Source organism: Colossoma macropomum, unplaced genomic scaffold, assembly GCF_904425465.1.
Source record: "Colossoma macropomum unplaced genomic scaffold, Colossoma_macropomum, whole genome shotgun sequence".
Taxonomy (NCBI): Eukaryota; Metazoa; Chordata; class Actinopteri; order Characiformes; family Serrasalmidae; genus Colossoma; species Colossoma macropomum.
The window spans coordinates 25674919-25927151 of NW_023494809.1; the positions used below are offsets into that span (position 1 = coordinate 25674919).

Consider the following 252233-nt stretch of genomic DNA (forward strand, 5'->3'; position numbering starts at 1 on the left):
GTTACACCATATTATACCTACAACAGATGTGTTAATTTATTGAAATGGCACTGTGGCACTAACTGAACTGAGTGGTTCCATGTGGATGATTTTTATATGAATTGTTTCATTTTCAATTCATTTACACTTCAAAGATGAAACATCTCAACAGCTTGGGATTTTATCACTTTTTATTTCAGACAATCAGAGAAAGAAATTTCCCATTAAAAACAAAAAAACAAAAACATAAAAGGCATTTGGGAAGAGTACAAATAAGCGCAAGTCTGGAAAATGTATTTAATAATCCTCTGAATGGACCATTAAGTTGCAAAAGAAAATACAAAATAAAAAAAACAACAACAGTGAAAAAAAAGAAAGGACAATAAATGGTCACATGGTCACAACTGCAGTATATTCAGATACACAATTCATATTCCATATTGGACCACCTCGTGAAAATGTATGAATAAGCATATTTTATTGACATGATACACCAAGAGTTATTTCATATGCTTATTAATCAGGAAATGTAACTGAGGTGCACTTCATCACTCTCCTTAAACTCGTATCACTCAGTTAGCAAGCATCATCGATCAAATTACCCAGAAAGACAGAAAAGCCCAAGAAATGAAATCCTGTACAAGTGCTGTCATACGGCAGGGCTTTGGTAAGAGCTCCTAAACACTGTTACATCAGACAAAGACTTCCCTCTCTGTACTCATGGCATAGTTACAGTTTTATTTTTTCAATCAGTGTACATTTTAATACCTATCCACAGCCACATGCTGTCCTGTTCTCCTAATTCAGTGGCGTCTTGTGCTTCTCATTTCTTTTTGTACTCTCCTGTATAGGCCCGATGGTCACCCTGGCCGGGGAAGCGGCCTCCGAAACCCCTCAGGACATCCTGGAAGCTGACTGCACTTGGCTCCTGGGCACCATAGCTGGCATAGGGGTCCTCCTGGCCACTCATATAGGTGTCATACTGCTGGTCATAGCCTGGGTTTTCTGGCTGCTGTTCACGATAGATGTGTTCTCTGTGCTGGGGGGCCTCCTCATGGCGAACTGGCTCTTCTCTACGCTCATGAACAGGCTGGTAAACCCGCTGCTCATCCCGAGGAATGGGCATCGCTGGTTCTTCAGTCTCAGGCTCGTAGCGGCGCAGACGGCAGTTCCTGTCATATTCCGGGTCACAGTCAGGATCCGGTTCAATCACGCCATTTCTGGTGCCATCAGCATTGAGGTGGGGCTCATATGCTTCAGTGGAATGGTGCACCTGTCTAAGTGGGCCAGGGCGTTCGTTCTGGGCGCTAACTGGGTAGCACTCTTCATCGTAGCCAATGAAGCAGTCATAGCCCTCCTTGGTCTTGCCTGGGGGTCCTAGAGGATGGCGGCTCTCTTCCATGCTGGGAGGCGGAAGGGGTAGCTGTGGCTGGCGTGGAGCAGGAGGTCCTCTACGCAAGGCAACTGCAGGAGCAGCGTCTTGGTACATGGCTAAGGGATCGTAACGGGGGCTGGGTGGAGCCCGCATGGCACTGGCCATCGGAGCTGGCTCATCTTTGGGCTCATCGGCAGCAAACTTGATAGCTGTCAGGGGGTTGCAGTTCTGATCATAGAGCGGGTTGCAAGGCCTCTCAAGGGGAGCTGGAGGAGAAGGCGCCTCCACGTTCTGGGCAGCAGCAAGAGCAGCAGCATAGGCACAGTATGGGTCAACCCGGGGATCGCAGTTGGGGTACCGAAGGTAGAGACCAGATGGAGTCTTCTGCACAAGCTGGGGGACACAGTTTGGGTCACTCTTGGGGTCACAACCCAGATGGGCGTAGGATGGGAGCGGTCCAGTGGCTGGATTATGGCCATAGGCTGCACGCAAGTGGTACTGCAAGCACTCCACATCCTCGGCATCGCAGATGCGCAGCAGCTCAGCCTTCTGCTCAGCAGACAGGAAGGGTTGCGTCGATGGGGCGTAGTAATAGTAGCCCGAGCGTGGGTCCTTCACAACAGGGGTGCGGATGTAGGCCGGGGTTTTAATCGCAACTGGGGCAGGAGCCTTCACAGGGACAGGAGTCTTCACGGGAGCAGGGGCCAAGTATGGATACTGCGTGTAACCCATACCATACAGGCAATATGGATCCCTGAAAGGATCACAGGACTTGACGGGAGCAGGTTTTGGGGGTTCAGCCTTAGGTTTTGGCCTGCTGGTATAAGAAGCCACACAGTTTGGGTCGTCAGACTCGGCACAGGATTTGTAGATGTCGCCCAGGTGCTGTAAGTACTGCTTGTAGGACTTCCGAGCCTCAGCCCGGTTCTTGTTTTGCAAGTATGCCAGATACACACGATCCAGCTCCGCAACCTAAGAGACAACCAAGAGCAAAAATGTGACTCTAAATTTACCATACCATCGTGTTACGTGTAGTGCAGTCCTTAACCTCTCCTCACAGCAGTAGTATATACAAAACTAAGGTCTGTCCCAAACCCTCACTTGTAGAAAATGATGTTTACTTTTTTAATGTTTTTTTTAAAGGATCGTTTTCATTTCTTTTAAAGTGAAGGTAAAAGATCTGGATTTATCATAAGTTTAATTAATTTATTTATTTATTTATTTTATTATTCAGAAAATGCTGTTCCACGTTTTCATGTCACTCCTGAAACACAAAGAGTTTCTCCACGGTCGGAGCTTCATTTTGGCCATTTGAGAGCAGGAAGTGAGACTGCATCCTTGTCCCTTATGGCCACATGTTGAGCAGTTAGATCCCACTGTTTATGTAAATGTAAATGTGACCCAAAATCTGAAAATCAGTGTGGAAAATTAAGAATTGTCGCTACTGCAACACAGATTTTCTGCAATTAAGCGTGTACAACTGTTCAAAGCTGTGTTTGCTAGCCATGTACTGTCTAGCGTTTTTGAATTCTGCTCAAAATGAGCTAAAATAGCCACTTCCGAAACATTACCATAACTTTACCGAGTGTTATGCTTGTTTCGGTAGTGACAAAATGTAATGTAATAGAATTGTTTTAATAAAATGAACATAATTAAGGTACAGGGTCACTCAAAGTAAGACCTCACTAACGCTGATATACACACCTGACTCAACACACTGATTTATCAGTCTACTCAGGCTTTAGGAGGATCTTCAGGTTGGCAAAGACATTCCTTTTTAGGTTCCATCTAATAACTGTGCTAGCTACATGCCGTGCCCCAATTTTAAAAATAATTAATCAACAAGCATGAATGGTGTTTCTTATAAAGATGGTATTTTTCAAGGGCAATTATTTTAAAATGTTCTTCAAAAAATGTTACAGTAACTGGATTCTGAATAACACTATCACTATATCTATGAATAATCGAAGTGAATAATTCATTGGAATTAATTGGTGATACATTTTAAGATTAAAAGGAGATTAATAAACAAAGTGGTTGTAAACAGTTGTTAATGCAGTTTGTGCTCTCCTGTGCCACAGTACTCACTCCCTCCTGGTTGCCATTGTCAGAGAAGTACTTGTACCAGTTCCAGAAATCAGAGTGCTGCTTGTACCAGCTGATGTTTCTCCTGTTGCGCACAAGCCTCTTAGAAGAGGCTGCAGCATCTGCTTTTTCCGAACCTGCATCAGACAGCAAACCTGAGCATTACCTCAAAGTCAAAGCATAACATTCCTGGACGTTTCAGCGGTAACACTGGACGCCAGGCTTACTGTGTGCATCTAGTTTACATACACTGTTGTTACTGTTACTGGAAACCTCTGTTCTTAATGTCAGTGTAACTTGCGAATGCTTGAAAGATTTTCTTTTCAAAATTGTTATTGGTCCATCTGTTATAATGTAATGTAATATAATGTAAATTGCAGCTGGTATTTTCAATGAATGAATGAACATACAAGGTTTTCTTATGACACTGACACTACACTGTTTTTAGTTATAGCCAGCTATTATTATACCATTTTAACATGCTCAGTTTTATATGCCCTCCAGCACCACCAGTGTCTAAACTGAAAATACAGTTGAATGCAAAAGTTTCAAATTACATGTTGGTTTTCTAAGTGACAATAAAGGAACACAACCTCTACGGAGAACACACAATTTAATGTACTATTACTGTTTATTTGTTGAATTTAACAGATTGAAACAAACATAAAATGTGGTCTATGCAAAAGTTACACATTTTATATTTTATGTTACTCCAATTAAGAGAAATTACACACTAAAATTTGCAGAAAGATACCATATTTCAGTTTGTGCTAATTTAATGTAGAAAATCATCAGGTAACACTTTATTTGGATGGTCCACTGTAGATGTTTTGTAGATGCTCAGTATATCTTTAAGTAACTTTCAACTAAATATCCATTAAATGCAACTGAACTTCAAGTTCAGGGTGAAAGAGTTTATTAAATCTGTGCCTGACCCTGACCCTGACCTTAACCTCAAGGCAAAACCTACATCTAACCTAACCCTTACCATATTGTTGTTGATAATCAACCAAACATCACCAGGAAGTTTGTTAGTGATTTAAGTATCTGTAGATCATCTACAGGGGACCATCCAAATAAAGTGTGACCAATCAAAACAGTGTAACTTGACCAGGGGTGTTCAAACATTTGCAAACAACTTTACATATTGATACATACTGAACTGTCTGCATGCTTGAAGGGCTCTTTGCATGGTGAAATGGTTCTTTTGGTTGATGGAGAATGTGTTGCATATGGTTCTATATAGCACCAAAAATAGTCCTTCTATTGTTCTGAGCTTGAACAACATAACAATAACAGAACCCTTTTTGGTGCTGTATAGAACTCTTTTCAAAAGGGATCTATATAGAACGATTGTCTTTACTAAGAACACTTGAAAAACTTTTGTGTAGTTTTGTTATCCTATCTTATCTTTATTCTAAAATGTGGAAAAAAAAAATTTGGAAAATCCTTCAAAAATCCTTCTATGAATATGAAGAATGTCCGAACTTTTGATGTGGAGAGGGTACTACACTTATTTTTATATGCAAAACAGTTACGTTTACAGTCAAACCACCTTCAGATACTCATCACTTTGCTCTTCTTGTTTCAGTATTAGTTCAATTATAATGTGAATTCCACTGATTTTTCAAAAATTCTGCCTTGTTTTGTCACTGAGATGTAAACAGAGTTATTCAGAGAGTTTCCTGCACATTTCAGCGGTAACATTGGAAGCTAGGCTTACTGTGAGCATCTAGTTCACATACACAATCGTTACTGTGTTGTTTATGGTTCTATATAGAACCTTTTTGAAAACGGTTGTATATAAAACCAAAAAGTGTCCTTCTATTGTTACAATAACTGAACCCTTTTGGTGCTATATAGAGCCCTTTTTAAAAGGGTTCTATATAGAACCATTGTCTTTACTAAAGAACCCTTTAAAAACTTTTGAAAATCTTTTTAAGAGTGTAGTTTTGTTATGTTATCTTTATTCTAAAATGTGGAAAATAGTAAAAATATGGAAAATCCTTCAAAAATCCTTCTAAGAATAGGTGTGTCCAAACTTTCGATGTGGAGAGGGTATTACACTTACTCTTATATGCAAAATAGTTACCTTTACAATCAAACCACCTTCAGATACTCATCATTTTGCTCCTCATGTTTCAGTATTAGTTAAATTATAATGTTAATTCCACTGATTTTTAAAAATTCTGCCTTGTTTTGTCACTGAGATGCAAACAGTGTAAATAGTTGCATTGTACAGAAACTTACCAACTGATTTGTTTACAGTGGTGATGAACAATTCTGACTCTAAGTTTCTCCAGAATGACGTATTTCACACCAAACCACTCTGAATAACTGTGTCTACATCTTAACCACTTAATTTTGAAAAAATTGGTGAAACTTTACAAACATTTCACTAAATCTTTTTGCAAACTGAATTTCTATGGCACATTACTGCAAGACTGAAGTTCAAAAAGTTACCATCTTCCCTTCAGGCGCTGGGTCAAAGGGACGGCCAGGAGAAACTCTGTAAGAGAGAAGAAGGAGGGTGCAGGGGGGAGGAGGGGTTACAACCAGATGTTGCATGTGTCAAAGGCAAAGCAGAAAATGCTTACCTAGGCTAATAACCCACAAGCTGAGAGCAGCGGACTGCAGTTTTATGGCTTTGGGGGGTTGTGTGTGGGGGGGGTGTTAATATACAGGTGCCACTGTGTGAGATTAATCTTCAAATGGAACACATCAGCACTTTGAGGTGCTGCAGCGGGGGGCTGCAGTTAGTGGGCCCTGCCGCAAGCAGAGGCTATAAAATCTACAAAGAGCAGGAGCCGCTGTGGCCGCAGGCGGCTCTAATTATCTCTGAGGGCAAAAAAGAGGAGAAACCTTATGTGCCGCCGTGCTTTCCACCTTTTATTTGGGAGACAGAAGGTTTCCCCCCGTGACCTCTGGTACCATCACAGCTGCGTTATAGAGCAGCTTTCTTTCATCTAAAGCTCTGAAGTGCAGTTTTTTGTGACTGGTGTACAAGAATGTCTCTGACTCAGAATAACATAACAAATAAGAACTTGGTGGAATAAACACAGTGGCCTCTGAAAATACAATAAATGATATATTATCAAGTCAAAGCAAATGTGGTCTAATATTTCTCATTATGATATTTTAAAACGATATTACCATGTTATTAGTCATGAAAATTATATGTAAGTGAGGTTCTGGTAGGTTGGCACTTGATTTCATGCACTGAAGCTGAGTCTGTTTTTGCTCAAATCTCTGCTTGTTTCTACGATGTACAGAGTTTCTTGAATTGGACGCATCGGTGGTCAAATCTGTGCTCTTTTCTATGCAGCTTTGATGAATAAGGGCCATTGCCTTTAAAAGCATGTGAACAATAATGGCACATCTAGCAGCAAGAGCTTTTGTGAATGATTTATCCGTAATTATACACCAGCAAGCAGGAATGCTGCATCTCTGGGTGTTCTAGGGGGTTTTTCAGACACAGTGTAAAGGATTATACCTGCATGATTCCTCTAGGTTTTTACCAGAGAAATCCAGTTGAGCTTCTGAGATAGTGAACCTTTAGAAACCAGTGAAACTTAAGCTCACATAAGCTTGTAAAAGACCTATGGCCTACACAAAATAAAAGTTCTTAAAAGGTTCCTAACTTACATGTACTCTTCTGGAGAAAAAAGTCAGTAGTTTAGAACCTTTTCATGGTGTAGAGGTTTAAAGAAGCATCTACTGGAAGGTTTTTAAGGGAAAGGGGTTTTTCTATGGCATTGCTCTAGAGAAGCTTTTGCGGCACCTTTATTTTTAAAAGTGTAGTAGTAATCGGTCAAGGCGACTTGACTTATCATCCTGCAATTATATCATCAGCTCAGTCTAGTAATCGGTCAAGGCGACTGGACTTATATCATCCTGCAATTATATCATCAGCTCAGTGCCTTGACTTATTACTACTGGTCTATTCAGTGACCTGAATGACTGAAAACCTTCATATACATTCAGATCTGTGGAAATAAAGAGGAAATGCTACATTACATTAGACAGATTTGGATTTTCATAAACAAATTTTTTCATAAGCACACAAAAAACAAATTGGAAAACTGTTTGCAGGCATTTTCAGGTCTATTTGCTCTGACAAGATCCACAGTAGGCCAGTTTATAGAAACACTGGGCATTAGAAACATTTGGTGTGTTTGCCATGACGGAAACAAGTGAGAAGATAAAAAAATATATTGCTGCTTTCGGAAAAAAACATCTCCAAAAACGGTAACTTTACAGGAGAAGGAAAAAACATGCGTTCCTTTAATGTAAGTCAATGGAACCAGAGTTTTTTCCAAGTCGTTTTGGGCCGTTTCTTTTGGTCCATTCTTCATTAAATTTACACATAACATAAAGAGTAACAGGCATTTTCAAATTATGTCAAAAACTGAAAAACAACAAAAATGGAGATACTAACCGAGAAGTAGAATCTACATTATGCCACTCATGCAGTGGGACTTACCAGCTGAAGAAAAGGTACACACTTAAAAAAGATGGTTCTTCAAGGGTTCTTTTGTAAAGAAAATGGTTCTAAATAGAACCATAAGCACCTTTTGCGTGATCAAGGTGTGCTTTGCATTGTAAAAGGCTTCAGATTGAGGAAGAATGTGTTGCATATGGTTCTATATAGCACCAAAAAGGGTTCTGCTATTGTAACAATGTCAAGCTTGTATCAATATAAGAACCCTTTTTGGTGCTATATAGAACTCTTTTTAAAAAGGTTCTATATATAATCATCTAAAGCACATTCTCCATCAATCTGAAGAACCCTTTCATGATGCAAAGAACCCTTTAATCATGCAAAGGGTTCTTCCAGCGTTTATGGTTCTATATAGAACCATTTTCTTTACTAAAGAACCATAATTTTTAAGTGTGTAGATAACTGGTGGTTGATGATAGAGAAAAATTAAATTGTTTTACATTTAAAAAGATAGTTCTTCAAGGGTTCTTTAGTAAAGAAAGTGGTTCTATATAGATCCATGAACACTCAAAGAACATTTGCATGCTTAAAATGTTCCTTGCATGGTGAAATGGTTCTTCAGATTGATGGAGAATGTGCTGTATATGGTTCTATATAGCACCAAAAAGTGAACATTTACTTGGTGCTATATAGAACCATTAAGCATAAAAAATAGTTCTATATACAGTCATTCTTTGAGTGTTCATGGCTCTAAATAGAACTATTGTCTTTACTAAAGAACGCTTGTCAAGAGTGTAAGGCCAGATTACACTATAAAAGTGTTTTATATTTTTGCATATTGTTTTATTTCATTTTTATTTTTGTGTTTTTTTCCCATTTCAGCCTATTTTAGCCTGTTTTATACCTATTTACCCAAGAAACATCCACCGTCATATTTGGGGTATGTCTAACATTGCTTTTGTTCCATAGAATCACGTTACGATATAAAGTCCATAACACACAAGGTAATTTTCTTCAGCAGGCGTTTTAAGGCACTTTATGTGTTCTGTGAAACAGGCTGTCACAACAGGAAAACTTCAGCCAAGTATGAGGCCAAAGATTCACTGCAGTGACCTGCCAAAACTTGCAAACTGCAGGTCATAAGCAACAAGGCAGCCTCGGTCAGCTGGGTCAAACTGCCCTGAAGAATGAGGAGTTTCTCTTCCACTCAGAATTCAAATGTGCAAAAAGTCACCTTTTTAACCTTCCAAGCCATAATTAGAGTAAAGTGTCACCCTGTGTTGACCTGTATGTCAACAAAACTAAATCAGCACATTTCAGTTCACATATTTGGAAATATTTTCCTGTTTTTTCTCAAGTCATTTTAAAAGTTTGACCATGTTTTTATTTATAGATGCTTGATTAAAAAAGGTTCTGTAGTGCTTTAATATCAGAGAATCTGAAAATGCCCAGGGTTCTGAACACTTCTGTGTTCCACTCGAATCTGCAGTCAGTTTAAACACCCCAGGTCAAATATGTTAACACATCTACAGAGAACACACTTAACTATGGCATTTTTCTGCATGTTATAAAACACATTGGAAAAAAGAGCCTAAAATATACAGTGTGCCAAAACTTTTGCACAAACCTCATTATATTTTTTTTCCAAAAAAACAGTAATTGTGCATTAAAATGTGCAGAAGTGTGTTTTCTGTAGAAGAAAGTGTGTTTGTGTGTGTGTGTGTGTGTGTGCGTGCGTGCGTGTGTGTGTATTTATAGTGAAAATAATTTAGTTTTTTTAAGATTTACTGAAGTTAAAAGATTTAAATTTTATCATGAGTTTGATTTTTAAATAAAAAAAATGTCTTACATTTTCATGTCACTACTGAAACACAGTTTTAGTCTGTAGGCGGAGCCGTATTTTAGCCACACCCCTGCATTTAAGAGCAGGAAGTGAGACTCTATCCCTGTCTCTCATGGCCACATAGTGAGCAGTTAGATCCCTTTATTTTGAATTAAATGTGTCCCAAAGTCTGAAAATCAGTGTGGAACATTGAGAATCATCACTACTTAAACACATATTTTCTACTTTTTTTTTTGTGTATTAATGAAGAATATGATGATTTAATGTGTACAGCTGTTCAAAGCTGTGTTTGCTGGTCATGTACTGGCTGGCGTATTTGAGTTGTCCTCAAAATAAGCTAAAATTGTCACTACTGAAACATCTGGTAAAGTTTTGGTAGTGTTATGATTTTGTTAGTGGAATGTTCAATGATTTGTTTTAATAAAATAAACATAATTAAGGTACAGGGTCACTCAAAGCAAAACGATTTTAGTCTAAAGTTTAAGTCAGTTAAAAGTCCAAAATATGTTTTCAACTCTGAACCAGTTTGGTTGAATCATCCGTATACTGTGCTGGGCAAACACTGTTTATCTTAGCAGTAGCTGTGTTTTTGCCACTAAAACCACTACATAACATTAGAACAAATACATAAGGAGAGGTCTGGAATGGTTAACATGGAATGGTTGACATAAAATCACCATTTATTGTATTAATATTATTTGTATCCATTCTAACATTTTTTCTGAGCAATTAAATATCTGCTGCTCAATTTATTCGCTTTTTAAATTTTAATATTCCCAGTTGCCTAAAACCGTTTGCACTGTATACGATACACAGTATTGCATATAATATATCACAACAGGTTATACAGAATTTCATAATTGCAGTGACAAATTGCTAATCTGACCTGTAAATATCACTGTAGCCAGCAACACTCCCGTGAATATGTGGGAGAAGGAGGATCTTCCCAAGTGAGCCATTTTCAACAGCCGTTTCCTGCAGAAAAGAAAAGAAAATATAGATTCATACTTTAACAAACCTCTTCAGTGGTTACTGAACTTTTAACTACTTGGTTTGAGAACAGAAAACAGTCACATTCCAATATCAGTGGATGAACATCAGTGCCCTGCCTGTTGTTTTGTATGGAGTGGAATAATTTAAAGGAACATTTCAGGGGTTTTCAGTCTCATCTCCATACGGTCAATTACCATGGACATTAGTTTTGACGCCTTTCTCTGTATTTAGTAAAAGAAAGGAAAGCCTAGTGACTTAAAACACACTCATAATAGAAGTCAATGGACAGATGCTGAAGCAATGGGATGTCAATGGGCAGATGCTGAAGCAACTGCCCAAAGACTTCTATTACAAGTATATTTTGAGTCAAGAAGTTTTCTGTTCTTTTTTTCTCTTTTAAGCACGAGGTGAAATTCTCCACACTCTCAGAAACAAGGTATCAAAGTGTCACTGGGGTGGAACCCTCAAATGTACATCTCAGTACCTTTAGTCAGGGAACATAATTGTTCCATTATACATTAAAATGAAATTTTCTAAGTTGTATTGACTCCACACACCCCGTCTTGTCTCCAGGCTTTTTATATTATTGTTCTGTTTTAGAACATTAGGTAATGAAAAGGTACAAACATGAACTTTTCACCTGGAACAACTTATTTAAGGTTCACAATCAGACCTTAAAACCACTGTTGTACCTTTGAGGTAACATTTTACATTGTTTGTACCTTCATGAATGAAAAATGTACCTGCACAGAACCTTTATTTCTAACAGTGCATGCTAACTCACAGTAAAATACAGATACAGCAGACTGAGATTAGACTGAAAAAGGCTGGATTGTTTCTTTAAGGTAAACTTAAATGAATAAAAGTATCTAACACTGCAAGTTCCAAAGAAATTATTTAAAATATTTTAAGAGTAGCTAATTCCTGTAAAAGATGCAGATGTTTAAGCTCGATCTTACCTGCTACAGGTTGTGAAGGTGTGGGCCTCTGGACAGAGGCAGCAGCTGGAGCAGCTGGCTTGGCCTAAAGTGTCAGTTTGGAGACGGAGGATGTAAGACCAACTCCTGCTGCACCTCTGCCTCTGCCTACAGCAAGTGCCACCGGTGAGAGAGCAGCCACGTTTTAAACGCCACCTTGATAATTAAAAACAAAACAGAGCGTCCCATGGGGTCATGGGCTCCCTGCAAAAAGCACTGTGATTGGCTTCCTCTGGTCCAACCAGCAAACCAATGGGGTCTCATAATTACAGAGACGTAGCAAGAAAGCAGAGAGGAGGAGAGTACAAGCAACCTGGAGTCGCCTTTAAGAGAGAAAGAAGCTGAGGCAAGTTTAAGCCTATGAGTAATTCTGAAGTTAAATCCACAACCAGATGTTTACATCAGATGTATGTATTCTCACCAATTTGCAAATTGAGATAAAGGTGATGCCATAGAAGAACCACTTCTGGTTCCTTAAAGAACTTTTTAATGATTGTCTCTTTTTGTAAAAAGTGATTCCCCTAATTCATTTAATATCCACTCAAAATGGCTGTTGTTATTCGCTGTTTAGGAGATGTTTCTGAGGAGATCAGATGTGTGATAATCCACTTGCATGATGAAGGAGAAAGTCAAAGGAAAATAAGTGAAAAAAAACAGGAGTTTCTGAAACTGGAGTTCAAAAAATGATTAAGATTTAAAGAGAAAATGGGGCTCCTAACAACCACCTGGAAGACCTGGTAGACACCAAAACTGTCTCCATCAGATAAACAGCACTTAAAGCTTTCATCTCTGAGAGAGAGGAGAAAATCAAGCTGCTTCAGATCTGAAAACATCCACAGGTGTTTCTGTCCATCCTTCCACTGTGAGAAGACGACTCAGCGCTGTGGGTCTGAAAGGATGTGTAGCTGTCAAGAAGAACCTCACTGAGAAAAGGAGACGGACGCATCAAACAAAGAAGCTGAACAATGGACTGACCACCCCAGAGTCCAGACCTCAACATCACTGAATGTGTGTGAATTACTTGGATTATGAGAAGCAGAAAATACAGCCAACTTCTCAGACTGAATTTTGGAGATGTGGAAAAATATCCCTGCAGATTTGTTTGGATGGAAGCTGTAATAAAGGATACAGTAAATACTGAAATAATTGGTATTACATTAGGTTGTTGAGACTTCTGTGTAATTTTCTGTTAAATGTTTTCTGCTTTTTGTCCTGACACTGAAAAATGAAAAACTGAATGGCTGTTTTGACTGGACATGAAATAAATGAAGGGTGGTCTCTGACGTTTACATAGTGCTGTATGTAGTGTGAAAAGCCTTTAAAAAACCTTCCATACATTATTAAAGTTCTAAACTATTTAAAGTTGTTTTTTTCTTTGAACCACATGTCCAAGCCAAGAACACACACAAACACACACACACACACAAACACACACATTTTCTAAACTGCTTATCCTTCTGGGTCGTGAGGGGAGCTGGAGCTTATCACTGCTGTCATTGGGTGGAAGGCAGGAAACACCCTGGACAGGTCGCCAGTCCATCGCAGGACCAAGCAATGAACCATTTAGAAAAACCTTTATTTTTAAGGTTGTTATTGATGCCTGTTTTACTAGATGCTCCCATTCCAGGGCTGCAGAGGTGGAGCCTGTAGGCCAAAGGTTTCCCACTACTATGTTTAATTATGCCCACCAGTAAGCTGCCTAATCCTCAGCGAATGACTGAACATGCATTTCAAACGTCCTTATTTTATTCTTTTCTTTTAAATACAATTCTAATAAAACATAGTTTAATAAAGCCATAGTTGTCATTTACTGCAATGCAGCAATGCAGATGCAACATTTGTAGCTTACAAGCCGTTACAAGCTAATAGAGTACAGGCAGTGGTACAGGGACTAGAGGATATTTAGGGATCCTGACTGATTCTATAATTCTGTATACCAAAGATTTATCTCATAGTATGCACTGCAAATGCTGTTTGTGTTTCTGTAACTGTTAGTTCTTGCACTCAGTGCCCTGACTATGAAAGGCAAGCCTTCTTTTTGAAAATTAAGTGGTTCTTCAAGAGTTTAGTAAGTGCAGTTGTTACAGAACCATGACAACTCAAATGTTTTTTTCTCCATGATGGAAACCTGTTACTTATGGTTCAGTATAGAATCAAAAAAGGTTCCACTATTGGTACTATTAGTTCTAGGTTATAGAACCCTTTTTGTTAAGAGTATACTGAATGTACCATCCACCAAATGCTGTCCTCAAACCAAATAACTTCTCGAACCAACACTGAATGTGGATGAATACTGACAGCAGTGATAGAGAGGTTCATTCCTGTGCCTTTTATGGCTATGTATTCACTTCTTGCAGAAGGATAATATGCACACTGTCCATGGGTTTGAAATGTTGTATATCTTGAAGGAAAAATATTTTTCAGTAAATGTCAAGACATGAGCCAAGGAACATCTGTGTCTTTATGTTAACACTGGATCGAACATGTAATTATACACACTTACAGGTGTTCAGGAATTTGCAAAAACCTGCAATCTAGGCTGGAAACAGATTTCAACATGACAAAAAAGGGATCGGGATAATTCCACCTTGTGTCCTGGAATGTCTGGGATCTTTAACATTCAGAGACATCTGGCCATCCGAAGGGCTTTTTTTTTTTCTTCACAAACGTTTTATTGACAAGCAAAAACCTGAGCGGAAACAATAAACCAGACAGTAACAGCGAAACATCCCATTTACAATCGAGAACTATTTTACACGATCAAAGACTTCATCCTTCATCCCGTCGGTCATCACTGAATGTCGTCGTCATCAAAGAGATCTTCAAAATCTGCAACGAGAAAAGAGAAATTAATTAGACCACATTAAAAAAAGCACAAATTCCCACCCATATATGAGAAAATACAACAGAATGCTACAGCAATGTCAATGTCCAGTTAATAATCTGAGTATAAAACATTCAGATTGATTTAGCTGCACCCTTGCACTATTGTATTCCACTGTTCTGCTGGTTAGAGAACATTTGCACTTTTTTTTGCTTAGTTGCAGCTTTTCGTTTCCTCCGGTTACATTGCCTGCAGATAAAGATGGCTGAGTGTGACACGTGTTCAGCTACCTTTAGCCACCGCAGATGGAAACACAGGCTTTAAAGTGAGGAACCATGCTGCGTTGGAGCCAACAAGCCCCCATAAAACGTCTTTAAACTCCGGCGATCTACCGCTCCTTTACTCTTTAACAGCCCTTTTTCTAGGTCATCCTGAGCTGAGCCAAAAGTGCCTTTCCTACAATCATGCAGGCCTGATGGGCAAGGAAAAACAAATAAAAAAGAGACTGCAGACCATGTCTGCTATAGTACTTAACAACAGTGTTGCCAAGGAAACAAACTTAATACAATGCACTTGAGGGAGCAATGCTTGCAGTGTATAATCAACAGTACATAATATGGGTCCAGTGAATGATGTTAGAATCCTGTTTTTACATCTAAGCATGCTTTAAACTTGTCAATCTCAGCCTTGTGGACCCACTGCCCTGCATAAAACTACTGCTTTCCTCACTCTAATCAAAGTGGAACAGGTTATAGCAGGAAATAAAGGGGAAAGTAAATAAATGAAGAAATAAAATCACTCATTTGTCAGCACCGAGTGGTACTGTTATAACCATGATCGCTTGTTTTTGATCAACAAGGCCTTCTACTAAATGGAATGCGCTCTAATTTTAACCTCTGTGACAAAGATCATGTAAACAGCTCATCCAAACTAGGATGTTTTTTAGAGCTTGATGACAAATAAATTGTTCAACTGCACCCTAAGCCCCAAACAAAACTAAAAAAAAAAAAAAATAAATCAGTCAGTGATGAAAACAAAACAGGAAATCAAATTCAAGCAGTAGATAGATATTTGCAAAAACATGTTTGTGACTAACCAATTGGGAATAGTGTAGCCACCACTACTACAAATCTACTGTGGAAACGTGACATTCATGAGGCTTTAAATAGTTTGGCACCTTTTCTTGTAAAGATATGGCTCAATTAGATAAACAAACAAACAAATAAATAAAATCAACCTGACCCAATTTTTTTCCCGTACAACAAACTTAGTCGATCTGCCAAGCCATGTTTGGTGTATGAAGTGTGCTACTATAGGAGCTATGAGGTTAATATTAGAGACGCTGGTGTCGGCCAAAAAGATTTTCAGTGACATAGACTTCCATTACGTTCTAGCAAAATTAGCCTCATAGCTGCAGTGCAAAACTAAGGAAGCAAACTCTGGGCATAAAACGTGTCAGCTGCATATGGCAGCGGTGTCAAATCTTATCTGCAAGAGGCCGGAGTGGCTGCAGGTTCTCATCCAATCAAGCAGAAGCTCACCTGATTCCGGATGTTTAATCAATTAGTCTCAGTCTGCAAAAAGCGGTCAGGTTTGTTCCTGCTTTGCTGGAATGAAAACTAGCAGCTACACTGTGGATATGATTGGACAGCTTGAAGTATGGGGTAAGAGGAAACCGTGTCAATTTGATTTTTTGGTGAACGTTCTTTAAAAGAAATGGTCGGAATGGTTGGAACTTTGCAAAGAGGATCAGAATTCAGCACAACACCTGTTGCCTAAAATTGCTGCCCGCTGTGTTTAGTTACGCAGTGAAGTTTTGTTATTCATTTTTATAGTTCATACTGAGTCATACTGAGCCCTAAACTCATCTGTGCAACCTTAAGAATGTGATGCGGTTTAAGAAGGTTCAGAGAAGTTTTGGGGATGTATTTACGAAAAAGATTTGGGTGCCTACTGACATCTAGTCTTAGTCTCATAGCACTCCAGTACTGAACTACAGAAGCCAGATTTGGATACTGAACATGTCTTGGCTGATCTACATCTTGGGTAAGTGGGTATGTTATTACATACATTACTCTACTCTCTTGTTAAAACAAACAAGAAAAAAAAATGACTTCTTTTTTTTTTTTTAGGACGTTCATTGTTAAGAGTGGGCTTTACATATGCAAGAAATGTTAGTGCTTTATTATGATTTGTATCACTTTTATTAGAGAAATAAAATGTGTCTCATTATAAGTGCATTACATGTCAGCTGTTATTCTTTTTTAAATCTTTTCTCGTTCCAAAGAAATATACAGCATTTTGGAATCCAATTCTTCAAATAGAAGCTTCACTTGAAAAATGACATGAAATATTGCTAGATGCACATCTTACCGTTGAAGAAGTCGGAGTGCACTGCTTTCTCATTCGCAGCCAAGTCCATCAACAGTCCAGTGCTTCCCCCTGCCTGTGAATGCACACAAATGCAGACACAAGTGAGAATATACAGTGGTCCTATTGTCACGTTTGCTATTTCAGTAATTGTCACTTGCGTTTGGAGGAAGTAAACCACACAATCAAAACAAATAACTGGTCCAAACATTTCACCACTGGTTTATTTTTGTTTGTAGCTGGACAGCTTAATTTACAGAAAAAAGTTCTTTTCATATCACATCCTCTCTATTAATACACAGTCTCAGTTTGAGGGTAAAAATATCAGTAATCACTTTGGTGGACATTACATAAGCAAGAACCTATAAATAGTCTTCTGGAGTTTTTCTTGCCCATATTTTTCAAATAATGCACATAATTAGAATTCTGACCTAAGATCACTTCATGACTTTCAAATCACATAACAGTGAACGAAATTTCACGAACTGAGAGCCGATTTATCTGTTCTTATTCTAAGACAACTGATAAATATGGTTCACTGCAGATCACACTGAAGAAAAAATGGGGAAAAAACCTGTTTCTGGAGTTTAGTCGTCAGAGTAAGCAACCAGCATGTAAATATGATTTGTATATATTTAAACAGTAGCATTAAAATATAATTTCCACATGTAAACACGGCTAGAAATAAGCAGAAATGGTAATATGTGCGTCTCCTTAAAAGATGACATGACGCATCGAGCTCAGTAATGTTATGTACTGTAACTACATAGTTAGGTTATATACATGTTATTCCTTTGAGACAAAGTAAAACAACCTACTAGAATTGTTCGCTATAGTCTTCTTTTTAGTTAAGCAAATGTAGCTAAGCAGTTGGCTTCATATTCGCCAGCTTCTTGTTCGAATTTTCTCGTTCCACCTTAAATGGTGCGGCAGTTAAGCTACTATTATTACGCCTCAGCCGCCAGAAAGTGACTGCTGCGCCAGTTAAGGTGGAACGGGAAAATTCGAACAAGAAGCTGGCGAATGAGAAACAAACTTCAGCTTCGTCCAAAATAAGTCATATATATATATACACTAATATGTCATATTTATATAGTCACAGCGTTAATTATAACGTTATACGAAGTCACAGTTAGCCAGCGTTAGCATGAGCTGCTCTATAAACAACATGAGCTACTACAGCTCAGCAACACCAACCTCATCCAGATCCACATACGGCCCGGCTCCTTCGGGAAACATCTCATCAACTGCTGGCTTCATGACTTCAGAGTGAGCAGATAAAACCTGCTGATGAATTAAAGAGCTTCACTGTGTGGAGCCTTAAAAGCGCTACAAGACCCTGTAGCGTTAGCTGGCGAGCTAACAGGGTTCCTGAGTTGTCGCATTTAAACGCTTCCGACCTGAAAGCGGGACTCACCGGCGCTGTTGGGGATCAGGTCCACAACACGAGTTCTTGCATTAAATCTCCCCATCTTTTATGAATCTGTAGTTGTAACGCCTCGTGTACTGTTTAATGAGCTCAGCATTGTGCAGTACATTGCATTACAAGCTTAAAAGAGAATTTCTGCATAATTCAGTCAGTGAGATGTAAACATAAAACGTAATTCAGAGTGGTTTCATGCTAAATTCTTGCATTGTGGTGAAACAGACTCAGATTTTTAACAATGTAGTTTTTTTTTTTGAAAGATAAGTTTATTTCTATTTGAGTTATGATTTGAAAGTAACAGTACTCATTAACAAGTATAGTAAATCTTCCCACCTGTTTTTTCCACTGAACAAGCTTTTTTTTGCTTTCTATCCTTTTTTTGCACACAACTCCATCATTCATCACTGAGTGCTTAATGTACACAATGAAGCGGGGTAGGGGTAGGATATATGACGTTTATATGAAGTTAAACATGTAAATTGTTTCACAAACCACAACATTACAAAATGAAGCTTCTGTGCTTGAGTTTTGATTGGCATTTTTAAAAATACATAACAAAGCCAATATTGTCTGAACTATCTGGATACATAGACAGATTATTTTTATCTTTAGGCTACTAATTCCTACTAAATTCTCATACAGAAAGCAATCCCACTCCCTTAGCGCTTATGCTCAGGCACTTCATAGCCCAAGGTGTCACCGAGATGCTGGTGGGCGAAGAAAGCCCTGGCCATCTGGTTGATGTGGCTGTAGGCTCCAATGGTTCGAAAGTATTCTATGTAGTTCCAGAAATCTGAGGTTGAGTATGGCCAGTAGGGAACAGCAGGGGGCTCATCATAGGGAACTGCAAATTAATGAATCATAATAATAATGGTTGGACAATTATCATTAGAGACCCTTAAACAAAACCTTGTGTCTTTATTTTTACTTACCAGAATAGTGTCAGCTAAGGTCATTGTGAGAATTACCAAATGGTCTGTTCTTTCAGTGAGATTTTTCCATTTTCAACCATTTTTCTATTATTATTTTTTCTGTTATTATTCTATTGTTGGTTTAAATCGTCCTACTATGTTATTTTCCATTTTTCATGTGTTTTGTTTTCCCTTAGTTTCTTTTTGTTTTTCGCTTTTTTTGTGTTCATGTTTTGTATGTATAGTATGTCTATACATGTCTATGGACCCCAGTATATATTGTGATAGCAGCTAATGGGGATCCCTAAAAATACCAGAAGAACCAAATGTAGTTCTTCTATGGCATCACACAAAGAACCCTTTCTAGCACCTTTATTTTTATTATATAACATTTTTATAATATGTATGTGGTATTAGGTGTGTGTGTGTATTTATTCTATGTGAAGTATATACAGTATTTAGTCTCTATAAAATACCTGATATACAAAAATCTGTGTTACACATAGACTATTTCACCAATAATGTTTTTGGAACAACGGTGTTTCTGCAGGAGAAGCTGCATATTGGTAAATATTGGAAAATAAAATCATAAACATTCATTAAAAAAACAGTACAACATCATTGTCAACAAGCCTGATCTAATAATCTATAATGCTTGTTAAAGAGCTGTAGTCTATATAGCAAGTAGTAACTGCAGCTTATGTTGTGTTATGCGCATGAACTGGTCAAGTTTCCATCAGTGAAATAAGAAAACAGTATCTTACCTCCTTCAGGAATGAATCTGGCACCTGAGAGGAGAGAGACGGAGGTGTGTGAGATCCAGAGCAATACTCTCACAAAGAGCTGATTCAGCTACGGCCGCCCGGGCGCCCCTTTGGGACTCAAGAAATTCAAGCATTTCCTTTCCAAGTATTATTTTTGATGCTTTTCAGTCTCTCACAGTGATGAACACAACATAATACTGACTCCACGTAGTCAAAAAGAGACTGACAGTAATTTGCAACATGGCATTTTAGCAGTTCGCTTCATATAAGTACAGTAAAGGGAACCAAAATGTAGACCTGGTTAGGATACATTTGGATATTGTGATCATATTTAAAGCACTACTCACCACTGAGATGATTGGAGACAAGAGTTGTGAAGACAACACAAAACAGGACACACCACTTCATCTTCCTGTAAACAAAAACAGATGAATAAACAAGAGTGAACAGGCAAGAACTCAGAATTTATTGACCACTAATTTACTTTCTGTCAACAACATATTTTAAGCAATAGAATATTATAACATGTACATATGTTAGCTGAAATTGTAACGTGTGCATTACCTGCTGTACAGGGTTCACCAGCTACACTGATCCACTCGAAAAAGCTGAAAAGGTTTAGTGTTCTGCACACGACAAACTGGAGCCAAATTTAAGGGAACACATGTCCCCTCCCCAAACTTCCATCTTCAATTACACCCTCATAAGCATCTCATGCATTTGTATTTTGTATTTTTTTTTTATTTTGCTTTGTTTAATTGACAGTAACACAACTAGATTACAAGATAAGATCATTTTTATGTCAAATGGACAGTGTTTATTCCGCAATCAAATTAAAACAGATTAAAACTGTTATTAATATCAGGAATATTAAGAGCAATCGGATACATACAGTCCTATGCAAAAAGTGTGCCCCTGGAGAATTTACATTTTTTCACACATCCTCTACAGAGAACACACCTCTGCACATTTTTTTAAAAACTTTTTTCCCAATACACTGAACTCAGCAGATAAATAAAAATTGTGCATTAAAATATGCAGACAAAGTGCCATATTTAAGTGTGTTCTCTCTAGAGGATGTGTTAACTTTTTTCATTTAGAATACCAACAAACATAACTTGATTGGGGGTGTTTAAACTTTTGCACATGGCTGTAATTATGCACCTAAATGCATTCACTGTCTATTTTATTAGCTCTGCTTACCATATAGCTGCACTTTGTAGTTCTACAGTTACAGACTGTAGTCCAACTGTTTCTCTGCATACTTCGTTAGCCCCCTTTTACCCTGTTCTTCAGTGGTCAGGACCCCCCAGGACCCCCACACAGCAGGTTTCATGTGGGTGGTCAGTCATTCTCAGCACTGCAGTGACACTGGCAAATGGTGGTGTGTTAGTGTGTGTTGTGATGATACGAGTGGATCAGACACAGCAGTGCTGCTGGAGTTTTTAAACACCTCAGTGTCTCTGCTGGACTGAGAATAGTCCACCAACCAAAAATATCCAGCCAACAGCGTCCTGTGACCACTGATGAAGGACTAGAGGATGACCAACACAAACTGTGCAGCAGCAGATGAGCTATCGTCTCTGACTTTACATCTACAAGGTGGACTGACGAGGTAGGAGTGTCTAATAGAGTGGACAGTAAGTGGACACTCCAGCAGCACTGCTGTGCCTGATCCACTCGTACCAGCACAACACACACTAAAGAATGATCCACCACCCAAATAGTACCTGCTCTGTGAGGGTCCATGGGGGTCCTGACCACTGAAGAACAGGGTAAAAGGGGGCTAACAAAGTATGCAGAGAAACAGATGGACTACAGTCTGTAACTGTAGAGCTATAAAGTGCACATAGTCTACAAAAGTTTGAAATCCCCCAGTTAAACACAAACATGTTTTATTGAAGTGAAAGTAAGTACACACACCCCACAGAGACCACAACGAAATTTTAGTGCACAATGTCTATTTATTTGCTGAATTTAATATATTGGGAAATAAACCATAAAATATGCGGTAACATGTGCACAAGCCATTAAAAATGATGGCTTAATTTTAATATACAAGCATTTCTCAGATTTATGCAGATGGAAAAATAGATGGTCAAAGTACACAGATCTGACTGATCTACTTTAAACAGCCTATACAGCATCTGGCAGGTAGAGGGCGGTAGTCAACCATCTATAAAAGCATAAAAGATGAGAGAGCAACCATTCAGAGCCACCTTGATAATCAAGCTTTTATTCAACACAATCATTTACTGTAGAATATATAAGTGATGTAACTGAAGTCAGTTAATGTGGTAATACATGATTTTAAAGAGCTTAAAACTGTAAAAGTATTCAGTAATGTGACATTCAGCAATGATTGATCATAAGTAAGATTTGCACTATAAACATAATCATCAGTGATACTTGATACTGCAAGCAGTATCTGTTCAGATTTAAACAGATTCCCCTTTACCCAAATATAGTTGATCAGCCATGACGTGTTTGGTATGTAAAGTTTGCTTTGTTAGTTTTGCTCTTTCAAAACATAAAACATAGTAACAGCCATCTTGAAGTCTGAACTTTGTCCATATGTTTGTCCATTTTCATAGTGTCACTGAACACAATTAAGTCCATTTGAGATGACTTAGAGCTGCACTATGTAAGACTGTTTTTTTCCAATGAAAATAAGTAGCATTACTGAGTCAGGAGGGGTAAAAGACACGCTAAAATAAAATAGCCGTGCGCTGCTGCAAGTCAGCCTGTAAACCCTGAAAAAATCATTTAACCCCTTACAAGTCTTATTATTCAATAACTACAGGGACTTCAGTGCAAACTGGTGGAGCTATTCTTAGGTTACAGAAGTGTGTAATAAAACTCTGGCCCTGGCCTTTCAAGAGGTTAAAAGTCAGAGGCGTCGGGCTGAATTTCTTGGACAGGCACACTCAAAAGCTCAACACACAGACTTAGAAAGAAGGTCCGGCTCGATGTTTAGATCTCAAATGCAAAATCAAGGTTCCGAGTGAGCTGAGCTGATACCGAAAGGTGATGTGGAAAAACTGCAGACTGCTGCCATCAGCCTCTTCTGAACAAAATTTGTCTCCTTCACATCACGGCAGTTTCGTGTGGTGTCACTATGACGACCAGCTACATTTAGTCTGCAGTGGAAAGCGAAGCAGATGGTACCAAAAGCGAGTCGAGTTGAGTCGAGTAGAGTTGAGCCATACTATGCTGCGGAAATTCGCCAAAAATGTATTTTCCGCATGTTGAGTGCAATTACACATTTCCACCAAAGAGGTCATCAAATCCCCAAATCTTACATAGTGCAGCTTTAACATCCTGATGTACTTTGAGAGGCAAGTGTGTGGTGGAGTAGTCAGTTAGCACGATGGCAAGTGGCTCGGTTTAAGCTTCCATTAAATGTTAGTTACATTAGCCTCATAGCGCCAGTGCAAAACTAAAAAACAAACTTCACGGATCAAATTCGTTTCGGTTGATTGAATATATTTGGGGTAAGTGTGTAAATTCTAACTGTTACTTGAATCATTTAAACACATCCGAGCTGATCAGTGAAAGTAATTCTGCTGATGTCGATGCTGAACCCAGTTAAGAGCTCCTGGGCTATGGCGATGAATGAAGTAGGCAGAACGCGGGTGCGAGACAGGATCCAGGCGTAGTCGATGTGGAACATCCTCAGGAACTCAGTGCAGGAGTAAACCACCGCCACGTTTTTGTAATCAGTGTACAAGATCCAATATGGGCTGTAGGGGGTGACTGTACCAAAGACAAAAGAGAGAAGGGAGATGTTTACTCCATAATACATGGAAAAGGGTACTTCATAAAGAATGAGCAGAATTTTTTAAGGAAATAAACATATATAGAAGTTAAATACTGTTGTCAGGTACCTGTCCACACACTTCAATGTAGGCTCATACCAAAGTGTATTTGTTTAAATCAGGGGTTTTGGAAATCATAATACTTTTTAATCAAGAGCCATAATAAATGCGTGTGCCTCATTTGTCAATAGACTGTAATGGATTCAAGACATTATGAAACAAACCACACACGTTGTAATAAATATTCACGGGACGAGAGACCTAAAGCAGCTGGAAGCTATCCCTTGTTTTACAGCAGCAACTTTTTTATCAGAGCAAATTCAGTAGTTCATAAATATTAACTCTTTAATGCCGACTCAATAATGTGGCTACTTCTGTCTTACAATCTGCTCTTCTCCTGTAAAGTACCCTTAAAGTCATAAAAATTTGAAACTTGTTACATATTTTCTATGTATTATTTTTATGCTCAAGAAATTACTAAAACTGGCATAGGAGCATCCCTAAACCTTAACACAATGCGAGATCTATAAATATGCACAATTATGCAAACTGGAACTGCCCCTTTACCTCCCTGCTTCTGCATGCTAAGCTACTACAGTATCGTGCTACGTGCTACAAGTACAGTGGCAGGTGCCGGCAAGAGGCGGCATGAGGCCGGCGCCGGAGCCCCAAGCGCTGATGAGGGCTGTGAGAAGCAAAATTATTTCAAGAAATAATGCTTGAAGAAAGTGAAATTATCAGCACAATAAAATCATTTTAACTGATAAGATCACTTCATAAGTAAAATTGCCTATAAAATAGCTTGAATAATCTTCTAATATTCATACAATAATTTCATAATGAGAAATAGCGCTCATTATACACTACCGTTCAAAAGTTTGAATCACTTATTTTATTTATTTGTGTTATTTTATATACAAGAATAATTTACAGAGTATATATATATATATATATGTGTGTGTGGTATATATATAAACTTTTAATCTTTTGAACTAGAGGAATTTATAGATATTGTATTCAATATTTACAACAATCTTTTATCAAGTTATCTAACTTAAGATTTTATCACTTTCATGATTATTACAACACTTTCATTTATTACAACTTCATTCTTGATGTTCTTGATGCTCTAATGTTTTTTATAGCTCCCTGCTGCTTGTTTGAAACATAAGAAATGGGACAGGACCAGCATACTGAGCATGTATCTGAAACTAAATTGGGTCTATATTGTTGAAAACTTTAGCAAACATTGAATAGTGATTTCAAATTTCTGATCTTCTAACTTATATATAATAATAAAATTTAGATATCAAGATATCATTTCTGCAGTGTGTTGTCAGCCTCTACAACTTACTTTAAGTGTATCTCTGCTCTACTTGTGCCTTAAAGCGGAATCCCACTTCAAAATTTCTTCATAAATAAATAGTTAAGATGCAACCAAAGTCTTTCAGAGTGGTTTGGTGTGAAATGCTCCATTCTAGAAAAACCTACCAAACTTGTTAGAACTGTTCACAGTGGTGGTGATGGGAACCAGATGTCCACCTCTAAAAGCTCCCTCACAGAAAGATATATATTTAATGGTCATGAATACGCTGCCTGATGTCTGAGACACTGTTTCATGGTGAGCTTTTGACCTGACGCAAATTTTTTAAATCCATTCATGCACTGAAAAAAATTATTTGATGTTTTAATTTAAAAAGTAAGTAACCTGGTCGCCTTACATTTTTGAGTTTACTGAACTTATTACGTATAATAGGTTAACAGAGCAATAATCTAAAAATTAGAATGTTTACATTCTGTTAACTTATTACGTGAAGTTATATTAACTAAAAATTTTAAAGCAACTGGTTACTTACTTTTTCAAGTTAAAGCATTAAATTGTTTTGTACAGTGTGGCAGAGGCATACATGCAGGGTGTTGTAAGGCAATTGTTTTTCAGATTTACCATGATTTTACCATCACTGACATTACAATTAACACTCAGACATGTGTAGGTTTGCTGGTGGTAAATAAAATGGTTATATTTGTGTTGTAGACATCAGGACCCCTGGTTACTATCACCATCACTGTAAAGAAATCTGTCTGTAAGTTTCTGTACAAATGAAGCATTTCACATCAAACCACTCTGAATGATTTGCTTTACATCTCAACCACTGAATTATGGTGAATTTTTAATCTGTGTAATTAGCAAAAAAGGGGTATATGCAGCCATAAAGACTGAGGTTCAAGAGCATTTCTACAGAATTAAAATCTACAATGGTGCAAAAGAAATAGAAAACAAGCCAGTTAAAAAGTGGATGGACAGCGCACGAAACAGTTCAACGGAACAATAACAAACCATGCATAGCTTTCTAAAACATTTCATTAGAAAAAGAAACCAGGAAGCTGAAAGGCTTCATTTAAGTAAAGATAAAAAAACAACATTATGTGGATAGAAAGTGAAAACAGATAAGAATATGTGTTGAAAATGGGTGTGACTATCAAATCTGTTTCTCACAATGAGAGAGACAAGTAGAGAATTTAAAATATGCATCATCATCATGCCAATCAACTGATTTTTTGTAGAGGTACAGCTATGATTCTTTAAAATTGAGTTTAGTCATTGCGATAATAATGTTAATGCAAAACTGATCATTCCACCTGATCACATCAGAACCACAAACCTAAAATGAGATTTAATGTGCTCGTATACTCACAGTAGGAAAAACTAACTCCAAGCTTTGCTGGCACCAACAAGTTCTGCACAACAGCTGTGCCCTCAATGCTCTTCACTTTTCCTTTACTATGGAGTACGATTGTATTAATACATTTAAAAAAATCAACATCAATTTTAAAGTGACATTTGTACAGCCTTTCCTTTTACACTTATCTTAGCACAAAATTACTCACACTGTCTGACTATTAAGCACTTTGATGGTCCCGTCAGATCTTAGAGAGTATTGAGCTTCGATGCATTTGCCTCTCTCAAAGGCTGCTGGGAGCTTTGCAATTTCATACCACGTTCCTAAATACTGTATGCAAAAAAAAAGAAGAAGAAATGACCAAAATTTTTAATCCCTGGGGAAATTAAAACAGAGTTGCTGCACAATTTATTATACACAATTATACACAATTTACAAGTAATTTTACTTGTATCTTGTCAAGTAAAATTCTTAAGTCAATATATCCAATATGTCTCCTTTTGAGATGGTTGTAAGCTTATTTTAAGATTATTTAACTTATTTCCAAACGTTTTGTTTCGTCATGTCAAAATAAAAAATATTAGATATATCGACTAGAATTAAGATAATTTCACTTGACAAGATACTATTATTTGCAGTGTAAAATTCAAATTCAGTGCTTTTTAATGCCCTTTTAAGACCTAAACAAAGCAAAAACAAGTTTAAACCACATAATAGTGCATGCAAACACAAATGGCACATATAAATTTTCTTTTTATTTAAAAATCAGTTGAAAAAGCAGGAATATATGCTGTGAGATTACACAATCCTGCACAGTCTTCTCACTGCGTTTTTAGTTTTGCTGTTTACTTTATAAAATGTTGTTTCTTTTAGGAATCATTTCAGAATTTGAATTAGGGATGTCCCTAATTATGTTCTCCCCTCACCCACCTGTCATCCAGTCTAATCCAAATTAGAATTTTATAAGGACAAATATGAATTTAATAAGTTATATGTAGTATCAAAATTCAATGATGTCCAAACATCCCGACAGGCCAACTTAGCCACACTTTAGGCAGCCTGGTCTAACCCAATCTATGTGTTTCACAGTTAAGCTGCAGAATTAAGCTAAATGCTGCGAATAAATATTACGGTAAAGTTACTTCATTCTTACCATGTGCAAAATGTGACATTCTGAACTTATATATTTAGATTTTTGGCCTTTATTTTAAAATGAGCATTTTATGATGTATGTAATATTTACTTAAGATCTACACTGTTAAAAATGAAAGTCAGTTCGACTTAAAATAATAAAGTGACTGATTACACTGCTTTTCTTGAGATAACTCAACTTGAGTTCACCCAACTCAAACTTCTTAGTTCAGTCAAAAGTTCTCTCATGTTTTTAGTTCTGCATATCGGTTAGGTAAATATTAAAGAACATATGTTTTCCACTAGCTGGAACCTTTTTCTTAGTTGCTAGTTATGGACAGCTCTGGCATCACTGGGTTTCAAACTCATAACCTCCTGCCTCATGGGGGCAAATGCTTAGTCAGCTGCACCTCCTGAAATCACTCCGATTTTCATTTTTACAGTGTAGTTTCCCTCCCTGATGATTTGGCTTCCGGATATTTTAACATGCAGCTGTAGCTTTGACATGTGCATGGTGGTGCACTCTGACATCACACATCCTTTTTGTGGACTACTTGTGTGAAATAACCACTTCATAGTGTCATGAATTTACTACAAGGAGTAGCTGGTCATTTCTCTCGGTTCTGAATATTTCTGCTAAAGCTGGTTTAAAAACAGAAGGAACACAGCACAGCCAGTAAAGCAGAATATTTCTAAACGTTTCGTTTTCAACCAGTTGCAACTCACAAGTGAAAAAAGTTGGTGGATGTATTTTCAACATGGTTTTGCACAACAAGCACGTGAAAACAAACTGGAACAGTCGCATGCTCACATTTTGATGTGTCTATGTTTAGACAAAAGGTAGCTAGTTCAAACACAGTAGAAACACAGGTACTGCAGATATTATAGGTTTTCATTTTCATTTTCAACACTGTCGACATTAAGACGCTTTGCTACCTTCTGAATTCTTCACTGCTGCAGGGTGTGGATAATGTCCATTTATGATTTATCTCTATCACAGTAAAGTGACCAAAGCGCAAAAACAAAAACAAAGATCGGAACTGGACTGAGGTTATACTTGATCTGATAAGATGTGCTGGGACAGAGACCCCTAGATTTAACAGTAATTACTAATAGTAAAAAATAAAATATTTTCAGACATTTTATAATCTTAAATTTTTCATATCTACATCTTCTATGCAGTAATAATTAAACACCAAAAGATAGTTTAGTTGTTTAATTCAATATTTTATGGATTTAGGGACCAAAAAGAAGTTAATGAAAGACAAATAACATACTGTAATTATCAATTTACAATCAATTTATTTCGTTAATACGAGGCTTTCTGGATATTCACTTTATTATAACTTCTTGTGTCGTTTTTTGATGCCACACAGTGTACAGTGAAACCTGTAAAGTATTAGAATACGCATGTAGCACAAATTTCAATAAATAAAGGTCAAAAGAGGTTATGCATACCCCAGCCAGCTGAAAGTCTAGCTGTACTGGTACGATGGGACAGGAACCCCAGTGGAATGTCTGAGAGGACACTGTGGTCAGCATTAGGGCTAATGCCAACACAATGGCAGTCTTCATCATGGCAATAGGGCTACTGTGTCTGGAGCAGAGAGATCGGTGATAAGGAGATAATCATTCATGAGTCATGAGTCGCACATTGTTCACACTGTTTCACTCAAATATGCATTTCAAATGGGCTTTGCTGACCCTTGTTATTGTTCAAAACAATATATCAAGTCCATATTTACATGTACAAAATGTAAATAAAAACAAAATGCAATGATGTGCAAAACATTTAAACCCTATATTTAACTGAAAATAGTACAAAGACAACATATCAAATATCAAAACTGAGAAATTGTATTGTTTTTTGAAAAATATTTGCCCATTTTGGATTTTATGTCAAAAACACATTCAAAAAAGTTGGCATGGGGGCAACAAAAGGCTGGTAAAGTTGTGTAATGCTAAAAAAACACCTGGTGGTTAACTGGCAACAGGTCAGTAACATGATTGGGTATAACAAGAGCATCTCAGAGAGGCTGAGTCTTTTAGAAGTTAAGATGAGAAGGGGATCACCACTCTGTGAAAGACTGCACGATCAAATAGTGCAACAATTCAAGAATAAGGTTTTGCTTTTCGTCATCTACATAATAACATTAAAAGATTCAGAGAATCTGGAGAAATCTCTGCATGTAAGGGACAAGGCCTAAAACCAGTATTTACTGGCCGTGATCTCTGGGTCCTCAGGTGGCACTGCATTAAAAACAGACATGATTCTGAATTGTGGAAATCACTGCATGGACTCAGAAACACTTCTGAAAACCACTGTTTGTGAAAACAGTTTGTCGCTGCATCCACAAATGCAAGTTAAAACTCTAAAATGCAAAGAAAAAACTGTACATAAACAGGATCCAGAAATGCTGCCACCTTCTCTGGGCCTGAGCTCATTTAAAATGGACTGAGGTGAAGTGGAAAAAGTGTCCTGTGGTCCGACGAATCAACATTTGAAATTCTTTTTGGAAATCATGGGCACTGTCTTCTCCAGGCTAAAGACCACTCAGCTTGTTATCACTGCACAGTTCAAAAGCCAGTATTCATGATGGTATGGGGTGCATTAGTGCAGATGGCATGGATGACCTGCACATCTGTGAAGGCACCATTTAATGCTGAACGATATATACATGTTTTGGCAACATATGCTGCCATCCAGACGATGTCTTTTTCAGGAAAGTCAAATTCAAATCAAATCAAATTTATTTGTATAGCGCTTTTTACAACTGATGTTGTCACAAAGCAGCTTCACAGAAATCCATTAAAGACAAAGTTTTAAAGTTTAAAGACAAAGAAAGGCCTTGATTATTTCAGAAAGACAATGTCAAACCCCATTCCGCATGTATTACAACAGTATTGCTCCATATTAAAAGAGTCCGGGCGCTAAACTGGCCTGCCTACAGTCCAGACCTGTCACCACTGAAAACATTTGGTGCATTATGAAATGAAAAATATGACAAAGGAGACCCCGAACTGATGAGCAGCTGAAATCCTGTATCAAACAAGAATGTGAAAAAAATTGCACTTTCAAAACCACAGCAGTGTTTCCTCAGTTCCCAAACAGTGTTGTTAAAAGAAGAGGTGATGAAGCACAGTGGTAAACACGCCCCCGTCCCAACTTTTTTTGGAACAAGTTATTGGAATCAAATTCAAAAGGGGCATATATTTGTCAAAAAACAATAAACTTTCTCAGTTTCAACATCTGATATGTTGTCTTTGTTGTATTTTCCTTTAAAAGTATGGTTTACATGATTTGCACATCATTGCATTCTATTTTTATTTACATTCTGCACAGCGTCCCAACTTTTTTGGAAATGGGGTTGTATTTAAAATTATTTAAATTAATTATTCTTTAACTATTTATGAATTACTGCCCTATGATGGACTGGTGACCTGTCCAGGGTATTTCCTGCCTTCTGCCCAATGACCGTTGGGATAGGCTCCAGCACCCCCACAACCCAGAAAGATAAGCAGTTTAGATAATGTGTGTGTGTATTTATTAAGTATACAAATTAGTATATGTGACGTGTTTTAAACCACAGAATTGTTGCACATGGATAAAGCACACTAAAAAAATAAACATTTGTACTGTTGAGTGTGTTTAAATTCTGTTCTTATTTAAGAACAAATTACAAATAAGAAAACACTGGTGAATGTCTGAATCTTCATGAAAACTGCATAAATGGGTTCTGAGTAGAAATTTCTTCTTAAGAACGGTTGGTGAATGAGGCACATAGTTCTTTGGCTTCCCTTTGTCTGTGAGGCTTGTGATATGTTCCTTGAAAAGGACGCTGTAACATGAGATTAGGACGTGTTTATGCCCATCTCCAGTCTATCCTACCAGACATCACAGTGGCCTCTGGTACAGGAGTTGGAACTGGGTAGAAAGTGACCATTTGGGATATGTGTGCATATATATATACATATATATATATATATATATATATATTTCATTGTTGTTGGAAGGAAACCTTGTATCTCCATTTTTTATGTTTTTGAGTTTTTGACATAATTTAAAATTGCCTGTTGTCCTTTACATTGTTTCTAAATTTCATGATGAATCGACTAAAAGAACTGACCCAAAATTACTTGGAAAAATGTCTGGTTCCACTGACTTACATTAAAAGTAAAGTAGGTTTTTTCCTTCTCCTGTAAAGTTACCACTTTGGAGATACAAGGTTTTCTTCCGACAACAGCGATATATGTATTAGGGCTCTTAGAATGCTATTTACATGACACAGAACAGCAACATGTAGTAAGTTAAAACCTAACCAGTGACACCATGTTCAGTTATATTTCTGAACCAACCCAAGTCTGCATTATGATAGTTTGATTTATAATGAAGAATCAGCCATTGTATTTGCAGGCTGTCTAATTTCTATGAAATTAGCATACAGCTATAACTGCTTTGACAAAGTCTTTTTTAGATGGGGAAGACACCATTCCCCTCAGCACACTCACTCTCTCTCGAGACTCTTAGAGTTTCAGCTTGCTTTTGCCTTAGTTAAGCCTTAGCATGTGAGGTTGTGTGTGTTTGTGGGGACGTGTTAACCCACCAAGATCATTTTTCTCCATTATTTTATTTATGTTTCCTTATTATGTTCCTGTACTCCTGCAAACATTTCTTTAAATTTTATAGTCTGTTCGTCTTTTGAAATTCAATGAGTGGTCTAGTCTTTTTCATTTTGGGGTCTATCACATAACAGATATCAAGAATGGGTGTTTTTTATACATTTTTAAGTTTTTATCTTGGTCATGCTGTGGTAAATTACCCAGCAGTGGTTATAAGGCTACATTACTTCTTAGCTATAATTGTCTTATAGCTTCCAAAGAAGCAAACTTTGGGCACCAAACCAATCCAGGCTGATTGACTGCGCCCTATTCTATCAGCGCTCAGTGCTGTCACACCTGTTTGACCAGTGTAGAGGCCACATTACATGTGTGCTGAGGTGTTATGTTTTGCTTATGAAAGGTGTTGTGTAAAACTCCACATTAGCGTGGGAGTCTACTTTATTAGCACTGAAAAATGAGAAAAATGAGAGCTGAAATATGATATATTTTACAAAACATTGGACAATGACACTCAGGACTCTTAGAATGCTATTTAAATGACACTGAACCGCAACATTTGGTAAGTTAAAAGAGCAGAATTGTAATGATTTTGTATGAATTACACAACAGTAGACTGACTTTTTGCATAAAGCGCACTAAAAAAATAAATAACTGTATGAATTTAAATGAATTATGCCACACTTTTTCCATTCAAAGAGAGTAGAGTCAACATATATGGGCTTGGTTACCCCCTGAGTTCTTGATTAATTCCCTTGGTTCTGTAGAGTGCAGTGGTGACATATACCTATTCTGGTCCTATTAATGGTTTTAGAAGTTTATGCTATAAAAAAAAATTCATTCTTACCTGTCTGTGATCCAACTGCCAGATATGAGCTGAGAGATGCGCAGCTATTGTCAGCACCCTTGACAGTGGAATGGTAACAAGAAGGGAGCGACAAGAAGAATGGCTGGATTTGTGTCGTCAGTGGGTGTCTCTAACTAGAAGTGGATGATGAGGCAAATACATGTCATGAGACAAATAAGAAACTGCAAGAGTCTGGACAAGGTGTTAACTGTTCTCATTAAAAGTGCCTATTCAGCAACAATGTTAATTTATATATTGACAAATATAAATATATATAAATATATAAACTAGCTGAGTTTATTTCTCCAACACATTTGTGATTTCCTAACTACTACTCTTATTACTTGTTGTATAAGTTTACTATAATAAACAAATAAGTAAATAAATACTAATGATTTCTTGTATAACCATGTTTTATCACCTGTCTGTAAAGCACTTTGAGCTGCCACCGGCATGAAAAGTGCTATATACATAAAAATTACTATTATTATTATTATTATTATTGTTGTTGTTGTTGTTATTATTATTATAGTGCACCATTAATTCGGATTTTCCCATTAAAAAGTGGATAAACAAAATAATAAATAAAACAATAAACTATATTTTTTAATGAATCACTAATTTAAAAGTCTAAACAATTATATTATTACATTATTAATTAGAAAAGTATTATTTATTATTAAATATTTGTAATAAAATAATATTTTTAACACAATAATTAAAAACTACATATATAACTGCTAACTACGTCACAGAAATCGCGCGGGCTCTTCAGTTGAGCTGCTGCTGAATAGCCAAGAGCAGGTATGATAATATAAAATTAACTATATTTATTAACAAAAAAAGAACAGATGGTTAGTTAGAACAGGTAGAAAATAGTTTAGCTAGTCAGTCACTTATTTTTCATTCACTCTTTAAACTTTAAACTGTTCCCTCAGAGGCTGTGAGCGTTAGACGGTTAGCCGAACTGCTAACGCAGCGTTCAGATTTCACCTAGCTTAGCTTAGCTAACGTTAGCTGACATAACAGTACCGTTAATGTTTTATTATTTAGACCTATTGTGTCTGAATTTCGACGTAAAATCTCAGACGTTCAAGGCAATAAGAAACAAGACAGTGAAAATACGCCATTAAGTGAAAGTGAATTGTTTTTTAGACATACTAGGTCGACATTTTGGCATCCTGCAGTCAGAAACAGAAGCGGGGGATATTTCCAGGTTTGTTTCTCTTACCTGGCGGAAACGGACTTCTGTGGAACCAAGCGTTGTGTATTTAAATCTTGAAAAACTAGACGAGGGAATGCTGAGGAGAATGTTTTCTTTTTCGCTTTGGGGCAGATCAGCTCCGGCTGTTGGCGTTTTCATGGCCTTCGCAAGTCGCCTGCCATGGAGCGAGCGGAGCGCAGCTTTACCTGCTGGAAGGTGCGGGACCCCGCAGAGGAGGAGAGGGAGGAGCAGACTGATGTTTTGGACAGGCTTAGCTTTTGGGAAGAGAATTGCGAATCTCCTGTTGTCTCACCCGTTGTTGGTAAGGATCAGGTTCATTCGTACACACTCACCGTCCATTTTATTAGGCATTTTATACATGCCTTGTGTTTCCACTCACTGGTCACTTTATGGGCTCCAATTAGGTCCTCCACATGCACCGTATGTCCAAAAGTATGAAGATGAATTCATGCCAGTTACTTTTACTACAGTGGAAAAAACTTGAAATGCAATGCACACCTGACATTACTGCATCATTGTGACATGCAGTGTACAAGTCAAATGAAAAAAAGCCTCCATTACACTGTTTTAACATCCTTTTTGTACTTAAAATGTATTTGTCTCATTAAAATGCAACCAAAACAGTGAAATACAATGCATACGAGATTGCAAATAAATAGTAACATGTGGAAAACGTTCCAAAATGAAAAGTAAAAGGTCCATTACATTGATTTAACGTTAAGTGCTGCACAGTGGAAAGCAGTGTAGTCGTGCCTTCATTACATTTCGAGGCAGATTGTCTTCAATTCTGACATTAATTCAGCATTTCATTTTTTTAAATGGCAAAATCTCTTGTTTTTCAGTAAAGAGGTCAAGCGAAGTTAAAACAATGTAACAGATGTTTTGTTTTTCATTTTGGCACACATTCTGCATGCCACTATGGAAAAAAAAGTTATGTGTGCGTTGCATTTCATGTTTTTCCACTGTAGTGACTGCTTTACAATCTGGCACAAATTCCTCCCTTTACAAAGGTATTCAGACATTCTTTGTACTTAGTGAACTACTGTGAGATGCACCTGTTCCTGACACAGGTGTTCACTTGGGTGTTATATTGCATACACAGCCCATATTATCTCCACAGAAAGCACAGCCAATAGAATGGCAGCCACACATGAGCCTAAGGTCATCATGTCCAGTGCCAAATATCGGTTAGAATACTATGAAGCCCCCCCAGCACTGGGCTGTAGAGCAGTGGAACTGCATTCTCTGGAGTGAAGGAACTCCATCCAGTATCTTTGGGATGAGTTGGAGTGATCCTGAATGTGATCTTGAATTAATCATCACTAATCTCTAATCATTGCTGAAAGCAGTCAAAACCTCACAGAAATGTTCCAACATCTAGTGTAAAGCCTTCCCAGGTAGAGGCTTTTACTGCACCAACATAAAACAAATTCCCTATTAATACCTTTGATTTCAGAAGAAATGTTGGGTATCTGTAAACATCTGGACATAAAGCATACATCCACATAAGCTCACCTCAAAAGTGCAACAAACTGCACTGCTTTCCATGTGGTCATAAAAGTAAAGATGCCTCCGAAAGTGTGGGAGCACTTTAAATATTTAAGAAAAATGCTCAGCACAAAATTTACAATTCTCATCAAATTTAGAATAAGTGGTGTATATACAGAAAACAATAATGTTAATTAGTTTTGACATTACAATCATATCTTTGTGCTGTTTTTCAATTCAATACAGTTCAAAAAAGATTTGCAAATCATTGCTTTCTGTTTTTCTGTACATTTTCCCGCTGTCCCAATTTTTTGGAATTGGGTTTACAACGCCATAGAAAGTGAAAGTGTGTGGTTTGATTGGATCTCTAAAGAGTTTACACTTCACTTGCACGCATGTGGAAAAAATGTCTTATGCAGTCAGTATTTAATGAAACGCTGATTAAAATGGAAGCGGATCTGTTTTATCAGATGACTTTTGATTTTTTTGAGTGATTTTAAGAAAGATTGAGTACTCATTTGGAAATATCAACGAGTATTTAAAGCCTGTAAAATGCTGATCGGGCCAGCCCTACCTATTAGTGCACATTTGCATGTATTAAGAATTTATCTTGAGATTTGGTCACTTAAGTACACACCATCAAATATTGTACATACTTTAAATAATATTTATAATTATTCTAGTATATGAACAATGTATCCATAAACAATGAGAAAATGCTCTGGTCATGTGTCGGTGCTTCTCATGAACATGGCTTGTAATTCCCTCATTTATATCAGGCTGAAGATTCTCCACAAGTTGCACCATTAAAGTTTGTGGTGCTTTACAAGAGTGGTGTTTCGTACCAATAACGCTGTGTGTCCTTGTTTGCCCAATGCTCTTACTGATTGTTAAAATGAAGTTAAAAAAATCACTGTCTTTGTCCAGACAGAGATCTGCCATTAGAACCACTGTCTGACAACATCCAGCAGCTCAGGTAGGGTTTAAGGACCTATGTAGGCCTAAAAGTGAAACCTTATATTAGAGATGGCACTAGTCTAATACCAGGTATTGGTATCAGGCCGTTATCAGCAGAAAATGCTGAATCAGATCTCAGAGGGAAAAAGAATGAATGCGATCCAATCCTGTAATTACTTTTATATGATTATCTTATGTAAATAGCTTCAATTAAATACAGCATATTTTAAAGGGCCCATATCATGAAAAAGTTCATTTTCCTGACCTTTTTTAAAATAAGATGTAATATTTATTTCAAATACATTTCAAAACATACCATTCACACAGGAGTCCATACAGTCCATATATGCAAACTAAGCTGCAAAAACAGACTATTATCAATTCACTATCTTTCTGATGTCACAAATCATCACATTTGCATGTATCCATCTATTCAGCCTGCAGCAGTTTAGTCCTACCAATTCACACTGAACAACGCACAAAACAGATATGTGTGTTACGTTAAAACAATTTGGAAACTATCCTGTTCGATATGGTTCCTTCATTTCCGAAATAAAAACAGCAAGGAGGGAACTGGAGCAACAGAATGCAGCAAGAAAAAGTGCAAGTGGAAGCATACCCTAAGATTTTTTTGTCAAAATTGAAAGAAGTAACATTACTGAGTCAGAAAAAAACACACCAAAATATGGTACTTGTGTGCTTCTGTGAGTCACTCTGTAAAGACTGAAAAAATAATTTTAAAGTCAAAAATAATTCAAATAATTGTTTAAAAGTCAGAGGCGTCAGGTCAGATTGCAGATGCAAAATCAGTGTTATACTGATGAAGATATGATGAAAATAATAGATAATTCACTTACATTCTCAGAAGACACAAGTTCTCTTTGAATACTCTTTCAACACGTTCGCAATCATCTAATCATCAGAAGCACAGCCAACATTACAGAAAGTTCCTCCATTCATTGCACACAGTAATTTCCACTAGAGATGTCTCCAAATCCTTAAAACTTACATAGCTTTAATGAAAGAATATTTGACCAATATCCATACTGGAGGTTTTAATATTGGTATCAGTGCCGGAACAGAAAAAGTGGTGCCATCTCTACTTTAGGCGCATCATAGATCTGAATACTCTCACATGAAATTGTAACCACCTGTAAAATTTACTTGTGCAATTTACTGTGTTCTTGTTTCTCATTGTTTGCAGATCATTTGATGAAGAAGAACAAAAAAATGAAGGTGATGCATTTATTTTCTAATTAAGAAAACAAAAATGAAGTCATTGTGTACTTTATTTGTGATTAATATCTTTCTCCTGGTTTTAGAGAGTCTGTTTTTAGTGGCGTGTGATGCAGTATACATTTCAGAGGAAGAGGGAATCCAGAACTCTTCCAATATGTGAGTGTTGGTTATGTGTGCACAGACTGATTCGTAACATACTAAATAGAATCAAAACTAATCCTACATTTTCTCTTGCTGTGTGTGTTACAAAGGAACTTGGAAGAGAGCAGTGCCATTTCAGAGGTGGTGCACTCCATAAAGCGCGTAAAGAGGTTGAACACAGACTTACAGAAGTCTCTGGATATGTCAGAAGACAGCAACTCAGTCCTCAGAGCCGAAAACACTGCTCTGAAGAACCAACTCAAAACGTAATTTACTTGAACTACCCACAGTCATTTTAAACATGTAGTTTGCAGGACCCTCTTGTACATTTTGTGGCATCTTGTGGCATTACTGCCAGAATTCACTGATGGGGTCAAAATGTGTTTCTGAAGTCTGAAACAGATATCTCAAGTTGATAGGCATCTTAAGGATGAACTGGACACCATTCGTGCTGCAAAACTTGAGCAAGAGCAGATTTGTAGTGCACTTGAGGCCAGCAAAAAACAACTCGTACGTACCAGAGAAACCAATAAGATTTGATTTGTATTGAAAATACAAAATCTCACTGAACTCAGGGGGTGATTTGTTTCCAAAGTCATTGTTTATTGCTGTAAACTTGTGACAGGAGAAGAAAAATGAAACACTGAAAGATCAAAATGAGGCTATTGCTAGTGAGGTATGTGAAAGTTGGAGCTGGTAACTGTCAGTTTTCTTATGTATTAGTTAGTAGAATGGTGTGGTTTACTTATGATGCTTTTGCTACAGATGTCATTAATTCTGGCTGAGAAAGAAATGTTCAAGAAAAAGAGTGAGGAACTCGGTCAACTACTAACAGCATTGCAGGTATTGTCTTTCTCTTCTTACACCTTTTGTTACTATTTAATAGAATAAAGTACCATTACACAGTCAAAGGGAAAAAAGCGGTAACACTTTATTTTGAGTGGTCCTTTGTAGATGATTAATAAACATTTAACACATTATCAGTAACACATCAACAGCATATCAGTGAAGTAGCAGTAGTGAAGCATCTGAATACACTGAAGTAAATGTCTTAGATGTACTGTTGATACATTACTTACATTAAGTAGCCATATTGTTAATATGTTACTTCCATTAGACAAAACCTAACCTTACCAACTTTACCAAAACCTTACCCTAATCCTAACCCTAACCTTTGCCTCAACCCAAAACCTAATTCTAACCCTCATATGTTTTTGACATGTTAGTGAGAGTCTGTTGAGTATTTGTTTCATCTAAAAAGGACACTCAAAATAAAGTGGCACTGAGAAAACACACTGAAATATGGTGATGTTGCCAGTCGCCCTGTGAAGCCTTAAATTTAAAACACTAAGACGTCAGGTTGGATTTTTTGGGAGATTTTTGAACTAAGCCACACATCTTAACGTATTAATGTCAGACACATGCTCAAGAAGAAGGATTGATGTTTTGGTCTAACATACAAAATCAAGATTAAATTGAAGAAAAAAATGACAGTAGTAGATAATTCACTCACCTCCTTGGAAAACATCTCTTTGAATTCTCTTTTAACGCACTTGCTATCATCAGAATTCATTCACTTGTGGAAGGAAACTGTAGCACAACCCATGTTACACAATGTTCCACACATTGTGTGCAGTTACACGTTTCTACCAGAGAGGTCTCCAAATCACCACATTTTACATAGTGTAGCTATAAAGTTATCACGGTTAATCTGCTCACTTATTATCCTTCAGCACAGTATTTTGGTTAAAGTTGACTGGTTAAAGTCTTCTTGTGTTTTTGTGTTGCGTGTAGCAAGAAATGATGGAAAGCAGGCTTCATCATGATCGGAAAAATGAACTTATTCAAGAGGTAACTCGTATTGCTTTAGAAATTGTATCCTGATGTTTTTTTGTTTTGTTCAAAGTGGTCCGCAAACAGCAATAGTGAAATATGTGCTTTATATGCAGTCACTTTGTTCATTCTGTTGTTGTGATTTCTGATTTGTTTTTCTCTCTCTCAGAAAGACGTTTTTATCAAACAGCTGGAAGACACCATCAGAGACTACATGACCATTAAACAGGTACTTTGGTGATTAGTGTAATTACACATCCTTTCCACAAGAAACCTGTAGAAAAAGTGACATTGCGTTGTATTTATCTAGGACATGAATGAGAAGATACAGGACTTGGAAGGCCAGTTGGCTTTGGCAGTAGTGTAGGTATATTTTCCACACCTTCATTTGTTCTTTTGTTACATACAGGACAGCAGACTGAATCCAAACATGGTTCTTTCTCATTTAACAGAAGCAGAAGTGGATGTACTTTCATGAACATCGATAATACACTGGAAGCTGATATTCAGTGTTCTGTCTCTCTTGAAGAAGAGCTTGGCCTTCTGCCTGGGGGCCAGGTAGACCTTTGTTTTTCACAAGTACTGTGCATATCATAAAAACATTATCTCATAGAGGACACAAAACAATGAGAAGACTATACCCCACTGAAATGTAAAAAATCTCAATATTGCTACTGTATACATTCTTAAAACACATTTAGCTAACGTCTATAAATGCAGCAGTTAGAGAAACAAACTGGACTCTCCCAGGATGTGTGGTTGATGGTGGTGATTAGGCTGAATGTGTATTACTACACAGGCAGTCAGTCAAATTGCTCACATGCACTAATGTTTACCAACTGTTGTGTGTTGGTGTGTTTATCCTGTCTCCGTGATTGAGAAAAAAACACTCTGCAGGGGTAGATGTTGCCTGTTAACCTGTGGCCCTGGCCCTAACATTTCACTGTTTGGCCTCTAAAAACGCAGAGCCTCTACCCTTGAGTGGCCGCTTGCCTTGAGGGTTTTTGTGTTTGTTTTCCTTTTTAACAAACTTGTTTGTTCAGACATGGAATTAAACAGAACAATTTGTAATCTGTAACCTTCGCGTAACTAACACAGGGATTTCCAGTCCTGGTGACCCTGTGACGCCCCCAAGTACCAAGTCAATAAATTTGGCACCACCTATGTGTCTAACAGCTCTAGTAACTCTGATTTTTATTAGTACTAATAGATAGTGACACAAGATGGCATGGGTCAAAGTTCATTGAGGAGCTCTCTAGTTTAAAAAAGAGCGATTTTGTGAAAAATTAACTCAACCCACACATAAATGAGCTATTAATGCTAGAGCAGTTTATTAAAAAGAACAGTCAACAAGGTGGGCTAGATGAGCTAAAGCACACATATGTACATAGAGTAGGGGGAATGGGAACCCCAGAGCTGGTGCCCCACTCCACTGCCAAAATGGTCCGCATTGCGTCATAGTTTCCTTGGCTGAAGAATATGGAATAAATATGTCTATAAAATAAGAAGTTAAATAAGCTTGCATTACACCTGTGTTACACAGAAAAATTTCATATTGGCCACAGTATTATTGGCTTGGTGGCCCGACTGGCCAGTGCAAATTTTTACTGTGGATGGTCTGTGGACAGCACTGAAGAATGTGTGGGAAGCAGTTCCTTTAAATCATATTTAAAAACTTAAGAAAACATTTGGCCAGCTGTGTGACATTGTCTTCAAGAGTACAGGGCCCACAAAATGCTGGTAAACTCTGCACTGTCAAAACAAATTGCTCAGAGGCAAAATATTAAATATACACTAACAGTCCATAGTGTGTATCAGCTTTTTGCAGCTCCTTTGTTCTTGAAGACAACCTCACACAAGATTTTTTTTGAATAAGTAAAAAGATCTGCTTCCCACATTTTCTTCACTGCTGTCTACAGACCATCCATAGGGATTTTTTTTTCTTCAGACACTTCTCATGTAGCTCCTCAAGATCTTAATGAGTTTAAGCTATGCCTGAATTTCACTTAATGAGCTGTATTGCATTGTGCATTGTCTTGTTGGAATATCCATCATTTACTGTGTTTTTCATCCTTTAAGTGAAGAGACCAGATAAACATTTAAAAAACAGTTGATAAACATCAACACGTATGTATGTGAGAAATTCTTTTTGACTGCTGTTCTGTTTTGATGGATATTGTAGATGGAGTGCATCAGTGAGGAAGAAGAAAAAGATGATGAAAATGACAAAGAACAGCACAGTTTGGAGGAGGAAAGGAAGAAAAATGAGGAAAATAAGGATGAGATGAAAATAGAAAAAGTAGAGCGTCCTGAAGAAGCTGAGACAGTGGAGGAAGAAGCCAGTCTGTCAGACTGTCCAGTAAGGTGCGTCACATAGACACATTAATGCCACAGTTTTACAGCATTTATCAATTATTAGCTCACTTTGTCAGAGTTTACTTGAATTGAATTGGTTTGTGATCACCAACAGCATTCTTCTCTTCACTAGTTGGCTGATGGAAAGCTATCAAAATCTAAGAAGAGGAGCCCATGCTGCTGGAGTGGTGGGCTTTGGTTTCCTGGTTCCTTTGGGTTTGCTCAGAGCATTGGCGCCTGTCGTCTGTGACTGGGTAGGCCTGAGCTGTGCTGATTTTATGTGGATCACGCTCCGTCGACTGATTGAACCGTACTGCTCTGTTTATCATACAGGCTTACCACCTGTATAGACTAACACAACTAAAAATCCAAAACCAAGACATTTTGCTTTGTTCCTTTAGCAGCTGAGTTCTTGCCCTGCAAATTTTGCTTTTACAATTTGCTGAAATTTATCACTTTGCTTAGTTGTATTGATTGTTATTTTGTTTTTTGTACCTGCTGTTCTCCAATATTTTATAACTGTTACAATACCATGTGATTGCAGTGAAGTTAACATATACTAATTGCTGTTCCAGAAACCTAAAACAGAAACTGCTTAGTCATGTATACCTCTAAGGCAGGAAGATGAACAGAGCCAAAGATAATTCCAAAATTACTGAGAAAGGAATGTAGCACTACTGAACTCAATTAATATCCAGAATTAATTGTATCTCAAGGTAGATACTTAAGTTGGAACAGTTCGTGTAAGTCTATAAACACAAAATTACTAGAAGTATTATAAGATTTAATAATTTAGGAACTTCTTGTTACTTGAAATACTGAATGAAACTCTTAACAATACCTGTTGGTCTCATGTAATTTAAATGTGCACTGTGTAAGTTATTAGTAAATGAAATAAAAAATATGACATAATACAGTGCAAAAGTCTTAGACACCTGTCTAAACACATTATTTAAACCGATTTAACTGCAGTAAGTGTGTTTATGAAAGTAGAATCACCATAATTTCAGTAAAAAGTAACATGATTTTTTTCTCCAAAAAGTAGTTAAGCTGTATGCTATGTAGAAGAACACAGGTTTGGGTCCAGATTTCTTGATGCCCCAAGCCACTGCATGGATTTGTTGAAGTCCATCAGCAGCACACTTGATTTAATTGAGGTGTATTGATTAAGCATACCAGGTTTTGGGTGATAACAAATAACTAATAATCCTGGGTTTTCTTGAAGAGAGGTTTGGAAATGGTTAAACAAACACATGATAAACTTAAAACACTCCTTATTATATTATTTCTATTTATTGTAATATTAGCGTTTTTCCAACAAAGCTGACCCTTGAGAATGGTTGATTTGGCCTGCCAGAAAGCTACCTTAACCTAAAATATATAACTTTTATTTAATATATAATCTAATTCTTACTTTTCCTGTAAACTGTATTTTTGAAGTATTTAGTAATATAGTGCAGTGTGAAAAATGCATTTGAAACCTACCTACCTTATTTATTTCTGTTTTGTCTTTTTGGCCCTTGGCCCACCCCAAACATTGTACTTTGGCATGCCAAGTAGAAATGTTTTGGCACCCCTGCTTTATATTCACCTTAATGGTGTATCTTGGCAGTGATACTGATGTGTATAAACATGCCAGCAGCACCGCTGTGACTGATATCACTAGAGGTGGGTAATCCAGGTCCAAAAAGTAAAAACCCTCCCCAGGATTTTGTTCCAACTGCTTGACTCCTCTAATTTGCTCAAACCAGCAGCAAAGGTGTTCAGGCAGTTGGAACAAAATCCTGGGGAGGGTTTTTACTTTTTTGGACCTGGATTACCCACCTCTAGTGATATCAGTCACAGCGGTGCTGCTGGCGTGTTTATATACATCAGTATCTGGTTATGTTAGATGTCAGTGTGACAGCTGTGCTGAGAATGGACCACCACCCAAATAATATCTGGCCAGCAGCAGCCCTGTGGTCAGAAACTGACTAACAATGAATACAGTGAAACGGGTAATTAACAAAATTGTGCTTGACAACAAAAGGACTATAATCTGTAATTGTATTCTTACATACAGAGGTGGTTACAGTAGCCAGATCTATAGTCAGGTATTAGTATTGTTACTGAAATTAAATGTTTACTCAGGCAGAAGTAAAAGACAGTTTGATCCGTAAACGGTTCATTGTAGAGAAGCTTATCAGCTCTGATTTCTTTACAGTGGTGGTGATAGGAACCAGGAGTCACAATGTCTACAACATAAGTGTAGCCATTTTATTTACTGTCCAAAACCACCAGTGTAATGCTGATAATGGCAAAAATAGTGGTAAATATGAAAAGGCAACTTTTCTTTTGGGACTTTTTTGCCTCACAGTACCCTGTATGTGCCAAAACCTTCTCAGAACTATGAAAACCATGTCTCAGGCGTCAGGCAGCTTATTTGTAACCATTTCATGTAATAATTTTCTGTAAGGGAGCTTTTGGAGGCATTAAACGCTTCAGACGTCTGGTTCCTATTACCACCACTGTGAAAAATTCTGACTTTCTCGAGAATAGAGCATTTCACATCAAACCACTCTGAATTTGTTTACGTCATAACCATTTCATTATGTGGAAATTTTATATAAATCTGTGGAATTTCCCTTTAAGTACAGAGTACATTCTTGAACTGCAGCAGATCGTCTTAGTACATCCAGAATCTGTTTGCATGGGAACTGAAATTTGTTAGGTTCTATGATAAAAAGTGAAATGATAAACCTCAAAAGTCAGACATGAGACCAATCACAAAGCAGTACAGATGCTGTCACCAACTTATAGTGGACCATGAGTGGAAAGACAGGGTAAGTTAGGTGTTTATAATGAAGTGGATAGTAAGTGTATGTTACAGAGCACTTTATGTCTCATAAGGTTAGAGATTGGTATTATTTTTTAATAAGGTGTGACCACAGATTAATATATTGAGGCCATGAGTTACAAGGTGGGGCCACAGATTAATACATTATGAGAAACTTAACTCATGGCCTAAATATATTAATTTGTGGTGCTTCAGAATAGTAATTTGGCCTCAATAAGGTGACATAGTGATTATTTTTAATAAGGTGTGGCCACAAATTAATCCATTAAGGCCATGAGCTACTACATTGAGTCTACCCATCACTATACTGAGGCCACAGATTACCATATTGAGGCCACAGTGTACTATATTGAGACCACAAATTACTATGTTTAGTAGTAATAATAATAATAAGCTACAGTTACTATTTTGAGGCCACAGTTTACAAGATTTAGGCCACAAATTAATATATTTAAGCCACAAATGAATATATTGAGGCCATGAATCACTATGTTTAGGCCACACATTACTATGTAGAGGCTGCTGTTTACTATGCTGGGGCCGTAATTTATCATATTGATGCCACAAATTAATATATTGAGGCCACGAGTTATGAGAAACTTAACTCGCGGCCTCTACATATCAAGTCGTGTGTGTAATTTGAGGTATCAATATATTATTTCTTGGCCAAGCCTGATTAAAAAATAATCTCCATGTCAGCTTATTAAGAGCTCTGCAGAATGTCTATGTCTGCAGCGCCATCTAGAGGATCCGTCCGAATAAACCTTAAAAAAAACTCAAAGCGGATGTTGCGTCAACTGCCAAGTCCCTTAGAAGAGCCTGAAAATGGCCGACCACCTCGAAGGACTTTAATCTACTGTTGCATTAATGTAAGATATAATTTTTGAACCCATTTTTCAACATAATTACAGAAATCCCGACCGCGTGTTTTATAACGGTCGCTGCTCGCTTCGTGCTGCTCGGCGGCGGCTAATAAACATTCGAATCGAGGCTCGCGCCGCAACCGGATTGAGCCGTTTTCGAAATAAGAGCCCTTTGTTTTGAATGTCAAAAACTTGCAAAGTTGCCGTCTAGCGGGGCATGAAGATAACGGTTTATTATTTAGAGCGTATTTTAAAAAATAGAAATATTAAAAATATTTAAATTTATCACGAAGCAACGACTCCGTTCGTCGGCTCTGTCGTTAGCATCGCGTTTACGTTAGCTAGCCAACTTTTTACAGGCGGGAACTTTTATTTTTAATCAGCGCGGCTCTCAGACTCGAGACCGATTAGCAGCGATCGATATTTCGAAGTTATTTATATAATTATATAGTTATTTAATGTCTAGGTTGCCAAAATGTACATGAAGCTGAAGTCAGCTTCTTATTCGCCAGCTCCATGTTCGCAATTGTCCCGTTCCACCTTAAATGGTGCAGCAGTTACATTCTGGCGCCTGTTACTGCTGCACCGTTTAAGGTGGACCGGGGAAATTCGAATAAGAAGCCAAACTCAGCCTCGTAAAATGGTCATTTCCTTAAGTTTTTTCAGCGTTAATCGTGGTCAAGGGTTTAGTGGAAGCAGTTTGACGAGTAGGTTCACTGAATGAATGAACTGTGATGTTTTTTAATCTTTTAACTGCAGATCTGGTCGAGTCCCACACCATGAACCGTGTTTCTCACAGCGAGTTCCTCCTGGAGAAGCTGAGAAAGCAGAGAGAAAGAGGGTTCCTCTGCGACTGCACGGTGGCAATAGGGCAAGCTCGGTATGAAGCTCACCATAATGTGCTGGCTGCCTTTAGTGAGTATTTCTCTACGCAATGTATAGATGCTGGAAGAGAAGATGCCACCATAACACTGGATCCAGACTGGGTGGATGGCACCGTGTTTGAGAAGTTGCTGGATTACATGTATACAGGGAACTTGACCATGGACGGGTGAGTACTTCAGCCTGACACTGAAGCACTGGACCTAAAGTCAGTCCTGGGCACCCCATGTTATACATGATTTTTGTGCTTTGCTTGCTTGGGGAGCTAGTTATTTTGTTTAGTCAGGTGTGCTAGAAGAGGCACCAACATGTGTGTAGTGTGGGGTCTGTGCTTAGGAGCCCTTGCACTAAACTCTGTAATATTTGTAATTTAATTTCTTGTGTGAAAACGTCCTTCCTTCTTTGCTGTATGTCCCTCAGGGATGAGGCTCCAGGCATTCAAAAAGCAGCGACTTACCTTGGGATTCAAGAGGTGGTGGCTATCTGTACTCAACCTCAGAAGAACGTCAAAGACAGCCCTGCTAATGCGAGAAGCACAGAAGACATGGATCCACGATCCCCACTGAGCCCGGATGACTATGAGCCGCTGGAGCCGATTGAGGAGGTGGAGGAAAGAGAGAGGCTGAGAAAGGAAGGAGAAAAAAACGGCGGGGAGCAGGAAGCAGCAGCTTCAGCTGATGAGTCCCAGTCGTCTGGCGAGCAACCCGGACAGAGCACGGAGAAGAGGAATAGGAAGCCCAAAACTCGTCTTTATGAGGACGAGACAGAGAAAGAAAGCCCTATTTCGCCAAGGGGAAGAGGGCGAGGAAGAGGCAGGCCCAGAGGTCGGCCTCGGGTGAGGCCCTTATCTTGTGATAGAACTGATTTTGCAGCAACTAAGGAAAGTTCAGCTACGCAGAGCAGCGTAGTAAAGAGAGGAACTGGAAGACCAAGAGGCCGTCCACGGATAAGGCCATTGCCATCTGAAACAGCAGACTCTACTAGCACTGAAGAAAGCACTACAGTAGCAAACAATAATGAGATGGAAGGCACTGAATGTGAAGGACCCCAAACCACGTCTGAACCACCCACCGAGTCTGTCAACCCAGATGGAGAGACAGAGGAGGTAAACACAAAAGAAGGAGGAGAGGCTGTAGAGAAAGATGAAGATAGGACAAAGTCAGAAGTAGACAACACTGAAGAAGTTGTCGTTGTTAAACGAGGGCGAGGTCGACCGCGAACCAAGCCGCTGCCTTCCGAGGCGCCAGATGCGACCAACGCTGAGGAGGTTTCTACACCGATTAAAGAAAAGGAAGGAGCTGTGCGTAAGAGAGGTAGACCGCGGGTTAGGCCTCTGCCATCCGAAATGTCTCTGACCCCAGAAGAAGGTGCAGAGCAGGAAAATTCCCAAGAGGAAGAGGGTGATGAAGAGAGAGACAAGGCAAATACAGCCCATTCTGATGCCCTGGATGATGAAAATAACATGGATGATGAGGGTGAGACTTCTTCGGATGTGAGTCCGGCCAAGAAGGTTCGGACGAGTAATCGGAAGAGAAGCCTGAGCAGAAAGCTGAGGGAGAGCCAAGCCAGCAACGAAGAAAATGATGAGGAATGCGAGGAAGAGGGTGCTGATGAATGGGCCGAGGAAGAGGATGCCAAGCCTGGGCAAAGTAAGCTCCGGCCTATCTGCAACATCTGTGGGAACCTGTTCTCAGAGATGAGCAGTCTGCGCAGACACATGCGCATTCACAAGGGGATCAAACCTTATCAGTGCCCGCTCTGTTCACGCTGCTTCAGGCAAGGAAACCAGCTCAAGACACATATGCGAATTCACACAGGTATGTCAAATGTGCAGACTAAAAATGTTCAGAAACTGATGAAAGACTTTGTTTATGTAGCTTTTACCAAGTAAATCAGTGCTGCATCTGCGGAAGGAGAATTTTAGCATTTAGAATTTAAGCATTCTTTTTCATTCATTTCATTGTTGGATTATGTTAATATTTGTTCCGCTATTGTTTATTTCCTCATGCGTGCAGGAGAGAAGCCATTCAACTGCAACCACTGTGATGCACGCTTTGCCCAGAAATGCCAGTTAGTCTATCACTGCCGAATGCATCACGGAGAAGAGAAGCCGCACAAGTGTGACGTCTGCCCTGCTGCTTTTGCCACGTCCAGCAACCTTAAAATCCATATGAGGTGGGTTTCTTTGGTAAACATCAGTTAAGCATAATACATTAAAGCCCCAGGGAACCTAAATCCATGTTTTCTTTCTTAGTATGTTTATCTTCTACAAAGTATGTGCTATGATTAACTTTCCATTCTCTACCGATCGCTGATACATTTTGCTAAAATTCTCTTCTTTTAATGTAAACTGAGTGGTTCTAATCTTGAATAGAACTTATGTAAGCAGTCCCCTCACCAATCACCAGATGTGGTCCCACCCACACAGCTTTAATGAAGTTGTGTTCCCCTACAGTCTCTTTCTAACCTAGGTATTATAACCAAGCTGTCCAGCTAGCTCATCTGCCTGTCGTCTGTCTGTCGCTTTGTGCATCTGTTCGTTCGTTCAGCTAGGCATGCCAGCATTCTCTAGATGTGCATCCAGCAGTAAAGTGAATTACAACTTTACCTTCTTTAAGACATCACCCTGTAAAAGCTGGATGGTTTTTAGTGAGCCATGGACACAGCAGGGTTTACAGTGTAGTGTAAGGCCAGTTTCACTCATTTCTCCCCACTTCGCTTGCGTGGTTGTGTTTAGTTCTGCTTTAGTGCCGTAGCAGGCTGGGAGCATTTGACAAAGGGATGTCAGTCACAAGTGCTCATGGGAATATTAGGATCACATACAGGTCGTTCTCAGATCAGATAAGCATGTTTTAAGCATCTTGTAATTTTTCATTTGACATTTGCTGGGTGTTTAGTGTAACACTTAATTTCAGTATCATACAAACATGATTCTGAAATTAAGTGATATACTAAGCTGCATATTATACTGATGCTGTGTTTCCTGGGACTTTAAGGACACTTTTAGCGCAAAAACATATGTGTTTAAATTTTTTTCAATGTTGATCCTGATATAGGACGCACAGTGGGGAAAAGCCTTATGAATGTAGTGAGTGTGGCAAGCGTTTCACCCAGGCCAGCACTTTGATGTACCACAAGCGCCGACACACAGGGGAGAAGCCATACATCTGCGACACGTGTGGCATGTCCTTTGCTGTTTCCAGCTCACTGATCTCACACTCCAGGAAACACACAGGTAAGGAGAAAGGACAAGGGTGTGAGACAAGAAAACTGGAAGGAGAAATTTAAGGGTTTAAATACGTTATATGACCAAAAGTATGTGGACACCCCTCCTAATTATGGAGTTCAGGTTTTTCAGCCACGCTCGTTGCTAACAGGTGTATAAAGTCAAGCACAAAGCCATGCAGTCTGCATAGACAAACACTGGCAGAACTGGTCACATCTGAAGAGCTCAGTAACTTTAAACCTGGCACTCTCACAGGATGCCACCTTTGCCAGAAGTTAGTTCTGTCCTGTTAGGTCTGCCCCGGTCAACTGTAAGCACTATTATTGTGAAATGGAAGTGTCAGCCATGAAGTAGGAGACCACAAAAACTCACAGAACAGGGCCGCTGTGCGCTGAAGCATATTGCGTGTAAAATTGCTTATCCTCTCTACACATGAAGCTTTATGAAATGGGTTTCCATGGCCAAACAGCTGCACACAAACCTGAGATCACTGTGCATTGCCAAGTGTCAGCTGGAGTGGTGTAAATCATCCTACTTAGTGGAATGTGCAGTGCCAACGGTAAAGTTTGGTGGAGGAGGGATACTGGTCTGGGGCTGTTTTTCAGGGTTTAGGCTCCGTCCCTTAGTTCCAGTGAAAGGTCATGTTATCGCTACAGTACACAAAAACATTTGAGACAATTATGTTTCCAGTTTTGTGGCAGCAGTTTGGAAAAGACCCTTTACTGTTCCAGCATGACTGAGCCCCTGTGCACAAAACGAGCTCCATAAATGCGTGGTTTTGTGGCGAGTTTTGTGTGGAAAAAATCCAGTGGTCCATGTAGAATTCTGACTTCAACTTCATTGAACACCTCTGGGATGAACTTGATCGTCCATTGTGAGCCAGGCCTTCTTGGCCAACATCAGTGCCTACCTTTGAAATGCTCTTTTGACTGAATGGGAACAGATTCCCACAGACCGAATCCAAAACCTTGTGGGAAGCTTCCCAGAAGAGTGGAGGCTGTTAAAGCTCCATATTAATGCCTATGGTTTGGAGTGGGATGTCCGACAAGCTCACAATAGGTGTGATGGTCAGGTGTCCACATACTTTAGGCCATATAGTGTATGTTGGCAGTTTTGTGTACCACTGTTTGTTAGTGAATGTTTAGGAATGGTCTTTTTTATGATTTTTAGGCGTAACCCCTTATATCTGCTTGGACTGTGGGAAACCCTGCTTAACATCTGGGGAACTTAGGAAGCATATGGACATCCATAATGGTGAGTCAGAAGATTTAAATTAAACATATGTTCTGAAGTATAGCTTAGTTTTTTTTTTTATGTCTGTCTTTTATTGTAGCATAAGATGTGCTAATTCATGTATTTCTCGATTTAGGCTCGAGGAGAGTGATCTGCAATATATGTGGAAATACTCTCTCAGACATTTATAGCCTGAAGAAGCACAGAGCTTTAAAACATAATGGTATGTAGGGAGACCAGCATGAGAGAAAAAAAAACGTAGTATTTAGCATATGTAGCATGTATTAGTATTTGTGTGTGTGTGTGTGTGTGTGTGTGTGTGTGTGTGTGTATGCATGTATATGCACCTGCACACACAAAGTCACAAGATTTATACTTGCTTTCTAATTGCTTTTCAGCTCCTCCAGAGCAAGACGGTGAGCCACCGAAAAGTGAACCGATCCAGAGTCCGATCAACATCCCAATTGACCACCAAGGCCTGATAGCCCGAGTGCGTTCTGTTCTAGCCGAATCCCCGGAACCGAGTTTTCCAGCAGATTCGGCACTGGCCACGATGCCCTCAGAGACCTCGATGATCATGCATCAGACGGAGAGCCCAATGATCATCCAGCATTCAGATGCTACAGGATCACCAATGATCATCCAACATTCAGATGTTTCGGAGGCACCAATGATCTTCCAACACGCTGAAGCTGCAGGAGCACAAATGATCTCGGGATCGCCGATGATCATTCAACATGGAGACTCTTCAGAGGCCTCAGTGATTATTCAGCATGCAGAATCTGCAGAGACACCAATGATCATTCAGCACGGAGAATCGGGTGAGACCCCAATGATCATCCAGCATTCGGAGGCCTCAGGACAGCCAATGATCATCCAGCATTCGGAGGCCTCAGGACAGCCAATGATCATCCAGCATTCGGAGGCCTCAGGACAGCCAATGATCATCCAACATTCGGAGGCCTCGGGACAGCCAGTGATCATCCAACATTCGGAGGGCTCAGGATCCCCAATGATCATCCAACATGACGAATCCTCCGAAACCCCAATGCTTATCCAGCATGGATCAGGCTCGGAGCAAGTGAGATATGTTGTACAGCAGTATGAAATTCCTGGGTCCTCTGAGATGGAGCATGCCCAGATTGTCATTGTTCAGACTATTGATTAAAGCGGCATCTCATACCTCCGTATGAAACATCTCTTTTGGGGAAAAACATCTGGTCTTTATGGCTTAAGTTTCCTGTTGCTATGTACAGTAGTTTAGGGGCAACACAATATCAACTGCCCCCCCCCCGCCCCCTACAGTCTTCAGTGTACTACAATGTGAGGAAGTCATTTTATGTATTTTTTTTTTTATTGAAGCTTTTCAATACTGAAAAAGTAAGATTCCAGAAGATATTCCCAATCATACATACGATGGTGTCATACACAGTGTGGTTTTATATTGTATGATTTTCAACAGTGTAAAGGCATCTGTTAGCTGCAAAAAGAAGGGATGCTTAAGTTAATATTAAGCTGTTTAATAATGTCCTGCAACCTGCTATTGACTCATTACTACTTCGTATAATTAGAGTTTTGTTCTGTTTTGAGATGGATAAACATGACAAAATATCACTTGTGTGTGAATTTCTTGCTTATGTTTTGAGGAAAAATTTTGTGCAGTTGTCTTTTAGAGCTCTGAAATGTAACGCGTAGACATACGTAGCCTGTTACATGTGATTTACAACCTAAACGTGAACAGCTTACGCTATTCATACAAATTAAATTTAATTTCATACTCAAATTAGCTTTATCTAGCATTTATTTATGGTTTGGATTTTTTGACCGCTGGTGTTATTACACGCTACTGCCAGAAGAGGCCGCTGTAGTGCTGTTGCTACAGCAACGGGAAAATAAAGATGCACACTTGTTTGAAGTCCGATTCTCCGAGTTTGCTGATCTAGTGACCAGCATGGGCAGCCTGGAGGGTGTCTATATGTCCGTCTGTGATGACCTTCATCTGTCTGCAAATGTCTTTATTTCCCAAGTGCTGAAAGAGACGCAGAACTGCGGCAGGTCGGTTCTCTGTGCATGTTGTTGTTGTCATTGGAGTTAATGGAGGTGAGCGAGCTTGGCGTGGCTGCAAGTTTCTTGTGTTTTGTTCACTCTTTCCAGCTCTATTTCACTCAGACTGGCAGGAAACGAGCGCCTGAAGGAGGTGATCAGACTGACCGATAATGACCTCCTTGTTTTGTCGAAAACGCTTCGCAATGATCTAACAGTGAAAGGTAGGTTCTCGCTTCTGAGTTCATCTTTATGCACCGGTCGTGATTAATCACCATTCAAAAAGCCTATAGTGTTTACTGAGGCTGAAAGGGGAATTCCACCAATTTTTCCAAAATTCTGAATAACTCGGTCTTCGAGATGTAAGCAGTCATTCAGAGTGGCTTGACGTGAAATAGTGCATTTCATACAACAGTTAGTTCCGGCCGCGCAAGCTGATTGGTTGAGAGGCGTTTTAACTGCTGTTATTTCGCCATAACATCACGGGTTTTTCACCTACACTATCACTCCGCTGAGGCGCCGTTGCTAAGCAACGAGTGTGATAGCTATAGGATATGATCAAGCCATTTGAACGTTTTTACTTCTTACTTTGCCACAAACAGAAAATTGACACTTGTAAGATCACATTTGACCGACAGCCGATTTGGTCAGACTCTGAAGATGAGACGACACTAAATTCCCAAACTGTCATCACCACTGAGCAGCTTTTCAGTCGGCAGCTGTGACAGAAGAACAGCTAAACAACCTGGAATCAGCCAGAAATGAGCCCAGTACCATTCGCCAAACGTTTAATCTGATCTTCAGAGTCTGACCAAATCGGACTGAGCCATACAACTGCCGCAATAAAAACAAAAAAGCTGCTCAGTGGTGATGACAGTTTGGGAATTTAGTGTAAGAAGCTGGAGAACAAACTGCTGTCTGTGCAGTGAGTGGAGCTTATTACTCTGACGTAGCAACAAACTGCATGTTAAGGAACTATAATTTGGCGGAAGGAACTGCGAACATTAAAGCATATTAAACGCCGCGTTCACGGCCCAATTTATTAATTTCTCACTTTATTTATTTAACTGTTGTATAAAAGCAATAGAACACGAGAGTGAACGTGTTATCGCGAAATGGCATCATGGCTGTGATGATCTACGGCGACCAAATCACTCATTTCTTTACAGTGGTGGTGATGGGAACCAGGAGTCACCAGGTCTACAACACAAATATAGCCGCTTTATTTACCATCCTAAACCACAAGTGAACCCACACATGCCTCCTGAGTTTATATATGTGGTGCTGATGGTAAAAATAGTTATAAATCTTTGGGGACTATTTTGCCTCACAACGCCCTGCATGAACACCTCCGTGAACACCTGATTAAAGTACATTTAAGGCCTAACTTTACATTAAAACAACGACTCCGACATCAGGCAGTGTATTCATAAGCGTTTTATGTAATAATTTTCTGTGAGGGAGCTTTTAGAGGTAGATGTCTGGTTCCTATCACCACCACTGTGAACAACTTGTCTCTCTGAAGTTTCTCAAGAACGAAGCATTTCACACCAAACCACTCTGAATGACCGTGTTTGCATCTCAACCGTCTATTTATGTAGATTATCGGTGGAGTTCCCCTTTAATAGTGCTCCGAGTCATAAGAAAAGAAAAATGAACATTTAATGTCATGTATAAAAAACGAAAATCAGTGTTTTTCAAGCTTAAATATACTAAATTAATGTTCATTTATATATAATTTAAAAAAATAATTTAAAGAAAAAGGTATGTCTTTAAAGAGTACACATAGATCATTCACAAATATTACAAAATAAAAGTCGTTCTAGCATCAGTCATTTGCCATGCAAAAATGTGTCTGTTTCCACAATATCACAACATACATTAATTTAATATGCAAAAAATTAATTTGCAGAAAAAAATGTTTTATATGCTATGTTTTGCTTCCCACCCTGTCACACTGACTTAATGTTTATCGTTAAAAATAATGTTGTGCCTCATTAAATGACTTTTGATTTAATCCGTCAGGACTGTTCTGTTCAAAAGCTGGTAAGCTCTACATTTATTCAGAGTTGATCATTTGTTGTTTTCCTTATCCTTAACTGGGTCCGTAAAGCACACGTCCAAGCCATTACACAAAATATATAGAGAAAAGTCCTGACCACTGAAGAACAGGGTAAAAGGGGGCTAACAAAGTATGTAGAGAAACAGATGGACTACAGTCTGTAACTGTAGAACTACAAAGTGCACCTATATAGTAAGTGGAGCTGATAAAATGGACAATGAGTGTAGAAACGAGGAGGTGGTCATAATGTTATCCCTGATCGGTGTATATCATCAGTACTTGTAGAACACTGGCCAACTATACGTTTCATTATAATGGCAGCAACATTAGTGGCCTTCAACTGGGTTTATTGTAATACAGTATGTAACATATTGAATAAAAGTCACTGTATTCACAGTTTTTGATAGTATTTTTAAAAAGGCGATATGAGCCGAGCTGAACTCTCAGATCATTAGGAACTGGTCAGTTAGTCCTGTCGAAGGTGAAGACTAAACATGGAGAAGCAGCGTTTCGCTACTATGCTGCTCTTAAGGGGAACCAGTTGACAGAGAGCATTAGAAGATCCCTGACACTGGACACCAGGCTGAAAACGTTCCTGTTAGAGCAGCTTTCAGCTCAGTTTAAACACTGTTAGCGTCTCTAACCCCTTTTCCTCTGTGACGGCACTTTATTATCCTGATTTAATTTCTAATTCTCATTTGTAAAGCAATGAAACTACCCAGTCACAGACTTCTTTACCTCCTGAGTAACTTATAGAACTGCACTGGAACCTCTTAGTGCGTCCAGCATCTGTCAGCTTAGGAACTGAAGTTGGTTAGAATATATATATATATATATATATATATATATATATATATATTATGATATTACCCTCTACTGCACGCATTGTGAGAGCAATTAAAAAAAAATTGATTAACTTTTCTTGCATTAAACGGGCCTGATTATGAAATTTCAAAACATTTTTTCAAAAAATAATGTGTGCAGGGGTCATTTTGGGGTATGTTGCCTTGAGGCAACATTGTGCAACAATGGGAAGAAATTCCCTGAAGTGGCTTGTGACTGGTCAAATCCATTGCACAATGTTGCTTCTAGGCAACAAACATATTTCTGCAAATTCTCATAATAAGATAAAGATGCTGAATGTTAAAAAAGAGGTTTAAAAGTGCCCACTAAGAGAGAGTATGACCAGGAACATGCTTTTTACTGACTTCCTCAAACTCTTCCCTTTATTGTTAACCCCGTCATTGTCTTTAAATATGGATAATGTTATTGTAAAGTGAGGAAAATGAGTTTGTTGCCCTGAGGCAACATTGTGCAATAGAGGGTTAAATGATATGAAAACTTTGTAAGTCAGACCATTCGCAAAGCAGTGCAGACGGTGTAAACAACACTACTTTAGGAATTTAGCACAAAAGAGGAATTACTAAAGTAACAGTAATGACTAAAATGTAAGGAAGAAATATTCTCGGGTAGAAGTAATCAGTGTTGTCATAAGTGTAGTATAAGTGTTATCATATGAAAATACTCAGGAAATAATAAATCCATCAAAATATTGATTGAGTACATATACTGTCACTGAGTAAATGTAACTAGTTAGTGTAACTTCTACTTCCTCTGCTGAGAAGTACAACCCTGTCACATTGAACCCTAATCCAGTGTGAAACGTGCGTGCAAAAATATTCTTCCATGCCTCCGTTATCAGTTTTTCAATACTAAATTACATGACATTTCTGCAAAACATTCATTAAAGACCAGCTTTCTCTGTGTATTTTGTGTAACGGGCTGGACGTGCTGTGCTTTAACATTGCCAGTGATGCAAGCAAGCAAAGTTTATTTATAGAGCGCTTTTTACAACAGGTGTTGTCACAAAGCAGCTTTACAAAGAAATCAGCATTACAGAAAGAAATCCGGGTCCGAGCCCCCATGAGCGTCGCCAGTGGCGACAGTGGCAAGGAAAAACTCCCTAAGAGCAAGAGGAAGAAACCTTGAGAGGAACCAAGACTCAGAAGGGGAACCCATCCTCCTCTGGTCAACACCGGATAGTAAACATTGTTAGTACAAAAACAGGGAAAACAGGTGGAGCAATGATTAATATGATTAGATTAGTTCAGCGGCGGCAGCATCAGTGGGGTCAGGTTGTGAGGGTGAGGTTGCACGGCGTTGTATAGCACGAAGCTCAATGGTGGTCAAGCTGGTCCAGAGGGCTGGCGAGCAGTGGCACCCGACCAAAGCAGAAGAGGCAGCAGCATCAGAATGAACAGGATGGGCAACTGTTCAACTCGGCAAAGGAAAGAAAGGAAAAACGCACAGAGAGTCAGTTCTGTAATGGGTGTCAGTTCTGTAATGGGTGACTGATCACAGATTACAGTGTTAGTAGAGCAGCAGAGACTCTGGCAGGTATAGAACTGACAGGGAAAACTAATTACCAAAGGTTTGACTATACAAGTAAGTTTTTAGCCTAGACTTAAACACTGAGGCTGTGTCTGAGTCCCAAACATTAACAGGAAGACTATTCCAAAGCTGGGGGGCTTTGTATGAGAAGGCTGTCCCCCCGACGTAACTTTATTAATTCTAGGTACTAATAGTAAACCAGCACCTTGTGATCTAAGTAGGCGGGATGGTTCATAGTAGGAGAGAAGTGGAGAAAACAATACATTTTTCAATGCTGAATTCAAGCTTTTGAACTTGGCACTTACGATCCATCACATCACTCATTGCGACTTTTGTATGGCTAAGTAAGTCGGAGTTGAGGAGGTGAGGCATTTTTCATGTGCAGTGTTGATGTTAATGATGAATTGATATTTTTAAGCTCGAAAAACTCTTATTAGCATATTTTTCACGTTTTTTTTTTCCATAAAGCAAAAAATTGTCATGAATTTCTCAGATGAATGCTGTACTGGACATAAGTTCATTTCAGTATCCCTGTTCAGCTTTAGATCTGAGGTATAACTGGATCTCAGATGAGGGAGCTGGACATCTGGCTGATCTCATTCAGGTATTTTAAATAACTGTGCTGATCTTAACTGCTGAGTTTCTGCCACAAATCTAAGTGAACAGCCACACCTGTATGAGCAACGTTCTGTTGCAGGAGAACGTGGCCCTGCAGTCGCTTGATCTTATGTGCAACAGTATAGAAGTCGAGGGAGCCGAGCGGATTGCAAAAAGTTTGCACGTAAGTATAAAACCCTGTTTCCTTTCATTAGTACTGCAGTGTAGCCCAGCTCATCATATTCCTCCTTTTTAATAACGTTATCATTACATTTCTTTTATATTATTAAAAAATGGGGTAGATCATATAACTTGACTACACTTGAGATGCTTGAGTTCCTTTATGAACCCTTGCTTATCTTTTTGTATTTAATTACATATTTTCCTTTTTTGACTCCCACTGGTAACTCGCTCTAAGTAGGACCAATAGCTCCTCAGCTACCTGGAACACATCACACTGTACCTGAAATATTATGAATAAACTAAACATTATATAATTAATATATATATATATATATATATATATATATATATATATATATATATATATAGAGAGAGAGAGAGAGAGAGAGAGAGAGAGAGAGAGAGAGAGAGAGAGAGAGAGAGAGAGAGAGATTCAGTTATTTGCATAAGTATATAGGTGTACTATGTATGTCTACAATTACAGACTGTAGTCCATCTGTAGTCCACCTCAGTGTCACCAACCAAAAATATCCAGCCAACAGTGTCCTGTGGGCAGCGTCCTGTGACCACTGATGAAGGACTAGAGGATGACCAGCACAAACTGTGCAGCAGCAGATGAGCTACCGTCTCTGACTTTACATCTACAAGGTGGACTAACAAGGTAGATGTGTCTAATAGAGTGGACAGTGAGTGGACACAGTGTTTAAAAACTCCAGCAGCACTGCTGTGTCTGATCCACTCGTATCAGCATAACACACACTAATACACCACCACCACGTCAGTGTTACTGCAGTGCTGAGAATGATCCACCACCCAAATAGTACCTGCTCTGTGAGGGACCATGGGGGTCCTGACCACTGAAGAACAGGGTGAAAGGGGGCTAACAAAGTATGCAGAGAAACAGATGGACTACAGTCTGTAATTGTAGAACTACAAAGTGCACCTATATAGTAAGTGGAGCTGATAAAATGGACAATGAGTGTAGAAACAAGGAGGTGGTCATAATGTTATGCCTGATCGGTGTTTATACACATGGATACAACAGTGGTTTCCCTGTCCAGGCTCCACCCCTTTCTGATTCTAACTTATCTTGTATCTTGTCACCTCAACTCCACACCTCTGTCATCAGTATCACCTGTGTGTACTCTGTGACTCCGCCCTGTACTCCCAGCTGCTCCTCATTCTCTCTCAGTGAAGCCTTTCGTTTTCCCTCTTTCCTTGACGTACACTGTTGTTGGTACCTCTAGCATTGTTGTTTATTCTCCTTTTTGGTCCATTTTTCTCTGTATTTAGCGTGCAGAGATTATGTTTGTGTTTGCTCTGGTCTTTTGGATTGTTCAGTTTTTGTTTTTTGTATTTGTCCCCACATGATTTCGAATAATAACTATTAGATGAGTAAGTAGTAAGTAAAAATGTAAAAGTTTTAGATGTGTCTAGAATGTCCAGCAGAGCTGCAGAAGACACTAAAATGACTGAAATCTGTACAGCATCAAGAATGAAGATAGAATAAAATTAACATCCAGAATTCATCACATTTTAAAAGTGGTGATCACATCTTAAGGCAGATAACTTGACAAAAAATATAAATGTAAATAGAAAATTGCAGTATATTATTTTTTTATAACTTCTTGTTTCCAGAATTCTTGATATATTGAATAAAACATCAAAAATATCTTATTTACCTATATAAAAAACCTTATAATAGTATAAAGTTTGTAATATTTGCAATTGTATAAATATTACGTTGTCATAATTAGTTAATATTGTATATACAACAACAAAAATGTTACTATGGCAAGTGATCTTTTGAATGGTAGTGTATATGATATGTATATGATATGATAAGTGTATAATAATCCTGATAATAACGATGATGCGATTTCTTTCATCAGCAAAATGCAACCTTGAAGAGACTGAGAATGACTGGCAATAAGATTGGGAACAAAGGTGCCATGCACTTTGCCAGCATGATGCAGACCAACACCACGTTAGAAGAGCTGGACGTGTCTGACTGTGATCTGGTAATTCAGCTGAAGAAAGAAAGTGCAGGGAAAGCACTGCTTTGCACCTCCGTCATTCATTTTATAAGCCTGAACGTTTTCATTCTTTGACATTATTCTGTTCGATTCTGCAGGCGACACAGAGTCTGATTGCGTTTGCTATCGTCCTTAACAACAACAGAAGCATTCGCTCCATCAACGTCAGCCGACCGCTTCTCTTCAGTCTGCAGGTATGAATGGCGGTGCTCCTCTGACACACCCTGACTCGCGTGTTGGTGTGTGAGGTGGATAAATGCAGGTTTGGTGTATCTGACAGGAGGAGACTGCAGTCCATATGGCTCGGATGTTGGCAGTTAATCAGACCTTGAGGGAGCTTCACATGGGAAAGCATGGCATGACTGATTCTGGTGTTGAGAGACTGTGTGAAAGCTTGATGATAAACCGCACTCTGCGGTACCTGGATCTCCGCTGGTAAACACAGTTGCATGTGCTACAGCTGAAATTCTGTGATGAGTGTTCTGGATTATTCTTACACGTTACACTCTCAAAACAAAGGTGCCAGAAAAAAATCTCTTTGGAGCGATGCTATAAAATAACTGCTTTTAATGGCTCTTTCTCCATCTGGAGTGGGAATTCAGGTGGATACATTTTTAAAAAATCAATTTATTTCATCCCAAAACTAAATAATCTTAGTGTGTCCATTAACATCTCCTATTATCATATATGCATAAAGGAGAGTTTAATTCCAAACATATTTTACAGTCACTGGTGTTGTATGAATGTGGTGTAACACCAGTGACTGTGACTCCAGTGACATTCTGGTTAAAACTGAGGATTCTGTAAATTGGCTGACTCATTAGCCGTCAGGTGACCTTGTGTAACTATTTAAAATCAGTGATAAAAATGACATATATGGCATTATTTTGATAAAATCTTAATAACCCAGCCATTAAAGCACAAAACACTGGTGACGCATATAAGTTATATGCTACCTGATAAACAAAATGATTAATACATTAATGAAATATATATATTTATATTATTAATAAATATAATGAAATCATGCCTTGAGATGCTTCCTCTCTGATGAGCCTCGACCCAAAGAAGCAGTTTAATAAAGCTGAAAATACTGTGTTAAAATATAAGAGTCCTGATAACACCAGTGACCACAATCTCTGTGACAAAAGAATTTTGTTAATATGTTAAGAAACATATTTTTTAAGTGTAGTTTAACATTAATGATATAAAACGTAAACATGAATGTTTTATACCAATTCCTAAGTTAAACCTCCTGAAAATATTGTTTTATATTAAAAATGGTTTATCAAATGTTGAAAGTCGGTTGTGTGACGAGCTGTTTTACAGATGCAGAGCGACTATGAAACAGGATGAAAAGAGAAAAATCAGAGAATCATAAGAGAAAAGTGTTATTTAATCTTAGCTCAACTGTGTAAATGTACATACTGACTTTTGGAGCTGTGCCTAATATATTAAGCATCTTTTTAAGCTCTGCAGCCTTTGTGACACAGTTCCCCCCCTCAAATGGAGAACGACTCTTATTCTCTAAAGTACCTTTCATCAGTTCAGTAGTTCCAATTGAATTCTTTAAAGAACTATTTGTTGAAAGCTGACCTGGCATCAAGTGTGGGGGGAGTGGGCTTAGCCCACCCTGAGACAATCCCAGCCCCACACCCCCACTTTTTTTTCCTGATTTAGTAATGCTGCTTGTTTGAATTTGAATATAAAAAATCAGACACATGCACAAAACCAAACACTTAAAATACTTTAATCACAGATGCTGATTTCATTATTTCTGAGTTTTGTCATCTGTATTTGTTTTGTGGCCAGACAAAATTCTCATGCCCTCTGTGTCATTCCTGAGTGTGACTGATCCCAAGCCTCATTTTCTTAGCCCTCCAATCACTGCTCAGCAAACATTGCTATTCACGGTTACCGTGATCAAGCTTTCAGTTCTTAAGCAGCGCAGCAGCATTTCCGGTGGATACATTTTGAACTGGATATTCCAGATATGGCCGACAACAGCCCGACAAAATAAAGAATACGAACAAAACGAATAAAAACGTCAGCTTGTGTTGCTGTGTCGTTGTTGCGGTTAGTGGTCTGTGAATTTGGTACTTACAATGCTTTTTTCGATAACAAAGTTACATAGGCTGTGCAGAAATGTGAAAGCAAAGACGGGACAAATGTTTTATGCCAACTGTGGCAGTATGCTTTAGCCGAGGATGCTTCACGGTTTACTGTCACTTTGCTGGTATTGTATGGTCAACTTTTCTCAAGCAAGTTACTTTTCGGTCGTGCACATGATGAATATCCCGTCCAACAAAGTTGTTCTGGCGCTGGGGCTGATTGAAGAGTTTATTAGGGAACCAGAACTGGTTCTTCTGTTGCATCACTCCAGTGAGCTCTTTTTTTGGCACCTTTATTTTTATGAATATAAGGCTGTCACTAGTATTTGATTAAACTTGATGCAGTTATCAAAAATATCATCTATTTGAATTGACTTTGTTGATGAATCGGTGATGATTCATTGACATGATAATGACAACAATGCAGACTTTAAATTCTCCTACTGGCCTCTTTGACAGTAAGAAACAGAGCCTGCTGAGCCAATAAACATACATAACCCTAACTAAACGTACATAACCCTTCACTTAAGTATGGTGGAATCAAGGGCTCCCAAGTGGCGCAACCGTCTAAGCGTTGGCCCCATCACCAGGAGACTGCAAGCTCGATCCCTGGTGATGCTACAGCCATCCGTGGCCGGAAGTCCAAGACAGCACAATTGGCCTCGCTCTCTGGGTGGGTAGGATGGTCCACCGTCTCCCCCATCACTCAGCGCGTTCGGCTGTCCAGTGATGTTGCATGAGCGGCAGTTTGAAAAGACGCGGTGGCGCTTCACAGGTCTCTGAGGAAGACTGTGTTAGCCTTCGCCCTCTTAGCGCTGGTGGTATTGTGTGATTGAGGGAGTCCAAGCTAGTGGGTGGAACTGGAGACGACTAAATTGGGGAGAAAACTGGGGAATCTTTACAAGGCCATGCAGGTTTTTTTGACATTGTTTAGTTAAGTCCATTTTTTTTGTTTGGCTTTCTTAAAAAGTCTGATGACTCAATTAATTATCAAAATAATCAGTAGATTACTAACATAATCGACAGCGACAGCCCATTCCAGACAGTAATAAAATATTTAGAGTCATTATGAATATTTGTTTTTCTCAAGCAACAGAATTACAAGGGATGGAGCAAAGCGCTTGTCAGAAGTCCTGAAACAGAACGGTACCTTGGAAATTCTCGACCTGTCCTCCAATCGAATTGAAGATGGCGGTGCGGTGTGTCTGAGTGAAGCCGTTGCGCTCCCACACTGCAAACTCCGAGCGTAGGGTTCTTCGTCTTTTTCAGTCTGAACACTGACTTAAAAATGTGTCAATGCTGTAACTGTTATGTCCACTTCGTTTACTTTGTCCTTTCTCATCAGGCTGTCCATCCTAAGTAATAACATTGGCACGACTGGACTGATGTCCCTCACAAAAGCAATGAATACAAATCCAAATCTGACGCACATTTACATTTGGGGTAACAGACTCGAGGAGCCAGTTTGCGTGGTGAGATGACACGACATCCATGTTCCACAAAATGACCATCAGCCGCTTGTGTAATGTTGGAGTAATAACATGGTTTTTATGCCAAACCAGGCGTTCTCCCAGCTTATTGCTAGCGGGCGTCTGTTGAAGGACCACACTGATGTGTCTCCCTATGAAGTGGACGGCCGATTTTACTTGGCCGAGATATCCCACGGTCTACGGAGGCATTACTACTGGACGCCAAGCTACGGCGAGGACGGAGACCCTGCCAGCAATGCAGCCCTGGCACTGAACACGTCACACTGCCTGGATCTGCAGCCTTGTTGAGCTCATCAGACTGGCACTGGTATCAACCTGATATCCTAAGTCTTTTGCAGCTCTAATAGCTGATCTTTGTATCAAGGTGTGATTAAATCATGTGGATTAAATTTTGCAAGTTTTGTGTTGTATTTGAGACCAAGCATTTGTGTTATTGTTGAGTGGAAGAACATAAATATCTAAATCTGTAAGCATCTGTGTTCAAGGTTTGGAGTCTTTAAAGACACCCAACAGCTTTTTTCGGATGTTTATTCAATATGTCAAAGATTTTGACTGAGTATATACTGTAATTATTTGTTTACAGTAATTTCTGTCACGTGATCTACCTCCAAATTTGTTCACCACTTTTCATGAGACATTGTAGATGTTACATTTATTACACTTCCATTCTATACAGCTTCCTCAGTCATTTCAGAGTATATAGTTGAAAACATCAATTCTGGAATTTTGAACAGTAGTTCAGTTAAAAGGCAGAACTTTTTAAAAGCAAAGTACTCTATTATGCCTACCTCTGATTAAATGTCACTAAAACTACATATCCCAGCAGTCCACACTCTTAACCGTATAATGGCGTAATTTATGATGAAAGAATAGAGCAAATTTGGTTTATGGTTAAGTATGATTCCATGAAAACACCCAAACGTGACTCAGTTTTGTGAAAGTTGCATAAATGAGCCACATGAGACTGCTGGTTTCTATTTTATATGTATTTGCTTTTTTTTGTTAAATTTTTATGCAATGATGTGCAAATCATGTAAACTGTATTTTTAACTTCAGTTTCAATATTTGATATCTTGTCTTTGTACTATTTTCAATGAAATATAGGGTTTAAATTATTTGCACATCATTACAGTTTTTATTTACATTTTGCACAGCGTCCCAACTATTTTGGAAATGGGGTGTGTGTGTGTATATATATATATATATATATATATATATATATATATATATATATATATATATATAAAATAGACTCAGTAGTATTAAATACAATTACACTTTGTTAAAATCACAGTGATAAAATTCTGCAACCTTTAAAATCCATCATTGTAATTTTGCAGCATTTTCCCACAATCCACCCTAAAGCAAGCCATGTAAACACTGCACGGTGGTGCAGCTTACAGAGTAACAGTTTAAAAGGGAAGAAATAGGAATACATCAACAGAATCAATGCGTGGGTCTCTGAGGGTGAGAGAAGTGAGTCTGCAGTGCCAGATTGTTTTTTTAAACAGAGGAAAGCTCTTATACTCTTTTATATGTGTTCTTGCATCTCATCCAGAACTATAAGAGAAGACACAGGGCAGCTGACTTGGGAAAGCGTGCACAAAGCCCTAGATGGAGGGGTGCCAGTAACTGCAACATGTTTTTTTAAGAATGTGTCAGATCAAGCTGATAAAAGATGCCAGTAATTCTGGAGGGTGAGATGGTAAATGCACTGTAGAATAACAGCCTACAGGTTCTGAGTAAGCTCTGAATGTTTTAGTTAAATGCTAATCACGCATATTAGAAAAGGGTGGCCAAAGGCCTTACTGGAGTCCATTAACTAGTACTTCTTAGTAGAAATTACTCATTCAGCAATTCATAATGCAGAAATGCAAATAATCATAAAGTGCTCATCATTCTTAATGTGATCTATTTCTTTTCACAATTTATGCATAATTCAGTAGTTAATAAACAAATTCACTCATTGTGGTTTGGTGTGAGATGCTCTGTTCTAGAGAAACTTCAGAATTGTTCACAGTGGTGGTGATAGGAACCAGACGTCCACCTCTAAAAGCTCCCTCACAGAAAGTTACTACATGAAATGATTATGGATACATTGTGTGATGGTCCTAATATGTTTTTTTAAAAAGAAGAGAGGGGGTGATGTACTGCTATGTGAGGCAAAATGGTACAAAGAAAACCTTTTTTTATATGTTTACCACTATTTTACTCTTATATGCATTACATATAGAAATACAAAAGCTTGAAGACATTGCAATTTCTGGTTCCTATCATCACCACTGTAAATCTGACTCTTAAGTTTCTCTACAGTGAACCATTTCACATCAAACCACTCTGAATGACTTGTTTACATCTCAACAACTGAGTTATGCAGAATATCTGAAGAATTGGCTCCACTTTAAGAAGTTGCACTAAATGAAGGACAGTCTGTCCAGTCTTCCATCATGCATTGCCAGACTGTGAACATAAGAGGAACCTAAAGGAATGTGCTGGAAAGAAGCCAAGTCTATCCATGTATAATAGATGATGTGTGCAACATTAATGAGCAGCATTAATTGCCTGAAGCACATCAGCTTTAGCTTTCGAGTTTTTTTTTATCTATGTATTTGTGTTTCTGTTGTAAATCTATTGTTTTTACTGATTATTCATATTGAACCCGGTAGATTCCGGCCCGGGGGTGTGGGGGGGTTTATGGTGTGATGTAGCTGTGAGGATCAGGAAACCTGGAGAAAATAGAAAGACTTTTAGAGTAGCGGGAAGACAAAGTCTAGAAAATCTTCAAGGAAGGATAAGAGGCCACCATACAAACAGGAGAAATTAAATTCGATCATTTATTGACCAATGGTGCAAATCATGCATTGGTATGAATGGTAAGCAAATCTTTATTTTCTATTAATGTTAACATTTGTAATAGAATAAATAAATGCTCCAAGAAATATCATAGCTACTTGGGCTGGGTAATATGACAATATATATCGTTATCGTTCTAAATTATGTCGCAATATAAAGCATATTGTGTATATTGTCAGTATAGTTGTAGAACACTGACCAACTGCATGTTTCACTATAAAGAGAGCAAAATTAGTTCTGTTTAACTGGACTTAGTGCAACACAACATGCCAAATTTTGAATTAAAATCATTGTGTTCACATTTTTGAAAATTTAGTTGTATTGGTTATTTTTTCTCAGTTCCAACTGATCAGATGTCTGAAAAGATAAATATTGTGTATCATGAACATTTCTTGAAGTATTGCAATATTATATTTTTGCCATATCACTCACCTCTAATAGCTACTACAGTGCTGTGCAAAAGTCAGAAATCACTTTATTTAATTTCCAGTCAAACGGTCAATAAGTACAAATTATTCTTTTTTTTGCAGTAATTAGTTCTGCAAAGAACAGCTATAAAATAATCCATGTGCATAAGAGGAATGTTAAAGGAAAATACGTGAAAAAACTTTTATTATTTTTAACAAAGCATAGAGAAAATGAGACTCCTAACAACCATGCAAGATCTAACGGACCACCAAAGATGTCCCCATTAGATAGTTAACAGTACTTTCATCTTTGAGAGAGAGGAGAAACTCAAGCTGCCTCAGATCTGAAAACATCCACAGGGGTTTCTGTCCATCCTTCCAGTGTGAGAAGACGACTCAGTGCTATGGGTCTGAAAGGATGTGTAGCTGTTCAAGAAGAACCTCACTGAGAAAAGGAGACGGACACATCAAACAAAGAAGCTGAACAATGGACTGACCACCCCAGAGTCCAGACCTCAACACCACTGAATGTGTTTGATTACTTCAGAAAATGATCAACCAGCTTCTAAGACTGAACTTCGGAGGTGTGGAAAAATATCCCTGCAGATTTAGTTGTTAAGGCTTGTGTGTAATTTTCTATGTTTTTTCCTGACACTAAAAATGAATAACTTACTGACCATTTTGACTGGAAATTAAATAGATGAAGTTCGATCTCTGACTTTAGAAGTATAAAATGGGCTTTTAAGTGCAGCCTTTCCACTTAAAACCCCTTTTCACCTCATGAATGGTTCCTAAGCTCCTCTCCAGGCCTTCCAAACACTTTACAGAAGAAGAGAAAAACATCCTAAACTTTCATCATGAAATGTTCACAAAATGTAAAAATACATTGAAATTTTGATATTTCAGTGATGATACAATGACAAAAATCATCAAACTGTGACAGAAAAATCTGAAAAAGTGCGAAAATAATCTGTATCTTAATCATTTATATACATGCTTTGTAAAATGACATCACCCTCTTCAGTGAACTGGAGCTTATCTTTAACCTGCCGCCTTCTCTACGGGCATGGCTTTATCACACTCCAAGTCCACGTTCCTCTTGCTCAGGCTTTTCTCCAGCTTCTCTCTCTCCCCAGGGCCGAGGGCCCAGCGCTGCAGGGCCAGACGGCGGAGGGAAGGCAGCTGGGGCAGAGCGTCCAGCAGGGCAGGTAGCCAGGGGGATGCAGAGAGAGAGGCGGAGGGCCGCAGGCTAATGTCCAGCTCCTGCAGCTCCTTTAGACCAGCGACTGCCCCAAAGAGTGAAACCCAGCCGCCATCACCCACACTGCCGTTGTAAGAGAGGTCCAAAAGCTTCAGCTTTGACAGAGCCCCTCGCTTGCAAGCAGATTCTACAAGAACATACACAGAATGTACAAAAACCCCCAGTCAATACAAGCAGTAGAAACAGGCCCTAAAATCATATGCATTCACTCAGGGGTGGGTTATATAACAACGTGTTATCGTTATCGTGATAAATGACATGACAATATGCTTTTTTAACCACTTAAATAGACAGGGCCCACCTGCACGCCCAAAGTTTTATTACACACTACTGTGACCTAAGAACAGCTCAGCCAGTTTGCATTGGAGTCCCTGTAGTTACTGAATAATAGGCCTTAGTATGTAATAAGCCTGGGATTTTAAGGGTGAGCATATCGTTGTTGTCGGAACAAAACCTTGTCCAAAATAATAACTTTACAGGAGACGGAAAAAAACATACTTTACTTTTAATGTAAGACTTTTTTTTCCAAGTTATTTTGGGCCGTTTCTTTTGGTCCATTCATCATGAAATTTACACACAATGTGGGCGACAGGAATTTTCGAACTACGTCAAAAACTGAGAAACAACAAAAATGGAGATACAAGGTTTTGTCCCGAAAGCAACGATATGTGGATACTATCAGTTCATCTGGAAACTCTGAACAACTCCATGCATCATGTGAAAGACATTTAGGCCACTTATAGACCCCTTAAACAATAACCAGTGTACAGTAACTGCATAACCTACATAGTAACAAGTAGCTTACCATATTTTATTAATTTATTTTTTACCAAAAATAGAATGTGTTTATTTTTATTTACCATTTACTTTCATCTACCAACATTCTTTCTGAAAGACAAATTCCACCTATTTTTAAACATTTCTGCACAGTTAAATTGTTAAGATATAAATACAGTCATTCAGAGTGGTTTGGTGTGAAATGCTCCGTTCTAAGAAACCTACCGAGTCAGAATTGTTTACAGTGGTGGTGATAGGAACCTATAGGACTTCTAAAAGCTCCTTCACATGAAGTTATTCTATGCAATGGTTAAGAATATGATATGTTGTCTGACGACTGAGACATTGTTTTGCAATTGTTTTGTTGTTTTGCATGATTTTGGCCCAAAACTTATTCTTTAAAATCTGTTCATGGCAGAGAGGCAAAATAATCCCCACCAAAAAAGTATATTTACCTTTTTATCAACATTACAAACAAATACTCAGAAGACACATGTGGATTCACTGGTGGTTTTGGATAGTATATAAAATGGCTATATTTGCACTGTAGACGTTATGACCCCCTAGTTTCCACCACCACGGTAAAGAAAACTCAAAACTGGAATTATTAAGAGATTCTAAATAATTGGTGGAATCCTGGTATTTTCTCCCTTCCAACTTACTTAATATTATATTGTAAAAATGTCTTCAGTTATCATGATGTTATGTTTTTGCCATATCTCCCACACTTACAACCCCATATACCTAAGTGAAGCATGTCCTCGGTTGTCAAGTCGCAGCTACTCAGCCTCAGCTCCTCCAGTTTACAGTCAGCCTGCAAAGGTTCCAGTAGCTGCTGCAGAATTTCCCCAACACTCTTGTTCCAAGACAGGTTTAGACACTCCAACTGCCTGAGTGACTGCATGGTGGTGGCTATGATGCATGCAAATCCATTTACACACACATACAGCCAAAATAAGTCCTATAAACACAGTGTTATGCAGTGCTAAGTCAGAGACCTCCCCTCATTTATTTTATTTCCAGTCAAAACTGACACTTAGATATTTTAGAAGGAATTAGGTATAAGATAATCCACTTGCATAAAGAAGGGAAAAGCCAAAGATAACAAGTGAAAAACTCAGAGTTTCAAAAGTTCACAGTTATTAAAATCTAGAGAGAAAATGGGACTCCTAACAATCATGCAAGGCCTGGTAGACCAACAACACTGTCCCCATCAGATGAACAGCACTTAAACCTTCCATCTTTGAGATAAAATCAAGCTCCACTCTTGCTTTAGACCTGAAAAATTCACAATTCAGCACGGTGGGTCTGAAAGGATGTGTAGCTGTCAAGAAGCCATTTAAACAATAAAGCTGCTGGTGTTCTCAGAACAATGGACTGACCACCCCAGAGTCCAGACCTCAACATCACTGAATGTGTTGGATTACTTGGATCGTGAGAAGCAGAAAATAAGAAGACTGAACTTTGGAGGTGTGGAAAAATATCCCTGCAGATTTATGTAAAAAACAGTTTACATAAGTACAGAGTGTGTAATACAGGCAAGGAGTGGACACACTAAATACTTTTTTTTATTATGTTTAGGTGTGATTTTCTGTTATATATACACTATATGGCCAAAAGTATGTGGACAACCGGCCATCACACCTATATGAGCTTGTTGGACATCCCTTTCCAAACCCATGAGGAGTAACATTGATTTGCCCCCCCCCCCACTTTGTGGCCATAATAGCCCCCACTCTTCTGGGAAGGTTTCCACCAGGTTTTGGAGTGTGTGTGTGTGGAAATTCTTGCTCATTCAGTTAAAAGAACATTTGTGAGGTCAGGCACTGATGTTGGATGAGAAGGTCTGGCTTGCAACCAACATTCCAACCCATTTCATGAAGATCCGGACACACAGTTCTTATGCTGATTTTACTTCCACAGATGGTTTGAAACTCTGTAGTGAGTGATGCAAAAGAGGATAGGCTATTTTTTTCCCACTGCGCACTGCAGCACTTGGCAGCCCTGCTCCGTGAGTTTGCATGGTCTACCACTTCGTGGCTCAGCTGTTGTTGCTCCTACATGCTTCCATTTCACAAAAAATAGCACTTACAGTTGACCGGGGCAGATCTAACAGGACAGAAATTTCACAAACTGACTTGTGGCAAAGGTGGCATCCTATGACAGTGCCATTAAAGTCACTGAGCTCTTCAGTACAAACCATTCTACTGGCATTGTTTATCTAGGGAGAGTGCATGGCTATGTGCTTGATTTTATACACCTGTTAGCAATGAAACAAACTCAATAATTAGAAGAGATGTCCACATACTTTTGGCCATATAATGTATGTCTTCAACTTTTTTCCTGAATAATATAATAGCACTGGTAATGTAATTAATGAAGGGTGGTCTTTGTATGTTGACTCTTAAGTACAACTGCAAACCACACAATTGTCTCAGCCTCCATTCATTTCATACCTAAAGCCTGGCATGTCTCAGGACTCAGGCCACAGTTGTTCAGGTAAAGCTTCTTCATCTTTGAGAGAGGTAGCACAGGCAGAAGAGACCGGATCACACCTCCAACACTTTTATTGGAACCCAAGTCCAGTTCCGTGAGCTCACCCAAAGAAGGAACGGCTTGGACTGAAAAAAGACACAATAATGCAAATTGGCAGACTTTGAACATAACAATTATATGAAAATAAAAATTTCATCTTCTTACCCAGCACCAGTATGTCGTCCTCTGTTACACAACACAAATGCATGTCCAAGCATTTCAGATGTGTAAGGAGAGACAAGCTTGTGGTCATTGTGCTGAAACCACCACCGGACTCCTTATTACAGGACAGGTCTAGATGCTCCAGGCCCGGGAGGAACTTCAGTTTCTCACCTGTGATGTACAAGACCACAATTTTGACTTACTATCTCAAAATAATGACTTATTTTCTCAAAAAATGGGCTTTTGAGATTTTGAGTTAGTAGCATACCAAAATAATGTGTAAGAAATAATTTCAGAACAATAAGTCATTATTTTGAGATACTAATTACATTTTTGAGAAAACAGGTAATTGTTTGAGAAACTAAGTCACATTTTCAAGAGAATAAGTTTTTATTTTGGCATACTAAGTCATAATTTCAAGAAAGCAAGTCATTATTTTGAGTCAATGAGCTTTAAAAATACAGGCTTAATTTTTCCCCCCCCTTCCTGCCAGGAATGAGCTTCCTTATTTTTGCATAATAAAAGATCATAATCCAAACCAACTCCTGCCCTTTCTATTTTTCAGATGGTCTTGTTTTTTTCAGAATGGCTCAGACAGTTTGGTTTTGCTCATATCATATTTCCACATATCAGCGACAATAAGCAATATTGAGTATTTTCATGCTAAATCATATCAATTCATATTTTTTTAAATTTAATTCATACACCAACTTTTCCTTAGCAGCACCCTCGTACCCAGAATGGCGAGGCTATCCTGATTCAGTCCACACATGCTCAGTTTCAGGGTCTTCAGCTGTGGAGTGGAGTTCAGAGAGGAGGCCACGTGCTCCACCCCCTTTACCATCAGCTTGTTGTTGGACAGGTCCAAGACCTCCAAACAAGTCAACAAGAGGAGAGCTTCACCTGGTAATCAATAATGTCATATTTTAACTGATAAAGTGTAATAAATACATCTGAATTCACTTTACTTTTACAACCCCATTTCCAAAAAAGTTGGGACGCTGTGCAAAATGTAAATAAAAACAAAATGCGTGCAAATCGTTTAAATCCTATGTTTCATTGAAAATAGTACAAAGACAACATGTCAAAAGTTGAAACTGAGAAATTTCGTTGTTTTTTGAAAAATATTTGCCCATTTTGAATTTGATGCCAACAACACGTTCCAAAAAAGTTGGGATGGGGGCAACAAAAGGCTGGTAAAGTTGTGTAATGCTAAAAAAACAGTAACATGACTGGGTATAAAAAGAGCATCTCAGAGAGGCTGAGTCTTTCAGAAGTAAAGATGAGGAGGGGTTCACCACTCTGTGAAAGACTGCATGAGCAAATAGTGCAAAAATTCAAGAATAACGTTTCTCAACATAAAATAGCAAAGAACTTTTGCTTTCCATCATCTACGGTACATAACATCATTAAAAGATTCAGAGAATCCACAGAAATCCCTGTATGCAAGGGACAAGGCTGAAAACCAGTATTTGCTGGCAGTGCTCTTTGGGCCCTCAGACGGCGCTGCATTAAAACCAGACACGATTATGTAGTGGAAATCACTGCATGGGCTCAGAAACAAATGAATGAAAAATCAATGGGCCTCATTCTCCAAACATTCTTAAGAACAAAATTCTCCTTAAAGGAGAACGGTTTTCTTATTTGGGATTTGTTCTTAGGTAAGAACAGAATCTACAATCACACACTCAAAAGCACAAAGGTGAGAACAGTTCTGAGCTTTAAGACTTTTTCTCAGGACCTTTCTCAAGAACACACTTAAGAAAAAACTAAGGACAACATTGGTTAATGAGGCCCAATGTCCACAGACTTTGTATCTCAAAGCTTATTTACTCAAATATAATCGCAATATTTTGGCCTCTGGGATCTTTGTCAGTATGTGTTGTTATTTTCACTTATAACATCAACAACACATGAACTTTTGTATACAACTGTACATTATTAATGTTTAGAGTACAGCAGGGACACAACATAAATTTGCACTCACCAAGTGCCACAGCGTCTGCCTCGGAGAGCTGACAGTCGACCAGGTGGAGCTCCCTCAGAGAGCTGGCAGAGCGGAGATGCTTGGTTAAGCAATGGAGATTTCCTCCCCCTACCCCAGCGTTCCAGGACAAATCCAGCATCTCCAGCAAAGGAACACAGTCCAGAGCCTCCCCTGTCACAGACCAATACCCACAGGTAACTAAAGTATATACACTGTACACTAAAGTATGCAGTTATTTTTTTCTTAATTTCCTTAAGTGCCCTAACTGGCCCAGTCATTAAACACATCTAGCTTACTGGTGTATAGTTGGAGACCACAGCTCATCTTTTTCCATGCTATTTTTGTTGGTCATTCTCTAGTGCTGGCTGGACGTTTTTACTTTCAGCTGTGCTGCTGACACTGATACACTCGTGAGGATGGTCCACTATCCAAATAATACCTGGTCAGTGGTGGTCCATCGGCGGCCCTTTTCCACTTACGGATGGTGTAGAGGCCAAATGATGAATTGTGCAAGAATGAGTGGGCCACAGTCAGTCATTTTAAACAAAGTACACAAACTGTTATGTGCAAAAGTTTGGGCGCCCCTTGTCAAATGACGTTCTGACAAAAATGAAAATAAGTAACACGTTCTCTACAGAGAACACACTTCTGCACATTTTAATGCACAATTACTGTTTATTTGCCGAATTTTACGTGAAAAATATTAAAGCACAAAATTTAGCTTGTGCAAAAGTTATGGCATTTGTATATTTTGTTTAATTTGTTTCCAATATGTTAAAAAATAAAAATAAAAGTTGCACTTAAATTTGCAGACAAATGCCATATTTAAGTTTGTTCAATCAATAAAAAACGTATGTCCGCAAACTGCATACCTCAAATTACCCTTATTTATTCAAAATGAATTATTATTCAATTATCATGAGATACATTGTTGTGAGTGGGCTTCACGCATTCAAAACACATGCTTTATTATGATTAATACCACCTTTATTAGAGAAATACAATTTTTTTACTTAAAAAGTTTTCCAGTGTACATTTTTTCATTTAAAAGTTTTCCAGTGTACATTTTTTCATTTAAAAGTTTTCCAGTGTACATTTTTTTATTTAAAAGTTTTCCAGTGTACATTGTACGTCAGTTGTTATTTTTCTCAAAAAAATTTTAGATCCAAAATTGTTACAAATAAATATACAGCATTTTGGATTGAAACTCTTTGATTGGAATGCTTTTACCACATTTTACCTTCATTACGAAAAAGTATCAAAGTTTGTTCTCTGTAGAGGATTTGTTATCCTTTATTGCAGAATGTTGCCTCAGGGCAACAAACTCATTTTCCTCACTTTACAACAACATTATACATATTTAAACACAATAATAGGGTTAACAATTAAGGGAAGAGTTTGAGTGTGTCAATAAAAGGCATGTACTTGGTCATACTATCTCTTAGTGGGCACTTTTAAACCTCTTTTTTAACATTCAGTATAAATTTTTTCGTAATGAGAATTTGCAGAAATAGGTTTGTTGCCTAAAAGCAACATTGTGTGCCAGCGGAATGGATTTAGCCAGTCACAAGCCAGGTCTCACCACTTCCGGGAACACAACTCTATATCATTTCTTCCCATAGTCTCACAATGTTGCCTCAAGGCAACATACTCCAAAAAGACCCCTGCATATATTATTATTTTTGACAAATGTTTTTGAATGTAATAATCAGGACCAATTATAAATAATCATAATATATAATTTTATAATTGTATAATTTAATAATCAAGGACCATTTTATGCAAGAAAGTGGAGTTTTTAAATTGCCTTCATAATGCGTGCAGTAGAGGGTTAACTTATTTTCACCAGAAAATCAACAAAGCATGTCATTTGACCAGTTGTGTTCAAACATTTGCATACAACTGTATATGGCAGGTGCTTCTGATAAGATGGCCAATGAGTGTAGATACAAGCTGGCAATGTGTTTTGCACAGAGACGCCATCACACAGTCATTTCTAAACCAGCTTAACAGACTAGATTAGTATTTCTCTCACCCAGTGCTGTAAGGTCTTCAGCTGTGAGTCTGCAGCTGCTCACTTTCAGCACTTTCAGTTTGCCTACATGCTGCAAATGACAGGTCAGAGCCTTCAGGGAGCCCCCCAGCAGGTCATTCCAGGAGAGATCCATCACCTCCAGCTGAGCCAGGAATGGCAGCAAGGTTCCTGAGGGAGGGTCGAACCATCAAGTAAGGACAGCGAGAAAGACATATGGATGTTCACTGTACCATGAAATGAAAGCGCGTGGACTCAGAGGAGGGTCTTAGCTCTTACCAAGCTCAACAACATCAGTGGCTGTCAGGTCACAGTGAGCAAGGCTTAAGCTCTGACTGTCTGGTGTCTTTCCGAGCTTCTGGACAAACTGCTTCACCCGGCCCCATCCCACCACAGAGCTGATCTCAGAGTCCGTATCACTGCTCTCTAAGAAACAGCATGGGTCAGCTCAGTCAATTAAAGCAGCATTCCAGCCTAAAACTAGAGTTTCATTTGTTATTTGTCGCATTCTGTGGTGCAGCAATACATTCCTCAGCCTCATCAGTTTGACAGAATTCCCAATTTTATACTATTTTCATGTTTTTGATCATCAGTGAACTACAATATCCAGCATGCATCGCACAAAACATCATGCAATTATTGGGAATCTCTGTGGAGTCAACCAATCTTGACTGCTGGCCAAGCCACTGATATACACCGATCAGGTATAACATTATGACCACCTCCTTGTTTCTACGCTCATTGTCCATTTTATCAGCTCCACTTACTATATAGGTGCACTTTGTAGTTCTACAGTTACAGACTGTAGTCCATCTGTTTCTCTGCATACTTTGTTAGCCCCCTTTTACCCTGTTCTTCAGTGGTCAGGACCCCCATGGACCCTCACACAGCAGGTGCTATTTGAGGTTGGATCATTCTCAGCACTGCAGTAACACTGATGTGGTGGTGGTGTGTTAGTGTGTGTTGCGCTGGTTCGAGTGGATCAGACACAGCAGTGCTGCTGGAGTTTTCAAACACCTCAGTGTCACTGCTGGACTGAGAATAGTCCACCAACCAAAACTAGCCAGGCAACAGCGTCCTGTGGGCAGCGTCCTGTGACCACTGATGAAGGACTAGAGGACGACCAACACAAACTGTGCAGCAGCAGATGAGCTATCGTCTCTGACTTTACATCTACAAGGTGGACTGACAAGGTAGGAGTGTCTAATAGAGTGGACAGTGAGTGGACACAGTGTTTAAAAACTCCAGCAGCACTGCTGTGTCTGATCCACTCAGACCAGCGCAACACACCCTAACACAACACCACCACGTCAGTGTTTCTGCAGTGCTGAGAATGATCCACCACCCAAACAGCACCTGCTCTGTGAGGGTCCATGGGGGTCCTGACCACTGAAGAACAGGGTAAAAGGGGGCTAACAAAGTATGCAGAGAAACAGATGGACTACAGTCTGTAACTGTAGAACTACAAAGTGCTCCTATATAGTAAGTGGAGCTGATAAAATGGACAATGAGCGTAGAAACAAGGAGGTGGTCATAATGTTATGCCTGATCGGTGTATAGGCTAATAAATACAAACACGTTAGCATTAGTGCAACTGTTGTCTCAGTGGTCAAGCAGAAATGTAAAGAAAACAGCGCTTTATTTAGCACAAAATAGGCCAGAGACAAGTTTCTTACTCTTTCAGTCAGAGAAAAGAAGCCTAATTAAAGTAATTCATCTATATCCCATATGTCAAAAGCAAGACCCGCGGGCCAAATCAGGCCTGTGGCACAACCCTTTTTGGCCCGCGAAATTATTTTAATTTTCTGTTATTATTAGCCTGTTTCACCTTGAGCTGGACTACAGTCCCCGGCATGCACTGCAACACAATGTGTGCTCTAAGTCCCTTCCTCCAATAACAGTCTTTTGCCCAGTGGTTACATAAAAAGAAAAGATGGCAGGTGTCTAATTCTAATTAGACAAATAGGCAGGTTGTTAAAACCTCCCTCCTGGGGACATTTAAAGAGGTTTAACAGTTATCAGGCCTATTGTTTTATATAGAACAATTTATTTTTAAATTAAAATTGTTTTTAAATAGTCCAAGTAGTTAGTGCCTATTTTGCTGTTGCAGTTTTGGCATATTTTGAATGTGGCCAGTTGGGGTCGTGGCAAAATATTAAATAAAAATGAAATAAAAACACAGCTGCCCACAGATTTGTTGAGATTTTTTAATATGGCCCTTTTAATGAGTTTGACACCCCTGATAGATGGCAGCTACCTTGTTAACTAGCTTTTTGCTTGCTGTCCTCATCTGACAAGTCATTTCAGTCATTCAAGTTATTGATTTTCTACATTTCATGATGGTATGAAGACAGTTATCACAGTTACACAACTGCACTAGATATTTGCCTTCCTAGCACTAACATTTGCACTTTGGCTTCTTTCTGTATCCGCCAGCTTACTGGAAAAACAAATTTCAAACAGCCTGCCCCCACAAACCCACCACAAAGCAGTGGTAATGTCAACATACATCATTAGAAAGGGGGTTTTCCTAGTTTTTAAACTGGAAATTTTGCTTTAGAGACTAATGCAGCACCACTGTAGGATATGAGTAAGCAAGTTTACAAGATGTAACGATAGTTATATTCTTCATTTTGACCAGAGTGATTCTTTTAACTTGAATACTTGATATTAAAAATTATAATCAATTAGAATTTGCCCTCTCAATGACAGCAATAATAATAATAATAATAATAACAATAATAATAATGATAATAATAATAATAATTGTTATTTATATAACATATATATTTGATATAAATATCAAAGTGCAATGATTAGTTGGGAATTTGTGTGATGGTAATACATAGTTTATATTCTCCCACTGGTCTCTCTTACATTGAGCCTGATGAACACAATCATTTAAATGTATTTATTTGTCACCAATCTTTATTTAAAGGCTTTTAAATTTTAAAGGCTTCCTAGTTTATATTTTTATAATACAGTATTTTGGAATGTTTAAAAGGTTACCCATGACTTTTTATAAAAACAGATTACTTGAATAATTGAATCAATATCAAAATAATACTAATAGTTTTACTGTACATATCTCGTGCATTTAGTTTACACATCGTGGATTTGTAGCCTAGCCTGGTGATGCCCATTTGTGTCTGTCTCTTTGTGTTTCTATGTATTATATGTTACTTATTTGTGTTCTGGACTGTCCATTCATGCAGGCCTATGCACCAGTTAAGCCGAGACAAATTACTTGCACATGCACATATACAGTACTGTGAAAAAGTCAGAGACCACCCTCCATCTTTTTAATTTCCAGTCATGAAGTCCAAGGTACTCACTTTTCAAGAGATCTTGGGGAGATTAAATACAACATATACAAATGCAGAAGGGCTGAGAACGATTACATGGTAAAAACAGGAGTTTCCAAAACTGGAGTTATCCAAAGCTACAGAGAAAATGGAATTTCCCTGAAAACTGGTAGCCCACCAACACTGTCCCCATCAGATAAACAGCAAATCATGATGTAGATGTCAAAAAGCCCTCGCTGACAAAAGGAAAAGGAAAGAAGCTGCTGGTGTTCTCAGAACAATCGACTGACCAACAACTTCACTGAATATGTTTGATTATTTGGATTGTGAGAAGCAGAAAATGCAACCAACACCTAAGACTGAACTTTGGAGGTGTGGAAAAACAACCCTGTAGATTTCTTTGAAAAACTGAAAGTGAATCTCCTGAAAAGAACGTATAATAAAGGCAAAGAGTGGACACAATAAATACTGACAAATTTGATCATATATTTAGCTGTTGAGGCTTCAGTGTAATTTTCTGTTAAATCTGTTTTCTGATTTTTTGCTGACACTGAAAAATTAAATCTTGTATTAAACAGCCGTTTTGACTGGAAATTTAATCATTGAGGGGTGGTCTCTGACTTTTGCATAATACTGTACTTGGTCAATGAAATGATTGATTCTAAAAGATGAACACATCATGTACAGTGTGTGTGTGCGTGTGTGTGTGTGTGTGTGTGTGTGTGTGTGTGCGTGTGTGTATGTGTGTGTGTGTGTATGTGTGTGTGTACCTGTTCCAGGTCCTGTGCTATCTTTCCCCTCACTGCTCTCTGCTTCCTTGGTCTCAGGAATTTCTCCATTCTTGTCGCTGCTCACTGATGGTCGGAAGAGGCGACCCATGGATGGCTTCTTTCGTTCTGTTAAGGAGGTTTTCCTCCGGATCTGGTTCATTATCAGATCCAAAGGTGACCTCTTCTGAGAGGCCTCTCGCCCTCTCTGCTGATCTGGGTTGTAAAACATCGAAGAAATATGCCGTTTGGCAAAATCTACTTAAAATGTTGGTACAATTTGGAGTATAAATAGGACTGGGCTCATGATATACACAGTATGTCCAAAAGTCTCCAGACACCCCTTCTAATAGGTGAATTTAGCTACTTTAAGGTACATCCACTCCAGGCACATCTTCCTGGGGAGTAATGAAGCTCCATCCAATGCCCTTGGGATGAGTTGGAGTGATCCAGAACTGACCATCCAACATCAGTACCTGACCTTACTAATGGCTAAATGCAATCAAATCCTCTCAGCAATGTTCCAACATCTAGAGTAAAGCCTTTGCAGAAGAGTAGAGATTGAAAATGGGGCAAACCCCCTATAAATACCCTTGATTTCAGAAGAAACTTTGTATGATAAAATGTCTACAAACTTTTGGACATGTAACGTGAGTGAAAAGGGCACAAGCCCAGTTTCAGTATCTATTAAAAAGCCCATATCATGGAAAACCTGGTTATTCGCTTATGTAGTATATAAGCACAGTTAATGTTTCTAAATGTACCATTAGCAGGCTGTTTTGAATTCACTGTTTTTGTGATGTCACAAAGACCAAATAATTTATATATATCCGCTGAAATTATAAGGAGTGTTTCAGGCTGTTTTTTTTTTTAAATGAGGCACAACACAGGGCAGCCAATTAGATCTGAGAACAATTAAATATATCAGTCTTCAAGGCATAGTGAAACAAAAATGGCCTTTTTAACCCTTGTGTGGTGTTGATGTGTCTGTTACTCAGTGGTCTGCTGGACCCACCACATTATTGTTTTTTAAATCAATACAGCCATAACAGTTTATGTAAAAATACCAGACATTTAAAATATCACAAGTGGCCAGTGTAGGGTTCTCCTTTAGCAGCTGTAGCCAGTCAGCAGCCTGTCTATGTTGTCCACCCTCTCACACACACACATATACAAACACGTACACACACACATACAAACACATACACACACACACACTAACAGCAGGCCATGTAGGAGGAGAACAGAGTGAAGGACACAGCACCTCCACACTTTTATTCCCCGTGGGTTCACCCAACACCGCATGTGTAATATAAATGTGTAGGGGGTGAACAGAGTGAAGGCACTGAAAATGGGTTATTTTATATGTTCTACACAGAAAATGAGCAAAGGCCAAGAATCTGGGGTTGAAATAATAATAAATCGCATCATTTTTTCTTTTGGTAAACATTGAAAATCGGTCCCACAGACCTGAACACCTCACAAGGGTTCATTCTAAAGGATAAAGAGAGGTTGTAAAATGGTAATGTAGAAATGTCAGAAATGGGGGAAAAGACGAGAAAAATAGGATACTGGCCCTTTAAGTTCCTCTCAAAAACATGCAAAAATGAAACACTGAAAAGGTTTTAATGTACAAAAATGTTTCTCCTAAGATGTGGTACTTTTTAAAGGCACACCGTACCTGATTCCATCGCTGGACAGCAACTCTCGCAGCAAAGAAGCTATAAGACAATCATGAAAATATGTTATACATTTGAAAAGTTTAAGTTAAACTGAGTAAAAACAGATCATTAACGTCAAATCTGACAACTTTCCTGTGCAACTCGAACACATCCTGCTCAGAGAAGTGAACAGGATCTCCACTCTGACGCGTAATTTTTTTTCCTACCCGTATTCTTTCATGTCCCGCCTCCTGCGGGGAGTTGCCTGGCAGTACCGCGTCTCCTGCGCTGGGATTGGCTAGTAGTGTCCCTGTATGCAACTAACTGCGAACTATTAACCAATCCAAGCGCAGGATACAAACGCTTGTATGAATTACAAATCAATCCATAGCGCAGGAGGAGGGGGGCCTGTCCGAATACGGGTGGGAAAAATAGAAACAAGACTTCTCGTTGGTTCCAAGCTTTCAGCGAATAGCCATGGTAACGGTTGCTCGCGCTTGAATTTTAACCGACCTGTTATGAACGCTGAGTCGTTTGCGCTATTTTGTGCTGATAAAGAGTAAAATGTTCGCACCTAAAACCTTTTCTTCATCATAAAACGACAAACCTGATCTCGAATCAGCGTCGTCTGCACAGGTAAGGCTTCAGTGAGTCCGGAAGCACCGAGTGAACCTTGGTATTTTTCAGTCATGTGAATCTCTCAGGACTTCGCCTCAGGAACCACCATAGACTTACTGCCTGAGGTAAACTGACGGAAAACACTGGAAAAAACTGGCCATATAGAACTAAAATATTGTAATAAAAATCATTTTTTCATTATTAAGTGAATCGCTGTGCCGTCATTTTGCCATACTAATTATTTTGAGATGCTAAGTCATATTTTGAGATACCAGGTCATTATTTTGAGGTTCTATCTCATTATTTTAAGATGTAAAGTCATTATTTTGAGATGCTAAGTCATTATTCTGAAATATTAAGTCATTATTTTGAGGTGCTGTCTCATTATTTTCAGATATTAAGTCATTATTTTGAGATACTGTCTCATTTTAAGATGCTGTCATTATTATGAGATACTAAGTCATTATTTCAAGATGCTATCTCGTTATTTTGAGATAGTTATTATTTTGAGATACTAAGTCATTATTTTGAGATAGTAATTCTTTTGAGATACTGTCATTATTTTGAGGTAGTCATTGTTATTTTGAGAAACCTTCTCATTATTTTGAGATACTAAGACATTATATTGAGATACTTATCATTTTGAGATGCCAAGTCGTTATTTTGAAGCACTGTCTCATTATTTTGAAATATTAAGTTATTTTGAGAGTAAATATTTTGAGATAGTGTCTCATTTTAAGATGCTAAGCCATTATTATGAGATACTAAGTCATTATTTCAAGATACTATCTCGTTATTTTGAGATAGTCATTATTTCAAGATACTATCTCGTTATTTTGAGATAGTCATTATTTTGGGATACTAAGTCATTATTTTGAGACACTGTCTCGTTATTTTGAAATATTAAGTTATTTTGAGATACTGTTTCATTATTTAAAAACGCTGATTCGTTATTTGAGAGACTTTTTCATACTGTTTTTAGATTCTGAGTCATTATTTTGAGATGCTTTATGCTTTTGAAATGAAAATATAAATTATATAAAGTTTCTCAAAATAACAAGACAGCATCTCAACATAATGAAAACGTACCATAATAATGAGAATGCATAGCAAAATAATGGAAATACTTCAAAATAATGGAAGTAATGAGAAAGCATTTCAAATTAATGGCATAGTGGTTCATTAAATAATGAAAAAAATAGGTGGTAGTTTTTTTTTTTATTTTAAGTGCAGGAATGGGCTTCCATATAATAGTGAATTGCTGTGTAGCCAGTCATTATTTTTTGTGATTTTAATCAGTTTACCTCTGGAACTATCATGGGTTTTACTGCCTGAGGTAAACTGAGTAAAATCACTGGAAGAAAAACATTTGACAGGCTACATAACACTGCAGTATAATAACAGTGAATTGCTCTGTAGCCAGTAAACATTTTTCTAAGTGATTTTAGTAATTTCCCTCACGAATCATATCCTATTATGGATGTACTGCCTGAGGTAAACTGACTAAAACCACAGAAAGGCTTACACAGCACTGCAGTAAGTGGCTGTGTAAAATAATAAACGAATGACATATAGGAATAGGTTTTATTGTTAACCCCAACGATATAATGAGTATATCAATGCCAATGAAGTGACATACAGAAAGTTGAGGGTGATACAGTGTGGCTTAATCGCAGGTGGAGGTAGGACAGAAGTGGCATTTCGTACCATACAGACACAAGCAATGGCAGGAAGAAACCCAATAAAATATCAGCACACAGGACTGTGAAAAGGTGGGTAAAGAAATACTCAGCATACTTATCAAGGGCAACCTCTTTTTTTCTTTTTTCTTTTTTTTTAATTTTATACATGCACCTCTCGTTCAGCTCACATGAAGAAGCCAGTAACACTTAGCCCATAAAGCAGCATAGAAACAGCACAGAGGTAATTAGAGTTCAGGCTGCCAAAATACTCCATCTTCTTCTCTTTCAGTTCATACTGTACGAAACACAGATACACAGCTTATATATATTTATATATATTTATATGTTCACCTGAGGTAGCAACAATTTCTTCAGCTCATTCCTAAGTGTTTATGTCCAAGGAATCAAAGATATTCCCTCTGATTGTCAATAAGAGAGCCTAACAGATCTCAGAAAATCAGTTCATTCTCACATACAAACGTCATGTCGCTCTCATGGCATATGTTAAGTAAACCCTGTTTATCTAAACGTATGACACAATGTGATATACAGTTATCGATATAATATCCCGTGATTAATAGTAAATTATTTGACAATATAAAGAGTATTTTATACCATTTTTCTGTCTTTACTAACATAAACGTGTTAATTTGTTAAAATTTCAAAAAAAGAAACGGAACAATATGAACAGAGTTATCAGAAAATCTCAGAGGATGTACAACATTCATAAGAAATGGTTTACAAAACATTTATATACATAATTTTCTTTTTTTTTCTTTTAAATCCATACCATGGTGTAAACTCGATTAACATATCCATATATTTTAGCATACATACATGCATACATATTGTACATTCAAACTGTGCATACATACGTAAAATATAAATGCATCTCGCAAAGAAAAAATCTTAAAGGTACACCAAATAAAACCTATTAAAACGTGACAGAATGTTATGAAAAACGGATGTGACTGGGTGCGGAATGTTACATGGTGACAAGCTGCAGAGCTTCCCAGATACCTCTGAATTTGGAAAACGCCACATTTTTTCAGCGGTCAGGGGAATTCTGAATGTCACGTCTCGTTCCTGTGTGATGACGAGTCATATAGAGAGTGGCAATACTAGCAGCTTGTCATTACGAGGCCTATGTGGTTTATGAGCGAAACTGCAAAATAAACAATATTACTTAGCGTACCTTTAAGTGTGTATAATTTTACAAGGGTTTAGCTCACATAACATTTGTCAATAAAACAATAAATACTTTTATAAACAATATATCACATGTTATCATTTTTTAAACAATTGTAATTCAGAATTGCATCTTTTCTACCAACAGTAGTCATTGCACTGACTAATAAATGGTGCTGATTACACACGTGCAGGTCAAAGGATGACGTTCACACACATTGGGGGTTTCTATTAATGTGTGAGAACTTACATACAAAGAAAAATTGCTGTTAAAAAAGCACTTAATGCTCCGTATAATCAAATTTATACCACAGAACGGACTGCTGACCCAGGATGTTGCTTGTTGTGTATGTCCGCACATAATGCATTGTGTGAAACAGTAATGTTTTCTTTATAAAGACACAAATCAATGAGATTTGAGGCTTTGGCTATCTCTTCACCTACGATAAAAACTAATTTGGCTATAAAATTGCAAGGCCAAAAAACGTCCCGAAATAAAACTTGGTCAGAGTTATTAAGATGTTATGTTGCTAAATGATCTGGAGGCCGAATTATGGAGTTGGAGACATCAGAGCATCAGAAGAGCTTGAGAGGGGGCTGTCCATCGTAGAAGCAGGTACAGACTCCTTCATCTGCTGTTTGAGCTCAGCGATGGTGCGCTCCAGCTTCTCTCTGGCCTCCCTCTCCCTACGAAGTTCCTCCTGCAGCTCCTCCCGGTCCTCCTCAGCACGGTCCAACCTCTTGCGCAGCTCTGATAACTATATACACGCAAATATGTTAAAAAAAACAGTGAGTCATGGATCAGTTAGAGTGCTCAACTTGGTTTAGTGATTTCTCTGCTGAAAACACCAGGTTTAAGTCATCAGTTGACCCAGTTATTACTGTCTGTTATTACTGCTGTACTATACAAATGTAATAACATCATTACATATTTATTTATGTTATCAGTTACCCAAACAATTGCATTTACATTGACTTTTCATTCTGTATGAGCGGGTTTGAATCTGCACCTCCAACATTTACTTTTGTTTTGATGTCAATAATTGCAAATGTGTGGCAAAAATGTAAAGGATGTTTTTTTCTTTTTGTGAAACAAGATAATGACTTTTCATCAAATTCTAAAATATAGTAAAGAGTTTTGAATCCACAGTTCTGACAAGTTTCTCCACTTGTTTCAAAGACTTCCTATGAGTGAGGAATAATTACTATGAAATGACACCAAGCTTTTGTTATCACTGTTGATAACTGTGTCATCTAAGGGTTAAATACCATGTTTAACTGGTGTGCTAGAGCAGGGAAATCACCAAACTGTGCTGGACTAAGGCACTCCATGACCAAGGCTGCATTAGAGTAAACATTAAAAATAAATTCCTTCTCCTGAGAGACAACCCAGCAGGGGGCAGTAGTTTCCACACAACACTATAGTCATAAGCTGATAAAACTTGCGTTGTGATATATGCATGTTTAAGTGCCAAAAATAATGAAAACAAATTTCTCATTACTTTACACGTGAATCATATTAATCACAATAATTTTTATATTGCAATATTTTAATATTTTATTTTCCCCTAGCAGACGGCAGACATCTCTTGTAGTCCACAGGGTGTATAAGGCGTAAACGTGTCCTACCTGTGTGGCGTAATGGCTCTCTTGCTGTTGCTCGGCTCCCTGCCGCTCTCTGCACCTGCAGCCCTGCTGTCTCAGCTGCTCCAGCCTGCACTTGAGCTTCCTCTGCTCCTCCTGCACTTCCCCCAGCTTTTGGGCATGCTCTGTCTGTACCACCTCCAGTTCGCCATGCAGGTTGCGCTGTTCTGCCGCCTCATCCCTGCGCAAAGCCTGCAGCTCCTGCTTCCCAAGGGCAAAGAGGAGGTCAGGTCAAACTCAGGTGAGTTATATTCAACGATAAACATGGGCTTAAGCCCAGTGCACACTGACCGAACAAACACCCAACATTCTAATATTACAGTCAGCTTCATTCTGTTGGCAAATGAATCAGTGTGAATGGGAGAAACATTCTACAATAGTGTGAATGGGGGAGGATGTTATAATACAATATGAGAACATCCCAGAGCAGTGTGAACGGGGGAGAACATTCTAGAGACTCCCAACATTCACAAGCAGGTATGGTGCATAAACCGTTAGCAGTAGGTGTGATTACTAATTACTAATCCTGCGTTTGGGTGTGTTGGTTTTTGTCTGAGGTCTTGGGTTGAGGTGCTCTGGGCTTACGGAAAAGATGCTGTGTTTGTGAAGCCACAACCACACATCTAGGGCGAATGTCATATAGAGCAAACCTTTTCCAGCTGTTGCTGCCTGCGGAGTGTTGACTGAAGCTTCTCATGCTGAGCGTTGTACATCTGAAGCACCTCCACCACCATGCTGTCCTTGTTCTCCTCAAGACTGCCACTGAAAGACTTCTCGCACGCGGGCGTTTCTATGGAAACTCGCGGCCACTCGTCTGGACTGTTGCGTTGCAATTGGCCAGACAAGCAACTTGTTTTTTTCCGCCCTGTAGAAACCAAGAAAAGCATAGAAAAAAAAACATGATTTCAGGAGAAAGTCAGACGCTGTTGAACCATTCACACAATAATTGGACGCATCATCATTCGTTCACAATTCACACAGCTGCATGACAACAGACCTGCAGATTCTTTGGGCTCAGTCTCCTCCCCATCCTGAGCCAGTGTCTTGTTCTCCTGGCTGCTTCCATGTTTGAGGAGGCTTCCCAGCCTCTCCGCTCTGAACGTCTCCACGTCTTTCCCAGCAACACAGCCAGAACTCATATTGGAATTAGCCAGCTTGTCATGCATGTAAAGGTACCAACTGGAAAGAATGCAAATAGAACCGTTAGCACTAGGTGTGATTACTAATTACGACTAGTATTTAACTAACACACAGTGTAACGAGTTGCAGTGGTTAGGATGGCAATAAATGGCAGTCTTTTAATAATGTTACCTCAAAACAGCAACAATAATTTGGAGTAGTCTTTAAAGTATTTACTAGCAGTTAAATGAATGAAAAAAAACATTTTTATGTGATACTTTCGGTAAACGTCTTGTACCTTTGCCACATGAGCTCATGGTGCCTGGGGTCCTCCTTCAAATTGGCAAGCAGACAGGGGTCAAACCCATAGGAGGGCAAAGGCACTGCCTGCATGGGAGAGACAAAAAAAAAACCTGTTGATCTGGTTTCATGTCTACAAGGAAATGCGATGAAAGACACAGACAGAGTTTATTGCAGGTGAGTGCGCTACCTTTCCCTCAGAGCTACTCTCGCACAGCTTCTCTTTCCCAGAACAGAGATTTAATCCCTCCTGTACTTGGGCAGTCTCCTAAAGAACACAAACAGGGATAGTATGTCAGTACTGCGTGGCACAGCATGGAGGCAGGATTAGCTCTGGTGGTTCTGAATGTTTCCTTAAGGCACACAGAGGCCCTGCCATGCTCTCTTTCTGTTTGCAGTCGGGGAGGCATGTATGAATGAGAGCAGAACGAAGGAAAAAATGTAAGTATCTTACATAAGCAGCCAGGAACATAGTGTGGTTTAATGAAATCCACCAGTCACTGCACCTTACGCACACTTTAGAAACCTCTGGGGAAAGATATAACTAAAGCTACACGCTTGAGGACAAAACTGCCATTATTCTGGATATGGTGTACCAATTCCTGTTGATGGTCTTTACAAACACAAACACTGTGGTTCATTCAAACAACCAGTGCTTTGCCCTGCAGACAGCTTTATCTGGAACCCAAATCTTGCAGATACTCAGATTGTTATCACACTCTAACAACCGGAATGGTTTAGTTTAGTCTCTTGGAAACTTAACAGGCATTGCAGGTTTGAACATTTTTGGCTGCAAAGCATTTATGCATGAAGTCATGTGTAAGGACTCCAGACGTCTCTTGAGCGAGCCAGTGTGTGCGCGAGTATGTGTGTGTGTGTGTTTGTGTGTCTGGGTGAGTCTGAGAGCCGTCACGTGGCCCTCGCAGCATGAGGGCTCCACACAGTTATTTACAACATGTGACGCAAGCAGTCCAGTCATTCTCCCAGCAGTAGAGCACTCATATAGCTTATCAGTGACCTCGCTGAAATAGTTCAGTCGCGCCAGACCTGCCCATGGGCCTGATCAATTAGCCTTTCCTGGCATGGCCTCAGCTCAACTTTACGAGACGTGGATCCACTCCCATTAACTCTACCATGTGACACAGTCTGAAATGTTTGCGTAAACTGTCTATGGTAAGACACAGTTTGAAAATATGCAGGAAAAACAGGCATCTACATTAATGCTAGGGCTTTTTAAACCCAAGGCCTGTTATTATTAATATCAGGACTAATATATAACATGTAAAATGGAAATCATGTAGTCCTTAGAGTGTGGAATTCAGGTGTGGGTCCACACACAGGTTTTTGGGGTTTAAGGGGTTATAAGAAAACATTAACTGCTGTACTGTGAATACTACTGTCTTCAGAGCATAATAAGGTTTTTAAAATTCCTGCTTTCTGGAATGCGATATTACTTCAGGACAGTTTTATCATAGGGCGTTGCTATTTGTGTCAGAAAACCCAGACGATTCCATCTCTTATCTGAGGGAATGTTAATAGTGGCTGGGACAAAAATAAGCACATTCAATCACTCCTTCATAGACTGTGGCAGAAAGCCAAGTCCAAAGGTCCCCTGTCTGCTCTCATTACGATTCACAGTGTGTATTTGACACAGGTTACATCATATGTCTTCATGTCTTTGAGTAACTTCACTTTTTTTTCTTACACGGATGTTTTGTCTGCTGTCTGTAATGAGTACTCTGTCACAGAGTCAGTCCGCATTCAATATTTAATTCAAACTACAAGTGGTGTCTGTGTCCTGAGACGCAGAGTCGTGTTCCCAGAAGTACAGTCGCCGGCCGCTGTTGTTTAGTCTCTGGCTAACCATTATATAATGAGATGGGAATTGACTGAGTGTTCTGAAAGCTCACTGGCTGCAAGGGAGGCCGGGACCGAGGGTCTCTGTTTTCATTGGCTAGGAGGCAGGTCCTGTGAGGTGAATGCTGGGCCCGCGAAGGGGGAGCTGCAGGCTTCAGGCACATGTGACGGACTGCCCTGGCCTCTCTTGCTTTCTCTCTCTCTCTCTGTCTCCCACTCTTTCCTCATCTCTGTCTTTTTTTCCTTCTCTCTCTCTCTCTCTCTCTCTCTCTCCCGCCCACTCCCCTCCCACTCAGTTTCTCCTCTGTTTCTCTGCCCTGTTGCCGTGGTTCCTGCTGTTTGTGCAGACTCTGTCAGTCGGAGCTTGAGAGCCAGGCGACCCTGCCTGAACTGTGTCCAGCAGCTTCCTCTGGGGGAAACGCCTGCTCTTAGCACACATGGCCTGGCTCTGCCTTACCTAGCACGAGTCAAAGTTTGCTGTTTAGTTTACAGTCGGCTATGGAGACAAAAGCCGTCCCTTGCGCATGTCCCAGTTCTGTGCTGCAAATTTTTCTGTTGTGACAGCTTGTAGGGAGATTCTTAAGGCTCAGAATTTGTGCAAACTGTGTAACGTATTTTCATAACGTTACCATCTGTTTCTGCCATTCTAAAACCTCATGCATTTTTCTTTACGGTATGCTTTATTTCTGCTTCGTAAATATACATGAAGCCCACTGAAGTATATCAGTCAAACCATTTTACACTTTGACAAACCTAGACATGAGCAAACAAACATGTCTGGCATGAAATTATCTTTTTAACCTCTTGAACTACAGGCTTACGTTTCAGCTATTAATCTTGAGACTTATTATCCAGTAACTACTATGAATTACTTACTAACCACTGTAAAAGTAAAAGTAAGTAAAAGGGTTTCTTTCAAGTGATGCCATAGAAGAAGTATTTCTGGTTCTCTCAAAATGGGTAATTTTTTAAGAACTATTTTTTCTAAACGAATGTGTGCAAGGAAAGAACCAGTGTAAAAGAGTAAGGAGTGAAAGTTTGAGTTATCTCCCAGTAAGCACTGCATTCCCTACACAAACTGAGTAAATATATAGACACTTACCAGATGTGGCTGCTTGGCACCCAGTTGTATGCTGCAGAACTTCAGCTTCACTGTTTCCAGCAGCTGCTTCAGTTTGGCCTCCTCAGTCGTCCCCTGGTACCTGCGTCCGAGCTGCAGGTAGCAGGCCCACTTGGCAGAGTCAAAGCCCCAGTGGCACGTGCGCTTGTCTGGCTGCCAGTGTGAGTGCATGACGAAACGCTCGGGGCAGTAGAGCCGGCGACACTGAGAGCAGCGGATGCATGGAGAGCCAGGGCTTGCATAGAGGCGAGGCACAAACAGGCCTTGGCACTTCCCCAGGCACTGGTGTTCCACCCAAAAGGCTCCAGCCTCTTCGACCTCTCTCTCCTCGTCTTCCCCCGCTAAGTGACCCTTGAGCGGCCCAGCCGGGGCGTTGCTTTCGCCCGGATGTAGTAGGGTGTTGCAGAGGCGCTGGGCGTCTGTGAGTGTGATGAGACCACAAGAGGGTGCCCCAGGTGGTAAGATGCCCAGCACTTTGAGAACATGCAGCTGGGAGGCATCACAGCGGGAGCAGTACAAGTAGAGCTGGTCACACACTGAGTTGATCTGCTGGAGAGAGAAGTCTCGCAGGACTGTGTTCAGCACTTGAGGCAAGCAAAGACGCAGTTCACCCCCCACCGAGAAGCAAGAGATGGTTTCGCCCTCCAGATTGCACACCACAAGCTCTGTGGAGCTGTCTGGTGGCACCAGCAGGGGGCCTCCACCCACGTTGGCCTGGGTAAGCAAAGGGGCCAGCTTATCCTGGCTGTGCTGGCCAGAGAATGCAGCAGGGCCACCTAGAGAGCACTGGCTGCTCAAAGTGAACTGGGCCAGGGTGTGCCTCAAGGCCGGGCTTAGGTCCAAAGCGCTCTCCTGTCCATCCTTCGCCTTGGAGTCTTGCTGATAGCTGAGGTCACGGCCGCAGCCCAGAAACGAGGAGTCCTTTTCCACGTGCTCAGTCTTTATGATAGGCTTTGAGGTTGATGATAATGACGATGACTCCTTTTTGCATGACAAGTTAAGGGCAGCCATCACTCGTTTCTTTATCGGGGCTGCTTCCATCGGTTTCTCTCGCATCAGCCTCTTCAGCGGGACTCTGTGGAGAGCCTGCTCCTTGTCAGGATGAGGACGGTTATTCTGGACCATAGCCATATTGCTTCAACTGAGATATCGATGACTGATCTTCAATAACACAAAGTGAGCTGACTGTCACTCAGGACGTTTTTAAAGGTTGAGAATCATCGTGGTGGTCTGAACTTCAAGCATCTAAATAAATTCTGAAAAAAAAAAATCGGTAATGTTGTTTAAAGATCAAACTGCCTTCAAGAGGTATGAGTTTTTTATTAGTCATCGTAGGGAATTCAGAATGAGTCATTAAAGGAATTCATCTATAGAAAAGATTGTGGGTTTGTACGAATCGGTCTACAAAGGTTGAGAGATTTAGATGTCTAGATTTTTTGCAGATTCACTTTCAGCATAAAGCAATGCCCTCAATTCATTGATGTGAAACAATTTCTTATGGAAGGCCAAAACAGAATCATCTCATTTTGCAATGTACATGCAACCAGCCCACGTATTTCTGTTCTCACTACCCTAAAAGCCAAGAAACACTAATAGTGTCAAGTACAGATAGACAGTCATTGCTGCAGTGACTAAAATATTGTACCACATCTTCCCATGACGTTTGCTGTATTTCTAGCCCCATTTTCCAGATGACGGCAGAATCCACTGTTGCCATTCTCTGACCACTTTCACTGAATTACTGTAACAAAAACTCAAATATCTGGAAATATTCTCCCCAACATATTTTCCCAGGAAAAGCCGATGTTGACTCTCTGCGTCAAATATGTGTGCGAGTTCTAGGGAAATCCTCAAGCGAGATTTGAGAGCTGTCAGCCAAACATTTTTGGATATTATTGCACAACCGCCCTGGTCAGATCCTCTGTACAGCAACTGCGACAGACCCTGCTGAACTCAAAACAACTGATATTTAGGCTACTGTATTTCTGGGTTTCTTGGGTTCTGGATGCACCTTTTATTTTCCTTGACCTTTGAACATCAGCAGTTCCACCAAAGTTCAAGTGAATCACATAAACCAGGAGTGAACCACTGGACTTCACGCAACTTTATGCAAAATACATAAGACTGCACAGAAAGTGAAAAGGCCATTGCACTGCTTTGCAGCTCGAATGCAGGGCAGATCATGCCTTGTCTCTACACAAATGTCAGCAACATAAATGTCAAAAAAGCCATCTACAGTGCAGAGCCTCTGTGATTTCACCACATCTTTCAGAGCTTCAAAAAAAAAAATGACTCACACACCAATGTAGCTGCAAGTGACAGACATTCCACCCCCTCCTACAACTGGAGCTTACTCACAGCCAGAGCTCCCCCTCCCCCCTCTGCTGTGGTAATGACATTCACCAGCCCTCCACAGCCCTTTACGGGACAACCCCCCATCCAGCCTCCCGAAGACAAGCTCTGCATTTCACAACAAATCGTGGAGCCCCCCCATATATGACCATTTGTGAAAAAGTTCAACAACCAGCATTTTAAACAAATACCAACCCAATGTCAGGGAGAAGCATTCATTTTTTCCCTCTAGCCAGCCACTGCAACGATAAGCCGTGATTTGCCCAGCCTGCTGTAGGCTGGAGACCACAATCACACACAGCCCACCAGCCAAATGGCTCCACTATCGAGTGAATTCTCCAACAGACACATTTTAGTCAACGTTAAAGCAGCCTTAAACTTGAGCCGAATAAAAAAAAATCTATCTTCAAGACACTCAAAGGTAGATTGTTCTGGGTCTATGTAGGTTATCTTACGTTATTTAAACGGTTTGAATCCAACATAAGCGCTTATTAAACGCATTAGACCAGCAAATTAAACGCTAACACCAATACACGTTGTTATCTGATCTCAATTATGAGCAGATAGATCCAGTGAAGGGGGAAAAAAACAACGCAAAGACCCTTTAATGGTACCTTACCTTTCCAGCTGAGACGTTTAAAGAACGATCCTCCTTTAGTTTAAGGTAATGTTCCTCATCAGGACGAGAAAAAACGACCGTACGAATGACTGTAGGGTTTTTAAGCTGGCTGTAAGGGGTTTACCCTCCGATGCAGCCCGCATTCGAGTCTCCGTCTCTCTCTACTAAATCACCGAGACGAACACTTCATGGTGATAGACCATGGTGTTATTTTTTACCTACCCGTTTTCAGGCAGGTCCCGCCCACCCTCGCTGTGATTGGTTAGCGGTGTTCCGCGTTCTAGGATTGGATTGGTTAGCGGTACAGTAGCTCACGCTCTTAGGCCTAAGAGCAGGCTGCGTGTGAGTTTTAACTGCTAGCCAATCCTAGCGTAGAGGGGGCGGGGATGCCTGAATATAGGTGGGAAACAAAATACGCCCACAACCCGACAACCTACGTCATTCGCCCGTCGCCCACTCAGCGACCGAGACTGCCACGGCTAGACAGCAGGACTTAGCAGAGAGGAAGTCTGGCTCGCAGTCTGTGGTTTTCACATTCTGGCAGACAGGCCATTAATGAGTTTTTAACTTTTCGTGACTGTTGGTTGCTCTTATTGTTGCGTTGTCTGGCTTTCCAGACAAACGAGTGAACAAATGAGTTGTATAAAATGTGCTGATTTACTTTAGATGACCTACTCAGACAGTTAATGTTATCAGTAGCCCTGTTTTTTTTAAATGTGTTCATTCTTTAAATGTAATTTATGTAAAACACCAGATGGTCTGGAAATGTAGAACTTCATTATAACACAAATTTAGAAAAGAACTTACCAAGTGTATAATAAAGTAGTAGTAGGGTAGATTTTAAATTGCTAACACAGACATTAGCCTCATGAAACTGCTGTAATAATCCTTTGGATAGACTAAGTAAATAATCCACCGCAATAAAATGGGGATAAATCATCTTCTGAAAGGCTAGACAATGGTTTAAGACTGCCCTGTTTTCAAATGCCCTTCAACAGCTTGACTTATTTGAGACGCCAAACTGGTTTAGACAAGTCTGCGTCATTAATACTCTGGGTTTTTTTCAAGAGGTGTTCCCCAATTAACAACATGTAATCTGCTGTAAATCAAACAGAGATCACACCTAAACTGCGGTCCACTGGTGTAAACTAGTATTCCAACTATTTTGACCTCTCATCAAAGGCTAAGAGTGCTCATTGGATCCCCCCGCGATCCTGAGCTCTCACTTTGTGCGCTTTGACTGGGTGCTCAACATTTCCAGACTGTAGGACATTCCCTACGTCAATTAACCGTGTAAGACAGATGATGTTATGTCGAATGACGAAATCAGACCGAAAGAAAAATTGTAAACAGTCTGTTAGAAACTCAGGTCTGTTACTGACACCCCAACTGCTACTCCCACACGCATACGCAAGTCAATTGTGTCTCTGAGTGCTCTTTTGTCTGTCCTATCTCTTTTTGTCTATTCTGTCTACTGTAGTGTCTGTATTTGTCTTGTGAAATGGCTAACTCAAACCAGGCGAGCATTTGCATTCCCTTTTGTCTGATTCTCCTGTCCTATCTCTCTGTTAGCATAATGCAAATAGGGCCAATTTGCATCAGACTTTGCATTTCTATGCCGCACATCTAATATAGGCTTCCGCCCCGACCTGTCTAGGGCACAGTGACTCAAAAGCTCCAAGAGGAAACACCTGTGCTCTGACCGATCGAGATTATGCAGACTTCATTATGACCCAGTGGGGTCATACTAGAAGAAATGCTTACACTGACCTGTATGTCGGCTACTGCAGTTCAAGCCATGAGCAAACAAGTCCTTCTTCTGCCCTTAATGTCAAAACAGTTGGCTTTACTATTGATCCTTATAAAATAATTTTAATATCATGCCCTAAAGAATTGTATTTGTAGATAATGTGTAATAATGTTGTATGTAAATACATGTTGTTGCATGACTGCACATAGGGGTAACTAGATCAGCTATGGCATATTTTGAATATTCTAGATTGTATCTATACTTCTGTAATTTGTTCACTACCATACTATTTGAATAAAGTTTGTTATGGACATGTGTATTCATAATCTGTCAATGAATATTAGTAATACATGAAAAAAAGAAGGAGGTACAGGCAAGTCTGTAACATATACTCTGACCTAAATCACACTGTTGACTTTATTAAAAGGTGTGAATGTGAGGAATGCCCGGTTTGAATGTTGAGCTTTGACTATTGAGGTAATGTTTTTGACAGTCATGAGTATCTCTGGCGTGAACAGCCTCAGCCTTCAGCAGAGATTCAGGTTTGGGTTTGAGAGCAGATTAGAGTTGGTGTCATGAGCTCTCCATGGCTGGATCCCTGGGGAAGCTACCGGTCGTGTTCTCATCTCAAGAGGGCTTGCAGCATTCCCCTTGGACCAATGGTATTGGTAGCAGACCTAACAATAATAGGGCACTGACTATATCTACACTGGGGCAAAGTACACTTGGTCATTTTAACCCACTGTCCTTTCATGAACCAAAGGCACTGCCAAGTGACACTAGGCCTAATTCTTCACACTGCTTCTGAAGACAAACAACTTCAGTGGTTGATATGTTATTGATTGCTTTTATATATCTTTGTATATTGGGCCATAAACACATTGAGGGGTTGTATCCCACCCCACCCCCACCCGTTTCCAGGTGAACAAGTTATCCAGCTAAAATTCACTTCTTTGTTGCAGCCTGTTGGTGCTGCTGTCTAGACACATTGCTGGGAAGGCATTGAGGTTAAAAATAGTTCAACTTTTTAAAGAAATAGCTAACTAGCAATGGCACAAAATTAACTCACCCCTGATCAACATGTTTAATATATGAATCCACAGCTTAGCTAAATGAATTCATGGCTTGTAAGCTTAACCAGTGTAACCATGATTAACTTTATTATTCCAAATGGAAGTAGCTACCATCAGTTAGTTAATGTGTTAGCTGTTGTGGCTAGCTAGATAATGTTGTTGTCTCACAAAATCCTAATGATGATATGGAATGCTCAAACTGTACTTTTCTCAAAGAAAGCACAAAAAGGAAAGTGAAGCGGAGAGAAATAGGACAATTGGTTGCAGTATAAACACAGCTGTAGCCTTCTCATGAGCAAGACTCTCTAAATCGATAAACAGCATGTTTATTACAACTTAAACTCAGGTCAAAACTACTTCCATAATAATGATCATACCCTAACCTTTATAACTAAATGAGCATTCTTTAAAGTGCATGAAACGAGTTATAAAATGTTGTACATTTAGGAGAACAATGTGATTAAGGTCTAAGGCCCAATCCCATTCCACTTAGCCCTTACCCCTCCGTTTTGTGCGTTCACGTCTGGGGTAGGGTGTCCCAATTTTTGTTGAGATAGAGGGGTAGGGCGAAGTGTTAGGGCTACACAGCCCTCCAAACAGGGGTTTTCAGAGGCTCACTCCAAACAGTGTTATGCGAAAAAGAGAAAAACATGAAAGATGGCTGCGCAAGCAACCAAAGAAACCCACAAATGTGAGTATTTTCTTTGTTAAAAATTACAATAACCACTGTATTATCTTAGTTTAATGTCGTTTCAATGTATTACAGTCCTTTTCTTCGTAATAAGCGCAAAATTCATTAGTACTATGCTGATTTCTCGGTAGCTATTTAGTTAAATTTCCTGTTCCTCCTTAAACGGTGCTGCGCCAGATTGTAAATTCTGCACCATTTAAGGTGGAACGGGAAAATACAAACAAGAATCTGGCGAATAGCTGACTTCAGCTTCATATCACTGATGGTTTAAAGGTGATAATAAATAATTGTCATATCCTCCTTCTATGAAGGCATATGATTCCCTAAATTTAAAGAAAAAAACGGAGCAGCAGTGAGGAGCTGAACTTTATCCTCCTCTGCTATCACTGCAGACTGGCAGGGTCGCCTACAGAGCAGCACTAGTAGCTGTTAATGCAGTAATGTTCTCTTTATTTTAGGGCCCCATTTCATAGGGGAAGATTTCAACCACTACCTCTTGTAACTCAGTTTCAAGGGGCAAAGTGACACTCAAAAACAAGGGTAAGAGTAAAAATAAGAAATGGGATTGGGCCTAAATGTATATAATGCAAAGCATATTTTTTATTGGTAATGAGTTGGATGACATTCTGTCATTCTATGAAGACAGCCAAATGTCAAATAATAGACTACGTCCAAGTTTGTACTACATTAAAACAAGACAGCTTTTCAAATGAGTTGTTGGGCAACTGTAAAACAAATTGGGTCAAGGAAAAGACATGATCTTCAATCAAAATGAGCCTTATTCAAATGCATCACTGTAAATTAGCTATAGAGAGGGATGTAGTTTAGTATCTTGGCCATCCAAGAGATATTTGAACTTTATTTTATTTAGCATATGTCATTGCACTTCAGCGAAATTGTCTTATGCTTGCACTGTCTAAACATTTATACAAGTTGAAACCCAGAATTATAGCCCAGCGCTACGTGGTACATGGTACAGGGAGTGATGGTGTGGTAAAAGAGCGTAAGGCTAAACCACACTGAGGAAAAACACAGCTGGCCTTCACTGCCTGTTCCCTCAGTTTTCCATGCTCATCTCGTAACACACACAACTCTCTCTCTCACTCTCTCTCTCTCTGTCTCTCTCATTCTCTCTCTGTCTCTCTCCCAGCCAGCAGGAGTTTGTATTTTTGGAAATTTCAAAGTAGACGGCTCTCAGAATATACACGGATGACAAAACAAAAAAAGAGAGCGAGAAAGAGAAGTAATTGTTGCTAGGGAACAGACGAAAAACACAACACTGCAAGAACCGCAATGAACAGCATGACATAACGGAATGAATGAAACTCAATTACATATTGCACATTTGTAATAACACTGTAATCGTACTCCTTTGTCAATATTCTTCTTCTAAGCAACTCTTACTAACTATGGGACAAGCATGAGAGCTGCGAAGGGAACAAGTTTATTATCCATCATTTTCCATAGAAGAAACTGAGATGTTATTGTTATAGTTGTATGAGTGTAATAAGTATAATACCTTTGTCATTCTCAAAAATAAGCAACAGCTTCACAGTTATTACAGTTTTAGACACTGGACAATTCAACATTACAACACAAATCAACAGAATGCACTCATCTCATTTAAAATAGCATCGCTGAGTCTCAACAAAGTAAAAATAAAATACACCATACATTTTGTGAATGTCTTAAGGTTGTCATTTAGAAAGGAAATATAGTTGAGTACACTGAACGTAAGGACACATTTTCTGAATCACACAAGCTGCAAAGAAAGTTTGACGAATTTATTTCTGACATTCAGAACGTCATCCGAACACCATGGGAGATGTTTCCAAAGCATGTTTTTTCATCTGAGAAAATAAAAAAGAAAGACACTCATGAGATCAAAGCGATTAAGTGGGAGCGATGATAGTAATTCAGTGAATGTCCATCTGGTCCCACCTGTTTTTGTCGTCTTTTCATTTGCATCTCTTGTTGCTGTTTTATTCGGACTTCCTCCAGCGTTAAGCATCCACCTGCAAATTGGAAAGACAAAGTGCGTTTCATACGTCCTTTAGAGTAACGTTAGAGCCCTCGGCATACACAGGGTGCCATCATATCATTTTCTGACTCATCTGTCTTATTTGTGACCAGTCAGACAGGGTTGAATGTAACATGACAATCAATCACTAGCACAGTACCGCCACCAAGTGGACATAACATATAGCTTAATATCTGTGTTGCTTTTTGTGTGATTGTGTGTGAGGGGTGAACAGCGTTATTTAAAAGCAGTAGTTCAGCAAAAAAGCTCAGATATTTTAACAATTTTCCACTTACCCGAAATGTAAAGACATGCTTGGAGTCTGAACTTCTTTATTTTTGCACTGGAGCTATAAAGCTAATGTAGCTAACATGTATTGGAAGCTTACACCCCACCAATTAACTCTGTACAAACCTCATTTGGGTAAAGGAACTATCACTTTACAGGGCAGTGACTCACCCACAGCACTTGGTGAGATGGAAACATAATTCATAGTCCGACTCAAGCGTAGGTCTTCTAGAGCTGCAAGTTCTGCCTCAGCCTCTGTAACACAGCCGCAATTAGGTGGCAGTTTCACCAGTAATGAACCTACAGTCACTTAAAAATAGTTACACAATAAAGAAATCTAGTTAGACTAGTTACACAAGTGTAAGTCATGTCTACACTTTTACATTCAAACTGCTTCAGGCCAGTAAAATGAAACTCACTTCTCTGAATATCTTGCCTTTTCTTGGGATTGGGAGCAAAAACGGTAAAGGCTTTATGGCTGTAAAAGAAAGAGACAGGCATGTCATGTCAGGCCTTACCCAGTTGCTTAGACAGTTAGCGTGTGAAGGTCAGAGTACTTTAAACATTCATTTAGCAGATGTACAAGCACCCAGCCACGCTAGACACGGATTAGGCCAACCACCATATGCTTTGCAGCTTTGCAGCAACTTTTATTCTGGGCCAACAACACCAGACTAGGGCTGGGCGGGCAATATCATCCAGTCTCATGATGTTTCCATTGTCTGCCTAGGGCTGGGCAATATGACAATATGTATCGCTATCGTGATAAATCCTGCCACAATACAATACAGTATGCTTTTCTATCATATTGTGCATATCGTCAATACTTGTAGAACACTGACCAACTGCATGTACTATTATAAAGAGAGCAAAATTAATCCCGTTTACGTGGATTTAGTGCAACAAAGTATGCCAAATATTGAATAAAAATCATTATATTCACAGTTTTTATATTAATTTTTTAAGATGTAGCACTTTTTTCGCTGTACCAATGATCACATGTCTGAAAAAATAAATATTGATATATCATGTATCATGAAAATTTCCTGAAGTATCGCAATATTATATTTTCCATATCACCCGGCTCTATTTCTGTCCATTACTGTGCCTCATTCAAAACTCAAACACTCCTTAAAACTTCAGTGTGAATGGGCGGAGCTAAACTGCTGTAGGCTGAATGGGCTGATATATGTAAATTCATTAGGTGACATCATAAGAACAACTTAAGTTAATGGACTGGGGTTCGAATGGCACGTTTTGAGACTTTAACCATGTTTACATGCTACATCAAAGTGTTTTATAAAAAAAAAAGTTTTATAAGATACAGTATTGTAAGCATGAACCAGACAGCCCTGCTGAAAAAGGACCGTTAGACAATATTAGGATTTAAACCTAATGGTTTTGCTTTTTTTATGGGAATTGGCTCAATAGTTTCCAACAGCTTCCTGTAGAACACCTTTAGATCCCTTTAGGAAACCATCAAATGCATGTAGAATCAGCCATTTAAAACCTGTTAAACCAGTAGAGTCCATTACATTGTGATATCGACCCATTAAAAAGCCATAACACGTTACAAATCCATCAGGAAGCAACAGAAACACCATTTTTTCAGCAGGGAGAAACAAGATTTATGGAAAGGAAAATAATTGGCTGTTTATTTAATTATGGATTTGGAACTGTTCTTTGGAAACTGAAGCATAGAGCAGATTATGCATTGCAGTCAGCTCCTGGATACCATACATCTCCAAAAATGAAATGAAAAACTAAGGGAACGATTTTAGGCATTTTATGGACACAATGTTCATCATATATTAAATATGTTGCTAAAATGTCGCTTTTCCCCCCAAATACCTTTGGATCTCAGGGTGTTTCTTGGGCTGGGCTCTAGGTGGCTGAGACTGCGAGGCTCCACACGCTGCAGTTCGTGCTTTTGTCGTCTTCGACTCGCACGATGTCGCTGCTGTTCGTGTTTTTTCGGTCGCCTTCAGTTCGCCGGGAGCTGCAGCTCGTGCTTTTGATGTCGCCTTTGGCGCGCGCCCTCTGGTCTCCACGGCAACAGGGTCGCGCGCGTTGTCATGGTAACAGCGTGGGCAGCTCGACGCCCGTTTGCCGCGGTGGCTGCCTAATTCGTCCATCCGCGCTTTGGGCTTCGTTTCAGCCGGTTTGGGCTTGAGGACTCTCGTGTTGGGCATCGCTCCTCAGTCGCTCGCTGTTACTGTCCTTAACCGAAGCTCCCTGATCTGAGTTTCTACCTCTCACCTGCCATGATTCGCAGCTGAGTGAACACGAGCGCGGGATCAGATCCTCTCAGGCTGTGTCGACTTTGTTAAAGAGTTTCTGAGGGTGAAAACCGGTTTCTTGTGACCCGTGATGGACTCGCTCTGTAAGTCCCGGCTCTTCTGGCCACCTGATCCGCTTACAGCCGGTAAAGCTGCGTGTTACGCAGAGCGACGTAGGACGCAGCGTGATGATGAATCTATCGGTCGATATGGATCACATCGATCTCAATAATCGCAAACTATCGATATCATTTAAATTAAGTACAGCTGTTTCAAAACTGCTTCAAAAATCCCATTTCAGAGTTATACATAGGTATTTATAGACTGCTGGTTGTAATGGAGCACATTCTGAATTAAGGGGAGCCCCTGATGGCCAGAGGATAGTAGGCCACCGTTGGCCCACTGAAGGCAAAGCTGGCGGCCCACTGGCGTTTTGCTCAGCGTTTTCTGGGCGATCCACTGGGGCTTAAGATGAATATTAGACAAAACTCCACTTATCATCACTCATTTCCCACTCACAGTCCATTTCCCCCCCTGCATTCCTTTCTTTAGTTATACTTTGTAAATTAGTAGATAATTTTAATCTAGCACAGCATCAGCAACATTTTCTAAAAAATCATTTTTCAAATTAATTTTTTTCTCAGTTGTTTGTAATATTTGTCTTAGTTTATTTTCTGAAATAAAAGTCTGTGCATTTAAAATCTGTTTGAGGAGATTAAAACTAGTTAGATCTTGTATATAGGACAGTAATCTGGGTGGTCCAAGGGTGGACCAGCAGAGGCAAACAGCAGGGAGCCAACCTTATCAAGCCAGTGGACGGATATATGCTCGCTATCTGGAGCACAGCTTGACCACTTTGCTTGTCAGTCAAAAGGGCAGAACAGTCTGCACTGAAAACAGAAAGTTGTATTTTTGACTAAATATTTTAACTAGAAAAAAATTGTCACAGTGCTGGTTCATCTGGTCACCCAGTATGATCAGCAAACTCCAAAACAACATATTGTCGCTGTCCAAAGAAAAAGAAGTATCGGTAACACTTTATTTGGATGGTCCACTGCAGATGCTTTGTAAATGCTCAGTCTGTCTTTGAGTAACATTCAACTAAAACCAAGTTCAGTGTGAAAGATTTGATTACATCTATCCCAAACACTAAACCTAACCCTAACCCTAATCTCAAGACAAAACTTACACCTACCCCAATCCTAATCCTAACCATAATGGTGTTGATAATCAACTGAACATCACCAGAGAGTTTGTTAATGATTTAAGTATCTGTAGAGCATCTATAGGGGACCATCCAAATAAAGTGTGGCCCAAGTATCTCCAAAATAGTCTCCAACTTTACAGGAGAGAGAAAAAACATGTTTGCCTTTCAATGTAAGTTAAGGTAAAGAGGTTTTATTCCAAGGGATTTTAGAGCATTTCTGTTGGTCCATTCATCAAGGAATTTTCACACAATGTAAAGGACAGCTGGTGTGTTGCAATGATGTAGACAAATAAAAATGGACAAAAATGGAGATTTAAAGTGTTTTTTCTGGACATCGACGATATTTTGCTGGTGACCAGCCGAAGACAGGGGCGCACAACTCCAGTCCTGGGGGTCCAGTGTACAGCACAGTTTGGTAGTTCCCCTTCTCAAACACACCCACTAAACCTGGCAATGAACAGATAAGTGTAATCAGGCATGTTTGAGCAGGTAAATCACCAAACTCTGCTGGGCACAGGCCTTCCAGGACTAGAGTTGTGCACCCCTGGCCTAAGAACTTCCATTACTGCTGACCAGCATACTAGCATCCAAAACACAACATTTTGGTTTTGCTGGTGACCAGCCATGCTGGTCTATGCTGGTTTTTCTGGCAGGGGAGACTGTCTTTATTTATTATGGACATGTATCTTTGTCTCTCAAGTCTCTTTTCTGAGTATTCTGCTTATGTTTTTATTTAAAAATATTCACACACCAGCGTGTGAATAACCCATTTGAAAATAAAAACTGATTGTGTTTTGAATTTTGCTTTTACATCATCTGTCTATCAGCTGCACAGTATCTGTTTTATTTGAAAGGGAAATACAATGTTGTTGGTGTATTGACTTAAGTTACACTACATAAGTTGCTAACTTACTTAATGGTTTTGATTTAGTGCTCTAATATACACCAATCAGGCATAACATTATGACCACCTCCTTGTTTCTACACTCATTGTCCATTTTATCAGCTCCACTTACTATATAGGTGCACTTTGTAGTTCTACAGTTACAGACTGTAGTCCATCTGTTTCTCTGCATAATTTGTTAGCCCCCTTTTACCCTGTTCTTCAGTGGTCAGGACTGCCATGGACCCTCACAGAGCAGGTAGTATTTGGGTGGTGGATCATTCTCAGCACTGCAGGAACACTGATGTAGTGGTGGTGTATTAGTGTGTGTTGTGCTGGTCTGAGTGGATCAGACACAGCAGTGCTGCTGGAGTTTTTAAACACCTCAGTGTCACTGCTGGACTGAGAACCAGTCTGAGTCCACCAACCAAAAATATCCAGCCAACAGCGTCCTGTGGGCAGCATCCTGTGACCACTGATGAAGGACTAGAGGATGACCAACACAAACTGTGCAGCAGCAGATGAGCTATCGTCTCTGACTTTACATCTACAAGGTGGACTGACAAGGTAGGAGTGTCTAATAGAGTGGACAGTGAGTGGACACAGTGTTTAAAAAATCTGGCAGCACTGCTATGTCTGATCCACTCGTACCAGCACAACACACACTAACACACCACCACCACGTCAGCGTAGAAGCAAGGAGGTGGTCATAACGTTATGCCTGGTCGGTGTACGTTTTTGATTGGTTACATGTAATCAGCCCCTAACTGATATGTTAGCGTTACTCTGGCTGCTCCATGGCTGATTTGCTGTTAAATACAGATTTATAGAAGTATTTGTATGTCTGTGCAGTTAAATACTTGTGTATGCTCATGTGCACCTACTGCTAGCTCCTTATTGAGAACAGGCCGACTATGGACAGCATTCAAAGAAAAGATACTAGGGCACTGTGGGAGGTCACTAGTGTCTATAGTGAATTCACATGGGCCTGTTTTGCACTGCAGGGCTGAACTGTTCTGAGCAGGGAGGGTAACTGTTCCAGTGGCATTTCCACACTGACACAGTTCATTACGGAGCACTTAAAAACTGGGCTCATCGTTTTTTTCAACACAGTTAGCTAACCATGTTCAAGGCCACAGAACCACAGAACCTTTAGGTGGGATGACATAACAATGTGGCTATTTGCCTCTTGGTTCTATGTTCATGTCAGTGCCTGGCATGCTGCGTTATTTTAAACCCGAAAACAGTAAAATAAGTTCAGTCCGCTCACATGGATGCCAAATAAATGAAAGCAGTGCACAATTTTCAATCCACCATTCAATAAACGTCAAAGCCTTAATCTAACAACAATTTTTAAATGTTAATGGTCCCACCAGGAGGGAGTAGCTGATTAGCATTAGCTTAGCCAGCATGCTGCCACCACAGCACTTTTTTCCAGTGCATGTAGTGGGGTGCAGCATTTTAAACTGGGAAAAATGGGTCTAGTGATGGACCTGGTTTTAAATATTGAGATAACAGATACTATTGACGTAAAGCATTAGGAGGAACAACACAATGTTTAAGAAAAATGAACAGTCTTGAATCTATCAACTTTGACCTCAGTACATTTCAGCAGGAAAATCTTCCAGATTTTAAACCCCACTAGGCCTGCTTGCTTTGGGTGACTGTTTCATATAAAATAGCCTGCACACAAATCTCATAATAAAACATTATGCGATTATAGACTGTTCAAAGCATAGATAAACAACTTAAACAACCTGGTTTCAAAGATGCGTGCTTGACTGATACAGCTCAATTGCTTCACCGTACCTCAGGCTGAGCTTTTAGACATGCCCTTTTTAGTAGCTAAAATGAACATATGAATCCAAACTGGCATCCCTTCAGTATTTTTATAAGTAAGGAAGCTTAAAATAAATGAAGGTATTGTTTATTTTACATCAGATGATTGCATTTTTAAACAAGAACATTGGTGAGGTCATGTGTTGATGTTGGGTGATTAGTTCTGGATCACAGTTGGACTTCCACCAGAGAATTTGCACTGGACAGATGGTTATAAACTGTTCTAACATTCTGTTTTTAGCTGTTCATTCACCCCCATTCGTTTGGGACTTGCTTGCGAGTGCCCTCTGGCGATTTTCAGTCATGTTTTTGATATAAAGGGAGAAACAGGAAATGGCCAGGCTGAGGCTCTACTTAAAACGGCTCGCATGGCTGAAAACAAATTCCACTTCGACTCCAAGTTATTGGTGCTCCATCCAGGGACAGATCATGGTCTTGTGAGGACCCTGCATCTTTATAGTCCCTCCAAACTTTAACAATAACACTAAGTAACTAAATAAATACCTGAAAAATGAGATTAAACAACACATTTAAAAGTTCAGAAGTTCACATTCATGATTATGTGCATTATCAGCAATGCAATTTGTTATCTTTTTGTTTTGTGTTAATGACTAATGTGCAGCATTCTCTTGTGTCTACATTGTAACAGGTTATGGTTTCTGTGGAAGCCAAACCAAGTCACAATACAGAAGCATTCTTATTCCTAGTATTCCTAAGGGCACAACACCCCATTTGAAGAGAAGCAACAAAAATCAATGAACCTGAGAACAGACAACATTTCTTATTTTATTTCATTTATCTAGTCATTCATACTTATTCAGTCTTATGACACTAATATCACATGCTAATATCACCCCAAGTTTTTGTGCCCCCTCAGGCCATACGGTCTCAGGCCACCTGTGGCCCCTGGCAGCAGAGCTGGTTTAAGCAGAAGCTGGCCACTTCCTGTGTCTCCTGTTATATGAAAAGCATGACTACAAAACGCCAGAGGGCGCCGTAAGCGAGTCCTAAATTAATGGGGGTGAATGGAGCTACAAAACTAAGAATGACCAGTTAAAATAGTTTCTAACCAATAGTCCAGGACCTTCCTTTAATTTTGGAAAGTAGAAGGATGTATTTCGCTAAACAAGCAAAGAAAACTGACTTGTATGTTTCCTTTTTCTACAGCAAACAGGTTTTGGACAGTAGGACATTAGCATTTCTGCTACTGAGTGCTGATTGGTTGGCAAACGGAGCAGCTCATTGGCTGAGTGAAGCGGTTTGCGCTCACTGATGCACATGAGGCGCTCTTATAAAGTCATATAACTAAGTTCAACAGCGCTCAAAAATATAACAGCTGTGTTAAAATGTTTTATGCTGTTCTATGTTTAGGAAATCAATGCATTCTTCTGTTATAAATTTTTCAAGCATTTACAAACTATGATTTTGCTCAAATGATCCATATTAAACCTTTCATTCTGGACACGCTTGGGACCACCCTCTACATTACTGAGCGGCAAGTCCTGTGTCTGAAATGGTCCCATAATCATTGTATCCTGCATTTGAAAATCTGAATCACTATATAGAGCACAATTATAGGGAATTTGGGTTGGTAGTAAACAATTTTGGCCACTAATGTCATACAGGTTCGCTTATTACTGTGCAACAGCAGATTCCATCGCATAAACACTATAAACGTCCTGCCCCCAGTCCACTATAACCGCTGAGTTTGATGCATGAGAAGAGCTTACTTACATCTGTAACTGGCCTGAAATGAGGCCTGTGGAGATGCTGCCGTTGTAGCTGGGCTCATTTATCCTACTCTGAGAAGTTATGCGTGAATCACCGTGTGTACACTACTTCTTGCAGTGCATTGTGGGATTGTTTGAGTGCACTGGATCTTCTACACTATGTTTTCGGACATCACTACAAAATGGCGGAACCCTAAAATAGTGCACTGTAGAGTGAACAGGGCAGGGTTTCAGACACAGCTATTCCCTGCCCTGTTCACTCTATAGTGCACTATTTTAGGGTTCCACCATTTTGTAGTGATGTCCGAATACATAGTGCAGAAGATCCAGTGCACTCAAACAATGCCCTGGGCAGTAATCCTTCTCTGGCTCCGTCGCTCCAGAGAACACAATTCCACCTTATACCTCTCTCAGCTTTATACTCCTCTAGCCAATGGTTGACTGAACATGACGACCTTAGGCTCACGTGTGGCTGCTCCAGAGCGTCCAATTCTATTTGCAACGCTTGTCTACGAAGATTATAGGCTTCAAGTTGCGTACACACAATTAAACATGTATGTCAGCAATGGGTGAACCTTGAACCCTTAATAATAATGTTTCATTTATATAGCACCCTTCATATTCACAAGGTTGCTGTACAACAACAGTCTTGAGAAAAAAAGAAAGAAGATAAACTATGAAGGAAAGGAAGGAAAGAAGCATGGTATAAAGAGGAAAGCCAAGCCAAGATAATAATAATAATAATAAATACTGTAGCGTCAGTTTAGAGTAAGACACAGGAGTGGCTGTGATTCCACCTTAACCACTAACCATAAACTTCACCCTCACAGTGACCAACACACAACACACCAACTACCCACTTCCCTGACACAGAATAACACAATAAACACATACCACATACTTTTAACTGTAAAACAACAAACATAAATAGGACAAACAATCCCTTTTCCATAGTGTGCCCGCCTGCCATGATCCTCCTGGCACCTCACAACTGTTCAGAGACCAGCGCCAGCCAGTAGCAGGTTACTACAATACAAAAAGAAAAGGCAAATAAACAAAAAAGCTCACCACACCACTTGGAAATATGGATATATTAACCTCTTATTGACCAGGGTATATTTTGGTTTTTCCATCTGAATTTACATGACCAAATCGTAAGGCAAATTATTCAGTAACTGCATGAAATAAATGTCAATTTTTATTTTATTTATTTTTTGTAAAAGTTCCCCTCAATTTAACAGAACGTGTTTTATGATCACACAAATTGCTATATGCTTACAATTTACTGCTGAAAGCCAAAAATCCTAGACGCTCTTTGTATTATTTTATAAAAATAATTTTTACAGAGCAGATCACTGAAGAGACGCCATCTGTTTATAGTTTATAGCCCAGATTTGTGGAAAAATGGGTCGACTTTCAGTAGATTATTTTTTTTTTGTGAGTTCAGCTTCTTTTATTATAAGGGTTTAAAATTACATCACCCATCTATTTGACTGGAAAGAAGACAGTTACAGCTCTCATACGACCCCCACCTTCTGAATGAAGCTTATGAAATATGAAAGTTATGAAGAATATGATGAAGTGCGTTTTGGAACCTTCGGTGGTCTCAAGGAGTTGAAAAGGTTAAAGCTATTATACACATATGCTATGACAGGATCCTCTGGTTAGAGAACTAAAGGTTCTTTAGTAAAGAAAATTGCTCTATACAGAACCATGAACACTCAAACCATGAACACCCAAAGAACCTTTCAAGAAACATCATTTTTAAGAGTGTAGCTTAGCACACATTGTAATGCGGTTAATGAGTAAAGCATGTAAAGGTGGTGAATGTTTTGTTTGTTGCTAACTGTGCAGCCCTGAGCGAGAGGAGTGATGAAATCACAGCAGTCGTGGAGTAACAGACGGAGTAATTTGCAACATAAATCCAAATCCGAACATATAAAAATTCACTATAGTTTTGAGATATGAAGTAGCTTTAAAGTGTGTTATATTTCTGGCTTATGAGCTTTTTGAAAAGGCAATTGCATCAGATCGCAACGGTTTCTGGGCTGGTCTACTCTAATGCTGACTCGATCCCTCGGCCTTCCAAGGGGTCATCTGACAGTACTCACTTGTAATGGAGTAGGGAGCCCCCAAAAGAACATGGGGGACAAATGACATGGGTTTTTCTATAATTAGTGAAAAAACCCTTTTTTTCAAAAACCATTTTTTCTCAAATTATCTCGAGATAATTATCTCAGGATAATTTTCTTGGGATCGTTTTCTGGTAATAATTGTCTCAAGATAATTCCGTCAAGATCATTATCTCAAGAGCATTTTCTCGGGATAATTATCTTGAGATAATTAATTTAAAAAATATATTAAGTCATTTCGCAGGTAAGAGGTTTCTTTTCGAACCATTATGGAAAAACCCGTGTCATTTTTTTCCCCCGTGTTCTTTCACGGACCCCGTAATGGAGGGCCCTGTGTTTGACTTATCAGGTACAGCAGCGTTCGGTCCTCTTGTCCGGCAGGCGGCGCTGTAACAGACCGAGCGCTCTGCGCGCAGCGGTTTGTTTTTTTTTCGCTCTCTACTTTTACCTTTGACGCATTAGGACATGACGGGGTTGTGAGGCTGTCGGTGGACGGTCAGTGTGAGATGGGTGATCTGACCCGCTGACTGCGGACAGGTGGGTGCAGCAGCGGCGCTGCGTGGGGAGCAACATAAACACGCGCGGTCCCGCGAGCTGCGGTTCGGGCTCGGTCCGGTCCGGTCCGGGACCGGCCGGAGGGAGGGAGGAGGGAGGAAGGAGTAGGGAGGGAGGGAGGAGCGAGGGAGCACGGCTCGTGTTCGCCACCGAGCATCCTATTCTATTCTTCTGACTTTCATTTTGTGTGGTGTATGTGTATGTATGTGTGTGTGCGCGCGCGCACACGCGAGTGCATTCCGGGCTCAGCGAAGTTACGGTGGCGATTTCATCGCTCGCTCTGCGAGGCTGAAGTCAGCTTCCTATTCGAATTCGCCCGTTCCACCTTAAACGGTGCAGCAGTTACATTCCGGCGCCTCGCTCACCATTTAAGGTGGAACGGGCATGAATAGGAAGACGACTTGGGCTCCGTGCTCGCTTTTCTGCTTTAATTCATTTCTCCTTTATGCATGGAAGGAAGTGCAGCGCGCGCGACAGAGAGAGTGAGAGCGCGCGCGAGAGAGATGTGCACGGCACGGGCTCTGTCAATGCGCGCGCGCACCCACACGCCCATTTTTTTTTCTTATTTCATAAATAGATGACCGCCGTCAGATCAATGTCAGATACCACTCGACTGACAGCCGAGGGCGCCAATCAGTGCGAGCCACCTGAGTTTAAATCCATTTTTATTTCATATTTTTTAAAAAACGTCAGTGGGGGTCTGATCTGGCATCGCTGCGGGGGTAAATGACCGTGTGGTCAGTAATATCGAGGATGAGGAAGACGCTGACACCTGTGCGCGGTTTGCTGTGTGTCCACTGTGTCCACTGTGTTGGGGATGCGTGCGTGTTTGTGTGCAGTTAGCTTAGCAGGCGATGCAACCCGGGCACAGCGCCGATTCCTCTGCATCCGGACTCTTCTGTGCTTTAGCTAAAGACAGAGATGACCAACCCAAACAAAAGGACAGTCTCATCCGCCTCTGCTGGACCTAATTTATATGAGTATTTGTTTTAAAGAGCCGAGTGCGCTCATCATCTGTGTGAATTATCGACGTTTCACTCGTGAGCGAATCGGTTCTTTTGAACCGACTCTGTCCAAATGAATCGAACCGTTTTTGTGGCGTCTGCGCTGTGTTTACGACCGTGTTATAAGTTGACAGATTGCGTACACGCTTAAAAACGGTTCTTTAGTAAAGGCAGCGGTTCTGTTTAGAGCCATGACGTCTCTGTAGAACCATTTGCATGCTGAAATGGCTCTTTGCACGGTGATCTGGTTCTTCAGATTGATGGAGGATGTGTTTATATGGTTCTGTATAGACCCTTTTTTTGAAAAAGCATCAAAAAGGGGTTCTGCTGCTGTTATGATGTCAAGCTTGTAACAGTAGAACCCTTTCTGGTGCTGGGTAGAACCATATACAACACATTCTCCATCAATCTGAGGAACCATTTGACCATGCAAAGAGCCATTTAAGCATGCAAATAGTACTGTATAGAACTCAGCTTTCTAGACTTTTCTGAAGAACCCTTGAAGAAGCATCTTTAAGTGTGCATGATGTAATAATACAATTATAATTTTCTGCATAAATGAATATTTAAGATGTAGACTCCCTTAGAGTGGTTTAGTGTGAAATGCTTTATTGTAGAAAAATGGCTAGTCAGAATTGCAGAATTGTTCACAGTGGTGGTGATAGGAACCAGACGTCTGAGTCATTTAATGCCCCTTAAAGCTCCCCCTGTCTGGGATGGTTATTACGAGAAATGGTTATGAATATAAAATAATACCCAGAGAACATTTTTTTTTCAGAGTAAGCACTGTTTTACCCCTATAAGCGTTATAAAAAGCCCAGTGCAGGGTCACAGTTTATTTTGGATGGTGAATAACAGAGTTTTAGACATTGTGACCTCTGGTTCCTATCACCACCAGTGTAAAGAAAATCAGAGTCAGCACATTTCTCTACAATGCACCATTTCACAGCCACACACTCTGAATGACTTTGTTTACATCTTAATGAATGAACTATGCAGAAAGTTTAAAAACTTGGTGGAATTCCCCTTCAAGGACAGAGAAGGAATACATTTTGAGATCTTTAAGATCGATCGCGTTTTCCCTCTGAAATATAGTGAGCTTCCTCTTTCTGTTATCAGTGCATTTTCTGCCTTATGTGTTTAGCCCTGAGTCATTCTTTGCATTGAATGTCATTTTAATGTTATGTAGAGGAGGTAAGAGCCAATATCTCACATTTTTATAGTTTATGTGATTTTATATACGAAAACAGTCGTAATTAATTTTTATATGAACATACCCCAACCTCTCTTTATCCCTCACAATTAAACAGGCTGTTTGTTACTCTGCCTTTACAACTGATATATGTAAATGCGCTCTGCTTGGATTGGCTGCTCTGCATGATGCCTCAGAAACCAGTCCAGGCAGTTCTTTATGACAGGTGTAAATGGGTGGGGCTAAACTACTGTAGGCTGTGTAGGGGGGATATATGAAAACGTGTTTTTTACTTGGAGACATTACAAAAACAAGGAATTAGTGAGTTTCTGTTTATGGACTGTTTGGACTGGGGAGTAAACGGCACATTTTGAAACAATAGTAATGTTGACATACTGCGTTAAAGCTGCACTATGTAAGTTTTAAGTAGCATAACTGAGTCGAGAGAAAAAAAAGCAACCTGTTAAAATTTAGTGTCTGTGTGCTGCAAAGCCTATAAAGCCTGAAAAAATAATTTAAAAGTCAGAGGGGTCGGATTCAGACCACTTCATACGTCTTTACATACGGACGTCACACACATAACCTCAGAAAGAACACTTGGCTCGATGTCTACGTCTCAAATGCAAAATCAAAGTCAAAGATATGATGACAGTAGTTGATAATTCACCCACATCCTCAAAAGACACATCCTTCACCAAGTTTTGGCTGAGTTCTCTGTGAATACTCTTTCGCAAAAGTCAGATTCAGGTGCTTGTAGGGGTCCGAAACACAACCGACGTTATAAAGTGTTCTTTCGCATGTTGTGTGCAATTACATATTTCCACCAGAGAGGTCTCCAAATCCCCAAAACTTATGTAGTGTTGCTTTAAAGGCAAAATCAACGTTATATTGAGCAAGATATGAAGACAACAGTAGATCATTCACCAAGTTCTCTTTGAATACTCTTTCAACACGCTCACAATCGTCACAATAATGGAAGGGGTCATTATTATTATAGATACTTCAATAATATTACTTAAATCGATTTTATATTCATTGCTTTACTGCTGTCATTGTATTTGTACTAATACAACCTTATTTTCAGCAGTTTTTTTAGACTACAGTTTCTCTCAGAATTTTATAGAAATCACTGTGAAAGTGCTCTGGGTTTATTCTGATTGTGCCTTGCATGGCTGTAATAGCCTGTTTTGTTACTCAGGTGTTTTTTAAAAGGGTGAAATGCCGTTGATAATTCATATGTGCTACTTTGTTCCAGAAGCAGAATGGCTAACCTTTAACCCCATTCATTTAAAACCCACTCATTCATTTCCTTTTCACTTACTTCATGCAGCCATTATCTGATCTGTTCTCGTGCTGGAGCGTCCGCATCTGGACCACATTAAAGTGCACTTTTTGGTCTGCGTGGAAAATAGAAAAGCTGCAACCTCTTTGCTTTTGCACAGGTGGAATTAACAGTTATGCCAGCCCACCACGAGCATTAATTTGTGCTGTAGACAGCGGAAATTAGATAAGCTGAACTTTGAGTTATTAGAGGTTTAATGAAGTGCTGAGTGATTTTTCTAGATTGGTAAATCAGTGTTCCATGCATATTAATTGACAAAAGCCATTTATGTTAGGGGCCGAGTAAAGACGACGGTGCATGGTTTTGGATATTTTAGACGAGATTTGGATTATTATGAATTTTCAATCAGCCTATTGGTTGTAGTGCTTCTTTTTTCCAGCATGAAAATAGAGGAGAAATGTATATTGGAGGAAAGAACAAGCCTCCGAGGCCTGGGAACCGTTGGATTTTGTGTGTGTGGATGCATAGTTAAATTAGCCGTACAGTCATATGCATAAATTTGAACACTCCTGGTCATATTTTACATTTTGTTGATTTGACTTGAAAATGAGTTAATGCATCCTCTACAGAGAACACACTTTAATATGGATTTTTTCTGCAAGTTTTAGAGTTTTAGTGTTTTTAGTGTCTCTGTTTATTTATTTATTTGAGTTTAACATTTTGGAAAAAAACAACAAAATATAAAACGTGCCATAACTTTTGCGCAGGCCACATTTATGTTTTTATGTTAAATTCAGCGAATAAACAGTAATTGTACATTAAAATGTCCTTATAGCGGATGTGTCAACTTACTATCTCTTAGAAAATACATTAAAAAAACCTGCAAAGTTTTGCATATGACTATATCTGTAATGAAAGTCAGAGAAAAAAATGTAATTGGTTGAAAGATACAGTAGATTTATTGCAAAAAAAAAAAAGAAATCAAGTTCACATAATTCCAAATGTAGTTTGTTAGCCAAGACATGTTTGGTGTCTTATTGATGTTTGCTTCTTTACTTTTGTAGCAGAGCGCTGAGTCTAATGTAGCTAACAAGTCACGGAAGCTTATACTTCTGCGAATTGCGTCTTGTAAACTGTATATCTAGATCGTCGCGTACTCACTTCAAGCTGAGTTGAGTTGTTTAGTGATCTCAAATAGACTGATGCTGTATGACACGCTGTTATCTGTAAATAAAAGTAAGTCGTATAGCTAAAAACAATAGTAACAGCCGTTATAAATCCTGGTTTTAGTGCATATCTGTGTCCATTTTTAGAGATAACATACAGCGGTTAGTTCTAAGAACACTTCTGGTTGAGAAGCATTCTTTCACAATAACTGCGTCATTCTGCAAAGCACCAGTTGCTAAGTAATGACTGGACTTACGTTGTGGTTTAGTGCTACTAGATTCAAATTAATACGCAAGCAGAAAATGCACACAGATAGTAGATAAGGTCTCAAAGATAATATTTGAACTGCAGCTTGTTTGGTCAGTTTCTGACAGCAGGCCTACATCAAATTGTGAACCCGTCTTTGTTCATAAACAAGTTTTTTGGTTGACGGAACAACTATGCAAACTGTAATTAGCCAAAAACGATGATGAGCTGTGAAAGGCTTTACAGACGGGCTGGAACAAAACAACATTCTTGTTCATTGGGCAAATATTGAGAAGCTGAACCTGATATTGTGGCAGTTTATGGCTCAATCCTTAAGTAAAAGGGTACTACTTCTTGTGGCGGGAGGAATTGCCACTATTAAAGCATATTTGATAGATATTTTTCTTTATTTTGCAGGACTAGCAGTAAAATAGGCAAATAACAACACGGCTGAGATAATCTATGAAACTCGCCTTCAGCTCATGCCTGTGACCGGATCACAGCCTTGTTGTTATTTGCAATAACACACTTCCTCTTGTCTTCTAATAAGTATTGCATAGTGTCAGCATGTCTGTTTGAGATTACTCAGTCTGATATAAGTCAAGTGTCTGATGATTTAGGTATGCAGTTAGCGCAGTGCTAATTGCTGTGGAATTAGCTTTCTCAATGGGTTAGCTACATTAGCCTTGTGGCTCTGGAGCAAAACTTAAGAAGCAAACTTCAGATTCCAAACACATCATGACTGATGAGTTATGTTTGCGGTAATGAGTAAGTGTTTACTGTTACTTTAATTGTACAGTTTATTCATAAACTTCCTTTCGAACTCTTTTTCAGCTTCCAGTGTCCATAGAGTGCAGAGCAATGGACAAGGAGCCTCAAGCGAAACCCGAGACTGCTAAGAGTGCAAGCAACAATGCAACGACCACCACCACTACTACTACCACCATCTCCTCCATCACCACCACTACCACCTCTACGGTGACTCCTTCTCAGCAGGCCAATGGCACTCCGAAAAGCACCCCAGCCCTTACAGCAGTCACCACCTTCCATAATCAGCCTCCCCCCACAGACAGGAAGGTTGTACAGGTAACTGTCCAGATCTGTTTTTAGCTGCCTGGTTCGCGCACATCTGCAGACTACCACTTGGCACCTTGTGTCCCCACAACATACTCTGTCTTTATGTGGTTCTTGTCTTCGTCTTCCTCTCCTTGTGCTGGTGCTCGGGTCAGGGTCAGCAACACGCGTGTTAAGAAGAGCCATTCTGTCCCATTTCTACAAAAATCAAACCACCATGGGAGTCACAGCATTTTATGTCCATTTTATGGTTGTAATGTTTTCCATCTTGGCTGTAAATGTGTCTCAGTATGAGCTAATGTCCTAGTAAAAGCTGAAAATTACAATATAATGTAATGTAATATAAAATAAACAAAAGCACAGACCTACATTGCTCTGCAGGACACTTTTCCGCAGAAGTTAAATGTTTTTTTGTTTTTTTTTAATGTCTGTCAGTGTTCCACTTTTTGGTGATTCTCGTTGCAGATTACACATATCGAGAAACCAGCTGGAGTGCATATAAATGCAAATGAGTCTGTCTCTTCATCTCTCAAGATGAACATTGAGAATTTAATCTTTCTCTTCTTTGCCATTTCGTTAGCTACTAGCTAGGCAAGATTGTTGTCCACGTTGCTATGTGACCAGCAGTCTGCGCACCAATTTCAGACCATGTATTGTTAAAACTATGTGTTTGAACGCTTGGCAAAGCTTTATTTAACTGCAAATAATTATTTTACTGCAAAGGAGGATTATTTTATTTTTATATAAAAATCGAATTCTGCTGTAGAGCAGCAAAGGGGCAGTAAAAGAGACGCATATTGCTGACCCCTGCCCTCCCGTAGGCCAATTGGCAACCTCAGGGTAATTGTGCAGTTGCTGCAGGAGGTGTATGTAGTCCAACAGCAACAGCTTCAGGGGAACTTTTTGCTCAGATAAAATGTGGAGGGGCTAAAACATATAGCTGATTCCTACTAGTAAGTCAGGGTGCAGGTGCTCCAGTTTCTTTATTGTTCAGGAACCTATGCTTTGTGATTCTCCACAGTTTGATCACCTCTTTCCCCTCCTCGTACCTCTCCGACGTCCTTCCATCTCTCTGATCAACCCGCTGTGGCCTTACTATTGGCATGGCACGAGTTCCTTGCATCCATATATATTTCAGTGCACACCTTTGATGGACGTTAACCTTTTTTTGCTACTTCCATCAGAGCTCTTTGATCATGCCATGTGTTTCATCTCATTTTCTGCGCAACAAATTGGGCACGATGAGAGGGGCATGGTTGTTTGTGCGGATTGTAATTTTCAGTCTTTTCTTGTCAGGTCAATCTGTTTGGAGACAGGCTGGCTCCGGCCTTCTCGGCTTCTGTTTCATCATCGCAACAGACTCAGAAAATGGTATGTAGCAACACAAGAGCTCACCAGTCCCCAACCCCCTTTTTATCTCCCTCTCTTGAAGAAACCAAACGACATTGCAGGTGTCATCAAGTCCTTGATTTGCATACAGAATGATTGCATCACACCCAACGTTCACTTGTACTCCTGCTTCACTCTCCGCCTCCCACTGGATAAACACTCATTCATGTTGTTCAGGGGTAGGGATGGGACAGCTACGAGGCTTAGTAATATACTTCAATAGGAATAGAGCTTTTTAAAATTGTAATAATTCCAATAACTGGGCATGTTTATCATATTTTTGAAAAGTCACGTGGATGAAAATATCCCAGCATCCTATATCCTTTTTGCTTACATACTTATAATTTGAATATTAAATAATGATACTGTTGGTGATCATTTTTACTTACTCGAAGCAGCACTACATTTATTTTTTTTGTTAAAAGTAGCATTTCTCAGTCAGGAGAAAAAAGAACACATTAAATATAGTGAGCACATACACAGACACAGCAGTGCTGCTGGAGTTTTTAAACACTGTGTCCACTCACTGTCCACTCTATTAGACACTCCTACCTTGTCGGTCCACCTTGTAGATGTAAAGTCAGAGACGATAGCTCATCTGCTGATGCACAGTTTGTGTTGGTCATCCTCTAGTCCTTCATCAGTGGTCACAGGACGCTGCCCATAGGACACTGTTGGCTGGATATTTTTGGTTGGTGGACTATTCTCAGTCCAGCAGTGACACTGAGGTGTTTAAAAACTCCAGCAGCACTGCTGTGTCTGATCCACTCAGACCAGCGCAACACACACTAACACACCACAACCATGTCAGTGTTACTGCAGTGTTGAGAATGATCCACCACCCAAATAGTAACTGCTCTATGAGGGTCCATGGGGGTCCTGACCACTGAAGAACAGGGTAAAAGGGGGCTAACAAAGTATGCAGAGAAACAGATGGACTACAGTCTGTAACTGTAGAACTACAAAGTGCACCTATGTAGTAAGTGGAGCTGATAAAATGGATAATGAGTGTAGAAACAAGGAGGTGGTCATAATGTTATGCCTGATCACTGTATGATGCCAGTTATAAATAATTCACTTGCGTTCTCGGAGGACGTGTCCGCCACCAAGTTTTGACTGAATTCTGTCAAATATTCTTTCAGCGCTCTCACAATCATCAGATTTATCTGGTTGAGGAAGAGGTCTGAAGCACAACCGACAATTACAAAATGTTGCACATTGCGTGTGATTACACATTACCACCAGAGAGGTCTCCAAATCCCCAAATCTTACTTAGTGCAGCTTTAAATTTGAGTTTTATTGGCCGTTACAAAGAAAACTGTTTCAATAAAAGTCTACTGAAGTAACTGTGAGTTGATTTAACATGTAATACTGCTTTTTACATGTTGTTCATATACATTGAAACAATACTGCAATGATAGTAGAAACTGTGATAATAGTTTTCATATCTATTCTGGTCTCACCCGTGTTCAGGCGCTTGTGGTGTTCCATTTATTGAGCTATGAGCCACCCACACTTCGCATCTGATCCAGTTCTCTAATGACTTTTCCCTCAGGTCTCAGTGCCCACCATGCCGGGGTCACCGCCACTGGTCAGAGCCAGCCAGAGCTCCACCGGCGCTGCCCGCAAGATCTCTCCCCAGACTCTGCTCCTTGGGAAGAGCCCCTGCAGCCAGGACCAGATGCTCCTGAGAGCTCAGATGGTAGGAGAGCACTGTTTCTCCACTCCTCTGCTAACAATGTTCTACTTAAATGAGCACCAGTAATAGTAGGTAATCTGCCTGTGCAGAACAAAGAAGGCTAGGTGAGTCTAGTTAAGCTGGACCATGCTTTCTGCCCTGCTGGTTTGCAAGATATACTGCTAAATGCAGTTTTCTTAGCTAGCTGATGCCAGGGAAAGTCAGAATTCTTCAGTATGATGTAGCTGTATAATTGGGTCTTAGTGGGAGAAAATTGGTCCCTCTTTATGACAGCTGTGTTAAAACATTGTTTGTCCACTTTATTGTGCTTTGTGATTCTTGCAGCCACAGCAAATGTGATATTATTGATATTGCCGATCCCAAAATGGCACCACCAACACTGCGTGACGTTCCTTAAAACTCTTGTGCTTGCAAATTTCAACAAATGGGAGTCAGTCAGTTAGGGACAGGGTCTATTCTTAGGACAGGACTTGGAGCAAAAATAGTGTGCACAAGAAATGTTGTTTCCTGTTCCTAGTGTTATACAAAAAAAAATGTTGCTTAAAATAGGAGGGACAAAGGGTCTCATTCACGTCTTGGAGAGAGGGTTTAGTCATGGATAGTTAAATCACTGTGTAACTTAAAGTTTGGGTGAAGTCTGATGTTTTAACCTCAAGCTCATGCAATGAAAGAAGTACTGTATGAGGAGCAAGTAACATTCAGAAAGCACAGTAAATAAGTGCTGTTGGTTGAACATGTTGGCTACATTTACAGTGTTAACTGCTCTTCTGCCTGCAGTACAACAGTGAGTGCCTTTGGTTAAGATGTGTCTCATTTTCGCCTTCGAATATTCCATTTGAATTCCAAAGAACGGGATATGTATTTGCTTACATTTGTAAAAAGACACAGATCAAATGATACAAAGGGTATCCACCTGTTGCTCCACCTCCTCATCTATTGCTTTATCTCTCTCATAGTCAAAGCAGCCAAATATGATATCTGAATTCCTGAGTTTGCACAAATGTCTCAGACAAGGTGCCCATTTTAAAAACATTTGAGCAGCACCTCTTTAAATAAGTTGCTGAGATTGCTGTTTAAAGGTTGCCCTTTTATATATTAGAAGTGTAGTAAGGCAGTCCTGTGGTATCACAGTTACTATCTGTTAATGCTTAATCACACCCACGTTTCACACCGAGCTCCCTGCTTTGCCTTCAATACTCAGAAAGACACACAGCAAGTTCCCCGGTGTTGAATTGACTCTTATAGTGTTCGTGTCCAGCTGGACTTCAATGTACACTGTTGGGCTGGTGATTTTCACAGTTACATCGTTTCATTTGAATTAACAGTAATAGGCCAAACGTCAAAATCAAGATTTTACGTTAAAATGTAAGTAAATGGTGAAGTTAAACATTTGTCAAGCATCAAGAAAAAGATGGGAGAATATAAAGAAAACTGTTTGCCTAACCTGGCCTGATCGCCCCATAGACCCACTGTCCCAGTTAACTGCACACATGTGTAGGGCTGTCACTGTTAATTATATTAGTAATTGAGTAACATCTACTGATGATTTTGGTGAATAATCAAGCAGCATATTGTTGAAGAAAAACATGAAAAACATGTATCTCCTTTTTTTCAATTTTTACTTTTCTGCATAATGTGAGCATGGCAGCTATTCTTTACGTTGTGTGAAAATTTCATGATGAATAGACCAATAAAAATGCTCCAAAATAGCTTAGAATAAAATCATTTTACATTAACTTACATTAAACATAAGGAACGTTTTTGCCCTCTTTTGTAAAGTTACAATTTCGGAGATGCTCGTTTTTCTTTGGACAGTGACGATATGTTTGTTTTCCTACTTTACATAAACCATAAACATTTGACACTTGTAACAGACATTCAGGTGGCATGTTCTTTACTTTGTGTGTAGTTTCACAGTGAAGCCTAACTCTCAATATTATCACAGGAGCCTGGCAGCCTGTCCAGCTTAGACTTAGTTCAACTAAACCTTTTATTTTATGTGCACATTTCATTCAGTCGAGCCTAAATATGCATGAAATTTGTTACTACAATCATATGTGCATTCCTGAGATCCTGCTGGTGTGGGTTTCCTCTCTTTCAGTGATGAACACGGAAGCCACTTGAGTGCTAATAGCTGTCCCTTGGAGAGAATCTGCTAAACATGGCTTTATGATGACTTGCCAACCCCCTGTTTGTCATTCAAATTCCTAAAAACACAAATCCACTAATCATTAAGCTAATTGATGGAGAACGTAAGGTTTAAGCAATTCATTTTTTTAAGTAAAGTAAGTGAGAAATTGTGAGAGCCCTACACACGAGCACAAAAAAATGTATGCTAAGATGGAGCAGCACCTCTTGTGCGGATGAGCTTCTAAATTTTAAAGTTAGAAAAAAAATCACTTTTTATTTTATTCATTTTGTTTTTGTTGCCATATTACTTACCCTGGTACTCTATATGTACTAACTGATCAAAGTAGGTGGTAGTTCAGCATGGTGACTGTTAGTTTAGCATGGTTGGTGCTAGTTCCGCACTGGTGATTTTGATGTACAGTGTACTGCTCTAACCTCACTTTTGAAAGTGGATGGAAACTTTGGTTTCCGAGGCCAAAGTATTTGAAAGCTTTGTGAAGTGTGTGGAGCTCTGCTTGCTTGTTTGTTCCACCCACTCTCACTGAGCTTCCTCACGCCACTTTGTTCATGTCATTTCAATGAGCCGTTACTTCCACACTTCTGAATGGTTTGGTAACTTCCTTTTTAGCAGGAGAGGCGAACAGGGGGCAAACTGACTTATGGAAAGTGAAAATTTAGTGTTAGATGATTAACATGTTTTTTTTGTTTTTTTTGGTTTTTTTTCTTTAGCGTTGTCATTGGCCATAGATTAAAAAGCTCACACACTGGGGTCTTGTGAAGGCCTGCTGTTGGTGCATGCGCACAGGTTTTAAAGGCGGAAAGGTTTCTCTTTACCACATCAAAAGCTCTTCACTTTACTGTGAAACTCACCCTCACGCCCACACAAGTAGATCTCAACACGTGGGAAACCAGTGGCTTATACATCTAGTAGTTTCTAGAAGCTTCTCGTTGCCTTTTCTTGCTTTCTCATATCTTCTTCATCTCTATATGTCTGCTCTGGCAGTTGATTCTAACGTCTGCAGTGCGACCTGATGCACCTGTCCTCTCCTCCTCCTCCTCCTCCTCCTCTTCTTCCTCCTCTCCCTCCTCCTCTTCACCCCGATTCCCCTCTTCACAGGTGAGCTTTTCACTTGATCCCGTCCAAAATCACCCCATTATTTGTAAATTCTCCCTTCAGTCACTTTCAAGGCACAGTCACAGAATGTGGTAGTTATTTGTGTGATAGTGTGTATTACTACAGCAAGACATCAGCCCATCACCATATTTGATGTTTCTAAACCCTTTCACAGTGACTGACCATGCTGACCATGCCTGTGAGTGTGTGTATGGTCTAACGTCACCTCTGTGCTCTCTCTCTCTCTCTTGGGCTCCAGCTCCAGAGCTTGACGCTCCGCCACCCTCCCCCTGGCACTCTGACCATCCCCCCGAACCTCCCACTCAAGTCTGCTGCCCCGCGTCAGCCCCCGGCCCTTTCCCGCCCGAGGGCGCCCACTTTCACTCTGAGGCCCTGCCCAATACCTTCTGGGAAAGAGGCAACAACCAAGGCTGAGGGCTCGACCCCACAGCCCCCCACACTGACACTCAAACCTCCGCCCGTACGCCATCTTACGGTTCCACCTCCTTGTAAGTACTTTCACTGAATGTCTGGTATGCTCACTGACAGCGTTTAATGAGCATGTTCCAAAATTCAGTATAAGGGTCATTCTCCATTTGGAGGGGAAACCACGTCACAGAGGTTGCAGGGTTTAAAAAAGTGCTTAAAATATTAGCTCCAAAAGTTAGTATGTACATTTACACAGTTGACCGACGATTAAATAACACTTTTCCTTTATGATTCTCTGATTTTTCTTTTTTTATCCTGTTTCATAGTCGCTCTGCATCTGTAAAACAGCTCGTCACAAAAACAGTTTTCAACAGACATTTGTATAAAACAGATTCATGTTTACTTTTTATATCATTACATAATGACATTTAAAAAATATTATTTAAAAAAAATATTTGTCTCAGATTGTGGTCACTGGTGTTATCAGGACTCTTATTTTACATTTTAACACAGTATTTTCAACTCTACTAAACTGCTTCTTTGAGTCGAGGCTCATCAGAGAGGAAGCATCTCAAGGCATGAGGAGGCGAGTCACACTCACTCACTATATTTCATTAATTTATTAATAATTTTGTTTATCAGGCAGCACATAACGTCTATGTGACACCAGTGTTATGTGCTTTAATGGCTGGTTTATTACAGTTTTATCAAAATAATGCCATATTATCATTTTTAGCACTGACTTTAAATAGTCGCACAGGGTTACCTGACCACCAATGTGTCAGCCAGTTTACAGAATCCTCAGTTTTAACTAGAATGTCACTGGAGTCACAGTCACTGGTGTTACACCATTTATACAACACCAGTGACTGTAAAACATGTTTGAAATATAAATTAATATATGATAATAGGAGATGTTAATGGACATATTAAGATTATTTACTTTTGGGATGAAAGAAATGTATTTTTTAAAAATGTATCCACCTGAATTCCCACTCCAGATGGAGAAAGACCCATATGCTAACCTTTAAGTTTTTTTTTATGTATCATATTCTTCAATAATTTTTTATTTTTAAACAGGTATTTGTAAAAACATACTACTTTATGAAAATCGACTAAGAATATACTTTCCATATCTCATCAAGCTTCTCTGTGCTTTAACTCTAACACTAACATTCAAGAACAATTGCAAAGTAACGATTACAGATAGGAGAGGAAACCACCATCTGTCCTAACACACCTCAACCTTCAGCTTGTTTTATTGTCATTAGCCTTAACTAGCACAGGCTTTATAGTGAGCCCTTCAATAGTTCAACTAATAGTTCTAACGATGGAAACTGGAGTAAATTATTAAGGAGAAGGTTGAGAAATATAGTTCTGCGTTAACAGAAGTTGAGATTGTTTGGTAATTATGGTGATTTTTTTTATCGCATTCATCACATATATTCAAACACAGGCTTGTGTAAAGACACTACTCTATGAAAGTCTACTGCTAACACGTTTTTATTATCTAGTCATGCTCTTCAGTCATTAACCTTAACATAAGCACAGTCAGAATCTCTAGCGCCTCAGAATTCTGTAGCTAAACACGTAAAGAGTAGACGAAAAAAGAGAGCCAGTATTGGCTAATTATGCTAAAGCTAGACAAACACAGTGTTCTGTCCTTTTAATGAGAATGAGAGCAAATTTTAGTTAATGTTTTATTATCCTTAACTAGCATAGTGAGTACATCTGATGTAAACAGCAGTAAAATTATTAGGTAGGTTGAGAAATATAGTTCGGCATCTTCTATTTTGGATGATGCTTAATAACCTCATAATGCTTGCGTAGCAATATGTGTGTGACGGTCTGCAGAAGCCCTTCACATTGTGAAATTTTGACTTTGTTTCTTAAAAAACAACTTTTGCAAGCCGTACCTTTTGAATTATTAAGACATCTTAAGTCTGACTAACTTTACATTAATAACTGGTGTAATCGCTTACATTGGGTGTTTCAGTTTTTCTGCCACATTGTTTATGTTTAACGTGAATGAGGTCGTTCCAGTATCTGGCGGTATTTTCGCTGTTTTCTAAAGTTTTCTACTGTGAGGTGGATCAGCTGACGAAGGGGAACGCACACACACCCGCCACTCTTCCTCACATACACATTTGGTTAGTTTTACTCACACACACATTTATTTGATCGATAACTTGATGTTCTTTATTCTTCTCATTTGCCCACTTCAACATCTTAAAGGGGAATTCCACTGAAATTTCCAGCATAATTAAATCATTAAAGTCTAAATAAAGTAATTCAGAGTGGTTTGATGTGAAATGCTCCATTCTAGAGAGACTGGAAAAGAGTCAGAATTGATGGTGATAGAATATATGATGTGTGAAGCATTAAATGCCTCTGAAAGCTCCTTTACAAACCTATTATATGACATGGTTGCAAATGTATTTCCTGATACCTGAAATACTGTTTTATAATAGTTTGGAAATAAAGTCTTGGTCTAAAATGTGTTTCACGGTAGAGAGATACATGCAGGGTGTTGAAAGACAAACAGTAGCCATAGGAAACTTATTTCTTCAGATTTATCACCATCATCACTATTACATGTAAAACCTCAGAAGGTTCACTGGTGATTTTGGTGAGTAAACAGGGAGAAGGTGGAGCAGCTTGCACACTGATGTGGAGACAACAGTCTGTTTTTCAATGTTGATAAAAAGCAAGAGATGATTGTATATTTCCGGAGGACTTGCTGTGATCGCTCTCCACTGCACATCGATGGTTCAGTCAAAAGCTCTAAGTATGCACATCATCAGTGTCCTCACCTGGGCCCTCAACACCACCTGCCCAGCCGAGAAAGCCTAGAAGCGACTCCACATCCCACAAAGGATGAATAGAGCGAATCTTCCCCTTTCCATCCTCACTACATTCTACAGGGGGACAGTAGAGAGCGTCCTGACCAGCTGTCTTACTTTCTGGTAAGGGAAGTGGTCCGTCTCGGACCACAGGACCCAACAGCAGATTGTGAGGACAGCTGAGCATCCGTTCCACCACCACAAGACTCTGCAACAACTTCTTTCCCAAGGCGGTCAGATTCTTGAATGCACTGACGCCGACTAATCTGGACCCAGAATTCACCACTAATCACACACCCCTTTACCATCACTGCACTTTTACACTTTAAATTACACTTTATTATTTGAATGCTGCTATAAAACTTTAATCCTTCTGTACAGTTTACAGTTAAAATGTTTACATTAGTTTCTTCATTACTCACATGCTGCTTTGATGTGTGTCCAGGCTTCTATATTTATATCGCTGCTGTCAGAACAAAACCTCGTATCTCCATTTTTGCCGTTTTTCAGTTTTTGACATACTTCGAAAATGCCTGTTTCCCTTTACATTGTGTGTAAATTTCATGATGAATGGACCAAAAGAAACGGCCCAAAATGACAAAAAGTCTGGTTCCATTGACTTACATTGAAAGTAAAGAAGGTTTTTCCTTCTCCTGTAAATTTATCATTTTGAAAATACGAGGTTTTGTTCCAACAACAGCGATAGGCATATGTACACATGTATGGTGCCTTTGCGTATATAATTGTTTTGTTGTCCTGTCTGGTATTTATTGTCCTGTGTGTTTATTGTTCTGTATATTTATTGTCTGCTGTATTTATTGTATATTTTGCTCTCATTTCATAATGTCATGTATCTGCACTGTATGCAGTCTTATGTAATGTGCTGCAGTTGTGTGTTGCACCATGGAATCTGAAGAACGACAGTTTGTTCCAATGTATACAAGTTATAGGGAGGAATAACAATAAAGACCACTTGACTTGACTTTAATTGACTGTATTTGTATTGTAGACATTGAGACACCAGGTTCTTATCACCACCAGTGTAAAGAAATTCATAAGTTTCGCTACAGTGAACCATTTTACATTAAACCACTCTTTAGATCTCAACCATTGAACTATGAAGAATGTTTTATGCTCAAATCCCCTTTCAAAAGTAAAGAAAGACGTATTAAACTCAACCTTTCAAGGAATAATTAATCATGTTCCATATATAAAATATAAAATATAATAAATATAGATATAAAACAATTAAAAAGCTGTAAAACCTCATTTAGACATTTTATTTATTTAATTTTTTTTGGTTTTTGGCTTCTGCAGTCTGCCACACGTGAGCACTTGGTTGGTAAAACACTCAGTACAACTCAAAGTGAAAACTCTTCACATGTATTTTCTGCTTTATGAGTAAAATTCTGAAATGACTGTCTGTGTTCCCAGCCCTGTACGCCCCAGCCCAGTCCCATGCCATGGCCAAGCAGAGCCCAGCCAGCAGCGGCAGCCTGAAAAGACCCCACAGCCAGATCAGCATCCCCCAGCACCCGTTCCCCCAGAGGCACACTCACCCCACTTCCCCTCCGACTGCACCAAAGAAGCCTCTTCCCGAGCTGAAGCGCTGTCCGTCCACCCAGCCCTCCCAAAGTACGTCAGCACAGGCCTCTCCTGTGGCCATCACGGTCCCCACTCCCAGCAGATCCCACCTTACACCACCCACCATGACCCTGCCCCTCAGCTCCTCTTCTCCAGGTGGCTCCTTGCTGGCCACCAAGCAGCTACTGAGGATCGCACTGTCCTCCGCCTCTGCCCAGTGCACCACCAACGGCCAGTCAAAGGCAGCCACTGTGTCACCACCGCATGATCTCGTCCAGCCGAAGCCTCTCCTTTCTCCAGTACTGGCTAAGCCGGAGTGTCCTGTCCAGTCACCACAGACTTCAAACCTTCAGCTGGTGCAGCTGTCTCCTTCTAGACAGACCCCGGCCAACCCACTCATCACCGCTGCACCACGGCTGGCCTCCCCCCAGAGAGCCTCCCCTCCCTCTCCTGTTCTCCCCCTTGTATCCACCAGCAGCAACTCCTCAGCACCTCCACAATCTTCCCTCACTTCCCAAAGCCCAACGTTCACAGTAGATGCATCGAAGGAGCAGAAAAGCTCCAAGGAGAAGAGGAAGCAAGCAGATGGAATGGAAGCAGCTCCCCAAGATCTTAAACTCACAGCATCCCAAACGAAAGGTGTGGAACCAAACCAAACAGCACAGAGTGTCACAGTAACGCTGCAGTCTGGAGAAGCTGTGGACAAGTCCACGGTGAGTTAGACTGGATATTTATTGTGGATGCACCACAGTATCAGCCACCCTGTATCTCGGTTTTTTGGTTGTGTTGAGGCTTCACATCTCTGTATCTCACAGGTTTGTAAGAGGCCGGCCACCTGCACGGAGGAGTCAAAGAGCGAAGGCCAGACTAAGCTGTCTCAGAAGTCAGAGACTCATTCTGCTTCGGTTGTAGCATTACCTGCTGAACGAGAGGACCTGTGTGAAGACATGTCCACTCACTCAGACAATCACTCAGGTACACAGGGTGCATCTAACCGCTGCGTTTAACTGGTTAAACTTTCAGAATGTCTCAGCATTACAGCCATAACCAGGAACTGCATGGTGAATGTATCTTGTATGTAGCAATGGGAGAACTTATAGTTGTTTTAAAGCTTCTGCTGTGTTCAGACGGTCCAGTCATAGCGCTTCTTGTTTGTGGTTTCAACCCTTATAAAGTTGGTTCCCGGAATCAGTGCTCTACACATTTTTAAGTTTTCCTTGCATCAGTACACTTGACCAAGCACGTGAGGCGTTTGTTATTTATTTATTGAGCTAAATTCGGTGTGGTAGATGAGGTGAAACGCAGAAATGTGCATATTGTGGGGTGTCTGGGTCTGGGAGCTCTGCTATAAACTGTATCCTAACAGCAAACGAGCATTCAAATGTAGTATTGCATGGCCTCACAAAGCCTTTAGGATGTGTACAGGGTGTACGTCAAGTGTGAACGTAAATAAACCACACATCATTTAAGAGCTTGAGGCTTCAAATGCAAACTAGCTTACTACATTACTTTATACCATGTTTTTAGACTAGGCGTTTGTTCATAATTGAGTAACAGATTTAAATGCAATATCAGTAGCATACAGCAGATAAAGCAGGTCAGCTGTTATTAGATTGTGCAATGTAACTTTCTAGCCTCACATAACATACAGTGGATAACTTGGCTAGCTAAACATGCAGTTTCTATTATTTGTAACATTATACTACATAAAATTTAGAGGATGGGTCACACAACGTGCCGTTTTGGAGCCAGTAGAGTAGAGGTCAGCAGGTAACCGATAAGTTTCGTTTTCACCCACTTCTGCAAGATTTCGTCCCACGGTCTAAACGCTTTGGCCTGCTCTCACCTGCTGTTCCGTAGATCGGTGGTTTCCATCTTAGTCATGATTGAAAATACCTGCCAGATGTCAAACTTGCTTTTAGCCTTCAAGCTTTACTGTCATGTATTTACACTTTCCTCCCTTAAGAGCAAACTGTTATATATTATTTATATCTGCTTATTATTGAATGATTGCCTTTATTTTATTTAGGCCATTCATTCATTTGCAGGATTTATGAACACATATGTGTTGTCCCACCCCCACCCGCACTGAGCTATTTGATCGCCCACTCCTACACACAACACTGAAAATTAGCCTCACACCACAAGGTATTGTGGTGGGTCTTGAAGACACAGACCTATACAATAGAACACAAATGATGGGAAAAGTAGCTTCTATTTATAGTTGATGTGAGGGCTCAGAACAAAATGCCAGATGTGGTGCACATTGACCTTTTGTTATGGTAAGCAACTGATTTTTAAACAATAAATCAAAATACTTAGAAAACAACTTAATATTGAATATAATTTTTGGACTCAATGAACTGAGTATATGTGTGTATGTGTATGTGTGTGTATGTATGTGTATATATATATATATATATATATATATATATCGCTGCAATGGATTAGTTCCTGCTCTTGAGGTTTCATGTCTGTAAAACGGTGCAATGCACCATGTTGCATTGCTCTCTGTCACTCTCAGCTGTTGTAGACAGCATCATAGGCAGCACTTTTGACTCAATTTCTCTGCGTATATCAGTGAACTGTGAGTGAGAAATAATTAAACCAAACACACACAGACTTCATGGTGTATAAGCAAAGAGGAGCTAAGACTCTAACAAACTTCATTGTTTTCTTTAGCCATATCCAGCCTGTCCTCTGACCTGTCACCAGTCCAGTCCTCTGTGATACGTCCATCGGATGCATCCCCTGCCAGCTGCAGCTCTCCTCCCAAATTTCCAGCCGCGTTGGACAGGCAGCCCGCTCAGAGGCCCTCCTCCAGCAACACGGGACCAGCAGAACCGCAGCACTGTCCAGATACAGCCAAACCACTCATCCTCACCCACCTGGTGGAGGGCTTCATCATTCAGGAAGGACTGGAGCCATTCCCGGTACACCACACAGCAGCCATACTGATCAGGCCTAAGTGTGCCTCGCATGACAAATGTCAGCTCCTTCAGTTTACTTCAGCTATAATCTTAAGTTTGGCATAGGGCATTTTGAGATAGTTCTGATAGTTTGAGATGTAATAGCTAATACTGACTTCTTCTGTGTCCATGCTGGCACTTAAACACAGCATCGTTATGAGCTGACAACCAGCAGTGAGCTGCGTCACACAGTGGCGTGATCTCGGGGCCTTTTGCTCACATTAAGCCGAGAAATCTGCTAAAAACAGCTGGTACCAACTGTGTTATATTTACTAAACTCCAGCAGAGTCTGACACTTGGAGATGTAAATGTAGATGGATGAGACGTGTATGAGGCAAATTACTTCTGAAATGAGTAATTTGGAAGTGAAACAGCATGCAGCACAGTTTTTGCCAAGCCAGAGAAGTTGCTGCCTGCTTATATTATAGTATATTATAGGTTTATCTATATATTGTTCTAGATAGATAGATAGATAGATAGATAGATATACTTTATTGATCCCAAAGAAAATTTTATATTATTATTATTATCATTATTATTATTGTTTTTAACCATGCTGCTCAACAAAAATATGGAAATAATACTAATTATATAATAATGAGTAAATGATCAAAAATAGGTGTATATATATATATATATATATAAATATATTTATATATACATCTCCAAGTGTCAGACTCTGCTGGAGTTTAGTAAATATAACACAGTTTTATATTTATATATATATATATATATAATATATATATATAATATATATATAATTATATATATAATAAAAAGTGGAATTATATAAAATATAAGTACTAGTTAGGTTAGGGCTAGTTAGGCTAGTTAGGTTAGATAGAGTTTAGATTGGTACTGTGTTGGCTAATATTCAAGGATCAGGTGTCAGTATCTGTATCAGAAGGGAAAAAGTGGTATCACAAGGATTCAATTTGATTATGATTTTGCAGAAAACACAACACAACATAACATCTCAGATTTCTTCTCAATTCAATTTGAGTCTGTTATTTTGATACAACAATGAATGACAAATATTTTACTTTTTGACCTTACCCTTACCCTTCTAATTCTAATCCCTCAGGTCAGCCGGTCATCGCTCATGGTGGGCCCACACTGTGGCTCGGGAGTGAATGGAGTGAGTGGGCCAGACTTATTTCCCGCCGCCTCAGAACCCCCAGACGACTCCACTGACTCGGATGATGAGAGCAGGGTTACAAACAGTGGGTACCACGTATCAGTGTTTCTGTGGCGATATTCTACTGCATGTGTGATGAATGTTATACACACTGTTACTGTACTATCAGTTTTTAATTACAGCAATAGATAAAAAATCTAACTTACACAATTTTGCCCTTACCACAAATGTAGGTGATCAGCCAAGACATGTTTGGCGTCTGACGTTTGGAGCACTGGAGCTAAGAGGCTAAAATAGCTTATAAAACACAAACATTGCATCATTGCAAACAGCAGTATCAGCCATCCTAAAGGCAAAATTTTCTCCTTACTGTCTGTTTATGGTCCATATAAGTTTTTTGTTTTTTTGTTTTTTTTTTAAAAAAGCTCAAAATAATAATGACCTGATCTTTTATCACCCTTCACAATATTATCACAATATTGTGTTATAAGTTATAAATATGATATAGATGTAATTAGCCATATAGATGGAATCAGCCAGAAATGAACCCAATACCATTCGCCAAACAAAATGGGCTGTAAGATGCTTTACAGACTGGCTGGAATAAAACAACATTAATATTGATCTGGCAACAATTGACAAAACAAAGCTAACCTTGATATTGCAGCAGTTTTACGGCTCAGTCCAATTTGGTCAGAAGATGAAACTACGCGTTTGGCAAATGGTATTGGGTTCATTTCTGGCTTATTCCAGGTTGTTTAGCTGTTCTTCTGTTCCCAGTTTGGGAATTTAGTGTAAGGAGCTGGGGAATTAACTGCTGTCTGTGCAGTGAGTGAGTGGAGTTCGTTACTCTGACGTAGCAACAAGCTGCTTGTTAAGGAACTATAATTTGGTGAAGGAACTGCGAACATTAAAACATATTAAACGCCGCATTCACGGCCCAGTTTATTAATTTCTTACTTTATTTATTTAACTGTTGTATAAAAGGAATGGAACACTCGAGATCATGTGTTATCACGAATAACATCACGGCAGTGATGATATTTTGCGATAACACACTCCCTCTCGTGTTCTATTGCTTTAACATGTATTCGTGAGAATGAGCTTTTTTTCCTTAGTGACGTGAGTTTTCACCGTTCTGATGGATAAAAAGTTCTACGTCTGCTCCTCCTTCTGCCGTGCTGTGGCTGTTGTGATTGTTTACAGGCTCCGTAATGTGATCAGAATGTTAGAGCGAAGTGGGTGTTGGTGAAAGCATGTCTACAAAATCTCCGGAAAATGTCTACAAAATGTCTACAAAATCTCCGGAAAAACTGCCGCTTGTTTGACTAAATTGCAGTGATGGTATTTCAAAATGTCCACAATAACTTTTCTTTGCACGTTTAATAACGCAGTATACTGCATTACCAATGCCGGCACACATATAGCGCGACCGCTTGACACATTTGAATGATGGTCCAACTGTAATATTCCTCACATTCTGGCAGCTGCCAAACATGCTCCGAGGAGAAAATCTGGTCTCTCTGGCTGCTTCAGGGTCTGTAAACAGGGAAGAAAAACAATGAATGGACCACCCTATTTTCAGCCAATCAGGACGAGGAGGTGTGTTTACTTTCCTGTCAGCTAATCTGATCAAGGATTTGTGTCTACTTGTCTGTCAATCATATCGCACATCCCTAGCACACAGCGCAGAGCTGTAACTCAGCCATGCAGGCGGCAGGGTACAAACCTAGTTCTGATGAGACTTGTTGCGACAGCTGGTTAAGAGTAAAAGTAACAGCAGAGAAAATGATGCGAATATTGCCAATTCTGCCACTACTTATGATGACTTACACTGTTAAACGAATCAGAAAAGAAAATGACTTGTCTAGAGTGAATATTGCTGTGGCTTTCCGGCATTAGACAGAAATAATGGAGGGCATGAAGAGTAATGCACACCTTGCTCTGTATCTGACAGGTAATTATTTTGCATAGAACATCTGAAACTAACAAAGTACAGCAACCAAGCAGCTGATTTATGCAATGCACTGTTCCAGGGAATCTTACAGAATTGTTCATAGTGCCAATAGGAACTAGATGTCTGAAGCATTTAATAGCTCTAAAAGCTCCCTCACAGAAAGTTATTAGATAAAATGGTTATGAATACGCTGCCTGATGCCCAAGACATTGTTTTCCGATAGTTTTCAGACAAGCTTTTGAGCTGAAATGTATGTTTTTTAAATCCATTCATGGCAGAGAGGGGCAGGCAGGGTGTTGTAAGGCAACATAGTCCCCAAAGAAACTTCTGTTCTAGGATTTATGACCATTACCCACAGCACACATTATTTTGGATAGTAAATAAAATGCATTGTAAACGTTGCGAGCCCCTGGTTCCTATCAGTACCACTGCTGTTTTTTTACAATGCACCGTTTCATATCAAAACACATAATCTGTGGAATTCCTCGAGTATGAGATTTAGGCATGTGTTTGAACCAAGCTAATAGTTGGCGTATAAGCTTCTATTACATATTAGCTACATTAGCCTCATAACTCCAGTGCAGAACTGATGAAGCTCAAGCACAGATCTCTTCAAAGGAGTTCTGACATTCAATGTAGTTCAAGGCACTGACATGGGATGAATATCAGACGAGAATAAGAGCTGTGTGCTGTATGTAACTGGAGGTGTGTGTGAACCGCAGAGTGTTGGACTGAATGGACATTCTCTGTATGATCTCTCTGTAGATGGTGTAGGAGGGGGACACAGGCTGGTGCTGCAGTGCCAGTTCTGTAAGAGGAAAGGCACTGCCCAAACATTCCCCCGCTCCAAACGCTTCTGCTCCAAGTCCTGCGCCAAGAGGTAGGGGTGTCTGTGAAAACTAAAAACTAAAAATCATACATTTCTCAGTCAAAATGTTCAGATGGAGAACAACACACATGGAATTTTAATGTGTACAGGGAAAAAACATATAATGCAGTGTTATATGTCTTAGCTGGCAGCTGACAAGCCGAGGATAAACTGGAAAAATCTATGTTAACAACAAAACCACTTCAATGCCACTGAGGGTTAAAAGGTTCAGTGTTGTCCCTTAGCAAATTTCAGCACCAAAGTAGTCAGCCTTGTCAGTGTTAGTGAGCCACTAAGCATTCATGCTCTGAAATTTGGATGGATGATTCGCCAATAAGCATGTTATTACCATGAGCAGTCGAAGCTATATAGAACAAACAAGTGCACACTTAACAAATAACAATGAGCCTCAATCACCAATATCTTCCTAAGTTGTTTCTTAAATTTGTTCCTGAGAAAGGTCCTAAGAAAAAGTCTACGTTAGATTCTTGACGTGTTCTTCAACCGCAGAACTGTTCTCACCTTTGTGCTCTTGAGTGTGTGGCGATTCTGTTCTTACCTGAGAACAAATCCCAATAAGAAAACACTGGCGAAGGTCAGTATCTTTGTGAAAGCTGCGTGAGTGGGTTTTAAGAAGAAGTTTCTTCTTACGAATGGTACGTGAATGAGGTGTCTCTGAACACCTCCACTACACAGTCTTCTAAATCCAAGACTGCTGGGCACGATGCTGCTGGAAAACAGAGAAAACAGGTTCTATATTTTCTGGATTTTTACATTAGATTAATGGTGTGACAATTTCAAAACATGTAGAATAATCTAATTTAAAACTGTCGCTGATACACTTCTCGGTTTCTTTTGATGGTCTGTAATTTGTCATCTTGAAACCACTGTCAACTATCTGATCTAGGCATCTGGGTGCAGCTTATTAGAGGAAAGTTTGCAGGGAGGGGGAGGGGCTTTTGTCGTACATGCACCCACAAAAAACTGGCTTATAAATCAGTTCCATATTCTAGGGGTTGTGATTTTGGGGTTTTATTTGTTAGACCGCGGAGCGGCGGGCTGCAAAAGTTGAGAAGAGAACTTTTATAGTAAATAATAAGATCTTAACATGTAAAATGTTGAAATCGAATTGAATCTTGACCTCAGAATGAATAACCTCTTGTTATACTGGTGGACTTATTATTTGTTAGACTGGCAAACGTTAACCTATTAAAGTTAACATATGAACACAAAGCACATATTCAGGCGCTCCTTGATTTGCTGTATTGAAAAATGTATTGTATTGAGACACCACCACATTGTAGAGACTTTTGTGTATTGGTTTCATATAGAGATTTAATGTTTGGATATATCTTTTTTTGCATTTAGAAGATGGTATTAAACTCAAAGTAGCGATATTGGTGTCAGCATCAAAACAGTGAATGACTTCAGATATAAGCTTTGCAGTAATAGGACGTAAGATGGAGAGGACCAAAGAAAGCACCGTGTTGGATTAGTGACATTTTCCAGGTTTAAGTTTGGGGTTTTTGCCATTCCAGAGAAGCTTCTCGTGTCTGTCAAAAGCACGTGGCTGCAGTAGACAAAAGCCTTCTTTTATAAAAGTATCTCTTCTGCAAGAAAAGTGTTTTTGCAGGGTTAACAAACCACAAATATGAAATGTCTAAATGTGGTTCCTGTTTGTACCAAAAGAAACTGACTTTCTCTCCAAGAATAACATTTTTCTCTCCAAGAATAGCATTTTTTATGACTATGTAGTCTCGACAAAGGAGCATATGATAAAATGAAATAGATCAGCTCAATTCCTTTGTGTTTTCAGGAAGAGAATTAATAAAACGCACACACACCTAATTCATATTAACAGACTGGTACAGGATGTGGTTTAAGGCAGCACTCTGAGGTTTTCTCCTAGGAAACAGCCAAAGTCTGAGGGTTGAGGGTCAAATAAAAAGTGTAATTTATTTAAATAAGTGCAAAGTATTTCAGTTTGTAAACAACATATTCTACTGTAGCAATTTAGCTGAATGTGGCAGCAATGCATAAAAAAAATAACGTTCTTTATTAACGTTGAGCTGCTTTGTGGTTTTGGTCCATCATCCTATGGTAGTTTTTTTTGTGCTGCTCTTCCTGTTATGGTTACCTCTGAAATTAAAATGGAGAAATGGGGTCATTGATGCACCGATTCTCTGTCTGTGTTTCTACTGTTCTGCTGTCCTACTGTGTTTAACCGCTTTTCAGAGTAGCCGTAAGCTGTTTTGGAGGTCACTCAGTTAAACTGTGCATTGCAGTGATGCAGTAATGTTAATGGAATAGATTCTGGAAATACGTATGATTTACAAAACTGGAACTGTTTGTAGGTGAGCAATCAAGTCTGCATTTTCCCTGCATTAAACCCGTCTAAGATGCTTAAGTAAACCTCTTTTGTAGGTTAACAGTGGCATAGTATACTGGGATGTCTCGACTTTTTAATAGGAAACATTTTAAACAACAAAAGTGAGTCTGAAGTAATTTTATTGTGCAAAATTGAACAATATCTAGACAAACCTACAGTCAATCCAAAAACATTTTGGCTGTCGAAAAAGTAATTGTCATTTTAATTTTCTAACACAGCATATTGGAGTTGAAATAAATAATGAATATGAGCTCAATATGCAGAGTTTTGGTGTTTACATCCAATTTGGGTAAATAATGTAGGAATTACAACTATTTCCAGCCCCATTTGGCCTCTTATTTGGCAGCTTCTTGTTTGAATTTTCCGTTCCACCTTGAACGGTGCTGCAGTTACATATCACCACCTGTGCCATTTAAGGTGGAACTGGGAATTCGAATAAGAAGTCAACTTCAGCCTTTTCAAATTCCTCAAGTTATTTGTCTCATATGTGTGTCCTCTATACTTGTGCTCTCTGTCAGACAATGCCAGAAACTGGAAAATATTACAGTCGCTCGTGCTTCTGAATCAGCTGGTCCATGGCTTGCTTTGCACACAAGCGTTTGACGTTGTGTTCATCAGATGAAGCTAACAGAGTTAGGCAGCTCCTCATGTGGTAGAAGAGCAGCAAGCACTCTAGTGTCAATACTAGACTAAGGCTAACTCCACTATTCCTTAATGTTCACTGTCTTGAAAACAAAGCGGACTAGCTCAGATGTACTACATACTAGACAGCGGGAGGTGATGGAGGTTTATCATTCTCATTTGAAATGTGCCTGAAGCATCTGTGATCATAGATCTATAAACAAGCTAACATCAGCATGATTGCCGCTCTCTGTACGTCGCATTATCTGCGCTTATTTGTGGCATACTGGTCTAACAGTTATGACTAAACTCATACCTGACGAAGAATTTCAACCAGTTTACCAGATGAACTTTTATCTTACCCACGACTAACTTTCAGCCCTCATTGCTCACTAGCAGCACAACACAGAGTCACAGTATTTCTCACAGACAGCCAACAGTGTCCAAGTTAGAATAATAAAGAGAGTTAAGAAGAAAATATTTTATTTGATTATATCAGTTCGAAATAAGTTGATTTCACTATGCATGCAGGCACAGGCTACTTGTCAGCCTTTGCAGCCAGTAAACTGGGGAGTTATTGACTCATTGACAAGCTTATATTGACTAGACATGAACACTACCTGAACTGAACACACATTTGGAACAAACTCATTTATTACACACTTACAAGTAATTAAATATTGTTATGTTAAATGCAAAGCATTATAAAGTCATTTGAGGGATGTTGAAGTACGGTTTGCAAATATTCATTATTTTGCCATGTGCAAGCCCTGCGAGTGGACAAAATAGCCCTTGTGGCCTGTTGGTCCTATTATAAATACACTGGGGAAACCCCACACATGTGTGAACAGCATACAATCAACCTTTATCACAAATCTGTGTATGACTTCATCTGAAGTGCTAAGATGAGATGCAACTAAAGGCAGTGACCTCATTCATCATCCTGCCTCATTTAACCATCTCTAGGTTCAGTTACACCAAGCGCTTCCGTGCACTGAGACGCTGTGTGAGCGAAGGGGGGCATCAGTCCGAGTTCAACGGAGCAGAGGACGAGATTGAGGTGGAAAGCTTTCAACAGGTCAGTTCTTTTCAACAGCTCACTTTGTCTAGGTTAAACTGAAAAAAATGTGTTTATGGTAAATCAGTCAGCCCAGTGGTTTCCCTCTCCTGCCCTAAGCATGTTTCCCCTGCTTTAACCACCCAGTTTAGCTCAGGGAGGGCTTGTTATCCATATAGATTTATACCTACATAACATATATATCATGTTCATAGTACTTACTAAATAATGTATTGTAGTTACTGAGTAATAAACCTGTTGTTTAACAGGATTAACTGATTTGTTGGCTCAGGTGTGAGCAGGAAAAACTCTCAAGAAAACATGCAGGACAGGGATACTTCAAATGAGACCAGGAGCAAGTCAAGATCAAATCTAAATGAGAGTGAGAGCAAGTTGAGATTCAGTCCAGTTGAAAGCATTGGCAAGTCGAGATTGATTCCGAATGAGAGCGAGAGCAAGTCGAGATCAAGTCCAAATGAGAGCGAGAGCAAGTTAAGATTGAGTCCAAATAAGAGTGAGAGCAAGTCGAGATTGAGTCCAAATGAGAGTGAGAGCAACAATGAAAGAAAAATAAAGGGAAGAATGATGAAGGAAAGAAGACAGGAAGAAAGGAAAAGAAATTAGACTGTATGTACAACTTTGTCTCAGATCTCTTTCTCTACCTGCAAACACAAATGTGGTGGTTTTCATAGCTAAATGGCTAAATCAAACACAAACAGGTGCAATGATTTGGTTTTAAGTTACTTGAGTATGAGTTGTGACAGTCAAAAAGAAAATGCAAATAAATACAATTGTTTTCAATGATAGTTCTACACAGTCAGGACCAGAGACTAAATCTAAGCTCTTTTAGTGGCTATTTTTTCCTCTTGATATGTAATATGATCAGCATCAGTTAGTGCAGCAGCTTCATAAGCAACCTAAATGTATATTCCCCAAACCTGTCTGGACACTATGGTTTATAAACAGTTATTCATTACAGTAAAATAAATACTGTAGTATTAAATATTGTTATTGTTTCTGTTCCATAAATAAACACACGTAGGTTTTTCAGTGTCCATTGTTGCACCTCTTTCAGGTGAAACATGGTGCCACGGAGCAGTGGAGGATCCTTCAGCGCCCCCCGCTGGAGGGAGAGGATGGAGCAGCTGCTCCTATGAAGACCAGGCTACGCAGGCACACGGAGCACGGCACACGCGAACGAGAGACCAGACCCAGAGAGACCGTCGGAGAGACAAGGAGCGCTCCCACCTCCCCATTAGACCCAGTGTCCCCCGCTGACCTCTCCTCACGACCCAAACCTTCACAGTGGACAGTAGACCAAGTCTGGAGCTTTATATCCAATTTACCAGGTGAGATCATTCAAAACCTCAAACACACCCAACTCCAGACGCAGACTCAGACATTTAGAGACGTTCTGATTTTATTCTTTCCTTCTTTATTCCTTTTCCTTCTCTTACTTTCTCTCTTCATTTCCTTGCTTCTTTATTTCATTATTTATTTTTTCATTCCTTTGTTTTTATACTTTTTCATTTTCTTTCTTTTTCTTGCATTGATTTTTTTTAATTTTTTTATTTTATTTTGCTTTCTTTCCTTTTCTTCCATTTTTCATTTATTCCTTTATATTTATTTTTATTTCCTCCTTTCTTTTTTTATTCTACATTCTTTGTCTTTCTTTCTTTCCTTTTGCTTCTGTTTTCTTTTTGCTTTCATTGTTTTTGTTTTATTTCTTTTTCATTCTTTTTACTTTTTCCTTTCTTTCTGTCCTTTTTGTCTTCTTTCATATTTCCTCCCGTTTTCGTTTCTTTTTTTATTTTTTATTTTTTATTATTCTTTTCTCCTTATTTCTTTTTCCCCTTTCTTTCATTGTTTTTCTTTCTTTCATATTTCTTTATTATTTATTCATTTATTTTTTTCTGTATTTTTTTTTCCTTTCTTTCTGTCATTTTTCCCTCATCATTCTTCCCTTTTGTTTATTTTTCTTTCATTGTTTTTCATCATTCTTTTTTGTTTGTCTCTTTCTTTCTTCCAATTTCTTTGTCTTTTTCATTGTTGTGCTGTATTTCTTTTTTCATTTTTTCATTCATTCTTTCTCTTTTATATTCTTTCTTTTTCTTTTTTCATTCGTTCTTTCTCTTTTTATTTTTCCTTTATTCTTTCTTTCTTTCTTTCTTTCTTTCTGTCTTTCTTTCCTTCTGTTGTCTTTGCTACTATATTTTAATGAATGCCAACTCCTCCTGACCTTCTCAGGGTGTCAGGACATTGCCGAATCCTTTCGGGCGCAGGAGATTGACGGACAGGCCTTGCTACTGCTCACCGAAGACCACCTAATGAGTGCCATGAATGTCAAACTAGGGCCAGCGCTCAAAATCTGCGCCCGAATCAACTCGCTGAAGGAGGGAGGGAGGTAAAGAGACGAAGACACAGAAAAGGAACGAGAGACCCAAAAGGAGAGGTTTGCCCTTTGCGGACGATCAGAGCACTTGCCAATAGAATAGAGCCATTTTGTGCACTTTAATCTTAAGAGATTTACGCGATAAAGTCAACGTGTTGAGATAACTTGTGTGTATTTGCTTGAACTGAGCTAGCATAACATTACAGTAGCCTACCAGTAACCTTAGCCTCTGTCTGAAAGCATGATAGCAATATGATGGTCTCTTTCTGTGAGCATAATACAAGATCTATACACAGTCATAGTAGGAGGGAAATGTTCGTGTCTGCTTTTTGTATGGGTTTTTCTCATAATCAGGGTCGTCGAGTTTATATTTTTCACTGCGAGGAAAGGATCACTTCCCGTGTCTGTGGAGAAGCTAGAAAAGAACGGAAGTGCTATTATCGTGAGCATGTCCCATTGTAGATATTTTCTTATTGTACTGTATATGTGTACATGTATAACAATGCAGTGCTCTGTGTGTATAAATCTATACAAATGTTTTGTGAAGGATTTGTAATATTTAATATATTTGTCTTCTAAGGCTCTAGCAAATACAAATGCAAGTGATTTCAAATTTTTAAGCATTTTTAAATGACGTTTGACATGCTGACAGGATTACATAGGCTAAAAGAAATTTTATGAATCTCCTCGCTCCAGCAGAACTGTGAAAACCGTCGCAGCGCAGAGAACAACGTGTAGGTACCTAAACGCAGTCTCACCCAATCGAGGTACAGCAAAGGTGCCTTTTTCTGACATGGAGACCTTATGAAACTGCTGTAGGCATTGTACTATATAAGTATCATCAAAGTGTTGTTTGTCATTGTTACATTACCTTTCTCGTGCCATTTTTGATTATTTAATTAAACAAACTACATTTTGTTACTGAAACTTGACGTTTATTTACTGTGATTTTTGGGGGGCTTTGTGTTTATCTCTGTAAATTAAGTTTACACCAAAGTAGGTAGAACATTAATCAGCCTTTGCTCTAAGCAGACTCTTATTTTGTACTCAGTTATTCCAGTTCTTTTAAAGCTCTTTTCCTCCCTTTTTTAATCCACTTTTAGAGTATTTTCCCTCTTTTTTCCTTTTGTTTATATCTGTTGTTCTACATTTCTTTTTTATTGTTTTGCTTCCTTTCCTCCTTCCTTTTTCTTTAGTAATGTCTTAAAGGGCCATTACTTACTTTTCTTTTTTGAAAAGTTATTTGATGTAGAGATACTGCAAATGATCCTCTGAGGAATACCGTAGAACAGTGGTTCCCAACCCGGTCCTCAAAGCCTCCCAGACGGTACACATTTTCCTTTATCTAGTCCATGGAAACTAAACTGCAGAAACAGCCTGTTATGAATTTGTTTTTGTGATGTCACATAAACCTGCACATCATAGGTGGAAACAATGGGAAAGAAATCCAAAAAATATATACGCTCTTAAAAAACGATGCTTCTTCACAGGTTCTTTAGTAAAAAAAATGGTTCTATAAAGAGCCATGAACACTCGAAGAACCCTTTGCATGATTAAAGGGTTTTTTGCATCATGAAATGGCTCTTCAGAATGATGGAGAATGTGTTATATATAGAACCTTTTTGAAAAGGGTTCTATATAGCATTTTTCCTTCATCTCTATATGTTGTGAGTTAGGTTGGAACAAAAATGTGGACCATCTAGGGAGCCCTGAGGACCGACTGGGATGGGAACCACAACTGTAGAAGAAACACTTTTGTTTTAAAAAAAGAAAACTTTTTGTAAACGAGATGTGTGAATGTAAAGAACCTTTTAAAAGTGTAAAGAACCTTCACTAATGTGAAGTTTCTTTGCCCATTTAAGGGCTCTTCCTAGTACGACTGCGTTTTAGAGCCACTGTTAATAAAAATAAAAATAGTAGACTTTGAGAATAAAGTCGTAATATTTCGAGAACAAAAGTTGTAGAATTACGACATTAATGTGGCATTAACACCAGGAAAGGTCGCAGTATTGTGGCTAAAGGCTTTGCAAAGGGGAGGCAGCACCTCCTCATGTTAAATGAGGGGCGGTGAGTTGGTGGAGTTATACTGTCATATCGATTCACCCATAAAGAAACACTCAGTCTCCCTGTCTCTCCTGCACATCAGCACCAGCCTGTTATTAGTATAAGAACCGGCTGAGCAGGAAACTGTGTTTATCTAGAATAAAGAGCCGGACGGACTCGGAGGAAACTGTCTGTCTGTTTTGTTGAAAGAGAATCTCAGGCAGGGTCGTCTACATGGCTATCTGGGCTACATCTCCACACCATTCAAAGAGGGCATGAAGTTTCACAGACAGTGAGAATGATAATTAAAATGATCCACAAAGAGACAGGAATGAGTGGAACTCGGGCGCCAATACAGCAACTGAGACCCCAACGCGTTATGGCAGCCCCCCTACAGTTAGACCGCTTTATCCTCCAAATAGTACGACTTGATTCTCCAAATATGACAACTTTATTCTGGAAATATTACATCTTTTTTCTCAAAGTCTACTAATTTTATTTTTATTAACAGTGGCCCTAAAATGCCTTTGTAACCTAGAAACCTGTACAAGTGTTCTAAAAGTTTAAAACTGTTCGTGCACATCTTTTTTACAGAAGTTCCATTAAAAAGTTTCTTAGTTCCTATGGTATCCAGCAAAGAACCCTTCTTGGCACCTTTGTTTTTAAGAATGTAGTTTGTAAACAATGTTAATTTTTCAAAATGTGCTGTTCACTTTCCCATATAGTCCATATCAGGCGTGTCCAGTCTTTTCGTAAAGGGCTGGCGTGGCTGCAGGTTTTCACTCGAACAAAGCCGGAGCTCACATGATCGGTCATTTGAAAGCTGACCAATTGATTAAATAAGTGGAATCAGATGTGTTTCTGCTCATTTGGATTGAAAACCTGGAGCAACACCAGCCCATATAGTCCATATGTCTGCAGAAACAGCCTGATATGATTTTTTTTTGTGATGTCGCATAAACCTACACATTTGCATATATCCAATGCAAACAACATAGGTGGACCCAAACAAATACAGGAAATATGTACATTCTTAAAAAAGGCTTCTTCAGGGGTTCTTTGGTAAAGATTATAGAATCTTTATAGAACCATGAACACAAAAAAAGAACCCTTTGCATGATTAAAGGTTCTCTGCATCATGAGAGAGTTCTTCAGATTGATGGCGAGTGTGTTGTATGTGGTTCTAAATAGAACCTTTTTGAAAAGGGTTCTATATAGCACTAAGTGTTCTTCTGTTACAAGCTTGGCATTGTAACAATAGAAGAACCCTTTTCAAAAAGGTTCTATATAGAATCGTCTGCAGCACATTCTGAAGAACCTTTTCATGATGCAAAGAACCCTTTAATCATGCCAAGGGTTCTTTGAGTGTTCACGGTTCTTTATAGAACCATTTTCTTTACTAAAGAACCGTAGTTTTTCAGAGTGCAGGATGTGAGCCTTTGAGAGTGAAGCGACAATGTAATCATAGCACTAGATGATCACTAGGTGGCAGTCATGTGCAGAGCATCAAAGTCAGAGGGGTAGTAAAGTTTCTCAGTGCTTCCCAGCTTCACTCCTGAAGTCTGTTCATGTTTTATTGCACATAAGTTTCAGCATAAGCTGATGATCAAGTCCTGGAGGTGAATCAGGTGTGTTAGAGCAGGAAAACATGGACCGCATGACTGGATCTGAGAAGATACTGGAGTAAAAATATGAAATATTCCAGATTAAGTAGTTTGTAGTCACCTGATGAACCAGTGTTTCTTCTGAAATGAAGGGTACTAATAGGGGGTTTGTCCAGCTTTGCTGCAGTAACAGCCTCTACTCTTCTGAAAAAGGTTTATTCGAACATTGCTGTGAGGTTTTGATTGAGCATTCGTGAGGTCAGGTGCTGATGTTGGATGATCAGTTCTGGATCACTCCAGCTCATCCCAAAGGTACTGGATGGAGCTCCATTTCTCCAGAGAACACAGTTCCACTGCTCCACAGCCCGGTGCTGGGGGGCTTTATACCCTGACGCTTGGCGTTGGGCATCTTAGGTTGATGTGCTGCTGCCCCAGAGCGTCCCATTCTTTTGGCAATGCTTTTTTCTATGGAGATTATATAAACTGCCCAATTGATCACCTGTGCATCTTAAAGTCCCTAAATTCACTGATCACACCCTTGCTGAAAACACCAACACAGATGCTGGTCTGAGCTGGTCTGGTGCTGGTTTAGCTGGTCACCCCAGCATGGTCATGCTGGTTGACCAGCATACCAGCATTCAAAACACAACATATGCTGGCTTTGGTGGTGATCAGCATATTAACTTCCATTGCTGCTGAAAACCATACCAGCATCCAAAACACAACATAAGCTGGTTTTGCATATCAGATCAGTCGTGCTGAGTTTTTTCTAGCAGTGAAGTGGTGTCCAGATACTTTTGTGCATGTATTTAAACAATGAACTCTACAACCCAGCAAACACTGAAACTTTGTTCATGCTTTTTTAGACTTTATTGACCATCATGGTTAGCAGAGTTTTCATGAGCTTCAGCAAGCATATCATGCCCCTTTGTGAAGCTTCTTTTTGATTGGCTGGAAGTTACAAAAGGGGCGTGGCTCCGGTGGGCGGGTCTGTTATAAAACCCACATTTTAGCAAATCAGATGTTTTAAGTTTTACTCCTGAGTCAGGAGTCTTAAAAAGGTGCTTCTCTAAGGCTTCTTAAGTAAAGAAAATGGTTCTCTAAAGAACCATGAACACTCAAAGAACCCATTGCATGATTAAAGGGTTCTTTGCAGCATGAAATGCTTCTTCAGACAGATGGAGAATATGCTGTAGATGGTTCTATGTAGAACCTTTTTGAAAAGGGTTCTTCTATTGCTACAAGCTTGACATCATGACAATATAAGAACCCTTTCTGGTGTTATATAGAACCACCTACAGCACATTCTGAAGAACACTTTCATGATGCAAAGAACCCTTTAATCATGGTTCTTTGAGTTTTCATGGTTCCTTATAGGACCATTTTCTTCTTCTCTAAAGAACCCTTAAAGAACCATCGTTTTTAAGAGTGTATGTAGAAGGATATCATGTGGTGTCCAGATACTTTTGGACATGTAATTAAACACTGAACTCTATAACCCAACAAACACTGAACCTGTGCTCATACTTACAGCAAAGAGTTTTCATGAGCTTTAGAAAGCATACCAGGCCTCTTTCTGCAGCTTCTTTTTGATTGGCTGGAAGTTACAAAAGAGGCGTGGCTCTGGTGGGCGGTTCTGTTATAAAACCCACTTTTCAGCAAATCAGATGTATAAGGTTTTACTCCTGACTGAGTCAGGACTCGAGCTGAAGTCCAGCTTATGGATACTATCGTTTCTTTCCTGAATCAAAGAAAAATGATATCAAAATAAAGAACCATAAAATAAGAAGAGTGTAAGTTCTCCTTTAACGATAAGACTGGAGTACAGTGAGGTCAGGAATATGTCTCAGAGCTGCCGTCTGCTTGCTGGTTTCTGTCTGAGCTGTGTTGGATGGGTTGGGATCATCATCGCCACCTCCACCAACGACTGGGTGATGACCTGTAAGTACGGCATGAACACCTGCAAGAAGATGGACGAGCTGGAGACCAAGGGTTTGTGGGCAGAGTGTGTGGTCTCCACCTCTCTGTACCACTGCAAAGCGCTCAACCAGATCCTCACCCTGCCCGGTAAGACCCTCAGCACACACACACCCACCCACACAGCTCAGTCTGCTCTAAAACACTGTGAATGTGGGACTTCATTTCCCATAAGACATGTTACTTCAGCACAGCTCTTAAATTCAACGCTGTTTTTTTCTCAGGATATTTGTGGCTTTAAGTGTCTTCAGTTCTCGGTTTTGACCTTTGCATCCTCAGATTTTGATAGTGAAGAATTTTGTTTGTTAGTCCATATCTAAGCTTTGAAGGGGAATTCCACCAATTTTTCAAAATTTCTGAATGCCAGTCCTTTAGGTGTAAACAGTCATTCAGACTGGTTTGATGTAAAACGTTTCATTTGTAGAGACTCAGATATCTTTACGGTGGTCTTGATAGGAACCAGGGATCACAACGTCTACAAGTCAAATACATACATTTAATTTACTATCCAAAACCACCAGAACCTACAGGTGTCAGTTTTACATGTAATGCTGATGATGGTGAAATATTCATAAGTCTGAAAAAATAAGTTTTCTTTGGGGACTGTTTTGCCTTGAATGTACCCTCCACCGTGAATGGATTAAATACATTTTAAGTGAATTCATAACCACTTCATGTAGTAACTTTCTGTGAGGGAGCTTTTAGAGGTGGACATCTGGTTCCTATCACCACCACTGTGACTGTAAGTTTCTCTGGAACGGAGCATTTCACACCAAACCGCTCTGAATGACTTGTTGACATGTAAAAATTTACTTTATGTGTATCTCAGCTGTTAATTATGTAGAATTTTTGAAAAATCCATAGAGTTCCCCTTTAAATTCCTTTGATCTATATGTTCTCTGAGTTTTCCTGAGCACAAATGTGAAGTCAAATCCATCAATCCATAAGGCTGTAAAATGAGTGAGTGAAATAAATGTCTTTTAACAGACAGATAAGATCTGCGGCTTTTTCCTCTCCATCATACTAAATAGTAATGCTAGTAAAGCTAAATGTCTGAACGTGTCAGTTTGGTAAAGTAACTGTAAATCTGCAGCTCCTGTTCATCTACATGGAGGTTCTGTATGGAAGCTCATTCTCGCCAGATGGAGGAGAAAAATCGCCTGAGTTTGGGAGCAGTTTGTCAAAATTATTGGCTTCTTTTCTTGAACGAGTGACTTACTATCGAAAAATAATGACCTTTAATGACTCATAATAATAATAATAATAATAATAATAATTTTTAATTACTAAAAATATTTACTTTCTTGTTTTTTAATAATTCATTATTTTGGCATGGTATCTCAAAATCTTGATAAAATAAATAATTATTTCAAGGCATTAAGCCAATAGTTCCAAAAAGTACGTCGTTATTTTGATATACTAAGTCGATAGTTTAAGAAACTAAGTCATTATTTCAAGAAAATGCCATTATTTTGAGATGTTAAGTAAATATTACAGGACAATCAAAGCTTTACTTTGAGAAAATGTCGTTATTTTCAGACGTTAATATTTTAAGAAAATAGACTGTCAGTGTTTTTAAAAAAATGTCATTGTTTCAAAGAGGTCAGTCAATATTTAGAGAAAAAAATCATTGGGAGAAAATAAGTCATTATTTTGAGATATCAAGTCATTATTTTGAGATGATGTCATTATTTTGAAATAAACGTCACTATTTTGAGAGTCAGTCATTATTTGGAGAAAATGTCATTATTTCAAGATGTTAAGTCATTAATTTGAGAAAATAAGTCATTATCTTGAGATATTAAGTCAATATTTTGACCCTGCTGAGAAGAACCCTGTAAACCCTGACCAGTTCAGTTTATTTAAATTTGTGGAGGTAACTCGTTTCCTCAAATGAATTATGAAGTTTTGAAGCTCAGTTTTTCAAATTGTTTGAAATTTTGAAATTATACACTCAAACGTTTAGATTTAACGAGCAAAGTGTAAGTTTACATACACAACAGTCTGAACTTGCTGAGCTTGTTCCTCTCACTGCAGTGATGTCTGGAGTTTTCAGTCAGACAGATCAAACAGCTTTAAGGACTGAGTGAAAACAACTAACTGCAATAAAACAAGTTACTATAACTCCATTATTTAAGTACAGATGATGTCACGGCTTCCAGTGAAGCAGGCTGTGTTTTTCTCCGTCTGTGAGGAGCTGCTGTAGTTTTGTGTTTGTGTGTGTTAAATGTGTGTATGTGTGTGTTAAATGTGTGTGTGTGTGTGTTAAATGTGTGTATGTGTGTGTTAAATGTGTGTGTGTGTGTGTGTGTTAAATGTGTGTATGTGTGTGTTAAATGTGTGTGTGTGTGTGTGTTAAATGTGTGTATGTGTGTGTTAAATGTGTGTGTGTGTGTGTGTTAAATGTGTGTATGTGTGTGTTAAATGTTTGTGTGTGTGTGTTAAATGTGTGTGTGTGTGTTAAATTGTGTGTGTGTGTGTATGTGTGTGTTAAATGTGTGTATGTGTGTGTTAAATGTGTGTGTGTGTGTGTGTGTTAAATTGTGTGTATGTGTATGTGTGTGTGTGTGTGTGTGTGTGTTAAATGTGTGTATGTGTGTGTTAAATGTGTGTGTGTGTGTTAAATTGTGTGTTAAATGTGTGTGTGTGTGTGTTAAATTGTGTGTGTGTGTGTGTTAAATGTGTGTATGTGTGTGTTAAATGTGTGTGTGTGTGTTAAATTGTGTGTTAAATGTGTGTGTGTGTGTGTTAAATTGTGTGTGTGTGTGTGTGTTAAATGTGTGTGTGTGTGTGTGTGTGTGTGTGTGTGTGTGTGTTAAATGTGTGTGTGTGTATCGCCCTCAGCTCATGTGCAGGTGGCGCGCGCGCTCATGCTCTCCGCCTGTCTGCTCGGTCTGCCCTCCGCTCTGCTCGCGCTGCTGGCGGCACCCTGCGTTAATCTGAACGACGAGCGCGAGGGGACTAAGCGGAAGCGCGCGATGCTCAGCGGAGTGCTCTTGCTCATCATGGGTGAGTTTAATGTGTAATGTAATGGCTGATATGCAGAAGCCCCAAAAGTATTTGGACATTTGTGCCATACTTTAAAAATGATATATAAATTCATGATTTTAGGAAAGAAAACTTCAAACTCAGCACAGTTTATTCGCTCAGCTTTACAGCAGCTTTAAAGGTCTGTTTCTCATCATCACCGTTAGAGCACTTTCAGTCATCACTGAAACTCAGAATAATGACTGATGTTCTTGAAATATTGACTTATCGTCCATCAGTCTGATGTTGTGCTCTCTGAAACAAATATCATTGTATTAATTTTATGAATTAAACTGAAGAGCTTCATTAAAGTTCACCAATGGTTAAATCAGTAAAAAAAAAGTCCAAATACTTTTGGGGCCACTGTAAAGCACTCTGCTCATAGGTGAGTTTAATATCCACACAGGCACAATGACTGAAGTGTCCACCTCCCTGACAGGTTCACTCTGTAGGTGTACGATTACAGCAGAACTGTTACTTCATAATTTATCAGCCCCCTCTGCTCCATCACTGCTCAGTTTCTGACCACAGAAACGCTGCTGACCAGACATTATTTGCGAGTTGACTCGTTCTCAAAGAGAACAGAAACATAAAATCACTATTATTTTGTTTACATAGGAATAATTAACATTTACAAAATGCATGTGACAGACTGTGCTTGAAATAGTTAAGAGATGTAGATTTACAAGCGAGATGAGAAATCATTTTACAGTATTCTGGTGTGATTAGGTTGGATGGAAAAGCCATTTTACTGTTCTTCATTTTCTTCATTTTCCAATGCTCAAACATTTGCAGTGCAATTCATCCTACAACTACAAGACTATGCAGGATCATAGGGCCTTTACAGATACGTTGCTTTTACTCTTTTAACCAATTTGACATATTGTTCACAAAGCGTTCATTCACACACACTTTTTGCCCATAGGAATGAATGGAAAAACATCCTGAAATGGTTCTACTTATATAATATATGATGCTTATACCTGCTTAAACTCTTATTCCACCACGGTCAGTAAACACTCTGTAGCCAGTTTTTGGCTACTTATGTCACCTTCATACAAGTATGTTGGCAACACCTTAACAACCTCCGGAGTTACCATAGCATGGCCTAGCAACGCCTGAGCAACCACCTGGAATCCTAAAGCATGGCCTAGCAACACCGTGACAACCACCTGGAAAAGTACAGCAATGGCCTAGTGACACATTAGCAACCACCTGGGATATCATAGCAAATTGCTAACAACACACTAACAACTACCTATATTAGCACAGCAATGGCCTAGCGACACCTTAGCAACCACCTGGGATACCATAGCAATGGCCTAACAGCACCTTAGCAACCACCTGGGACATCACAGAAAATGCCTAACAGCACCTTAGCAACCACCTAGAATACAGCCTAGCAGCACCTTAGCAACCACTTGGAACAGCGCAACAATGGCCTAACAGCACCTTAGCCACCACCTGGGACATCATAACAAATGCCTAACAACACCTTAGCAACCACCTGGAATAGCACAGCAATAGACTAGCAAAACCTTAGCAACCACTAGGAAAAGTACAACAATGGCCTAGTGACACTTTAGCAACTACCCGAGTTGCCACAGCATGGCCTAGCAACACTTTAGCAACCACTTGGGATAGCACAGCAATGCCCTAGAAACACCCTAGCAACCACCTGGAATAGCACAGCAATGGCCTAGTGACACCTTAACAACCACCTGGGATACCATAGCAATGGCCTAACAACACCTTAGCAGCTACCTAACAACCACCAATAATGCCCTAACAACAAGCTGGAATAGCATAGCAACATCATAGCAACCACCTGGAATTACTATATAAACCCAATGAAGTTATAAAAACAATCAGTGGTCTGCAACTGCTTTAACTTCTGAAACACTCTTAGCTGGCTTTATTAAGACAGGTCAAAGTTCATTCATTCACAAACTTCCCTCTTCGAGTTTAAACATGACATCATGTGGAAAAAAAAGCTGCAAATTATTTGAAAACCTGGTAGTGAAAGAATGAAAATCTGAATGACATCATTTTTATTCAGAAAAACATCTGCAGTACATCAGCAGCTCATTTGTAGAACTGGACAGCAGCTCCGCAATGAATCAGGTCGGGTATTAGAACTGTGACGCTTCCTAAGTGAAGCTAAATGGAGGATGGGGTCGCTCACCATCTGTTTGCCAACCCCATTTCCTCTCTGGAGCCACCTCTCAGAGGGGGCTTTAAACTAGCCGTAACCCGGGTCACTTCAGATGGATCACTCTGCTCTACAGTACCCAGAGATTTCCTCCATCCTGTAGGAAGAGCCAGTCATGGTCAGCTGTCACAGAGTGACACATTTCTTACTTTCCCCCTGCTGTCATTTCCAGGAACCGGAATATTTTGGCACAAAATCAAATTTACACAGTTTCCCTTCTTGCTGCAGATGTAGTCGATCAGCCAAGACATGTTTGGTGTCTGGGGTTAATTTCTGACACTGTATGACACTGTTTTCTATTAAAAGCTAAAAAGATGGCTGCTGCTACACTGTTTAGCTGTTTTTAGCTGTGTGATCGACGTCCATTGTCCATTTGTACAGATAAACCTGATAAGCTCATCTATTTGCTATTATTTAACAACATTTTTGCCTAAAAAAGAAACTGGCACTCAGACGATTTCTGGTTTTAATTTTGGCAGATGTGTGGTGCAGTTTTATTCTGTAAATAATGCGAGGCAAGTAAGTGCCCTGTATTACAGTGCTGCTACATCAGTCAAAATGACTTACTGTGCTAATTGCCTCTTACTTTTGATGCAGCACTTTATTTAATTCATCTTATTTAACTGATTAACAACACCTTAGCAACCACCTGGGATACTGTAGCAATGGCCTAGCAACACTAGCAACCACCTGGAATAGCACAGCAACGGCCTAGCAACACCTTAGCAACTACTTGGGATACCATAGTAATGGCCTAACAATACCTTAGCAAGCACCTGGAATAGCACAGAAATGGCCTAGCGACACCTTAGCAACCACCTGGGATACCATAGTAATGGCCTAACAGCACCTTAGCAACCACTTGGAATAGCACAGCAATGGCCTAGTGACACCTTAGCTACCGCCTGGGTTACCATAGCATGGCCTAGCAACTCCTTAGCAACCACCTGGGATACCATAGTAGTGGCTTAACAACGCCTTACCAAGCACCTGGAATAGCACAGCAATGGCCTAGCAAAACCTTAGCAACCACCTGGGTTACCATAGCATGGCCTACCTTAGCAACCACCTGGAGTAGCACAGCAACATGCTTGTGTTTTATTCATGTGTTATTTACCCCACACAGTGTGAGCTTCAGATAAGAAAGGCTAATAAAAATCAGCCAATCAGCCAATGGGGTGGTAAGGAAGCAGAATCATAAAAATAAAGGTTGGGACATCCCTAATGAAACACCACTGCCTACATGATAAAAAATAATAGGCAAAAATGAGCCACAATACTTATCCACAGTGGGCTGGAGTGGCTGCAGGTTTTCATTCTAACCAAGCAGGAGCCCACCTCATATAACTGAGACCGACTGATTAAATAAGTGGAATCAGGTGGGCTTCTGCTTCTCTGGAAAATGGTAAGACTGGTGAACCCTGCTCTAAGCTTACAGTCGCTCTCATGTAAAAACCTCCAATTTTGTACATTTTTTACTTTTTTGCATTGTTTGAAAACTCCAGCTATCAACTGAGTTGGTCCAACAGAAAGTCCAAAATTATTTAGAAAAAAATACTTGTTCCATAAACCCCTTAAATGGCCAGGTTCCACCAGTGGGCCCAACACACTTAAGCTACGTTAACATTACAAGCCTCATTGTTCAAATCCAATTTTTTGCTGAAATCCAATCTCTTTAAAAGGATGGTTCACACTCGTTTAAGTAAGTGATTCAAATCTGTCATTAATGTGAACGAACCGGCATCCTGAAATGACCCTCATGTGCACATCCTACTCAGCAACGTCACGTGAATGAATCACGTGCATCATCAGCACAAACTAACGAGCAGAACGAGCTTCGCTGAGAAGATAATTAACTCTGATCAGCTCTCAGCTTCATTATTAGAGCGAGACGGAGGTGAAAAAGGTGAGATGAGCTGCTTTTCCACCGTTTACAGGCTCTAACTTCTGTTCGGCGCTGCTGCCATGGTAACACTGAATGATGGCGCACGCAGTGGAAAAAAACACATGAATTCCGATCTCAGCGTCACATTAAGGTCGCATGGCCACGAATCGGATACGTATCAGATCTAGGACCACATATGAGTGTGTCTCAGGTTGGATTTGAAAAGATCAGATTTGTGTGTCCACACAGCTCTGAAAACATCAGAACTGAGTCACATTAGGGCAGAAAATCGGATTTGTGCCGCTTTAACCTGGTAATGTGAACGTAGCCTTACACAGTTCTATAACCTCAGGATAGCTCAGCCAGTTTGCACTGAAGCCCCTGTAGTTACTGAATAATATGTCTTTGTATGTAATAAGCCTGGGATTTATGGAGTCAACTTACATTACAAGATAAGAATGATTTTCCTACACTTTTAAAAAAAGATGGTTCTTCAATGGTTCTCTCTTAGTAAAGAAATTGGTTCTTTTGGTTCATCCATAAACGCTCAAAGAACATTTTGCATGATTGAAGTTCTTTGCATCATAAAGGGTTCTTCAGAGTGGTGGAAAATATGCTGTACCCTTTCTGAAAAGGGTTCTAAATAGCATGAAAAAGGGGGGTTCTTCTGTTGTTACAATGGCAAGCTTCTAACAACAGAAGAGCCCTTATTTGGTGCTGTATCTTTTAAAAAAGGTTCTATATAGAACCATCTACAACACATTCTCCATCAATCTGAAGAACCGTTTCATGATGCAAAGAACCCTTTAATCATGCAAAGGGTTCTTTGAGTGTTCATGGTTCTATATAGAACCATTTTCTTTACTAAAGAGCCCTTGAAGTACCATCTTTTTGAGAGTGTGCTTCTGTAAAGTTTCTATTTTGGAGATTCTGGAGCATTCCTAATATCCTCTGGAACGCTATTCCGGAGTTTGGGAGCTATATAAGAAAATGACCGCCAACTGAGCTGTAAGTGATCTTACAAGTTTGCAGTAATCTCAGCTGAACGACAAGGACTGAACAGGCTATAACTCAGAGAAAAAAAATAATTAATGATCATTAATCACTTTTCATTAAGCTTAGAGACTTTCTGTAATACCGCATTTTACCTGGAAATATGCCAGTTATGATTTCAAATTCACACTGACTGTAAAATAAGTAAAAGTGATTAGAAACAGGTTGAATAGTTTTGTTTCTTGCTACAACAAAGCTATCATGATGAGAAATATGACATATATTTCCTATATCTATCATTCTTTCACTTGCCCGGTCATTTTTATAGACCGGTTCTCAGTCCAGCTTTATTTAGTCATTTAGTAACAGATCCAGCCTTGTTTATGAGATGAGCCTCTCTTTCCACAGCTGTGTGTGGAACAGTGTCCACCGTGTGGTTCCCCATCGGAGCTCATCATCAAGATGGCCTGATGTCGTTCGGCTTCTCCCTCTATGCGGGATGGTTAGGCTCCGCCCTCTGCTTCCTGGGGGGCTCCGTCATGACCTGCTGCTCGGGGGACGACGCTCCGGCCCAGCGGCCCGAGAACCGTTTCTACTACTCCAAACAGAGCGGCCTGTCCAACTCGGTCCAGGCTACTAACAACCATGCCAAGAGTGCACATGTGTGAGAGCGGAGATGTGGACTGGACTGGACTTCAAACAGGCTCTTCAGCTGAAGGAGGGAATGTTCTGCCTTTCTCTCAACACAGATGGACATACACACATACGGATAGGGGAGTTTCTGCTGCCCTGGTTTGATCGCAACCATGCGAAGATCTAACAATCTGACAGGAACAGTCTTTTATTCCAGTCTGGACACAGCTTCAGATGGACCTGGAAAAACAGGCCAAGAAGAAACTCCAATATTTCTCCTCCCTTTGTCCTCCCTATAACGCATAGCCCTTTTTGTTCTTTGCTTTGTTCGTCTGTTATTCGAAGTAATTTGCCTCAGTCTTGTACCAAGCAATGTTTATTTGTAATGCATCTCAGTCGGCTCTGGCAAGAAATCATCAGCTCTCACCTGGCCGTGTGATATATAGACAGGCAGACAGCAGACAGGCAGGAAGCCAGAGGCCAGGTGTCTTCTCCATGTTTTTTCCTGCAAAAGCTCTTCCCTCCATCCTGCTCAAAAGCTCTCAGGAAATCTGGTGGTAGGGGTGGGCAATACGGCAAAAATATTATGTTATGATACTTAAAGATATTTTGACGATATCTAAAGGGGTGGGCGATAACCTCACAATACTCGCAGACATTTTTACGATACATTGTAAATAGCAAAACAATTTTTAGTTTACGCCAGAGGGCGGCAACCCAAACGTTAAGAAGAGCCATTTTGTCCTTTCAACAAAAATCAAACCATCTTGGGAGCCACAACATTTGATGTCCATTTTACCATCTTGGCTGTAAATATGTCTCAGTGTGTATTAATGTCCTAGTAAAAGCTAAAACATTTATTATAAACAAAAACGCAGGCTTACTTTGCTCTGCTTTAAGCTTTAGCTCAGCTACAGCCACTTTTCTCACATCTCCAGCAGGAAACTTTTCCTCAAAAGTAGAACAGTTTCTTGTTAAATGTCTCTCAACCTTCAACTTTTTACGAGGCTGAAGTCGCTTCTCATTCGCCATCTTCTTGTTAGAATTTTCCTGTTCCACCTTAAATGGTGCCTGAGGCGCCAGAATGTAACTGCTGCACTATTTAAGGTGGAACGGGAACATTCGAATGAGAAACTGACTTCAGCCTCGTGACTTTTTAGTGTTTTACAGTTTCTCGTTGCAGATTAAACGTATCAGGAAACCAGCTGGAGAGATTATAAATGCAAATAAGTCCATTCGTCTCCAAATTATCAATGTTAGTCTTAAACCTTTCTTTTTGTCGTTTCGTTAGCTACTAGCTATTCGAGATTATTGTCTGCGTTGCTACGGTGACCAGCAGTCTGCGTGCCAACCTTCAGGGTTAAAGGGTGAATCAGCAGTTCTACATTAACTCCAGTGTTTTAGACCCTTTATTGTTAAACTGTGTTGAACGATCAGCAGAGCTTTATTTTACTGTAGAGGAGGATTATTTTATTTTTACCTACAAATCTAATTCTGTGCTCCACATGTTGCCGATGCCTGGTTTGCACTATATGTCCAGACATTTGTAGACTCCTGCTCATACAGCATTTGTTCTGAAATGAAGGATGTTATTAGGGAGTTTGTCCTCTTTGTTCCACCAACAGCCTCTACTCTTCTGTCAAGGCTTTACACTAGATGTTGGAACATTGCTGTGAGGATTTGATTGAGCATTAGTGAGGTCAGGTGCTGATGTTAGATGATCACTTCTGGATCTCCAACTCACCACAAAGATACTGGATGCTCCACAGCCCAAAGCGGGGGGCTTCATACCTCTCTAGATGACTCTTGGCATTGTGACTTGTGCAGCAGCTCCAGCTTGTCGCATTCAACTAGCAACTTTTCTACAGAGAGTAACCTGTATTTGTGCAGCTGAGCCCCTGAGTCAGCAGTGGGTGCACCTTAAAGTAGCTAAATTCACTATTTCAAAGGATACTTTTGGACATACAGTGGACATACAGTGCAACATCAAAAACTATGAATACAAGGAGTTTAATGTCACATACTGCATTGTACTCAGTCCCAAACAGTAATAAATACGCTCTTTTTGTGATGACACATGCAGTTGTTCATTGCTGATATCCACAATGAAAGCATATTGTGACATTATTTATCAAATAAATATTGTTATATTGCCCACCTCTACTGGAACAGACACGCTGCACCAGCAAAACAGTAGCCCAGGGGCGATCCTAGGATCAGAGCTTTAGGATGAGACCAGTTCCACCCCCACCACTTCCCCCCGTTTTTTTTTTTCTTATATCTTTTATCATTCTATAACATTAATCAGCTGATCAAATACAGACAGTACTAGTCTAGCACCTCGGCTTTAATATCAACACACAGACCGACCAATGGCACAACAGCTCACGTCTCTCACTCAAATTTAGACAGTGGACGGTCGTTGATTGACAACCTGCAACATTAGCTTGATAGAAAAACATCAGATAGCTGCAATAACAACACATAGAGTGATCTGTGAGGACTGCTGCTAATGACTGTAATGTGTTGGTGCTGAGTGATAAGAACTTACTGGAGCCACCACACCACACACGTCACACTGTAACTGGTTCTAGTGTGCGCACGTATGTGTGTGTGTGTGTGTGTGTGTGTGTGTGGGTGCGGGCGCTCTGTGCTGCTACTGCATGGCTTTGGGGTCAGCGGGGCGGAGAAGAATAGGAGAGAGAAAGCTGATCATAACATTTGCTTATCAGAGACAAATTTCTGTAAAAAAAAAAAAACAACAGCTTTTTACTCTTATTTTTAGGGGTGCTTGAGCACCCCTAAAAATGGGGCTAGATACGCCGATGCAGTAGCCTGACATTTTTTAAAATGAATATAAATCCCAGAATAAATCTCGTTTTAGTTAAAAACATCAGTTCTCTATTCTGTCAATGTTTAAGTACTGACAATCCCCACAATATGCTCAGAAATCTTGAAGTTTGCTATCATAATAGCGATATCATATTGCCATATTGGCCACCCCTACAGCAATTCCTTCTGAATACCTTAAACAGGGACTATTTTCCATTTTTCCCCTCATTTCCTTATATGTAGTCTTGTCACATTTCATTAATTCTTTCATCATCTTCATGTTCTCGCCGGGCGCTGAAGATGTAATACTATTCAGACAGGCAGTCTAGCATGATGCTTCTGAATTGCCTGCAATTACAAAGACTCATCTTATCTGGCCTGGCCTGGCTATCAGAATAATATCTCTATTATTTTGGTTGTATTAAAAATGTAAGGAGTTGCTTTTACCTTCCAAATGTGGCACAGACACAAAAAAGTAATTGTGACCTATATTCACTGTATCATATTTTATTTGAAATACATTAATATGCTTTTATCAAACAACGTTCAACAAAATCACTCTGGACCTAAGTATATTTACACACGCATGTGAAGTCAGAATGAATTTATGCGCATAGCTGAAATATACCGAAGAAATATAAACATTTTCATACACATTTGAACAGTGGGGGGGGAAAAAAACACACAAGTGAAATATTCAGCAAACCACCATAGAAATAACTTGATATCGATGTTGCGTGGTATTTGGAAAAGGCATGTATTATGTGCACAGCAAATGCCAGTTATAATATTTCTGTACACTGACCTTTTAAATCAAGACAGACTGAATGTTGATAGTGCAGACCACACTGTCCATCTCTCAGAAATGCCTGTGGATCGTTTAACATGACTTACATCGCTTTTTTAGGTAAAATAAGAGAAACAAAAGCATGCATTGTGTGATTTTTGTTCCATGTGGACTCTGGAATGAGCTTAATGTACTCACATACACCAAGACACACGTACAGACACACACAGAGTGTCATGCTGACTGCAAAGAGAGCTTCTGAGACCATCCATGACATTGGAATAACTATCTCATGGGGAAACTGGAAGGCACTAGTGAACTTTCAAACAAGTTTGGAGCACATCCTAATCTCCTGCACGGACCTTTTCAGCTCCATCTGAAAATACAGGGACCATCATCGTCATCAGCCCTATTCAAGCTGCATTAGTTTTACTCAGGGAGGTCACTATTATTTAAAAGGCCCATGTCATGGCTCTCCAACAAGATCCTTGATTATAATGGAGTATGAATCTGCAGTATCTTGATATTTTACAAATCTGGTAGTAATAACAGTGTTAAAGGACTGAATTGCCTTGCATAAACTGACTAAACCTAAACCTGGAGCTTCCACACTAACATCAGTCCTCATTAAATTGAGCTCATAGTCATGTATTTAAACTTGGTAGAATACATGGCCATGAGCCGTGTTGTTATTGTTATTGAGGGGGACGCCTGTTATGGAATGCTGACTTCACCATGCAGGAAGTGACATTTGAATTTGGTAATTTATCCTTACAAATGAGCTGGTCAAATCTTCTAAAGTACATAACAGAACCTCGTCTGGTTAAACTATTCCAGCTTGAATAGTGCTATAAATATCCAGCGATTTTACGAGTGCACACTTCTTTCAAGCGAATAAAAAAACAGCATTGAAATCCAAACAAAAACTTGTTCAGGCAGAAGAAACAGCTGTGAGACCCAACACTAGTTGCCTCATAGACAAATCCTTACTCAGGCGAGTATTCTGTGTCATCATTGACCAGCTCCTCAAAGCCCTTCTTCCTCCTGCCTCTGCCTCTGGATTTCTGACTGTTGGAGGATGTTGTGTGTTCGTCGTCTTGCTGCTGGTACTGGTTCTGGTACTGATAGCCCCTGGCCTCCGCAGCCCAGCCCTGATAGCAACCCTCTTCTCCGTCCTCCTGTTGCTGGAGGTCATCATCCACAGTGAAGCTGTCGTCCACCCCGGCGTCGTATCTCTGATAGGAGCTGGCGTGGGCCTCCTCTTCTCGGGCACTCAGCTCCAGAGAGCTGTTCCACATGCCATAGCCAAAGTAGATCATGAGACCTGTGCAACGAGAGAAAAGACACAAACTGCAGATGTCCATTACAGGTCAGTCTCAACGTGCAGAGATTTAATCCATCTTGTTAAACAGGTGTTTGGTTTAACAAATTCATTTGTGAAATTTTACCTCTAGCCCCAAATGTTGTTGATCAGCCAAGACATGCGGTCTGAAGTGCTTAGTTTGGCTCTGGCGCTATGAGGCTTATGTAGCTAACAAGTAATGGAAGCTTACAGCCACCAGATGAACAATGAGCAAACTGTATTTCACAAATAAACTTGCTTATGTGGCTGCTAGCCTAGCCACTGAAATATAGGATAATAAATACCATTGAGCTAGCATGTGGCTGCTGACTGCTAGCCTAGCCACTGATATACTGGATAATAAATACCATTGAGCTAGCATGTGGCTGCTGACTGCTAGCCTAGCCACTGATATACTGGATAATAAATACAACCAAGCTAGCATTAGTGCAACTTTCACCTCTGTCACTAAACAAATCATAATAAAAATTGTGACTTTATCTTCATTTAGTACAAAACAGACAGCAGAGAGCATTTTTTCATGCTTTCAGTCAGAGAAAAGGAGCCAAACAGAGGTAGAGCTAGACAGCCAGGTAACTTTAGCTTTTAGCTTGTTTTAACTTGTCCTCCTCCATTCTTTTCTTTGTAATTATGATTTGAAGACAATTATTACTGTTTGAATGGCTGCAATAAGATGTCCGGCTTTCTAGCAGTAATATTTAGCATCTATCTTCATTCTGCGTTCAGTCCACTCCCAAAATTCAGCCGAAAGCACTTGAAAGTTCATCTCACCTTCAAAAAAATTATCAAAAGGGAGGTTTTCCTCATCTTTAAACTGAAAAATCTCACTACTGACTACTGAAACACCACTGTAGAAGGTGAACTCTCACGTTTTGCGTGACATCACACTGTATAGACACCACCATTTTGAGGACCGAATCAGGGAGTGACTGCGCTGCGCAATGCCTTTAATTTGCTGTGCTTTTTGAATGACCTGCAAGACGTGACAGAAGCCGATAAAGACAAGATACACACACTAATTTAGTGTTTCCAGGCTTGGAGCCGCTGCACTGTATAGTTTAGTGTTTCTCTCTGCTGTTCACCTCGTTCAGCTCAAGAAGGGGTTAATTAGCTAATAATATCAGGTATTTTAACCAGGAAACCACAGTTATGCAGTGCAGGGGTTGCAGGACTGGAGCTGAACTCTGAACTAACTGAACTAGCAAACTTACAGAATCACGTCTGTCGAAACACAACGTCGTTTTCTGACCCACGACATTCAGACTTATATTTAACGTTAATGTTTCTCCATTCAAACCTCATTTAAATCTCCGGAAACAGAGAGTAAAGTTATACCGGCTGTCTGCAGCTCCGTTAGGGGGACGACTGTTCATCTCTCGGCTGTTAACATTAGCTAAAGTTACCTAAAGGCTAGAATTGCTCACATCTGTGTTAGTTAGCTGATGTGGCCTTACGCTTCTATGATGACAGAGTTTTTTCTCCTTTTTATGCAGCACCATGGGATCCTTTACCCACCCTGACGTGAAGAGCCGGTGGGCTTCTGTGCTTTTAAACGCTGAGAGACTCTCCAGAACAGGGAGAGGGGTTGTGTACGAGATAAATATGTCAGGAAAACACAAATTTGGTAGCTTTAAGTGGGACCAGGAGTTCAGGGGAAACTGTATAAGGATCACAGCCTATTTTATCGACTTTGTCAAGGTACCATTTTTTCCAAAATAAGGTGAGTAATTTTAGCCATCTTTCACCTCTAGTGATGTTCATGTGGAGCAGCGAAGCCAGAAATTCGGTTACAAATATGGCGGCCACAACAGAAAAATCACGTGACTGAAACCCTAGGATACAGATGTTTACAGATGTAACGGTAACAAATATAGTTATGCTTAAATTGTTTATTTTGGCCAGTCCTTAAACAACGGAATACTGTTTGAGGCATGTGTGTGATGATTCAGACAATGCTAACTTGGTGGTGTAAAAGCTTTAATTACTTCTTAGCTGCATTAGTTAAGCTGCATTAGCTCCAGAGCAAAACTAAATAAGCAACATTCGGCACCAAACATGTCTTGGCTGATGGATTATGTTGCTTTATGCCAGTGGTCATACCTACGGAGCACCACACAGCAAAGCGAACCCAGGTGATGCTGGACAGCTTGAGCATCAGGTAGATGTTCACCAGAATGGCAGCTATAGGCACAAAGGGTACACAAGGTGCCATGTACGGCAACTTTTTGGGGCTTTCAGGCTGCCGTAGAATGATAATGAGCAAGACCACCATTAGGACGACGATGGTCATGACAAGCGGGACCAGCGCCCAGCGGACACCTCCGGAGACTCGGTCGAGGCCATATATGACGAGGGTCCAGAGCAGGAATGTCAGGACGAACAGAAAGAGGACGCAGGAGGTAACGGTACGTCCCGTAGCAGGCGTGGGCTGGGCGCCTGATTCAGGCAGTCCCAGACGCGTCCGCAGAGTGTAGTAGTTGGCACCCAGAATCCTTTTCAGCAGGGAGGTCAGCGCATTGTCCGAGTCATCAGAGTCCAGGCCTTTCTCGCTGACCCCATATCCCGAGCTGTCTGACTGGTAGCCTCCAGAGTCAGACTTGCTAATCAGCATCTCATCGTCTTTCTGCGATGGGTGGTTCTTGGACCCCCAGGCGTCTCCTTCACTCGCGGGTGAGTATGTGTCCCTCTCACACTCTGCCAGAACTCCCTCTTTGCTCCTCCAGGCCTCGGCCTCGTCTGGGGCAATGCTGGTGAAGCCGTCACCCTCAGGCTGGTAACGGAGGAGCAGAACACACACAGACACCAGTGTGTAGGCCAGCAATGTGCCGATGGACATCATCTCTATCAGGTCCCTCAGGCTGACCAGCAGGGCCAGAAGAGCAGCTAGGAAACCGGAGACCACACACGCAACCACTGGAGTCTCAGTGTGCGGACTCACGTGGGACAGGAACCTGATGAACATACAGAAACACACTAAAGCTGTTAAAAATGAAGTGTGTTCAGAATAATGAATGGAGCTGTAGATGATTTTAAAATGACTGAGGAAGCTGTAAAACATCAAGACTGAAGTTAATAATAAAATGTAACATCCAGAACAGGTAAAATTTGAAATGCTGGCCAAAACCTGTGATAAAAATAATCATAAATAGATCATTACAGTATAGAATTTGCATTATATAATAATACAAATCCTTAATTTGTTGTAAACATATCAAAATGATATCTACACTGTAATTCTTGCATATAAAATTGCATAAAAAATTTAAAAAAAGAAAAAAATCTATATATATATTCCATAAGTTATAATTATATTATGTTATATAAAATATATATTTGTCTATAACAAGCGATTCCAAACTTTTGATGGGTACCACATATTACAAATCAGTTACCAAAAGCTATTTTTATTCAATATTCAATATTTCAAGTACTTGAGAAACAACAAAAATGATAAATGATATACTGAAGTCCCCTATTTACAATAATCACAAACGATCTACTTCAAGATTGTAGCCGTCTAAGCAGTTTAATGCCTCTAAAAGCTCACTCACAAAGTTTTTACACAAAATGGTTACAAATATGCTGTATGATATCTGTTTTATGATAGTAATGAGAGTCTTTTGGACTATTTTTAAGCTATTCATGGTGGAGAGGTACATGCAGAGTGTTGTAAAGCAAAATAGTCCCCAAAGAAAATGTATATTTTCAGATTTGCCACTTTTTTACCATCATCAACATTACATACAAAAATTCAGAAGGCACATATGGTTTTTGATACCAAATAAAATGTCTATATTTGTGTTGACAACATTGTAACTCCAGGTTCCAATCAGCACCACTGTAAAGAAATCAGAGTTCACAAGTTTCTCTAAATTTAACCACTTCACATCAAAACACTGAAGGACTTTACATTTTAATATTGAATTATGCAGAAAATTTGAAAAATCAGTGGAATTCCCCTTTAATTGTCAATGTTAGAGAGCTTTCCCAGTCACTTAAGGAACACCTACAGCTCTGTTCATCATTCTGTACAACTTTTTTAACAAATGTAATTATTTCAAACCTGTGAAATTATAAATATAGATTAGAATCGCTTTATGCTTTTATCTGCCACCAACGTTTCATATTATTGTAAATAGTGACGGCATCTCTATCTGAATTAGCATACACTCATTTTGTGTTATGTATGTAGTTCTTCCTGTGGGGCTGTAGAGTGTTTGAGTGGTTTCAGTAAGACAGTCTAATTTTAGACGTGCGTCTTGAATGAAGAACTTCAATTAAAAGTATAAAATATTAAAGCTTAGTAGTTTTTAATGAAGAAACATTGGATTGATATCTGTATCAGTATCAGAAAAGAAAAAGTGGTTTGTTCCATCTCTAATTCAAAACATTGACTCCAAACTTTTGAAAGATGGAGTTTTTAATTAGTGATCATACACATACAGACACACATGAAAGCAAATACTCACCTGAAAAGCAGGCCATCACCTGCCATGGCATAGATGACTCTGGGCATGGGGAAGAGGGAGCCCAACAAACTGACTGTGAGTCCAGCAATGGCTCCAATGGCTACTATGTACTTTCCTGCCAGGAAGCCATGAACTGCAAACATCTCCATCAGCGGCGCATCTCCGTCAATCAGGTTATAGGGCACCATCAGCGTAAGGATCACGCTGACCTACAACAGATTTGTTGTTATTCATTCACAGAGTGCTGTGAAAGAATAAATATTTATGCTCAGATGATCATGGAACTGAAAATTGTCACTCTGAGCCAGCGACAATTATCACTGTCAGTACACAACCTTGTATCCCAAAAAAGGAGAAGGGAAAAACCTTAACTTTTAATGGAAATTATTGGAACAATATCGTTTTCCGAGTAATTTTGGAGCATTTCTATTGGCTCAATCATCTTTAGATTTGAACACATTGCAAATGGCAAACTAGCATTGTCAAAAACAAAAACAAGTTTTGCTCTGACAGCAACAATATGTATTTTTTAGAGGGACACCTTCCAGACTTTCTCCTCTAGCATTACTTTGAGTATAGCATGGTAATAAAAGCATTACATTCTTGAAACACATTCAAATGTCTGTGTTTAATCTAGAACTGCCTTTTTCAGATTATCCCACCTTCCGCTGCCACGCTGGAGCAGTTACATTTTACTGGCTAAATGCGCCAGAATGTAACCGCGACACCATTTAACCTTTTGAACTCCTTGGAACCACCTGTGGTTCCAAAACACACTTTGTCATATTCTGTACTTCATAACTTTCATATTTCATAAGCTTCATTCAAAAGGTGGGAGTCGTATGAGAGCTGTAACTGTCTTCTTCCAGTCAAATAGATGGGTGATGTAATTTTGAAACTTTATAATAAAAGAAGCTGAACTCAATTTTTTTTCTAGTGAAAGTCGACCCATTTTTCCACAAATCTGAACTGTAAACTGGATCTCAGATGGCGTCTCTTCAGTGATCTGCTCTGTAAAAATTATTTTTCTAAAAAAAATACAAAGAGCGTCTAAGATTTTTGGCTTTCAGACGTAAATTGTAAGCATATAGCAATATGTTTATGATTACAAAACACATTTTCTGTTAATTTGAGGGAAACTTTTACAAAAAAAAACAAAAATGTACATTTATTTCATGCAATTATTGAATAATTTGCCTTAAGATCTGGACATGTAAATTCAGATGGAAAAACCAAAATATACCCATGAATTTATAGTATAGTATAGTTAGCATTATCATTTAGCTGGGTTTTCCCCTCATGTTTTGACCGAGTTTTGATATTTATGGCCAAGGTCTTTTCAAGCTCCTCTCAAGGCCTCTGCAGTTGGTTAGCCTTTGTGGTATGACTTATTATGTGTCTATTCAGTCTTTAATAACTAAGGCACCAGAAATATTTTACTAGACACACACGTCTTTTTCACTGAGTGTTCTGCTGTGAAAGCTGCTTACACAAAAAAAAGGCAGAGGCTGTGCAGACTAACTAAACTGTGAGTCATAAATATGGGCACACTTATATTGTGTTTTCACTCCTGATAAAATCTCCATTTTTCTGCAGTGATGTAGACGCTAATAGCCTAAAAGCAGTGAAAGCCATTAAACAAGACTTTACGAATGAAAAAGCAGGTATGAAAGGATGAGGCCGTCACTAAGAATAAGCAACAGATTAGCCCATCACGTTATGAATGAGCACATAAAAGGACATAAAAAAGACACAGCAAGATCTGTGAGCGCAGTGGGCTACTAACAGAGACGTAAGCTGTGAGGCAGGTGACGAGCGAGGCAGTGATGGCGTAGGGGATGGATGTGTTCGGACTTTTGGCCTCCTCTCCTGTAGTGGCGATTATATCGAAGCCGATGAAAGCATAGAAACAAGTGGCAGCTCCCTGCATCACCTGCAAAACACAAAAGTGAATTCACTTTCAGTTTGGTCTTTTTTAAACATTTAGGAATTCCTGAAATGATAAGTATTTGTTTGATTTCCCTTTTTTTATAATTCCCTTAGATATTTTATTTTATATAGATATAGGGAGAGAATTTTGGGATATATGTTAGCATTTTTAGCATAATGCATAGAGAACTTTCACATATAACATGGTTGCCAAATGTACTGAACTAATGTAATTTATGAAGCACATTTTGCCTCCAAATACCAGTTTTATTCATGTCACCTGCGATTTCAATCTTCGCATGCATAAAAATACACTACCAAATAGCAAAATAATATCTTGTCAATTGAAATTGCACTGTATAAATCAGGGGTGTCCAATCTTATCTGCAAAGGGCCAGTGTGGCTGCAGGTTTTCACTCCAAACAAGCTGAGGCACACCTGACTCCACTTGTTTAATCAGCTGATCTCAGTCTTCAAACATTTCATCAGGTGACCTCCTGCTTTGTTGGAGTGAAAACCTGCAGCCACACCGACCCTCTGCGGATAAGATTGGACACCCCTGGTATAAACGGTAAATCAAAATATTCTGTCTGTCCCACATGTATATCGCTGTTGTCTGAAGAAAACCTCGTATCTCCAACATGGTAACTTTACAGGAGAAGGGAAAAACCTACTTTACTCTTAATGTAAGTCAATGGAACCAGAGTAATTTTGAGACGTTTCTTTTGGTCCATTCTTCATGAAACTTACACACAACGTAAAGGCCAACAAACCGTCTTTCATTTGAAATATGAGGTACTGAAAGAGTGCATCGACAGAAGTGTGGGAAACAAAATCTCAGCATCTCTGGATTTACAGAAAAGCAAAGTAAATATCATCTTTTAATCTTCAGTATTTTCTGCATGTCCTTACTGCATTCATGCAGCATCACAGCATTTGTTATTGCTGTATTATGTTAGTTGGGTACATTTAATTCAAATATATTAGACGTTGTCTGAAAAAGCTATTATAATAGAACAATGCAACTGTTTGCCATTTGTATTCAAAAACAATGTAAAAAACGATGTAAAAAATGTCTTTACCTTAACATGACGTACCACTCTGTCATAGTAAAGACATTTTCAGTTTTTCGAAAAATCTGGACAGCCAAAACTGTCCACAGTTGCAGAAACATAAATAAATATGTCTCAACAAAATGTAGCTTTTTTCTTTTAAAATCAAAGTTTTGGGGGATAAACATTTGATACATAGGTTAAAGATACACCATGTATGTTTTGGGGATTTGGAGACCTCTCTGGTGGAAATGTGTAACTGCACACAACATGTAGATGAACATTTTGTAACGTTAGTAATGAGTCACCCTACACAGTGTTTGTGGGTGGAGCATAAATAGGTCAATTAACTTTGAATCTGCTGAACTTCGGTCAACATTGTTGTTCCTAAATATCCCTTATAAAAAACTTCTTTTGACTTAAATGGAAGCTTTCTCACCCCTGACCACCCATAGGGCAGAAACTTGCCGTCCTCCCAGTTGGCTCCAGAGAGGAAAAAGAGGCCCGCGATCACCATGAACACCCAAACCACCAAGTTGACAACATTTAGCGCATTGTTGAAGCTCACAGAGTTCTTCACTCCTAAAGCTACAATCACCGTCACCACCACAGCAATGAGCAGAGCCAGCAGGTCCGGATACGACTCCTCTCCCTTACCTGAGCAAAGCAGAGAATCGATAGATGCATAAATTTACCCCCCTTTACAATCCATGTATCTGCCATACCTTAGAGCACAGCACAACCGAACACGGGGTAAAATGTACCACAGACTGTTTATGTAGTGAAACAGGTCCAAGTATAACATACTTTTCATCAACTTCTCATCAATATCATGTGTAAATTTGGCAGATTTCTCAAGATTCACTCCGTTTTTATACCATAAAAGGAATGTTGTTTATCATAAGTCATTTTCGTGTTCCTGTATTACTATATTGTGTTTATAAGTCACAGAATGTACACCTGTGTATGTTAATTATCCTCTTGGTGCCTGTAATATAGCACCATTCTGAATTAAGTAAACAAATAATAGCGAAAGCTTGTCAAGCTAAGTAAAGCCTCCGCATGGTGGGGTTAGTTGTCACACAGTGTTACAACTAAGCCTTGAAAGGTAAACAATGAGAGAAGCCCATATGCCTCATATAAATTCAAAACATTTCATTTTAAGATGTTTTTATGTACAGATTTACCAAAAAAATGTACACATCATGTACATAAAACACATTTTTGCTTTAGCCCACTGATATTTGCTCTTTGGCTTTGTGATGAAAAATAAATTAAGTTAATCATAAATCATTAATCATATTTATGCTGATGCACGTTGGAAACACCATCTGGTGCAAACAACATACAGTTATATTGAATTAATTGTGTTTTGCATTAATTTAGCAGATTTTTAGTGACTGTTCAGTCTGGGTAACTTGTAACTTTCTGCACTCCTGTCACTTTTGTCTGAATTCTTCAAAAATGGTAGGCTGCTAGAAGTGTAGGCTGCTTGGTCAAGATTAATCCCTGTTAATCACTGCTAATTATATCTAAAATAACTCAGTGGAAACTATTGACTGTTCTATGTTGTGCAGATTTAAAAAAGAGAGAGAAATTATTTCAGACTTAAAATCGCAGGCCCACACTTTAGTTCCCAACTCTCTTTATTCTCATACAGTTGTATGCAAAAGTTTTGATACCCCTAGTCAATTTACATGTTCTGTTGATTCTGAACTAAATAATAAGTAACACATCTTCTACGGTAAACAGTTTTTTCTGCAAATTTAAGAGCACAATTTCTACTGAAGTGCTGAGGTTTAAATAAACCATTAAATCATACTAAAACACATTAAATGTGCTGTAACTTTTGCACACAGGCCACATTGTATGTTATATTTTTTCCACTATGCCAAACTCAGCAAATAAAGACTAATTGTGCATTAAAGTGTGCAGAGCTGTGTTCTCTGTAGATGATATGAGAACATATTTTCTTTTAGAAACTCAAAAAAACATCATTTTACCAGGGGTGCTCAAACTTTTGTAGAAAAAGTACTTAAATACAAATACTCGTAGTACTTAAATACAAATATTCACAGGAGTTAATGATACTATAGTAATAACTCTTAAAGGAAGGATTCATTGAAGAATCTAAATCACACAATTGTCCACTCACCCCAGACGTAATCAATCAGCCAAGATGTTTGGGGTCCTAATTGTGCTTCTTTAGTTTAGTGCTGTGTCTATGAGGCTAACGCTGCTAACAAACTCTAGAAGTCAATAGACACCCAAATTGTTTTTTTAAATATATGCCATGTTTACATACTGTAGGTCATACTGTGCCCTAAACTACATCAGCAACTCTGTGTGACCTTAAACAGAATCAGGATTTATTGGCTAATTATTTTTGCACATACAAAGAATTTGTCTTCGGTTACACAGTTACTGGCAACTGAAGGTTCAGTGATGACCTGGATGTGGATTAAGAGAAGTTTTTAGGGAAAATATTTGGGTGACTACTGACTTCTAGTGTTACCAACATTAGCCATGTAGCTCCAGTTTACACCTAAAGAAATCTGGACACCAAACATCTCGGCCGATTGCCTGCATCTTGGGTAAGTGGACAATTGTGTAAATTTGACTGACAGGATAATAAAAATAAGCTAAGCTAACCAGAATAAACACAAACCAGAAACAGATGAGTGTGTTCATCATAGTGACCGCGTATTCCTTACACCAGTACAAATGAGCTCCCGGTGAACAGCGACAGCTGACAGGTCAGAAATTGATGTGTTCAATAACAGTATATCAGGTTACCCTGCCTTACTCACCCAGGCCATTTAGAGTGCCCAGATGGTTGATCATGTATCTGCTGATGGTGTGGTTGGCCAGGGAGTCGAACATGCTGCTGAGAGCGCTGGCCCCCGCCGCTGTACCGATCAGGTACTCCAGAATGAGATTCCACCCGATGAAAAACGCCACAAACTCCCCCACTGTCACGTAGCTGTAGGTGTAGGCTGAGCCGGTGGTCTTTGGCACTCGCACCCCAAACTCAGCGTAGCAGACTCCTGAGAAAGAAACACATTTTAGCATTTAACCCCTTCAACCATAAGCTTATTAATTCAATTACTGTTTGGTAACTAATTTGAATTATTTGGTAACTACTAAGAAATAGAGCTGGACAGTATGACAAAAATGATCATATCTGTGTTAAAAAAAATTCACAATATGCTTCTCTATGCTAATCATGGATATAATTAAAACACCAACAACTGCCTGTTTCATTTAAAAAGAGTATAACCAAATCAAAATCAAATCAAATCACGTTTATTGTCACATCACATAACACAGGTGCGAAAGTGAGTGAAAATTGTAGGTGTGTTGTAGGTACCCCTCGTAGTACTTAAATACAAATATATATATATATATATATATATATATAAATTATATTCTAAATATACACATTAATATACAAACAGTTTTGCACAATTCTCAATGTACAGTTTTGTAACAGTAATATAAGTTATGAAATAAAAGCTATGATATGTACAGTTACACATTTCCATATATGTAATTAGTGAGTCTGAGGTAGATAAATGAGAAGCAGTGTACACAGGGGATAGAATATTGATTAAACATATATTCTAGATTATACAAGATATGGTAGAAGATGTACAACCAGCTCTGTTTAATGGATTTAGTGCTATGCAGTATGTAAAATATTGTAGAAAAAATATTTTTGAGAGTATTTCTTTAAATGTGGCACTACTGGGCCTTTTTTATGTTCCAACTTATCAGTTCAGAAAAACGAAATATCCTGACACATGTTGTGAAAATGTCTTGAAGTATTGTGATATTTTTCCATATCATCCACCCCCACTATGATATTAACTCTGAGTGTGACGATTACCCAATTAAACTATTACTTGTTTTTAAAGGGCCCATGTTCTACATGTCTTTTGCATATAATTTTTTCCCTTGAGGTCCGAGTTATAATTTTTGTGTGGTTTTATGTACCAAAAATGGTCATAATTTATTTTTACATAGCCATTTTGTAACCTCTCTTTATCCCTTGGAATTAAACAGGCTGCTTTTGTTACTTTGCCTTTAAGACGGTTGATAATCAACATAAATGAGCTCTGTTCTGATTGGCTGTCCTCTATTGTGTCGCATTCAAGAAGCACTCATAGATGAAACACTCCCTACAGCTACAGTATGAATGGGCGGGGCTAAAGTACTGTAGGTTGGTTCTTGTGACATCACAGAAACAGTGAATTCAAAACAGGCTGTTTTTGCAGTTTAGTTGCCATATATGGACCTCAGGTACTGGGGAGTGAACAGTTTGAAATGTTGGTGATGTTTGCACATCGGTCCCTGTCCATCAGTTTCATCTTTCAGGCACAATTCTGAGGAGAATTTCCTGTAGACTGAATTTTTGCCACTGCTGGTCGACCTGTATGACCGTACACTTCGATACACCTGCAGATTCAGTGACTTCCTTCACACTGTGGCCTTTGGCGCCCAAATGCAGTCACTCGTTTTTGCCAATCATTAACATCTGCATTGCAGCCCAATTTCCCTCACATTCACTGTGCTGTACCACCTCTTCTCAATCTATGAATCCCATCACACACCCCGCAGGTGTTTATAGCCCAATCATCCTTGTGCAATGCCATCTGCAGGAGCCTGAAGTTACTACCACTTTAAACACACAAGGCGACAAATTTTTGTCTGGGGAGCTTAGTATTTATTAGTTTTTCATTTGATTAATATTTACCTTCTTGATAAATCAGTAATGATTAGTTGGCAGATTGCATGATAATTCATATTTTAAATTCTTCTACTGCTCTTTCCAGAAAAATGTCAATTTTTATTGCTTAGCTTTCTTTTTAAAAAATGTTGATTCTTTGATCTGCAAAATAATCTGCAGATTTGTTGCTGTATCACTTCCTACTGTAATCAATAATAACAGTCCTAAAGCTCATATGTAAGTTTTGTAGTTAATACGAGTGAGGAACTGAAGTGTGGGCCACATACAGGCCTTTAAAGTTTAAGGGGTTAAAAAACTGCTGACACACTAAAACGTCTAGGGTCCATAAATAAGTGACCTTATGAAACATAAACAGCAAAATATCTGATCAATACAGAGTAAAAAGGACTCGGGAGACCGAGGAAGCCCTTTGAGAATGACAGGCGCGTGTCTGGATCAGATAAAATGAGAAAGCACACAGAATGGCCCATCATAATCACAGGCAGGTGCTCCCCCCGGCTTTCCTCACACACATACACTCACAAACACTCACACAACACCAGCATGACCACAAAGGAGATAAGGACAAATTAGAAGTTATCTGGGCTCCAACAGACACGACTCACTCATCATAGAGAAGACAGACGAGATTGAAATGCTGAGAGAAGAGGCTTCATCACTTAAACTGCATGCTTAGAATTTAGTTATCATTTTTAGACTTAGTGTACAGTAAGTATTGTGAATTGAGGTAAATAAATGTAAATAAAATAAAACAGTAAATGCAGTTTTTGAGACACATAAGACTTATATAAGCACGAAATTTCTAACTTCTAACTTTTTCATAAATTTTTTATGTAAAAATAATCCTCCTTTGCAGTAAAATAAAGCTCTGCTAATCGTTCAACACAGTTGAATTATTTATTAACAATAAATGGCCTTAAACTCTGGAGTTAAAGTAGAACTGCTAATTCACCCTTTAACCCTGAAGATTGGCTCACAGACTGCTGGTCTCCATAGCAATGCAGACAACAATCTCGTCTAGCTAATAGCTAACGAAAAGGCAAAGAGAAAGATTGAAGACGAACATCAATAATTTGGAGACAAATGGACTAATTTGCATTTATAGTCACTCCAGCTGGTTTCCTGATACGTTTAATCTGCAACGAGAAACTGACAAACACTAAAAAGTCACAAAGCTGAATTCAGCTTCTCATTCACCAGCTTCTTGTTCGAATGTTCCCGTTCCACCTTAAATAATGCAGCAGTTACATTCTGGCGCCTCAGGCACCATTTAAGGTGGAACGGGAAAACTCAAAGAAGGAGCTGGCGAATGAGAAGCGACTTCAGCCTCGTAAAAAGTCAAACGTTGAAAGACATTTTACAAGAAACTGTTCTACTTTTCCTGCCAGAGATGCGAGAAAAGCGGCTATAGCTCAGCTAAAGCTTAAAGCAGAGCAAAGTAAGTCTGTGTTTTCGTTTACGATACATTTTTTAGCCTATACTAGTAAATTAGCACACACTGAGACATATTTACAGCCAAGATGGTAAAATGGACATAAAGTGTTGTGGCTCCCAAGATGGTTTGATTTTGTTGAAAGGACAAAATGGCTCTTCCTAACATTTGGGTTGCCGACCCCTGGACTAATGTTTAGAGGGCAGCGCTGAATAATGTTAGCTTTTTTGTTAGCTATTTAACTAATTCTAATGTTTTTAGCATGCATGCTTATACTTTTATTTTCACGAAAAAAATATAAGTATTGTTTTACAGTACATGATTCTGTGTAACTGAGACATTAATTTGAGAGTGTGTGCACATACCAAGTAAACATAGCTAGCAGAGTAGCACAATTTTCTAAGCCAACTTGGCTGCTTTTTGGTTTGTACACTCTTAAAAGATGGTTCTTCAAGGGTTTTTTAGCAAAGAACGTGGTTCTATAGAACCATGAACACTCCAAGAACCCTTTGCATGATTAAATGGTTCTTTGCATCTTGAAAGGGTTCTTCAGATTGGTGGAGAATGTGTTGTATATGGTTGTATATAGAACCTTATACATAGCCAACACATATATTGTGAAATTTTAGCTGATGATCAATTATCATCTAATAATAAGCAGTAGATGATTTAAATGTCTTTTCTTGTTAATTATATGCATCTATTTAATCAGCAGCTAAAATTTCACAGTGGTGACAGCCCAGCGTGTAATATGGTCATGATACAGAATGCCACATCTTCAGAGGTCTATGGAACTTTGCCTGATGGCACAGTTGTGAAGGGGCAAAGTGGTTTGATTAGTTTAGCAATCGAGTAACAGTCAATTCATCAATCATAAAAATAACCAATAGCTGCAGCCAGTTATGTAGTTATGAAGTTATGAGAGTGAGGAACTGCATTGAGAGCCCACTTATGGCCCTTTGCAATTTCATAGGTATAAACCTGAAAAAAAAACCCTACAACTGATATCACGACTCGGATGTCTGACCTGACAGAATGGATGCCACAGCAGCGATGATGAAGGACATGATCACTCCAGGTCCGGCCATTTCCTTGGCAACGAGACCAGCCACCACGTACATTCCGGTGCCCACGCAGCTGCCCACACCGAGAGAGACCAGGTCCACTGTGGTCAGCACCTGAGCCAGCCTGGTGCCGTGCAGGTCCGCCGCACCCTCCTGCATGGAGTCCACCGGTTTGGTCCGCAGCACGCGGGAGTGGAGGCCGTACCAGGACACCTCCCACTCTATCCGCCTGGGGTCCAGCTTGGCGAAAACAGAGCTCGTCATCGTTCAGACCTTTTAAACTCAGTGTGTAATGAAACGTCCTACTGTCTGGTGTTTTCCCCCAGTGTCACCACTTAATGTGCTGCCTCACAGCCTCCTGTTCCAAATGCTTCCACCTCACTTGTAGCAAAGTTCTCACGTCACTCTCTCAGAGAGGATCCACCAGCACCTGGGTCAGCATGGTGCTGCACACAAAGCAGGGCTGCCCAGAGATCCTGCAAGAAAGCCAGAACGGGAGCAAAAGGATTAACAAACTGCAATTACATACATTGTCCATACTAGAGGTCTGCATAGGGCATGAAGTTGAACCACGTGAACTGACTCGACCAGGACCAACTGGTAGTTCTAAATCAAACCCAAACCCGACCTGAACCAGCTCGCACGCAGTAACGGAGATGGGATTATCGTAAAGATAGTTTTAGGGAGCTATTCTGAACGTAGCTATAGACTATACTAGAAAGAGAGAGTGAGCATGCACAAGAGAGAAAATGCAAAAAAAATCTGGCATAAAAATCACTTGAAAATGCTCCCCTACTGACCAAACTATATAGTGTTAAAATTATGAATTCTGCTTAAAATGTATTCTGTGAAACAAACAAAACATCAGCGTTTTTTAAGACAATAGAATGATGTATCCGCCCAATGACAGCTGGGATAGGCTCCAGCACCCCACCGCGACCCAGAAGGATAAGCGGTTTAGATGATGGATGGATGGATGGAGAATGATGCAGTTGTGTAGTGCGATTATTTTCCTACACACTTAAAAATGATGCTTCTTCAAGGGATCTCCTATATAGAACCATGAACATTCAAAAAACCCTTTACATGATTGGGTTTTTTGCATCATGAAAGGGTTCTTCAGACTGATGAAGATGGTTCTATATAGAACCTTTCTGAAAAGGGTTCTATATAGCACCAAAAATGTTCTTCTCAAAGGGTTCTTCTATATTTACGATGTCAGGCTTGTTACAGTAGCAGAAACCTATATAAAATATAACAGAAACTGAATGTAGTAAAAAAAAAACAGTCAATCAAAACGTAATTATCATCACACTGACTCAGGTGAAATGTTGCCATGGTGCGATGTCTCATTTGACTTTTAGATTAGACATCACTATGCGCAGCAGGGTATTGAAATACAAATGGACAAGAACAAAGTGGACGCTCTGGTTGAACATCATACGGACCGGCACTGAGAGCAGACAAAGACAATGACAGCCTCACGATCACAGCTCTAGCAAAGCTGAAGTAGAGTGATCCTGACCAATAACAGCCTGTACCCATTACAATAAACATCCACTTTAACTCCTACTTTGCAAGGTTGGATGATACCTTCAGTATATGGTTACAGTGTAAGAAAGACTGTGTGACTGTAGGAGGGGAGAGAACTCTGAGACTCTAACTCTATTTTTATGTGTTCTTATTCTCTTCTCACTTTCTCTATTTTCATCTCCTCCGTTAGCAACCTTTTGCTATAGGGATGCACAATATATTGTTTGTTAATCACTACTGCCATGTTGGCCTTTGCAATACTGATATTGCAAATTGCTGTAATATGCAAATGGGCCTTCTAAACCAATCACAGTGCTTTTTACTGTGTACTGGGAGCATTTGAACCAATAACAGTTCCAAATGAGCATTGTGGTTGTTTTGATTAATCAAGGTGCTCATTAATCCAACTAAAGCAAACTATAACTATAACTATACATAACCATAACTATATATATATAGTAGCTAGTAATAGTAGTTGTACATACATAGTATATGTACATTCTTGTTATATATGCATATATATGCACAACAACTATATATATATATAATTATAATTTTTTCTATTCATTGTGCCAGCCCTTTGCCCTTTACTACTTTTTTAGACCTTCCATTCTTTTCAGGAGACCTTCTATCAGTTTTTAAAGAAATCTGCAGGGATATTTTTCCACATTGCCAAAGATCAGCTCTAAATAATCCCAAACACTCTCAGTGATGCACAGAAACACCTGTGGATTTTTTCAGATCTGAAGTAACAGTGGGGCTTGAGTTTCTCCTCTCTTTTAAAGATGAAAGGTTTAAGACCTGTTCATGTGATACGGACAGTTTGGTGGTCTACCAGGTGGTTGTTCAGACCCCATTTTCTCTGTAGCTTTTCATCATTTTTTGAACTTTGCGACTCCTGTGTTTTTCACTTATTTTCATTTGACTTCCTCCTTCCTTATGCAAGTGGGTTATCTTATATCTAATCTCCTCAGAAACATCTCAGTAACTTGTATTTAATGGCCATTTTGACTGGAAATCAAATGAATATAGGGTGCTCAGACTTTTGCACATTACTGTGCATGTATGTCTTGTTTCTCTTACTCGGCTCTGCAGATCCCTTTTCACTTTGGTCCTCTGCACTGATACCATCGCCATGTTTCATCCCTTTCACTCTAATATGCACCTGTGGCTCAGAAAAGCTCCAATTACAGCAGCTGACTGATTCCAGACCTGTCGGCTGGGCTGACAGAGTGAGACGCCCCATCTGCCCGCCCGTAATTACCACTCCCGGTCCAGTGGGACTGCTCTGCACTCGTAAAGTCGGACAGCATCTCCACCATGGACACCTTACATAAAAGAGACTGGCACAGCACGCAGCAGGGCTTTATTCATAGACACCATTATATGATTTAAAATAATGGTTTCTAGAAGGCTGCTGACATGGTGGTTTGGTTCAAGCATGAGCAGAAACTGTGGTTTGTTTGGAAAACTCCTGGAAATGTGCTCAGAAGAACCACGGGGAGTTTTTAAAAATGTTTCTAAAGAATTCTTATTGCAATCAAAAACGTTCTGTAAAACTTCCTTTTAATATAATTTAAAGAACCACCAACAGTTCTTTAACCCTCTATTGCACAGTGTTGATGGCAACTATTACTTTATCTCAATTGTTCTAAAAAGCAGTAATATAAAATCTAATATAAAAGTAATATAAAACTAAAAAAAAAAATGTTTACCTATTTAATTGTGGAAAAAGGGTCTTTTACTTTGAAAGGATAAATACTTCATGACATCACATGACGAGAAATTTTTATTATGATGTTGTTATCACCATACATTCCAAATACCAATATTTGTAAGATTTTATGGTGCTATGGTACGTTTGTGCATTGTTGCCATATGGCAACAATTTACCAAGTAACCCACTTAATTTTTAGAAATAATTTTTCTTTCAAATACTTCCATTATTTAAGCAATTTCAAATTACAAAAACACATTAAAACATTTTATCATGTTTAAGTAATAATTCATGCAATGGAAGGTTAAATTATACTGAAAGGTTCTTTTGGGAGCCAAAACCAAACGTGTTTCCATGGCAGAGCTGCCGAAAGTCGGCCAGTGAGGACGTTTGCCAGCCAGGAAGTTAAGCAAACCCTCACAACCCCCCGCCCTTCATTTTAAAAGGGAACGAACATACAGTTTTATGCAAAAGTTTGATTACCGCCCGTCAAATTACATTTTGTTGATTTTGTAAGTGACAATAAGTGAACACATCCTCTACAGAGAACACGCATTTGTCTCCTGACTTTAGTGCACAATCTCTATTTATTTGTTTAACACATTGAAAATAAAAAAGGTTGGGCGCCCAAATTTGTTGCATACAACAGTAATTTTATACTATATTATTATATGACTGATATAGTAATATTATACTAACTTAATAAATTCTTATTTTCCTTATAAAAATGCATTTCCGTAACAAACTATGGTGTAATATTCTAAAATACATTTAAAAAAACAAAAAGTTTGGGCACCCCTGTTCTTTGAGATTGCTTCAAAGGGTTTTTTTGTCACTTTTATTTTTAGAGAGACAGAGAGAGAGAGAGAGAGAGAGAGAGAGAGAGAGACACTTGTCCTCAAGTGTTACTGCCTCAAGTCTTTTTCTCTTTAGAGGTTGTAATTACACTGATCAGCTCCTCATGTCTGACCGAGTGACCCACTCTTTTCTCAGCTCTTTTCACTCGCACAATTCAGTAGGTCTGAACTGTAGTTAGCAATTGACTGAAGTATTTCATATGAAATGATAAAGGAGGGCAAAAACTCTCACAAACTCTGCAATCACAGAAATTGGTGGGCGATATTGAAAAAAAATACTATATCGTAATACTTAAAGACATTTTTACTATATACAATATGCACCACTATATTTAGTTTTTCTGAGATTTAATAAGTTGGAAACAGACAAAATAGAACCTGTAGTAGTAAATAATATAATAATAATAATAATAATAATAATAATAATGAACCTACAACTACAACGATTTTAATTCAGCGTTTTACAAACTGCACTAAACCCATTTAAACAGGCCTTATTCTGCTCTCTTTGTAAAGCAAGAAATAGGTGGTCAGTGTTCTTTAAGCACTAGCAACATCCAAGATATACTCAGAAAAGCGCATTGACACATATTTTATCACGATAACGATAAAGTATAATCATATCGCCTACCCCTACACTGTTAAAAAGATGGTTCTTTATGGGTTCTTTAGTAAAGAAAATGGTTCAATATAGAATCATGAACACTCAAAGAACCCTGTGGATGATCAAAGGGTTCTTTGCATCGTGAAAGGGTTCTTAAGATTGATGGAGAATGTGTATATGGTTCTACATAGAAAGTTTTTGAAAATGGTTCTATATAGCACCGAAAAGGTTCTTCTACTGTTATGATCTCAAGATTGTTACAAAAGAAGAACCCTTTTTGGTGCTATGTAAAACCATATACAACAATTCTCCATCAATCTGAAGATCAATTTCACGATGCAAGGAACTCTTTAATCGTGCAAAGGGTTCTTTGAGTGTTCATGGTTCTATATAGAACCATTTTCTTTACTGAAGAACCCTAATAGAAATAATCTTTTTTAAGAGTGTAGAAAACATACACTCCTTAAAATAAAGGTGCAAAAATGACGAGTGCAAAAATGATGAGTGGGTCAGAAGAACATTTTTAAAGGTTACAGAACTTTCACAGAGGGTAAAGGCTCTGTCCTAGAATCCTAGAACAATCGGACCATAGCCATATCAATTCAAGTCTAGAGTTATTTAGGTACCTTTATTTTTAGGAGCATAGGGAAAAATCCTTGACATCAAAAGCTAGAGCATGTGTATAATATAGACATCATCAGAAAAGTGGTTCCTCAAGTGTTCTTCAGTAAATGCAGTGGTTATATATATAGATTGAGTGACACCTCAAAGAGCCATTTGAATGCATTAATTGGTTATTTGCCTGGTTAAATGGTGCTTCTATATGATGGCAAGCCTGTTGTGTAACAGAACCTTTTCACGAATTCTTCTATACAGAACCAAAAAGGGTTCATTGTTGCAAGACAAAGAATTATGTTTTGTATATAGAATCTTAGCTACACTCTCAAATAAAGGTAGTAAACTGTCACTGGGGCAGTGCCCGTCTCGTCACTGGGGTGGGGCCCTCAAGGGTGCATCTCAGTACCTTTAGTCAGGGAACATAACTGAACCATAATTCACTGAAATCATATTTTCTAAGCTGTACTGACTCCACACACCCCGTCACGTCTCCAGGCTTTTATTTTACTGTTCTGTTTTAAAACATTCGGTTATGAAAAGGTACAAAAACTGATTTAAGGTTCACAATCAGACCTTAAAACCACTGTAGTACCTTTGAGGGAACATTTACATTGTTTGTACCTTGATGAACGAAAAATGTACCTGAACAAAACCTTTATTTCTAACTTCAATGTAATCAGGTTTTATGGGCCTTTTCTTTGGCGCATTCATTATGAAACGATGTAACGAAATAAACTGAAAACAAAGGATCTGATTTCATCAGCAACAATATACTAAAGAGCAAATGACAATAATTTAAAATTACTCGGAAAAGTCCGATACGAAACACCACCTTTCGCTGTAGATACTGACGTCAGCTCATATAGGCTGTTTTGTGGAGATGATTCATTCAGTGGACCTTGACTGATGAGGCACATTTGATTGCATTTGCTCTTTATGTGCAGACAAAGCATTGACGTCACAGCTGGGGGCCAGCGAGGGCGGGTGGGCTGAAGGATGGACCATCCATCAGATAGTGTGGAGGAGGTGAATCTAAAGCAACAGGCTTCACCGCACTACCTTCAGGCCATTCCTCAGCAGGGGAGTGGATGGCAGAGCCGGGGGAGAGCCAGAGCGCAAACCTTGGCCACTGTGTTTACGTGCAATCTATCCCTGTTTGTGTGCAATTTCAGCCACCTTACTTACTTATGAGAGATACAAAATAGCAGGTTTGGACTGGAGGATGGTGCTTTTGGTGCTTGCCAAGTGTAAGAAGAGAAACATGCGGCTGGAGGAACATGCTGAGAGAGACTAATGCTTTAGACATTATGCGGGCTTTGCTGAAGGACAGTGCACGTTAGGGTTGGGTAGATCGATACTGAAGTGTTCTGACGTTTCTGTAGGAGAATCGATCCTTAGATAAAAATATCGTTGCCAGTAGTTTTAATACATTCGTTTTAATGAAGCTGGTGCTGAAAAAAATGTGATCAGTGCAGCTAATAAATGTATAACCAGGCGTTATCCAGGTAGACAGTGATAGGTCTAATAATAGCTATTTTAATCATTTAATACTCATAATTTCTGAAGAATGAGACAGCATGGTAATTTTTCTTTTTGATACTTATATTAGCTGATACTGACCTTTTTTTTACCAATCTGTGCTTCAAACCTTCACTAAAAAGACCATGTTCTACACTCTTCTTGCATTTTTACCCCTAAGATCCACTTATGACATTTGTGTGGTTTTATATTCCAATATAATCTCTATATGACTGTTTTGGAACCTCTCTTTATCCATTAAATCAAACAGGTCGTTTGTGTCATTGTGCCTTTAAGACTGATTATACTGTAAATTAATGACCTCTATTCTGATCATCTGTCTTGTATTGTACTTTGTTCAAAAAGCAGTTCAGAGCTGAAACACTCCTTGTAGCTTCAGATTGAACGGGTGAAGCAAAACTGGTGCATGATTGGCCAGCGTACATATGTAAATAAATATGTATGCCTTGGTTTTGTGACATCACAAAACAGTTTATTCAAAATGAGCCATTTTTGCAGCTTTAACAATGTCCACATACTAAATCAAACTCTTTTATTAAAAAAAAGAAGAAAAATCAGTCTTCAGGAACAAATTTGAGCATTTAAAACAGGGCAAATTTTTGGGCAGTTAGCACTGGTGCTACTAAAGTTGCAAGTTTTGTAGCACATTATTTTTTAGCTGTAATATAAAAACTACAGAAAATTCTTCAAAAAAATATAAAAAGAGAAACAAACTGTGGGGAAAAAAAAACAGTTTGCATTTTAATACTCATTCTTTTTTACCCTGAATAATTTAGATTCCCCACAAGGGAGCACTTAGCAGCTTTTTTTTCTGGATCTTTGAGGAAACCCACACCAGTAACAGTGCAATGAGACATAAATTTCAAAATGGGTAACTAAACAGTTTATTACACTGCAAAAAATGGTATATTTCCAAGTAAAATCATCGTATATCTAGTCAATAAATCTAATATTTCTCCTGTTGAGATTGCTGTGAGCTTAATTTAAGATTATTTACCTAATTTCTAGACATTAATTATTTTCAGTAATTTATTCAGTAAAATTATCTCACTATATCGGCAGATAATTTTGCTTGTTTTAAGAAATGTGCTTGAAATGAGCCAAATTATCTTCCAGTATAATGAGATAATTTTACTTAATAAAATTACTTAAAATAAGTGAAAAATGTCTAGAAATAAGCTAGATAATCTTATAATATGTGCACAACCATCTCAAAATTGGGAATATTAGATAGACCAACACAATTTAGATCATTTCACTTGACAAGAAGCCATTTTTTGCAGTGTACTTTATGGTGTTTATACAATATGCTGATTTTTTTTTATTATTTAATCAGCATATTCTATAAACACTATAAAGATAGTATATAGGCTAAAGATAGTAAAGGCAGCAGCTTTTGAAAGCAGAGAGGCAAACAGTAAAATCTAAAATTGTTGCTGGCTTTAAATATGACATTACAGCTCCAATCTAAACAGCTTTGGTTTACAAACATCTGGATTTCTTTTCTATTGTTCTTCTTACCTGATGGACTACAAATACTATAAACACTAGAATTTAACCTGTGTCACAGCTCACACAAAGATGCTGAGCAGGTGATGTGGGATGTGAGGAATTGCTGCTTATCGCACACACCAAGTAGTTAGAGCTCACAAACAGCTGTCTATGAATAACTGACTACAACTTACTTGATCTCAACAAAATATAAGATGTATGCAGACTCGTCTATTGGACGAGTGCGACTGTGATCTTTATGTGTTTGCACAGGATTCATTCCATTAATTTCTTCTAGCATACGTCGCATTATACAAGCCTGTAAAACTACTCCAACACATCACTACCCCAGAGGAAGAAATACACAGCTAACAACATCACATCACACAAAGTGACTATGCGCTGTTTCAGGACAGATTTGTTGAAGGTGCAGTGTGTAAGATTTAGTGATGAGTTTGCGGATTGCAACTAACAGAATCAGGTTTTCTGCTGTCGTCTGTCCTGATTTTGTTTTGCTTCTTCATGTTTCTGCTTCTTTCATAATAAGGATTCACCCTCTCTCCGATTTTTGTTCTAAATAATAAGTCTGATCCTCCATTGTGGGTTCTCAAACTTCTCACAACACAAAACGGTTAGCCAGCAGCGGTAGCAACCGCTGATTCTTCTTCTTTCTACGATTGCCCAGCCGGAGCTACAGCGCCACCAAATTCAAGCTACCACTTCAATGCAAAAATGCAACAGCCGCCTTCTAGAGCCAACGTTGGGTTTGTCTGTTCTGGGCTAATGTAAAAACATGGTGGCGCAACATGGTGGCCTCTTTTGGAAGAGGACTTGCCAGAGCTGGTTTATGAGGAGTCTGGCCACTTCCTATTCCCCCCGTTATATCAAAAACAGGACTGCTAAACAGCAGAGATCGCCCGCGAATGAGTCCTCAGTGAATGGGAGTAAATGGAGCCCAATGGCTTAAAACGAAAAGTTAGAATAGTTTCTAATCACTCGCCCAGAACTTTCCTTTAATTTCAAAAAGTAGAAGGACGTGTTTCACTTAAAAAAAACGAAGAAAACTTACCTATATATTTCCTTTTTTCTACAGCAAACAGGTTTTGGGGAGCAGGACACTAGCATTACTGCTACTGAGTGCTGATTGGTTGGCGAACGCAGCAGCTCATTGGCTGTTCGCACTCACAGACGTCAAGGACGTTCATGAGGTGCCATTTAAACTCCTATAACTGAATGTATTCTTTTACATTAAAAATGTTTAAGAATTTACAGACTATGATTTTGCTCAAATACTCCATCTTAACCCATTCATTTTGGACTTGCTCGGGAGCGCCCTCTAGCGTTTGAGAAACCTGGAAGACATTACAGAGCAGTAATTCTCCTCTCTACAAGTTCTCTGGACCTGCCCCATATGTACATATGAAGCTAGCAAAAATACAATTATTCATAGTTACAGGTGATTATACTCCAATGAAAACATGGTTTTGTTTACTATATTTCATTTCTGCTAATAGATCCCTCTAAATCTTACACACTGCACCTTTAACCGACTGGATCGGAACAGTGAATAGTGAATAGGCACATACAGGCCTAGACTGGACAGTTTAGTTAATACTAATGCAGATGTTCACATATATCAAGTAAGTATATCTGCTTTTTCCAATTTGCACTGTAATCACAAATATTTACAATTTTTTAATGTGTGCAAAACACTTGCATCAGTGTTAGTATAGCAAATGGGATAATAGCGCCTATATTACTCAGCAGTGGATTGAAAAGAACATCAGAGCCATCGCCCATCCCCAGTGCACATCACAGCAGGACGCTGCTGAAACAGAGCTGTGGTCGGCCTCCGCGCTGCTCTGCTGGAAAATTAGATCACAGAGCTAACGCTGATGGGTAAACTGGAGTGGATCCAGGCCAGAACACTTGGTGTCTGTCAATGACAGTGAATATTGCTCTGCTGTCAGCAGTGAACTACAGTCTATTTTATGAAATGGTGTGAGAGCTGAAGGTATCACTCTGAACTGTTCTCAGTTCTACTCACTGCTCAGTGTTTTCTAGGTCTGAAATATTCATATTTTTGCAGATCTTTATGGAAAAAATGACATATAATCCAACACCCGGTACTCTGAATATAATGACAGACACATCTTCAGAAATATTCAGGTACAGATACACACAGGTCTCTATCCACACCTTAGCAACTGTGTACAAAGCGACACCCACCTTACCTGATGACAGATTCCTGACCTTTAGTTTGCAACATTTTTAATTTAGTGAAATTAAATGCCAAGTAATACAGATCTCCATCTATTTCTCCCACAAAGAAGTAAGCTGGGATAAGCTTTCAAATCTATCACAGTTCAAACAACTCACAGTAAATTATATCTGGCTCATTTTCTAGCCAAGCTATCTCTCTTTATCTATCTATGTATCTATCTATCTATATATCTATATATATGTATATATACACACACACACATATATGACTGTTGTCAGAAGAAAACCTCATATCTCCAAAATGGTAAATTTACAGGAGAAGGAAAAAACCTACTTTACTTTTAATGTAAGTGGAATGTAAATGGAAACAGACATTTTTCCAAGTCATTTTAGGTCGTTTATTTTGGTCCATTCATCATGAAATTGACAGACAATGTAAAGAACAACAGGCATTTTCAAATTATGTCAAAAACTGAAAAATGTCAAAAATGGAGATACAAGGTTTTTTTGTGAAAGCAGGAATGGAAAGAAATGGAAGCTCGTTCCCGCCAACCGGAGGAGGAAAAAATCAACCACTATCTTTAAATTATTTACTTTGTATGTTAAAATAATTACTTATTTTCTTGAATTCCAGAATTTCGTCTTGATACTCAAAATCTTGACAGAGTAAGTCATTACTTCAAGATACCTAGGTTTTTTAAAAAAAGTCATTATTTAAAGATACAAAAAAGCAATGTTTTGAGAAAATAAGTCGTTACATTGAGATACTTAATATTTCAAGAAAGTAAGTCATAATTTCCAGATACTAAGTCAATATTTCAAGAAAATCAGTCAGCATTTCGAGATACTAAGTCAGTGTTTTGAGAAAATAAGTCATAAATTAGAAACACTAAGTAAATATTTCAAGAAAATAAGTCATAAATTCTAGATATTAAGTCAATATTTCAAGAAAATAATTTTGAGATACTAAATCAACATTTTGAGAAAATAAGTAATTGTTTTGAGATGCTAAGTCAATATTTCAAAAAAATAAGTCATACATTTGAGACACGATCAGTTTTTTTTGAGGAAATAAGTCATACATTTGATATAATAAGTCAATATTTCAGACAAATGTTACTAAATCAATACAAAATCAAGGTTTTGAGAAAATGTCATCATTTTGAGATTGTAAGTCAATATTTCAGGAAAATAGGACATTTTGAGATACTAAATCAATATTTTGAGAAAAAAACGTCATAAATTTGAGATAATAAGTCAATATTTCAGATAGATAAGTCATTCTTTTGAGATTCTAAGTCAATATTTCAAGAAAATGAGTCATAAACTCAAAATATTAAGTCAATATTTAAAGAAAATCAGTTATCATTTCGAGATACTAAGTCAATAATTCAAGAAAATAAGTCATTATTTCAAGATACTAAGTCAAAATTTTGGCATGCTGCCAGAACACAGACGTTTTTCCTCGGGCTCCCTTAGTGACGCTGTGGCGCTGTGGAGAAATGAAGATTTGGCTAAATGAAATATTCATAACGATGAGACTCCGAGTCCTCCGGGACTTGTGGGAAAGAGCAGCTCCCGCGTCCCGCGGGCAGGTAGGCAGCTACGGCGCCCTGACGCGAACAACTTGTTTAATAGCGGGAAAAAGCGCCTTTTAGCCGTTTCTAACTTGTGCGCTTGTTTTGACTGCAGCCTGACAGGAGCTGCTCGTCCACAGTGACGGAGCAAGACAACATGTCGAGTCAGAGAGGCAGTAACCGAAGCTCGCAGGGAGGCAGAACTTACCCGCGGAGGAGCTGGTGGTCAGCAGAGCTCCATCCCCAGCAGACACAGTCCAGTCACGGCGAGCTCGGAGCGAGAGAGGGGGACGCAGCGCGGAGACGGCGGTGAATAATTCACCGCTCTGCCATGTGATCAGAGAGAAATCAATTATTCAGCGCCCTGGCCCTCCATTCAGCAGCTGCTTACGTCAGCGCTGCTTCGGCGGATGTTTCAAAGTAGCCTGTGTCTTTTTTTATTCATTCATATTCATATTCTTCAGTGTCCGAGTGTCCAACCCCAGCACGGGTCAACACGGCTCAGCGGAGATTTAGAACAGGGTTTGATGCCAGACTTTCAGGGGATATAAGGCAGCAGTTGATGAAGGTTCTTATGAAGCCCTGCAGTGACATCCTGTATAAATGAAAGTGATGCGTGGCCATGCCATATTATTGCGTGGGAACCAGATGCTAATGAGTGGCCACAACTTAGTAAGGCATGGGAGCGAGATAATTAAGTAATGGCCACGACTTAATAAGGCGTGGGAACGAGATCCTAATGCATGACCACGACTTAGTAAGACATGGGAATGAGATAGTTAAGTCATGGCCACTACTTGGTAAGACATGGGAATAAGATAATTAAGTCATGGCCATGACCTAATAAGGCGTGGGAGCGAGATCCTAATGCATGGCAACGACTTAGTAAGGCGTGGTGGTAGAGGGTTCTCCTCAGTGTCACTGCTGGACTGAGAATAGTCCACCAACCAAAAATATCCAGCCAACAGCGTCCTGTGGGCAGCGTCCTGTGACCACTGATGAGGGACTAGAGGATGACCAACACAAACTGCAGCAGCAGATGAGCTATCGTCTCTGACCTCACATCTACAAGGTGGACTGACAAGGTAGGAGTGTCTAATAGAGTGGACAGTGAGTGGACACAGTGTTTAAAAACTCCAGCATCACTGCTGTGTCTGATCCACTCAGACCAGCACAACACACACTAACACACCACCACCACGTCAGTGTTACTGCAGTGCTGAGAATGATCCACCACCCAAATAGTACCTGCTCTGTGAGGGTCCATGGGGGTCCTGACCACTGAAGAACAGGGTAGAAGGGGGCTAACAAAGTATGCAGATAAACAGATGAACTACAGTCTGTAACTGTAGAACTACAAAGTGCACCTATATAGTAAGTGGACCTTATAAAATAGACAATAAGTGTAGATACAAGAAGGTATTCCAATTCCAATATCCCAGCATTGCCTAATTTCAGCTCTTCTGAAGTACAATAAATTCATTATCATATTGGTTAAGATAATAAATGTAAACATCTGTGTGATGCTGATGCTTTTTAAGCAACTATCTGCTGATACCAGTGTCCTATATTATTGTGAATCCATAGCTTCTAATGTTAAATGCAAAGATGTCACCATTCACTCCAAGCCTAAACTCTGCCATCTGTAGCCATGCTCGCTACCAAGAATCACAAACTATTAATTATGATAAAACTGAACTGATGCATGAAGTTTTAAAATTTTAGGCTATACTGGCTGATAGGTGTTGAGTTTTTGAGGCCTCTAACATTAACTTTGCAACCGGCTTTTTCAAGCATTTCATAGGTGGCCCCCAGAATGTCAGGCTGTAATATGCAATGCACAGCAAAGGACTAAGAAAGAGAAACAGATGAGGCAGCTGTAGGATGTGGTTTTATTGTGCTGTTCCAACACTGAACCAGGATATGGCAGCTAATTTATTTTTAATTACCTTCTCTCCCTCTCAGCCACCGCTCTCGAGACTCAAGTGGATCTCAGGTTCCGCTCCAGACAACATGTAGCTATGGCGACAGTGTCAGAACACACACTGCAACCGCAGGCTCGCAACGAGACACAGAGCTGCGCTGAACAAGGGTTCGTCTCACCAACACTGCTGCCATTCAAAATACATTAGGTGAGTGATTATAGTTGACACAAAAGGATTGACCAAAGTCCGGCTGCTGGAGTGATCAAAAAAAGTTGGGTCAACATGCAACATGAATTATGAATTAAGGCCTGGAATGAATTAAGGCCTGGGATCATATAGTATGTCCACTTGTTCCACTGTGAATACAAGCCACACCAGCCTTTGGGTTCACGGTAGAATGGATATATACTGAAAAAGTAGTGCACTTAAATTACTAGATTCAAATATCTTATTTCGACCTTAATAAAACTATTACACAAATACAATGTTATCAGTTTATTTACATTTTGTAATACCTGTGTTAATATATTGGAAAAATATGTAAAAATGTGGCCTGACAGTTCACTGGATTTAGTCCAACACAGTGTGCCAAATAATGAATAAAAATCATTGTATTCACAGTTTCTGATAGTATTTTGTAAAATGTAGCACTACTCGCTCTTTTTTCTCTGTTCCAACTGATCACATGTCTGAAAAAATAAATGTCGCGACATATTGTGTATTGTGAAAATTTCTTGAAGTATCACATTATTATATTTTTGCCAAACTGCCCACCTCTAAGTTATGGCACATTTTATATTCCAATATGCTAACCTCAGCAAATAAATTTCAAATTTGCTAGAATTTGCAGAAAAATGCCATATTCAAGCTTGTTCCCCATAGGCGATGTGTTAACTTATTTCCAACCAAATATATATATATATATATACCAGGATATACCAGGACTGACATGACAGAGTCTGAAAAAATGCATATATAGAAAAGAACACAATACTCTGTAAAGCGGAATTTTACCAAACAGTGATGTAAATGTAATGTAAATAAAGTCATTCAGACTGCTTTGATGTGAAATAGTTCACTGTAGAGAAACGTACTGAATCAGATTTCTTTACAGTGGTGGTGATAGGAACCAGGAGTCCTAATGTCTACAATGCAAATATAATAACTTTATATCATTGCTGTCGGAGGAAAACCTTGTATCGCATTTTTGTCATTTTTCAGTTTGAAAATTCAGTTTGAAAATGTCCGAAGTCCTTTACATTGTGTGTAAATTTCATGATGAATGGACCAAAAGAAACATCTCAAAATGACTTGGAAAAAAGTCTGGTTCCACTGACTTACATGAAAAGTAAAGTATGTTTTCCCTTTCCCTGTAAAGTTATCATTTTGGAGATACGAGGTTTTCTTCCAACAGCAGTGATATGCTATCCCGAGCAACCATTGAACCTACATGTGTCTTAAGTTTTTATATGTAGCGCTGATAATAGGAAAATTGTGGTGCGTCTGAAAACATAAGTTTTTTTGGGCCTTACAACACCCTGCATATATCCCTCCAACATGAATACATTTTGAAGAATACATTTTAGACCAAAATCTTATCTCTAAACAACCATAAATCAATGTCTCAGGCATCAGGAGCACCTTGGTCTTAGTGGGTTTCTTTGTTCAGCAGTACAGCCAAGTAAATTCATAATGCCCACAATCGAATGAATGCATTTTCTATCTAAGTGCTCCCTCTATCTAAGGGCTAAGGGATCATGGAATTTTCTTTGCTTTTTTGAAATGAAAGAGCTGTAAATATTGTACGTTCCAAACGACTCCCCAGTCTATGAGATAAGCTGTATAAACAGAGCATTTTGAATGAATTTTTTGATGTCACAAAAATGCATTTTCGTATCTGTCTATTTAGCCTACAGCAGTTTCACTACTGTCATATACGCTGAAGTTATAGGGAGTGTTTCAGCCTGGATTGTTTTTTTGAGGCACAATACAGGGCAGCCAATCAGAACAGAGATCATTTACATATTAGTCTTAAAGTCACAGTAACAAAACCAGCTTGTTTGTAATGGTCATGCATGTCTGTATTTACACAAATATCATAAAAGGACCTCAGGGGGAAAAAATAAGATACAAGAAAAATGTAGGATATGGCCTCTTCAGTCCTTTATAATCAGTTTCTAGATACTGACGTCACAGCTCACCTTTCCTGACATCACTACTCTTCATGCTTTGTTAAACTGCAGTGCACTTAAAATATAGCAGGTTTAATAAAAGCAGGCATTGCTCATCTCCAGCAGTGTCTGACATCTAAACACCCCCTCAATCGCCCTCTCATTAGCCCCTCACACGACACTCCCCGTGAAGGTGTTATAGGCAGACATGAGCCTGAGCCCAGTGTGTTACTCAAGATCCATGCACGTCAGCTCAGCTTAGAAGGAGGAACGAGATGAACGTAAGAAGCTTTTTCTCTTCACTACTTTGATCCGTGTGATGCGAGTTGCGGGAAGGGTATGACTCACTCCACTGGGCATGGCACTCTGGAAGTCTTTCTGGCTCTTTTAAGTGAACAAAAAGTTACATAAAAAGAAACCCAAGAACATCCCATTGACAACCGACTTAAGCAGTGGAGAGGAGTGTGTTATCATGTATTAGCCTGAAAAAAGGCCCAATCTCATTTCTTATTTTCACCCCACCCCTTGTTTTCTAGTGTCATCTTGGGGCAGTGGTTGAAATCTTCTCCTACAAAATGGAAGAACCCTCAAATAAAAAAGAGCATTTCGTCATTAACAGCTACTAGCGCTGCTCTGTAGGCGACCCTGCCAGTCTGCAGTGACAGAAGAGGAGGGTAAAGTTCAGCTCCTCACTGCTGGGCTTTAGTTACATTTAGGGAATCATACGCCTTCAAAGAGGGGGGATACGACAATTATTTATTATCACCCACCCCTAATTCTTCAGTGATATGAAGCTGAAGTCAGCTATTCAACAGCCTCTTGTTCAAAGTTTCCTGTTCCACCTTAAATGGAGCAGCAGTTACATGCTGCACCATTTAAGGTGGAACAGGAAATATAGCTGGCTTCAGAGACATTAGCATACTAGTGATTTTTATGCTTGTTATAAAGAAAATGACCATAAAACACTGAAACGACATTAAACTAAGATAATACAGTGGTTATCATGTTTTAACAGAGAAAATTCTCATATTTGTGGGTTTCTTTGGTGTCTTGTTCAGCCATCTTGTCGGTTTTTCTTTTTCTCTCATAACACCCTGTTTGGAGTGTCGCTCTGAAAAACCTCCGTTTGGAGGACCATGTAGCCCAAACACTTTGCTCTACCCCTCTATCTCAACAAGAATCGAGACACCCTACCCCTAGACGTGAACATGCAAAACGGAGGGCTAAGGGCTAAGTGGTGGGGTGAGGGGTGAAATGGGATTGGGCCTTAAAGGTGCACTCTGACCAAAGTGAATAATGTACTTTACCTTACTTTATTTGTTGTAAACATGCCTAATCACCTCCTACAGTGAGGTCACGGTAGTCTGTAATGTGAGATTTTCTAGTTTAAACAAGGAAACCCACCTTCTGATGATGTATCTTGAAGGTGGGAGGAACTTTTGAAAAACTACAATGAAAACTTGGGCTACTTAAACTTTTCTTTCTTTTTGTAGCACTGGCTGGTTAGAGAAAGAAGCCAGATAGCTAACATTACTGCCAGGAACACCCTGTCTGTATTTATTAGCCTCTATCTCAGCAGCTACGCTATCAGTCACAGTGTGGAGGGGGGTGGGGCATATGTATGATGTATTTACATAATGCATGCTGGCCATTGCAGTGAAGGAACACTGATGGACAAAAAAAGACTGAATTCTGTAACACTGATGAGGCTGAAGGCTGCAATGCTACATCTAATACTGCATAACAGAGTGAATAATATATTAAATGCTAGTTTTATACCCCTTAATAGTCACTTGATGATTTTGACTTTAGTATTTCATGCTAAATTCATTGCATATTCAAGACACTATAGAAAGGTTTAGAGCCAGGAGCAGGTCAGCATAACTTTAAATCTCTTGAAAGCACCCGTTAATGGACCTTCACTAAACATGAAGTTAGTTTTGGATCATAACTGTCATATTTTTCCTGATAAAGATATCATTCCTGTTTTGAATGGGGTGAATTTGCATTAGCGTCTCCAAGCTACACCGGCCGGATAAAGCACATCTTGTAAAGTGCTGTTAAATGAGATTATAATAACAGCTCAACTCCTTTTTTCGTCAGACTAGAAGAGATTTGCTGCCATAAAGATGTTAAATGGCATCATCTCAAATCAACTCAATCATAAAAAACCATCAAGGTCAGAGAGAGTCCAAGAACAACACTGAAATATTTCAGGGTGATGTGGTCTCTCGTCTCGGCTTATAGGCCACAGAGATCCTCCTCGGATGACTCACTGTTGCCATGGTTACGCTCTAACTACATCACCTCTGTAGGCATTACAAAAGCACCATGATGACTGTTTGTAACATATCATAAAGGGTCATCATCTAATTGTGTAGAAGCGATTTCAACTCAATTAAGCTGAAAGCAGAGACATGAAGAAACACTTACAGGCATGTATTTACATTACAGCGCCCATCAGATAGCCTTTATTCATGCCAGCTACCATGTGTGGAAGTTTAAAGGCCTTGGAATCAGTGCCTAACTTTTATCCAGCGAAGATAGGGCCTGGGGTATGATTAAATGTGTGCTGCGGAGACTGGGCTGAGCTACAAGACTGCATTCCCATCCCTGGCACATGCTCTGTATTCTTTTTGAAGCTCATACTTTATTCTTTATGTGGCTGCTCACTTTGGAATGAAGCCTATAGCCCCGTTAAGGGCAGCCTGAAGGCAAGTGAAGAAACAAAGCCTTTCTGAACTGCTATTTGAAATCAAACAGAGAACATGTCTTACAACATCTGACAGCAGATTCACTTGAAGTTGCTTGATCAAAATAACGCAGGCAATAATTTTGCACTCAAGAGAAATAAAAGTGAGACAGATAATACAAACCTCAATTCCACAAAGCATGTGAAATGCTACAAAAACAGAAAGCAGTGATTGGTAAGTTCTGTTTGATCTGTACTAAATTAAAAACAGTACAGAAGATGTTTTGCTAATAAAACTTACCTAACATTATGACCACCTTCTTGTTTCTACACTCATTGTCCATTTTATCAGCTCCACTTACTATATAGGTGCACTTTGTAGTTCTACAGTTACAGACTGTAGTCCATCTGTTTCTCTGTATACTTTGTTAGCCCCCCTCTACCCTGTTCTTCAGTGGTCAGGACCCCCATGGACCCTCACAGAGCAGGTACTATTTGGGTGGTGGATCATTCTCAGCACTGCAGTAACACTGACATGGTTGTGGTGTGTTAGTGTGTGTTGCGCTGGTCTGAGTGGATCAGACACAGCAGTGCTGCTGGAGTTTTTAAACACTGTGTCCACTCACTGTCCACTCTATTAGACACTCCTACCTTGTCAGTCCACTTTGCAGATGTAAAGTCAGAGACGATGGCTCATCTGCTGCTGCTGCAGCAGTTTGTGTTGGTCATCCTCTAGTCCTTCATCAGTGGTCACAGGACGCTGCCCACAGGACGCTGTTGGCTGGATATTTTTGGTTGGTCCAGCAGTGACACTGAGGTGTTTAAAAACTCCAGCAGCACTTTGATTATGCTGACTTGCTGCTCTAATACATGTCCAATGTGGCTTGGCCTTGAAATAAGCATATATGTCCTTGAAAAAGACGTTGTCTAGAAGGCAACATATGTTGTCTCAAAAATATCTTTCAGCATTAATTGTGCCTTCACAGATGTGCAAATTACCCACTAATACCCCTCCCCCCATGCTTTTGAACTTTATGCTGGTAACAATCTGAATGGTCTTGGCCCGGAGAACATGATGTCCATTATTTCCACAAACAATCTGAAAGGTTGTCTCATCAGACCACAATATATGTTTGCACTGTGCATCAGTCCATTTCAGATGAGCTTGAGCAAAGAGAAGACATGGACATTTGTGGGTGTTGTAGGCTTCAGTTGTGCGTAGTAAATTCCTAACTTGCATTTATGCACAGTGCTCTCTGACAAGTATTCCTGAGCCCATGTGGTGATATTAATCAAAAAAGGCATGCTGGTTTCTAAAGGAGTGCAGTCTGAGGGGTCTAAGGTCACGGGAAGCTGTGATTTTTGGCACTGCCCCTTATGCACAGGGATTTCTCTGGATTTCCTGGATTTTTTTATGATATTATGCACCGCAGAGGGTGAAATACCTCAAATTTTTGCAACAAAATTGCTGGGTTATTCGCTGACACATTTATTGGCAAAGTGTTAAGCCTCATCCCAGCTTCGCTTATAAAGGATGAGACCTCTCCTGGATGCTCGTTTTATACTCAAGCATGATTGCATCACTTGTTTTTGTTGGTTTTCCTAGTCTTAAATGACTGCTGCAACTTTTTTGGCTTATGTTGCAGGTATCGATATCAGAACAAGCATAAATTTAATAAAAAATAAATTAATTTGGTCTTTGTGCTGATTTCATTGAAATACAGGTCAAAGTAGATTTACACTTTCTGTTTTTATCTGTACTTCACTGGAATTGAGGTTTATGCAAAGGTAAGCAGTAATTTACTTCAGCTCTGTCAAAAGTGGTTCAACACCTAAAATTCAAAAGGATAAATCAAGTGCAGACGCATTGGAAGCTTTGATGTTAATCACCTTAGCATATTAGGACCTAAACAAAGAAGATGTGAGAGAGAGTCTACTACTGTAGACATAACACTGGGGCTAAAAACCAGACGTGTGGAACAACATCACTTTTCTAACTGCTTTAGTTCACACAGTGTAAACCCTGTTTTCTCCCACAGCTACGCTGACCCAGTTGTATTTGATACATTAGCCTTTGAGCTGGATCAAGGGATACTGTAAACAGTTCTAATGTCTTGTGAAGGAAAAAAAAATCTTTAAACATTTACTCACAGTAGAACCCATAAATTTCCAGGGCAGTGGAATCTGAATAACAGAACGTTCCACTTTTACTCCTTTGTGATTGAAAACAACCACTGATCACATGTGCTATGAGAGACTGAAGTGTTGGTATAGCTGCGGTTTAATGTAGATTTACATATTTTCTTTGACAGTATGCCTCTTAAATCCATTTAGACTCCCGAACACCAACCTCAATCGCCATCAGTCATGAATTTAAGCATGCCGCAACTGCAGGCTTTTGGAACGAGGTCTGGGGCATAAAACCCCTGCTAGATGGTTTCTTTGTTATTCCAGCTTATATTTCTGAGAAACGAGCAGCATCCCCCAGGCTGTTTTTTATCTTCATCAGCTGGAAGAGAGGGATTACTACACGTGTGAATATCTAACTTTCACTCCAACAAAAACGAACCCCTAAGCACTCTTGTGTACTCCCATATCTCCTTTAAAAGGAAAAACTTTTTTTGCAGATAAAGCGGAGCCTTGGCCTGTGGTATGCTCCAAGTGTGAAAATATATTTGGCCTGGAAGCGGTGAAAATGTACAGCACACCCTGGCAAAACCCCAAACATGTTCAAAAGAGAGAAAAAAATATGTTGACGTGTTTCCCAGGGGAACATTATTATTTTTCCTTTAAATGTTTTCAGTAACTCTGGAACTATGAGTGTCCTGAAATCTCGGCCTACTTCAAATGACCAGCTTGGATCTCTGCTGACATCTTGTGGACCCACAATTCAAAGAGCTGTTTCATGTCAACTCATACGAAACAGCTCTTTTGTTAAAACAGCAATTTTTGTCTTTAAAGTGTATGAATGACTATCTCCTTAATTACCTCCCGAGTGATTAAATCAAGGACAATGAATGTATTTGTAGTTGTATTTGACTTTGATAGGTAAACAATGGCTATGTTAATTATCCATCATGATGCCTTAAAATGTCTTAAAACAATGACCTTGCAAAATTGTGTGAAATGCACAATTTCTTCTTTTAGATGCCGTGCATGTTTGTGATGTGCTGTTTATTACAAGTTTGTAAAGACATTTATGTCATGGCACAGACAAATACTAAAAAACAGTACTTTAGCATATAACATATACTTAACATATACTGCATCACTGAAAATCATTCAGGTGACAACAAATCTAAACTACATGATATTAGAAACAATACAGAAGCAATAAGACACAAATAAATATGTTATAATTTCTGTTTAACTGTGTTCTTAATTACTAAACCATGTTTCTCGCAAAAGTCTTTATACCTTGGGGTAAAACTTTGGGCCTGATACACAGCCACAGTCTTCACGGTGACATTAAACCAGTACTACTTTGACAAGAACCTTGAAGAACACAACAAGACCTTCTTTCTGTTGACACAAAATCTCATAAGGTCCGCAAAACGTCCTTCCTCTCTGTTTTTCTGTCATGCTAACTTCAGAGAACTGTGCACGACAAAGGGCATTTCTTTTGAAGCTCTAACACTGCAGCGGCGATTGAGGAGCACTAGACTTGCCATTGCTTTCCCAAAAAATGTAGAGGTTGGTCAAAGCAGCCGTGTGTCTTCTAAGACGGTTTTTATGTGTGCCAAGGTGCCCTCGAAAGCCTGCACGGGCAGGCACTGAGGAGCCTGCAGGCTCAGATTCAGATGCAGGAGCCCTGCTTTTGCCTAACGAACAAGTCCGGTGGAGTGAGGCCATACTTCTCCGTGACCATGAGTGGACACCTTCATCGTTCTTTGCTGTGGTGTGGCTCCAGGGTTGACCTTGTGCCCGCTTCAAAATGATCTCCAGACACCTGCAATTCTCCAAATGATCGTGCTTGCCCGTCCAACTGGTTTGCAACCAAGGCAAAGATATGCTGGATTGTCGCATGGTGGTAGATTCTGAATGGCAGCAACCTCTCTGCATAGGAACACAATCTGGTCTTGGCATGGGGTTTGAGATCAGTGTAGAACCTCCTGGAGAACTCCCTCTCCTTTTCCTGTACGTTGCAGGGCTCTTTGGGGCATACAAAGGACTTTGCAAGGCGACAGCATGTAGTGGACTCGGGTAGCGATAGACCTCTGACCCCTGGCAACTTTTGAGATCAGACCGGTAAGAAGGTTCCAAGACCATTTGAGGCTGCAGTATGTCAGAAACATCAGGCCAGTGTGAATCAGGGTACAGGTCGACCACAGAGAGAAAACCAGCCTGGGGAATCACCTCCTCTGAAAAGGCACAAGCCCTCTGTGCTGCTCGTCCTCCCAACCTCTTCTCTATTTTCCAGTAAAACGGGCCGTCGCTGCTTGGTGTCTTCATGTCCACAGTACCCTGCATCGCTTACAGTACTCCGATAACTTAAAGAGGCCAGGGAAGTGGAGAGAGAGCTCATGCCATCATCACCAGTACAGCTTGAAATGCCCCCAAAGTCACTCCCACAGAATCCAGAGCTAGCCCTTGAGCGTCTGTCCTCAAATTCAGGGACTGTCCTGTGATCAGGACAGTACCTCTGTTGTAGGTCTTCCGATGAGTGACAGGCACCAGCCCTTTTCAAGTCTGAAAGGGTCCTAGTCTTTCCAGTCTCAGTGACATTTTCTTGTGACAGACTACGCTTGAGCTTCAGCCTGAAGGAATTCTCCTCCACCCAGTACCGATGTTGTCCTTGTTGGAGCTCCGGGTTGACTGAATGGTCGGGCCTTTCGCGTTTCCCCAGTGCTGCCTCCACCATTTCTTTGTGCCTGACCCTCAAGACTTCTAGCTCTAGGAGCCCAGCTAAAGTTGCACGGAAACGCCCTCGAATGCGTTTTTCTCCTCATACCTTGGACATCAGTAAATATCTCCATAACCGGCTGTTACCTGGTGAGCTGTAAAGCAAAACGATTACTGTTTTTAGGCTGCTGCAGAAATGACAGGAGTGGGTATTTATAGTGAGATGGCCCGTCCCCCGTCCATGTAAATGAAGACCAATCCCACTCTCATTCAAGTGCTGAGCTGCTGAAATTGTTGATGGGATTTCTTTTAGAGACCTTTAACCTTATCATGTGATGACCATGATGAGATGAGAGCTCTAAAAATCTTTGTGAATGTTCCTCACAACCGAAGTTAACACCTAATAATTGATCAGTTTCACACCATGAGACGCTTTGTTGTCTACAAGATCAAGTGCTATTTACTGAAATGGTAGCACTGAGAACAACTCTGCAAATCCAACTGTAAACATTTTTAAGGACAAGACTCAACTTGTGCAACAAAATTTCAAGCTGTTTGCCACACGTTAATGTTTTAGGTCATCAGGATCTGCAACCCAGTAGTCAGCAAACTAAAGAATGTTATGTAGTATCTCTGCGACAAGAAGGGACAACTATTAGATCTGGAGCTTTCTTTTAATTCCTTTGTTCAGTGATCTTGGTTATCTTTGAAGCAGATAAAATTACATTAATCATCTTTGAAGTGTATGAATGATGCTCTTCATGTGAAACTCAAACTGAACAGTTTTTAAGTCAGTGTTTCTGATGTCCACATTTCTGTTGGCACCGTTTCATGAGGGCAAAGTTTCACAGAGTCAGCAGCAAAAACATTACCTAACAGTTTGACTTTGCTAGATAACCAGTCACTGTTCCCCTGCCAAGAAAGTCCTTTCAGTGAAGCAGTCTGACTTCTAATCTCCTCTAAAAATACTTTGTCATCTAACAAAGCTTAAATTTAACTTCACACTGCAATCCTTTATTATACTGTTAGCAAGATGGTTGTATATAGTACCACTTAATAATAGCAGAACTTCTAGGTGTAACACAGAACCATTTGTGAAAAGGTTCCTGAAGAACCATTATAAAAGCCTTAATCATTCAAATGGTTCTTTGAATTGTCATGGCTCTATATAACCATTGTCTTTGCTAAAAACCCCTTTAAGTACCCCTTTTTTAATGTGTACTAATAATGAGACAACATATCTCAACATAGTGCAAAGTAGTGCAAGTTAAAAGTTGCACCAAAGTGAAATATTTAAATGTAGACATTAAAACTGACTTTAGAAAAGAGGTGCTCAATCCTGGGCCTGGAGATCTACCACCCTGGAGAGTTCAGATCCAACACACCTGACTCATATAGTCAGATGCCCCTGAAGGCCTTGATTACCTGGATCAAGTGAGTTAGATTAGGGTTTGAGCTAAATTCTGCAGGGTGGTAGATCTCCCGAACCAGGATTGGGCACCCGTTTTAGAAAATGGACAAAAGAACAAGTACACCATTTTCCATTTTTGTGTATATCCGTCCATTTATTTACAAACAATCAAACTGCATACAAAAGATGTGACTATTTGTACAGGACTTCAATACACCATCATCCTCTTCACAACTAAAGCTTCATTCTTCAGTCTCGGACTCATCATCTTGACTGATCTGGAAGTAACGCAGCTCATAACTCTCCTTGTCAGAGGCCACCACCCTCAGCCAGTCCCGAAGATTGTTCTTTTTCAGGTATTTCTTTGTGAGATACTTCAGATACCTGAAGAACAGACAATGGTCACTTTCAAAGCACAAACACAAATCCTGAAAACTGTCAACAGGACAAAAAGTAGCACAAGATTATGTTTAAAAACATTCTGGAAATTATGAGATCCCTGCCATCCATGACTCTCTTGTAAACTGAGGATTATAAGCTTTTAATGTCAGCTAAACAAATGTTTAAAAGGTGCAATGAAGACAAAAAAGCCACATTTTCACAAAAGCAAAAACGTCAGCAGTGTCTGTTGTCTCACCTCTTGGAGAACTGCTTTTCTGATGTGACGCTGATCTTGTTCTTTTGGCGAGCGATCTGGACTACATTGCCCAGATTGCCTGTTTTGCCATTAACCTTCACCTTTTCTCTCAGAAATGTCTCCTGTTAGTGACAAAACAACATGACCACACTAGGGAAGAGAGCCCTAGGCATTAAACTAGGGAAGGGTACCCTAGTTAAGACACAGCATTAGTGCCTCATCACAGCACTCATTATAATATAAAAAGGTGTCGATGCTTAAAACTCAAACAATTACCAGACTTACAAAGTTTGCAGAGTCTAGGATTCCATCCTCCACAGGGTGAGTGCAGTCCAGGGTGAACTTCCAGGAAGCTCCCTTTTTGTTCTTTTTTTTCACCACAATCTGTCTTTTCTGAAAAAAGAAAGGAAATAGTTTCAACCAATGACAAACAGCCAAGTTTCTCAAAACTCTTTACACTGAAATTAACTACATAATAACACGATACCAGATTTCCTAGCTGGTTTACAAGCCTTTTGTGTAAACCACGTACATCAATATATGGACCAATGATTGTGGTGGTACAAGTTTGAGCAGGACAGTTGATGCTACTCATAACTATGGGGCATATTATTATATTGTTGTAACCAGACAATCGGTCAAAACCACATCACACAAAACTGTCATATCCTGAAAGCAGCGTACCAGAAATACCACCAAGCTTCGTGGGAAAAGAACTGGATATTTTTTTTTTCTAATAACAAAAACTATTTTCTATTGCTTTGAGCCAAAAAAGTGCTCAGTGGCACCACGATGCCCAGTTATTTGAGAGTATGTGAGGGTTAACCACTGAACAATGTCTTTCAAGCACAGTTTCTTGGTAGCACCGTATTATTTCACTTCACAGTAATACCCTACATAAAGTTAATCTTTTAAAATATTTGCAAATTAATACATGATTTTGCCCCGAATTCTAAGACAGTTCTCCCTGTGCCTTTGCATTAAAATTTCCAAGGGCCTGATTTCTATAAATGCAGTGAATCTCTTGTATTTTAGCATTAAAGAAGCGCAAAAATACTAGTGGAAATGCCTATATTATAATATTATGAACTTACAATACACCAACACTGAATGCCACCCTCAGCAATTAAAAAAAAAAAATTATAAGAAACTACAATATTTCTAATAGTGGTGTATAATACTTCTATAATAATCTACATATGAAGGGTTTCGCTCCAAAATATATATATTTATTACCACTTTCAAGATTTTTTGGGAGTAGGCTTTACATGTACAAGAAATATCAGCACTGCATTATGACTAACATCATCTTTATTAGAGAAATAAAAACATACTTTCCATATTTCATCAGCTGATATTCTTTAAGAACCCGCTATTTCAAAAATTGTTACAAAATGGATTTACAGCATTTGGGAATCAAACTCTTCATTTTCAATATTCCTGTAGTTCCTACAGTTTCCCATGTTTGTAGTGTTAATTCAGCCTTAGCTCAAGTCTACTGTACTGACTCAGCTTAGTAATGCTACTCGGCCCCCCATAACGAGTTTTAGGCTATAAAAATAGCCAACTTATTCTTTTAATGCAGGTGATTTAGGCCATCAAAATTTCCAGTATGTACACTTTTACTGAAAATAGCATTTTCTGATAGTGATTTAGGCTACCAAACCATCTCATCTACAGTTTGTGTAGAGATCTACCTATAAACATTTAGACAAAAAAGCTGTTCCAATAACTTGTCCTACCAATCATGTGCACACCATTCCTACAGCGTGTTAACTTGTGTTTTTAATGTTAATTCAGACTTTTCCTCAAGTCTACTATACACACTCAACATTACTACTCAGTCCCTGATAAGGTTATTAGGTGATCCTACTTTTAATGCTGGTAACATTTGCTAATTTAGGCCATCAATACATTTCAATGCTGGTAGCATTTTTTGATGAGTTGGGCCAGCAAACCATCCTAAATACAGTTTTACTGCTGGTAGCACATTCTGATAGTGATTTGGGCCATCAAAATATACTACCTGTAGTTTTATGTGTGGTAACTATACATATCGCTACTTTCAGAACAAAACTTCATATCTCCAAAATTATAACTTTACAGGAGAAGGCAAAAACTTACTTTACTTTTAATGTAAGTCAATGGAAGCAGACTTTTTTCCCCAAGTCATTCTGGGCCGTTTCTTTTGGTCCATTCATCATGAAATTTACTCACAGTGTAAAGGACAACAAACGTTTTTAAATTACCTCAAAAACTGAAAAATGGCAAAAAAATGGAGATACAAGGTTTTGCTCTGACAGCAGCGATATGCACTACACTGTCACTGGGGTGGTACTTTGCCTTCACGAGTACGTCTATAGCTCACCCTTTAGTTAGAGAACATAAGTAGTTGTACCATAATCCGTTTAAATTATATTTTGAAGCTGTATTGACTCCACATTCCCTGTCCTGACCCCAGCCTCCTCACTACACTGCTCTGCTGTAGAACATCAGGTTATGAAAGGAGAAACCCATAGTTAAGGTACACAGTCGGCTCTAAAGATTCCCGCTGCACCTTTGAGGGAACATTTACATTGTTTGTACCTCATTGAAAGAAAACTTATACCCGTTCAGAACCTTTATTTCGAACAATGTGCGGTACCGCCTTCAGACCCGGTAGGTTAGGTTAGTTTAGCACAGCTGCTGCTAACCACACGTGTCCATTCACTCCACGTGGCAGATACGCTAAATGTAAGGTATTATAACGACAATATCCACCCCACAGTAAAACACAGTACCGAACACTGTCCCCGTCTCACTACACTGTAATATCAGACCCCGAAAACGCGCTAAACCGCTGTTATTTGAGAAACCGGGATCGGAACTCATACGCACCGGCGCCATGCTGAAGAGGACGAGTCGAAAAAGGAAGTGGCGTCATCGCGCACGCGGTTTTGACGCCGCAGAGAGTCGTCAGAAAAAATGTAGTTATTTTTTAGAGTTATTTTTTCATATTTATTGGTCATTTAAACTCTAATATTCGGGTGCAGCTGTAATGTGTGTTGGCTACAGCGAATTTTCTCTCACAATGAAGCCGTAGCCGTCCCAAAAACTATACAGCCTTTTATTAGTATGAGTTTTGTTCACTTTTGTTGAGTCACTGAGGATAATTACTCAGGAAAATTAATTTCTCTTAACTGTAAAGGGGAACTTACGGAGCCCCTAAGGGCCGTGGTTAAAAAAAAGTTAATGACATTGCATTCCCTCGCAAAAAAAAATGCGTTCCCTCACAGATGTTTTACATTCCCTCGCAAAAAAATGCGTTCCCTCGCAAATGTTTTACATTCCCTCGCAAAAAATGAGTTCCCTCGCAAATGTTTTACATTCCCTCGCAAATGTTTTACATTCCCTCGCAAAAAAATGCGTTCCCTCGCAAATGTTTTCCATTCCCTCGCAAAACACATTACATTAGAGCTTTGTTTTTAGCATATTTAACGTTAAAAGCTGTTTTCCCAGCTTCGCCGGTCTGCGCTGAGTTTATTCAGCAGTTGTTCTCTGCAGTGTCTGTAAATGTAGCTTTTACTGTACGAGGACACTCGACCTCAGTTTCAGGTTGTGCTCACTAACATTATAATCATGTTGATTTGAGAAGCGACACTATATTTCAGTCCAAGATCAACGTAAAATGCAATGAGCTGCTCCATCGCTGAGCTTAAGCAAAGCACAGCTTTTGCAAGCGACTGCAAACCGTTTGCATCGTATTGCAAAACATTTGCGAGGGAACGCATTTTATTTGCGAGGGAACGCAAAACATTTGCGAGGGAACGCAACATTTTTTTTTTTTAACCACGGCCCCTTAGGGGCTCTGTAGGAACTCCACCAAATTTTTCAAAAATTCTATATAATTTAATAGCTAAGATGAAAAAACAGTCATTCAGAGTGGTTTGGTGTGAAATGCCCTGTTGTAGAGAAACTTACTGAGTCAGAATTGTTCACAGTGGTGGTGATAGGAACCAGACGTCCACGTCTAAAAGCTCCCTCACAGAAAGTTATTACACAGAATGGTTATTAATACTCAGCCTGACGCCTGAGACATTGTTTTATGGTAGTTTTGTGATAAAGTTTTGGCCTAAAATGCATTTTAATCAATTTATTTTAATCCATTCATGGTGGAGGGATACATGAAGGATGTTCTAAAGCAAAACAGTCCCCAAAGAAAACTCTTTTTTCAGATTTATCAGATTTTTTCATCCACATCACATGAAAAAAAAAATCCACATGCACGCTAAAAAGAATGCCAAATAGAGAAAAATAGCACCTAACAAATGTAAACTGCTATGCTGATGGATTTTTTAAAACAAGTTTCAGTTCTGTACGTTATTGAGTAGCTTTTTTTAGCTGCTACTTTTGTACTTCTACTTTGTACTTTTACACCTGTTGTAAACATATCTGTCCAACAAATCCTGTGGTGCTGCAAATAGTCTCTAGAGCCCATGTGTCAAGCACAAGGCCCGCGGGCCAAGTCAGGCCCATGGCACCATCCTCCCTGGGCCTCTAAATTATTTTAATCACTTAAATTAATATTAGTCGTTTCCACAATTAGCTGCACTACAATCCCCAGCATGCTGCTGCAATGCTGCATATTGTGCACCCCTCCACCATTTTTAATAAACCTCCCTCCTGAGGACATTTAAAGAAGTTCAACAGTCTGTAGCTAATATAGCCTGATGTTTTCATGGAAAACAATGTGTTTTTATTTTTAAATTATTTTTCAATCGTATAAGTATTCATGTAATATTTGAAGGTGTACCACAAGTGCCAATATTTTGCTGTTGCAGTTTTGTCATATTTTGAATAAACAATGGCCAGTGTTCAGGTCATAGCAAACTGTTGATAAAAAATGAAATGAAAACACAGATGTTCTTCGGCCCATGGATTGGTTGAAATTTTTTAATATAGCCTTTTTTAGTGGTTGAGTTTGACACCCCTGCTCTGGAGTGAGATTTTCCCCTTTAAAGACTAGAAATTCCCCCTTCTGGTGATGTATGTTGAAGGCAGGAGGAAAATTCTGAAAAACTACAACTGCTTTTGAGAGCAGGCTGATTGAAGGTAACAAGGCAGCTAACTAGAAACTTTGGTTTGGCTTCTTTTCTGTGGCTGAAAGGGTGAAAACTTCTCTCTCGCATCCAGTTTGTGCTGAGTAAAGACAGAATCCTGGTTTTCTTCGCGGTTTTTGGTTTTCTTGCCCAAATCAGCATCTGGGACACGAAGGTCCTCCTTCTGCACATCACCGATTTTGTTCAACGACCAAGACGTTATATTTATTAAGCTACAGATTGGTTGACACCACAGGGATTCCCAGTGTTTGTATGATGTATTGCCATAATGCATGGTGGGTAATGTAGTGAGAGAACACTGATGAAGGAAAACAACAGGATTACTGTACTAAAGGAGCTCTGTTCTAAACCGATGAAGCTGAGGGATTTGATGCTGCACTGCAGAATGCTGCATAAGACAACAAATATATATATAATATATATATCACTGTTGTCTAAAGAAAACCCTGTATGTCCATTTGTTTTTCAGTTTTTAACATAACTTGAAAATGCCTGTTGGCCTTTCCATTCTGTGTAAATTTCATGAGGAGTGCTGCGTCTGATCCACTTGTACCAGCGCAACACACACTAACACACCAGCACCACGTCAGTGTTACAGCAGTGCGAGATGACCACCACCCAAATAGTACTGCTCTGTGAGGGTCCATGGGGGTCCTGACCACTGAAGAACAGGGTAAAAGGGGGCTAACAAAGTATGCAGAGAAACAGATGGACTACAGTCTGTAACTGTAGAACTACAAAGCGCACCTATATAGTAAGTGGAGCTGATAAAATGGACAGTGAGCATAGAAACAATGGTCATAATGGTCATAATGTTATGCCTGATCGGTGTATATATATATATATATATATATATACACACACATACACATACATATATAAAAGCTTGTGATGGAATACTTCTTACCCTGTTGAAGAACTATCTAATTTCTAATTTCACAAAGCCACATAATACTTACGCAACAGGATGTTCAGCGTCTCACACAGTGTCTTGCATTTAAGCCACACGACAGTAATATGTAATGGATTACTCTGGGTTGCTTCAGCAGTAACACTATCTATTCTAAGGCAGCAGTACAGTCTTGGTCAATTGAAGCCCTTCATAAGGAGCTTGCATTTGTCTTTGGTCATTCTGCATAAATGATGACTTAAAGGTTTCCTCTGAGTAAGGGCTGTTTACATCCATGGAAACACAATTTCAAGCATAAACACAGGAACATAATGTGTGAGCTATAATCTGTAACTATACACTCCGAATTGACTTGGCACATGACCATGAGGGCAACATGACTCATCTTTTCAGAAGTGTATGAGCTAACCAAGGCAGCGCAGGGTGGAGCCCATACAAACCCAGCCTGGCTTGGCTAGTTCCTGATGAGTGTCTAACGCAGGCCTTATCCCAGCTCACACTCGCTCATTCCAAGCAGCAAACTGTGAAAAAGTTATGATAATTTGTCATACGGTAATTTTTACAAGAGATAAGTCAAATCAGTCTTTAGTGAGTTCATCCAAATAACCAGTGTTCATCTTAAAAACATTAATCAGGAAAAAAAAAATATGTTCAAAGCTTAACACTGGACACATATTAAAGTTTGAGCTCTCCATTTTCCCAGACTGATTGGCTGCTGCAGTATTGGACATCCATTGCCACAGTGCATTCTGGGCGTCAGGCCAGACAAGTGCAAAGGAAGGTATGACTAACAGGTTTGACCTGTACACTGGGTTGCACTGTCCAATAGACACCCAAACAGGAATTCTGCCCTGTATTATACCCACAACCCACTGTTGTGAAATCAGATGTATCCCACTTTGACTTCTATACATTAAGGGTTAAAAAAAATAAATAAAAAATCTCAACAGCACTATTGCAAGTTTTCCCTGACATTTCTGGTTTAAACCCCTTTAAGGGGCAGATTAAGATTCAATCAGTCCAAATACCACCTTCGTCAGCATGGTGCCAACTCTACTGGAAAACTAGATTCATTGGTAGAGAACAAAAGAACAAAATTAAATATAAATATGGTAACTATATATTAAAAGGCACCCTCTGAACACCCCAATTTGTAAATCTGGTTCATCCAAAGTTACCAAGAATATTCCAAATAAATCCTTCAGCTGAAATCTATTTCGTTTAACTTTATTTTTTTGCCATCTCCAGCATGGTGACAAAGGCCTCGAGTGAACAAAAAGGAAAAAAGAAAAGCTTTCTACCAACACACCATAGCAAAAATTGGGTCCATCAGAAGAACCAACCTGCAAAATGCTGGTAAAGCATCCATAAACACCTTTCTACTGGAGACAAATACAGGCTTCAACACTTTATTTAAGGTTGTCAATGACAGCCAAAATCAGGCTGGCTGCTATTGCGTTACAGAGGTAATCGCACATGGCCATCACATTCTTCTTTCCACTTCTATACAATGGAGACTGGCATTTAGAAATTTCACTGAAGTTGGTTTCTTAGTGATTTTACTTAAAAAGGAAAAAAAACTGAAATGTTTCCGGTAGTACTCAAAGTACTGCAAGTACTACAAAGTGCTAACTACCAGTACACATCTCACTTTGGGAAAAGGCATTCAATCAAGAGAAATGACCATGTTAGGCAAAAGGTATGGCACCTGTAAAGGGTGGGGCAGGGGGGAATAGGGGGTGGATAAGGGGAAGAATAAGGGGAGGGGGCAGGGAAAAAAAAAGGCAAGTGTCAGTTAGGGCCATCCCCTTCTTTAAAACTCATATGCATATTCCCCCAAAAGGCATAAGTTCTGCACGCTATTCATGTAATATATGTATATAAAAAGAGACAAAAGTGGATCCCATTGTTTAACATTTAGGAATGTAAGTGGCCAGACCAACATCTTAAAGGCAAAATAAAGTGGAATGAAAAAACCCTAAAAGAATAAAACAAAAACTATGATCCGAGAGAATGCCAAAAACAACCTAACAAGATTAAGTTGTTAAAAGTCCAGCACAGTATTGGAAGGAGAAGAAAAATGGGAGTACAATCGCAACAAAAACTGAGGTTGCTTGTGAAGGCCATAGCTTTGGTGACAAAACAAAAAACCAAAAAGCAGGAGATTTGTTAAGGTGGTGCATGTTGCAGCCTGAGCAGCCCAGTCTCTCTTCCTATTTGGTAAAGGCCTTGATGCCCACTGCAGACTCTTCCCCCATAGCTGAGAGCACAGTAATCTAGGGAACAAGGAGAATGGAGTTACATAAGTCAAACAACGGAAGGGAAAAAGCTGGCCGAAGAAGAATATCATTCCAATTTTAAACCAAGATAAATCATATGCATCAGCAAAAAAGGCAACAGAACAGTGTTCATAAACCAAGTTTAACTTAAACCAAGGACAAATTTAAATAAATAAAGACTAAAAAAGGTACTAACCATCATATCTTCACCAGCTCCATGTTTGGATTCGATTTCCTTGCCCAAGTCACCATCTGGAACACGAAGGTCCTCACGCACGTCACCGTTGTCCAGCATAAGGGAAAGAAACCCTTCGTTGATGTCGACCAGCTGAGAGAGAAAAGAGCCAAGAGTTCATCATCCAACATGTCTAATACAGAAACTGGGAAAAACTGACTATTTAACATGGAAGCAGAAGCTCAATTATGTGTTCATAACAGAGCTATAAAGGTCTAAAACCTGTCAAAGCAGTCTTATTATTCTGCCCCACAGCAATTTCAAATAAGCTACAAAACCATATTCAGTCACAGACAAAGTTCATTCTACAAGTTTAGAAAACTATAGAAATCTGTGCTCTAACTGCAACACTAGTCTTGATGTAAAGCATACTTAAGCAAGTTAAAGAGAATAGAGTTACACTATGTGCAAGAATTACAGCACAGCTAACTCTAATAAGCACCATTTTCCCACATCTGGAACTACTGCAAATGACACTGAATGCAAAACCCACAAAGGTTATGCTTCAGAATCTTCATGAACGCGACTATATACCTATTTGTACAATGTACCACCGAGCAACTGCTGGCTATGCAGCTTGTTACAAGATCACACTGTGAAATAACTATTAACTCCAGTATCACCTTAGCTAATGTAAGAAACATGCATTTTTTTTGTAGGTCAGACTCGTGTGCGCTCATTTTACATTATTTTATGATGACAACTTAAATCTAAAAGTGGGAACAGGCGCCATGATCTTGTATATTATATAACCAAACTGCACCTCAAGTTCTGTTAACACTTCAACAGTTCTAGGAAGACAGAGGGCCTCACTGACCAATATCTTAAGTTTTTCTTAAATCTGTTCTTGAAAAAGGTCCTAAGAAGCAGCCTGTCAGATTGACATGGTCTTAAACTGCAGAACTGCACCTTTGTGCTGCTGAATGTGTGTAGATTCTGTTCTCACCTGAAAACAATTTCCAAATAAGAAAACACTGGTAACTGCCAGAATCTTTGTAAAAACTGCATAAGTGGGTTTTAAGAAGAAATTAATTCTTAAGAATGGTTGGTGAATGAGGCCCATTAATATCATCTGCTATTGAAACCCCATGAACCCTGTTCAATCAATAAATCACTGCAGGTGTGAATGAAACAACCTAAACATGAGTGTTGCACCTTGTGTTGTAGGTATACAAGTTTAATCTACATTTTTATAAAACTAGGTAGGTCTTGTAACCGAAGACGCGAGACAGCATTTAGCTATGTCGATCGATCTCAACAAGAGGAGATACGCCAACAACTCTGACATTTTACATGTTCAGCAAAAACGAAAAAGCAAATGCGCAGCACTATTCAGAGGTTACTGCCAGCACAGGGCAGTACTCTGGGCCTGACTCTGCCCAGGGTAACACCTTGTCTTAAAAACAGTCACAAGAGTCCAAACAATGGATGTTTGGGACTGCAACATGTTGCTTACCTGGTAATCATTTCTCTTTATGTTGGGAACATCCATGTTGTGGGTAGAGGGGCAAATATCTTCATACTTCTTATTAGTGAAAATGTCGATACCGACCAGGTGAACCTACAGAAAACAAGGGCAAGCAATTTACCCTAAGTACACAAAAATGGAAAGAAAGCATGTACTTAAAATAACTGTGGGTGGTCTAAATGAGTCAGATGAGAATAGTCACCTTAGCATGACCGTGCTTCCCAGTTTTTGAAGTGGACATTTCAACGATTTTGCAGGGACGACCTTTCAGGACCACAAATCCGTTTTTGCGCAGGGCACTGCACTGCTGTGGGTAGGTCTCAGAGGCCCCAGCATCTCCACTAGTGAAATCAAGATCTGGATCTGCCATGATGGGGTCTATTCAAGGGGCACTGCAAAGACAAGATGGAAAAAAATTAAGTTTTATTCATTAAAACCAAAAAAGCAAGAAACAGCCAAAAAAAGCTTAGACACTCCAACAAAAGAATGTATGGGCTACTTTAAGAGGCACACCCAGGTGTGGACAGGTGTTCAATTGTTCAGCTTGTATAATACCCATAATAAAGCACTGCCAAAAGAACGAGAGCAGCCACACATGAGCCTACGGTCATCATACTCAATCCCAAGCACTGGCTAGAGAGTTACAAAGCCCCCCAGCACTGGGCTGTTGAGCAATGGAACTGCATTCTCTGGAGTGACTGAGCTCCATCCAGTACCTCTGAGGAGATGAGTGATCCAGAACATCTGTACCTGACCTGAATGCAATCAAATCCTCACAGCAATGTTCCAACATCTAACGTTAAGCCTTTCCAAAAGAGTGGAAGCTGCTACTGCAGCAAATGGGGGGCAGATTCCCTATTAAAACACTGGATAAGCAGGTGTCTATTAACTTTTTAAAACCAATTAAACAAAACTAAAACTTGTTTACGAGTTGTTTCTTGAAGCGATCACAGACTCCGGGTGTGGTGCCTCCAACACTGCCCCACACAACCGTGGCCAACTTTTTAACCGGCTACGTCATCTGTTTCATGCGGTCGGGGCAAATTAGCGCTCCCGAAATCCACTTAAGTGGTCTAAATAACGGTTCGCAGGCATCTGAAAGCGGTCGCACAACCGTACAACAACTTTTTAAACGAGAAGTGAAAACCGGGAGCAGAGATCATGCGCTCGCTAACCTGCCGCATCATGGTGCTCTGGTTTCACGCCCAAAGGCCGGGCGCTGCTTTAATAAGACAAAAAAACAGAAGCAGACAAAAAGCACACGAGTCCTAACGGCTCTTTAAAAAGCTGAATTAACGACTCTTAACGATTCCGGACGTTAAGAGAGCGGAGTACCTCACCGGGAACGGCGAGAAAACTTTTTAACAGTACAATGAACACGCAAGGCCAGATGTGACTCGCTAACTCAGGAGCACTTCTCGGTTAACGTTAGCTACCCACCTAGCCGGCTAACTCTGCTGGAAAACGAGGCTGAAGTTGGCTTCCTATTCGAATTCTCCGTTCCACCTTAAACGTACGGCAGTTTCATTCCGGCGCCTCGGCCGCCAGAACGTAACCGCCGCACATTTAAGGTGGACCGGAGAGTTGGAACAAGAAGCCAACTCCAGCCTCGGCAAAGGAAAAGGGTTTTGTTAGAGCGGCAGAAAAGGAACCCATTCAGCTACTTTAACCCCACAACGACATCCACAACGATACGATACCGCTCGAAAAACAGCGCAAGTGGACACATATGCTAGCTAAGGCTAACGTTAACGTTACTTCAACGTGGTTTGCTAAGCAGTTAACGTTAGCGGCTAGCGCTAGCCCCACTGCTGGAACAACTCCCTGCTCCCTTAACCGTGTTTCTGGGTTTGAAAACAACCACAGCGCCTTAAATATGAATGAAATCAAGTTAGTCTCAGCACGGTAACGACATGCTCACTGCTCGCGCGCCTGGGAACGTGACCAGTCACGGCGCGGAAGGCCTCGTGCAACGAGCTGGCTAGCCCGCTAGCTAACAAGCTAACTCCTAGTTACTCAAGCTCAGTCTTACAGACTCTTTTTTAGAGAAACAGAAGCTCAGTTATCATCGTCCGACACAGCAGGCGGCTCTATCAGCCCGGTCCGGCTCACGAACGTGCTCGGTAAGAGTCAACGAGCGGCTATACTACAGAAAATTTCCCTTTTTCTGCGTGAGAGAAAGGCACGCGCCGCACGGCACTTACTTCCAAGAAAAAAAGGAATGTCAATACGCACGCGCGCCCAATTTTACTGCGGCACCCGTATCGTGGGCGGAGTCTGCGCTTCTTCCGCGGAGAGATCAAGGCCTGTTTAGGGCTGCGGGAGCACAGCGCCCTGGCCGCTTAGGAGGATTGGCTACGCTCGAAAAAAGAGGAGAGTAGGGTCTGACTGCAGAACAGGAGGCAGCAGTTCCAGGACCGCATGTTTTCGCGACACTGCTCCCTAGCGAAGTGGATATAAGGACCGCATTTAACACGTGGGAAAGAGAAAGCATCCCAGTTTTAAATGTTTAAATGTATATATTACTTGTGGAATCTTGTTGGTTGTTATTGTTGATATATTAAATAAATATTATGGCACCAAAGCCTTTCTTGTGTCTCAAATATCCGGTTGAGATTTAGTGACTGTAAAAGCAATATGTGCAATTGATTGTATCTTTATTTTTACACAATTACACAAAATGCAACTCTTAGTAAACAAGTTTAATTCTGAGAAAGTGTTTGGATGGAATAAGCCTCCAAAACTGTAAGTTAGATAAAATAGTAGTATTTTTAAGTTAGATAAAATAGTAGTATTTAGGTGGAATAAGCCTCTAAAACTGTAAGTTAGATAAAATAGTAGTATTTGGGTGGAATAAGCCTCTAAAACTGTAAGTTAGATAAAATAGTAGTATTTAGGTGGAATAAGCCTCTAAAACTGTAAGTTAGATAAAATAGTAGTATTTGGGTGGAATAAGCCTCTAAAACTGTAAGTTAGGTAAAATAGTAGTATTTGGGTGGAATAAGCCTCTAAAACTGTAAGTTAGATAAAGTTGTAGTATTCAGGCGGAAAAAGCCTTTAAAACTGTAAGTAGTTAGGTAGACAGGAAGGAAAAACATATGGTCCTGGAATTGCGGTCCTGAAACTGCTGCCTCCTGTTCTGCAGGAATATAGTATAGGGGAGTATAGAAAAAAGATGGTTCTTCAAGGGTTCCTTAATAAAGACAGTGAGTTCTTGTAGAGCCACACTGAAAGAACCATTTGCATGCTTAACCCTGTACTGCACGCATTATGAGACCAATTTAAATAATACATAAAATGGTCCTTGATTTATTTGTTCGGACCTATTTATTAAATTCAAAAACATAACATGAACGCTCAGAGAACCACTCGCATGCTTAAAAGGTTCAGTGCATGGTAAAGTGGTTCTTCAGATTGATAGAGAATCTGTTGTATATCGTTCTATATAGAACTTTTGGTGTTATAGAACCATTTTCAGGAAGGTTTTATATAGAAACATGTACCACCTTCTTCATTACTATTTTTGTCTTTTTGTCCCATCACAATCACTGTACTTTGACCCCCAAGACAAAAAGTTTGGGCACCCATATGGAAAAATATATTCCAAAACTATTTATCAAATATATTTTTGCAATTTATGAAAATGGCCAAAAACGTATTAAAAACGTCAAATTTATTTGTATTTGTTATTATGCATGAACTGAATGAATGGAACTTTGCATTAACCATGTACGTCTGCAGTAAGACACTCACACACAATGCATTTCAGATAAACAAGATATAAAATCATAACTGCACTTTCACAGAGTATCAATACCTACAACACTCTCTTTTGTTTTGTTAAAGGTTCATTTGATCATATTTAAAATTAAGATACCGGAATACAAATTCATTTCAGAAGGGATTCAACAGTGAAGTGCAGAAGACAGGATTTTGTCTGTTTTCATTCATTTTCAAATATATTTGATACATACATTTACATACATTTATTTTTGTATGGTACATTTCTATGTGTAATATTTCCCCATACATTTAAAAAATGTATTTTAAAATATATTTGGTTAATATGGCAACATATTCTGAAATACATTTTAGTGTTTGGAATATATTTTTCCATGGATTGCAATATTTTTAAAATGTATTTGAAATCCACCAAAATACATGCGCATATATTTTTTTTTCCATATGGTCACCCCTGTTTCAGAGGCATTACATGCTGCAGACTATGAGTTCTATATAGAACCACTTCATGCTTGAATGGTTCTTTGCATGGTGAAATGGTTCTTCAGGTTGATGGAGAATGTTTTGTATATGGTTCTATCTAGCACCAAAAAGGGTTCTTCCATTATTATGATGTCAAGCTTGTAACAATAGAAGAACCGTTTAAGGTGCTATACAGAACCTTTTTCAAATATACAGCACATCCTCCGTCAATCTGAAGAACCCTTTCATGATGCAAAGAACCCTTTAGTCATGCAAAGGATTCTCTAAAAAAGGTTCTATATAGCCCATTAAAGAGTGTTTCTTGACATCATAATAATAGAAGAACCATTTTTGGTGCTATATAGAACTCTTTTCAAAAAGGTTCTGTGCAAAACCATATACAACACATTTCCATCAATTTGAAGATTGCTTTTACAATTCTGAAAATAATAATAATAATAATAATAGTAATAGTAATAATAATAATGTTTATTTATATAGCACTTTTCATGCCGGAGGCAGCTTAAAGGGCTTTACAGACAGGTGATAAAACATAGTTATACAAGAAATCATAAGTGTTTATTTAGAATCAGAAGAAAATGAAACTGATCAAATTAAAAGATAAAAACCACAAGACATAGAGTTTTAATTAAATGCTGAGTTAAGGAGATACATATTTAGATGCTTCTTAAAAGTGAGCTCTGAGATTGACTGTCTAATAAAAGGTGAACTGAGCTCCACAGTTTAGAAGCAGAATAACTGAAAGAGTCTCTCAATGTTTTCTGTATTTTACAGAAGGTGTTTGTAGAAGGTCAGTATCTGCAGATCTAAGATCATAAACAGACACTCTGTGATGTAAGCGGTGCTTTAAGGTCATTCAGAGCCTTAAAAACTAGTAGCAGAACTTTAAGATCTATCCTGAGTGATACAGACAGCCAGTGTAGTTCTTTTAAAACAGGAGTGATCTGATCTCTCTGTTTAGTTTTTGTTAGGATGCTGATGCATTTTGTACGAGTTGTAAAGGATGTATTGTTTTCTTACGAAGTCCAGTAAGAAGATCATTACAGTGATCAACTCTGCTGGAACAAATGCATGAACAAGTTTCTCTGCGTCGCTCTGAGAGAGAAAAGGCAGAACGACATTTCTCAAATGATAAAAAAAAGAGCTCTTTAATCATGAAAAGGGTTCGAGTGTTCATGATTCTATATAGAACCATTTTCATTACTGAAGAACCCTCTTTTTTAAGTGTGCATGTTAGTTTGCATGTTAGCTGTGCTCTACTCCTTATTGCTCTATTTACGTTTTCTCTGTGACGTGATTACGCTGTGATAGACTTGATGGGACCTACATAAAAGTAACCAAGGCGTCCATGACTGAGTTAATCCTCCTCGACTTAAGCAGCGGGTTATTTTCAGAGAATAAGTATAGTGTATATTTTGGTCCTATAGTGCACTGTGCAAAGATACGGATATTTCAGATAGTGATATATAAACTTTTTACATGCAACATGTACCGAGTACATATCGCTGTTGTCAGAATAAAACCTTGTATGTCTAAAACGACAACTTTACAGCAGAAGGAAAAACACACCTTACTTTTAATGTAAGTCAATAGAACCAGACTTTTTCCCAAGCAATTTTTGGCCATTTATTTTGGTCTGTTCAGCATGAAATTTACACACAATGTAAAGAGCAACAGGTATTTTCAAATTATATCAGAAACTGAAAAACGACAAAAATGGAGATAAAAGGTTTTGTTCCGACAGCAGTGATATTCTGCTTATGAACAGTCACTACAGTAACAGCTTCTGAATCACACTTTTATGAGCTCATGCTCATTCATCTTGACAGCCTTCAGCTGGCAATGCTAACAAGCACAGTGAATTGGTTTGACCCAGTGCATTTCAAAACCTGTCCGTTTCAGAACCTGCTTGTGGGAGCTGATACCTTCTTATTGACACTGCAAATTACAAATAAATACAGCACAGGTTTGATTTGATACATCAATTTATTAAAAAACAGCAAAGTTTCTAATGCTTTATGTTACATGGGAACAAACTGTGAATGTACTCTTCAAAGTTGGAGCTCATATGTCCACCACTATGTCCGTGTCATTTAGAACCCCTGAAATCCTGCCATCCCCAAATTCTGGACATCAACAATTTGAACATTTTTTTTTTCTACCAAATTAAGACAGAAAAAAGGAAATACCAGAAAATCTTATCAAAATCAGTAATACACTTTATTGCTAATAATCCTACCTCTGACCTAGCTTAACCATCCCTTAGGTGTACTTTTCATTTACAGTGTTGTTTCCATTCAGCCTCATCCTCAGACAGAAATATGATGGGTCATTTTTTTTTTTTTCCGAACCAGACCAGGAAAAATTTCACCATACAAAAGAAAAAAGTATCAGCATTTCATTTTGGCTATATTCAGCAGTGAAACCTATCTTAAGGAAAAAAATGAAGGAAAGCATCGAACAATACTGGGAAAAAAAATCTGAAATAGGATAAACTGTTATTACATAAAGCACTGATATTAATCATCTCTGACATTCTAATATAGATTTCATAGCACTTTCAGACCAACAAGCTAATCCAAAATACAGCTATAGAAAAGAATCCCTTTGCAAAACCAGTAATAATACTGTTGCTTCCAAGTACAACGACATACCAGAAATGATGTACTGTACAAACCAATAAATAGGTCAAGCAAGTCTGGGTTCCACACAAATGGGCAATGTCCATAAAATGCTCGTTTTATGGTAAGTCGGAGCTCAGCGGTGTGTCGGAATACAACCGAAAAAAGGTGCTTTACATTGATAGAATGAAACAGGTGAGAGCAGTGGAGTGGACAACTGGACCCCATGTACTAGGCACAAATTAGACGAGATCAGGAGCTCTTTGAAGACCTAGCTACATGTTTTTCTAGTGTTCATTTTCATCAACGAAACCCATTCTGTTTTGGCAGCATTCAGAACATGTCATCATACAAAAAAAGAAAAAAGGAAAATAACAGAGATATGATATTCACGAGGTGAAAAAACAACATGGGTATGCCTGATCTTGGACACAAATGCTAGCAGCTTCAGTGTGCTCAGAAGAAGTGAAGGCTTAGCCAAACAAAACAACGTACCTCGTCTACGTTCTGTTTGAGGACGTGGCTTTTGGGCTTTAAAAAGCTGGGACTGCTTCAGTAGAGCCAGCTGGACGATCAGCTGCTGTAATGTAGGGGTGGGCGGATCGATACGCAACCGATCACAAAAATATATCGATACTAATTTTTGATGTCCACATTTTATCGGGTTTTCACTTTTTTACGTGAACAAGAAGACGAAGTAAGAAGTGACGCTATCTGTATTTGGACATCAGTCTTTGTATTACACACTTAAAAAAGATGGTTCTTCAAGGGTTCTTTGAGTTCTGTATAGAACCATTCCATGCTAACATGGTTCTCTGCATGGTGAAATGGATCTTGAGTGATGGAGAATGTGTTGTACATCTCGAAAATGGTCCTATATAGCACCAAAAAAGGTTCTTCTATTGTTACACTCTTAAAAAAGATGGCTCTGTAAGGGTAGTAAGTAAAGAAAATGCTTCTATATAGAACCATGAACACTCAAAGAACCGTTGTCATGATTAAAGGGCTCTTTGCATCATGAAAGTGTTCTTCAGATTGATGGAAATTGAGCATGAATGTGCTATAGACGGTTCTATATAGAACCTATGTAGCACAGGTTCTATGTAGCTTGACTTTGTAACAATAGAACCCTTTTGGGTGCTATATAGAACCATTTTCAAAAAGGTTCTATATAGAACCATCTACCTCACAGTCTCCATCAATCTGGAAAACACTTTAATGATGCAAGAACCCTTTAATCATGCAAAGGATTCTCTTAAAAAGGTTCTATGTAGCACCTTAAAGTGTTCTTCTATTGTTTTAAGCTTGAGATTGTAACGACAGAAGAACCCCTTTTCGTGCTATATAGAAACATTTAATGATGCAAAAAGAACCCTTTTATCATGGAGAAGGCTCTCTGAGTGTTCATGGTTCTATACAGAACCATTATTTTTCCTGAAGAACCCTTAAAGAACCATCTTTTGTAAGAGTGTAAAAGCTTGACAGCGTAACAGTCGAAGAGCCCTTTTTGGTGCTATACAGAACCATATACAACACATTCTCCGTCAATCTGAAGAAGCATTTCCCCATGCAAAGAACTATTTAAGCATGATATGGTTCTAAATCATTGCCTGTACTAAAGAACCCTTGTAGAACCATCTCTTTGAAGTATGTACTTGGTATCAGATCAAAAAGAGAATGAGTGTTATCGCCCATCTCTGCTCTACTGTTATCAACTTATTTGCCATTATCCCAGTTTACTTTGTTTCAGAGAACCATCACTAACCTACTAACCAGTCACTACCCAACTGAATATCGAAGGATGTATTACAGTCAAGACTGCTTTTTTATTATTATAAGTCCAGATTAAGACAAAGTGAGACCAAACACGCACACTATAATGAAAACTCCATAGAAATGAGTAGAAATACAGAAATCCACATTTGCAGGCAGCACATGAAAGAGAGTGACACATTTCAACCCCACGTCACAGTTTTATGTTTTTGTGAAGGTACAACTGACCGTAAGATCCCAAAAGGTAACAGGGGCGGCTAGTGAAGCCTTCCAAACATGCAGAGACACATTCACGCTCACTCACAATTCACGGATTAATGCTTTAGGAAACGTGAGGGGTACGTGTTAGACGTTTCGTTCTGGGTGGCATTTGTGACCTAAATCTGCTCCTGGGGCCGATCTGTCTGCAGTGTGCAGCTCTTATCTCCTCACTCCAACAGCCACTGTTTGCAGACTGTCTATTACACAACTTCCCTTTGACCTTCCACTTTCATTTTCTCCATAGCGACTCCTGCTGTTCGCAGGCGCTAATAACAACAGATGTTCCGGGTCACGGCACCAGCAAAATGACTCTTCAGACAGAACTATTAGCCTTCTAAAGTTTCTCACTCTAAAATTCAGTCTGAACAAGGAAAATGTTAAGTTTTCTAAAAAAAAAACCCCATAAAAATTCAGATCTAATGTCAAAATTCCATTTATAGTAGCTGGAATTATATTTTAGCAAAATAATTCAATGTTTGAACTTAAGTAACCTGGACGTCTTAAAATGTTTAGTTCATTAAACTTCTACACTTTTAAAAATGATGGTTCTTCAAGGGTTCTTTAGTAAAGAAAACTGTTCTATATAGAACCATGTACACTCAAAGAACCCTTTCCATGATTAAAGGGTTATTTGGAATATGAAAGCTTTCTTCAGATTGATGGCGAAATGTGTGGTAGATGGTTTTATATAGAATCTTTTTTAAAAAGGGTTCTGTATGGCACCAAAAAGGGCTCTCCTATTGTTACGATTCAAGCCTGTTACAATAGAAAAACCCTTTTTGGTGCTATATAGAATTTTTTCACAAAGGTTCTAGATAGAACCATACATTCTCCATCAATCAAAGGGTTCTTTGCATCATGAAAGTGTTCTTCAGATTGATGGGGGATGTATTACAAATGGTTCTATATAGAGCCTTTTTGAAATTGGTTCTGTATGGCACCAAAAAGCGTTCTCCTATTGTTACGATTCAAGCCTGTTTCAACAGAAGAACCCTTTTGGGTGCTATATAGTATCCTTTTCAAAAAGGTTCTACATAAAACCATACATTCTCCATCAATCAAAGGGTTCTTTGCATCATGAAAGGGTTCTTCAGATTGATGGAGAATGTGTGGTAGATGAACCTTTTTGAAAAAGGTTCTATTTAGCACCCAAAAGGGTTCTTTTTTTGTAACAAGCTTGACATCGTAACAAAAGAAGAACTCTTTTGGGTGCCATTTCACAATGCAAAGAAGCCTTCGAGGGTTCTTCGAGTGTTCATGGTTCTATATAGAACCATTTTCTTTACTAAGGAACTTCTGAAAGACCATCGTTTTTAGGGGTGTGACATTAAGTTAGATGAACTATAATCTGTGTTTTATATTCTGTTAACTTATTATTTGAGGTTTAATAATAATAGGTTAATTTTAATGGAAGAAACAATTTTGCTAATGAAATTTTTACAGGTTACTCAATTTTCATGATTAAACATTAAATTTTGACATATTACGTTTAATTAATTAAATACTAATTGTGCAAATTCAATTTTCACCAGTAATTAATCAATTCAAATGTAATATTTAGAATTATTCATAAAAATGTAATTATGATGTAAAATTTAGTTCATACTAATATTAATTGTATGAATTGTTCACCTGGTTCCTATTAAAATGAATTGGAAAAAAGCTATAAATCTTTGTGAGAACTTAAATCTTACATGCTAAAATATAAATCCTATTACTAAAAGTTCAATTTGATTGAACACTTTTTCTGATATCAAGAAACTTTTGGTCTAAAGCTAAAACAGCTCTGAGTCAGCACAGCAGCACTCCAGTCTAAATGAGTTTCCTCACAGCTAACGTTGACGGACAGTCTGTGAAGTCTGTTATGGAAAAAGGCGTGAACGATATTCCCCATCGTGTCGCACACAAACGTGCAAAAATAACGTGAACAATCTGTCGCCGTCCCAAAGCGACTGCTAAAAATATCCAGACGTTTAGAGCTGTTTAGAACGAACAATGTGCCCACAGTAAGCAGTTTACAGGAATTCTACTGTATATAATCCGTTGTGCAGACTATCTCTGTTAGTTTATGAGCTAATTTTGGCACCGGTATTAAAAAACTCATTCACTTTTGAGTGTGTAAAATTCCTAGTCTCTGAATTAAATGGAAGATCATAAGGCCAATTGGAAATCAGACAGAAGCCAAGAGCCATGTTATGTCATTTTATATCAAAGACGCTGCATGGCCTGAAAAAATCAACACTTTGTTTCATCTCCAGTCTAAATATTGCCTTGCCTTGAGTAAACAGTGAAAATTTATGCCATGACCCGAATACAAAATCGCAATTGAACGACCAGATGAAAGAAATGAGGTAGGTTTAGAGGAAGCTCGACGCACAAAACTCTGTTTTTTCTTCACTGAACTCCAAAGAAAAGGCCAAAAAAAACGGAAAATTACTGTAGTTTTGCAGATGGATTGCTCGGAGAACCACGTACATTACCAAACACTGCTCTCACAGAGTCACAGTTTCAGAGTGTTTTGGTGGTCAGACGCTTTGTTCGGAACTGAGGCGTGAACGTTTACAGGACGACCCGGGACGCACACGGAGGGTGGTGGAGGATATCACTCTAACTCGCAGTTAGAAGTGATGGATCCATCTGTGGGAGAGCTGAGCACCTTACTTGCAGTCATAAGCCTCCAATGTTCTCCCCTGGCCTTTATTGCACTTGGACGTCCAAACTAAAATACAAAACTACAGCATAGTCTTAGAACCATGTGAAACGGACCTTTATTTTCCCAGAATCAGAAGAAATGGACTGGAACGGCTCGTAATTCTGATGTGTGGTACAAAAACATCCAGGCATCCCTTTCCAGATTTGTCTTAACTACTGTTGTTTTTTTGTACGTATGGATGCTAAACCTTTTTTCCAACATTCACCCATACACACATACATATAGGACATACGTACAGTACTCACGGCTACAGTGTGACATAATGCAGCTGTAAAAAACAAAGTGGTGATGAAATGTGTTCCACGAGAGTTTGGAGTGTAAAACATACAAGGCTGAGCACACACACACACACACACACACACACACACACACACACACACACACACACACACACACATCAACCTCTTCAGCGAACTGTTTTGTCTGAGAGGGTTTTCCATGTATAGCCCAACAGCAATAAATTATTGTGTTGAAAGTGTCTAAACAGTTACAATGTTTTGTTCAATAGTCAATAGTCACTCTACACAGGAGAGTCTATCCCAGTTCAGTTCCATTCTACTAATAATAACCTTCTCCAAAGGAATCTGGGAACATATTTGCCATGAAAAAAAAAGTTAAGAACCCCGCGGCCACAGGAGATTCTGGATAGAGGTTGTTCTTCTCTGGCGGCCCCTGGTGGTCTGGGGAAATCGGTCACTAACTGACTGTGACCGTTCAGATGTCTCCGGCTTTCTGGAGCAGCTTCCGGGAAGTCTTTATCTTTATCCTAACCGCCATGCTGTATTCCACACACTGTGGTTTTCCCTCATTTTTCAAAACAGAACATGTCCACAGACACAACGCGGGGGGAGGATGTGGATGGGTTACCAGTTCATCATGGAGTTTCTGTTCAAGGTCATGAAGAAAACTTGGCTACTGCCTCCTGATCTGACTGAGGCAAAGAAGACCTGGCCAAGAAAAGCAGAAAGCAGAGTCTCATCAGAGAAACAGATGTTAACAGAAGCTCTTTTTACACACAGTAAGCCAGATTGTTATATTATTACCTACTGATCATTGTGCATCATTTTAAACCATAATACATTCTAAGCACTTGTTTCAAACTCATTTCAACTCAATGCACAATTCACAGCGTCTACTAAAAAACATGAAAACTAATGAACAGTGAAAAGTGACCAATCCTATGCAGTGGGGTGTCACTGTTCATAGGAAAACAATTTAGTGATTTTAACATACAAAATTGTGTGTATTCTGCAAATACAGGGATAACTGCTGTGGAATTATTTCGCCCATTAAGTTCAACAACTATGCAACAACCGTGTTCAACAACTACAAGTCTGTTTTCTAGGTATTTTGACATTTTTGTTAAAAATATGTTGCCTACCATACCAAGGTCATAAGGTCAATGTGTACGAATTTTGGCAGACATCATTTAAGACCCCACATCTATTATAAACTGATTAATTCTAATAACCTTTCCCATCATTTGTGTTCTATTGGCTTCAGTTGAGGTGCATTGTGCTTGGACCCCAGTGATCGCCATTTGTGGACAGTTGTGTAGGTCTCACAGCAGTTATAGTCCACAGAAATCAACGTGTTCTACATCAATTTTATGCAAACACTAAAAGAAAGCTGATTGCTTTGGTTGCTAACAATGATAATTTACATGTCAACCTTTTTCACCCACTGTTCGAAAGCTTTTGAAGGAAGAAAAATGGCAAAATTAAACACCACTCTTCACGTTGATAACATGAAATGACAAAAATGTGTAAAATTCATTCAAACCAACATTTTATCAACAAAATCACTAACAATGCTGCAAAGAGTTTATATGAGTTTAAGAAATTTGACAATTTAGAACTGATGATTAATCTGACAACTAAAGCAGTGAGTGCGTATATATGCATTCAATAATCCGATCATAATTGGATTTCTGCAGTTATCCAATTATTCAAACGGTCATGTAAACACCATACTCCGATCTAGAAATCTGATTAAGGAATCTGATAAAGAGAGCTGGATTTTAGCTCAGTAATCAGATTTCTTAGTGCATGTAAACTCTTACTCTGATTTCTGTCGGATTTCTCAGTGTGTGCATGTACGAGAACAGATGGTAGATGTAGCGAGACGCAGGAGCGGCGCTGAAACCAAATGCGAAATAAAGGAACTGAATATTCTTCATCTTCTAGATGATGTAAGTTCATATTTTCAGGTAAAGTGGCGCGATGTTTAAAAAAAAGCTGCAGTATGAGTTTTACATTATGTTTACAGCACGTCTTCTTCTGTGAGTTTACTGGCTGGTTGTAAAGCAGAAATCTGATTATTGTCTGACTCATGTAGACCTGGAGTTTTCCCATTATCTGATTAGTCAAGTGCATGTAAACGTGTTGATCGGATTACTGACCAAATCTGATTTTCTGCAGGTACTGGATTATTGAGTGCATGTAAACACACTCAATGTTTAATACTGGAGTCGTTTTAATTTTTGACCATAATAAATTATACTGGCAGATATTAGCGGTTAGTGGCGGCAAAGTTTTCATACCGGTCAGGTGCTAGCTGACCAAGACAGTTTCTAAAGTATACCACTTAATCTAAAGTATACCACCTCTATACACTCACCTTGTCGTTTCGCTCAGAGAGAAACTTCAGTCGCTGAGCTCGCTTGTGCATGAAAACTCCGTCGAGGTGTCCCGTTTCCACTGAACGGATCTCAATGGCTTTCTCTCCCCAGCCCATGATCTGGTTGGAGTGGATGTAGGCTGCAGAGGGGGAAGGGGACAGGACAACAGGACATGTGACAGGACAGCGCTGACTCTCATTGCAGTAAAAAGGCTACGTTAGTGAGAAACACCCCATTCCTCGACGACTTCTGACGGCCAACAGCAACCTGAAACTGGCCCAGACTGGAAAAAGACAGGCTTGCCCAAGGCACCCCACACCATCAGGAGGTAATTATTGCAGCAGTTTCTGAGACTCGGAAAATACGTCCTGCTCGGAATCAGCAGTGATTACGGCACTTTTTTTCTCCTTTCTAACCCGAATTCAGCAAGGCTGGTCAAAAAAGACTAAAACACTCAATGTAAGGGGACCCTGTTCTAGATTTAATGCACTGTGGGTCCTCAGGAAACCCTTTGAGACCTACACTGACCATAAAGATTGCTGTGGACTTATTTACAGAGATGCTGATAATAAAACTGTGATAAGATTTTTTACCTTCCTAACAAGGCAGATCACGAGTTTTGGCATAGAAATACTGGAGGGATGTGTACTGTAAGCTGCTATCAGGTTCTGAGTACAGAACTATTAAACAATAAGTTTGGATTGATTAATCACTGAAGAACCTTTTTGTGTTCTGCCCATAAATGTGGTTTTTCTTAGCAACTATTGTGACAAGCTTTACGAAATGTTGGCAAAGATCCCATTTAACCTCAGGAGGAATTGTACACATTTAAAAATTATGGTTCTTTAAGGGTTTTTGGTAAAGAAAATGCTTCTATATAGAACCATGTACACTCAAAGAACAGAAAAACTCTTTTTAGTGCTATATAGAACCCTTTTCAAAAAGGTTCTATATAGAACCATATACAGCACATTCGTCATCAATCTGAAGAACGCTTTCACAATGCAAAGAACCCTTTAATCATGGAAATGGTTCTTTGAGAGTTCAGGGTTCTATATATAACCACTGTCTTTACTAAAGAACCCTTGAAGAACCATCTTTGTTAAGTGTATAGGGCACAACTAGTTTGTGTCAAAGTGCTTCAATTTATACTGTTATCATTTCCAAATGATTTTTTTGTGCTATTTTAATATTGCTAGCTAGCTAAGTTAACGTTACTACGGCATTACTAGCTAATACAACTTCAAAACTTCAACCAGACATTTTTCTCTCACTTTGTTGAATGGGATTTTTGACAGTGTTCCATAAAGCTTTAAGGTGTACCACAGGGTTCTGTTTTAGGCCCTCTTTTACTGTCATTGTACCTGCTACCATTACCTTATACAATTAAAGAGCATGGAATCAATTTTTATCACTATTTGAAGAGCCAGATGTTACCAGTGTTTTATATAAACTAATAACCTCTCTGTCCATTTATAGTGTTATTTTTTGTGTGCTAATTTAATAAGATTGCTAGCTAGCCAAGTTAACGTTACTATGGCATTACTAGCTAATACAACTTCAAAAAGCTCTCACTTTGTTAAATGGGATTTTTGACAGTGTTCTATAAAGCTTTAAGGTGTTCCACTGGGTTCTGTTCTAGGCCCTCTTTTGCTGTCATTGTACCTGCTACCATTAACTCACACTATTAAAGAGCATGGAGTCAGTTTTTATAGCTATGTGGATGCTATACTTATTTGAAGAGCCAGATGTTACCAGTGTTTATATAAAGTAATAACCTCTCTGTCCATTTATAGTGTTATTTTTTGTGTGCTAATTTAATAAGATTGCTAGCTAGCTAAGTTAACGTTACTATTGTACTACTAGCTAAATCTCTCACTCTGTTGAATGGGATTTTTGACAGTGTTCCATAAAGCTTGTCCAACATCACAACAGTTGCTGTGAAAGAATGCATTTGCGGGCGGAGCACTGATAGGCTGATTATTTCGTAAGCGGAGGGGCGTTTGTTTTGTCTGAATCAAAACCCTCAGTTTTGGCAATAACTTAACTGACATAAAATAAATCAGAACATTCACATTCAAGATGAGAACGAACGAACATCAAATGCTAAAAATTAACATTGTAGACCCATGACACGAAAATAGATCATTAAATGTATGATCATTAGTTGTACGAAGACATCCTAAAGGTTAATCTAGTGTTCCTTTTAAACAAACAACAGAATCAGCATCTTTCATCTCTCTGATGGTGGTCGCTCATAGATCTAAAATGGATCCTCTGCTTTAAAGAAGCAGATAAGTCAACATCGTTCAGGATCCATTAAGCTTTCGCCCTGCTTTGCTGCAACGTTTACTATAAAAGATGCATTTGAGGTTTCAAGCACATAGAAAGACAGTAAGATATGTCAAGAGTTTCACACAAAGAATGTGAAGACAAGTCAAAATGAAACAGTATGTTAGCAACACATGGAGTGCTGAAGCTGGTGTCAGTTACCAAACAGTTAGCTACAGACTGCATGTTTCAAACACAAAGGAAGAAAACATAAAAAAACAAGAAAATGGTTTAACATACATACACACACCACCAGTGAACTCTGCGCCAGGACTGGAAGTTGAACTGGAGACTGAGGATGTGCCACAGGCTGGGGGTGGAGTGTGGGGACAGTGCAAGGGCACGAGGGGGCACATGGCTGATTCTAAATTGAGTGTGAGTGGTTTGGTGAAGGAAAAGAGTCCGACTAATGAAGTTGATTCTAATCTAGGTCCTGAAGTTCCCCTGCTCTGAGTATTTTGGCTAATTAAAAAGCCCTTTGTGATTTGAAGTGGGAGCACTAAAGCAGGGAAAACACTACAACGCGCAGGGCAGAGAGGCCAGTTGCACCAACAGGTCACCGACTGCGTTACTAAGCAAAATTGCTATTCGCCACTTGCATACATAATACTAACTAGCTAACTAACTAATCCATGCCACCAATGTAATAACAAAAAAAACAACAACAACATTTCTGTGACATTTTTCAGTTCTTTGTGCAGCACCACACAAGTACTATCTTACAGTGGTTTAATGCATATTCTATAGGAAGAAAGTATTTGTTAGTCTAGTGAGCATTTATCAGGAATACATGATATTGTTTAAGGTGTACCACAGGGTTCTGTGCTAGGCCCTCTTTTACTGTCATTGTACCTGCTTCCATTAACTCATACTATTAAAGAGCATGGAGTCCGTTTTTTATAGCTATGTGTATGATATACTAATGTCTTACAGTGGTTTAATGTATATTGTAAAAGAAAGAATGTATTTGTTAGTCTAGTGAGCATTTATCTCGAATACATGATATTGTTTATGGTGTACCACAGGGTTCTGTATTAGGCCCTCTTTTACTGTCATTGTACCTGCTTAACTCATACTATTAAAGAGCATGGAGTCAGTTTTGTTACCAGTGCTTTATATAAACTAATAACCTCTCTCCATCATCATTAACTGGATGGATAATATTTATTAAAAGATAAATAAAGAAATAAATGTAAATCCTTATTATTGGTAATGAAGCAATGAAGTGGGACTGGGAAGTCGTAAATCTCTTATCAAATGTTCCCAGATTAAATATTCAGTTTATGACCTGTTATTGCAGTGGATTTAAGCAGAGGTGGGTAGTTCAGATCCAGAAAATAAAAATCCTCCCCAATTTGTTCCAACAGCCTGGAAATTTTCCAGCCTCTGCTGGAAATTTAAGCTCACTACAGAAGCCAGGTTGTAGGAAAAAACCTTGGGGAGGGTTTTTACTCTCTGGACTTGAGTTACCCACCTCTGGTCTCAAATGTATGCCCAGGTGCAAGTGTAGCCAGGACCACTAAGTGTTTGGGCTGGAGTTGAGAAACACTGCTTTAAAGAATATGCAGGGACAAAAAAGTGTGCGTGTAATAATGTGTGTGCATGTGTACTGAGGCTAATATGTGTTTGGCTAGATGGGTGAAGGGATTTTCTCAAGGAAGTGCTGGGCTCAGGGGGTGGGCACTGCTAGCAGCTGGGTGACAGGGCTCTGAAAGGAGAACAGGGGCGGTTTGTGTCCAATGAAAGAAACAACCACAACCTACCAACAGAGGTGGGCATCTCTCCCCATTGTAGCACCACGTCTTTAGTGATTCTGCCGTAAGTGTTCACATAGACCCCCTCATCTTCATAACACAGAAGCATCTCCATCCCGTCGGTCTTGGGGAGCACCACAATGGCGTGGGGGGTGACACTGCCCTGAATCTGGGGGAGGGAACACGGGGGGGGAGGGGAAGGGGTGGGGGGGCAGATGAGCCTCGGGTGACAAGTACGAGCGGCAGTGCATAACATTCCCCTCTGCAGGTGACGCTCTCCCCCTTGCTGGCCCGCTGGCACTTCTCCCTGTGAGAAACTGCTGCAACAATAAAGTCCCCCACTCTCCTCAGCACCACAAACTGACCACCCCCAAACTTGCTTTGCACCGTCCACACTGGGGTGCCACATCTTTCTGGTTGCTTTGGTTCACTTTATCAGATACACAGTTTTTTTGGTTGGTCAAAGGTCGTAGATCGGGGAAATGTTTTGCTCTAAGCAATATCCTACTGTTATATGCTTTGCAGCACCAGTCAAATGTTTACACACGCCTACTCTTTTCCTTATTTCTACTGCTTTCCAGTAGAAATATTTTACAAATATTGTGAGGTCATCAAAACTGTCATTTAACACATACGGATTATGCAAGACCAAAGAAAAGTTTGACAAATCAAACTATCATATCGCTGCTGTCAGATCAAAACCTTGTATCTCCAAAACAGTCACTTTACAGTAGAAAGAAAAAACATACTTTACTTTTCATGTAAGTCAATGGAACCAGACATTTTTTCACGTCATTTCGGGCCGTTTCTTTTAGTCCGTTTATCATGAAATTGACACACAATGTAAAAGGCAATAGGCATTTTCAGATCATGTCAAAAACTGAAAAATGACAAAAATGGAGATACGAGGTTTTGTTCCGACAGCAGCGATATTTTACATTCTTAAAAGTATTTTCCCTTTGTGTTGATGTTACACACTCCTTCCTTTTCTCGAGCAGGTTTATGAAAAGCCACCCTCATGACAAGCTTGAAGTAGTTCCACATATGCTGAACTCTTGTTGGAGTAGTTAAAAAAATCAACTACTTATATTTGTCCTAGAAACAAATTAAGCAGTTAAGCATAAACCTTAAGGCCAAAATGCATTTAAGATAATGAAAAACATATATTAAATCAGGTGTGTCCAAACATTTGACTAGTACTGTATATAGCTAGCTCTATAAACATTATTACAAATGGCAGATGCAGATATTACATTCATGTTACTTTCAAAACACATTTAAACCACAGAACCATCTAATACTGGAGTATCTTATCTACTTTGTATGCAGACATTGTTATTGTTTATTAGTGGTATTAGTAATAATAGTAGTAGTAGTATAGAGTCAAAATTAGAAACTCTTTTGTACCAGATACCAACAGACTTGAGTACAATGTCCTTATGGAGGAGGAGGTCACCCGCCCTGCCCCTGAGTGCAGGCTGAGAAAGGGAAAATCTCCTCTACTCAGCCCACCGTCACTTACGTGGGATGGGATGTAGATATCGTACGGGTTCCCGGAGTCAACATCTATCACATGAAAGCCAACGCTGGAGCCATAGATAACCTTTAACCTCTGGCCTTCCTCCACTGTCAGGTCAACCAGCTGAGGCTTATGCTGCAGATCTGTGAAAGACTTTGGAGACGAAGAGAAAGAGAGAGTGTTTAAGTGAATTTCTCAAAATAGACGTGTTAAAAACAACACATACGGGCAGATTTACTAAAAGAGGCGCTAATTACCGACAGTCTACAGACACGTTCTGCTGGCGGATGTGGCCAATTTAACGGGTTATCTACTAAGAAAATCCATGCAAATGAACACAAGCTTTAATCAATGCAATATAAACCTCTGATTAGCTCACATGGTTTTTGTATGAAAGGCAGTTTCCACCACATAGGAAAAAAATATTCTTCTTAGATTCTGGTTCAAACTGTGTCTTCAAATAATGACTTACTTTCTCCAGATTTTGACTTTGTCACAATAAAGTTATTACTCATCAAGAAAGTACATGGTTGTTTCAATATAAGGCATTATTTTGAGAAAAGAAGAGATTATAATTTGGGTTTTTGTTTCGAAACATATTCATTTTATGCTGGAGGGATAAGCTGGATTTCAAGCCAAATACATCTGGATACTGTAAAATTTCTGCTTGATTTCTCAAACTGAGCATGTCCTCTTAGCTATGTGCATTGAAGGCTTTGATATTTCATGTACAAAGTAACAAGTCAAGTCAAGTCATAGTTTATTTATATAGTGCTTTTTACAACAGGTGTTCTCACAAAGCAGCTTTACAGAAAAATTTGGGTCCGAGCCCCCAAGAGCGTCACCAGTGGCGACCGTGGCAAGGAAAGACTCTCTAAGAGCAAGAGGAAGAAACCTTGAGAGGAATGAAGACTCAAAAGGGGAACCCATACTCCTCTGGTCGACACCAGATAGCAAACAGCACGTACAAAGTAACAAAATAATAAGCAGCTTTAGCAACGCAGGGACCGCGCAGGATAACGAGTTTCAATTTGTGCTTTTCACATGGATTTGGAAAAGAAAACGGTCAAATCATTGTTAAAACCTGTTCTAAAGACTCTGATGAGTGTAAATTATACCGTATGATGATATTTTATTGCTATCATGGACGCAGGCATATTGTAGATCTCATCAGCACTTGAAGAACACTGATGTTTCATCAGAGAAAGCATAATCAGCCCTGTGTAACTGGATTTAGTGCAGTGTATTTTGTGAAATGTTGAATAAAATTATTGTTCTCAGAGATTTAAAAGCTTAAAATGTGGCCTTACTAGTGAATTCTGTATGCGTGTGAAAATACTGTGATATTTTGACACACATACACAATTCACTAGTAGTAGTTATGCTCTCTTTGTAATTAAACATCAGTTTTAATTACAAATTACTGACTAATTACTTTAATTACTGATGATATCTACAATATGCTCACGTCCATGATAGCAATAAAATATCGTGATAAGCATCGTGCATCCTGAAAATGTCTTTACATATCGTGATATGGTGTTTTTGTCATTTCACCCACACCTTGTGACCACCTTTGGTTTTTCTAAGGGCTCCTGTTCAATAAATCCTGACAGCCACTTTTTAATGCCAAAATAGAGTAAATCAGAGTAAATCTGCCCCAAAATGCATTCAAATATTTCAGCACAAACCGTGTGCTGCTAATGAACACATCATTTTCGTGAAGCAGCAGCAGAAATCAAATATCCTCTGAACCTACTTTGAAAATAAAAGACTCTACCTTGACCTACTTTGACATAAAAAAGACTAATTCAAAATGATCTGACAGCTAAGGATACCGATAAAAATCTCATTAAAGAGACTCTGAATGAATCCTGTCTCTCACCTTGAAAGCCATAAATTTGTGGTATGGTTTCGGAGCCCAGGCGTAAATCTCCACTGAATTCTTCAAGGCAATCACCAAGAACTTGATCCGCTCGTATTTCACTTTCAAATGAAAAGAGACGGGTGTGAGTCAGAGTATAAAGATACGCAGTACAACATTTATTTTATCTGCAATGAACTTCTTTATTCAAATGTGTTCTTCATTTCCACACAAATGAAATAATACACTGAGACACTTTTGCCATTCACTTCACTCAAAGCTGGCATTTTATTCATGTGGAAATAATATAATATTCATAAAGAAATTCAATGCATTACTTACATTGTTTATGAAAGCTGTAAGCTGTCAAACACTGTCATCAATGGCACATACCGACTTTGTAATGAACACAGCCCTCCAGGTCGCCCACAGTAGTCCAGCCTTGCTTCTTCTCCACCTCAGGATCATTGTGGAGTATCCTGTTCCTCAGCCAGGACAGGTAGTACACTCTCAGTTTGTTCTTTTTGCCTGAACGAGAGACAGAAAAGCATCATGTTAGACTTCAGTGATCCTCTTACTCATCTCAGTGAATGGAGACGAGTTAAACCCTAAAAATCACAGCTGTAGCTGGCAAAAATAAAAGTGTGGTGTAACTGAATTACTTCTCATTTGCAGCTCATTCAAAGCAAGAGGAGAAGTTCAACATTTGCATTTGTAAGTATAAGGAGATTTTATTATGATTTTAATTAGATGAAAAGTCATGCATATAATTTTATGTGGAAAAAAAAATCACCCTTTTTTGCTGTTTTGCCTTTTTTTGACAATGAAACAATAGAAAAGAAGACTTGAACCTGTGGATACAGAATGTAAACTGAATGTAAACAAATTTTTACATAACTATTTCATTACTTAACTACGTATTTACATTTTTAGGGGTGTTCCAACCTAAAAAAGAGTTTCATACCTCATTTGTCATGTTATGCGATATTCTGTAGCACAGCATTATATCCCCCAACCTCATCAGTTAGACAGAACTCGTGATTTTAATCTTAATGAATTTTCATTTGTTCCCCATGTGTTTTCTCTTACAATAAAATCCAGCATGCATTACGCAAATACATCACATACCCATTTGGAATCATTGTGATGTTAACCAATATTGACCGCCGGCCTTATAACCACTGATCTATAGGCTAATCCAGGGGTCGGCAACCCAAATGTTAAGAACAGCCATTTTGTCCTTTCAACAAAAATCAAACCACTTTGGGAGCCACAACATTTTACATCTCAGTATGTCTTTACGTATGTCTCAGTATGCGCTGAGGTTCTAGTATAGGCCAAAAAATATAATATTAATGGAAACACAGAGATTTAAGATTTAGCACAACTATAGCAGCTTTTCTTGCATCTCCGGCAGGAAACAAAAGTAGAACAGTTTCTTGTAAAATGACTCTCAACGTTTGATTTTTTATGAGGCTGAAGTCAGTTTCTCATTCGCCAGCTTCTTGTTCGAATTTTACCGTTTTACCTTAAATGGTGCTCGACGCGCCAGAATGTAACTCCTGCACCATTTAAGGTGGAACGGGAAAATTCAAACAAGAAGCTGGCGAATGAGAAACTTTTACTGTTTGACAGTTTCTTGTTGAAACTATGAGGAAACCAGATGAGGACTTGTAAATGCACATCAGTCCATTCGTCTCCAAATCATTGATGTCCACCTTAAACCTTTCTTTACCATTTCGTTAGCAACTAGCCAGGCGAGATAATTTTTTTGTGCTGCTGTGTGACCAGCAGTTTGGGTAAAGGGGTGAATGAGCAGTTGTAGGTTACATTAACTCCAGCGTTTAAGACCATTTACTGTTAAAACTGTGTTGAACGATCAGCAGAGCTTTATTTTACTGCAAAGGAGGATTATTTTATTTTTACCCACAAATCGAATTCTGCTGTGAAGCCGCAACAGGGCAGTAAAAGAGCCGCATGCTGCTGACCCCTGGGCTAATAATTACAACCAAGCTAACATTAGTCTAACTCTTACCTCGGTTGTCGATTTTTTTATTTATTTTTTTAAAGAAAACAGCAGTTCTGCCTTTATTCAGTGGTACCTACAGGTAAGATATCCAGCTTCCTAGCTTTAATGTTAGATATCTGGTTTACTTTTGCATTCACCAGCTAATGAAAAAACACTTCCAAACAGTTCATCCCCCAAAAATCCAAACCAAAGCAGTTGTAGTTTTTCAAAAGTTCCTCCCACCTTCAAAATACATCATCAGAGGGGGGAGCTCCAGTCTTTAAACCAGAAAACCCGCTCTAGAGACTCCTGCAGCACCACTGTGAGACGCGAGTAGGCAGGTTTACAACAGATGTAGCGATGGCTACACTTGTCATTTGGCTGGAGTGTCTCTTTAACTTAAATGGTAATAAAAACTCGACTGTTACGTCTTACCAGAGATGGTGACCAGCACATTGAGGCCCTCCAGAACGTCCATCTGCTGAAAGCGGCGGCGGCTGATGAGGTTATACACCTTGCCCTGACCACTGCGGTCCAGCAGCATCAGGCCATTTTCAGTTCCAACCAGCAAGTTCACCCCTGCAGCACAGAGCAACACAGAGGTTAAGAAATCATGAACCCTGTAGCAGAGGAGGCGCGATGACATGGGCGGTCTCACTCACCCCACAGAGCGGCGCACAGGATCTCCGAGTTAAAGCGCTTTTTGTATTTGCGAATCTCCGGCGTGTCGCTGTGCGGCCGGATGTTAGTGGGGTTCACATTGACCACAGAGATTTTGCGTGCCTCGTTGAGCCGAGCTTGCTCCTGCTCCTGCTCCTGCCTCAACAGCTCATCCGCAAACAGAGCTGCAGCAGGAGAGACAAAGAGAAGCTCAATTAAGGTGACAGTCTCCTAAAATTCTACGGGAGAAATAGCATTAGACGAAAAGGAGACATTAGATGCTTCTGGTCTAAATAAAATATTATAATTGTTCATATATCAGCATCAAAACTGACATATCTCTTAGTCTTGGATGAAAAAGTTCTTGTCTTTTGTTCAGCTGTGGATAAACATGAGCGTTATCTTGGCAAATCTGAGCATAATGTGTGACTTTATCTGTACTAAAACTCTAAGAGGAGACATATGAGATTTCTGACGTCTTTTTCTCAGAAGAAACATCTGAGCAGTTGGAGACTGTAGAAGTGCCTTTTTATCTGATTCCGCTGTCTAGGAGAAACTACAGGCCTATTAAGGAGAACCCTTTTTTATTTTTTTCTTTCCTGTAATCGGAGCTACAAGGGTAAAGTAGATAACAAATATCAAAGTTAGCACTGTGCAAACTGCATTCCTAAATCATAACATGGTACTAATCTCAAATGTGGTGTCTGACACTATGTGGCAAAATGCAACTGATAAAAATGAACAGAAGCACAGATAAAATTTAGGCTTCAACATGATGACAGCAACTCCACTACTGTAGTCGCACGGTCATTCTATAGGCCTAGTTGACGTCAGACCCATATATGATCCTCTGGGTCTAAGCTGAATTTCTCTAAAGCAAAAATAAATGGATTTTTGAAAATCACTGCTATTGTGCTCTGTGGTTATCAAAATGGTTCCAAATTCAATAAGTTCTGAATTATGAGCTTGTTCAGGATCCAAAATATGAATTTTATAACATGCGAGCTAAAACTGCTGCACACTAAATAAACAACATAAGACAGGCAAGTATACAAAAATACCCCAAACAAACTATTAGGCTTTGTCAAGTGTGGCAGTTAAGTTGCTTTGGCAGTGTCAGAGTACATTAGGAGTAGCTGGTTGTTATACAGTAATGATATTATTAATAATAAACTTTCTTTCATATTTCAGTGAACAGAAGTAGTAGCTTGCTATTAGCACAGAGGTAGCACTATTTTCGCTCCTTAACAACCTCTTATTTCAGAGGATCCAGTGACATTCAGTGGAAAAATGTACACAGGGCAAAATGTATCAGGTTTAAAACCTTTCTGTGCACCACAGGGGGTGATAATGGCGATTTTCAAATATCCCATTCATTTTTTCCATGGAGAAATCCAGGTTAGTTGCACTCAGAGTGAGTGCGTTTACATGCACTCAGTAATCCGATCATAATTAAGAGAGCTGGATTTTAGCTCAGCAATCAGATTTCTCAGTGCATGTGAACTCTTACTCTGATTTCTTTCATATTTCTCAGTCTGCACGTTAGAAAACAGATGGTGGTACCGGAAATAAGCGCGCAGCGTCGTTCGCGAGATGCAGCAAAACACTTTTGGAGCGATGCTGAAGCCAAATACATACTTGACGAAATGAAGGATTTAAATATTCTTCATCTTCTAGATGATGTATTTTCATATTTTCAGATAAAGTGGTGTGATATTTAAAAAAAAGCTGCAACATGAAGTCCTTACATTACATTTTCATCACGTCTTCTTCTGTGAGCTTACTGACTGGTTGCAAAACAGAAATCCGATTACTGTCTGACTCGTAGACCTGGAGTTTCCCCATTATCTGATTATGAAGTGCATGTAAATGCACCCAATGATGACTTCAGAGAGTCTACTGTTGTCATTTTTATGGATGTCATACAGTGTCAAAAACTGCATCTAGTGTACTTTTCCAGGCATAATAAGTAAATATAAAAATAATAAGATTGTACAGTGTTAATTGGAGGGAACAAGCTTCTACTACTCGTTAGCTATTAGCATCACTGCTGAAGCAGATTTTGGACACCAAGCATGTCTTGACTGAAGGACTACATTTGGACTAAGGGCAATATTGAGCAAACTTGATTTCTGCTGAACAATCACTTTAACCAAATAAATGATAACATAACTCCACAAAAACAGAGCTATTAATCTATAATCTTTTTTTACCCAATTTCTCCCCAATTTAGTCATGCGCAATCCCACTTGCAAGCTAGATCTCCCCCATCACACAACGCTAACAAGCTGGGCTGGTTAAACTTTACTGTCCTTCTTAATAAATAATAATTATCATTATAAAACAGAGAGACATTAACCTGAGGCAGAGTTCTCATTATCGTCTTCAGTCGGCGAGGTCTGATACACCCGGGGGTCCACGAACGGAGTGAAGGAGGCTTTGGACCCGCTGCCGTACTGCCAATGAGAAATCAGCATTAAAAAAAAAGACACTCACTCACACAGTTCCAATATGATGGACAGCAACGTAATTGGTAAGTTTATAGTATGTGTTCATGTCAACATGCACATAATGTCAACAAGTAAATCGAGGACTTTTTGGAAAGACAGACCTCATGGAAGCGTACAGGTAAAGACATTGCTTAGTGAGAGTAAAACAAGAGATGTTTCAGAAGAAATGTAAGAGAGTATCATACATAAATGCCATGGCCATTGGTTTCATTGGATCATGCATTTATAGATGACTCAAAAATAAGTGTGAGTAAAATAATTTTAAAAAACAAAGCCTGCCAGCAAAGGAAGACGAGTTTAGAAGGCAAGGATGGGACAAGGAAGGGACAAGAGTCTGGAATCAGACAGGAGCGGGGCATCCCTGAATCTACAGCCAGAAGACACAGCCAGGTAAATATGTGGTTTGTTTGGACTGGACTGGATGGTGATGGTTAGAAGGTTGGGTTGGGTTAGAGTTAAGGGTTAAGGGTTGGAGCGGCTCGGACAGGCTGCACCGTCACCTACTTCAGCCACAGCGTCCAGGTCCTGCGCATGCAGACTGGAGTGGCGCCCCGGGCCTTCGCTGGGCGTGGCCAAGGGGGAGTGGCTTTGCTGCACTAGATCGGGAAGATTGGCGTTACCAGGGAAACCGTTGCTCTCGGCGTGACCCGAGCGCTTTCTTTCCCCAAACATCTGCAGGAGAGGAACACAGAGAGGAGAAGGGCTACGCTAGTGCTGAGCCCCACCATGCGCCACCTTGTGGAGAAGATCTGGGGAAATGCAAACTGAGCGCCCCCCGGTCAGTACGAGCAGTGAGATCCACCAGAGAAAAAGTGGAGGTGCTGGAAAGGGGTGACTGAACTGAACTGAACTCAAACACCAACTTAGATTAACCAAGATAAAGAGAATGAACAAATCAGACAAACTGGGAGAGAAATGAAACAGTGACACACCAAACAAATGAGTGTAGGAGGTACTGCCTGGAGCAGAGTTTAGAGATATTTCTGATGAGAGCCCAGCAGTCAGAAGATCCCCAGATTCTTACCTCTCTCATCATCAGGGTGCTGTCTTGGGAGTTGTTTCCGTAGGACTCTTCATGGGCATCCTCCTGGCCTCCCATTCCACCGAACGGCTCACTGCCGCCTTGGCCAGCTGATGGCCTGTTAAGAAAATGAAATGCGTACACTGAATTGTTTTAAAAATTAGGACAGAAATCACTCTGAAACATACAAGAGCACAGACAGAAATCCGATTTCACCACCATTGGATTTGATTTAATTTTTCTGTCATGATCCAAAATGATTAAAAAACTCACTATATAAATGTGACTGAAGTGAACTACTTTGTAAAGGTGTAATGATTAACAAAATTCATAATTTGATTCAATACTACACAGTTGTGTCTCAAGTCATACAATATTTGAAATGGAAGCTGTGCTTTATAGTATCCGGTTCTAACACTCTCGCCACAAGATTAACATGTTAATGCCAATCTAACACAATAGCCACAAGCTAGCATGCTGGTCGCGATACTACGATATGCTGTGGTACCATTTGATACGATACAATATGCTGTACTGTTACATCCCCACTATTTACACAGTAGTGGAATACGGACAATAAAAAGAACAACTAAATGTTTTGCCATTTTTACATTCGCAATGAAAAAAATGTGCATGTAGTTTCCTAAATATTGTAATAACTGATTATAACATTAGAATCAGGAATTAAATTTGAATTCTTTCATGTTTGGTTGTCAAATTCAAATTTTAAATATATTACGTTTCACAAATTCATATATTATTTTGTAAAGAAAATGAGTAAGAAGACACACCACTACAGTAAATTTTCATCTCCTAAATCTGTATAAACGGCATAAATTATCAAGTGACCTCTAAAAGCACACAAGTGTTTAAACCAGCGATTCTCAGCCTGGCAGTCATGACTCGCAAGATGGTCATCACAAAAGGTACACAGTAGAGGTCTGCGCTCCAGCGGATTCCCGCTACACCTGCCACCCCACTGCAGGCGTGAGCGGGCCGAAGCACGCAAATTTACAAATAGCCTAAACAAAGTAGAGCGATCACTAAATCATATATATACGCAATATAAAATGATAACAGTAAAACAATCAAAATGAATGAAGTCTTTCTGAAGAGTTGCGAAGTAGCCGATCACGTTAACAACACGCAAATTCTCGTAGCTTACAGAGCCTTCAGTCTTACGGCCACAGCTGCCCTAGAAAACACCAAAAATAACCGCTCTGTGGTTTAATTTCTGCTTTGTGTTTACTGGGAATAAATGGCTTTGATGAAGTTACTCACAGTGAGCCTGATGACCATGACTGCCGTGTTATTTCAGCGGAGAATAACGTATCTGTGAATAGACTATGTCAGATATTAGATGTCATTTCGGGTTTCACAGAACTGCCTGGGCGGGAGCAGGCCAAAACATTTGGTTTGCGGGTGGGAGCGGGACAAATGATTCAGATTTTCTGTGGAAGTAGGATGAAATTTTGCAGGAGAGGGACTGAAAAAACAGCCTTCTAGTTGCGCGGACCTCTAGTACCCAAGTCTATTCTGAAGTAAGAATATTAGAGAAGTGCTTTCCCATAAAGTCCCCATGCCTGTGATATCCCGCTGTCTTTATAAGCTAAAGAAGTTAAATATCCCCACAGTTAGCATGTAAAACCCCATGCAGTTCTAATTAAAACCAGAATAAAATGTTTGTTTGTTTATTGTCAGCAATGCCATGTTATTCTATCTGTTTGGTAGTCATCCTTTGTGGTCAGTAATTGGCCTGGCACATACAAGGAGTCGTAGCAGAGGTAGCTTTAAAGATCCGAGTGGACGTTTTCTACATTTGAATGTGTATTTTTTCATTGGCGTCGATGAATATCTAACTCTAATGCAGCTGAACTGGCACGTTCACACTTTTTTGCAACCCTAACAGTTGCAGATTTTTGCGTACTGATACAAAATTAAAACTCCACCAGAATCACAGTTAAAGCCTCACATGATGCGAGGGATATCGCTGACTGGCACCGTTCCATCATGAGCTCCACCTTCTCCCTCCTCCTCCTCACTGCTTTCTGACTCCTCACTGGACGACGAGTAGTCGGTCACTTTGACAGGCGGCCGGTTGGTCTCTTCATTGGAGCGCAGTTCCCGGAGTTCTTTGGCCAGAGCAGTGAGGTCCTGAGGATCAGAGGTCACCAAAAGGATCAATATATCAAAATCTGGTTTTTGATTTGGGTTGAACCCCCAAACATTCCTCAAAGACCTGGGGAAAAAGGCCTAAGTAAAAAAAAAAACTAATGAACAAAACAGTGACTAGTCTGTTAGTAGAGGCAATAATACAGCAAGGAGATACTTGAACATGTGAAGCAGGAGTGTTATATACCAACTTCAAACGCAATATATACAAAGAACAGAAACAAAACAGTAGCAAAAACAAGTCTTGAGAAGGAAGGAGGAAAATCCAGCCATCATTTCAGCGAATGATGCACAAGAAAGAGGGCAGCCTCGTGCATGAGAGAGAACGGAGAGCAGGAAGATCAGGACCAGACAGGCTGATTAGGCCTCTGTATCACATGCAGGAGGGTTATTGGGGTCAGTCCTACCAGCCTGCACCTCTTACCAGTTCCTCCTGATGCCCAGGCAGCCGGACAGAGAGAAAATGCCACTGAGAAACTACAATTCCACTGAGCTTAATATACTCCATCAGACTCAGAATTGATCTATCTGCGCGCAAATTTGTTGTTTTGTAAACACCGTGATGAGGCTGGACAAGCTTTACAGACTGTTTGGAAAAAATGCCGCTCTGCCCAACGAGGAATTATAGAACTCAGTCTTTGTCAAAATGTGTACATTTAAAATGTGTTATTAATTTCAATTCTACATCAGCCGACACCAATTGAATCTTTGTGCTTTTCATAGCCACACAATTTAGATCTGAGAAGACAGTCTGCTAATTAATGCTGAAGTAAAATCACTCATTTTTTGTATGCACACAATGAGTGCGTTTACATGCACTTAATAATCTGATAACTGCAGAAAATCAGATTTTGTCAGTAATCCGATCAATGCGTTTACATGCACTTGAGTAATCAGATAATGGGGAAACTCCGGGTCTACATGAGTCAGACAGTAATCAGATTTCTGCTTTATAACTGGCCAATAAACTCAGTTTATGATGGTTACACCTTAATTCTACACAATTCTGTGCAATTCCACACCAGTACTATCATAAAAAATGCATTTCAGCTGCAGTTCAACCAACATAAACACTGAACGTCAGCTCAGCAGCTCACTGACCCCAAGTCTTAATGAACTTGCCAGAGGTCTAGTTTGAGCAAACCGGTAGGTTTAAAAGACCGAGCACCTGGGGACATTTAAATTTTGAACATTAAGTATTCATTTAATATTTTGAGGTCTGCTAAAAGTGTCTGTATTTTACTGTTCAGCATATTTTAAATAAACAATGGCCAGTTTGGGTTACAGCACAACATTAATTAAAAATGAAATAAAAACATTTTTTTTTGTCCCACAGATTTGATGAGATTTTTTAATACGGCCCTTTTACTGGTTGAGTTTGACACCCCTGATCTACTATTTTATTCATACATTCCACTACTTTTGTGAACCTAAGACTTTGGTACACCCATTTTAAGCACCAAAACAATTCATCCTCATGAGTAAAGCTATGTTTTCACAAGCGGTATTAAGAATTTCTAAAACCTGATTTCATTTATTCAGCTTTCGAGCCCAATTATCTCTTTCCACGGTGCTCCAAGTCAAAAGGGCCTCATTACAGAAAGAGCTGAAACTGCTCTGAATATTTTGATATATAATATGTGGGTACCACGTCGTATTGCGACAGTGCCTTTAGAAGCGCACTTAAGAATATATGCAAAAATCAAGAAAATGCCCTCAGACCCCAGAGTGTTAATTAACTGTATTTTGTATTTGTGTGAAAGCTAACACTATTAGGACAGACCTGGCATTGTTGTTATTTTTGTTATGTTATTGAGCGTGAATAATGTAAATATTCTGAGAGTTTCTCAATAGGTTGAATGAGATTTTTCTCAAGCTTGTCCAACCTTGAAAAGTAGATGCAAAAGACTGCATTTCTGAGAGGAACATGGATAGTTCAATTACTGCAGTATGTAAGTGAGAAGTGATGAAATGGACACGCAATGAAACTGGATTCCTGGCAGCCTCCCAACAGGGTTGAGCATTCTCCCTGCTTTAACACGTTTAAATGAACTCATCAGCTCACTACGAGGTCCTTAATGAGCTAATCAGGTGTGCTAGAGGCAGGAAACCATTAAAGCCTGTAGCGCTGGGCCTTCCGGGTGTGTGTACTGACGCTGCTTCTCTAGATACATGTGGGAAACTCGCTGAATCATGCTGCAAATGCTGTAAGCGACATGTATCAATATTTGACCGCATAGTTAAAGTGCATGGCATTTTTCCGAAACGTAAGAACACGGCGTCTCCGAGTCTGGGAGGTTAAGCAAACAAACTCCTCCTCCTCTTGCCCGGAGACCGCTGTTGCCAAGGTAACAGTCAGAACCCGGAGATAGTGTCAGGGATTTATTGAGACTGTGAAAGAGTGTGTCGAATTAGAGCGACGCTGAAATGGGCAGCTAATGAAGGTGACTGACATGGTGTGTGTACGATCCTGTGGAGGAGACGAGCAGCCAGTCCATTTATAACCAGCAGTGAAAGAACAGTGTGAGGGGAGAGTGGAGGAAGGAGAGAGCGAGTGATGAGGGGGTGGCTGAGTGAGTGAGCGAGTGAATGAGGGAGCAAATGACTAAGTGAATGAGTGTTTGAAAGCAAGAGCGGTCTGAGAGAGTGGCACAGAGAGTGAGAGAGACAGAGAGAGAGAGAAGTAGAGACAGAAAAAAGGGTGCAAAAAAAGAGGGTGATAATGTCACAGAAAGCGAGAGACAAAGAAAGTAAGAATGTGATAGAAAGAGAAAAAAACAGAACAGAAAGAAAGAAAGAAAGAAACAGAAAGAGAGAAGAAATGACAGCCAGAGAAGAAAAGAAGAGAGAGAGATAGATAGGTAGATAGAAAGATAGATAGGGGGGGGGGCAAAAAGAGGGACAAGAATAAGAGAGATAAAGAAAATGAGATAAGAGAAAAAGAGAGAGAGAAAGAAGTAGAAAGACAGAAAAATAGAGAGCACAAAAAAGAGGAGAGCACAACAAAGATAATACAGGGAGAGACAGAAAGAAAAAAATGATATAAAAAAGAGTAAGAGAAAGAGATAAAGAGAGAATGAGACAAGAGAAGAAGAGTAAGAGAAAGAGATAAAGAGAGAATGAGACAAGAGAAGAAGAGAAAGCGAGAACGAAGTGGAAAGAGAAAAATAGAAAGTACAAAAAGAGGGAGATAATGTACTACAGGGAGAGACAGAAGAGAAAGAAAGAAGTAAGTAAATAAAGAAAGAAAGAAAGGAAGAAAGAAAGAGACTGAATGTGAGAAAGATACGAGAGAGGAAGATTGGGAGAAAGGGCCAAAAAAGGAAAGAAAATGAGAGACAGAGAGAGAGAGAGGGAGAGAGAAAGAGAGAGGAAAAAAGAAAGGGAGCCAAAAGACAGACAGGAATAAGAGAGAGAGAGAGAGAGAGCGAGAGAGAAAACAAGAAGTGGAAAGAGAAAAATAGAAAGCACAAAAAGAGGGAGAGGGAGAGACAGAGAAAGAAAAAATGAGACAAGTAAGAGAAAGATAAAGAGAAGAAAGAAAGAAAGAAAGAAAGAAAGAAAAAAGAAATTAAGAAAGAAAGAGAGACTGAGAAAGTGAGAAAGAGTACAGGGAGAGTGGTGGACAGAGACAGAAAGGGAAAGAAAAGGGGGAGAGATATTGAGAGAATGAGACAAAGGAGAGAGAGAGGAGTAGAGAGAGACAGAAAGAGAAAACGAGAATGGAAAAAAGAGAGAAAGAGACGGAAGAGGACAAAGGTCGCACTAACCTCATCTACGGCTCTCTTATAGCTCTGAGGGATCAGCGATAGAGAGAATGTTGGAAGAGGAGTGTGGAAAGAACAGAGAGATGGATGCAAGAAAATGGAAAATGAGAAAATGATTAGTAGCACAGAGCCGAGGCTGCACACTGGAACGCTGCGCCATCACGCAGGGCTGCAATGATTCGTCAGTAAAGTTGGAGGAAACTTTAAAGGAAATGAAACGATAACGAGTCATACGTAATTAAAAATCGCTTTTATCAGTGAAACACCAGCTTATTACTTACTTATTACTTATTATTTCAGAGAGTGACAGTACCAAACTACCATGCTAGCTACTTAAATTTTAGTCTAAGAACTAAGTTAGAGATCGAAAGGCAAAATGAAAATGCGTAATGGTTTGATTAGCCGATCAATACAATAATAGACAAAAAATTAATCAACTGTACAACTGTGCATGCTAGTTGCAGCCCTACGATGAAGTACTAATACCTCACATCTGAACACTGGAACATGTAAAGGCTGGACGGTTTCTTTGAAAACAAACTCCTAATGATCTGGGACACAATGATCAATAATACAAACTGATAAAGCCTAGAAAGGAAGTGAACAAGTGTTCACATTGAGAATGCCGCGCTTATGACTCCAAAAAGAGTGAGATGCAGCTCACTGGTCAGAGATTAAAAGAAATGGGACGTGTAATTGGTCACTTACCGCTGGTCTGCTGGGTCTGGTCACCTCCCTGCTCTCCTCTTGGGTTTTGGGCTTGGCCTCTTGGGAAATGGCTGGGGAACCCTCAGGCTTACCGGAACCTGTGGTAACCAGACACAACAAAACAACCAGCTAAGCACAGGTGGAGATGATAATTTGGTTATTTGATTTATTGAGAAAACTGGAGAAAACCGGTTTGCAGCCAGACAAAGCCAGAGCCTGTATAATACAACCTATTATATGCATATTTAAATCTATTATGCGCAGGCGTAAATCATCATACACGAAATCCCAGGGAACACAGATTAAAATGATAAAAATATTTTTACTTCGAGTGCGTTTACATGCGCTTAATAACCCGATAACTGCAGAACATCAGATTTTATCAGGAATCCCATCAACACGTTTATATGCACTTCAGTAATCAGATAATGGGAAGCTCCGGGTCTACATGAGTCAGGCAGTAATTGGATTTCTGCTTTGCAACCAGCCAATAAACTCACAGAAGAAGACGTGACGTAAACGTAACATAAACCTCAAACTTCATGCCGCAGCGTTTTTAAAAACATTGCGCCACTTTACCTGAAAAAATGAGCATTCATCAACTAGAAGATGAAGAATATTTAAATCCTTCATTTCGTCAAGCATGTAGTCGGTTTCAGTGTCACTCCAAAAGTGTTTTGCTGCGTCTCGCGGCGACGCTGCTCGCTTATTTCTGGTACCGCTGTCTGTTTTTGCACAAGTGCAGACTGAGAAATCCGAAAGAAATCAGAGTAAGAGTTCACATGCACTGAGAAATCTGGTTACTGAGCTAAAATTCAGCTCTCTTTATCAGATTTCTTTATCGGATTTCTAGATAGGAGTATGGTTTAAATGACCATTTGAGTAATCAGATAACTGCAGAAATCCGATTATGATCAGATTATTGAGTGCATGTAAATTTTGCAATTTAGTATTCCATTAAACATCCAGCAAAGTTTTAAAGTAACAAATAAAATAGACAGAGTATGGAATTTTTTCATCATTTTTTCTTTTGGTAAACATCGAAAATGGGTCTCTCAGACCTGAACACCACACAGGGGTTGAGTAAGCTGTACATGCTCGACTTGTCATTGTTGCTATTGTTGTTGCTTTAGCGGAAGCAGCGTTACCCTGCAACGAGTACTTACAGCAGAAAAAATGAGGAAATGTGGAAAGGGCCTATTAAAATCACAGGGGGAGAAGTTTGGCAAAATATCTTAATCATTTATTGGACAGAGAAAAGTTATTCATAGGCTATACTTTGTACATTCATATAAGGTGCCCACAAAACCAAGACTGACCTAAATAGAAAGAAGAAATGGTTCCCTGTGCCTTTAAGTAATGTCAGATAGACTTGCTTGCTTTGGTTTCTGACCAATTGATTGTTATCTGACATACTGTATGTTTCATGAACTTTCCTTATCAGAAAAAAATCTTTGTTGGACTTTTTAAATCCTATACTAAAAAATTGTATATCGAATTTACTTAAATTGTAATTGTCCATCTTTTCCACATAAATAAAATATATTCCATTAACACAGTTATCGCAAGTAACTGAAAGCAGATGCGTCTATGCTTTTACGTGTAAACTGATGCACACAACTAAATCAAAATTCAAAACAGCACTTTTATCAGTGTAGCTGTATTTAATGAAAACACTGTAATGACTGTACACAGACACAGACAGTACACCCAGCCCCAGTGTACGTGCACTGTTGCAGGGTTCTCGTATGAGTGGAAAGTGTTGGATTAATCACTATGGGTCTTGGAGCAGCTCTTACCTCCCACCCGGTTCCTCTCGCTGGAGCCACCCTGGGAGCTGGGCGTGCTGGAGCTGGAGGAGCTCCCGCTGCTCGTCCTCGGGAGACCCGTCTCCTGGGAAACTCGCAGGTCTGGGTTACTGCAGCAACAGAGGACCATGAGCCAGAGGTGATTAGAAAGATTAGCAGCCTCTTAGAGGTGCTACATATGGGGCTGAATGAGTAATTGGCCTTTGACTTCCAGAGGCTGTCAGCATTGTTGATAATACAAATTAGCCTTTTCACCTTTCCAGCTTTTTCATAAGTCTGACAGTCAAGGAAAAAAAGGAGAAGCCTATTTATAAACAACAACAAAGAAGTAAACTGAGGAATTTTGATGGGTGGCTGTTCTTTCATATACATGACTGGTTTACCTTGATCATTTATTTCTAACAAAAAAAACACTCCTAATTCACCCAAATTTAAGATGATAAATTACAGGGATTAATCAGATTTGTGTAATCTGAGGAAGGTGGTCTTTGTGTACCTGGCTCGGATGAGATGAGAACCAGGCCTTGGCCCAAGACCTCCCGGTCCATTCCCAGGAGAGTTCTTCCTTACTAGAGCAGGAGATATTGAGGTGGTCCTCTGAGGAACCTAAAAGCAGGGAATGTCACAGATATCATACCCACAGATAGTACAGTACCCACAGTACCCACAGAGGCTTTAGCGCAATTTCAAATGCAGGACCCTTCTCTCACTCTATTCTCCAACACCTCAGCTCAACCAAGAAAAGTTGCAAGTCTGAAAGCAAAGTTTAAAGAAAGCAAGAATGTGAACCACAGTGGCTGTGGCCGAATACTGTGTCCTTTTTACAGCGAGCTTGAACACGGAACTTCTTATTAGCTCCTGCGATGCTGGCGAAGATGACACTGAACCCTCCAGACGCGTCTGTTACTGTTGATTCCTTTTTGATTGTTAACCTCTGGATGAGTGTGCCACATGAAACGTTCTTGTTTAGGAGCTGATCTGTTCAGACTAATGTTGCATATAGTTCACATTTAAACGATATTGTGAACAGTCTAACAAAAAAATCTAATTTGGGGAGAAAATCAGATTTGGGCCACTTTTACCTGCTGTGTGAATGTAGCCAAACAGAGAGAGAAATAGTCTAGACATTCACTTGCGACAGCACAAACCCCCTCAACAGTGTTATAGTTTAAAGAATAAGTTAGCTATTATCAGATCAAATCTTTGACATTTTATATAAAATAACCATCATATATAAACTCTGTGTTTCATGCCTTTTTTTTCTGTGTATAGTAATTATCTGTAATTATCAATATCATTTGACATGGAACAATATATTGCGATAAACACTGTAGTCATATATCACAGCCCACCTTGGGTGGAAGTTCCTCCTCCTGCCTTAACCAGGAGCTTCGGTCAAACTTGTCGTCCCGGCTGGTGACGCGGGGCGGTGGCATCGGTGTCTCTGAGGTGGGGTCAGAATTCTGGCGGGGCATAGGGGGCCGGTGGGGCGACAGGCTCTCCTGGAAAGCTGAGACGCCCTGGGAAGACTGGTCATGCAGCGACTGAGAGCCCGTCATAGAAGAACCATGAGACTTCACCGAGACTAGGTGGGCCATCTGGAGAAGTCAGGATTCAGTGATCAACACCTGATGCTACACTGCACAAATCTACCAGCAGTGGATATGAGATCTTCAGTGGGAATTGTACCTGGGGCTCGACAGAGCGGTGCATGGGTGGGGTCCGGGCCTGCTGGATGCCGCCGCTGCTGAAGGACTCGGAGCGAGGGGGCAGCGAAGGGTCAGAGATTCGATTGGCCACTTTGTGCTGCAGGGCTGGGGAACTCTGTCGGTTCAGCTTGGAGCGCTCCTCCACCTGGACAACAGGCAAAATCAGCTGTATTGTGGAAGGTTTTCAGGAGTGCAAAGCATGCACGTAAGACATAATCCGAGTATTAACGCTGGAGACCCCATGCACTGCACATTCATGTTTTAGCCCTGCTCCAGACTTGATTCAACTCAGATAATTATCCCCTGAAACTGCAAGAGCCTGTATGTGAGAGCACACGTCAATTCCTCACTCTCATCCCTACATAACTTACACAAGTAGTTTCACAGTAGTTACTGAATACTTTCTAGTAATTACTGAGTAATTAGTTTTAAAATAAGTCTTGAAATTACGCCTGCAGGCTGATATGCCCTGAAATGAGCCATACATGTCAAAAAAGAGGGAAAACCCTGCTTAAACTGGTCAGTTATATGCCATGCAAGCTGCTAGTACTATCCTAAGGCTAAAACTGATAAATTGATGGATGTGACAGCACAAGGGGATTCATATCTGAATTAATTAAGTGTGCGAGCAGTGTGCTGCATATCAGTCTTCAATGAATACTGAAGAATACTATGACATCCAGAATAATACAACAGCTTAATATTTTAGTCTAAATTAATCATCAACATCTACCTGTTCTACATTGACAGGATGGCCTTATTCTGTGGTATTTTCAGAATTAGATCCGGTCACTGAGACTGCTAAACAACCCTAACCTGACAATATATTTGTGTCTTCACTCTTGTTTATCTTAATAAAGGGACAAAAGTAACCTTGGCTCATTCACAAGAAGGTGTTAAACAAAAGGAAGGCTAAAAGTCATAACGTGAGGTCAATTAACTCATAAGGTCCTTGCTGGAAAACCAGACATCATAAAATCGATAAAGGTTAAGCATGGGCAGCATTGTCCTAATAGAAAAACGACAGCGTTTCTTGTTTCTGCAGTGTGCAGGTATTAGCAGAAATGTCAATACAGACTTCTTAAAAGATGACAGAAGAAAACAGCCTGAAGAAAAAGAAATCAAAAGGGTGCTATTATGAAGAGAGAAAAAAACATTGTTATTGATCATTTTCTACTCTCATTAGTCAACAGAGGGGGATTTGTGTGGTATATTAAAGTCTTGACAGTGAAACTGATGTGTATATACTAATAATACTGACAGGAATTATTAATAAAGTACAACTCATGAAGAGCTGTCACACTGGCTGTGTTTACATGGAAAGATTTTTGCCAATCCGATTGAATACATTCCGATTATAGATTAAGATTGAGGTGTTTAGGCTCACTCTACTCAACAATCTGATGGAAAAGCTCCGTTTACATGCTCACTACAAGTAATCTGCACATGCATAGAGCACCACTTAGTGTAGACGTTGCCATGACAACCAGCATCACGTGAGTCCAGTCAGAGTGAGATGAGCAGCAGTGAGCAGTGCTTGTGTTTTTAATTGCTTTAAAATGATGTCAGACTCAGGAAAACGTCCTTCACATGTCCTTATTAAAGAAGGCCGAGAGGAAGACGTCGTGTTCTGAGACACATAAGCTGGACGTCCGTCCCACCGCCATCTTTTAAAGATCAGAGCATAAACTTCGTCTCCTCTGCAGACCAGTTTCTGCTCCGTCATGTTAAACGTTATAAACTTTCACCAGGACGCGACAAACATGATCAGAATGGACTTAAACTTTCAGATTGGGAATGTAATCAGATACAGGCGTTTACACAGCTATTATTCTTCTATTTAACGGATTATTTACAGGATTACCCACCTCGTTAGAAATTGTATTCCGAATAGCCTCAATCGGACAAGTCTATTCTGATAGAGGTGTTTACATGGACAAATTCTATTCCGATTGAGCTATTAGTCGGATTATTAACAGATGATCAGGTTGCATGTAAACGTTGGTCCTGATTACTCAGTTGAACCTGATTACTTGTTTTAGAAAAAAACCTATTTAAACTTACCTTCTTGATGAATCATCAATAGTTGACAATTTACATCATAATACCTATTTTCAGTGCTCATACTAGTCTCTCTCACTCTTAGATATCTGCTGGAGTATAAAATCAATATTTTGGATTCTGTGAAAGGCAGCACATAGTATGTTATCGTTCAGTTTCATCCATTTTTATAATTTGGCCTTTTGTAAAACTCTGATCACTCAATTAATCCTTAATATAAGCAGCAGATTGCACGATAACTAACATAATCGATAGTGACAGCCCTAAATTCAGGCTAATTAAGATCAATCCTACATTATCTTCAGTCTCATATTATTATGGTAATTATAATTTTGGTTTTCATAACTCAACACACCCAAATCCCACTCTTATTTTGAAGCCCACACACCTTAAACCCCATTTTCATCAAGCCGCCAGCCTTCTGCCGGACGAAAACAAATGCTTAGTAAGACTGCGGAGTGAAAATGTCAGAGGGAGCAGCTAAAAAGCAGCCGAAAATTAGCTTTACACGCACCAAGCCCACATACTGTGAAGGAAAAGGGCCAACAGGAGTGGCTGCTAAAGCCTCTGAACAGAAGAAGGGCAAAGGAGGAAAGGCCATTCCCAGAGGAATCATCCAAAGGACCCCAAAGAGAGGAGAGAGGGATTTGGAAGAAAATACCAACAGAGATATCTCGCCACAGGCAGCCCCTCGGAGAAGGATGGCATGATTAGAAGTTCCAATCATGGCCGAAGGCAG

The 252233-nt window shown here is 39.4% G+C and overlaps 15 protein-coding genes across 23 annotated transcripts in view; 4 read left to right on the top strand and 11 right to left on the bottom strand.

Moving 5' to 3' along the window:
• Nucleotides 1-384: 384 nt before the first annotated feature.
• and1 (actinodin1) lies at nucleotides 385-11779 on the bottom strand. The gene is made up of 6 exons (XM_036557939.1): nucleotides 11676-11779; nucleotides 10610-10698; nucleotides 5903-5948; nucleotides 3947-3960; nucleotides 3443-3576; nucleotides 385-2326 (listed from the first exon to the last, which is right to left on the bottom strand). The coding sequence occupies exons 2-6, from the start codon at nucleotides 10680-10682 to the stop codon at nucleotides 803-805; spliced, it is 1791 nt and encodes a 596-aa protein (XP_036413832.1). The 5' UTR covers nucleotides 10683-10698; nucleotides 11676-11779; the 3' UTR covers nucleotides 385-802.
• Nucleotides 11780-14136: 2357 nt separating this feature from the next.
• On the bottom strand, nucleotides 14137-18292 carry cops9 (COP9 signalosome subunit 9). Of its 2 annotated transcripts, none has more exons than XM_036558869.1 (3): nucleotides 18085-18290; nucleotides 16891-16963; nucleotides 14137-14522 (listed from the first exon to the last, which is right to left on the bottom strand). In XM_036558869.1, the coding sequence occupies exons 1-3, from the start codon at nucleotides 18145-18147 to the stop codon at nucleotides 14485-14487; spliced, it is 174 nt and encodes a 57-aa protein (XP_036414762.1). In that variant the 5' UTR covers nucleotides 18148-18290; the 3' UTR covers nucleotides 14137-14484. The 2 variants fall into 2 exon arrangements, with proteins under 2 accessions (XP_036414762.1, XP_036414761.1); XM_036558868.1 differs by lacking the exon at nucleotides 14137-14522 and adding an exon at nucleotides 14793-14989 and having other exon boundaries at nucleotides 18085-18292.
• Nucleotides 18293-18748: 456 nt separating this feature from the next.
• Nucleotides 18749-20639, bottom strand: otos (otospiralin). The gene is made up of 4 exons (XM_036558781.1): nucleotides 20553-20639; nucleotides 20336-20400; nucleotides 19989-20012; nucleotides 18749-19157 (listed from the first exon to the last, which is right to left on the bottom strand). Exons 2-4 carry the CDS (start codon nucleotides 20394-20396, stop codon nucleotides 18973-18975), a joined length of 270 nt encoding a protein of 89 aa, XP_036414674.1. The 5' UTR covers nucleotides 20397-20400; nucleotides 20553-20639; the 3' UTR covers nucleotides 18749-18972.
• A 1557-nt stretch (nucleotides 20640-22196) lies between these two features.
• On the bottom strand, nucleotides 22197-33208 carry apodb (apolipoprotein Db). The gene is made up of 5 exons (XM_036558780.1): nucleotides 33083-33208; nucleotides 29077-29215; nucleotides 26696-26817; nucleotides 26503-26588; nucleotides 22197-23744 (listed from the first exon to the last, which is right to left on the bottom strand). Exons 2-5 carry the CDS (start codon nucleotides 29194-29196, stop codon nucleotides 23518-23520), a joined length of 555 nt encoding a protein of 184 aa, XP_036414673.1. The 5' UTR covers nucleotides 29197-29215; nucleotides 33083-33208; the 3' UTR covers nucleotides 22197-23517.
• Nucleotides 33209-45937: 12729 nt separating this feature from the next.
• mynn (myoneurin) lies at nucleotides 45938-52974 on the top strand. 2 transcript variants are annotated; one of them, XM_036558622.1, is made up of 8 exons: nucleotides 45938-46025; nucleotides 46779-47070; nucleotides 47322-48718; nucleotides 48917-49076; nucleotides 49958-50136; nucleotides 51298-51381; nucleotides 51497-51583; nucleotides 51759-52974. In XM_036558622.1, the coding sequence occupies exons 2-8, from the start codon at nucleotides 46799-46801 to the stop codon at nucleotides 52526-52528; spliced, it is 2949 nt and encodes a 982-aa protein (XP_036414515.1). In that variant the 5' UTR covers nucleotides 45938-46025; nucleotides 46779-46798; the 3' UTR covers nucleotides 52529-52974. The 2 variants fall into 2 exon arrangements, with proteins under 2 accessions (XP_036414515.1, XP_036414516.1); XM_036558623.1 differs by lacking the exon at nucleotides 51497-51583.
• Nucleotides 52975-53253: 279 nt separating this feature from the next.
• lrrc34 (leucine rich repeat containing 34) lies at nucleotides 53254-64683 on the top strand. The gene is made up of 10 exons (XM_036558517.1): nucleotides 53254-53415; nucleotides 53515-53627; nucleotides 58396-58460; nucleotides 58554-58637; nucleotides 60529-60657; nucleotides 60771-60866; nucleotides 60953-61107; nucleotides 63874-64029; nucleotides 64129-64255; nucleotides 64346-64683. Exons 1-10 carry the CDS (start codon nucleotides 53312-53314, stop codon nucleotides 64559-64561), a joined length of 1245 nt encoding a protein of 414 aa, XP_036414410.1. The 5' UTR covers nucleotides 53254-53311; the 3' UTR covers nucleotides 64562-64683.
• A 3426-nt stretch (nucleotides 64684-68109) lies between these two features.
• Nucleotides 68110-82732, bottom strand: lrrc31 (leucine rich repeat containing 31). 3 transcript variants are annotated; one of them, XM_036558795.1, is made up of 11 exons: nucleotides 82595-82677; nucleotides 82041-82080; nucleotides 80363-80575; nucleotides 76567-76713; nucleotides 76291-76458; nucleotides 74256-74426; nucleotides 73004-73171; nucleotides 72272-72439; nucleotides 72028-72192; nucleotides 70316-70483; nucleotides 68110-68921 (listed from the first exon to the last, which is right to left on the bottom strand). In XM_036558795.1, the coding sequence occupies exons 2-11, from the start codon at nucleotides 82048-82050 to the stop codon at nucleotides 68575-68577; spliced, it is 1725 nt and encodes a 574-aa protein (XP_036414688.1). In that variant the 5' UTR covers nucleotides 82051-82080; nucleotides 82595-82677; the 3' UTR covers nucleotides 68110-68574. The 3 variants fall into 3 exon arrangements, with proteins under 3 accessions (XP_036414688.1, XP_036414689.1, XP_036414687.1); XM_036558796.1 differs by lacking the exon at nucleotides 82595-82677 and adding an exon at nucleotides 82174-82228; XM_036558794.1 differs by having other exon boundaries at nucleotides 68112-68921; nucleotides 82628-82732.
• Nucleotides 82733-84208: 1476 nt separating this feature from the next.
• skilb (SKI-like proto-oncogene b) lies at nucleotides 84209-94735 on the bottom strand. Of its 2 annotated transcripts, none has more exons than XM_036558353.1 (8): nucleotides 94520-94735; nucleotides 91531-92804; nucleotides 88762-88839; nucleotides 88570-88658; nucleotides 88150-88331; nucleotides 87803-88017; nucleotides 87138-87353; nucleotides 84209-86266 (listed from the first exon to the last, which is right to left on the bottom strand). In XM_036558353.1, the coding sequence occupies exons 2-8, from the start codon at nucleotides 92677-92679 to the stop codon at nucleotides 86060-86062; spliced, it is 2136 nt and encodes a 711-aa protein (XP_036414246.1). In that variant the 5' UTR covers nucleotides 92680-92804; nucleotides 94520-94735; the 3' UTR covers nucleotides 84209-86059. The 2 variants fall into 2 exon arrangements, with proteins under 2 accessions (XP_036414246.1, XP_036414245.1); XM_036558352.1 differs by having other exon boundaries at nucleotides 87138-87356.
• Nucleotides 94736-98853: 4118 nt separating this feature from the next.
• zgc:194621 (uncharacterized protein LOC795037 homolog) lies at nucleotides 98854-102729 on the bottom strand. Its single transcript, XM_036558620.1, has 5 exons — nucleotides 102193-102729; nucleotides 100761-100819; nucleotides 100513-100596; nucleotides 99975-100048; nucleotides 98854-99883 (listed from the first exon to the last, which is right to left on the bottom strand). The coding sequence occupies exons 1-5, from the start codon at nucleotides 102531-102533 to the stop codon at nucleotides 99839-99841; spliced, it is 603 nt and encodes a 200-aa protein (XP_036414513.1). The 5' UTR covers nucleotides 102534-102729; the 3' UTR covers nucleotides 98854-99838.
• An 8117-nt stretch (nucleotides 102730-110846) lies between these two features.
• Nucleotides 110847-142442, top strand: si:ch211-230g15.5 (polyhomeotic-like protein 3). Of its 2 annotated transcripts, XM_036558339.1 has the most exons (14): nucleotides 110847-110948; nucleotides 116692-116943; nucleotides 118228-118302; nucleotides 119876-120022; nucleotides 123153-123266; nucleotides 123523-123772; nucleotides 127970-128832; nucleotides 128935-129094; nucleotides 130802-131052; nucleotides 132173-132311; nucleotides 134949-135063; nucleotides 139028-139139; nucleotides 140194-140467; nucleotides 141366-142442. In XM_036558339.1, exons 2-14 carry the CDS (start codon nucleotides 116719-116721, stop codon nucleotides 141524-141526), a joined length of 2886 nt encoding a protein of 961 aa, XP_036414232.1. In that variant the 5' UTR covers nucleotides 110847-110948; nucleotides 116692-116718; the 3' UTR covers nucleotides 141527-142442. The 2 variants fall into 2 exon arrangements, with proteins under 2 accessions (XP_036414232.1, XP_036414233.1); XM_036558340.1 differs by lacking the exon at nucleotides 123153-123266.
• Nucleotides 142443-146832: 4390 nt separating this feature from the next.
• Nucleotides 146833-156295, top strand: cldn11b (claudin 11b). Its single transcript, XM_036558445.1, has 3 exons — nucleotides 146833-147224; nucleotides 149979-150143; nucleotides 155660-156295. The coding sequence occupies exons 1-3, from the start codon at nucleotides 146999-147001 to the stop codon at nucleotides 155917-155919; spliced, it is 651 nt and encodes a 216-aa protein (XP_036414338.1). The 5' UTR covers nucleotides 146833-146998; the 3' UTR covers nucleotides 155920-156295.
• A 2747-nt stretch (nucleotides 156296-159042) lies between these two features.
• slc7a14b (solute carrier family 7 member 14b) lies at nucleotides 159043-188062 on the bottom strand. The gene is made up of 8 exons (XM_036558801.1): nucleotides 187930-188062; nucleotides 175526-176038; nucleotides 171127-171363; nucleotides 168756-168973; nucleotides 167122-167268; nucleotides 165336-165544; nucleotides 162967-163817; nucleotides 159043-160827 (listed from the first exon to the last, which is right to left on the bottom strand). The coding sequence occupies exons 2-8, from the start codon at nucleotides 175824-175826 to the stop codon at nucleotides 160490-160492; spliced, it is 2301 nt and encodes a 766-aa protein (XP_036414694.1). The 5' UTR covers nucleotides 175827-176038; nucleotides 187930-188062; the 3' UTR covers nucleotides 159043-160489.
• Nucleotides 188063-200888: 12826 nt separating this feature from the next.
• On the bottom strand, nucleotides 200889-204318 carry rpl22l1 (ribosomal protein L22-like 1). 2 transcript variants are annotated; one of them, XM_036557936.1, is made up of 4 exons: nucleotides 204277-204318; nucleotides 201685-201792; nucleotides 201400-201521; nucleotides 200889-201146 (listed from the first exon to the last, which is right to left on the bottom strand). In XM_036557936.1, the coding sequence occupies exons 1-4, from the start codon at nucleotides 204283-204285 to the stop codon at nucleotides 201005-201007; spliced, it is 381 nt and encodes a 126-aa protein (XP_036413829.1). In that variant the 5' UTR covers nucleotides 204286-204318; the 3' UTR covers nucleotides 200889-201004. The 2 variants fall into 2 exon arrangements, with proteins under 2 accessions (XP_036413829.1, XP_036413828.1); XM_036557935.1 differs by having other exon boundaries at nucleotides 204271-204305.
• A 4475-nt stretch (nucleotides 204319-208793) lies between these two features.
• eif5a (eukaryotic translation initiation factor 5A) lies at nucleotides 208794-211809 on the bottom strand. Its single transcript, XM_036557934.1, has 4 exons — nucleotides 211593-211809; nucleotides 211379-211483; nucleotides 209884-210015; nucleotides 208794-209684 (listed from the first exon to the last, which is right to left on the bottom strand). Exons 1-4 carry the CDS (start codon nucleotides 211758-211760, stop codon nucleotides 209622-209624), a joined length of 468 nt encoding a protein of 155 aa, XP_036413827.1. The 5' UTR covers nucleotides 211761-211809; the 3' UTR covers nucleotides 208794-209621.
• An 11210-nt stretch (nucleotides 211810-223019) lies between these two features.
• The window catches only part of tnikb (TRAF2 and NCK interacting kinase b), a 108551-nt gene continuing 79337 nt past the window's right edge, over nucleotides 223020-252233 (bottom strand). For both annotated transcript variants that reach the window (XM_036557944.1, XM_036557945.1), the window contains 17 exons: nucleotides 249414-249578; nucleotides 249077-249322; nucleotides 248221-248330; nucleotides 247716-247834; nucleotides 245917-246014; nucleotides 241242-241423; nucleotides 239273-239387; nucleotides 238753-238920; nucleotides 238098-238194; nucleotides 235741-235923; nucleotides 235514-235657; nucleotides 233464-233598; nucleotides 233092-233192; nucleotides 231210-231359; nucleotides 229697-229856; nucleotides 225602-225741; nucleotides 223020-223929 (listed from right to left, as the gene is read on the bottom strand). In XM_036557944.1, the coding sequence (XP_036413837.1) occupies nucleotides 223846-223929; nucleotides 225602-225741; nucleotides 229697-229856; nucleotides 231210-231359; nucleotides 233092-233192; nucleotides 233464-233598; nucleotides 235514-235657; nucleotides 235741-235923; nucleotides 238098-238194; nucleotides 238753-238920; nucleotides 239273-239387; nucleotides 241242-241423; nucleotides 245917-246014; nucleotides 247716-247834; nucleotides 248221-248330; nucleotides 249077-249322; nucleotides 249414-249578 (2397 nt within the window). In that variant the 3' untranslated portion in view covers nucleotides 223020-223845. The remainder of the gene's footprint in view (nucleotides 223930-225601; nucleotides 225742-229696; nucleotides 229857-231209; nucleotides 231360-233091; nucleotides 233193-233463; nucleotides 233599-235513; nucleotides 235658-235740; nucleotides 235924-238097; nucleotides 238195-238752; nucleotides 238921-239272; nucleotides 239388-241241; nucleotides 241424-245916; nucleotides 246015-247715; nucleotides 247835-248220; nucleotides 248331-249076; nucleotides 249323-249413; nucleotides 249579-252233) is intronic.

Bases quoted from the DNA above. Each gene is read 5' to 3' on its own strand.
- and1 (XM_036557939.1), bottom strand. From the start codon at position 10,682: ATGGCTCACTTGGGAAGATCCTCCTTCTCCCACATATTCACGGGAGTG. The intron at 5,949-10,609 runs GTCAGATTAGCA...TCTCTCTTACAG, and splicing joins GGCTACAGTGATATTTACAG to AGTTTCTCCTGGCCGTCCCT. The intron at 2,327-3,442 runs GTGAGTACTGTG...GTTGTCTCTTAG, and splicing joins ACAATGGCAACCAGGAGGGA to GTTGCGGAGCTGGATCGTGT.
- cops9 (XM_036558868.1), bottom strand. From the start codon at position 18,147: ATGAAGCCAGCAGTTGATGAGATGTTTCCCGAAGGAGCCGGGCCGTAT. The intron at 16,964-18,084 runs GTTGGTGTTGCT...GTGCATTCACAG, and splicing joins CGTATGTGGATCTGGATGAG to GCAGGGGGAAGCACTGGACT. The intron at 14,990-16,890 runs GTAAGATGTGCA...CTTGCCCATCAG, and splicing joins GCACTCCGACTTCTTCAACG to GCCTGCATGATTGTAGGAAA.
- otos (XM_036558781.1), bottom strand. From the start codon at position 20,396: ATGAAGTGGTGTGTCCTGTTTTGTGTTGTCTTCACAACTCTTGTCTCC. The intron at 20,013-20,335 runs GTGAGTAGTGCT...CTCTCCTCTCAG, and splicing joins TGTCTCCAATCATCTCAGTG to GTGCCAGATTCATTCCTGAA. The intron at 19,158-19,988 runs GTAAGATACTGT...ATTAATTTGCAG, and splicing joins CAGATTCATTCCTGAAGGAG to TTCCCTATGATGAGCCCCCT.
- apodb (XM_036558780.1), bottom strand. From the start codon at position 29,196: ATGATGAAGACTGCCATTGTGTTGGCATTAGCCCTAATGCTGACCACA. The intron at 26,818-29,076 runs GTATGCATAACC...TTTTGCATACAG, and splicing joins TAGACTTTCAGCTGGCTGGG to TATTTAGGAACGTGGTATGA. The intron at 26,589-26,695 runs GTGAGTAATTTT...CGTACTCCATAG, and splicing joins GTGCTTAATAGTCAGACAGT to TAAAGGAAAAGTGAAGAGCA.
- mynn (XM_036558622.1), top strand. From the start codon at position 46,799: ATGAACCGTGTTTCTCACAGCGAGTTCCTCCTGGAGAAGCTGAGAAAG. The intron at 50,137-51,297 runs GTAAGGAGAAAG...TATGATTTTTAG, and splicing joins ACACTCCAGGAAACACACAG to GCGTAACCCCTTATATCTGC. The intron at 51,382-51,496 runs GTGAGTCAGAAG...TTCTCGATTTAG, and splicing joins GCATATGGACATCCATAATG to GCTCGAGGAGAGTGATCTGC.
- lrrc34 (XM_036558517.1), top strand. From the start codon at position 53,312: ATGGGCAGCCTGGAGGGTGTCTATATGTCCGTCTGTGATGACCTTCAT. The intron at 58,638-60,528 runs GTAAGTATAAAA...TTCTTTCATCAG, and splicing joins GGATTGCAAAAAGTTTGCAC to CAAAATGCAACCTTGAAGAG. The intron at 60,658-60,770 runs GTAATTCAGCTG...TCGATTCTGCAG, and splicing joins ACGTGTCTGACTGTGATCTG to GCGACACAGAGTCTGATTGC.
- lrrc31 (XM_036558794.1), bottom strand. From the start codon at position 82,711: ATGACTGAAAAATACCAAGGTTCACTCGGTGCTTCCGGACTCACTGAA. The intron at 82,081-82,627 runs GTTTGTCGTTTT...ATTGTCTTATAG, and splicing joins CGACGCTGATTCGAGATCAG to CTTCTTTGCTGCGAGAGTTG. The intron at 72,193-72,271 runs GTAAGAAGATGA...GTCTTTTTTCAG, and splicing joins GGACGACATACTGGTGCTGG to TCCAAGCCGTTCCTTCTTTG.
- skilb (XM_036558352.1), bottom strand. From the start codon at position 92,679: ATGGCTATGGTCCAGAATAACCGTCCTCATCCTGACAAGGAGCAGGCT. The intron at 88,659-88,761 runs GTAGCGCACTCA...TCTCCCATGCAG, and splicing joins AGAGTAGCTCTGAGGGAAAG to GCAGTGCCTTTGCCCTCCTA. The intron at 87,357-87,802 runs GTTTGCTCTATA...GCCCTTGGGAAG, and splicing joins GGCAGCAACAGCTGGAAAAG to CAGGAGCTGCAGGCTTTGCG.
- zgc:194621 (XM_036558620.1), bottom strand. From the start codon at position 102,533: ATGCCCAACACGAGAGTCCTCAAGCCCAAACCGGCTGAAACGAAGCCC. The intron at 100,820-102,192 runs GTATTTGGGGGG...TTTCTTTTACAG, and splicing joins AAACACCCTGAGATCCAAAG to CCATAAAGCCTTTACCGTTT. The intron at 100,597-100,760 runs GTGAGTTTCATT...GCTGTGTTACAG, and splicing joins AAGGCAAGATATTCAGAGAA to AGGCTGAGGCAGAACTTGCA.
- si:ch211-230g15.5 (XM_036558339.1), top strand. From the start codon at position 116,719: ATGGACAAGGAGCCTCAAGCGAAACCCGAGACTGCTAAGAGTGCAAGC. The intron at 135,064-139,027 runs GTAGGGGTGTCT...AACCATCTCTAG, and splicing joins TCCAAGTCCTGCGCCAAGAG to GTTCAGTTACACCAAGCGCT. The intron at 140,468-141,365 runs GTGAGATCATTC...TGACCTTCTCAG, and splicing joins CTTTATATCCAATTTACCAG to GGTGTCAGGACATTGCCGAA.
- cldn11b (XM_036558445.1), top strand. From the start codon at position 146,999: ATGTCTCAGAGCTGCCGTCTGCTTGCTGGTTTCTGTCTGAGCTGTGTT. The intron at 147,225-149,978 runs GTAAGACCCTCA...TATCGCCCTCAG, and splicing joins CCAGATCCTCACCCTGCCCG to CTCATGTGCAGGTGGCGCGC. The intron at 150,144-155,659 runs GTGAGTTTAATG...CTCTTTCCACAG, and splicing joins AGTGCTCTTGCTCATCATGG to CTGTGTGTGGAACAGTGTCC.
- slc7a14b (XM_036558801.1), bottom strand. From the start codon at position 175,826: ATGACGAGCTCTGTTTTCGCCAAGCTGGACCCCAGGCGGATAGAGTGG. The intron at 168,974-171,126 runs GTGAGTAAGGCA...TGCTTTGCTCAG, and splicing joins GGGCACTCTAAATGGCCTGG to GTAAGGGAGAGGAGTCGTAT. The intron at 163,818-165,335 runs GTGAGTATTTGC...TATGTTCATCAG, and splicing joins GGTGATGGCCTGCTTTTCAG to GTTCCTGTCCCACGTGAGTC.
- rpl22l1 (XM_036557935.1), bottom strand. The intron at 201,522-201,684 runs GTAAGTCTGGTA...TGTCACTAACAG, and splicing joins TCCTAGACTCTGCAAACTTT to GAGACATTTCTGAGAGAAAA. The intron at 201,147-201,399 runs GTGAGACAACAG...TCTGTTCTTCAG, and splicing joins GAAAAGCAGTTCTCCAAGAG to GTATCTGAAGTATCTCACAA.
- eif5a (XM_036557934.1), bottom strand. From the start codon at position 211,760: ATGGCAGATCCAGATCTTGATTTCACTAGTGGAGATGCTGGGGCCTCT. The intron at 211,484-211,592 runs GTGACTATTCTC...TGTTTTCTGTAG, and splicing joins GGAAGCACGGTCATGCTAAG to GTTCACCTGGTCGGTATCGA. The intron at 210,016-211,378 runs GTAAGCAACATG...TTTCTCTCTCAG, and splicing joins TAAAGAGAAATGATTACCAG to CTGGTCGACATCAACGAAGG.